Raw genomic sequence first — 288358 nt, forward strand, 5'->3', positions numbered from 1 at the left:
ACTTTAATTGTTTAGTTTTTATACAAAAACATTTTAATTGTGTTTTTTATCACATTCATTTTACATATATTCACATTTTACCAAATTTTCGAAATTTTATTTTAAATAGTATTCACTATATTCTTAAACACAATTTATTTTTCTTTGATGACTCGTTCTACCTTCAAACAACTGGCACAGCCATTGGGACCAGGTTCGCCCCCAGCTATGCAAACATATATATGCGGGATTGGGAATCCAACCACATATGGAGTGGGCATGGCTGGGCAGCGAACCTGGTCCTATAGAATTTTTTTATTGACAATATAATAATGATTTGGTGGGGTCCACGAGAGGAATTATTATATTTTTTAGATTATATTCATCAAAATGATTATGGTTTGAAGTTTACATACGAGATAGATGTCACTACCATACATTTTCTGGACATATGTTTTTTTTTGTTGAAAACAGCATTATTCAATCAAAATGTTATTAAAAAAAACTGAAGGGAACAGCTACATACACAGGAAAAGTTGCCATCAGGATAAATGGTTGGAAACCATTCCAAAAAGTCAATTAATACTGGTTAGGAGAAATTGTAAAAGCTAAACATTTAAAAAACAAATTCCTAACAAAGAAATATGAACCAACCTTGTTAGATAAGGAAATTAGAGAAATAGAAAAAAAGAATAGGAGAGATCTGATGACATCTAAACCTAAAAAAAACTCCCCAAAATTACCATCAATATTCTTTCTTTTTTTTTTTTTTATAAATTTTTATTTGATTTTAGACAAAAAATAAGTTACACATATTTCATACAAGAATACAAAAGCGACAATAAATACCAAACATTCAATCTCTACACTTACTTCTACCATACATCATTCTTAGGACATACAGAGTGGGTTTAGGATACAGCATACGTAGGGTATATTATATATTTCTTACTCTATAAACTTTTCAGAAATCCGAAGTGAGTTAATGAAACTACTCTTAAATTTCTATGATTTGTAGACACTTTTTTCCCATCTCGTATTTTTGTACAATATCTTTCCTCCTATAAATACCTATCTCGTTCTTAATCTGAGACTTAAGCTGTGTCTCCCAATGTTTACAATCAATTACCTCAGAATTTTTCCATCTTCTCGCTATCAGCATCTTCACTGCCATGAAAGAATGCAGAGTCAAAAATTGTTGGTATAATGGTAAATCAGGCCAGTGAAGATGTAGAAGCATCGTAGCAGGAGATTGTTCTATCAGAATTTTGTCCCATTCATATAATCTTCTAAAAACCTTATCCCATAGTTTCTTAATTAATTTGCAGCTCCACCAGATATGGATAAAGCTTCCAGTTTCACTCCCACATCTCCAACAAATGTCAGACTCATTATGGTCAATTCTGTTTAATCTACTTGGCACTAGATACCAGCGATAGCATATTTTATAGTGTGTCTCAAACAATATTGTATTATGGATATTTATTTTTAGCTTTAACATCATATTACCCCATATCTTGAGATCTATTTTTAAATTACATTCCTTTTCCCATCTTTTTATTTGCTTAGACATTATATCTTTTGGAGTTGATCTTATCAAAGCTTAACAATTAGCCATATTTTTCCTGGGACTTTCGCTTCCAAAATTTGCTTTATAAGACCACTAATAGTTGTGTTACCCTTGGCAAGAGATTTCCGTACAAAAGACTTTATTCTTAAATACCGATAGGCCTCTACTTGAGAAAGGTCAAATTCTTTTGACAAAGTTAAGAAATCTTTCATTTTGTCCCTTATTATTATATCATCCAGGATTTGAATATTCCGATCTTTCCAAGAATCTATTTTTAAGTCAGGCATTAGGGCTTCCAGTAATTCTATCTCCATAAAGCCAAACATATTTCCCAAAATGTTTAGTTTTTTCCTTAACTTGAACCAATTATTAGATAAATGTTTTAGTATTGTATTTTTAACTTCCTTTCCAATATTCTTGGGTTGCCAAAGATATTTAAGTAGTTCCTTCCTTTTTAATAATTGGGTCTCAAGTCCAAACCAGCCAGTTTTTTCAGAATCTTTTTTGCCCAATAACTGGGTATGATATATAATAGTGGCTTCATAATTACTTATAATATTTGGGAAGTTAACCCCTCCTTGCCCTATAGTGTTCGTTAATTGGTCTAAGCTAATCCGAGGCTTTTTCCCCTTCCAAATAAAATTCTTAACTAGCCTTTGTATTATCTCTAGCCATGGTACCGGAACTTCCAACGGGACCATTCTAAAAAAGTAGGTCCATCTTGGAACTATATACGCATTTATTATGTTTATCCTTCCCATCCAACTAAAAAACAAATGATTCCATTTTTTAACGATATCCCAGTGGATTTCAATAGCCTAGTAAAATTAATCTCTACCATTTTTTCTATATTATCCGATATTAATACTCCCAAATATCCAAAGCTACCATTAGCATCCATAAAACCACAATGCCTTATAACTTCATCCTTCCACTCTTTTTTACAATTTTTAAACATCACTATAGTTTTTTTCTATGTTTATCTTATAATTTGAAATATTACTGTAGATTTCTATTTCCTTCATTAGGTTTTTAACTGATTTAATTGGATCTGTGAGAGTTAAGATAGTGTCATCAGCATACATGCTAATTTTTAAATCTCTTTCAGGGGTTGGTACCCCCTTGATATCAGGGTTTTCTCTAATTCTAATTGCAAGAACCTCCATGGATAGGATATATAATATTGGTGACAACGGGCACCCTTGACGGGTGCCATTTTTTAATGGAAATCAATCTTAGCATAAATCTATTCCTACCACTCTCGCCATCGGGTTTTGATAAATAGACCCTATTGCTGTCAACATCCAGCCATTTATGCCCATTGCCTTCAGAACCCCCAACATAAATCCCCACCCGACCCTGTCAAAGGCCTTTTCTGCATCCAATGACAGGGTCAGGAGGGGAATCCGAGTTCTTTCACCCCAATCTAGAATATTAATCAATCTTCTTATATTAGTATTCGCTTGTCTAGTGGGGACGAACCCTATCTGATCTCTATCTACCAAATCCATAACTATTCTTTTTAGCCTGTCTGCCAGTATCGATGAAAATTATTTGGAGTCCACATTAATAAGTGAAATTGGACGGTAATTCTTTAGTTCTTGAGGATCCTTATCTTTTTTATGTATTGGGATTATATTTGCATATAATAATTCTTTAGGGCCTATACCTTCAATTGTCTTTCATTACACAATACAACACACAACATTGGAAAATAAAAAAGATTCTCAATAAACATTGGAATATGTTATGCAAAGATCCTATATTAGGTAAAGTGTTACCTAAAAAACACCAATTATTTTTAGGAGAACAAAAAATCTGAAAAATATACTATGCATTAAAAATTCCACGTAAAGGTATAACATCTATTATTAATGGTTTTAATCCTTGAAATTCTTGTAAAGCGTGCAAAAATAAAAAATACACACAAAAGAGAGAATTTATGAGTTTTACTACAAAATAAAGATTTAAGATAAAGTCTAATATAAACTGCAATACTAAAAATGTAGTTTACATGTTGCAATGCCCATGTGTGAAACAATATGTGGGAAGAACTTGTAGAAAACTTAAAGAAAGAATATTGGAACATCAAAACAACATTAGAAAAAACTCAACTAAACATATAGTACCTTTACATTGCAATACCTGTAACAAATTTAGTTGACAGAGTTTTTTCTTCATGGGCATTGAGCATGTAGACCCTTATTGGAGAGGAGGGGATTTGACCAAAAACCTCTCACAAAGAGAAACTTTTGGATAAATAAATTAAAAACACTTTAACCCTTTGGTTTAAACTTAGATATTGATTTGTGGAGTTTCTTTGAAGACTGATTCTTGTTTTGTGAATGTTTCTTGTGTAAATGTTGCATTTTTTTCTTCATTTCCAAATTAATAGGTATATCTGAATTATAAATAAATTAGTTACCATAATCCAAAACAGATTGAAAAATGGTTTCTAATGAGTTGGATTATTATTTATTTAATTATTTTTATTTTATTTTTTATTTTTATTTTCGCTTTTTGTTTTTATTCTTATTTTCATTTTCATTTATTTGTTTCATTTTTATTTCTCATTTATGTTTTTAGTTATAGTTTAAAAATCCGTTCTCATCTTTAAAAATAAAAAATAAATTTGTATTTTATAGAACACCAAAGTGTAAAAAGAGAAAAAAAGAAGTAAAGAGATAGAAGAAAAAGTGCAGCATAAAATGTGTTTCACACTCTTTTCACCTAGTCACCAATGTACTTCAAAGAGAATGATGTTAGACATCTCATTTTTTTATGTATATATATATATATTTTTTATATTTTAAATTATGGATTGTATAAATTGTGGTTTATGAAATTTGAACATGCAAACCAATATATATATTCATTGTGTAAACATTTTTTTTTCATTTTATTAACGTATTTTGTATTATATATTTTTTATATATATTTTTCATAAATATTATATACATTTTATATATAATTTAATATTTTTTATATATATATATATATTTTTTTTTTATTATTTTTTACATTTTTCATAATTCATTCATTTCATTTTTCTCTTTTTTACCTCTAATAGAGCGAAAAACAGGTTGTCAATGGATATATTTTTGCATCCATATATTATATTATTATCTTTATTGATATAAGTATATCTATGTTGTGCCATCCAGAGTTTTTTTTAATTGTTTTCCTCCCCTGTCCATTTATCCACCTATATATACATTCACGGCATTTTCGGAGCAATTGAAACTTTATAAAAACGGACGATCACCATCCACTTCCGGGTTCCTGGAACGCAAGATGAAATGCATGCGGCGTACGTAATGACGACACCTCGTTCAAACAGGAAGAAAGCAGGAAGTGCCGCCCAAGCATAAATGGAGCACCGGCCGGGAATCATTCAATGATGAACTTTAGGGGGGATATAAAAGAACTGTGGGAGGGAAAGGTTTTTTACATTGTACTAGAATCTTTGCTGCAACTGGTTCACCAAGTCCCTGAGGAAGTACAATTTCAGGATGAGACGCGTAGGACGCCTAGTGGTGACAAACAAATTGTTTTATACTTATATGTAAGTCATTAAATTAATTTTTTACTATACTCTGGAAGTGCACTAAATTTTTTTCTGTATATTTTTTTCTTGAGTTACATATTCCAACCTACTGATGGGAGTGTGAAGATGAGAAAATACAGTGGATATTGGAGGAGAGATTTTACTTAAGGCTGTTTTACATCTGGGAATTTGTGAGTGGCCAATTGTAACCAACATATTGTCACTGACTCTCACACAGTTAAACGCTATGTTAGTTTATTTATTCTGTATTTAGCAGATTATCCCCTATTCTATTTGTATACGTTTTGTTGAAGACAGGAGGAAGTCTTTGGGGACCTATTTGGATACTTCACCTGACACAGGGAAGTTCCGGTCTGCTTTAAATTATACACTTTTTCACTGGGGTTGTATTTTGTTTTGTTTTTTTGCTATTCTACACCTCCCAGGATCAGCTCTGTGTAGGATCTCATCTCTCATCACATTATCACATTCAAAATGCCATCAATAAAATAACATACGCCTGCCTTTACCATACCCCACCACCACCATGGGACACTCAATCCAAAATATTGACATCAGCAAACCACTCACCCACACAATGCCATACATGCTGTCTGCCATCTGCCATCTGCCCAGTACAGTGAAAATCGTGATTCATCCGTGTAGAGAATACCTCTCCAAAGTGCCAGACACCATAGAATATGAGCATTTGCCCACTCAAAAAGGTTATGACGACGGACTGCAGTCAGGTCGAGACCCTGATGAGGATGACAAGCATGGAGATGAGCTTCCCTGAGATGGTTTCTGACAGTTTGTGCAGAAATTCTTTGGTTATGGAAACAGATTGTTGCAGCCGCTGTCTCAGACGATCTGGCTGGGTGGCTGGTCTCAGACGATCTTGGAGGTGAAGATACTGGATGAAACGGGATCCATGTCCAAGCTCGCCAAGCTGACCCATATGCCCGTCTAGTGCTGGGAGCCCATGCCTCCACCAGCAGGCGTCTAGTAGTGTCCGAAACTCCCTGGACCTCCCAGGGTCCCCTGAAATCCACCACACCAGGAGTGGGAGGGAACCCTCCACTATTTCTTTGCATACCTTAAGGCTTTCCATAATCTTGCTATTACCCTCTGGGACGTCAGGAGGATATGGAAGGTCAATATCTGTATCTCCTTGGGTGTGTTTGTTGGCATGTGGAGCAGGAGGCAGGTTAGTGGTGTGAAGGGGAGTCTTGTGTGTGTGGTTTCTTGTATCAGGTGGTGGATAGCCTTCCAGAAGTGTAACGGACCATTTTGCTCACCAGAGGTTAAAAACCGTTTAGGCGTTATTCCCCTTTCCAGATGCACAGGCAGCAACTGTAAGCACCAATCTCCCAAACTGCAAACTCTACGAATCCTGGAAACAGCCGAACAGGAAAACCATACGAAAGGGTTACTCTCCTGGCAGTCAGCATACAATCCAATTCCCCCAATAACAAGACGACACTTTGGTTTGAGGGTTAAGCAGAATCTGACTGTACTGGCACATACAGCCTATTTTATTCCCAATCCACAAACATAGTACAGCCCACAGGGTTTTACAGAACAACCAATCAATCCGTACAATACACTCCCACACAAAATCATCCCCTCTGCCTGTGATATGATTACTGAACACAATGGGTAATCTCATTATCACAGGCAGAGGAATACAGTTTATTAAAACATATCACAGGGACCCCAAAACATGCAATAACCCCATATAAAGTATATCCTCAGAACCGGGGGATATGGGTGAACCACACATCCAAAATTCACCCAGATCTCTTCAGTAGTTTGGAAGATACAGTTTAATGCATATTCCGCAGAACATATGCAGATTATATAAAAAATAATTACTGGATAATGTGTCCCCTGTTGTATAGTTTAAAACTACTGCACGATGTCTTTGTGCACCAAATACCGTCAAGATGGCACAGTGTAGAAAAGTCACAACAGTGTCTTTGAGTTAAAATGGCCACCATCCATTGTTCTCACCATGTGCTTCTGATACATGAAATGGTGGCCACCCAGTAACTCCACAGTATGTCCCCAAATGGTTCTTAAAGGGCCAGTAGCAGTATAATACAATCCAACATGCCCAAATCAGTTATTTCAAGGGCCAAACCTCCCAGGGACTATAATCACAGGGCAATAGGCTGGCAAGCAGTCCTCTCCAGGCACAAGTGGCGGGGCTGGTTCTGCCACAAGAAGCTACTGATGAGTTCACAATGCCACCATATGTGGAGTACCATTCCCTCCCCCGTCCCGCACCTCCAGCAAACTGGGGACGAGTTTGGGTATATTTTATGAATGCATGTGAGCACCTACCACCTATATAATGTGTTTCTATGTTGCTCTAATAATGTTTCTGATTTAATCAGTCGCCTATAATATTTTCCCATTGGTCTTGGTGTATAGGACACTTTAGGTCTTGGACCGATTGCTTAGCTGGTTTAGAATCTGCAAAATTCATTGCGGGCTGGAGAAGCTAGTAGCACCAGGAGAGCGGCCTACATGTTGGCATCATTGAGCCCGTAATAGTAATCTGCTCCCAGCTTGTCATGTCTAGGGTGTTTTCGTCCAGGGGGGGAGGTCCAGTTGGTGTGTTTATACATGAAGGAGCGCAGTTGTATGTGGGAGAACTGCGAGGCCGTCAGTATGTGATATTCCTCTTGCAATGCCTAAAAGGTTTTTAGTTTGTTTTGTGTAAGCATTTTGTGCAGATGGCTTGGCATTGAAAATTGGTATTCATGACTTGTCATTGAAAGTTGGTATGCAGTATATGATAGTGTTAAGAGGGGTGGCCGGGGGGGGGGGGGGGTAGGGCTTTCTAGATTGTGTCTGATTTTATCCCAGATTCACACTGCTATTTTGATTTGTTCCGGCATCAGCGGGACAAATGGCCGAAATCGTTTAGGGAGCCACATAATGGTGGGTCGAAGGGCTTCATGGACTGTCGTTCATGCAAAACCCATTGTGGTAGGGCAGCTCTAAGAAAGTGGGGCAGGGCTGATGCCAATACAGCTCCCTGATAGTATGCTTTAATATCCGGGAGGATGAGACCCCCGTGTCTCGCCGGTGCTTGTAGCAGTGTCCCCGGCACCCGAGTTTTGCACCCCCTCCTCCCCCACACACAAACTTAGTTATATCTTTTTGTGCTGTTTGGAGATAGGACCTGAGATAGTACCTGAGTCGATAGGGTTCGGAGCAAGTATTGGAGACTAGGTATTTTAGACATTTTGATGGTTGCTACTCTCTCTGTCCAGGTCAGAAACAGGGCACCCCATGTGCCGGGAAGCTTTCTGTTGTTTTTTTTTGTGAAGGTCAGGCCTAGATATTTTATTATGTCTGTTCTCCACTCAAAGGGGTTTTCCTTCTTGAGAGCGGATATTGTTTGTGTGGTGAGCCACATTCACAACGCTTGTGTCTTGCCCGTATTAAGGGAGTAGTAAGACATTTTCCCGTATTTCTTGATTAGGTCTAGTATGTGTGGTAGTGAGTCTTCTGGTTGGGTGATATATAAGAGGATGTCATCCACGAATGCGGTTATTTTAATTTCCCGGCCATGTAGATCAATTCCATGGATACCTGCGTGGTTCCGAATCTGCTTTAGAAGTGGCTCTAGGGCTAGTACGTATAAGAGTGGCGATAAGGGGCACCCTTGTCGCGTACCATTTGTTAGTGTAAATGGGTCTGAAAGAAAACCAGCATGCAACACCTGTGTTGTGGGGCTTGAGTACAATGCAAAGGTTTGTTTTAGAAACACGGTGGGAAATCCGTATTGTATGAGCGTTTGTTCGAGGAATGCCCAACCCAGGCGGTCGAACACCTTTTCGGAGTCTAAGGCTAATAATAGCCCGCCCCCGGCCAGACCCCCTCAGTTTCTCCAGCACCAAGGATAGTTTCCTGGTGTTGTCCCGGCCCTGTCTTCCCTTGATAAAGCTGGTTTTGTCATCCCCTGTTATGGTTGGGAGAATGGGTGCATGCCTGTTAGCTGGAATTTTAGCATATATTTTTGCATCAGTATCAAGGAGGGATATAGGTTGGAAGTTTTTACAATTATCGGTAGGTTTGTCAGGTTTTGGTAGCGTTACAATTGTGGCCATTAACATTTTGGGGGGGGGAGGGATCCTACCTCCGACGCCTTTAGCAGGTGGGGGGCTAGGATGTCTGCAAACTTTTTATAGTATGCGTTAGAGAATCTGTCTGCACCTGAAGATTTACCTGGGGGCAGACTCCGAATTATCTCCTTAGTCTCTTGCAATGTGATCAGTTTAAGCAGGGTGTTCATGGAGTCCTGTCCTAGTTTTGGAAGATTTATGTAGTTTAGGTATCTGCAAATGGAGTGTATCTTAGGGACTGCAGCCCCTTCGCTTGAATTCAGATTATAGAGTTGCTTGTAAAACTGGGCGAACTCCTAAACGATGCTCACTGGGTTCATGAGTTTTTCATCCTTATTACTCATCAGGTAGGAGATTCTATTTGCTGCGTGTTTTGTTCTAAGTCTGTTAGCAAGATATTTGGATGCTTTCCCACTGTTGTGGTATGTGGTCACTCGTAATCTGTATAGTAAGTATTTGGTTTTCTGTGCGTTAAGTGTGTTGAGGTCTTGGTATAAGTCTCTCAGTTTGGTAGCTAAGGCTGTCATGGGTGACTTTTTGTTTTGGGCTGTGACTACCGCTATCTGTTTGTGGCATTCTAGTAGGCTGGTTTGGTGGCATTGTTTTATGAACACTGATTGCCTGATAAATTTTTCTCTCATCACCGCCTTGTGGGCGACCACACTGTGAAGTCCGAAACTTCCGCAGAGATGTTTTGGAAAATACTCCTGGAGGTCTAAGCTCATTTGATCTACAAATGGTTGGTCTTGGAGGAATGACTAGATCAATCTCCAGGTGCCTTTACATTTGAGCTTAAATGTGTCACTTAAGTCAATGGACAGACCACGTGATCTCTCCAATTTTACAGTCAAACAATTGTGGCAGGGTTGTGTTGTCTATATAGAACGTGTCTATGCAAGTGTAGGTGTTGTGAGCCCTGGAGTAGAGGGAGTAGTCTCGGTCTGTGGGATGTAGTATGTGGTTAATTGATTTACATAGGGCTTGGGCACCTTTCTTCCTCGTTCCCTTTAGAGAGTCTGTGGTGTCAAGAGAAGCAGATTGGATGAAGTTAAAGTCCCCTCCCAGGATGAGTCCCCCCTGTTTGTATTTGTCTAATTTGTCCAAGAGGAATTTGAGGAAAGTAGCTTGGTTATCATTTGGGAAGTATGCTGCCCATAGGGTGAATTGTATGTTGTTGAAAAGTCCTACAATAATAATGTATCTTCCCTTAGGGTCAATGAGGCTCCTTTGTAAGGTGAAGGCAACATCTTTATGAACAAGGATGGAAACCCCTTTCGTCTTAGCTTCGGACAGAGTATGTTTAGTGAATAAGGATGGTTCTCTGGTGTTTCTAAAATGTGTTTCCTAGATGTATGCTATGGCTACTGAGTTTTTCTTGAGGTCTTGTAATAGCAACCTACGTGTCTTAGGGGAATTAGGCCTCTTGACATTATATGACATAATTCTCATTATAGCGTGGTGACAGTATTGAGCACTGGTTTTGGTGAGCCTTAGTATATATCTCTTGACTCTTTCTCTTGTTTATCTCCCTGTTTAGTTTCTAGTTTCTGTGTTTTTATGTGATTTTTTTGCCTTAGTAGAGAGTGGTAAGGGGGAAAGGCTAAACCACGGCATCTACGCCTATCGTGGTAGCCGCGGGGGGAGTAGGGGGAAGGTAAAAGGGAATTCGGTCCCAAATGGCTCATCCAGGTTGATCCCTGCTGTGTCAACGGATGGTCTCGGACAGCCGAGGGGGGTCATAACCATCAGGTACTCCGTTATAGAGGTTATCCCACTGTCGAGTACACACAGGACCACGTTGGGCTTTTACATTTTAATCCGCTACGAGAAGCGGCAGAACCTTAGGGGCTGGCGGTCCTTGTCTTGTGTGGAAACCTGGGGTATAACTCTGGTCCTGGACCATCGACTTCCCACCACATGGTGATTGGGCAGAGTCTCGCTTGGTGTCATGTGGGGTTGGTGGGAGAGGGAATCAGGGACCCCGTTAAACTCGTCTATGTGCACATTGTATAAGCATTTAAAGGTAAATCAACAATATAATAGGAAAAACATTAACTATATGTTAGCTTGGTATTTCGCCTTACATATACCGCTACTTCATGCACAGTGTGCCCCTTCAGCGGGATAACTAGTCCTGAGCCAGACAGGGATCTTTGCTGGACTTGTGTTCGGTGTTTTAGTTAGCGGAATGCCCCAGTTCTTAAGCTGATGCAGGCCTTGTGTCAAGGCCATGATAGAGTGGAGAGAGTCCTGGTGATACACCAACAGCTTTGCCGGATATCCCCATCTGTGGTTTAGTCCCTGTGTGCGTAGCGCTGTTGTAACTGGCATCAAGGATTTGCGAGATTGCAGGGTCTCTGCTGATAGGTCTGAAAAGATCTAGACGGTGTGATATTTCTCAGGCATCTCCCTGTTTCTGTTTGCTCGAACTATCCATTCTTTAGTGTGGAAGAAATATATTCTCGCTATGACATCGGTAGGCTCTGTCTAACAGCAGTTGGTTCGGATGAAGTTCGGGAGTTAACTGTTGAAACATATCTTGTAGGTAGTTGTCCAGTTCAGCATTAGTAACTGCTTCAGGTATGTGACTAAACCGGAGATTGTTCCTCCTGGACCTGTCTTCCAGATCTGCTAAATTAATCTTTTGTGCTGTTATAACCTCATCTAATTCTTGTAGCTTGTCAGCCATGCTGCTGTGGGCTGTGGAGAAGTCATCCATTTTGGAATCTAGGCGTGCAGTGCGGCTCCCGATGTCTTGGATGTCCTTCATGAGCTCTGCTGTCAAGGTTAGTATTTGTGATTTGAAGCTCCTGTGGACTGTGTCCGAGATTTCCGCCATCATGATCCTCATGGTCCCCACTGTTAGAAGCTGGTCATTAGCAGCAAGCCCATGGGAGGCTGGGGGTGAGCCCTCCTGCAAGCGTGGCATGCCGCCATGTTGATCAAGGTCTTCCCGCGGTTTTGGCGCCAGTGCCTTAGTAAGGAAAAAGGACGCTTTGTCCGCCTTAGCTCTTCTGGTCTTCTGTCTCTGCGACATGCCCACTGTCATGCCAGGTGTGTTGCGTTATAGTTTTTTCGGTAGTCAATTTATTTAGTGCTCCGTGAGGCTCGAGCGACGGGAGCTACTCCGACATGCGACCATGCAGCTCGAGCACCAAGTCATGCCCCCATATCGTAATTATTTTAAAGTCCCCTGTCTGATAGATTGATTTTGTTCACAGTCACATACCCAAAATAGGCCTATTATTGTCCATACAACTTAACTAATGACTACTCAATCCAACTGAAGTGATAATTTTCCCCTTCTATTGCAAGGATGGCCAAAGAGTAGATCACCATCTGTCTTTGCCCATCCTTGCAGGGTTGTATTTAGCACCGAGCAGTGTTTATGTGTTTTAATGCAAGCATATTTTTCTACTGAGTATGTGAATGTGAATGTCAGAGCATGTGTGTAGTGTTTGAAAGCTGTGGTTTACTTGTGTAGTGTTTGTGTTTAAATGTAAGGGTGTGTCTATATGCTGTGTTGAGTGTTGACATTTGAGGGTTAATTTGTGTGTAGTGTTGGCAGTTGAATGCTGAGATGTATGCACATATACACAGCCACACACATACTGATACACATGCACAAAAAACTGACTCACATCCAGCTACAGACACACATGAAGAAACACAGATACAAACATTGACACACATACAGATGCAAGCACTGACACATATACACAGGTACAGACATGCAGATACACAGACACACAAAAACAAACACAGACAAATGGGTGCACACACTGAGACAAATCCAGATACACACTGACATACATACAGATAAACAAACACACAGACACATACAGACACACACGCAGATACACATACATGCAGATACACAGAATGACACTCATACAGGTACAAACACGGACACACATACAGATGCCCAGACACACAGAAGCACATACTGACAAACATGCAGATTTAAAGACACACATTAACACAAATACATATACACAGATATACAGAATGACACACAGATCCACAGGATGACACTCATACAGATACAAACACTGACACACATACAGGTACACAGAAACATACAGATACACAGACACATGGGTGCACACACTGACACAAATCCAGACATACAGATACACATATTCACAAATGCAGATATATAGACACACCAACACACATACAGATAAACGAACAAACAAACACACATACTGACACACATGCACATACACAGGCACTCAATAACACACAGACAGATACACACACAATAAGACACATGCAGATACACAGGCACACATATACACAGAATGACACTCATATGGATACAAACACAGACACATAGAGATGCACAGATACACATGGGGCTATACGGACACACAAGCAGATATACTGACAACATTGACAAACATACATATACACAGACATACAGAATGACACTGATACACAGAATGACACTCATACAGATACAAACACTGACACATATACAGGTACACAGAAACATACAGATACACAAGGGAACACCCTGACATACATGCAGATACAGTGATAAACAAACAGATACACTGACAAATAGATACACATACAGACACACAAATACACATACAGATACACAGACACACACACATATGCAGATACACATACCCATGCAGACCCACAGACAGATTCACAGACACACAGATACAAATACAGACACACATACAGGTACACATACACACATACAGACACAAAGATACACATACACACACACAGATAGCACTAGGTATTTTATTTCTCCCAATAGTTAACAAACAAAAGCATAAAACAAACAACAACTGTATGTTGGTAAACTAGTCTCACACTAAGATGATTGGCAAAGTGCCTACTAATCTCCTATCTTCCAATCAAAGTTGTTTCAAGTGCCCATGACAGTAGCTAATTAGGTACAGCAGTAAGCTAAACCTAGTCTCACACACAAATCATTGGCAAATGTTTCTCCCACTATCACAGTATCATTATTGATCTGCCTCCCTCAGTAGCTTAAGTCATAGTGTCTAGAAGAATCCTGCTAAAAAGTGTGTATTGCTTGTCGTTTTATTACTCACTATTGGTCAAATATTAAATAATTTGAAAAGCTTATCTAAAAATATTAAATCGAGGCCATGGCCTTCAGGTTCTTTAGTAGTATAGATATAATATTGGTAACTTTCATTCAGGTTTCCTCAAAATAAATATGACATTCAAGCAGTGAACAAGAATTTGTGATGACAAAGAATGTGGAAACATATTTAAATTCTTTGTATAAATGATCTGCTTTAAGTAGTACTGACTGTTAAAAGACGTCAAGACTAATAAATTAGAGAGATTCTTGGCAAACTTTTCATTCAGAAATAGCTCAATCCTCTATAAGCCTCGTTGTGTTAATGTTTCCTCTTCACAGGCTTGATAGCTAATGGCTTGAAACAGAAAATTACTGATTGTTAAACAAAAGAGCACCTTAAATTATTGCTGGAATCTTAGAGTGTGATCACAATTCAGGGAATTTCCAAACAGTTTTGTGCGGGGCATACATTGATTGCAAATTTAGAAAATGTGTTAACATTTTCATTTCCTATTACTCATCAAAATAATTGTATATGGAAAGATATGTAAGACACATTTTACATACCATCACAAGGCTGTTCATTCTACTGGATGTCTATGGATACATTCTCATTGCTGTCTGCTTTATTATTTTGCAGCTTACTTCTGTTATGTAATTATTACCTTTTATATGCACTGCTCTAGACATGTGCATTCAGTTTCATCGAAATGTAATTCGGCCAAATTTGGGGCAATCAGCAAGTAGTCTGTAATCTGTAACTCCAAATCACTATATTTATTTATAAAATATTTTACCAGGAAAGATACATCGAGATTTCTCTCCTTTTCAAGTATGTCCTGGGTATATATATAAAACCAGAGTGGATGGTTATATATATATATAGAGTGGATGGATTATTGGGAGGGGCTGGGGATGACCCAGCGGTCATGGTCCATGTTGGTACCAATGACAAAGTAAGAGGAAGATGGAAGGTCCTAAAGAATGATTTCAGGGAATTAGGTAGCAAACTTAAGAAAAGGACCTCCAAGGTGGTATTCTCTGAGATATTACCTGTGCCACGCGCTACAGTGGAAAGGCAGCGGGAGATTAGAGAGGTTAATGCGTGGCTGAAGTCTTGGTGCAGGAAGGAGGGTTTTGGGTTTTTAGAGCACTGGGCCGACTTTGCGATTGGGTACAACCTTTATAGTAGTGATGGATTGCACCTAAACGGGAGAGGGTCTGCAGTGCTGGGGGATAGGATGGCTAGAAGGTTGGATGAGATTTTAAACTAGTAGTAGGGGGGGAGGTTCATAGCAATTTACAAAATGGAGATAGGACAGAAAGGAAATGGGCTTTAGCACAGTACAAGGAGGGTGGAGACGGGGGGAGGGGCAAGCTCAGAACAGAGAAGCTATGTAATGTTGATAATTCACAAAATATACAAGTGATGCATGATATTAAATGTATGCTTACTAATGCAAGGAGCCTAAATAACAAAATTGGGGAACTAGAGGCATTAGCATACACTAAACAATATGATATAATAGGCATAACTGAAACATGGTGGGATGAGACACATGACTGGGCAGTTAACTTAAATGGGTACATGTTATTTAGGAAGGATAGGCAAAACAAGAAGGGTGGTGGGGTATGTTTGTATGTCAACCATGATTTAAAGCCTAATCTTAAGCAAATGGAATGCGATGAGGAAAATGTGGAGGCTTTATGGGTAAATATCTGCTTGGGGGAAAATAAGGGAAACCAACTATTGGTTAACATTAGGTGGTTTATAACAATAAGGGAAACCAACTATTGTTATAAACCACCTAATGTTAATATTGACGAGGAACAACAGCTGTTTGAGCAAATTGAGAAAGCTGCAAATCTGGGTAACACTTTAATTATTGGAGATTTTAATTACCCGGACATAAATTGGGACAGAGGGACTAGTAGCTCAGCAAAGGGAATTAGGTTTTTAAACTTGTTAAATGACACCTTCATGTCACAACTAGTACAAGCACCAACTAGAATGGACGCTTGTCTGGACCTGGTTTTAACAAACAACATTGATCTTTTGACCAACATTCAAGTAGGTGAGCACTTGGGAAATAGTGATCACAATATAGTGTCCTTTGAAATAAACTCAAAAAAACAAAAGCACATGGGGTATACTAAAACATATAATTTTAAAAAGGCCAATTTCAATAAGTTAAGGGAAGCTTTACACTATATTGACTGGCATAAACTCTTTAGTGAAAAGAACACTGAGGATAAATGGATCATCTTCCAACAAATATTAGAAAGGTACATTTCTCAGTATGTACCATTGGGAAATAAATATAAAAGAAACAAATTAAAACCAATGTGGCTTACTAGAAAAGTAAAACAAGAGATTAAAAATAAGAAAAGGGCATTTAAAGCATTTAAATCGGACAAATCAGATGCATCTTATAAAAGATATAAGGAAGCAAATAATGCGTGCAAAAAGGCAATTAGACTTGCTAAACTTCAAAATGAAAAAATGATAGCTAAAGAGAGCAAAACCAACCCTAAAGCATTTTTTAAGTACATAAATTCTAAAAAAACCCAAAATGAAAGTGTAGCTACACTAAAAACTGAAACGGGGGGTGTTAGTCAATGAAGACCAGGAAAAGGCAGGAATTTTAAATAACTATTTCTCCTCTGTATATATTAAGGAAGAACCCATGGCAATAGATGTGCAAATGATTGCTACTAAAAACTTGCAGAATAATTGTAATTGGTTAACTCAAGACAAGGTGCTGCAGCAACTAAAGAAAGTTAATATAAACAAAGCTCCAGGGCCTGACAGTATCCATCCACGTGTACTTAAGGAACTAAGTGTAGAAATAAGTTAACCTCTGTTTTTAATCTTTCAAGATTCTTTTCTTTCAGGAAGTGTTCCGGAGGATTGGAGGAAGGCAGATGTTGTTCCTATATTCAAAAAGGGTTCAAAATCCTTGCCTGGAAATTATAGACCTGTGAGCTTAACTTCTGTGGCTGGTAAAATATTTGAAAGGTTATTAAGGGATTATATTCAAGAATTCCTTGAGAAGAACATGGTTATCAGCAAAAATCAGCACGGTTTTATGAAGCACAGGTCGTGTCAAACTAACTTGATTGCATTCTACGAAGAAGTAAGTAGAAGTATAGATCAGGGTGTTGCAGTGGATGTGATCTATTTGGACTTTGCCAAGGCATTTGATACAGTTCCACACAGAAGATTAGTGTTCAAACTCAAGGAAATCGGTCTAGATGAAAATGCTTGTTCTTGGGTAGAATATTGGCTTAAAAACAGAGTACAAAGAGTTGTCGTTAATGGTAAATTTTCAAGCTGGACAGAGGTGGCAAGTGGTGTCCCTCAGGGGTCTGTTCTGGGACCCCTTCTATTTAACATGTTTATAAATGATCTTGAAGACAGCATGAAATCATGTTTCAGTGTTTGCAGATGACACAAAACTTTGTAAAATAATACAATGTGAGCAAGATATTACTTTGCTGCAGAGGGATTTAGATAGACTGGAGGACTGGGCACTCAAATGGCAGATGAAATTTAATGTTGAAAAATGCAAAGTTATGCACTTCGGCGTAAAGAACACACAAGCAACGTATACCCTTAATGGAAGCGAATTAGGGATAATAACACACGAAAAGGACTTGGGAATTGTTATAGACAACAAACTATGCAACAATGTGCAATGTCAATCAGCAGTGGCCAAGGCCAGTAGGGTATTGTCATGCATGAAAAAGGGCATTCATTCTCGGGACGAGAATATCATTTTGCCTCTTTATAAATCACTGGTAAGACCACACATTGAATATGCTGTGCAATTTTGGGCACCTGTTCTAAAGAAGGATATTATGGCACTAGAAAAAGTGCAGAGGCGGGCTACAAAATTAATAAAAGGAATGGAACATATCAGCTATGAAGAAAGATTAACAAATTTAAACCTATTTAGTTTAGAAAAACGTCGCCTGAGAGGGGATATGATAACATTATACAAATATATTCGAGGCCAATACAAACCATTGTGTGGAAATCTATTCACAAACCGGACTTTACATAGGACACGAGGTCATGCGTTTAGACTAGAAGAAAGAAGATTTCGTCTAAGGCAAAGGAAAGGTTTTTTTACTGTAAGAACAATCAGGATGTGGAATTCTCTGCCTGAAGAAGTGGTTTTATCAGAGTCCATACAGATGTTCAAACAGCTACTAGATGCATACTTGCAAAAACAGAATATTCAAGGATATAATCTTTCAATGTAGGGTAATAACTGCTTGATCCAAGGATAAATCTGACTGCCATTCTGGTGTCAAGAAGGAATTTTTTTCCTAGCTTGTTGCAAAATTGGAAGTGCTTCAAACTGGGTTTTTTTTTTTTATGCCTTCTTTTGGATCAACAGAAAAAACATATGTGAGGAAGGCTGAACTTGATGGACGCAAGTCTCTTTTCAGCTATGTAACTATGTAACTATGTAACTATGTAACCAAATCACGGAACAAATAAAACAAACAATGAACAAACTATAACTGTGATTTGTTTGAGCTTGCTTATATGTGCTGTCCATTGGCTACAGGGCTTCCTGTGGACTGGGAAAGTATTCTCCAGCAGTCAAGGAGGCAGTTTGTACACCAAGAGAGAGCTCAGTCACAACTTATTTTCTCTGCACAGGATGACGTGAGAGCAGGCAATGACAGAAGAGGACAGCCAGGATCATCCAGCACCTGCCCCCTCCCTCGTCAAAGGGACAGCTCTGGGCCACAGCGACAATTTAATTTTTATTTAGTCTGTTGCTAAACTGTAAATATACTAAATAACAGTAATGCAAAGAGGGCCCTGGACTTTGATAGGCACAACTCCAGGGACCGGTCACCATAGTGGATGTTATGACCCTGATATTTCTGCAACTGCTCCCCAATCTCTTTGCCTACCATGCTACTGAGCACTGTGAGACAGTGAGGCAGTGATAGAGACACACACTGGGGATATGAAACTCTGGGATCGAGATGTGTGTCTCCATCATTATGCTGATTCTGCTCCTGGTTGACTCATAGACGTGCCTCAGAGACCGGGAGTGGGCAGGGAGAGCAGGGTACATAGGGAAAAAATATCTGTGGCTATAGGGCCCCACATTTGGGGGCAGCTTTCCTGTGTGCTTCAGTTCCACTACTTGTGATTTTGCAATACAATTTGTGACAGTTTACTGCACAAGTAATTGCTGCTCAAAGTGTAGCAGGTCACCAAGCAGCAACAAAGTTGTCAACATAAATATCTATTTTAGTTTAACCCCTTAAGGACCGGACAGTTTTATCCATGTTGTACGTTGGATGGACTAGAACTGTTTTAACACTTTTGTGGTGTTTGGCTGTAATTTTCCTCTCATTTAAGTTCCCACACAAATTAAATATTGGTTTTTTTTAGAACAAGAAGTGCTTTCTTTACATACCATTATTTGTATCATGTCATATAATTTAATTTAAAAAAAATGCAATGTGTTAAAAATGCAAAAAGCAATTATGTTCTTTATTTGATCTGACTAAGATCCTTTTTATTGGACTTTTTTAACGATATTTTGATTTTTTTTTACTTATTTTATGTGTTGTGATTTTTATTTATTTTATGTTGTGATTTTCACTGCTCATTATATTCTGTTATAGAAATTGGTGCAGCCCTTACCTCTATTGTTCTTACTATCTTAGGTCCCTCAAATTGAAATCAATAAAATTACTTAATTATGTAAAAATATTACATAAATATGCATGTAGAATGTTTATGTATATATTAATATAAAAATACACTTAGTATGACATTATTTATATAAAATATATAGACATATATATATATATATATATATATATATATATATATATACACACACATATCTAATTATATTTTTATTTATTAACACTTTTTTTATTCTACACATGCAGGGAGACTGCCTGTCAGTCCAGGCAGTCCCGGTGCAGACAGATACGTGGGTCCTAATTCGCAGAGAGTGGACTGCCTGGGCTGTCAGGCAGTTTTCCCAAACCGAGGGAACAACGGCAATCGGGTAAGTAAACATTACCTTTATGACTGTTCAGGACAATCATCAGTCCTCAAGGATATTTTTACGATGACGGTCCTGAACCGTCAGCTGTCGTGAAGGGGTTAATATAGTTGTGTTAGCTTATACACTACATATGTATACCCCTACAGTGAGGGGAAAAAAGCATTTCATCCCTTGCTAATTTTTAACATTTAACTACTGACAAAGAAATGATCAGTGTTGCCACAATCTCCATCGTGACATGTTGAAGGCCAGGTGTGGTTATCTTCCTGGTGGCTTTGGGTGGGAGATTTGAACTCTGGACTCTTGCTGCTTTGGTCCTGCTCTCTTTCTTCTGAGCCACCCATCTATTCATATTTTTGCCTAATGTCCATCCTTGCCTTGTCTCCAGCACTGGGGGCTGAATTTTACCCATGGCTGCAAATGTCTATCTAGCACACCTGAAGCAGATCATTATTAGCTGGATATATGCGCACTGCCTTGCCCTGGGAACTTCATCAGTTCATTGACTCTGGTTCTGCCTTTGGTTACTGATATTATGTATCTTGATCCAGTATTCTTTCAGACTAATTCCAGCTTCAGGCCTTGCCCTGGGAACCTCGTCAGTTCATTGACTCTGGTTCTGTTGTTTGGTTACTGATATTATGAATCTTGATCCAGTATTCTTTCAGACTAATTCCAGCTTCAGGCCTTGCCCTGGGAACTTCGTCAGTTCATTGACTCTGGTTCTGCTGTTTGGTTACTGATATTATGTATCTTGATCCAGTATTCTTTCAGACTAATTCTGGTCGGCTTTCCACAACTACTCTTCTGGTAATCCTTGCCTGTACTGTGACTTGGAGCACTATTCCTGCACAGCCCCCGTGCACAGACTCACAGCCCAGGTGGCTTCTTCCCTGGTCACCTTGGTGTGTGATTATTTGCAAGGGGGAGCATATAACTCTGCACGTCAGACTCCACACCAGGTAAGATCCTGACATGTATATAATGTCAATGGTATTTTAACAGTGAGAGACAAAATAACAAAAAAATAAAAATAATCTGCTTCTTCTTGAGCCACACCTTTGTTGTCTTGGCTGTGTGTTTTTGGCTATTGTCATGCTGGAATACCCATCCACGACCCATTTTCGATGCCCTGCCTGAGAGAAGGAGGTTCTCACCCGTCCCGTCCATAGTCCCTTTGATGTGGTGCAGTTGTCCTGTCCCCTTAGCAGAAAAACACCCCCCAAAGCATAATGTTTCCACCTATATATTTGAAGGTGGGGATGGTGTTCCTGGGGTCATAGGCAGGATTCCTCCTCCTCTAAATATGGCGAGTTGAGTTGATGCAAAAGTGCTCGACACGTGCTACAGACAGGCCTGTACATGTGCTTTCTTGAGTAGGGGGACCTTGCAGGCGCTGAAGGATTTCAGTCACTTACAGCATAGTGTTTTATCCATTGTGTTCTTGAGATCATTAACAAGATCCTCCCATGTAGTTCTGGGCGGATTCTTCACCTCAAGATCATTGAAACTCTACGAGGTGAGATCTTGCATGGAGCACCAGACCGAGGGAGACTGACAGTTATTTTGTGTTTCTTCCATTTGCGAATGATCACACCAACTGTTGTCACCTTCTCACCAAGCTGCTTGGCGATGGTCTTGTAGCCCATTCAAGCCTTGTGTAGGCCTACAATCTTGTCCCTGACATCCTTGGACAGTTGTTTGGTCTTGGCCATGGTCAAGCCAAGACTTTCCATTGGGCATACTGAGAAAATGCCCGGTGGGCTGCGATGGCCATGCTTTTAATATTACATTCTGCCTGGCTGAGTCTTGAAATGTGGCTACATCTGTTACCTCTACAGGCACAGTTAGTATATAGCAAAAAATATATAGTATATATATATAAAGTGGATAGCGCACTGAAAACCCAAGAAAATATATCAGGGTATTTTACACAATGGAAAATATACAATACATGTACCCATAAAGCAGATCTTTGTCTTGATGTCTCTGAAAAGAGTAAAGCTTACATAGGGCAATATTGTACTGATAGGTATCCAGGTATCATATGTATATGTTTAAATGGTAGAAAATCCTACTCACATTTAAATGAGCCTGTATTCAAACTGGCTCAGGTATATAGGCATGAGTAGGATATACAGGTCAAATCCTTCAGTGGGTATGTTCCTCCCCAATATGATAGAATATGGGAAATCAGAGAACAATTGTGAGGAAAAAAGTATTCAACATTTATTATAAACTGAATAATAAAATCTTACATTGAAGAAGTATAGGTTCAACACAGTTAGTATATACTGACAGGACAGTGTTTTATTTTCCAAACTCAAGGATGATCTCATGCACCAGACTGAATGTGTGGGGTAACTTTGTTTTTAAAGTTCAACTGGTAAGTGGATCTTCAATTACTGGTACCCCTATGAAATTATATGATACAATTATCTCTGATTTTTTTACATTTTTAGAACACCAAGTTGGCTAGGAACAGGAAATTTATTTTTCCTGAAGAAAGTCCCTGCGAAGACTGAAACATCAAATTTTATTTGCATAAATAAAGATCAGATTTTTTTAAACGACCAAGAGTGCAGCATCTCCATTTACCATTTTATCTATCGGAGCCTTGGCTTTGGCACCTGGCCATAGAGGGGATTTTCAGCTTGTGTACACACACTACTACAGTAGTGAGAGCACTGTTAAAGTGAAATTTCTGTGGGAAAAGCAAGTCTTATGGCTTGACTGGTGAGTGTATTTGTGTTTAGCAGTGTATTAACTATCCACTTATTTACAGTGGAAGGGGGTTTCATCCACACTTTTCCCCCCACCACAACTCTGTTGGTATGTACTTTACAAGTAATGCCAAGCCTCCATTGCAAGTCAGTTACCAACCTCATGCTGATGCATTAACAACGAAACAGCTGTCCATGAGTAGTTCACATGCTTTGTTCCTCTTCCTGAGTTGTGTTTCAAAGCTGTTGTATACAGCAGACAGATACTCCAAGGAAGTCATGTATAAAGTGGAATTATGAGGCACCTGACGTTTAACGTCAGACCTGACGATGCCGTGGGTGGAGCGATCACGTGACAACGCATGCTGGTCATGCCTCGCGGTGAATGCAGGCGCGGATGGACTGAGGGAGGGGAGAGAGAAAGGAGAGCGAGACAGGAGACAGGTATACGTGTCGCGGTACAAGCCAGGACAACAGCCGGATTTTCGGAGAGGTGGCTTCCTATGGCAAGACAGCCTTAGGGCAAAAACTAAACTGGTCCGAAGGCAAGAGAGAGAGGAGCCAGTACACGCAAACACGGAACATGAAGTGTATGGAGAAAGTATATGCGTACTCTAGATCAGGCATGCTAAAGTCTGAGAGCAGAGTGGTAGGAGTAGCAAAGGAGCTGCAATACTTGAAGTAAAACTTCTGGAACACTTTGGACACGCAAGTATCAAAAAATGGAGAACCAGCCGTAATTATATTCATACTAAAAGGATACCATTAAGTGGATTATCCACTGCTGCAAGATTTAATATTTAAAGTGACAATAATTACTGCAAGCAACAACTATTTTTGGGATGTGATACTTTAAAAGAAAGGGAACTATGTACAGTCAACTCCATAATTTCAATGGAGAATTGGCCAAAGTGATAAACAGATTTACTGTTCACGGTTCTTGAAGAAAAAATGGAGCATATCATATTACAACAGGAAAAAATCTTGACCTTTGAGAGAAAAATGGAAATGACATGGATGACATGCCAAGAGACATTATTGTGCACTTGTAGTTATCCAAACTCAAGATGGAGATCAATGAAGCCATGAGATCAAAATCCAGTTAAGATTCCAAGTTTGAAGAGATGTAAATATTTAATGATTTGTCCATAGCAACAATAAATGCATGAAGAGCTTATGCAGAGCACACTTCAACTTTAAGAAATAATAATGTCAAATATTCCTTGACATTTCCAGTGGGTCTTAGAGTAATCTATAAAGACAAGGCAGAGACATTTAAAGCTCCAAAGAAGTTGGAACAATGGCTTACAGCAAATGAAATACGCTAAGAGAAGGAGAGAGGAAAGGAAAAATAAGAGAAAAGAGAAAATGCCTTAACGGTTCCAGTTTTTTTATACTGCTTCCCCAAACCGTGTTCTTGATTCCATATTATATATAAAAATGTTTTTTTGAAAAGGAATAGAAGAGAAATGAGGGGGGCAAGGGAACATGGAAATAAATAAGTTAGATCTTCAGCTATTGCTTATACAAATACAGTTTATCTATAATTAATATTTCAATTTTTCAACATAATTCTAATAGTATCATATCGATATTTAATTGTACGAAACACACAGAGGATCCATCTTAAGTACCAGAATTACTCTACTAAGGAGGTTACAATGCTTACAGGAATTTAGAATTTAGATACACAGATATTGCCCTAAATTTGGAATTTAGTTATACAATACACAGAAGATTTAAGCACTATAGTTACTTTATGACGGAGCTTAAAGATTTGCATTTAATGTTAAAAAGCAAAAGAGAGAGAAGAAAGGGAAAGAAAGAGGAAAAAATGTAAAGCACTTTTTGAGTTCACTTCTAAGAAGGGTAAGGGGGTCTGTTGAGCGTCTTTGTATATATAGGAAATTGTAGGTAATAAAGTCATCTTTATAATGGAGGTTAAAGATATACACTTAAGGTTATTTCATATAACCCCTTCCCAACTGCGGACGTATCAGGTACGTCTGGCAGAAAACAGTCCATAATGACCTTGGACGTACCTGGTACGTCTGCACCTATTTTGAGCTCTGGAAGCTCTGATAGTATAGCAGTGATGTTCTGCATGTGATGAGTGCCTTGAGGGGTCCTGGCACTCCGTGCATATAAAATAATATATATAAAAAAATAAATCTAAAATAAATAAAATGATCAATATTAACTCCCCCCCCTTTTTTTCTAAAGGCAGTGAATCATGGGGCTTCTGGAGGCGTCCCTAGCATGCCGCATCATAAGGGGCAGGCTGGGGTCATCCAATCACAGCTTGCCCCATTAGCAATTTCATCCCAAGTGTGTTCCCCATTTCTCTGATTAGTGTGGATCTGCCTCCCTCTCTTCACTTGTGTTTTAGTGAGAGAGGGAGAGAGATCTGTGGTTTAGCTAGAGATTTAGGTATTTATAGTTAGGGATTTGTAAAATCTTGAGACCCAAAGGCTCTTTTCAGAGCCATTAACCCCTGTCTTGCCAGTGATCACTATAATCACTGGCTCTTGCACAGCAGCACTTTTCTGCTGTTTGTGCCTTTTTTTTTTAGGGGTTAATTTTTTTGTGATCTTTTTTGAGACCCAGAAGCTCATTTCAGAACGATTAACCACTGTCCTGCCAGTGATCACTATACAGATCACAGGCTCTTGCACAGCATCACTTATTTTGCTGTCTGTTCATTTTTTCAGGAGTTATTTTTTTTTTTTTGTGACAGGTCACTAAGTAAAGTAATTGTGATCATGGCACATGGGTCACGGAAGCCAACCCACGCTGAGCAGTCATATGCCATTCTTGCGCTAGAGTCTGACGCGTCTATGTCAGACTCTGACCCTGCCAGGTGCTCAGATACATCATCACTAGATACAGTGTCTACTGCTAGTGATGTATCTGGTGATGTTGTATCTGTGCCTGCTAGTCCCCCTGCCAGAAGGAGACATGCTGCTCCAGCTGGCAGAACTGCTGAGAAGTGGGTAGTGCCTCATCGCCAGAGGCCAGACATCCCATCCTTTACTGCAAATCCTGGCATTAATTTGGATGTCACAGGATTTAGCCCTCAGCAGTTTATGGAGGTGTTTCTGGGCAATGATGTATTGGGGAACATTGTTGCCCAAACTAATTTATATGCCCATCAATTCCGAGCTACAAATCCGGACTCTTTTTTGGCAAAGCAGCAATGGGCCGCCATCGATGTGCCATAATTTAAAAGATTCTGGGCATTGACTATGCTGATGGGCATCATAAAGAAGCCCTCCATCCGCTCCTACTGGAGCAGTAGCCCCATCTGCTCTACCCCCATTTACTCCCAATGTATGTCGAGGAAGAGGTATGAAATTATTCTGCATTTCATGCACTTCAGTGACAACAGCCTGTGTCCCCCTAGGGAGCATCCCCAGTTTGACAGGCTGTATAAAATCCGCCCCCTGATTACCCACTTTGCTGCCAGGTTTGCAGAGGCTTATAAACCTGGAAGGAATATATGCGTGGATGAATCCCTGATGAAGTATAAGGGAAGGCTGGGATTCAAGCAGTATGTTCCTTCCAAGCGCTCTAGGTATGGTGTAAAGATGTATAAGCTCTGTGATAGCGAGACTGGGTATACTCAGGCCTTCCGGGTGTACGAGGGAAAGGATAGCCACCTTGACCCTCCAGGTTGCCCAGAACATATGGGAACCAGTGGCAAGATTGCCTGGGACCTGATATTCCCCCTGATGAACAAAGGGTACCACTTGTATACTGACAATTTTTATACAAGTGTCCCTTTGTTCAAGCTACTGTACTGTTTTGATACAGTAGCTTGCGGCACAATTAAAAAGAACAGCACAGGTTTTCCAGGACAACTTGCACGCACCCGGCTACAGAGGGGGGAGACCTCAGCTCTGCGCCAAGAGGAGCTGTTGGCAGTTAAGTACAGAGACAAGAAGGATGTGTACCTTCTTACCACCATCCACACTGAGGGGACTGTGGAGGTCCCTGTACGTGGCAGAGCTGAGAGAACGAGGAAGCCAGTGTGCATCAAGGCCTATAACCGTCATATGGGTGGGGTTGATCTGGCAGATCAGCTGCTGCAGCCCTACCTAGTTATACAAAAGCCAAGGGCCTGGTACAAAAAGGTTGCAATCTACCTAATGCAGATTGCAACCCACAACGATTTCTTGTTGTTCAAAAAAGCAAACCCCGGGACGCAACTGAGATTTTTACAGTTTCAGCTCCAGATCATTTCGGGGATTTTGTACCGTGATGCACCTGCTCCCCGGGCGGTGATGGGAGAGAGCAGAGTTGGGGCTACACATTTCATTTTTAAAATTCCCCCTACTGCGGCAAAGCAGAATCCCCAAAAAAGATGCAGGGTCTGTTCTAAGAGGGGGCAGAGAAAAGACAGTGTATATTACTGTCCTGATTGCCCTGGGCAGCCTGGACTCTGCATTGGAGACTGTTTCAAACGATACCACACGCTGGCCCATTTTTTTTTTTTTTTTTTTTTTGTAATTCTTTATTTTTGATGTGCTTTTGAAAGAATACAGGTATGCTCACAATGTCACAACAACAATAGTAAGCCTTCAGTGTGAAACACGATAACAAGCATTGGTATGACATTTGCAGAAACAGCACATTTTTCTTTTTGAGAGTGTAGAACACGCTTGGTTTAAACTATGTAGTCATATCTAAGATGGTATACATCAACATTATTGTCTAGCAGAACATAGAAGAACATAGCAGGACATTCGATTTAAACTTACAACAATTACTGTTAGGAATGCACATATGAGGTATGGGAGTATACTAAATGGTAAGCTTGGGTGGCATGGCATGCTAGGTATGCTAAGATTAGTGTCGCCAAGGCTGACAGCGTAAGGCGCTAGGTTGTGCCTGCTGTGCTAGCCGATTAACGCTGAGATGTTATACAATGTTATGTTGTCTCTGTGCAGGTCTAAGTTGCAGTGTCAAGTAAGTAGCTATTTACAATATGTAATGGTGGGTGCTGCATATTGGTGAGTTTAGCTGAGTGCACAGATGGTCGTTACCAAAACATGAAAGATGCCCATCGGTATGCTGGGGTGCCCGCTCTAACAAAAACAAATTAATGTGTCAGGTGAGAGACTTGCGTTGCCCTATCTAGTAAATGCAGATCTAAATAATAACAAAACATAGCATCATATAGAACTGTGGTGATACCCGATAATAACAGTGCAAGCAAATTGGACTGGCTCCAAATTAACTGGGGACGGCTATGCTTATGCGTGGCTGTTAGTCCTGGGTGAGATGAGGCACCGTTACCTTGCTTGGGACAGCTTGGCACTGTTCGCCAGTGTCTCAGCTCGGTACAGCCTGAAAGTCTCTGTGAGTCCCTGGTAGCATAGGTCAGCCGATGCCCTGTCTGGGCGTTATCGTTGCGTGTCTGGGGTGGCTGTCCGATATGGCCTCGTGGGTCTTGGGTGCCTCTGGGTGTATCTGGCGGTGTTCTTGTGGCCCTGCTGGGCGCCGGATATTCTCGCCTGCTTTTGGTGTCTGTTTACCGCTGGGTATTATGGGCTGTGAGTTTCGGCCCTGTAGTCTCCATAGTGGGCCCAAGTTTAATCCACCAGAGGAGCGTCTGAATCTGTTGTCTGTCATTTGTGCCCTTCTGCCCCGACGCTGTACTGGAGCTGGTGCTCTTGTGCCACGAGCCAGGTTTCCGTGGTGGTCCTGGGTCTTCCCTGTCGGGATAATGCGGTGGGTATGGTTCATCGTTTTTGGCTGGTTACCTCTAGTCCCATTCCGCCGGTGTGGTTGGCACCTGTGGGGTATTGTCCCTATTGCTCCCAGCACGAGAGGGCCCCCATCTAAGGGATTTGTCGCTTGGTGCCCCATGGCGCACCGCGGAGGTTTCCCAAGCCTCCCCACACCACGTGCTGTGCGTTTCGTAGGTTCCGAATTGTTTGAACCTGCTGACTGTATGTGTGCCTGTAGCTTGGCCCAGAAACAATCAAAGATTACGCTTATTGAGTCTCTTGCCTGTGCGCCGTTGCCTAGTCCGGCGGGCTGTTGCTTCTCTCTCATGCTGGTTGTGCTTGTGTCCGCCATCTTGGGCGCCCCAGCTCCCATCTTGCTTGGAGGAGTTGGAGGCACACTCATTTGGTGCAGAGTGTGGGGCACCCCGCCCGGCGGGGACCGGGATCTCCCCCACCGGTCCATGGGGGGGGGGGAGGCTAGAATATTCGTTTGTGGCTGTATGCCTTTGGCGGGAAAGCGGCCGTCCTTCCTCGCCACCTCTCGAGTCAGGCCTCATGCTGCCGTTGCGGTGCTCGAGCAGCCCGGGCGTCGGGTGTGGTGTCGCTGTGCTCCGGCAGGCCTCCTCTGCATCGTGGGCACCATGGTAGGAGGATATGAGCCCTGTAACTCGGAAAGTAGGCATTTTCAGCGCCCGTGTGGCAGGAGCTCCTGCAACACACGTCTTGCACGGTCGCTGGTCAGGCTCCGCCCCCTTAATTTATTTTTTAACATTTGCCTTTCAGTTTTTTTTTTTTTGGTGTCTTTTTTTTTGGGGGGGGGGTTGTTACATTTACCCCATACATGGGGGGCATGGGTGTCCTTAGGAGGCCTCGCAGAAAACAACCTGGGGTGTTTTCTTGCAATAACCAACAACGGGCTCTCCTAAATCACAGTCAAAAAGCGGTGTGCGTGTGTAAAATTGAGGATTGAACAGTTACCTCCACACACGTTCTTCAACTTTTTTTATCTTTTGTCTGGCTAAAAAAAAGTTGCATCAAAGCACTCCACATACATGCAATACCTCGGGGTGTCTACGTTTCAAGTATGTACCCTTTTGTGGCGATATATAAAACTGGGGTATGTGATAAGCCCCAAGCTAAAGATAGGCCTATCAGAAGACATACTCTCAATTTCAACTCAAATGGCAAGTCATACAATTGTAACCGTACCTTCCCAAAATCCTGGCAGACCTATGCATGGGGGGCATGGGTGTCCTTAGGAGGCCTCGCAGAAAACAACCCGGGGTGTTTTCTTGCAATAACCAACAACGGGCTCTCCTAAATCACAGTCAAAAAGCGGTGTGCATGTGTAAAATTGAGGATTGAACAGTTACCTCCACACACGTTCTTCAACTACTGTGGGGTGTAAACTTTTCAAATATATGCACGCTCATGGCAAGAAAATACATTGGGATATCTGATAAGGCCCTCAAAAGCAAGATAGGCAAACAAGATATGTGTCACGATTCGGGGAACCCAACACGCTAACACACACACAGACACACACACAGAAAGTGTGCAGTACCGGACCTTAGAGTGGCCGGGCTAAGCACACACAGAATAGTCAGGAGATAAGCCGAGTAAGGGGAACCAGAAAACAGAATAACGATAAACAAGCCGAGGTCAAAGGGTAGGAGAAAGTCACAAAGTCAGTATAACAAGCCAGAGAGTACGTAACCAGAAAGCACACGTTCAGTATCAATACATAAAGCAAAGACCACAACAGGGCACTGAGAGGCAGGAAAGGTAAGTATAAATATCCTAGCCTTAATTCTGATTGGATAACTTCCAATCAGAATTAACAAACACACGTGGGGGGTATCTATACCCCCCACTGTGATTTTTGTACTGTCGCTTTCATGCCGGGTCACGTGAGTGACCCCGGCGTATTGATATGCTTGCCGGCGTATTGATATGCTTGCCCGTGGAGCGCTGACATAACCCCCCCTCGAGGACCGCCCGGAGGGCGGGAAGCCGAAGGCTTCAAAGGAAACCACGCATGAAAGGAGCGGATCAAAGAGGGCGCGTCCAAGTCAGAGACAGAAACCCACGATCGCTCCTCCGGACCGTAACCCTTCCAATCAACCAGATACTGCAACCAACCTCGAGAGAAACGAGAATCAAGGAGAGCAGCCACCTCATAAACGTCACTAGAGACCGCGCGGAGGGCATCGGAACGCCTGAGAGACCCAGAGAACCGATTACATAGCAAGGGCTTCAAAAGGGAGGTGTGAAAGGTGTTAGGTATGCGCATGGAAGGGGGCAAGGCCAGGGAGTAGGATACAGGATTCACCCTACGCAACACCTTATAGGGACCAAGAAACTTGGGCGCGAACTTCATCGAGGGAACCCTAAGGCGGAGATTCCTGGAGGACAACCAAACCCTATCACCCGGAGCATAAGAAGGAGCTGCACACCTACGACGATCAGCAAACCTCTTTTGAGTAGCAGCAGCACGACAAAGAGCAGCATGGACCTGATCCCACATCTTCCGTAAGGAGGCGAGGTGCTCGTCCAAAGCGGGCATTCCCTTGTCGGAGAACACACCGGGAAGGACAGCAGGTTGGAACCCATAAGCCACCATAAAAGGACTTACGCCAGTAGAAGAATGAGACACAGTGTTCCTGGCAAACTCAGCCCAGGGAAGGAGACGGGACCAGTTGTCCTGGTGTGCATTCGTGAAACAGCGTAGATACAACTCCACAGACTGATTTGCTCGTTCGGCAGCTCCATTAGATTGCGGATGATAGGAGGAAGTAAACGATAAGGAGACCCCCATCTCAGCACAAAAGCCTCTCCAAAACCGAGAGACAAACTGAGGGCCCCTGTCAGATACGATATCTTGTGGTATACCATGCAAGCGGAACACTTCTTTGGCAAACACCTGAGCCAACTGAACCGCAGAAGGTAGCTTCTTAAGCGGAATGAAGTGCGCCATTTTGGAGAACAGTCAAAATTACTGTCTGCCCATCAGATGAAGGAAGATCCACAATAAAGTCCATGGATAAGTGTGTCCACGGCTTCTTGGGTACAGATAGGGGCATAAGGAGTCCCAGGGGTTTAACATTAGGGGACTTACACTGTGTACAGACACGGCAAGCCTGCACATAATCTACCACGTCTTTTTTGAGTGAGGGCCACCAAAACTGTTAGAAAAGACCCTTGTAAGTCTTGGTAACCCCTGGATGACCAGCCGTTTTGGCGGTGTGAAATAAAGTTAACAACTTCTTTCTGTCTTTTACTTTCACGTACAGCTTATCAATAGGAGTCTCAGAGGGTGCTTGGGATTGGTATGACTTGATACCATCAAGAAAAAGAGACAAGATAACCAAACGGGTAGTAGCTATTATATTAGTTGTGGATACAATTGTCTCAGGAGTGGAAGTAACAGAATCTACAGGTTCGTACTGGCGGGAGATAGCATCAGCCTTGACATTTCGATAACCAGGCCTGTATGTGATTATGTACTGAAAATGTGAGAGAAATAAAGACCATCTAGCCTGACGGGAGGATAACCTCTTAGCATCTGCGATATAGGATAGATTTTTATGATCGGTTATAACCAGAATCTTGTGTCTAGCTCCTTCTAACAAGTACCTCCATTCCTTAAACGCCATCACTATAGCCAATAATTCCCTGTTCCCGACGTCGTAATTCTTTTCAGACTCTGACAAGCGTTTAGAAAAGTAACCACAGGGAAGGAGGGGTTCGTCATATGATTGTCTTTGTGACAACACTGCTCCTATACCTGATTCAGAGGCGTCTACTTCCAGTACAAAGGGAAGGGAAGGATCAGGATGGTGTAACACAGGGGCAGTGGCAAATGCCTTTTTTAGAGTTTTGAAGGCCACAATAGCATTAGGATTCCAAACCCTGGGGTGTAAACCCTTTTTTGTCAGTTTAGTGATAGGGGAAATAATGGATGAGAAGTTTTTAACAAACTTTCTATAATAATTGGCAAACCCTATAAATCGCTGTATTGCCTTAAGACCTTGGGGAAGGGGCCAGGACAATATGGCTTCCAATTTAGAAGGATCCATGCTGAATCCTTGTTCAGAAATAACATAACCCAGGAATTGTACAGAAGTTTGGTCGAATAAGCATTTTTTCTAATTTACAATAAAGACCGTTCTGCAACAACCTCTTAAGCACCATCCTAACATGAGTATGATGTGTCTTCAAATCTGGAGAATATACAAGTATGTCATCAAGGTAGACTACAGCACAGACATGCAGTAGATCTCTAAGGACATCGTTTATGAGATCCTGAAATATGGCAGGAGCATTACACAATCCAAAAGGCATGACCAGATACTCGTAATGCCCACTACGCGTATTGAACACCGTTTTCCATTCATCGTTCTCCTTAATACGAACAAGGTTATAAGCCCCCCTGAGGTCTAGTTTGGTAAAATATCTAGAACCTTTGACACGATCAAACAATTCGGTAATGAGGGGGATCGGATAGGCATTTTTAATCGTTATATTGTTTAGGGCTCTGTAGTCTATACACGGTCTCAAATCGCCCTCCTTTTTTGCCACAAAAAAGAAACCAGCCCCGGCAGGAGAGGAGGACCTTCTAATAAAACCTTTACTTAAGGCCTCCCGTATGTACTCCTCCATGACCTGGTTTTCTTTCTCAGAAAGAGGGTAGACCTTACCCCTAGGAGGCATAGTACCCGGTATTAGGTTTATGGCACAGTCATACTCACGGTGTGGGGGTAGCTTATCTGCCTCCCTTTTTTCGAAAACCAAAGCAAGGTCTGCATACACAGAAGGGACAAAAACAGAAAGCGGTTTAGCCGTGGGCACGTTAAGTAAACAAACGGGACGTACTTGGGCCATACAGTCTCGTTGACAAGATTCCCCCCAGGAGAGTATGTCTAAACAACCCCAATCAAGTACTGGGTTGTGTTTCACTAACCAGGGAAAACCCAGAACAATGGAATCAGTAGGGGAGTCAATTATTTGGAAGGTTAACCTTTCCTTGTGTAAAGCACCCACAGACATCTCTATATCTTGGGTTTCATGGGTCACCAGAGGTCTCTCAAGTGGTCTACCATCTATGGCCTCAACGGCCAAGGGTGTGGCCTTTTGGATCAAAGTCAAGGCTGCGGTTCTGGCAAAGGTCTCATCCATAAGGTTGTCAGCCGCACCTGAATCGATCAAGGCTTTAGTTGTTATGGTGGTTTTATTGACCAAAAGAGAGACCGTAATAAATGGTCTGGAGACGGACACATGAGGGGACAAAGTCATAACACCCGAGGCCGAAACCCTCTCTAGGCCTTAGGTGCTGGAGTTTCCCTGTAATTTAGGGCATGTATTACAGTGGCGCCCCCACTTTCCACAATAAAGGCATAACCCCTCCCTTCTACGATACGTTCTTTCAGCCTCAGTTAACCCCGTAGCACCCAATCGCATGGGTTCGGGGGATGGTTGCCTAGGAGCGGGTAACGCTAGTAATGCCGTACTGGGTAGAGCAGGTAACACCCGTGTATCCAGCCGTCTTTGACTACGTCTCTCTCTAATGCGGTTATCAATAAGGATTACATAGTCTATAATATCATCTAGAAGGACAGGCAGTTCCACTGGATCTCATCCAGTATGTAAGCGGCCAAACCCTCCTGAAAGGCTGTTACGAGGGCGTCGTTATTCCAAACCACTTCAGCTGCTAGAGTGCGGAATTCGATAGTATAATCCGCTACAGATCTGTTACCCTGTCGAACCCTAAGCAGAGCTTTGCCAGCAGAGGCAACCCTACCGGGTTGATCAAACGTGCGTTTGAATGCTGACAAAAAATCTGCAAAGGACATAGGAGACATATTTTCCCACATGGGGTTTGCCCATGCTAAAGCTCTCCCAGACAGGTGGTTTATCAAAAAGGCAATTTTGGATCTGTCGGTGGGATAGGAACGTGGATTCATCACCAAATGGATGTCAATTTGATTGAGGAAACCACGACACAATGCTGGGTCACCACTATAGCGCTGTGGCGGTGTCATATGGACTACATGAGCAGGAACGGGTACTGGAGTGGCAATGGGTTCGGGCACAGCAGCAACCGCCTCCTGGACGGCAGGCTGCAGGTGTGCAGTACGAGCCAGTATGGTCTGCAAAGCCTGAGCAAACTGATCCATACGGTGGTCCAAGCCATCCATTCTAGCTTCCTGGTTAACTAGGAGCTGTGGTATGTCAGCAGGTTCCATTATGGCCCTGTTGTAATGTCACGATTCGGGGAACCCAACACGCTAACACACACACACAGACACACACACAGACACACACACAGAAAGTGTGCAGTACCGGACCTTAGAGTGGCCGGGCTAAGCACATACAGAATAGTCAGGAGATAAGCCGAGTAAGGGGAACCAGAAAACAGAATAACGATAAACAAGCCGAGGTCAAAGGGTAGGAGAAAGTCACAAAGTCAGTATAACAAGCCAGAGAGTACGTAACCAGAAAGCACACGTTCAGTATCAATACATAAAGCAAAGACCACAACAGGGCACTGAGAGGCAGGAAAGGTAAGTATAAATATCCTAGCCTTAATTCTGATTGGATAACTTCCAATCAGAATTAACAAACACACGTGGGGGGTATCTATACCCCCCATTGTGATTTTTGTACTGTCGCTTTAACGCCGGGTCACGTGAGTGACCCCGGCGTATTGATATGCTTGCCGGCTCCCAGCGTGCAGCGTTAGACATGCTGCCGCTGGGGGAAGGAGGAGGAGAGGACGTGAGCGGCGTGTCAAGAGGAGAGGACGTCGCTCGCCGAACGGTAAGAGGAGGGGGGACCGCGGGCAGCGACGGACCGAGGGTGAGTGCTGCGAGCGGATTGCAGCCTCCCCTCATAGCTGCCCGCGTAGCCCTGACAATATGTAAAATTTGAAAAACGCATATCAGACATTTTGCTTTGCACCCCCCCCCGTGAACCCGACAAACGTATGCATGAGTGTTATCGCTGTACTCGGGAGATGATGCCAAGTACATATTGGGGTATCCTTTGGCAGTAACACCTAACAGGAGCTTAGAATCTATGCACAAAGTAGAATGTGTGAGTGAAAAATAACACCACAAAAACGTTTGACAGAGACTGGTGGTAGAATTAGTGCATGTAAAGTGTTGAAATGCCACCATGTGAAATGCCCTAGGGTGTGTACTTTTCAAAAACATACAGTTTGACGGAGGTGAATTACATTGGCCTGCTTCAGACATGTTCCAACTGGGACATGGGTGCATGATGGCCAGCTGTGTTTTTTTTTGTTTGTTTGTTTTTTTATCATATTTTACTTTTTTTTATTCTAGTAAATTATATGATATGATGAAAATAATGGTATCTTTAGAATGAACATTTAATAGCGAGAAAAATGGTATATAATATGTATGGGTACAGTAAATGTGTAAGAGGCAAATTACATCTAAACACAACCACTGCAGAAATGTAAAAAGAGCCCTGGTCCTTAACGGTAATAAAATTGAAAAATGGCCTGGTCACTAAGGGGTTACAGAGCAAAAATGTAGAGCACCTATTAAGGGAGTCTTGTTCTCAAGACTTGAAATGCGGTCTGTTGTGCACTTTATGTATCTTGCACTTAAGTGTACATATTAATGTAATGATGTGTTTTTAGATTTTAGTTATTGCTTATATAAATTAAGCTTATCTACAAATAACAGTATTAGAGTTACTTTCTAAGGAGTTTAAGGGATATGGTGTGCACATGGATTTAGATCACTTAAGTATATTGATATAACCTAAAATTTTTAATCTAATATTTGATTGTTATCCAATTGTATTAAGCATACAAAAGATGTAAGCACTAAAGTTAATCTATAATGGAGGTTAAAGATAAGTACTGAAGGTTATTTGAATCTAACGCTCAAAACATTTGCAGAGTACTCATCAAGTGAGTTCACCTTTTTGTGGTTTGATGTGGGCCTTTGTATATAGGGCATTAAGGTATATAGTATAGAAGATTTAGGTAATGAAATTGCTTTAAATGGAGGTTAAAGATATGCACTTAAAGTTATTCTTATCTAGAGCGCAAAATCAAGGGAGTTTATTATTAAGGTTTGGAAGGTGGTTTGTTATACACCTCTATGTATTTCACATCTAAGGGTATTTACTAATCTCATTGGAATTTTTTTTTCTTTCTCTCCCCATTTGCGCCTTGCAATCTAATAGCTGTTGCGGTTATATTTAGGTGTACATCTGTTAGATGGATACATGATGATGCATCTCCTACGGTGGATTCTCCCAGTTTGGGTTTAGGGGTTGGGGATTATCCATGTTTTATTTGTGCGTGCTCGTTGTAGATTGTCAATTGTTTAATGTTATGGCCTGTATTGAGGGATGGTCCTCGGGGGGGGGAGTTTCTGGAGACTAAGTAGAACAGTCTCTGTAACACTATGATAAAATTTGCTACTCTTAATGTCAGGGGACTAAATTCTCCACAAAAGAGACTTATTGGTGCTCATGTGATAAACAATGGCTTAAATCTAAAGATGTTCCTCAAGCTTTTGTTTCCTCTATGTCTAACAACAAAAAGAGGAGTTGCTACTCTTATATCAGCTAAGATAGCTTTCAAATGAATTCACCAAGAGGTGGACAAAGAAGACAGGTATCATATACTTATTTGTGAAATCAATAATCATATTTACACCATTATCAATATCTATGCTCCTAACAATTCTCTTAATAGGTTTATTAGAAAGATATTTGCTAAGGTAGAAAGAATCAGACAAGGGAGGATTGTCTCTTTAGGGGACTTAAACTGTATTTTAGATCTGACACTGGACTGGTATAGTCTAAAAGGCACAGGAAATGAAAATTACACTAGGGACTCATCCAGGATCTTTAGTGACATTCTGAGGAGGAGCGGAATGTACGATCTAGGGAGGATATGGCACCCTCAAGAAAGGGATTACACCTGCTTCTCCTGCGTACATCAAGTTTATTCACGATAAGAACATTTTATAGCTGAAGCAGATACAACGAAAAGAATAAAAAAAATCTTTATTATCAATATTCCATGGTCAGATTAAAATGCGCTTATAATGCTAGTTAAAGGGAATTTCACTAAAGACAGATCAAATTGGCGCTTAAATGAACGTCTCCTACACAATATGCCAAACTTAAGTCAGATTAAAGAAGCTACTGACCTTTTTTTTTTTAATGATGTGGTGTGCTTAGAAATGTACAGTAAAAGGATATTTAATTAAATTAAGTCATCAGCAAAAAAAATCTACGAACCTAGCTGAACTTTACATAGAGTTAGATTGAATAGAGAAAATTAATAAGGCAGATCCATCAATGCAAATATCCAATGAACTCAAGATTGTTAAAGATATGTTGATTAAAATTAATGATATGTTGATTCAAAATGCTAACCTTTCTCTAGAGAATTAAAATGGACATGGTAATATAAAGGAAATAAGGCAGATAAATTAATTAGCAGTAGATTAAAGAATGAAAAAGCTAAGAAAGTAATCTCTAAAATCACTCAAGGAAACAAAACCATATTCGTCCAAATGAAAATAGGTCAGGCATTTCAGGAATTTTATTCTAGTCTATATAACCTATCAGAGTGGGACCACCCTGTAGATCTGTCAAAATTTTCTATCAAATATAAGGTTCCTAAGGTCTCTGAAGACCAATTAAATCAGCTGAATAAACCAATCTCTCTGATCAAGGTTAGTACCACTACTAAAAAACTCAAAGTCTATAAATCTCTGGGTCCGGATGGCTTCAGTAACGGTTTCTATAGTTTAATGAATGAAAATATAGCAGTAGTTGTTTTTGATATGTTTAATTACATTATGTCAACAGTTAATAGTCCATACGAAATGCTAAAAGCTCACATAGCACCTATTCCTAAGTAAAATAAGAATCCGGAGCAAGTGGCAAACTATAGGCCCATTTCATCATTGAATACAGATATTAAACTATATTCAGCAATAATTGCAACAAAATTAAGTAATATTATTCTCACAATTATACACAGGGATCAAACTGGATTCGTGTCATGTAGGTCTCCAATGTATAATATCAGGACGTTAGTGAAAATTGTTGACTTGGCCTATAAAAAGAGTTTGCCCCTCCTGGCCCTGTCGTTAGATGCCGAGAAGGCATTCGACAGGGTCAGATGGGATTTCCTAGATAAAGCTTTAGAAGTAGAGATGTCCCGAATAGTTCGCCGGAAGCTGCATTCTTTTTTTTTTATTATTCTTTTTTTTTTTAAGTGCAGTGAACATACACGTAGTGACAATGACATATGGTGCAATGCAAAACGTTGGAATACAGACTTAGAGTTATGAAACAAAATGTCAAGAGGAACTGCACATTTTTAAAATATAAAACAATCATGCTAGGTAAACTTGTCTTGATATAAGTAAAAAGCATGGCATAGGTAAATCGTCAGACATGTTGAGAGTGTTTGTAAGTTTGAATACACATGCTTGAACTGAAGATGGGTAAGGGGATTAACACCACCAGTTATAGATCAACATGTGTGAATCAGAATATCAAAACTAGAAATAAGTAGACTAAATAACCTCTTAGTGAGTGCTGTTAAATGCTAGACAACTGACTACACCTCATAACAAGGGCATTTTAGATTCTCAGCAGCAGAGATGTTTTAGCCAATTCCTCTGACATGCTTCAGAGAGTGGTCGTCTCTACTCGCATCCATGTGCCGCTTAGTAGTGCTTCCACCGCCTGCCGGGTACACCAGAGGATCGCTCAGACCACGAGGCTCAGTAGGTCAGCGCATCAGCACCCTTGCTCCGCAAGCCCAGTCCACTGTGGAAGAAGAGGCCTGGTCGCCCCCCAGCCCTCCAGCTTCAGTATAAATAATCTATGAGGTTCTGCGATCGGTCCTGTTGGCGTGCCATCCCCCCTGGCTCTCTGTTCCAAAGGAGAGCACAATGCTGGGGCACCTCTGGAGATCTCTTCCATCCTAGGTGAGGTGAGTAGCAAAGCCCTCTGCCGTGATTCAATCTGATTCCAGAAGGCTGCACAGAGAGCACCAAAGGCTGCATGGAACTTAGCTTCCCAGTGTGGGCTTGATTGCTCTGTCGGAGTGGCGGCCATCTTAGCTGTGACACGATGGCTCGTTTTGTCAGGGTGAGTAGTGGCCATTTAGCCTTGTGGGTTAATTTAGCCTTTCCCTGGTGGGGACCGGGATAACCCCCACCGGTCCAGAGGGGGGGAAACGGGGCTGTAGATATGAGGTGCAGACACGATGAGAGCTCCAGGCCGGGAGAACGGCCGCTTCTCCCTGCCACAAAACCCCCAGAGCAGATAGGCCGCAGGACAGTGCGTAGTCATAGGCTGCTACAAACTTGATCAGGTAAGCTCCCTGGTGTTCAGGAACAGGTAAATGTTCAGTGAGCAACCTCCAAAGGTATTATTCCCTCTGTGGGTCTCACTTTGCAGGCTGTATGCAAGGAGCTCACTTCATGCACGTCCGTCCGCCATGCTGGCCAGGCCCCGTCCCCTCCGGAAGCTGCATTCTTAGTGAGAGGAGGGACAGTATAGCTGCTACTAATTTAATAGGGAAATCGATAGCTAGACTAGTGTATTCAGTGTCCACTACAGTCCTGAAGGACTCATCTGATCTCTGCTGTAAGGACAGCACCCCAAAAAGCCCTTTTTAGGGCTAGAACATCAGTCTGCCTTTTTTTTTTCTGTGTAATCTAATTGCAGTTGCCTGCCTGCCAGCGTGTGTGTCAGGCTCACAGCGTATACTGTGCCCACTTGCCCAGTGCCACCACTCATATCTGGTGTCACAATAGCTTGCATTTAAAAAAAACAAAAAACTTTTTTGACTGTAATATAATAGCAGTCAGTTTCCTTCACATGTGTGCATTTCAGGGCCTGCCAGGGCACAGTGTCACACCAGTGCAACTCATATCTGGTGTAACAGTAGTGTACATAAAAAAAAAACTAGAAATTTGACTGTGAAATAATAGCAGTCAGTTTCCTTCACACGTGTGCGTTTCAGGGCCTGCCAGGGCACAGTGTCACACCAGTGCAACTCATATCTGGTGTAACAGTAGTGTACATTTAAAAAAAAAAATACAATTTTGACTGTAATAGATTGAATAGCAGTTAGTTGTCTGCAAGCGTGTGTGTCAGGCCTACAGCGTCTACTCTGCCAACTTCTGCCAGTGCACAGTGCCACTCATATCTGTTGTCACAGTAGCTTGCACGCATAGTACCACTAATCGAAAAAAAAATGACAGGCAGAGGCAGGCCACCCCGCAGGGGCCGTCGTGGTCATGGTGCTGTGATTCCCTTTGGCCCTAGAATAATGCCCAGTGTTCAGAGGCCTAGTACCCTGAACTCGAAAAGTTCTGAGGACATAGTTGACTGGCTAACACAGGACACCCAATCTTCTACAGCTTCTGTTTGGAACCTTGACGCACCATCCTCCTCCAGCCTAGCTTCGGGCACCTCTCAAGTTACCACTCACCCACCTGCCGCCACCACCAACACTAGCACCACAGCCGCTTTACTTGATCTGTCAGAGGAGTTATTTACACATCAGTTGGAAGAAATGAGTGATGCACAACCATTATTGCCAGAGGATGTAGATAACAGGGATATGTCTCAGTCAGGCAGCATTACACACATGGACGAACGGTGTGATGATGATGATGTTGTACCCGCTGTTGCTTCCTTTGCTGAGTTGTCAGATACAAGTGAAGCAGTTGATGATGACGATGCGTCCGTGGATGTCACGTGGGTGCCAGCTAGAAGAGAAGAAGAACAGGGGGAAAGTTCCGATGGGGAGACAGAGAGGAGGAGGAGACGAGCTGGAAGCAGGGGGAGGTCGTCGCAAGGAGCTAGTGGCACAGTCAGACAGCATGCATCGGCACCCGGGGTCAGCCAGACAGCACACCAATCAACGCATGCTGTTGCCACCACCAGAATGCCATCATTGCAGAGCTCAGCAGTGTGGCATTTTTTTTGTGTGTCTGCCTCTGACAACAGCGATGCCATTTGCAACCTGTGCCAAAAGAAACTGAGTCGTGGGAAGTCCAACACCCACCTAGGTACAACTGCTTTGCGAAGGCACATGATCGCACATCACAAACACCTATGGGATCAACACATGAGTACAAGCAGCACACAACCTCAAAGCCGCCATCCTCCTCCTGGTCCAGCATCTTCAGCCACGTCAACCACTGCTGTCCTCCTTGCCCCCTCTCAACCATCCGCCACTCCGTCTCTCGCCTTGAGCAGTTCCTGCTCATCTGCCCACAGTCAGGTGTCTGTCAAGGACATGTTTGAGCATAAGAAGCCAAAGTCACAAAGTCACCCCCTTGCACTGGCATCTGACAGCTGGCTTGTCTGAACTCTTAGCCCGCCAGCTTTTACCATACAAGCTGGTTGAGTCTGAGGCGTTCAAAACATTTGTAGCTATTGGGACACCGCAGTGGAAGGTACCTGGCTGAAATTTCTTTGCACAAAAGGCAATCCCCAACCTGTACTCGATTGTGCAAAAGGAAGTAATGGCATGTCTGGCACACAGTGTTGGGGCAAGGGTCCATCTGACTACTGATACCTGGTCTGCAAAGCCTTCAATGACATCAGTGAGGACAAGGAATGGGACATGGCTAGCTTGGTATCCAACCTTGTGCAAATGGGGAGTTTGTGGTTGTGCAAATGGACTGTTTGCAGTTGTTTGCGGTGCGTTAAACAGGGAGTTTGTTCTGTCACTGTGAAGCGGGCATAACCCTTACACTACCTGATCAATACAACATCATACCTGATGTTTTAAAACATGTTATTCCAAACAATTTAGGAATGTTAGGTAATTTATGCCTTTTATGGATTAAAACCAGACTCTGCATCAACTATGTAATTTTGCATGGGAGTTTTGTCATGGATCCCCCTCCGGCATGCCACAGTCCAGGTGTTAGTCCCCTTGAAACAACTTTTCCATCACTATTGTGGCCAGAAAGAATCCCTGTGGGTTTTAAAATTTGCCTGCCTATTGAAGTCTATGGCGGTTCGCCCGGTTCGCCCGGTTCGCCCGTTCGCAAACATTTGCGGAAATTTGCATTCGCCGTTCGCGAACGGAAAATTTTATGTTCGCGACATCTCTATTTAGAAGCTTTTGGTATACATGGCGATATTAGAGAATCCATAATGGCCTTATATACTTCTACCACAGCCAACGTGGTTGAGGGCGGGTTTTCCTCTGAATGGTTCCAACAAAAAAATGGGACCAGACAGGGATGCCCGCTCACTCCACTTTAGTATCTAATTGCCATAGAACCCCTAGCTGTAGCAATAAGAGCCAATGATAAAATCAAAGGGTTACAAGTTATATATGATAACTATGTATGCAGATGACGTTGTACTTACACTCAGTGACCCGATGAACTCTATGAGAAAATTGATACCTTTGATGGAGGAATTCTCTATACTTTCTGGATATAAACTAAATTTTGATAAATCATTTGCAGTGCCATTTAATTGGCCTCAGGATGTTGTTGAGGGTTTGACGCAGGTTTTTGGCTGGTGTGTTAGGGTGTCATTCAGCTGTCTTGGGGTGGTAATCGCCGGTGACCCCTTCAAAATAATGCAACTCAACTTCTTACCATTGCTAAAATAAACTTGTAGGAAAATTAAGGAATGGAGGAGGGTTGAGATTTCATGGTGGGTGAGAATAACGTTCTCCCTAAGTGGATTTATCTGTTTGTATGATACCTATGGCCTGCCCAGACAACTGGATGACTCTTGCACAGTCCCTAATCAATAAATGTATATGGGCGGGGAAACACCCACGAATTAAAGCAAACCGTTTAGCATTAAAAGTCAAATTAGGAGGTTTAGGGGTACCTCTCTTACAAGAGTACCAAAAAGCCTGCAATTTAGCACATGCTTTTATCACCCGAAGAGAAAATGCTAAAGAACAAACGTGGTACAAAATTGAACAGTCCCTGATCCAGATAGAGCAGCACAATTTGGATCTGAGTGCCTCTTTCTGGCAAATAAAGACCAAACAGAGAAATCCTGTGTGAAGAGAGCAATCTCGCCACATTGCATTGGAGAAGCCTGGTTGCTCGCCTGCTGCCTTTGGACTATGGACCGGCAGTTAAACGGTTAATTTTACTGTGCAGAAAGGTTTATTCATGCCTTTCTGCACAGCCGTTCGGTAGATTCTGTCTACCGCATGAACCGCCTTCTCTTAGCCTCCCCAGAGCCGTGGGGAGCCGGCAGGCGCTGTTAATTGGCCACCCAGAAGCTAGCGTGTGCCTTCAATCTACCTCCCTGAAGCTGCGGTTAACCGTGGCTTAACGAGCGTGTGCAGTCAATTGACCACCCAGTAGCTGCGGTTAACCGCAGCTTAATTGACTGTTACTGGGTGGCCGCGATTACACTTAGCATCCGCTAGGTGGCGGTGTTATGGAGCTCCCCGGACGGCCAGCGGTGCTCAGCCCGAAATCAGTGCACTAAAAGCGGACACTTTTACGAGCAGGCTGAGCCTCCAGCCCCCTGTTTACTATTCGTGCGATTTAGCCGAACACCAGTTAATTTGGTAGTTTGTATATGTGAATGTGTTAACCCAGATAGCTATGCCATGGAGCCAATTCATGTAATTAAAGACTCCATGGCTCCATGGCAACTGAACTGTGTGAATAGGATCTGAGCGCTATTCAGTAGTTGTGTGCGCTTAGATCCCAGCTATCTGGGATATGTGACATGTCTGTGTTTTATGTATAAAATGTAATATATGTTTTAATGTATTTTACTGTATTTGGGTCCCCACGTGTATAATGGAGTTTGCCACTGTCCTGGGAGATAATTGAATTACTTCTCAATTATCTCCGGGATAGAGGGAGGGAAATTAGGATGCATTGTGGGGATGTTGTACTTCTGTGTGTCTGAAATGTGATACATGTCTGTCTGTGTTACAGTCTTCCATCTGGTCCCCTAGGGGAGTGTCCACCAGGTGGGAGACCTGCATAAATACTGGGCGGGTAGCCCTGAATAAACAGACCACTGCTTGACCCTCAACACGGAGCTTTGTCTCGTTCTTGGGGGGATTCACTGTATGCTGTTAGAGACTGATTGCCAGGAGTGTAAGCTGAGTGTCTGCTTTTCCTGTTCGTCTGCTAGCAGCTATTCGTGAGGTTCCAGTTCGGGAGTTGGAGTGCTATTTTGTATCCAGTTTGGGAGTTTAATGTTCTGCAGTAGCTGTGCCTGTATATCTGGAAGGGGAAGATCTTCTAAACGGCGTTTAAACCCCTTTATGCCTGGGGGTGCCGCTACATCCTTCTCAAGGGAGATTTGGAAGTATGATCTTAGACAATATAATGAAGTATTGGGAGAAATGTAAAAAAAATCTACTAATTCAAAATAAAGTAATTACTTCTCTGCCTTTATCCCATTTATCCTATAATATAGAAGATTTAAGCTTACAGAATTGTATTAAACATGGTATCTGGAGAATAAGTGATTTGATGGATGACAAAAAGTTGAAGGACTTTAATTTGCTGTGTGTTGAATATAGGTTAGACAACAAAGACATTTTTAAGTATCTTAGAATATAAGGCTTTTTGAGTAAGTACTTAGTAGTCAGAAAATAAAATAAAATAACTCTGTTGGATGGGCTATTGGGAAAAGCTACCCCAACGGGGATAGTTGCTGGCTGTCTGGAAAAAAAAAGGATCCAGATAAACCTATTGAGCCCATACTTAAGAAGTGGGATACAGTTTTAACTAATCAAATTAGTTGTGAGGAATGGAGACACTCTTGGAGTGTGGTATATAAAAACGTTCATTGTCTCAATCTAAGCATCCACGGTAAAACGTTTCAATATGGTCCTGCCCTAATTTCATTACAGTTAAATATTAAGCATATTTTTGGAAATTATACTGCTTTAGTTACTCATATACTATTAGCTGCAAAAATCATGATGGCCCCATGGACATTCCTTATAGCAAGACCACTAGATAAACTAACAAGCAAAGAACAGAAATTGTTTAATAAAATAAACCTGGCCGCCAGAAGAGCCATGGCAAAGACATGGTTACACATAAACTTACCACACATAGATAAGGTCATAGACAACATCAAGGACGCTCACCTCATGGACAAACTTACTGCACAACTCAGAGACACTTATCAGTTATTCCTCAAAATTTGGGAACCGTGGGAAGAATACATCGACCGCTGAAAGACACGAACCACTAAGACTGGAAGACTGGACAACCATGGATCGAATAATGAGATGACCCCTGCCCCCTTTCCCCCGGGAACCCTCCTCCCCCCCTTACAATATCTCCCCCAAACCACCTCACCACCCCCCCTTCTCCCGCTTCTGTTCATCTTCCACCCTTTCTCGATTTCCTTCCTTTAAAAAAAAAAGAAAAACTCATGCTTAACCCCTTAAGGACCGGCCTGTTTTTGCGATGTTTGTACGTTAAGGACCAGAGCAGTTTTAACACTTTTGTGGTGTTTGTGTTTAGCTGTAATTTTCCGCTCTCTCATTTACGGTTCCCATACAAGTTACAGATTGTTTTTTTCAAGACAAGAAGGGCTTTCTTTACATACCATTATTTGTATTATGTCATATATTGTATTTAAAAAAAATAATAAAATATACTTGAAAAATATTTTACTTATCTACAAAAGATAATCAAAAAAAACGCTAAATAGATTAAAAATTGTGTCCCGAGTTTAAAAACACCCAGTGTTTACATGCTTTATTGCTTTTTTTTGCAAGTTATAGGCCTATAAATACAAGTAGGAAATTGCTGTTTCAATATATATATATATTTTAAATGTATCAATAGTGACATTGTAACACCGTTATCTGTCATAAATCCCCGAAACACACCTAAAATGTACATAATTTTTTTAAAGTAGACAACCCAGGGTATTCAACATTGGGTATGTCCAGTTTTTTTTAGTAGCCACCTAGTCACAAACACTGGCCAAAGTTAGCATTTATATTTGTTTGTGTGTTAAAAATGCAAAAACCGCTAACTTTGGCCGGTGTTTGTGACTAAGTGGCTACTAAAAAAGGCTGAACATACCCCATCTGCAATACCTTGGGTTGTCTTCTTTTGCAAATGGTATGCCATCATGGGGCTAATTCTCATTCCTTGGCTACCATACGCTCTCAAAGGCAACCTAACCAATCCGACAAATTTCAATAAAAAAAAAAGTAAAATCAAGCCTTATATTTGACCCTGTAACTTTCACAAACACTATAAAACCTCTACATGTGGGGTACTGTTATACTCAGGAGACTTCGCTGAACACAAATATTAGTGTATCAGAACAGTTAAATGTATCACAGCAATAATATCCTCAGTGAAAGTGCTGTTTGTGTGTGAAAAATGCAAAAAAAAACTTCACTTTCACTGACAATATCATCGCTGTGATATGTTTTACTGTTTTTAAACACTAATATTTGTGTTCAGCGAAGTCTCCCGAGTAAAACAGTACCCCCATGTACAGGTTTTAGGGTGTCATAGAAAGTTACAGGGTTAAACACAGTGCTAGCAAATTAAATTATCTGGACTTTCGGCCTGGGTTGGCAGGCAGGTCCCTCAAATTGCAATCATTAAAATGACTTAATTAGGTAAAAATATTACATAAATACGCACGTAGAATTTTAATATATATATACATATTTATATATTTGACGTCTACGTGTATATTTATGAAATTATTTATGTAATTATGTATATGGACATATGTATATTTTGTATTATTTTTATTCATTTATTTATACATATATATATATATATATATATATCATTACATTCTAAGTGTATTTTGATATAAATATATATATATATCAATATAAAAATACTGTTAGAATAAAATTGCATATATATATATATATATATATATAATTTTTTTTAATTATTAAAAATTATTTTTATTTTTTGTTTTTTATTTTTATTAACATATTATTTGTATTTTATAATAATATATATATATACCATATATATAGTAATTATATATATTGTATATATTTGTGTGTAATTTAAATATAAATATACGTATATATAAATATAAAAATACACTTAGTATGACATTATATATATGATACATATACATATATTATATATAGATATAATACATGTATATATATATATATATATCATATATATATATATACATATTATTATTTTTTTACACTGATTGCTTTATTTTTGTAACTTTATTTTTTTATTTTCCACTTGCAGGGAGACTGCCTATCAGCACAGACAGTCCCCCTGCAGGCAGACACATGGACACCTATTGCGGTCATATGATCGAGTGATCACATGGCCGCAGGGTCCTGATCTGCCGAGGGGAGACTGCCCGGGTAGACAGGCAGTCCCCCGGGGGACCGACGGCCATCAGGTAAGTAGCCCCAGACCGTTTTTCCAAACGCACGTTTTAACGCTGACGGTCCTGAACCGTCAGCGGTCCTGAAGGGATTAAACTCCAAAAGTATCTAAAGATGAGACACAAGCACAGAGAGGCGATTGTCAGATAGAGAACATTTTGACGCAGCTTCAATTGATGCAAAGAGGGGTAGTTATGTGATAGAAATGATGTAATTAACCTGTACATATAGAGAAGAACTTGTACTGTAAACAGTAATCTTTGGTATTGCATGATATATTCCTAGCAAATACCCCTGTATGATCAAACAGGAATGCACAAATGTATAAACAAATGTCTCTATATGTTGCATTCATTTCTGTACAATAACCATGCATGATTCGATAAATAAAGAATAAAAAATAAAAAAATCATGATGGCTAGATATTGGAAATCAGACATCACTCAAATATGGGTAATAGCTTACATTTCAATTGAGAATGGAAAGAGGTATAATAAAAGTCTAATATCAATTTTTCGTTTCATCATTACTACTTTTTTCTACTTTTTTCTACTTTCTAGATTTTTTCTATTTTTTCATTTTTTCATTTTATCTCTCTTTTTTATTATTTTTTATTCATCATTTTCATCATCTTTTTCTTATCATTTTTTCTCAGTGTTTTTTCCATTTTTTTGGATCATTACCTATTGTACATTGATGTGTATATACTATGAACTTTATTACAGACGAGGGAGGGTCCTGTGTGTGTATATATATGTAAATAGTTTGAAATGAGTGTCACTATGAGGATATACTATTACCTTTATGAATTTATTTAAAACTTACACAATAAATATTTTGAATTAAAAGCGTGATTAGCAATAAGCTTTATTGCCCAAATATCTTTTTGAGTGCGGTATTCATATTTGTTTATAATTAACCTGTACATATAGAGAAGAACTTGTACTGTAAACAGTAATCTTTGGTATTGCATGATATATTCCTAGCAAATACCCCTGTATGATCAAACAGGAATGCACAAATGTATAAACAAATGTCTCTATATGTTGCATTCATTTCTGTACAATAACCATGCATGATTCGATAAATAAAGAATAAAAAATAAAAAAATCATGATGGCTAGATATTGGAAATCAGACATCACTCAAATATGGGTAATAGCTTACATTTCAATTGAGAATGGAAAGAGGTATAATAAAAGTCTCATGTGATGTGCTGTCCCCATGGTTAAGCCAAACAGAAAACTTGTAATAGTTTTTTTTTTGGACTCTGTATAATCTCCAGAACTCCACCTTTGATGTCTATCTCAACTATATAAGAAAAAATTCAGGAAAATTATTTTGGCCATTTTGTTTGGCTTTGTCTTGTCTGGGTAAGTCTTCCCTTGCAGTAGTGAGAGTACTCTTAAAGTGAGATTTCTGTGGGAAAAGCAAGACTTATGGCTTGACTGTAGTGATGTACCGAACTGTTCGCTGGCCAATAGTTCCCAGCAAACATAGCGTGTTCGCCATGGCGGGCGAACACATGCGCGGTTCGATCCGCCCCCTATTCGTCATCATTGAGTAAACTTTGACCCTGTGCCTCACGGTCAGCAGACACATTCCAGCAAATTAGCAGCAGATCCTCCATTCCAGACCCTCCCACCTCCTGTACAGCATCCATTTTAGATTCATTCTGAAGCAGCATTCTTAGATAGAGGAGGGAAAGTGTATCTGCTGCTCATTTGATAGGGAAATTGATAGCTAGGCTAGGGTATTCAGTGTCCACTACAGTCCTGAAGGACTCATCTGATCTCTGCTGTAAGGACAGCACCCCAAAAAGCCCTTTTTAGGGCTAGAACATCAGTCTGCTTTTCTTTTTCTGTGTAATGTAATTGCAGTTTCCTGCCTGCCAGCTTCTGTGTCAGGCTCACAGTGCATACTGTGCCCACTTGCCCAGTGCCACCACTCATATCTGGTGTCACAATAGCTTAAGCTTGCATTTAAACACAAACATTTTTTTTCACTGTAATAGATTGGATAGCAGTTAGTTGTCTGCAAGCGTCTGGGTGTCAGGCCTTCAGCATGTACTCTGCCAACCTCTGCAAGTGCACTTTGCCACTCATATCTGGTGTCACAATAGCGTGCCTTTAAAAAGAAAAAAAGTTTTTCACTGTAAGTTAATAGCAGTTAGTTGTCTGCAAGCGACTGGGTGTCAGGCCTTCAGTGTGTACTCTGCCAACTACTGCCAGTGTACTTTGCCACTCATATCTGGTGTCACAATAGCGTGCCTTTAAAAAGAAAAAAGTTTTTCACTGTAAGCTAATAGCAGTCAGTGTCCTTAAAGCGGGTGTCAGGCCTTCAGCGTGTGCTCTGCCAACCTCTGCAAGTGCACTTTGCCACTCATATCTGGTGTCACTATAGCGTGCCTTTAAAAAGAAAAAAAAATTCACTGTAAGCTAATAGCAGTCAGTGTCCTTAAAGCGGGTGTCAGGCCTTCAGCATGTACTCTGCCAACCTCTGCAAGTGCACTTTGCCACTCATATCTGGTGTCTCTATAGCGTGCCTTTAAAAAGAAAAAAGTTTTTCACTGTAAGCTAATAGCAGTCAGTGTCCTTAAAGCGGGTGTCAGGCCTTCAGCGTGTACTCTGCCAACCTCTGCAAGTGCACTTTGCCACTCATATCTGGTGTCTCTATAGCGTGCCTTTAAAAAGAAAGAAAATTTCACTGTAAGCTAATAGCAGTCAGTGTCCTTAAAGCGGGTGTCAGGCCTTCAGCGTGTACTCTGCCAACCTCTGCCACTGCACAGTGCCACTCATATCTGGTCGCACAGTAGCTTGCATGCATAGTACTTATCCAAAAAAAAATGACGGGCCGAGGCAGGCCACCCCGCAGGGGCCATCGTGGTCGTGGTGCTGGGATTCCCTTTTGCCCTAGAATAATGCCCAGTTTTCAGAGGCAACCAACTTGAAAAGTTCTGAGGACATAGTTGACTGGCTAACACAGGACACCCAATCTTCTACAGCTTCCGCTCGGAACCTTGACGCACCATTCTCCTCCAGCTTAGCTTCGGGCACCTCTCAAGATACCACTCACCCGCCTGCCACCACCACCAACACTAGCACCACAGCCGCTTCACTTGGTATATCAGAGGACTGATTTACACATCCATTTGAAGAAATGAGTGATGCGCAACCATTATTGCCAGAGGATGTAGATAACAGGGATATATCTCAGGCAGGCAGCATTACACACATGGACGTACGGTGTGATGATGATGTTGTACCCGCTGCTGCTTCCTTTGCTGAGTTGTCAGATACAAGTGAAGCAGTTGATGATGACGATGCGTCCATGGATGTCACGTGGGTGCCCACTCGGCAAGAAGAAGAACAGGGCGAAAGTTCAGATGGGGAGACAGAAAGGAGGAGGAGGAGATGAGTTGGAAGCAGGGGGAGGTCGTCGCAAGGAGCTAGTGGCACAGTCAGACAGCATGCATCGGCACCCGGGGTCAGCCCGACAGCACGCCAATCAACGCATGCTGTGTCCACCACCAGAATGCCGTCATTGCAGAGCTCAGCAGTGTGGCATTTTTTTTGTGTGTCTGCCTCTGACAACAGCGATGCCATTTGCAACCTGTGCCAAAAGAAACTGAGTTGTGGGAAGTCCAACACCCACCTAGGTACAACTGCTTTGCGTAGGCACATGATCGCACATCACAAACGCCTATGGGATCAACACATGAGTACAAGCAGCACACAAACTCAAAGCCGCCATCCTCCTCCTGGTCCAGCATCTTCAGCCACGTCAACCACTGCTGTCCTCCTTGCTCCCTCTCAACCATCTGCCACTCCGTCTCTCGCCTTGAGCAGTTCCCGCTCATCTGCCCACAGTCAGGTGTCTGTCAAGGACATGTTTGAGCATAAGAAGCCAATGTCAGAAAGTCACCCCCTTGCCCAGCGTCTGACAGCTGGCTTGTCTGAACTATTAGCCCGCCAGCTTTTACCATAAAAGCTGGTGGAGTCTGAGGCGTTCAAAAAATTTGTAGCTATTGGGACACCACAGTGGAAGGTACCCGGACGAAATTTCTTTGCACAAAAGGCAATCCCAAACCTGTACTCGATTGTGCAAAAGGAAGTAATGGCATGTCTGGCACACAGTGTTGGGTCCATCTGACCACTGATACCTGGTCTGTAAAGCATGGTCAGGGCAAGTATATCACCTACACTGCGCATTGGGTAAACCTGCTGACAGCTACCAAGCATGGAATGCGTGGCTCTGCAGAGGAGTTGGTGACACCGCCACGACTTGCAGGCAGGCCTGCTGCCACCTCCTCTACTTCTCCTACTCCATCCTCTTCCATAACCTCCTCGGCTGAGTCCTCTTCTGCTGCTGCGTCTTGCTCCACATCAACGGCACTCCCCCAGCTCCCCTGGTACTATTCCACATCCCGGATACGGCAGTGTCACGCCGTCTTGGGTTTGACTTGCTTCAAAGCAGAGAGTCACACCGGACAAGCACTCCTGTCCACCCTGAACGCACAGGTGGAAAAGTGGCTGACTCTGCAGCAACTGGATATCGGCAAAGTGGTTTGTGACAACGGAAAAAAATTTGTTGGCGGCATTGAAGTTGGGCAAGTTGACACATGTGCCGAGCATGGCACATGTGTGTAATCTGATCGTACAACGCTTTGTGCATAAGTACACAGGCTTACAGGATGTCCTGAAGCAGGCCAGGAAGGTGTGTGGCCATTTCAGGCATTCCTACACGGCCATGGCACACTTTGCAGATATCCAACAGCGAAACAACATGCCAGTGAGGTGCTTGATTTGCGACAGCCCGACACGTTGGAATTCAACACTCCTAATGTTCGACCGCCTACTCCAAAAAGAAAAAGCTGTTAATGAATATTTGTATGACCGGGGTGCTAGGACAGCCTCTGGGGAGCTGGGAATTTTTTTGCCACGTTACTGGACGCTCATGCGCAATGCGTCCTTTTGAGGAGGTGACAAACCTAGTCAGTCGAACCGAAGGCACCATCAGCGACATCATACCATTTGTTTTCTTCCTGGAGCATGCCCTGCGAAGAGTGCTTGATCAGGCCGTAGATCAGCGTGAAGAGGAAGAGGAAGAGTTGTGGTCACCATCACCACCAGAAACAGCCTTATCAGCATCGCTTGCTGGACCTGCGGCAACGCTGGAAGAGGATTGTGAGGAAGAGGAGTCAGAGGAGGAATGTGGCTTTGAGGAGGAAGACCAACCACAACAGGCATCCCAGGGTGCTCGTTGTCACCTATCTGGTACCCATGGTGTTGTACATGGCTGGGGGAAGAACATACCTTCAATGACATCAGTGAGGAGGAGGAACGGGAAATGAGTAGCTCGGCATCCAACCTTGTGCAAATGGGGTCTTTCATGCCGTCCTGCCTGTTGAGGGACCCTCGTATAAAAAGGCTGAAGGAGAACGACCTGTACTGGGTGTCCACGCTACTAGACCCCCGGTATAAGCAGAAAGTGGCGGAAATGTTACCAAATTACAACAAGTCGGAAAGGATGCAGCATTTGCAAAATAAAATAAAAGGATGCTTTACACAGCGTATAAGGGTGATGTCACAGCACAACAGGAATCTAACAGGGGGAGAGGTGGAAGTCATCCTCCTCCTCCCACGACCACGCCAGCAATGACAGGACGCTTTAAAGACGTGTTTTTGATGGAGGACATGCAGACCTTTTTAAGTCCTACGCATCGCCACAGCCCTTCGGGATCCACCCTCAGAGAACGACTCGACCGACAGGTAGCAGACTACCTCGCCTTAACTGCAGATATCGACACTCGGAGGAGTGATGAACCCCTTGACTACTGGGTGTGCAGGCTTGACCTGTGGCCTGAGCTATCCCAATTTGCGATAGAACTTCTGGCCTGCCCCGCTTCAATTGTCCTGTCAGAAAGGACCTTCAGTGCAGCAGGAGGTATTGTCACTGAGAAGTGAAGTCGCCTAGGTCAAAAAAGTCTAGATTACCTCACCTTTATTAAGATGAATGATGGATGGATCCCGAAGGGACTGACAGTGGGCGATACATTCGATTAAAAAAGACCTGATGAGATGAGCTGCCTTGGGCTAAAAATGGTCCACACGCTGCTGTATTTTAGCTCTGAATGCCGGTTGACTTGCGTGACTTATCCGCCACCAACTTTGGTTCAAGCCGCCATGTTTTAGGGCACTTTCTGCCTGTGAAACAAACATCAATTTTTCTGGCCGCTGCTACAGCAGCGGCTGCAACAATACCAAATTTTTCAGGCATGTGTACATGCCTAATTTTTCGAGCTCTGGTGCTGCACTGTGGCTCCAAAAACCAAACAAAAAAAAAGGCACATAACAGGGATTAAACTGGTAGGAATAGTACTACTTACACACCACTCCTATCTGGTGGCACATTAGATTGCCCGCGCAGTGCCCCAAATTTGAAGTAGGAGGACCGACCAAGCATCTTTTTCCATCTTGTTCCTAAAATCGATGCCATATACACGTCCCCTGATAGGGCGCCAGCTCGTTATTCTCTTGGGCGCCAGCTCGTTATTCTCTTTTTCACTTCACTAGGGACACTTTACTGCACTATGGGCACTTAGACCCACTCTTTGTCTTGCACACTGTTATTCCTAGCCAGCATCTGTGATGGGAAATCAGGCAGTCATCTAAACGTTTAGATTGAGCTTTAGCTTAGAAAACCCTTGAAGGTGTTTAAGGAGATTAGGGCTAGTTTAGAGGGTGGCTGTGTGTCTGTGATACATTTAACTTTATATAACCTTATTGACACTTTATCACTCCGGTCTCCATACTCTCTGCCTATACCCATCTATTTAGATGGAATTTCCTTGCCCCTGCCAATATTATATAAAAGGTAATAGTATTACCATTATTACACAATTAGGTCTCTGAGGACAGGTGTCAATCCATATCTGCCAAGTGACCCTATGTAGGGGGAACAGTCCCTATTCTGCTATGTGTCAGTGTGTATCAGGGATCCTTAGGATAGGTGTCAATCCATACCTGCCAAGTGACCCTATTTAGGGTGAACAGTCCCTATTCTGCTCTGTGTCAGTGTGTATCAGGGATCCTTAGGAAAGATGCCAATCCATACCTGCCAAGTGACCCTATGTAGGGGGAACAGTCCCTATTCTGCTCTCTGTCAGTGTGTATCAGGGGCTCTGAGGACAGGTGTCAATCCATATCTGCCAAGTGACCCTATGTAGGGGTAACAGTCTCTATTCTGCTCTGTGTCAGTGTGTATCATGATCTCTGAGGACAGGTGTCAATCCATATCTGCCAAGTGACCCTATGTAGGGGGAACAGTCTCTATTCTGCTCTGTGTCAGTGTGTATCATGGTCTCTGAGGACAGGTGTCAATCCATATCTGCCAAGTGACCCTATGTAGGGGGAACAGTCTCTATTCTGCTCTGTGTCAGTGTGTATCATGGTCTCTGAGGACAGGTGTCAATCCATATCTGCCAAGTGACACTATGTAGGGGGAACAGTCCCTATTCTGCTCTGTGTCAGTGTGTATCAGGGATCCTTAGGATTGGTGTCAATCCATACCTGCCAAGTGACCCTATGTAGGGTGAACAGTCCCTATTCTGCTCTTTGTCAGTGTGTATCAGGGGCTCTGAGGACAGGTGTCAATCCATATATGCCAAGTGACCCTATGTAGGGGGAACAGTCTCTATTCTGTTCTGTGTCAGTGTGTATCATGATCTCTGAAGACAGGTGTCAATCCATATTTGCCAAGTGACCCTATGTAGGGGGAACAGTCTCCCCCTTCAGCATGCCACAGTCCAGGTGTTAGTCCCCTTGAAACAACTTTTCCATCACTTTTGTGGCCAGAAAGAGTCCCTGTGTGTTTTAAAATTCGCCTGCCCATTGAAGTCAATGGCGGTTCGCGACATCACTACTTGACTAGTGTGTGTATTTGTGTTTATCAAAGGTAACATAGGTCCAGCAAACCAATCTGATTGCAATATATGAAAACTGAAATTGGGAAGCTCTCTATTTGACTCTGTTACTTTTCAAAACACAATAGAAACCTGTATATGAAGGGCATCATTGTACATATGGGACTTCATAGCATACAAACGTGTGTTTTAAAGCAGTAAAAGCGAACAGTATTATGGCATTCACAGATAAAATGCCTGCGGAACTTGGGAAATAACAGCATCTCTTCATTTCACAAACTTTTTAAGATAATTTTCATAGGCAATTGTGTTCCATATATAAAAGTTTGATGTAAAATGAAATCCTGAACTTACTGATTATAATAAGCGTGGGTGCACTTAATATGAAAGTGGTAAATAATGGTTAAACAAACATGTAGCTCAAATTCTAGGATTTTTTTTGGTCAAAACTTGTACAATTGCCTCTGTCCTTAAAATAACACTATAGTGTCAGGAACACAAACATATATTCCTGACACTTTCCTTGTAAAATAACTGTGAAGAAATCCCTCTTTTATGTTCAATATTTCTTCCCTGTTCATTCGGTAGATGTAATTACCGAACAAAGACCACCCCCCTGGCTCGTTAGTCTGTCAGTGTGTATCAGGGATCCTTCGGATAGGTGTCAATCCATATCTGCCAAGTGACCCTATGTAGGGGGATATGGATTTACACCTGTCCTCAGAGCCCCTGATACACACTGACACAATTGTACCCTCTACCTGTGCGGCCGGCCATCTTTTTTATGCGAACAAAGGCAGCGGGACTTGGTCGTTGAGTGTCTGGAACTAAAATCGGACACTCGACTTCCCGAACACAGTTCTCAACAAACGAACGCTGGATCGCTAGAAGAACGAACGCTGGAGCTAGAAGAGTGCTGTTCGGTACTTTTGTTCATTCGAATGAGGGGAACAAGCGCTGCTAAGAGCCAGGGGAAACCATTAGTGGGATTATTCGTTTTTTGCTACTTAACAAACTACCCAAACTCATGGAACTATTTTGGGCAGCCACCTCGCGGTTAGCCGGTCACAAAAGACTTCCATAGTTTTGGAGAATCCCTGAACCGATCTGGGTGAAATTTGAATATGTTGGTCACCCAGATCGGGGCTATCAGGGGACATATTGTTTGTGGGGATACCATATGCCTAAAGGGGTATTGTGAATATTGGGGAAAACAGTCATTTTTCTACCTGGAGATAATCAAGTTATTACTTTATCAGACTTGATTATCTCCAGGACTAGGGGAGGGAATTGTATGTTTGTGCTGGGAGTGTTTTACGTTTTTCCTGTAAATGATTGGTTGTACTTTGTCCCTCCCTGTGGGATGTCCCCTTGCATGGGGACTTGCAAAAAAGCCAGTGTGTGATCATTAAAAGCCAGTTATGTTGCACCCTTCTTCTAGACTTCAGCTGATGTTTGGGGATTCGTATGCTTTATTAAGGGAATCATCGTGTAAAGCTATTGTATTCGTATGGATTTTGTTTATTTCATCTACCGAACGGAGAGCTATAATTACTGATGCTCTGGCGGTTTGGGAGGAAACTACCGAATGAGGATTGGATATCATAGGTTTCCTTACAATAACTATTTAAGTCCCTAGACACTATACTGCACTGACCCAGGAAGCACCTCAAGTGATCGTCTGAGATATTGCCTGAAAAGGAAGTGTTTAGATTAAAAAACATGCAGGGACTTGATGTAGACACAAGAACAAATGCATTAAGCTGTAGTTGTTCTGGTGACTATAGTGTCCCTTTAAGAGGTTAATGCAAGCTTAAAAAAATGTAAACAAAACATGTTTTAGAAAAGAAAAAAAAAAGGTTGTGGTTGTTTACTTATTCTCTATATTTAAAAAAAGACTGTAATTTTTCTTAATTTTAAATTTTATTTTATCTATTTTATATTCCCCTAGGTATCCTCCTGTCTCTCTCCACCTTAACATCTATTTCATGCTAATTTCAATATTGTTTTCCTGTCAGATTTAAAATTAAAATATATTTTATAGGCTTGATCCAAGCTTTTTTTTTTTTATTCACACCACTTTGCAATTTGTAAGACAAGAAAACTATATTTTGAAACATATAATGGTAAATGGAAGGGGGTGTGGCCGACCGAGAACCGAGATGGCCGCATAGAACCGGCGATCTTTCTACACGAGGCACTAAATTAAAGTACACTAGACATTCCCGATGGGATATGCCAAGCAAGCGGTTGCCCAGGACCCCCAAAACAATACAGCAGACGCCAGACCCCAGAGACGGACAAATACTGCAGATGAAATTATTTTTATGAGAGCAACTGCAAGCCTCACAGAAGACTAAGATGTTGGCAACCCACAAAGCAGACCTGGAGGAAGATTCCCTATCAATGCACTCAGGAGACTCCCGTGAGCAAGATATGTCACAGAACATATACCACCTCCTGAGAAAGCTGCACACAAAGTCAGACATGTTTTCCGAGGAATAAAGACCGCACTGCACAGGGACCACCACCAGAAACGATGTGGATAATGTTGCAGCACGTGTCACTAACCTAGAAGACGAGACAGACATCACCTTGTGTGAAGTGATACAGCTGTGACAGCAAGTACTCCAGCAAGAAGAACAGATTACCCATCTGCAAAGATATATGGACGATATTGAAAACAAGGGCCTGCCAACACAACAGTGGTTTTTGACCGGGCACACCGAGCACTGCAACCTAAATCAGCAACCTCTAAATCAGCAGCCTCTAAATCCCCCAGGCAGAAAATATGCAGGCTACACTACTTTGCCTTTAACTCTTACAAAAAGTTCAGACTCCATCCTCTACAAGAACCAGACCATCACAATCTACCAGGATTTGGCCTGGTCTACCTTACAAGCCTGCAGAATGCTGAGACCCCCTCACTGAAGCTTTATCAGCTAAGGGCATGAGATATTGCTGGGGGATCCCACTGAGCCTGATGGTCCACCCACAATAACATCACCCAAAGACATTCCGGAAATAACTAAGCATCTGGGCCTTCTGCTGCCCCCGATACCATCTTGGCACAGAAATATACAGTAGCCATCACAGCCATCAAAGCAAAGAATATTGTCCCCTGCAAGTGCAAACCAGGATGAAACATGTTTTTTAAATATTATAGCACTCATGTTTTATAAGCTACACAAATTGTAATTGTTTCTGTGCTATACTTGTGGGGAGATTGATGGAGTGGGGAGGGAGGGGCCTTAGCCTTCCCTTTGGTCTGCAGGGCTTCCTGAACTGGGGGGGGGGGTGCTTCAGTTCATGGGGACTAGGAATGGGGATGTCCCTGTTGTTGCGCTGCCCCTTATCCTCTATTTGTTACCACACTGGGTGATGCAGTAAATGCACAGGATTATACTAATGATAGCCTTGTGCTGCAGGTATGTAAGAAATGCTCCGAGCTAGTGGTAATCTTCATGACCTAGTCTAACTAACCCTGAACAGTTCTACTTACTGTTACTGCATAACCATTGCATTATCACAACGCACATCACTAACTTTCACAGATGCAACCCAATGTTCTAAATTCACCCTGACCCCTTGGGCCACAGTTTATCCCCTTGATCCCTACACTCAGGCTATATGACTTGCTAAAAACAAATACATCTCAATACCGATGACTCTCATTATAATAGTGTAAATAAATGCTAAAGGTTTAAATGTTCCTGACAAGAGAACACGTGCACTGTGGGAATTTTATGTGGCCAATGCATCTGTGGTTCTCATACAGGAAACCCATTTCAAGGGCTCCAGGGCTCCTGTGGTCAAAGATCATACATTCCCAATTGATTACCGTGATCCCAAGTCCAGGGTCACTGTGATCCGCTTTTCTAACACACTATCCCTTCAGCTGTTTGCTCACATGACTGATGCCAATGGATAGTTTTTGTTTGTGGATGGTCTTATTGCAGGCCAACCGTATCTCCCTAATTTCAAACAATATGCATCCCTGACAAAAATCTTTCCAAACTAACAGATTTTACGCTAGAGCCTTTAATATTACGCTGGATCAAAGGATGGACAATACCACAGGGGACATTCAATCAGATTCCAGACACAGATGTAATTGGAGAGCACTGCTTCACACTCACCAGCTTACAGACCATTGGAGGATTCAACACCCGAGCTTTAAAGATTACACATTTTATTCTCATGTCAGACTATCAAACTCCAGAATCAATCTCCTTCTCCTCTTCCATAGACATCTCCACCTAATTAAAGACTCCTCAATAGAGCCTATAACCTGGTCTGATTATTCTATGATCTCTCTCACCACCTCGCCCAACTCCCCCCCCCCCCCCCCCCCCCAACCATTTAATCGATTCTGGAAGATGAATTAATCCATCTTGACATCTACTGACCTTTGCTCTAAAATCCAAAATACTATCACTATAAATACTATCTATATTTATTTTGATGACCATGACACACCTGATGTTTTCCCCATGACTCTGTGGAATGCACACAAATGCATGGTGTGGGGTGACTTCATTAAACTCAGTTGATGGATTAAAAAACGAAAGGAAGCAGAAAAGCATACCCTACTTACAAAATTACTGTCACATCATGACATGTTCTGCGGAGATGTCTAGCTTTGCCTTCTGGTATCCAGTACTCTTTTTACAATTCTTGTTTAGTTTTTTGGGGGTTTTTCGTTTTCTATCCTATGTCTGGTTTTCTTTATGCTGGGTTTTTCTGGGTTCATTCCTGTAATCTGTCCCTGGAATTCCCAGTGTCCAGGTTTCCTTTAAATGTTTGTTTTGTTGCCACACCTGCTTGTTTTCCATTTTCCTTTTGTTTCAGTCTGGACCTGCAGCAGTGTTTCAAGTATTTGCCCTTTCTTGCAGGTAAGTGCTATTGTGGTTTAGTATGGTTCCTTTAGTGAACATTAGGCAGAGTAGGACCTGCCAGATATGGGGTACATTGGTGTTGTTGGCAGGCTTATGCAATGTATGATCATATAATGTGACTAAATCCCCATGATTTTCATATATAGTGCTTAGTTATTTCTCCTCTTGTTTTGCCTATTATATCTTGTCCTATTTTATTTTGTAATTCCAGTCCATGTACAGTCCTGTCCTGTCCTTGTTTAGTCAATGTTCCCTTATGTATTCTGTACATGTTCTGGGTTTAGCTTCCTATCCTTCTCTGGTTCTGGGTTCTACTAGTTCTGTCTTGTTTTCTTGTTTGTTGCCTGTTCTAGTCTTGCCTTGTTTATGTACTGGATACATGCTTGCTGCAGAGGCTCCCTATTCAGCTCCTGGGAGGTCTGCTTACTTCCTAGCTTAAAGTTCCTAGAATCCACAGTAGCTGTATCAGGGACCTGGTATGTGGCTGCACAAACGCTGGTGCTCAACACCATGGGACGTGTGGTTACCCTGCTCCAGGCCCTGATAATCCACTTCCACGCTGGAGACTCCCAACTTCTCAGTAGGCACTCAGGGGTCCCGGTTTCTGTACCGCCACCCGTGACAATTACAATTTTTAGAACAACTCATTCACTTTTTACGCTCCATACCTGAGCAGAACCACAATCCTAGACACCTCACTGACTTTGAGTGGTTATGTACCTCACCAGTCCATCACTAAACACTGTCCATCACTTACGCTTGCTGGCATTGTGGTTCAGATAAGGGTACAATCACACATAAATGGTGTTACTGCCCTCCCAATCAAAAAAAAATTGGAATGAGCTAACCCCTATCATTAGACAAGATAGTGACTGTGCAATCTCAGTCACGCCATCAGAAATTCTTCTGCTACGCACTGAAATACCTAGAGCCACTATCAAAAATTCCTGCCTCTACTTGTTATTATTAGCAGCCAAATCTCTAATCTCACTTTATTGGCTGTCCCCACGGGTACCTACAATAACAGAATGGAGAAAGAACAAAGTGGATGAAATTATAAAGTTCTAGGTACTAACTGCTTTCTCCATGAAAACCAACACCAAATTTGCTGCCAGATGGCTTTCTTCGTCCACATACACCTCCAAGAGTAGTAATGCACCTCAGGCGATAGCCTCGGGAATATCACCTTGACTGGCACAGATGACCCATGCCTCAGCTCCATGAGTGCTTACCACTCTAGGTAATCAGTCACATTCTTGAATGACACTGCTTACTTTACACCTTCTGAGTCTACCTACAGCATACATGCTGTACTTATAATTCATTGTTTACTGTTATCTCTAATTGTTTTACAAGATACATGTCACTGTGTAATGTTAATCCCATTGTGAACAATTACAAATGTTACATCTTGACAGAATATTTTGTATGTCCAAAATGCACAATAAAACATTTTTTTTTTTTTTTAAATATAGGTGAATGGAGGTTATCACTCAGGGAAGTGATCCATATAAAAGGCACATATTGATGCCATTCACAACACATACACAAATGCAAAAGACAAGTTGCCAATAGCAAACAAAATGCAAGTGCGCTGTTGAGACTGAAAAGACATACAATCCACTAATTGATGGATTATGGGTAAATGTGATGACAAATGGTGAGGAGCTAAACTCACATCCTTACTTTGTAAAATAATTGCCAAAAATCAAAATCCTCATTATAACCAAGAATAAAAATAAAAAAAAAGAAAAGAAAGGGAAGAAAAAAGCACTGGGGTGTTTTCGAGGAACAAAACGCATTTTTTTTTATTTTTATGAATGATATAATAAAGGTAACAGAGACACTTTAATAGATAGGTATCGGTGCAGTGTGGAAAACAAAATTCTCCTTTATTATGTATTGGTGCAGTGTGGGAATCAAAATGCTCCCTTATTTAGCCTCTATTTTAGCTCTCTGCCAATCATTGTTATGACGTCCATCATTTGCACCTGGAAGTAAACATAGAGAAAGCATACAGAGAAAATGATTAATTAAACTGTTTCCATTTCTTCTGCTTATTTGCAATGTTTGCTCTAGCTGTGTGTCCACATAAACAGGATTGTGATTATTTTTTTTATTTTTATTTTTTTGCTAAATCTTTCAAATTAATTGGAGAGAATTAATAGCTCTACTTTAAATAACTACATTAAGATCAAATTAATAATCTAATAAATCAGGTTGGCTAAATATATTCTTTTATTAAAAATACAATATTCTAAGACAAAATAAATGAAATAACCATAAACTGTAAAGTTAATTACACTTGGAAGAGGAAGGGTGAAAGTATCAAATGACTTAATTTTCTTCAATACATGAGATTTAAACATAAAACAAAACAATTATTGCAAGTGCAATACTCAACCTTCTATATGTAATATGTTGGAATTGAGAAAAGAACAAGATTATGTGCACTGTATCTAGTAAAACAAATTATACATTTATTCTAAAGAACATGGTTTTTCAATTTCCTCTTTTTTAAATAATAATTATGATGCAATGTTCTCAAAACAACAACAAGACTGGAATTATCATATTTACATGCACATAGATAATGATTTAAATAATATGTGGTCAGTAGACTTGTACAAGTCCAAAAATGAAATTTAGTCTGGGACCTCTGATAGTCTTTTATGTGGTGTTAAGGAGTGAGCCAAAAAAGTGGGAGAAAAAATACTAGTTTCTTAGCATGCTTCAGTGCAAACCATGGCTACAATATTTCCTAGCCTAATAACTATTATGTATATATTTGGATTGTCAGCGTTTCATAACTATTGAAAAAAACACGAAAGATTACAACTGATTATTAAAGCGGAACAGTTATGCCAAACTTACCTTTCTCCTATTGTTTCCTGTTTTTTTTTTCCTCTCTCAGAATCTATTCTTCTTTTCTTCCTGTCTGATCTAGTTTTCTCTAAAACATAAAATAAAGTTGGGACTACTTTGTCTTATGTATTTTTCCTACACTTGACCTTCTTAAGTCAGCTCCATTTCCTGTGGCCAAAGTAATGTTCCCACAATACTTGCATGGCTCAATGTTCTTGCGATGCCTCCTTTTACTATTCCAGAAAGTCCTGTCCTATAGACTAGACAAGGCACACATTAAAATAATTAACGTAGGGGTTGGTTGGGGAGGGAGCCGGTAGTCTCCCCCCTGAGCCATGTAGGGGGGAGACACTATGTCCCTCCATTTAATTATTTTAATAGATGCCCAACCATGGGGGCATGCAGGATTGGATTCGGGGGGGGGGGTCTTTTTTTTTTTACAACACTATTTAGTACACATGCCCCTAATCACATCATAGGGATCAATGACAAGGCTACCGCCCACTTAAAGTTGATGAAAGTGGCACTGGCAGTAGCTAGACAAGAGGAACTTTTTTATTATTATTTTATTGAACAATTATGCCAAAAAATATTTTCTGTCTGCAAGCGGTTAAGAGTCGTATCACTCTGAATCAGTGAACCAAACTTTGTGTAAGTGGCACTTGCAGGGACTAAACACAGCAGTATCCTAACCATCAATCTCACATGAAGATCAATTAAACTATTATTAAAAAGGCTATATCTATATCCAACTCAAAGTCGTTGTAAGTAGCATTATGACTCTGGCAGTGGCTTAGCATAGCAGTAACCTTGCCACTAGTCTCACACTAGGATTAATTAAAAAATAAAAAGGCTATATCTATCTACAACTCAAAGTCGGTTTAGGTAGCATCATGATTCTGGCAATGGCTTGGCACAGCAGTAGCCTTGCCTCTAGTGTTACACTAGAATCAATAACCAATAAAACAGGCTATATCTATCTCCAACTCAAAGTTGGTGTAAATAGCACTGGCATTGGCAAAGCATTTTAATAGCCTAATCTCTAGTTTCACATTAATGATCCAGGTCATATCTTCCACTCAAAGCTGGTGTATGTAGCACTGGTAGAAGCTAGAGAGTCATAAGCTTAACGTTTAATCTTTTTTTTTTTCTTACTCTTGAATGAACAGGAGATACAGTCCAAATCATAAGTCAGACCTTTTGTCAATCATGCCAAACAAAGCTGCAAAATTACCCCTACTCCCCCCCCCCCCCCCCCCCAAATAAATAAATAAATATATATATATATATTCAGAGTTCCATCCTGGCTCCAAATATAGCAGAAAGGATAGAAAACAAAATTATATATATATATATATATATATATATAATTTTGTTTTCTATCCTTTCTGCTATATTTGGAGCCAGGATGGAACTCTGAATGCTGAAGCAACTGAACATGCTCGTCCATCATGCTATTCATTTGCTCAGTTATACATCCACATGGCACTTGGCAAAATACAGAATTCAGCCAATCCACCGATCAGCTTCAATTTGGCTGAATTGTAATTCGGATTAAACTAAATCCTGAAGTCTAGTGGGCAGACCAAGAGTAGATGAAGAAAATCAAAGGCTGGTGAGAAAGCTCAGTGGGCTAATGCATCATCAGTAGATCCCCAGGATGTACTTGAAAGCTAATCTGAATGTACCTTTCCTTGTTAAATACTTTGCTATTATTATGAAATGAGTAAGAATTTAGTAAGGTTAAATTAGCACAAATTGCTATTGACAAATTCTGATCATGGACATCCTAAAAAGTGCAAGTAGAAAACCGACATTGGCACGATTATTTCTCTCCATTGTCAAATATTTCCTACTTCTCAAAATCCCTCCAGTTTACTCACTTTCTTAAACAATCACACAATATGAAAAATAAAGTGTTTAAAATATGATACAGGTCAATCCATAGTTTGTTTGATAATTAAAACAGTTGAGATGTAAGGGTGTCAATTTGGAACAAATGAGCTAACTTCCAGATCACATGAGTTTGTATTTTATTTTATATTGGCACTTCTTATGTATTTCCAGTTCATAAGGCTTTTCACTATTGCTCCAGTCATTATATACCACTTCCATGATACAAAGCTATAAGTTAGGTTTTACATACATATATGCCTGCCCCCCTTCACCTTTTACCATGATCTCCACAGCAGGTATACAGTCCTTTACATTTACATTATATCAGTCATTCTCGATTTTATACAAACACTTGCATTTTCATACAAATTGGATTGTACACAATGTATTCTTTTTTCATTTCATGTGTAAGCAGTTGCCTCCCAAAAAGCATGTTTTACATAACCAGCTTAAAAGACAGTTGCATGAATACTACAATTGTTTTTGCTCAAGCACAATATATATTATTGTAAACCAATTACAAAAGCAAAAGCTTACATAACATACATTTTGAATTGTAAGGTATTAATGAATGTGTCTTTTGTGACACTATGAAGAATTAGAACCTATTGCCATTGCAGTTAAGTAATGGAAAGACAGTTAAGTAAGATGAATGGGACTGCTCATACACTATAATGCCTAGCTTTTAAATGGACATGGCACTGACTACATGCTTTATGGGGCACCACAGGCATTAGAGCCATAATCCCGTTTCTCTAACTGTGAATCTCTGAGAGTCATGCAGAGTGATAACTGCTGGTTTCTCTGCAACAAGAGACAGTCGTACAGTGCTAGACAGTCATATCCCCGCACCTGCTGCCAGACTGTTACGCTGAGAAATGGGGAGAAGCAGGAAGAGAAGATATGTTACTCGATGCAAAGGTCCACTGAAGTTAAATAACAGGAACAGCATGAATTCCCTCTCCTCTCTCTCCTTCTCTCTCTCTCTCTCTCTCTCTCTCTCTCTCTCTCTCTCTCTCTCTCTCTCTCTCTCTCTCTCTCTCTCCCCTCTCCCTCTTTCTCTCTCAGCAGACATATTTTGAATGCATTGGTTATAATACATTTATGTGTGTGTGTGTGTGTGTGTGTGTGTTTTTATAGGGATATGTGTTAGTCACTCGATATAGCCACATTCTGTAACAATGTACTCTGGTGTTTAATCAATTATAGCAAATTCTAGAGAGCTGAAAAAGATGGAGACATTTTTAATTTATTTTTCAATTTGACAAAATGAAGCACATAATGACCATTTAGCAAACTGTCTTAATGCACTATTTCTTAATGCACTAAATCTTTAGAAATCAACATAATGCACTGTTTAGTGAATAATCCCTTTTCGTGTTGTTATGCAGACATAATACACTTTTTAGTGACTAAATCATTTTCATGTTGCCTGAATGCACTGTTTAGGGGATAAACTCTTATGAAGCCATACAGCCATAATGTACTGGTCAGTGTATAAGCCTTGTTATGTCTCTATGCAGACATGGGCACTGTTTAGTAGATCACCCCCCAGGAAGGCAGAGAAGAAGTTGGAATAACAGTGAAAGCGAGGGAAGAGGAAAAGTACTAAATATTGTATCTAAACAGTTCCTCCACTGACTTACTAATTGTCATGGGGAGAGGGTGAGTAAATAAGAGAAGACACTGATTGGCTGATTGGGAGGAGTCACAGAAATTGCTGAGGACCCAGGCATTCATCTTTTGACAGCATGCAGTTTTCTATAGATAGAACACCGGTGTATCAACGGAGGAAATACATTCTTTTGACTTTACCTGTAATATCCAGGCATTTCACCAAAACGTATTTATTTAATTTTGGGGTAAAAGTGTTTATACATATATACATCCACATTAACCATGCATGCAGAATATTACACGTGAATTGGTGACATGCAGATATTCTTTTTAATAATTGCAACTCATATAAGAGCTGCACATCCTGCTCAGAAGTTTATTTTTACCATGCCATTAGGATACACATGAAGGCAGCTGTATGGGAAAGAGAGTGTGACTTAGCATTCTCTCTGTTGCAGTTGATGCACAGTGCATTCTCTCAGTGAACAGAAGGGATACATTGTTAGACCTGCAGAGGTTCAGTTTCAATACTCTTCAAAAAGCATATGACGGATCCCGGAGTCTAAATAGCTAACATCGTGAGCTCAGTTACCATGGGTATGAACAGCTATGTGAATGACTGCACCTCCTATCAATCTCTGCAGATGGGCTCTGTACTCTGAGTCAACATGTTCTCCAGATCAGACTATGCCATTTCACTTACCATAAAATGCTAAAACAGTAAGTACTCTGGCAACCTGGATTTTCAAGCCAATATTGGGATCTATACATTCTTATTTTTCTTAATTTTCTTGTTCACCATTTGAATTGTCTACTAGGAAATCATTTGTACTTCATGAATTGTACCAGAATAAGGAAGCATCGACTGGTCGAACCAGACAGGATCAGCTAGTATGCCAGGAACAAAACTTGATGACCTACTTTACAGGAATTTGTCTGTGCAAGAAGTAAATGTGACCCAGGACCCTCTTCTTAATCCTTCTGATTATGATGATGAGTTCCTCCGCTACCTCTGGAGGGAATATTTACATCCCAAGGAATATGAATGGGTTCTTATTGCAGGATATATCACAGTCTTTATTATAGCTCTTATTGGGAACATTCTTGGTAAGTAATACATTATAGTATCTGTGTGAAAAATGTATTAGCTGTGTCCTTAAACAATATCTCACTTCGTAATATAGGTTGGCAACACATCATTAATTAAAGTGTTATCTGACTTTGTCCCATATGTTCTGCAAATATTTTTTTTTAACAAGTAAAATAGCCATGAGTTGATATTCCTGGTCTGATTCCGGTATTTTAATCGTATTGAAGGCATGAGGGCTGATCTATGGATCAATACAATTGTTTCTGCATTTTTATGAATGAAGTCTTAACATGTTGCTCTTTAGTTTTTCCATGAAGGTTACTGCTATTTTACAATTGCATTGAACCCACTGAAGCCTCTTAGAGACACTGCAGCATAAAATGAGTGTTTTGCAGGAGGGCGCTGTCCACGCTTTATTGGTGCTGAAATGGCATACATGTGCTCTAAAATTGAATATTGGAGCACTGTTGTGTTACCTACTCTCTATACGGTTCTGAAGAAGTTATCATAAACCAGTAGCATTTAATTTATGATGATCCAAACCTGTAAATGTTTGAACTTATTTGTATTAGATGAAAAATGCTTCTTCTTTAATATTATTACTAGAATAAATTGGTGATTATTGCAGCACCTGATAGATGTGTATTCCTTGAATGTGACCTACAAGATATTCTAAAACAGGGGTCCTCAAACTCTGGCCCCCCAGATGTTGCTGAACTACAATTCCTATGATTCTTTGAATTACATAGATAGCCAGAGAATCATGGGAGTTATAGTTCAGCAACATCTGGGGGGACGGAGTTTGAGGACCCATGCTCTAAATAGTATTTATTTGAATGACTTCTTTTCTGCAGCTCATAATTTTTGATGTGGCAAGACAGCTATATAATATAGCATTTTTGTGTACACTGTTTAACCCCTTAAGGACCAAACTTCTGGAAAAAAAGGGAATCATGACATGTCACACATGTCATGTGTCCTTAAGGGGTTAAAACAAGGAAAATGGGTTTCACACTAAAGAAAAATAGGGTTTGCACTTTCAATAATAAACATCCTTCAGTTCTGTATTAGCGGAACTTTGAATTTATGGTATAAATATAACTTTTACAATGGGTTATTTGATTTATGAAATAAAACAATAGCATATTGTCTTGCAGTCACACAGAGCAAAATGCAAGTTGACAAACCAAGCATGTATTTAAACATTTTTATTGATTGATACATCAGAATGCATTGGTTGTATGTGTAGTAATGTAATTTGTCTATAACAGGACATTCAAAGTTAATTGTATTTAAATTATGCAAACTGAATGCAAATTAGCTTTTAAAGAAAAATTGAGATGTGCTTATTTTCCCCATTTCTAAGTGACCACAAGTTCAGTTTATCCCATACTTCCTTTTACAGCGTGTGTGTTTGATCCTGATAATACGTTTCCCAGATGTAAACAAAAAAAACAATATATGTTAAGGTTAAGCAAGCGGATTTTTCCTCCCCCTCTTCCACAACAAATTTAAATGGATTTTAAATGGATTTGCACTGCTTTGCTTTCAGGCATAGTAATAGGCACTTGCTCCAAACAGTGTAAAGCACACTACACTTGCTTGTCTGGGAAATGATGTGACATTCAGCAGATAATGTACATCAGGTATAAATGTTCTAGATGAAAGCATATATTTATTTTTATTTATAATAAATATTTATTGCTATTGGCTTTCAAACATTTCACAAACACAATTTACAAACCAAGGTACGTGAAAGAAAAAATGGTTTATTCATTAAAACTTAAAATTGAATACATTGAAATTTGAATAGCAATATTTAGGCATTTGGAAAAATTAAACTCATCTGTATGTAAAGTTTTGAAACTATAGTATACATTTTATAAACTACAGTTGCTCAATCCAATGTACTTATTCTATGGCACTGGGTTATTTAAAAAAAAAAAAAAAACTCAGGTTTGATGTCTTGCACTGTATTACTGTTTAGCATTTTACTGTTTAACATTTTTTAGAACATTTTTAGAAATCTATTCTGAAAGTCTGTAACTAAAAAAATATAGATAGATGATAGATAGGAAGATAGACATATTATATATATATATATATATATATATATATATATATATATATATATATATAGAGAGAGAGAGAGAGAGAGAGAGAGAGAGAGAGAGAGAGAATATATTAAATGGTACCAATTTTTCTACTTTTTGGGGTTTTCTTTTTCTGTTTATCCTTTTTCTCCAGATAATGTCTCCTTCTTGTTCTATATTGACTCTTGTTAACTATGAACTATTTTGGAGCTAGCACGTGATCACTACCAAGCGTCAATTATCAGAAAACTCCTAGCATATCCATTGTACGGTTGGTGCTTTACTTCAGTAACAATAGCTACAATAAGTAGCATTACAACAGCTTTTACACTTTGTTACAAAATACAGCACAATGTATTGACTCAATGCAACCAATGGTAGGCAGTCCTTTTGTTATTTTGTTAGTTCTGAGATTTTGTTGCACTGAAGTGGTTAATAAATTGATATTGAGATAGTTTAAGAAAAGCAAAATGTAAACGGCAAGTGGGAGCATAATTTATTTATCTGGTATATGAGCTCTATTTTCTAGTGTCATGCAAATTAAGCACATACTTTGCCTTCATGGATGTATCCTTATTCAGTTTTTGAAGGTAGTATTTGTGTTTTTATTTTATGTACTTGTGCAGAAAAATGTTTCTAAAATACCAAAGTCTAGAGGGTTATTGAGCAGATTAACCCATCTTCCATTTTTTATAGCATAGGGCCATCTAGTGTCTCTATGATGTAGCACTGTTGTGGGGATTTTGTTTTGTTTATGAAGAAAACTCTACTTCATATAGCCATAGATTTTTTTTTTAGCTGTGTTATCCATATCCCTACATATAAAACTAAACAAACAAAATAATTAATAAACTTGCCAGAAGAAAATATGTTTTTAATAATATATATTTTAAAACATCATCAGTTCAATTCTGGATTTAACATTCTGACAAATCAGCACTCATGCAGTTATTGGCAAAATGAACACTAAAATATCTGAAAATCTTTCCATTTAAATCTCGTCACAGCTTAGTTATTTTAGCCTCAGTTTTGGGTAATTCTATAATATCCAGAGTATAATGAATAACCTGTTTGGAATTATTTATAGCCAAACCCATTAAATCCTTAAAAGAAGGGAGTGGGGATTATATTCCAACGGTGATGAACGTGAAGGTGTGAATGTTCACATATATACATCATATAACATTACATAAAGTACCAATTTAGTTAACTAAATCATAAGTAATTAAAATATATAATTTATATTTTTATTGTTTTGTATTGTTGTTCTATTTCTATCTTAATAGCACTCTTTATCAAACATGCATTTCAGAAGAAAAAGTGGGCAAACTGTAAATGGCAAGGAGAGGCAAAAATGACAGAAGTTCACAGATATATAAATGTTGGTGGATATTATGCCATTATATTCCATGAATGATAGCCACCACTAAGCTACCCACAGGAATTCTCTTCTTCTTGTGACACCTACACCTATAGTATTGACCACATTTGCCACAGTTTTCCATGCTTATCTTCTATCCTCTGTGGCCTTCTAAACGGAAAACCATAGAACATCTGCATTGACCAGAATACTAGGAATCATAAGAAGGTTCTCCATATGAGCCTCTTATATTCTTTATGGTCGCATGGTCATTTAACACACTGCCTGAATTTTGTGGGAGTGTCTCATTATGCCTACTACTCCTTCCCATTTACATGTCGCTGTGTGTTTCTATCCCCAAAAGGTCACCTCCCTGCTTCAAGTGTCCCTGTATTTTCTGCCCTCTTTAGTCTTAGTTTACCCAGGAAATCCAGCAAAGCGTGGCTGTGATGCAAGCTAATCCTTGTATGTTTATTTATTTGTAAATGTTATTTTAAGCAGCCTTTAAAGATTTTGTGTGTGTGCACTGTTCAGTTTCTGTGCTTTCATACGTGTTAGCAGCAAGACCCATATTAAGAAATGTTTGTTATAGATAAAAGCCCAAATCCCTTTTTAGTCATCCATATACTGTCAATCACTATATATATGCATTGTGTATATGCAAACAATTTGTGTAAATGTTAAATTTGACTATATAGATGTGTGTGGGTTGTATGTTCACTGGTCATGCAGTGGAAGAGAACCTTGTTATGGTTCACAGTATTCTGGTCAATGTGCATGTGCTACTTTTCTCAGATAAGATGGACACAGATAGAAGGAGATAAGCATGGATTGCTGTGGTATAATAATGTAAACTAAATCAATAACTCATCCCTCTCACTCTAATATGCTTTTCCCCTGTGCTCTAATTCTCACTGGTTTCTCTGTCTTCTTCCCATAGCAATAGCAAAAAAAGAAAAAAAAACATATTTGGAGCAGGCTCACCTGTCTTAAATTGAAGTAAACTTTATTGTAACATACAATTATTTAGTACTTCAGGTTAAGATAATTAAACCTCCTCCGCATTTGTTTCCACTAGCTCTGTGCTCTAGCGCTATGAACCGGAACCCAGAAACTTCCATTAGCTCTCCTCGGAGAGTGTCACCTGATCCTCCTCAGCTAGTGAGATAAGTCCTGCACACTGAGCTTAGATAGATTGCTTCCTGCTGTCTGATAGTTGTAGTCGAGTTAGGGAGTGGTGCCTATTGAACCTCAAGTCAAACTATTCTAAAATCGTTTGGCTTTTTACTTTGGGAGGGCACCAGGGCACTCCTGACACCATAACTACTAGAGTGCGCTGTAGTGATTTTGATGCTTAGAGAGTTCTTTTAAGTTTATATATAGTATTTTGGTACTAAACTTGCAATAGTAAGCATTTATGATTGATTGCAGGTTTGATTTTTATTGGTGTTTTTTGTAGTTTTAGATTTTTAGCCTTATAGCAATATCAATACAATTTTAAAAATGTTAGATTCTAGTGTTGATCAAGTGACATTAGTACCTACTATTAATGTTTAAGTAATATGAATTCTGGATATCAGCACATTTATATCCAATAGCATAGAGCCTGAGAAAACAACATCATGTTTATTTGAAAGTTGTTAGAGCCCTGTATAATATTGATGATTATTGAAGATATACTTATTGTGTATAGGAATTTTGCACACACTTACATTCTATTAGAATTTTATGGATGCAATTTTCCCAAAATGCCAGCAGGTTGCTTGCAAATATCTTATTAAGCTATATTTTTGTCACACAGAGAATGTTATTTGGGTTTCTACACATATACTTATAACTACAAGAAAGTTATACCTTAGAAGCTTTAAAATTATTTATCACATGATTCATTTGCATTATGAACTAATAAACAAGTAAATGTAAACCTAATTGTACTTTTAGATTTCCATTAACTTTAATCTATATATTATTATGTTATTATTTACATAGCGCCAACAAATTCTGCAGCGCTTTACAGTCGGTGGACGAACAAACATGTAATTGTAACCAGACAAGTTGGACACACAGGAACAGAGGGGTTGAGGGTCCTGCTCAATGAGCTTACATGCTAGAGGGAGTGGGGTAAAATGACACAAAAGGTAAGGATAGTATTAGGCTAATTACAGTTGCAAGAGAGGAATCAGTCGGAGCTATTAACAGTTTAATTGATACGATTTTATGAAGAAGTGGGGTTTTAATGATTTTTTGAAGGAATGGAGACTGGGTGAGCACCTAACGGAGGAGGGAAGTGAGTTCCACAGGAACAGTGCAGTCCTTGAAGGCGAGCATCAGAGGTTGGAGTATGTCTATCCCCTTGTATGGACATTCCTTCTCTTTTGGGATAAAGCCTCACCAATCTACTTAAAGGGAGTGGGATCCCTCCAAATCTTCCCACAGGCATCTAGATTGAGCCATATTTATCTGGCTCTCTCCTTGTGAGTATTTAATCACGAAACCTGCACTTCATTACTCATGTACTGTATGATTTTGCACTAGGTGCTTGCATATCATTTTGTTTTTACAGCTATCTCCTTTGTTGCCATTACTTTACATCTCCAGACAGGAAGATAAGCCTTACCGCCACATTCATTATGGACTGTAATGGTGCAAGTTGGGAGCACGTAAGACCACTGAGAAGCATATTACAGTAATCAAGGCGAGAAAAGACAGTGGAATGGACCAGCACCTTAGTTGTATCTTGCGTTAAGTAGGGTTGGATGCGTGCAATGTTTTTGAGATGGAAGCGGCAGGATTTGGTAATAGACAGAACATGAGGCATGAAGGAGAGTTATTTGGTAATTAAGAGGCTATTTGCCTTTTTGTTTTGTTGTTTTAGGATAATGATGGCACTAATTTGGAACTTGGACACTCCGTTATAATTAATATTATATCACAGCAGACTGAGCTCCTTTTCATTTGTATTTTTGTTTAATATTATGTAGAACTCCTTAATGGGATCAATTAAACAGCAGTTTATGTAACATAAAAAAGACCCATGACCAATACTAACAAGTATTTTGGTGGTGTTCCATCTGGTGATCTACATAAACCCTTTTAACCAAGAGTGACCTGAAAAATCCTCCTTGCACTCCCTCACCAACAGTGTTTATATGCTGTAGCAGCATTTATATGCTGAAATGTCCTCTTTTCCCTCAATTTTCTGTGCTGTCAGGTGTGGTAATTTTCCCATCATTACATGCTCTCCTAGTTCAAGCATCTTCCTCCTGTCAAATATATAGTGCCAGACATTGCCAGGTCTATTTGCACTTTTATTTTCCAACTCTGTTGTACAAATAATTGTTTAATGTAAGCCTGTGATATGCTTTTAAGTTTTTGTAGTACATTTTAATATATTAAAATCCTGTTTTTCCCTAGCTTGTACCCTCTCAAGTCTTATGTTTAGACCTATATTTCAGCATGTTTCTAAAATGTAAAAAAAAAGTACAGTTCTCTAGTATGCCATGACACTGTACCTTAACGTATGTTTACAATATGCTTGTCAATGTTGTTGTGCCATAGCAAGCCTGTATGTTACTCTACGCACTATGAAAAAAAATAATAATAAAAAAATACTGGCTATTTTGAGAATCTGTATATTATAGACTGATTTCTCAATGTAAGTTTTTTGTTTCATTGTTCTTAACATTTAATTTTAAATAGAAACCATCTATACAATGCAGTTATGTTTCTAAGGTTACATTTCAATGAAACCTCTGCTTTCCTCTATGTATTATAATTATTATTGAAGCAAGTTGCTTAAGCCAAGAAACACTTTAATTCTATTCATTTTAAATGCTCGGGGCCTTTCCTCAAGCTTTGGGAACCAGCTTCAGACTACATTCAAAACTGTAACAGCCATATGCAAATTCTAAGGAAATTAAACTGCGCACAGGAATCTTTAGATATGAAAAATGTCCTTTGTATATTCAAATCAAAGTACAACTTAGTGTCCTGCATTTCAGAATTTAGTAAAAAAAAAAATAATAATTCTCAGAACATTTAATGAATATAAAATGTGTATTCTCTCATATAGTAAAACGAGTAGCAAATTCTGTAGACATGACAAAAAAATAAAAAGTACAAAGCTAACTTGTTAGAACTGTTGTTGAAAAGCTTAATATGACATTGCCAAGTTTTAGATATTTACTAAAGGACTACTCCAAGCACCATAACCACCACAGCACACTAAAATTAGAAAGATTTTGTCATTATCTACATACTTATGAACCTAACTAAAACCCCGGCATAAAATCTTATAATTAAATTTTGTAATTTCTTTACTAAATTTCAAGGAATTGTTATCTAATTTCTGTGCCGTTTTTCAATGTAAAACAATACAGTTTAATTGATACGGTTTCCTAAAAAAGTAAGGTTTCAAATATTTTTTGAAGAAGTGGAGATTGGGTGAAAGTTTAACAGAGAGGGCAAGGGGATTCCATAGGAATGGTGCAGCCCTATGCGACAATCAGAGGTAGGAGTATGAACAGAGCTAAGACGTAGGTCTCCGGCATAGCATAGGGGCCTAGATGGGACTTATTTGTATATTAGTGAGGATAAGTAGGTGGGAGCAGCATTGTATAGAGATTTGTAAGCAAATATCAGGATCTTAAATTAAGTCCTATATCTTACGGGAAGCCAATGTAGGGACTGAGGGGTGGCGTGGGAGGTGCAGCGGACAGAAAGATGAGCCTCACTGCCGCATTAAATATAGAATGTAACGAGGCAAGTTGGGAACAAGTAAGACCACTGAGAAGTGGATTACAGTAGTCAAGGCGAGAGAGGACAATGGCATGGACAAGCACATTTGCTGTATCGGGCATTAAACAGGGTCGAACGTGCACAATGTCTTTTGAGATGAAAGCGGCAGAATTTGGCAATTGATTAGATATGAGGGGTGAAGGAGAGGTCAGAGTCAAAGAGAACACCTAGGCAGCGAGGTAGAGCAAATGGTAGCACCATTAAAAGGGACTCTCCAGTGCCAGGAAAACAATCCATTTTCCTGGGACTGCAGGTCCCCTCTCCCTCCCACCACCCATTCCCCGGTAGCTGAAGGGGTGAAAACCCCTTCAGGTCACTTACCTGAGACCCCACCGATGTCCCTCGGCAGTGGTTTCGGGTCACTGCCGCTCCTCCCAGTGATTACATAGGGCGGTGGGTGAGACTGATCCCGTCTGCTGGCTGAGGAATCCTAATGCACATGCGCGGCAATGCCACGCACGCGCATTAGAGCTCTCCATAGGAAAGCATTGAAAATGCTTTGCAATGCTTTCCTTTTCTAGTAGACAGCCACTAGAGGTGGAGTTAACCCTGCAAGGTAAGTATTGCAGTTTATAAAAAAACTGCAATAATTACACTTGCAGGGTTAATGGTAGTGGGAGTTGGCACCGAGACCACTCCAATAGGCAGAAGTGGTCTGGGTGCCTGGAGAGTCCCTTCAACTTGGAGGGAAACAGACAAGGGAGTAGCAATACTTGAGGGAAGGAAGACCAGAAGTTATTTTTTGGACAGGATCAGTTTAAGGAAATGAGCAGCCATCCAGTTGGAAATAGCAGAGAGGCAGTCAGAGACATGAGTCAAGAGGGGTGGTAAGAAATCAGGGGAGGGCAGATACATTTGCATGTCATCCGCATAGAAATTATACTGGACAAACCAAGTTGGAAATAGCATGAATAGATTAATCTTTATTGTGGAAAACACCTCAAATTCACACAGTTGTGGTGTCTTTCCACATTAAAGATTCCTTTATGGGCATGTTGTGTTGCACATCTTATTTCTTGTTTACTGACTATTAGGACATTTTGCAGGGTCTCTTGTTTGGATATCAATTAAGTGCACTGTTTGCTTGTGGGGCTTGTTTGTTTTCTGAGTAATATAAGGCAGGCATTCTTTTGACCTAAGAACAGGTGCAGATGCAAGCCAAAGAAGTCTCTGCTCTGAAATTTCACTGAATATATTCGTGCAACTCTTTCTGTACAAATGCATCTTCCAGAAAAAAATAAATATCAAAAGAGGTTTAAGAACTCCCCCTGTAGATAGGGTGATTACCTATATTGCATACAAATTCAGCAATGATTTGGTCTTTAAAACACAATGAAAGTGTGAGATCCGTTTAAAAAAAAGTATTTCTTTGAAAAAGTCAATTCTTCTCCGTTTTGTTACCATTCAGTTGATGAATGTTGGTTGGTGAATACAGTAAACCTTAGAATGTTTTTATCAGCTATGTGCTAGAAAACAGAGCAAAATAAAAGTAGCCAAATCAGACATTTCCACATGTCTTTTGCATGGATTTTGTTCATAGCTGAAATGTAGGACACAGAACAGTTTCATCAATATGGATGTTAGTGTGAGCACCAAGCTCATCATTAATATTTCCCATGATGTGAGTGCTAGTGTCTGCATCCAGTGGTACTTTGCTTTTTTTTTTTTTTTTTTTTCGCTACTGATAAAGGTTCAGGACATTTAGTGTCTGAACCTAAATGTCAAACATGAGTAACAAGTATTCTACTTTTCTGTAACAATAAAAATTTGAGACATGGTTGAATGGTGATTGGTGAATGGTATTAGATAGAAGAAATTTGTATAATAGCAATAAAATGAGAATTTCTCAGTATTAAAATAAAAAAAACAAATTCAAGACAAAGGTGTTTGTATAATAGAAATGGCTGGAAAGTTACACACACAGAATGAGAAATTCCACCAACTTCAGGTTAGCCAAATTAGATCAAAATGTATTTAATAGTCCAGCTTTTTAAACATTTAATATTGTTTGATTAAACCATGTTCAATGATGTAACTAAACAAACAGTTTTCTGCCACATGCCCATATACAAAAAATAAAGAGCATACAGGTGGTTAATATAAGTTTATTTTGTGCTTAGTTGATTGACAATTTAGATATCTATCAATATGTCATATATCAATGTGTTTTTGTGTATATGACCAATTAGTGTGTGACTTTCCAGTTTTTATTTTTTCTAAACATAGTCTTCCATAATCTTAAATAGACAGGGAGAAGGATATATATGTATACCGGAGTCTGTATATGTTATACTGTTTTGTTTATTCTTATTTCTTCTACATCTTGACTGGAAAAAAATGTATAAATGTATGACATTTAATACAAATGTAACAACCATAATATTATATTTATAAAAAGAGTGGTGTTTTCTCTATAATTTGATCTAATTTAAAACACAAGTTTCTGCTCCCAAAAGCTGCTAACCACATTCAAGATAAATATTGATTTAAGTTCAATTACTTAAAACTGGAATTCTGTGAAAATCTTTAAAAGAAATATAATTGTACTAATATAACTATAAAATGAAGGCATTGTGTTAACAATTTAGAATCAATTCCATGAATCACATTTTAATATTCCATGCTGGTAATCATACCTGGAATAAACATTAGATAAACCAGAATTGGAACTCATTGGAGAAAGCACAAACCATAGAACTCTCACTAGGAAATTAGATGCAACAATTTCCTAATTATAGCATTTAGCCTACCATGTAAGCACGCCTATCCATCTACAATAACACCTTAAGGACGGAGGCAATTTTACAAGTTCTAATCAAAACAAAATCTGGAATTTTTTTATATAAGTCTGTTCAACCAGTAACAATACTTATTTTACATCATATTTTTCAGGAGAAGCAGTTCTTTAATTTCACATCAAATACTCATAAGTGAAACATAGTTTAATATGAATAAACTCTAAAAGAATTTTAAATATTAAGAAATGTTGTAATTTTTCAAGTTCTGCATGATAATTTACCGGTAATGTCAGAATGCTGTTATGCAATTAAATAAACATATTTGTGTTCATCGATGTCTCACGAGTACAGCAGTTCCCCCATGTTTAGGTTTTATGGGGTTTTGGAAAGTTACAGGGTTAAATATACGGCTTTCCCCATTTACAGGTTTTACACAATTTGCCAGATTGGTTTGCTGGGCCTATGTTGACTTTGAGACCAGGAATTAAATTTACCCCAATCATGGCATACCATTTGAAAAAGTAGACAACACATGGTATTCAAAATAGGATATGTCCACTCTAGTTTAGTAGCCACTTAGAAACAAACGCTTGCAAAAGTTAGCATTCATTTTTGTTTTTTGTATTTTTCACAAATAAACTGCCCTTTCACAGATGATATCAGCAGCATTATATGTTATATACATTATATATATATATTTAATTACACTAAAACACTCATATTTGTGTTCAGTAATGTCTCATGAGTACAAAAGTACCCCTCATGCCCAGGTTTCATGTTGTTTTGGAAAGTTACAGGATCAAATATAAGACTTGTCCATTGTCACGTATTTATCCGCTTATAAAAATGTGGTTAATGGCATTTACTGTCCACACAGGAAAAGTTGTGCCGAGCAGCAAATGGGAACCTGGTTATTGCCTTTGGGGTCAAAGGCCAGTTACAGCCTATCAGATCTAGAGGAGGGGTATTTAGGCCCAGTTCTCATCCCGCTTGGTGCCCTGTCGTGGTTTCCCTTTGTGGTTGTCCGAGAGCGCGTTATTTATTCTGGTAATTCTGGTTATTTGGCTTTGGCATTGTTTTTGACTTCCCTGTTTTCTGGCATCCCTGACTCCTGGCTTTTCCTTATCGTTGTGTTAAAGACCTTCCGGGTTGAAACGTTGATCGCCTTATACAACACAAATGTTCTTTGAAAATCCTCTCTTCATTTATTCATTAATGCTCTCTTCATTTATATTTCTACATTCTTATGCTCTGCAGCACCGAGGTCCATTGAATTGAAACTACCAAAGGTAGAGTGCCAGATCTCCTTGTGTGTATATATATATACACATATATATATATATATATATATATATATATATATATATATATATATATATATACATACATATACATATACATATACATATAGAGATTGAGATACATATATGTATTTATAACGTCAATCTAAATGTATTTTGAATTTTATATATATATATATTTTAATATCAAAATACAGTTAGAAGAAATTTAAACCAGTATATATTTTTTTAAATGTATTTATTGAATACTTTTATTATATATATATATATAAATTATAATTTATCAGATATATGATCCAAGTACTTTTATTTACTTTATTAAACTTTTTATTAACTTTTTATAACTTTCTAAACTTTTTTGCAGGCATTAGGGGGACTACATGATAGCTCAGACAGTCCCCCTGCAGGCACTGCATAAGCTGGCTATTCCGGCCATGTGATCGCAAGAACCAAGAGATCATATGGCCCGGGAGGGTTGGATTGGGCAAAGGGGACTGCCTGAGCTCCCAGGCAGACCTCAGGATGGCTACTGCTACGGGGACCTGGTGAGTACAAAGGACAGTGGGGACCTTCTATGCCGCCCTCTGGCATTTGGAGCCACCACAAAAAGGACAGCATAGAATGCCTGCAGTCTTTAAGGGGTTAAAAAATATTAGAATTACATGTATTCATGCATAGCATAGTTACATTATAATAGAAGCTGAAAAAAGACGTTTGTTCATCAAGTTCAACCCTCCACACATCTGTTTCTGATGTTGGTAATAAAGAAATATCTAGTAAAATGAAGACCTATGCCAATAGATAGACACACTAACGTCAGACAGTCATTAGTGGCTCCACTCCACACCAGTCTTGTTTTTAGAAGACACGACTAGACACAAAGGATAAGTACAAAGCCAGGTATATTGCACTATAGAAGCACTTGTTGAGCTCTCATGATTAGCTAAAGATTTTGGAGCTAAAATGTTGTATTGTTCAATATATCTCCCTATGAATCTATCTATATGTACCAATTAAACAAAAAAGTCTTGGCACTCTCCTTGCTAGCATTTAAGTAAAAACATGCACCAGTGCAATCCCGCATTAAAAGTTAAATATATCAGATGAAAGGGAGCATATGCTATGGTAGATCGACATTTCGACCCCTTATGGTCTTTTTGAAGATCAGAATAAGGAAGGTTAAGGAAAGAAATCCACATCTTTTCAATCCTTTACTTTGCCTCTTCAAGTAAAAATGATTGACCATTGGTAATTTGCATATTCCCGCTAATGAACAGGTTAACAGACAGCTGTTTGTTCTGCCCCTATACCTAGTTGTGTAATGTTATCATATCCCCTCAAATGTACTTGATTTTCTAAACTATATCACCAGTAAGTATCCCTGGTCAAGACACCTAACGATATATATCTGCCCACCTCAAATCCTCACAGTTTGCAAGCAAGTTTGAGTAGGGGCTTCTATATCTCTAAACATCCTGTTATATACATGTTGGCATATTAAGAATGCCAGTGATAACAATGGAAACAAATGTTGTGTTGCCTTATATCTCTTTGAGGTTTAATTTTGTATTGTGTGGCATTATTGTACTAAAGTGAGAACTGTCAATAATGTAAAGAGAATTCTAAGTGAAATTTAATGTTAAGGCAACATTTGCTGAAATGGAAGATTATCACTTCAGTGAGTAACCCTGAAAAAGTTTAAATACTGTTTTTATTTTAAGATTTGTATTAATGTTTTATTTAGTCCAGAGCATTGTATGACATAGGGGATTGAAAGACTGGGTATTTATAGACATTTACCTTTTTTATCCAGTTGTAACTTTTTTTAAATTTAGTAATATGTGATATATAGCGTGAATATAATTCTTTGATAAAAGAGATTGTTATTTTAAGATACATAAAACACATTAAAAATATAATGCAATATATGTTTATTGTACTTTTTTCATTGTCTGATAACAAGTTGCAATCTTTATTATTATTATAAACCATAAAAGATATTTGAAAAGAAAAAAAAAATGATTTATTTTGAAATCATGTATATTGATTTTTTTTTTTTTTGAGAAATTTTCACTTTTTAATGTGTCTGAGCAGCCATATTGAGTCGGAATCTACTGTCATCTGACCTACTGCTGTTTAACTTCCTGCTGCAGGTTTACACAGGGCATATGAAGCAATTGTAGTAGGCCATTTCGGTTGAGCAGCAGTTGTTCAGGAAACAATAAAATGTTACCCTACTTAACCACATATAAAAATAAGAATATTGACCCCGTGGCTCTCGCGAGACTTACACTGGGAGCTGACAGAGGTGCTGACCGGACTGACGCGGAGGAGGAGGGAGCTGACAGGAGCGGTAAGTAAGAGCTCTCTGCCAGCCCCCCTCCTACACAGCCCCATTGTCTGTATTATGGCAATGTAAATTGCCATAATACAGACATTGACTCGAGTATAAGCCAAGTTGGGGTTTTTCAGCACAAAAAATGTGCTGAAAAACTCGACTTATACTCGAGTATATACGGTATATAAAATAATCATAAATGCACATATCTTTTCTGTCTAGATAAACTAGTAAATGCACACTCTTTATTGGTGTTTTTATTCTTAAAAATACAATTATCCTGTCTATGAACAATAAACATGTTCACAATAGCTTGAAGGGTGATTGATTTAAAACAATATATTATTTTTTGTGACATTGAAATGCTTGACATTCTGTTATAATTACTTAGTTTCAACAGACATTTGTACTGTAATAATTTGACACAACTTATGTTGTTTTCAGTAATAGATTCTGATTTTTTTACATTAAACAGATCAAATACTGTTAATTATTGTATGCAAATGATAAAACAAAGTAATTTTTCTTATAAAGTTTCATGAAATGTACATACACTTATCAGCTACAACATTAAAACCACTTATAGGTAAAGTGAATAACAATGATAATAGTGTTACAGTGACACATGGCAAGAGGTGGGATATATTAGGAAGCAAGCGAACAGTCAGTTCTTGAATTTCATGTGTTGGAATCAGAAAAATGGGCAAGTAAAACGATCTGAGTGACTTTTCAAGGGCCAAATAGTGATGACTAGATGACTGGGTCAGATCATCTCCAAAATGGCAAATCTTGTGTTCCCAGTATGAAGTGGTTTGTACCTACCAAACGTGGTGCAAGGAAGTATAACCAGTGAACCAACATCAGGGTGCACAAGGCTCATTAATGCACATGGAGAGTGAAGGCTGGCCCGTCTGATCTGATCCCACAAAAGAGCTACTATAGCTCAAACTGATGAAGAACTGAATGCTTGCCATGATAGAAAGGGGTAAGAACATACAGTGCTTTGCACTTTGTAGCCACAGGCAGGTCACAGTTCCCATGATCACCCCTTTTCACCACCAAAAATGCCTTCAATGAGGGTGTGAGCATCAGAACTGTACTATTGACCAATGAAAGAATGTAGCCTGGTCTGTTGAATCATGTTTTCTTTTAGATCATTTGGATTGCTGGATACATGTGCATCATTTACCTGGGGAAAAGATGGCATCAACATGCACTATGGGCAGTGTTATGCTCTGGGAAATGTTCTTGGGTCCTGGTATTCATGTGGATGCAGACCATGTACACACCTTCATGACAATGGACTCTTTCAGCATGATAATGCACCCTGCCACATTGCAACAATTGTTCAGGAATGGTTCAAGGAGCATGACAAAGAGTTCAAGGTGTTGCTTTGGCCTCCAAATTGTGCTGGAAAAACAAATCAGATGGAGGCCCCACCTCACAACTTGAAGGACGTAAACGATCTGCTGCTAATGTCTTGTTGCCTGATACCACAGGACACATTCAGAGATCTTATGGAGTCCATGCCTTGGCACATCAGAGCCATTTTGGCAGCACAAGGGGGACCAACACGATATTAGCCAGGTGGTTTTAATGTTGTGGGTCATCAGTGTACCAGAAATACTTACTTTACTGATAAATATCTTATCTAATTTGTATACTTATTTATAGGAATCTCATAACAATGTGTGGAGGGATGATGTGCTTAAAACAAAATCATGGCTAATAGTATATGTTAAAAAAAAAGTTTTCTGGGAAGCACACACTGAATATTCTCATGAAAATTCACTAAACTCATAAGAAACCCTTACCAAGTGGGGCTATACTATTCTCCTGTTTATGGGGCAATTCAGAATGCAAAATCCAGACATTGTTCAACATATTTAACAATGTCCAAATGATACTGAATATAGTCCAGATTTCAGCTGGATCCAGTGCTGAATGACAGCTGAAATCCAAAAAAAGGCTCCAAACAAGCCTGAATTTGCAACAGATTTCAGCCAGACTCAAATTTAGACCTAAATTCTTAAAATCTAGGCCCTGGTGCTTAAAATCAGGGCATAGACTTTAAACATGTTAACTATTTCCCCACTGCATCCTGCATGTAAATAGTTAAAAATCCTCATAGGTAGAGAGAGGTCGTATAACGGCTGGTCAGTGCAGCCAAACTGAATGGACAGTTTCATCACCTTCAGGCACCATAAAAACTTAATCTAAATGAAAAAAATCAATGACAGCCCCGTGAGGGTTCTGTGCAGAATGAGGTTTCATGGTGACTAAGCCTGTATAAAAGTTCTCCCTTGCTTTAAAATCTCATGAGAGTGCTTTGATTTGTTGTCTCTAGAATGTCCTAGATATATGTTGGGGGTTAACTTTTTTTCCTCTAGCAGATACTAGAAATTTGGGCACATCCGTGCATTCCACCTTTAGATACGGATGTCCGGATGGCAATCTTTTACTGAATCAGTACGCATGTCAGTTCAAGACGACCACAATTTAATTTGAGACAGCTTAACATATTTATGGACAGAAGTTACAGCAAAAAGTAACGTAACAAGATTACATCAGCTAAAGGCGATATTGCTTATTCAGCAACCAACAACATGTATTTCTGGTAGTGAACATGTATTTCTGGTAAAGGTTGGCAACACGTTCAGTTTTAAGCTGACATTTAACTATTGCAATTTCATGAATAATCTGCCCATTTACAGTAGTCACGTATTTCATTAACTCTTTCAGTTCAGTTCTTTTATTCTGTAAGAATGACTCATTATGGATTTTATTTGGGAAAGGGTTAGGTAATGGATGGATAATAGTTGTAATTGATAAGGCCAATAAAATAGGGGTTGTTTCCACCAATATACAGTATTTCACAAAAGTGAGTACACCCCTCACATTTTTTAAAATATTTTATTATATCTTTTCATGTGACAACACTCAAGAAATGACACTCTGCTATAATGTAAAGTAGTAACTGTACAACCTATATGACAGTGTAAATTTGCTGCCCCCTCAAAATAACTCAACACACAGTCATTAATGTCTAAACAGTTGGCAACAAAAGTGAGTACACCCCTAAGTGGAAATGTCCAAATTGGGCAAAAGTGTCAATATTTTGTGTGGCCACCATTATTTTCCAGCACTGACTTAACCCTCATGGAGTTCACCAAGCTTCACAGGTTGCCACTGGAGTCCTCTTCCACTCCTCCATAACGACATCATGGAGCTGGTGGATGTTAGAGACCTTGCGCTCCCCCATGTTCTGTTTGAGAATGCCCCACAGATGCTCAATAGTGTTTAGGTCTGGAGACATGCTTGGCCAGTCCATCACCTTTACCTTCAGCTTCTTTAGCAAGGCAGTGGTCCTCTTGGAGGTGTGTTTGGGGTCGTTGGAATACTGCCTTGTGGCTTAGTCTCTGTATGTCCCAGTACATGTTGGAATTCATGGTTGCCTCAATGAACTGTAGCTCCCCAGTGCCAGCAGCACTCGTGCAGGCCCAGACCATGACACTCCCACCACCATGCTTTACAGTAAGCAAGACACACTTGTCTTTTGTACTCCTCACCTGGTTGCCGCCACATGCGTTTGACATCTTCTAAACCAAATACGTTTATATTGGTCTCATCTGGACTACAGCACATGGTTCCAGTAATCCATGTCCTTAGTCTGCTTGTCTTCAGCAAACTGTTTGCGGGCTTTTTTGTGCATCATCTTTAGAAGAGGCTTCCTTCTGGGACGACAGCCATACAGACCAATCTGATGCAGTGTGCAGCATAACGTCTGAGCACTGATAGGCGGACCCACCACCCCTTCAACCTCTGCAGCAATGCTGGCAGCACTCATATGTATATTTCCCAAAGACAACCTCTGGATGTGACGCTGAGCACATGCACTCAACTTATAATAAAATATTTACAAAAATGTGAGATGTTTACTCACTTTTGTGAGATACTGTAGGTGCCTTCTGTGGCTCCTTCTTATTAGTTTAGCTCATAATTAACCATAGAACATAGTTCAACTTCAAATAATGAGCCTTATCGAAACACATTGGTTTGCCCCATGCCCCTGGGAAAACACTCAGGGAATTAAAAACCCAATCATTGATTACTTGTGTGGGAAACCTCCAGAGGGCTATGGTTTTCCCATGCAGGCCACTCTTCCATGCAATTAAGGTGAACATGGGACATCCGGGATACAAGCAGGGGTACCATAATTAATAACAGATTGGTAGGGCTGAGACTGTAGTGGTGGTTGCATATCAACATATATGAAATGATGGGTACTCTTTGGGGTAAGGGTCTGCTTACAAAGAGATGACATTACCATTCGAAGACATGACAGAAATCCATATTCGTACTAATCTAACACAATACTATTTTATTATTGTTAAAAGGTTGGGATAGTAGGATTATATTACAGACCAATATATTTAATATCAGCACTAAAGGTGTGCTTTAGAATAAAGGTCCTATCTTATCTACTGTTTTTAATTACCCCTATGATGCGATTATAGGGGTTATGCACAAACATTGGCCCATTTTGAAAAATGACCAATGGTTGAAATTCAGTATTTCTAATCTTCCAAGGGTCACTTTTAGAAGTAACAAAAACATAAAAAACATCCTGAATCCCTTTCAATATACGTCTTCAGTGGTTCAAAATCAGATTCAAAATCCGTGTGTAGGTAATTTTAGATGTGGAGGGGAACGTTGTCACACAAAGAATCAATTGTAATTTCTCATTTTTAGTTTATTTACTCTCCTGTACCTGTGGTCTCCACTATGTGGGACAAACCACAATATCCCTGAAGAACAGATTCAGGGAAAACCGGCTGGCCATTTTACATGAAGATCAAAGATCCCCACTGGCATGACACTTTCAGTTAGCTCATGAGAGTGATCCATCTCACTTATCAGTAATGGGGATAGAACTCGTGTTTAACTTGACTGATTTAGCCAAGAGAAAAAGGGTTCTTAATGCAGCTGAAACAAAATAGATATTTCAATTAAACACTCTCAAGCCTTATGATTTAAAAGAAGAGTTAGGTCAGGATTTTTAATCTGGAGTATAGCCCCTCTTTGTCACCATACCCCCATTATCTGCCCCTTTTCAGTTGAGGACTTTTACCAGGGAGGGGGTTAATAATAATGACTAAGGTGCCTGATAGGGAGACATAAGGTTTTTGAGTGTTCCACTTTTAGTACATATATTTACATGACTGTTTCTAATGTAGACTAATACTCTTACCTTTTGTTACATTTTTTTTGTAGTTTATGTTTTTTTAAGCTTTTGTGTTTATGTTTTAGTATGTATGGGAATAATTATAATTTTGATATACTATTTTAGTAATGTCATCATGTGTTGTTAGATATACATTCCAGTTCTGGTTATATACCCCCTCTTAGAGGGTATATAAATTGTGTCTAACAGACTTATGATCTCAGTCTTGATAAAGTCTCTGATAGAGATGAAACGTGTAGACGTTTTGGTCCTGATTTTTAGTTGCTTCAGATTATTGACACTTCTTCATTAAGGCAGCTGCTGCCTTTTTTTAAGTTACCAGACGCGGCTCACCACGTGATTCCAGCTCTGTGTGCTCTGCATCCTGCACCTGTGCGATGCGCTCTCATCCCATATGACCGTCTACTGTAGCAGTGTTGCTCAAGTCTCCGTGCCTCCTTGAGATTAGAGGTAAAGGTTTAGCTTGCTGGCAACTTTACCATCTGGAATCTTTCCACACCACTTTGTTACAGGCGACAGCATTCTTTTGGATGGTCCCCCCATGGATAAGTACCTATGTTCTTTTTTGCTCTCTTTTTTATACTTTTGTTTATGTTGTGTTGTTTTCGTGGTTGGTTCTGTATATCACACTGTTTTTTAAGATTTTGCACACACTGTATCCTTTTCACTATTTAGTGGATATTGTCCTTTTTGGTGCCAAGGATACTGCTATCAGTAATTTGTTTCTTATTAACTTGTGCTTTTAATTTGATACAGTTACTCTTCGTTGCTATTTTGAGTGTTCTCTGTATTTACACAGTATTATATTACCTTTTAGAGTTGGTCTTTTCTGCTTGTGCTTTTTATTATAGTAAATTTTTTTGGCAATTTTTATCCTTGTTTTTTATTATTTATATCTGGAGCGCTCACACTGTTCTTTATTTACACATTTCTATACTTAGTCTCTCTTCATTGTGTGTAGCAGACAATATTTATGTTAGGAGTTTTTATTATTGTGTATGTGACCTACTATTTTCTAGTCTTTTCTAAGTCATGGGTATACACTGAGGGGAAAACATTATTTGACCCCCTGTTGATTTTAAATGTTGCCCACTGACAAAATGATCAGTCTATTATTTTAATGAAATGTGTATTCTAACAGTGAGAGACAGAATAACCGAAAAACATGTCAAAAACGTTATGAATTGATTTGCATGTTACATAGTTACATAGCTAAAAAGAGACACGTTCAGCCTTCCTCACATTTGTTTTTTTCTGTTGATCCAAAAGAAGGCAAAAAAAAAAAAACCCAGTGTGAAACACATTTTTGATATGTTCTGTTCCTTTTATTAATTTTGTAGCCCGCCTCTGCACTTTTTCTAGTGCCATAATATCCTTCTTTAGAACAGGTGCCCAAAATGGCACAGCATATTCAATATGTGGTCTTACCAGTGATTTATGAGGAGGCAAAATGATATTCTCGTCCCAAGAATGAATGCCCTTTTTCATGCATGACAATACCTTACTGGCCTTGGCCACTGCTGATTGACTTTGCACATTGTTACATAGTTTGTTGTCTATAACAATTCCCAAGTCCTATTCGTGTGTTGTTATCCCTAATTCGCTTCCATTAAGGGTATACGGTGCTTGTGTATTCTTTACGCCGAAGTGCATAACTTTGCATTTTTCAATATTAAATTTCATCTGCCATTTGAGTGCCCAGTCCCCTAGTCTATCTAAATCCCACTGCAGCAAAGTAATATCTTGCTCACATTGTATTATTTTACAGAGTGTTGTGTTATCTGCAAACAGTGAAACATGACTTTCAATGCTGTCTTCAAGATCATTTATAAACATGTTAAATAGGTGTCCCAGAACAGACCCCTGAGGGACACCACTTGCCACCTCTGCCCAGCTTGAAAATTTACCATTAATGACAACTCTTTGTACTCTGTTTTTAAGCCAATGTTCTACCCAAGAACAAGCATTTTCATCTAGACCGATTTCCTTGAGTTTGAACACTAATCTATTGTGTGGAACTGTATCAAATGCCTTGGCAAAATCCAAATAAATCACGTCCACTGCAACACCCTGATCTATACTTCTACTTACTTCTTCGTAGAACGCAATCAATTTAGTTTGACATGACCTGTGCTTCATAAAACCGTGCTGATTTTTGCTGATAACCATGTTCTTCTAAAGGAATTCTTGAATATTATCCCTTAATAACGTTTCAAATATTTTCCCAGCCACAGAAGTTAAGCTCACAGGTCTATAGTTTTCAGGCAAGGATTTTGAACCCTTTTTGAATATAGGAACCACATCTGCCTTCCTCCAATCCTCCGGAACACTTCCTGAAAGAAGTAAATGAGTGAAATAAGTATTTGACCCTTTCGACTTAGTACTTGGTGGCAAAACCCTTGTTGGCAATCACAGTGGTCAGACGTTTCTTGTAGTTGGCCACCAGGTTTGGTCCCACTCCTCTTTGCAGATCCTCTCCAAGTCATTAAGGTTTTCGAGGCTGATGTTTGGCAACTCGAACCTACACAAATTTTCAATGGGACTAAGGTCTGGAGACTTGTCTAGGCCACTCCAGGATCTTAATGTGCTTCTTTCTTCTTGAGACATTCCTTTGTTGCCTTGGCTGTGTGTTTTGAGTTATTGTCATGCTGGAATACCCATTCACGACCCATTTCCAATGCCCTGGCTGAGGGAAGGAGGTTATCACCCATTTAAAAAAAAAAAGAGAGAATTGGAGGATGCAAAAACAAACCGTATGGAAAAAGTGGAATACTCAAAAGATAAATTTACAATTGAACATTAAAACATCACTTTTAATAAATCATAAATTAAAATGTCCAAAACTAATGGACTGGTATACATAACGTAAACTAACAATAATTAATACAATCGCTCATTAGACAGAACTATATTGGAATAGTGGTTTAAGGCTAAAATAGCACAGTTATCAAGGTTAATATGGTATGTTTCACTAATGATCCCTAATGGCTCATAAGATCAGGGACGAAATGTCAAGATAATTTGTCTCAACAGACAATATTATGAGTAGACGGTACTAACCTCTACTAAACTTTTGCCCAATTAACACTAGCAAAAAGGTAGTAAAGTGTTCATAGATATAGATACAAAAAGATTGTTTGCCTACTAGCTACAATATATAATATTGCTACAGTTTCACAGTTGTAATAAATAACATTATTGTAATGTCTATAGCCATGGTGTAGTTATATCAGCTGCGGTATGCAGTAATGGTACATATGTTGGCAATTACATATGTACTCTCTAATACTGTGGTAACTAAGATGAATACAGCTTCTCAGTAATGGTTAAATATGCGCTTATTACTATAGAACCACAGGCACACCGGGTGGTGCCGATCAAAACATAAATAATAACAAAATAGAATATTGTGGAGAGATCCTAGTTTAAAGGATAACAATGTAAGGGATAGTAGGGCTGTTTGAGTCTTCCCCTATTGTGTCTTGGAGGGCATCTTCACGGTGTAGTGTTTTACCAATTGTTTTCTTGGTGACTATGGTCCCAGCTGCCTTGAGATCATTAACAAGATCCTCCAGTGTAATTTTGGGCTGATTCCTCACCATTCTCATGATCATTGAGATCTTGCAGGGAGACTGACAGTTATCTTGTGTTTCTTCCATTTGCGAATAATCGCACCAACTGTTGTCACCTTATCATCAAGCTGCTTGGCGATGGTCTTGTAACCCATTCCATGCCAATTCCAGCCCATACTAGCCTTGTCCCTGACAATCTTGTCCCTAACATCCTTGGACAGTTCTTTGATACAGTGGCGTACACACGACCAACGGGGCCCTGGTGCGAAAATTGATTTGTGCCCCCCCCACCGCGCTTACTTTGCATGGGCCGGGGCTGCAACACATGGCAGCGGGCTCCTGGTCGCAGGGGTTGCAGGGCTGTGATCCCTGTGACCGCGGTATGTACGCCAGTGCATGCAGATATACATACATTTAAAGGACCACTATAGATACCCAGATCACTTCAGCTCAATGAAGTGGTCTGGGTGCCAGGTCCCTCTAGTTTTAACACTGCAGCTAAATACATAGTAGTTTCAGAGAAGGCGAGAGGCGGATCGGGGCGGAGGTAAGTGCTGAAGGGGTTTTAAACACACACACACACTCTCACGAACAGACGCATACACACTAGCTAACAGACACACACATTTACTGACAGACACACACTCAGTGACAGACATACATACACGCTCACTGACAAACATACACTCACTAAGACACCTAACAGACTCACTAACAGACACACACAAAGTAACACACTCAGTAACAGACACACAAACTCACTAACACACACACTGACACTCACTAACAGACACACACTCAATAACAGACACACACAACTAACACACAGTAACACACACACAAAAACTAACACACTGACTGACACTCACTAGCAGACACAGTAACACACACACTGACACAAAAACTAACACTAACACACACACACACACACTCTAACACTAACACATATACACACATGTTTTTTTTAGAAATGTAATCCCCCAGCCTCCCTACCTTTGGGAGTGCTGAGTGGATTCCCTGTGGTCCAGTGGGTCTGCCCAGCAGCTGGTCCTGCGGGCCCGCGAGGGAGCACTCTTCCCTGAGCGCTCTCTGCCCAGCTCTCTCGCGCGCCACTTACTGATGCCGGAGCCGGAATATGACGTCATCAGTAAGCGGCACGTGAGGGAGCTACGCAGAGAGCGCTCAGGGGAGAGTGCTCCCTCGCACGCCCGCCAGCCCACTTGCCGGGTGACACCAGGGCCAGCTTTGGGGGGCCCTGAGGTGGCCAGCTTCTGGGCCCCCCAGGAGAAGAGGCTGGCCACACTGGCATACATACCTGGTCACAGCTGCGTGGTATGTACGCCAGTGAGCTGAGATTAAGAGCACTCCCTTTAAGAAAGTGCTCCTAATCTCAGCTTGTTACCTGTATAAAAGACACCTGGGAGCCATAAATCTTGCTGATTTATAGGTGATCAAATACTTATTTCACTCATTGACATGCATCAATTTATAACTTTTTTGTCATGCATTTTTCTGGATTAAATACACCTACCATTAAAATTATAGATTGATAATTTCTTTGTCCGTGGGCAAACGTTTATAATCAGCCCATTATTATTATGTTCTGTTACTGCCTGTTACAGTCTGAGGGAATTCAGTAGAGTGGATCTGGGGGCTAGGGAGAGGTGCTGGGGGCTGTACAGAGGTGCTGGGGGATGATGGGGGCTGTGGAGAGGTGATGGGACCTGCATTGAGGCTGCTGGGGCCTGGAGGGAGCACTGACAGTCTCCCTTCCAAATTCCCAGCAGCTTCCCCGGCACACACACAGCACCCTTTATACACTGCATCCCTCACACGCACACACTGCATCCCTCACACACACACTGCACCCTTCATGCACTGCACCCCTAACACACACACACACATAGTGCACCCCTCACACACACTGCACCCCTCACACACAGCACCCCTACACACATTGCACCCCTACACACATTGCACCCCTACACAGTGGTGTATCCTGGTTTTGTGCTGCCCTAGGCAGTTTGCCTTGCGGCTAAAACGCCCCTGCCCATACACACAAACACACAGACTCCACCTCTCACACACAGCATCCCTACACACACACACACAGCACCCCTACACACAAACACATACACTGCAGTCTGTGTGTATTCAGTAGTCTGGGTGTATTCAGCAGTCTGTATATATTGTGCAGTCTCTGTGTGTGTGTATAAAGCAGCCTGTGTGCATTCAGCAGTCTCTCTGTGTGTTTAGCAGTGTGTGTGTGTATTCAGCAGTCTGTGTGTGTGTGTGTTCGGCAGTCTGTGTGTGTGCATTCAGCAGTCTCTGTATGTGTTAAGCAGTGTGGGTGTATTCAGCATTCTGTATGTATTCAGCAGTCTGTGTGCATGTGTGTATTCAGCAACCCGTGTGCATTCGGCAGTTTGTGCAATTATTTAACATTATGTGTGTATTCGGCAGTCTGTGTGTGTGTGTATTCAGCAGTCTCTGCGTGTGTTTTTTTGTGTGTGAATTCAGTGTACTGTGTGTAAATACTCAGCAGTCGGTCTGTGTGTATGCAGCAGTCTGTTTGTGTGTACTCAGCAGTCTCTGTGTATATTTAGCAGTATGTGTGCTTGTTGTGTGTGTATTCAGTGTACTGTGTGTGTATTCAGCAGTCTGTCATTGTGTGTACTAAGTAGTCTGTGGCGGAACCCACCTCGCCACTGGACGTTGGAGGGGCCTGGCTGCCTGCCTCTTACCCGCTGACTATGGCCCCTGGAAAACTGGTACATTTAAAGATTTATATTTGGGCTTGTTATACTGTATATTGCTGCTACTGGCCCTTTTAACAGCATCTATGGACACATTGGGACTTTTGGGACTACTGTCCCTTTAAGACTGTGAAGCATATTCGAGTGTACTGCCTGTAATATTATATATGTATTTATAGATGTGTTAAGTTTATCCTGGGTGATTTGTATGCAGCATTCACTGATTGTTCGGTAGAATCACTCCATTCAGTATATTGAGTGAAACTACCGAACAACCAGACCACCCAGGAATGAGTGTGCCTCCAATTACCGTTTGCAACAATGTTGCAAACAGGTAATTGGCAATCAGTGCAGTGTGGTCTGTGTCCTCTGGGTGGCCGCCATTCGGGAGCCGAACACGTGGCGGCGGCCATCTTAAACTACCGAACAGCGGTGTTTTGCCGTCGAGTGTCTGGAACTAAAATCGGACACTTGACTAGGCAAACACCGCTGAGACCTCCAGACTTCCAGGATTTCGTATAGAAACTACCGAATGGCCCGCCGTTCGGTAGAAAGAACCCCTCAAACAAGGGAATTCATTCAAACCCTCTCCAGGCTCTATAACACAGGCAATTCACCTGTTTTCATTCCCTTGTTTGTGACCGACCGCAGGGCCAAAATGCATGGAACTGTTTTCGGATACTTTACCCATGCGGTCGGTCAAAACTTTGCCTGCTCATAACTCCCGAACCCCTGGTCCGATCTGGGTGATTTTTGAGTATGTTGCTCACCCAGATCAGGGCTACCTGTTTTAGGGGTGTATCATATGTATTTGGGGTACATCCAGGAATTGGGGAAAAATGTGTACTATATAATTGGATTAAGTGTTAATCTAAGGGGAGGAAAGGTGTGGGAGGTACATCCATGTGATTGGTCAATTTCATCCTCCCCCTGGGAGTGTCCTGTATGTACCTGTTTGTGAATAAAAGCCGGGCTGGATGAGCCAGTCCAGAGTTCCTGTTTTACCCTCAAAGTGATGTGTCGTCTCATTATTGGGGGAAGGATTTATTGTATGCTGTTCCAGTTGACTGCTAGGAGTACAAGCCTATTCGTATGGTTCCTATTCAATGGTCTACAGCATTCATACGCTTGGGAGAATTTAAAGGTTTCTCGGATTCGGTGATTATGGTGTCTGCCAGAGTGCTTGGAGTCCTCAGGAAGCACTAGGAGCATCCATTGACGGAGGTACCCAGTCGGGGTGCCAGGCGATCCGTTACATAGTCTGTGAGTGTGTATTCAGCAGCCCCTCTGTGTATTCAGCAGTCGCTCTGTGTGTATTTAGCAGTCTGTTTGTGTGCATTCAGTGTACTGTGTGTATGTACTCAGCAGTCTGTATGTGTGTACTCAGCAGTTTGTCTGTGTGTACTCAGCAGTTTGTCTGTGTGTACTCAGCAGTCTGTCTGTGTGTACACAGCAGTATGTGTGTGTGTGTGTGTACTCAGCAGTTTGTCTGTGTGTACTCAGCAGTTTGTCTGTGTGTACTCAGCAGTTTGTCTGTGTGTACTCAGCAGTCTGTCTGTGTGTACACAGCAGTATGTGTGTGTGTGTGTGTACTGAGCAGTCTGTGTGTGTATTCAGCAGTCGCTCTGTGTGTATTTAGCAGTCTGTTTGTGTGCATTCAGTGTACTGTGTGTATGTACTCAGCAGTCTGTATGTGTGTACTCAGCAGTTTGTCTGTGTGTACTCAGCAGTCTGTCTGTGTGTACACAGCAGTATGTGTGTGTGTGTGTGTACTGAGCAGTCTGTGTGTGTATTCAGCAGTTGGTGTATGCGTGTACTTAGCAGTCGGTGTGTGCATGTATTCAGCAGTCTGTAACTGTATTCAGCAGTCTGTGTGTATGTTTTGTATATATGCATTGCATTTGTTGGAGGTGCCAATAAATATAAGCTTAATTTGTATCGATAATTTAAATGTTTATTCCTGTGAGTTGTTGTGTAGGAAGGGCCCCAGTGTACTGCTTTGCCCGCGGGCCCATAATGCTGTTGAGATGGCACTGCTTGTGTGTGTGTGTGAGTGAGTGAGTTTGTTTGCAGTGAGCTTGCGTGTGTCAGTAAGCTTGTCTGTGGTAGGCATGTGTGTGTCAGTAAGCTTGTATTTAGTGGGCTTGTGTGTGTCAGTGAGCTTCTATTTAATCAGATTGTGTGTGTCAGTGAGCTTGTCTGTGGTAAGCTTGCATGTGTTACTGAGCTTATCTGTAGTGAGTTTGTCTGTAGTAAGCTTGTGTGTGAGTTAGAGTTGTGTCTGTCAGTAAGCCTATTTGTGTGTATCAGCAAGTTTGTGTTTTGTGAACTTGCCTGTCTTTGAGCCTGTGTATCAGTGAGCTTGTATGCTTACTGTATACTTGTATATTGTATCAGTAAAGAGAGAATTGCATGGAATTGTGATGGGAATTTCAAACTTTAGGCCGAAATAGTGCAGCTGAATGAGAGAATTTTTCCAACTAGGCTACTTTGGCCTTAAGTTTAAAATTACCATCTCAATTCCCTGCAAGTCTCTCTTTATTGAGTAGACCCTGTAATCTGCACTATGATAATTAGGTGGAGATTAATTATGTGGGTTGGACATAGTGGGTGGAGCTTTGCAGCAGTGAATGTGTTACATTTTCAAGGTAGTAGTTGATAGCTGTGCTGCAAAGTGTCCATGGAATTTTTTTTTAAATGTTGGCAACTATGCCGGGTTTGGGCGGGTGACGGTTCTGATTTTTTTTTTTTTTTTATTATTGCTTGGTAAATATTGCAGCATGTGGCCGATTGATGCAGATTCAGTCCGCATCTTGATCAAAGTCTCTTAATTATAACATTGATATTTAAAATCATTTGAATGGTTTTATGCAATAAAGAACAGGAATATTTTTCTTACCAAGACCTGAGAGTGCTGTTTTCTTTACTTAATATTTATATTATAAATATATTTTGGAGTACAATGAAGCCCTTTTGTGTCACATATAGACACTTCTTACTAAAACTTAGAATGAACGTACAATAACTACAAACAGGCCAGTTGTTTAGGGGGTTACCACTCTCTGCCTGTTCTCTGTGTATGCTGAAGCCATGACAGAAAGGTCAGTGAGATGTCAAATCTTAGTACAACTATACATTCTCTTTGGAGAGTACACAGATGCATGCACAAGGTCAGATCAATGCATTTAGTCTGAAATGTGCTCATTTTCAGAAATCCCAGTTGTCTTGTTAAATGCATTGATCTGGCCTTGTGAAAAATGCAAATTTGTATATTCTGCTGTGGGGATTTAAAGTGGTACTAAGATTAGCATCTCATAAACCTCTGTGGCTTGTATAAAGTCATATTATATTAAATTAGGGTCATTGCTATTATAGACTCCTATAAACAACCCTAATGGAAAACATTGCCCGACAAACTAATTCTGGATTTGACTATATCCATTTACAGTTAATTTGTAGATATAGTTAATTTCTAGACTGACATTGATATTTTCTTGGAATCAACCCTATGACACAACATATTCTGTTAGCTCGTATACAACATATTATATTAGTTTTCTATTTGTTTTGTATTTAACACATACAGGGAAGTGATTTTTATGTCATGGCTTATATTGATTTCTTGTTCCAACATTTTCAAACATAACATTAGATTATAAAAAAAAATATAACACCATTTATCACTGTCAGCAAAGCATACAAGGATGCCAAGATTATGAAAAGACAATAACATTAAACAATTACTTGACAGCCTCCTACAATTCCACAAGGAAGATGTAATTTTTCAGCAATATGCGCAAATGTTGGAAAGATGGCTTGCATGCATATAAAATATCACCTAGTTAGGATCTGTTATATTTCAGTAATGAAAGGAGTGGTTTACCAGATAGAACTCTAGTAGAGTAACATATTGTGTATTCTAGGGAAGCTGTTTTGTTAAGTGGAAGTAAAGTGCTGGATACTTACTCTTAATAGGCTCATAAACATGTAAATTGGACCAGTAAGAGAGTATTTTTTCAGTATGTTTTTGCACTTTGTTTTGTTTTCTTATAATTCTGTTTGTAATAAATAATGCTTGCTGATGCACTTGCATTGCTAAATATAGTTTTTGCTTCCCAAGCCTCAATAAGCAAACCAGTAACCAACCTCATGCTGATGATTTGCAAGAACAATGAAACAGCTGTCCATAAGTGGTTCACTAGCTTTGCATCTTTTCCTAAATTGTATTTCAACGATGTTGTATACAGCAAATACAGACTCAAAGGATCCATGTTTAAAATGAAATAAGGAAAAAATGTGATTCTTTGTTAAACTAATTTGCATATGCCCACCCAGAATCCATTGTCCTATGTACTTACGCGGTCACTGGCAATCACGGTATGGGGACTCACCTATGAGCACAGGGAGTCCCCCTTCATCTGTTTCGGCCCCACTGGGCCATGTGATCGAGAGGTCCTTGCGAGGACCTCATGATCACATAGACGGCAAAGCCAGCAGGGGGATTGCCTGGAATGACAGGTACTCCCCCTGCTGCCTGTACAATGTAAAAAAAAAATGTTAAACAAGTTTAAAATTACATTATATATACTTTATTATATATATGATCTAAGTATATATATATATATATATATATATATATATATATATATATATATATATATATATATAAATATATATACACACACATATACATACACATAAATACACATATAAGTGTATATATATATATATATATATATATATATATATATATATATATATATATATATATATATATATATATATATATATATATATATATATATATATATGTGTGTGTGTGTTTGTGTGTGTGTGTAATTTATACACATAGTAGTTTTGAAAAGCACTCCAAGGACTTCATATAAGGTGAAAATAAACTTAGCTTTATTCTGCAACAACCAAAGGTGATCGACGTTTCAGTCCTACAACAGGACTTTCATCAGGATAACAGTGCATTCAAAATGTGACAATTTATATAACAAACATAATAATTCAAGTACATTGGTTACAGCTGAGTCTTACCTGAGTTTGTGTGTGCACCAGTGTTCTGCCCGCCGAAAAAACGCGGGCAAAAACCAAATTCTACATATTGTATTCAGCAGCTGTTGCTGCTGTGAACCTCTGCGTGCTGGAGATTGTCATGGCAACCGGCCGAGACACTAGGAGGCGTGGTTACATTTGTTACTATGATCGCAAGTGCGATCAGTATTCCGTAAGGAAGCTCAGTAAAGAAGAACACTTAACACAGGGGTTCAGTATGATCGGGCATCCAAATTTATACAAATGAACACAGATAAGGAGGGAGAGCAAGGTATTAGCTAGCTAAGGTATACATATGTTATACCGGGGGGCAACTTAAAGGAATACTCAGGGACAAAAAGTAAATAATAAATAAATGAATATACTGATAAATATCCAAATTAAAAATACATGCTCTGGTGGCTCTCAGCGCAATATGCCCATACACTCTGGTATCCTCTACAGCAAATAGTGGTTAAATGGCTGTTACTGGGTATAGCTAACTGCATAACCAACCTAGTAGCTCTGGAGTAAATTAGGGTGCTAAAGTCACGCGGCCGGAATACTGATCGCACTTGTTATATAAATTGTCACATTTTGAATGCACTGTTATCCTGATGAAAGTCCTGTTGTAGGACTGAAACGTCGATCACCTTTGGTTGTTGCAGAATAAAGCTGTGTTTATTTTCACCTTATATGAAGTCCTTGGAGTGCTTTTCAAAACTACTATGTGTATTATTGATGCCGACAAGCACCGGGCTATATAATTTTGACTATACTGGAGTGCAAGCTTTTGGACATATATATATATATATATATATATATATATATATATATATATCTCTATCTAAGTATATACGTATATTTCACTATATATATATATATATATATATATATATATATAGTGAAATATACGTATATACTTAGATAGAGATATATATATGAGTATATATGTGTATATATATATATATATATATATACACACACACACACACACACACACATATGTATATATTGTTGCAGGATTGCCAGGCTCTTCACAATAAACTTCAAATGCAACAGTCAGGATAAAATAGTACTGCAGTTTGTCACTTTCCACAATTTATACAAGGTTGTGCTTTCCCACAAAAATAAAACAAAAACAAAATAAATCCTACTCCAACTTGGAGACTTACTAAACAACAGTACTACTAACTATTCAACTGGCCAGCTAATCTGGTTCCCAGTTTTAAACAAAATTAAATACAGCACTTTAAACAGGTTTCACACAGTACCTTTTTCTCAGAGTCTCAGGCTTAACTGCCTCCTCTCTCCCAGCTGTTAGATTCCCCCATGTTTTCAGAGGCTAACCTTTTAAAACCCTAGTGCTGGTTAATTACATTAACCTGGTTGATAACATTCAAGGGGTGACTCCCACCATTTAACCCCATCATGCTGGGAATAGAGAGCGCTCCAATCTATTACTAACATAAAAAGCCTCTCTGACCCTGCCACAATATATGTATATATATATATATATATATATATATATATATATATAATTCTACTTCTATATTTATGTAATAATTTTACTTAATTAGGTCATTTTATCAATTACAATTTGCGAGACCTGCCTGACAGGCCGAAAGTCCAGGGAATTTAATTTGCTAGCACTATATTTAACCCTGTAACTTTCCAAGACACCATAAAACCTGTACATGGGGGGGGGGCGAACTTAGCGTGTTCGCGTTCGCCGCCGCGGGCGAACACATGGGCGGTTTGATCCGCCCCCTATTCGTCATCATTGGGCAAACTTTGACCCTGTGCCTCTCGGTCAGCAGACACATTCCAGCCAATCAGCAGCACTCCCTCCCTTCCACACCCTCCAACCTCCCTCCCAGCATCCATTTTCGATTCATTCTGAAGCTGCATGCTTAGTGAGAGGAGGGAAAGTTTAGCTGCTGCTGATTAGATAGGGAAATTGATAGCTAGGCTAGGGTATTCAGTGTCCACTACAATCCTGAAGGACTCATCTGATCTCTGCTGTAAGGACAGCACCCCAAAAAGCCCTTTTTAGGGCTAGAACATCAGGCTGCTTTTTTTTTTTTTTTTCCTGTGTAATGTAATTGCAGGTGCCTGCCTGCCAGCTTCTGTGTGAGGTTCACATTGGATACTGTGCCTACTTGCCCAGTGCCACCACTCATATCTGTTTTAACAATTGGTTAAGCTTTAGATTTAAAAGAAATAATTTGTTTTCACTGTAATAGAAGAGCAGTTGCCTGCCTGCCAGCTTCTGTGTCAGGTTGGATGCCTTGCCCATTTGCACAGTCAGTGCCACCACTCATATCTGTTTTAACAATAGCTTAAGCTTTAGAGTTTTGCCATGGATCCCCCTCCGGCATGCCACAGTCCAGGTGTTAGTCCCCTTGAAACAACTTTTCCATCACTTTTGTGGCCAGAAAGAGTCCCTGTTGGTTTTAAAATTCGCCTGCCCATTGAAGTCAATGGCGGTTCGCGCGGTTCGCGAAAATTTCGGGTTCGCGACAACACTACTCCTGAGTATAACAGTACCTGTCATGTACAGGTTTTACGGTGTTTCCAAAAGTTACAGAGTCAAATATGAGGCTTGCGTTTCAGTTTTCTCACATTGAAATTTGCGAGAATGATTACGTTGCCTTTGAGACCGTATGGTAGCCCAGGATTGAAAATTACCCCATGATGGCATCCATTTGCAATAGTAGACAACCCAAGGTATTGCAAATGGGGTATGTCCAGTCTTTTCTAGTAGCCACTTAGTCACAAACACTGGCCAAAATTGGCGTTCAAATTAGTTTTTTGCATTTTTCACACACAAACAAATATTAACATTTACTTTGGCCAGTGTTTGTCACATAGTGGCTACTAAAAAAGACTAGACATACTCCATTTGCAATACCTTGGGTTGTCTACTTTTGCAAATGGTATGCAATCATGGAGGAAATTCTCATTCCTGGGCTACTATATCGTCTCAAAGGCAACGTAACTGATCTCGCAAATTTCAATGTGAAAAAAATGAAAAATGTAACATGCTATATTTGACCCTGTAACTTCCCAAAACACCAGAAAACCTGTACATAGGTGGTACTGTTTTCCACGTGAGACATCGCTGAATACAAATATGTTTATTTTATTGCAGTAAAAGCAAGCAGTAATATGACATTCACAGTTAAAATGTCACTTGGAACTAAAATAATTTTATTAAAAAATAATAAATTCTTCAACGATACAATCACAGGACTTAGCCGCGTTGCATCCCGAGGCAGAACACTAGACTCACCATAAAGAGACTCTCCTGTCCAAACACAACTCACGCTACATTCGGCGTGGTTCCAGCGCATCAAACGGCCACAGCAGGAACTATAACGAACTAACAGCGTATGTATCCAAGTTCGCCCAAAACCCTCTTTTTTTTTCATTTTTTACCCTTTTCAAATTTTCCCTTTTTTTTCTCCCCACAAGAGCTACTAACATGTATTATTAATATGCCTATAATAACTCCACTTAAATTGCTAACGCATGCCAGCAAAGTGTTTATTTTAATTCCATGTGATATCAATATGTTTAATTTAACCCCACGAGAGTTGCTTACACATTTTACCCCACTAGAGTGGCCAACAAGTGCTATCAGGGTATCTGCCTTAACTCCACAAAAGACATAAAGGTGTTCCACCACTGTAGATACATAAACTCCATAAGTGTTCCTAACAGGCCCTATCAACGTGTATATCTTAATCCCACATGAGTCGCTAACCACGGCGCTTCTTTTAGTCTAAACCCACAGGAGCATCCAGCACGCTTCAACCCCACAGGAGCCACTAGCATAACACACCATGCTGCTCGTTCTACACCCACTTACGTGGCTGACAAGCTTAGCCAACTCATTAATCCCGAGCCCTCAGGAGCTGTCAGTGCGCTAAACCACAGTGTACATGAGTTCACTAGACCTCGCCAAACCCAGCTAAAAATCTTAAGCCCCTACGAGTGGTTAGCGTGCTGCTCCATATTATAAACCGTATGCCCATTTGAGCGACTAGCATGTTATACCATTGTCATCAGCGTGAACCCATACGGGCCGCTAGAACGCCACACCATAATGTACATTTTAAGTCCACAAGAGTGGCTAGCGTGAGACAGAGACTAGAGAGTTATTTATACACTCTTCTTCCGTCTTACACCTATACCTGAACCGCTAGGATGCCTATCCATGAATGACTTATGTATCTTGTACATCAATGTTCTGTTTAACCCTTATCCTTCTGCATCCTCCACAACAAAAATAAAGAATTAAAATAAAAAAAAATCCAAAAAGACAATACTTTGATAATTGAAAACTTTAACAAGTCTCCCTCCCAAGAGTACGCCAACCAGTTATATATATATATATATATATATATATATATTTATATATATATATATATATATATATATATATATATATATATATATATATATATATACAAAATGTTCAGAGTCTGGCACTCTACCTTTAAGTAGATCCAAAGGGGAAAAAAAGCCTCGGTGCTGCAAAGCGTAAATATATATCCAGGAAAAGAGTAGAGCACTCCAGAGGACTTGTTTAAAGAAGTTTATTCCGTGAAAAAATCGATGTTTCGACCCTCAGGTCTTTATCAAGATACTAAACAAAGTATAACCGTGACCTTATATACCCTAACAAATTAAAGAGTAATCACTTACCCTGAAAAAGCTGTGCGCCCCAAAGCCATGTGTGCTCGCTGGAATGTGATTGCAGAAACCGCCGTGGCGATCCCGTCGGTGTGTGATGACGTCACCAATAGTGCGACAGGACAAAAACCGTGATCATGCGTCTAGGTAACCAAGGGAACCAAGTGTGGGCAGATTTACGTGATGTGTGTGAAGTTACGAACATTATAAGAATTAAAGAGATATGGGAATAGAATAAATTTGATGGTGAAACCGAGTACTGAAATGGACATGTATTGTATGCATAAAATAGTGATCCTGCAGTTAATAGACCCAGTGCAGAACAGCATAATATGTATGTATAGTACACATGGAATAAGTAATATAGAGGATACTGGCCACAAAGGGCAAGTGCAAGAAGGTGAAAGCTGGGTATGCTAAAGTGTATGTAAGAATTGGGAAAGGGACAAAAGGAGAGCAGAGTGTAAAGTGAGTGAGTGTGTATAAAGAATGTGATAAAACAAAACAAAACATGAACTGACAATTATATCCATAAACGAACCTGTGGAGAGTGGTCCTAAAGTGCTATGTGCATATATGGAAGTGTGTCAAAGCACTAATAAAGAAGTGTAGTGGCATACAGAAAGTCATACAGCTGATGGTTACGAGATTGGGGCCATCTGCTGAGTGTATAATAAGGATAATAGTGGTGGAGAAGATAGAAAGAAAATAGAACCCGGACAGCGACCATTAAATTAATTTCGGCAATGCCTAAGTATATACAGATAGATATATGCAAATGTACAAAACAGGGTCCAAAAGTACATCGGTAGCGTATACCAACGCCCAACATGATAACAGTCATCATGGTGCAGAGGTTAGGCAGATGAATGAACAGATGGACCAAAAAGGGTCAAAAGCCCTAATAAAGATGAAAACATATGGTAATACCCAAATAAAAATAAGTATACATAATAAAAAAAGTAATAATAAAAATAAAAATAGTAAACATGAAAATAAATAAAAAATAAAAAATAAAAAATAAAATAAAAAAATAAAATAAAAAATACAAAATAAAAAATACAAAAAATAGCAAAAAAAAAATAATAATAATAATAAATAAAAATTAAAATAAAAACACATATAAAAATACTACAGGCAGCCATAATAGATGATTCTAAGTAAAGATAGACATGATAATTCACGAGTTTTTTTTAAAAAAATATTCAAAAACTGTTCAAAAAAGAATCAGCGAGTATCCAAAAAGGCGTGAAGGGAGACGTATTCGTTAAGGCCCCTCGGATGTAAGGTATCCAGTGTCTTAGTCCAGTAAGCCTGCCGTTGGAGCAGGATCCTAGACCGATCACCCCCCTAGACAGAGGGGGGATGTGATCAATGGCTATAAATTTGAGCGTGGGTAAACGGTGGTTCATCTCCAAGAAGTGCTTGGCCACCGGTTTGTCTGTCTTGCTGTCCCTAAATGCAGTCATAATTCCTGAACGGTGGCCCCGCATTCTGTCTCTTAGTGTGAGATCAGTTTTTCCCACGTAGTATAGTCCACAAGGGCAGGATATTAGATAGACTACGTGGGTGGTGAGACAGGTGATATGATGTTTGATGGGATATCGCTTTCCTGAGTGTGGATGAGCAAACGAGGAGCCTGTGAGCATATGGCCACAAGTGACGCAATTGGTGCATTTAAAGCAACCTGTTTTGCTGTGAGTTTTTTGTGTCCCATATTGATCAGGGCAATCGTTGTGGACCAAAATGTCCCTAAGGTTCCGATTCCATTTAAAGGCAATACGGGGGGATGTACGAAAGCAGAATGTAGTGTAGGGTCGGAGGATAATATGTCCCATCTCCTGCGGATAGCCTTGGCAATTTGGTCACTAGCCGTGTGATATAACAGAGGTAGTGTGACAATCCTAGGTTTGTTAGACAGCATCATAGGCTGTGTGCTCGGCTTGTCGTGAATCTCCCAAGCTCTATCCAGTGAGCGTTTCAATATTGGATATGAATATCCTCTTTTCAAAAACGCCTGTTGCATCGAAGAGATCTGTGTCCTAGTGTTGTCCAAGTCTGAATTGTTCCTCAGGACTCTGAGGAACTGTGAGGTCGGGAGTGATCTCTTGAGTGCCCTGGGATGGAAGCTTGTTGCATGCAGGACCGTGTTGCGGTCCGAGCTTTTTTTGAATAAAGTATATCCAATAGACTGGTGGGAGCGGAAGATTTCTACATCCAAAAATTGTATCCTCTCAATGTCGCAGCAATGGCTAAAACGTACCGGGGAATTGATTTAGCTCTTGGATCATGTTCTCAAAAGACAAGGGGGGACCTGCCCACAGCATGAGGATATCGTCCACATATCGAAGATATAGAATGAGGTTGGACTGGTATCTTGATAGAATATGCTTCTGTTCATATGAATACATGTAGCTGTTAGCGTAGTTAGGGGCTATAGCTGATCCCATCGCCGTTCCCGTTTGTTGAACATAAAAAGATTTCTCAAAACGAAAATAATTATTGCTCGAAGTAAAGTCAAGGCATTCAAGGAGAAACTCGATAGGAGGTCCCGTATATATATAACTGGTTGGCGTACTCTTGGGATCCATAGACACCTAATAATTTTGATGGCACAATGCATTGATCAATATTGCATTTCTAATAGACCTTTATGACTGTCTATGGTTCACGTAGCATGGCTTAAATATACTAGGACAGTCATACATGTACATGTCTTGCACGCTGTGAAGTATATATATGTATGTTCCTTCTGATATATTAGAGTGCAGACTGGATGAGAAAGTCAAAGCATGATATTATTAAAAAAATTTGCAGTAGAAAAAGTAATACTTTTTTTTTCTCCCATTTTTTTTTATATTTTATTCATATTAATTATGTTTCATACCTAAATATTTGATGTTAAATGAAAGTCCTGTTTCCTCTGAATAAAATTATATATAATACATGTGAGTGTACATAATATGAAAGAGGCGAATTATGCCTGAACAGACATATAACGCAAATTGAAGTTTTTGTTTACGATTTGTTTTGATCACAACGTGTACATTTGGCTCAGTCCTTAAGGGGTTAACATTGTATTAACTATTTACAGACTTCAGGTGGAAGGGGTTTTTAATCACAATTCTTTAACCACTATAACCTTTTTTAGTTTTTACATCCCAAGCACCACCAAGCCTCAATAAGCAAACCAGTAATGAACCTCATGCTGATGATTTGCATTAACAATGAAACAGCTGTCCATGAGTGGTTCACTGGCTTTGCATCTTTTCCTAAGTTGTGTTTCAAAGCTGTTGTACACAGCAAAAAACAGACTCAGAGGAATCCATGTTTAAAATGGAATGAGGCAAAAATGTGATTCTTTGTTAAACTAATTTGCATATGACCACCCAGAATCCTTTGCGTTAGTAACATCACTGTAGATTTGTGATTTCGGTGGGGAAAGCAAGTTGTATGGCTTGACTGGTATGCAGATTTTTGTTTAACATTGTATTAACTATATATACACCATATATACACCAGTCAAGCCATATGACTTGCCTTTCCCGCAGATATTAAGGAAAATTGTTTTATACTTACCGTCATTTTCTTTTCCTGATCATTATTCATGGCAACATTTACTCATGGGTTAGCTCCTCCCATCACAGCAGAAAAGGATAGGAAATAGAACTCTGAACCTGGTATAAATAGATACTCCCCCTTCCTATCAGGCAGTCTTTGTAACTAGCTTCACAACTCTTATAATATATAGGTGGGAACGTAAATGCTGCCATGAATAATGATCAGGAAAAGAAAATTGTAGATTATACTAGCTTTAGTGTAACTATAATCTTAATTTTATTAATGACAGGAGGTGAATATTTGCTTAAATCTCTCTTTACTAGAACTCCACAGCAGCACATTAACATAGAGATAAAAACACCAGAGACAAAAAAAATCATGAATCTATAAAAGGCTTCTCCCAACTAACTATTTCCTCTTTCACACTGCGACAAATAAAGTACATGAACAATACACCACAAATACAATAACAGGAGAAACAAACATAACATAACGATGAATGCCATGCGAACTTGAAACCATGGAACCAGTGGGTGAAGCCCTGACCTTTATCCTGTAGAGTAGTCGGATCTAAGAACTGTAGCCAAACCATTAAACTGAAACAAGAGAAACAGAGTCGAAAACACTGATTAGCGAATGAAATGTACTGAGAAAACATGAATCCCCATCGTAAATACTGACAGTATAATATCCTAGAAAGTGAAAAAACCTGAATCTTCATCATAAAATACTGACGGTACCATATCCCAGATAAACCCCAAGTCCCCCAGATAACCAACCTAGCCCAGGAGACCAGGTGAATAATCAACAAGTCAGTCAAACCAACAAACAACAAGGGGAGAAAATATTTGCCTCCTGTCATTAATACAATTAAGATTATAGTTACACTAAAGCTAGTATAATCTACAATTTTATAGCATGACAGGAGGCTTCATATTTGCTGTTTTAACGCTCGGACAGCAAAGACCAAAGAAACACAATCCGCCGTACCAACCTAAACTCTGCGAAGATAGCTCCTCGTAACCGTCAGGAAAGCGTACAATGTCTTGGAGAAAAACGCCCGCCATGTCGCACTGAAGTGAACCGAAAAAACCTATACGCCCTGCCAATACCCACCACAACCAAGCGGTACATGAAGGGCGAGAAAAAGGGAAGAACCATTTAAACAAACGGTGACGTCGAACACCGCCTAAAGGTGGGAGCACTACCAAAGTAATAATCTGACCCTCGGGTCCGACTAAGGCTGATGGACAACTAAGGTCCGAACCACCGAACCCATCTGAAAGAAAAAACAAGGTTTAATAACTGAAATAAATCCAGAATCAGTGAATGGACAAAAATAGACAGAAACCACCATAGGAGCATGACAAAAATGTGTGTACCCCCTGGGGAGATGAATACCCATCCTCAGGAACCGTAACGGGAATTCTAAGCAGAGCGAGGCCCACTGACAACAGTCGTACGCGCTACCTAATCTACTTTATATGGCAGTCCCCGGTAATAAAGTGACCAAACAATACCCAAACCCTGTAAAAGCGGTAGCAAAATAAGGAGATCCGTACCAGACCCAACTACGTCAGGGTCGCCATGCAGACCAAAGTCTCACAATCCCCGAGATCAAATGAGCAAGGGTCCAGGGAATCCAGGAACTGCAGACCGAGGCACCTGTAGAAAGGTCCTGAGACCAAACAAACGGAGGAGACTCGTCCGCCTCTCCGTGTCGAACACTCCTTGAGGGAAGTGTCCATCGCTGAGCAAACGGGTCCTCCTCCGTGGACTAAAGTCTTGACGCCGGGTCCTCCCAGAGAAAACTATTCCATACATAGGAGAAACTCGGGCAGTGGAGAGCGTAGGAGGCACCCCCTTGCGTCCAATCCGTCCTCCAGGACTCCATTCCTTGAGATGTAGAGGAGGTCGATATTTCCCTGGTTGAAAAAAACGAAATCCAGGGACTCTAACCAGGGAAAACGCAGGGAGCGTCTGACCTTTCGGTCTGGGAGGTACCTAGCAGGGGTTCCGGCAAGCCCGTCCAGGTAGACCGTACAGCAAGATGTCCTATATCGATGAAGAGTCACGTCCGGGTCCCAATGCGTGGAAAACAAGAAAGATCTCTTCAGATAGTTCTGGTATTCCTGAATGTCCTCAATTCCTCCCAACCTGCCAACCAGGTTGCATTGTCACACAAATGACTGATGCACAAGATACCTATCTCACCAGGGAGAAAATAGAGGCCACCTTACCAGAACTGGGCTCCGCGGTCCGTAGAAGTTTCTTGAGGGCCGCGTCTAATTCAAAGTAACTAATGAATATACGTTCAATCGTAGACTCGTGCCGGGACTCCGAGGGGCTCAGATCCCTTTATCCCAAGCACCTCCAGCGGTCCAAATTGCGTTTAGGATAGGGTCGTTTGCCACCCCAGACTCGGGGCCCCGTCTGGGATGTCATCCGAAAGTGGAGGCAAGTGTGAAAATTCCAGGTCAAGGGTCCAATCCCCTATAAAAGGTACGGGTTGGAGCTGAGATAAGCCTCCGTCAAGTATTTCCATGTAAAATAGGACACCGCTTATACTTCCTCGTATGTTCTGCTAGCACAACTCACTCGTGTAGCGGAGAACAATCGGCTTGCCAGTGCGGACTTCATAGTATAGGCACTGCAGTGGGCCGCTCTCAGGTTCTCCTGAATACTAGACAGGTGCTTTACCAGCAAAACCGCAGTGCCCCATCGGGGTCTAAGTCTGGGTTTGCGGCTACTTTGTTCGGGAGTCCGGCTGGGAATACCGCTCGAATTATCCTGCGGGCTTCTCAAGCCAGCGGTCTACGGGCCCATAAACGCACCGATGGTGCTAGGTGATCGGGCAGAGACCATTCTAAAGAAACCAGGTGAGCAATGGATCGAGGGTTGAACAGGGGCTCGTTTAAGGCGATCCACGAGACGACCTCTTCTTCCAAGGATGTCGGGGCCCCTGTAGTGGACTTTGTTCTACATCTCATGGTGCCACTAGGGGCTGTTCTCATAATCCACATCCCCATCGTCCTCTCCCTCCGAGGGGAACCGGTCTGCCCGCCATTCAGCTAGGGCGGCCATGGTGGGGGGTTACGGGGGACCTTCACCCCTGCGCCACATAGGCAGTGTCGTCTAGCCATCAAGGTTGATCATATCAGGGCTAGACACTTCTCCGGAGTCTAATCTTTCCGGGCGTCTGGTTCCGGGCCTTCACCCTACCCGTAGCGCTTATGCGCCCTTGCCTGCTCTCCACTCAGAGAGTCTGGCTCCTCCAAGTTGTCTGCCTTTTTAAGAAGGCGGTCAATGCCACGTCCGGTGGTCATAGCCTCCCCCGCGCCATATAGGCAGGGCCATCTGGCCGATTGCAGAGGGGTTAGCCGCTCCTCAGAGTCTTATCTTTCCGGGAGCCTGGTTCAGGGCATTCACCCTTCCAGTAGCACTCATGCGCACTTGCCTGCTCTCCTCAAGGAGAGTCTGACTCATTCAAGTCGCCTACCGTTTTAAAGCTGGGCCCTCTAATGTTACGCTCCTGATAAGCTTAAGGAAGGACCCTGGCTGAAGCCTAATTCCACGGAGGCGGTCACTGCCATAGTAGTCATTGTCTGCGCTGTTAACCCGCATAAGGGTTCTCCTGTGCAGCGGCAAAGCGACCTCAAGGAGTATAGAGGACAAGAGTCACCGGCAGGGAGATAGGGGCAGCACCCCATATAGTGACCGAGGCAAGTTGGGCAGCGCATGCAATGCACAAGCGTGAGTATGTGGCAGTAGGCTTGGCATGCAGACATTCTGGCACAGACAGCACAGGCCAGATCAATGGGGCACAGACAAAGCAGGCCAATCAATGGGGCACAGACAAAGCAGGCCAATCAGTAAGGCACGGACAAAGCCGGCCAAGTCCTGGGGCACAGACAAGTCAGGACCTTCAGAGATGTACAGGTGAGGAACTGCGCATTCCATTCTTCCGATAAAATGTACCTTTCGCTAAGATGTATTAACATATTTCTGTGTAACTGTAATTAACACTCTTCTGTGTAACTGTACGTAACCTTCTTCCGTGTAACTGTACATAACACTCTTCTGTGTAACAGTACATAACATTCTTCTATGTAACTACATTGTATATTACTGTGTAACTGTACATAGCCTTCTTCTGTGTAACTGTACATAACATTCTTCTATGTAACTGTACATAGCATTCTTCTATGTAAAAAAAAAAAAAAAATGAATAGGAAGGTTCCACTTGTGAGGATGGGTACAGAAAATTGGAACCACTACACTGGTGGAACAGCACCTTAGTGGACACTCCAGGGGTGTCCTGGGGCTTGACCCCTAGTAATAAGGATAGAAAAAGATACTCAAAAAGCTGGAGTAATCCAGACTGGTTGAGTATAGTACTGGAAAAAATAATGAATGAATGAGTAGATATAAAATTAACCATACAAAATGGATACTGAGTAATCTGAATTAGGTAAAATATATTAACTAAACCTAGTGTAATCCAGCCTTAATGGCTCACCTCCAGATGGATCCAGTGATACCTTGGTACCTATTCGCTCCAGAAAACCCCACTGGGTACTGACTTTATTAGGCAATTAGGTACGGTCAAGTCCAGTGGTTTAGAGCGTATAGAATAGGTGTCTGTGAGGCGGCTGACCTAGGTATCTGGAATAGGTCACTGAAAAAGTCTGGGTAAAAGTTAGTGCCGAATGGTTACTGATTAACTCCACTATACACCACACCTATGGTAGTATGGTTGTAAGTGACTGGTTAGATCAGAAGCCTGTATCGGCGTCAGGGGTGGCATGCAGCTTCACCACTGTAGATTAACCATTAGCATCTAGGTACACATATAACACTAGAAATAACTGCTAAGTCCCTTAGTTACAGGGACTTAGCAGTTATTTCTAGTGTTATATGTGTACCTAGATGCTAATGGTTAATCTACAGTGGTGAAGCTGCATGCCACCCCTGACGCCGATACAGGCTTCTGATCTAACCAGTCACTTACAGCCATACTACCATAGGTGTGGTGTATAGTGGAGTTAATCAGTAACCATTCGGCACTAACTTTTACCCAGACTTTTTCAGTGACCTATTCCAGATACCTAGGTCAGCCGCCTGACAGACACCTATTCTATACGCTCTAAACCACTGGACTTGACCGTACCTAATTGCCTAATAAAGTCAGTACCCAGTGGGGTTTTCTGGAGCGAATAGGTACCAAGGTATCACTGGATCCATCTGGAGGTGAGCCATTAAGGCTGGATTACACTAGGTTTAGTTAATATCTTTTAACGAATTCAGATTACTCAGTATCCATTTTGTATGGTTAATTTTATATCTACCCATTCATTCATTATTTTTTCCAGTACTATACTCAACCAGTCTGGATTACTCCAGCTTTTTGAGTATCTTTTTCTTCTATGTAACTGCACATAGCATTCTTCTATGTAACTGCACATAGCATTCTTCTATGTAACTGTACATAGCATTCTTCTGTGTAACTGTACATAGCATTCTTCTGTGTAACTGTACATAGCCTTCTACTGTGTTACTGTAGATAACGCACTTCAGTTAAATAGTGCCTGACACTCCGTAAATAGTGAACTTGCATATTGAGTACACCTGTAGTCAGGGAACTCACCAACTGAGTTACCTCACAAGAGGTGCTCCATTGGTCAATATGATAAAACAGAGCGCTGCAAGCAATCATCTGAACAAACAAAAAAAGGGGGGGGGATGAGTATAAGTGGTAACACTGCCAGTTGTGCCTGTAACCCTTGAGGGGTTGTGCACAGCTCTATATAGCATGCTGTGATCTATATCATCCACTATAGTCCCCAGCAGTCTAACCTGCCAGCCACATGGGGCACAAAGCCAGGACAGCCTGAGGGTGCAATGTGCCCAAGTCATAGCTGAGTCCCAGTCAAAGCTACAGCACATGTGCCTGCCATCGACAGAACTAATGCGGTAAGTCTGGTAACTGGCCGGCCCCGCCCCCACCCGACCACGCGGTCGCGGGGAAGTAGATGCTCGGGGCCGCCGCAAAGCATGGGAAGGTAACCCCCCCACCCCCCCTCACGCCGTGGGAGAAATTATACCGTGAGCGGAAGCGTGGGTGGGGTGGGGTGTGGAAGCAGAGGATCTCGCTCGGCGAATGGAGCCGACAGGCGGGATCCAACACGTGGGACCGCCAGAGTCTTACTCCGGAGTCCCGGCAGTCGGCAACGGAAAGCAGTCGGAAGACCGCTTTCCGGCGGCCGCAAAACAGACGAAAAGTGAAGGGGGCAAAGCCACCCGGAAAAGGTAGAGGGAGGGAGGGAAAAAAGGAAAAAAAAAACAAACCCAAGAAAAAAACGATCCCCAGACAGGGGGGCCCAAAACAGGAAAATGCAGAAAAGTCATAAGAGAAAATACATCCCTACAGCAAAAAAGCAGGGACAGAAAAATACAATCTAAATAAATAAATCATAATGGCAGTAGGAAGGTAAACACATTCTAAACAAATAAATCCCTGCAGCCATAAGAAGGTAGATGCAGAAAAACAGAGTAAATAAATCAATCAATCAAGCAATCACAACAGCACTAAGCAGGTAGGTGAAGAAAATACAGTATAGCTAAATCAATAAATCCCTACAGCACTAAGAAGGTAGATGCAGAAAATACAGTATAGCTAAATAAATCAATCCCTACAGCACTCAGAAGGTAGATGCAGAAAATACAGTATAGCTAAATAAATAAATCCCTACAGCACTAATCAGGTAGGTGTAGAAAATACAGTATAGCTAAATAAATCAATTCCTACAGCACTAAGCAGGTAGGTGTAGAAAATACAGTATAGCTAAATAAAGAAATCCCTACAGCACTAAGTAGGTAAATGCAAAAATACCCTCTAAACAAATAAATCAATACAGTAATAAACATATAAATACAGTAAAATATCCACAACCACCCATATAAACAGGAGGCAGTGGTACTCTGACCTGTACTGTCTGCGGAGCAGCAAAGAAAGAGGAAATAGTTAGTTGGGAGAAGCCTTTTATAGATTCATGATTGTTTTGTCTCTGGTGTTTTTATCTCTATGTTAATGTGCTGCTGTGGAGTTCTAGTAAAGAGAGACTTAAGCAAATATGAAGCCTCCTGTCATGCTATAAAATTACGGTAAGAAGGAAAAAATGTCCTTATTCTTGATCAATCATGGCAGCATTTAGTTATAGGGAATACCAAAGCAGTATATATAGAGGGAGGGACAGAGTTCAAAAACAGCTAATAGCTATAAAAAACATTATTGAGCTGTTTAAACCTTAGAAGAATTTTAAAAAGACAAACAAGTAATCAATAGGATATTGACATAAAATTTGTACAGACAAGTTAATTTACCCTAGAGGCTGCTAGGTCAGCAACCCGCTGGCATTCAAATGTCTGAAATATCATTGACAGCCGCTAAAGGCTCTTCCGCGCTTCTCACTGTGATTTTCACAGTGAGAAGATGCCAGCGTCCATAGGAAATCATTGAGAATGCTTTCCTATGGACTGGCTGACTGCGCGCGTGAGGAGGAGGAGAGTTCCCCGCCCAGCGCTGGAGAAAGAGGTAAATTTAACCCCTTCTACCTCCTAGAGCCAGGCGTGATGGGAAAACGAGTATGTTTTCCTGGCACTATAGTGGTCCTTTAAGGCCATGACAGCCAAACCTAGAGAAGGAACAAGGCTAGACAAACTCTCATAAGAAATAAGGAACCCATCTTGTTGCGGATAAAAAACCTCCATGAAACCCAGACACGGTCTAGAAATTATAGATCTCTTATGTCAACAATAGAAGATAATGTTCTTACCGGATATATATATATATATTTAAAACCAAATGGATGGCATCATCAAATCAGAACCTTGACAAGGCATAACTTCCAGAAATCATACTGGAACAAGCAGATCCTTTTGGATGAGAACAGTCACACCATGATATTAAGCAGTGGGATAATTACACTGAGAATCATACTACTTTCTGGATGTATTTATTAAAGACAATTCACACTGCTTCATCTTGCCTAGTGAACTACTTACCTGTAGATACAGGAAACAAATCAATATCTGCCTGTCAGAAAGAGGGAGAGCCTAGTAGAGAAATAAGAGAGTCTGTTATTAAAACACTGCAACAATGACTAAATATTGCATCAGACTCACAACCATACCTCACACTGTGGATGAATTGATACAGTAATGATCAGTTACAGGAGAGGTAGAAACCAATAACACAAAAAGATATTACTAGGCATAGGCAAGAAGAATCATATACAGATTAGTTGAGAAAAAAAAATATTGGTATGAACCGTAGAATTTGTTGCAACTACTAAATTATAAGTAGGCAATGTAGGCCAACCACGTCAGTGCCTACATTCAAAGATATACATATTATAAATAGTACAGATTATGCCAAACAGTAGAATCAAATGATTAGAGACTGTTGTGCAACATAAGTAGGAGATATGTAATATGCAGGATACTGATGAGAAGGTGGTAACCAGAGGCACATAATACATTGTGGCAAAAGACACATAATAAGCAGGATAGTAGAAGATATTCAGTTATCCTTATGAGAACAAACAACCACATACTTACTCTGACCTTATCTTCAGATCAGGGGCGTATTAGCCGCGAGGCTAACAAGGCATTTGCCCTGGGCATTTGGGGGCGGCATTTTTTGCCGCCCCCTGGAAAATGCCGCCCCCAAATGCCCAGGGCAAATGCCTTGTTAGCCTCGCGGCTAACACACATACTGGTCAGGCGGGCGGTTGGCGAGGGAGCACTTCCTCTGAGCTGTCTGCTCAGCTCCCTCGCGCACCGCAGAGTGAGGCTGGGAGCCGAAATAGGACGTCATATTCCGGCTCCCAGACTCACTCTGCGGCGCGCGAGGGAGCTGAGCAGACAGCTCAGGGGGAGCTCTCTCGCCAGCCGCCCGCCAGCAATCAGCCCAGCAGCCAGTGCCGCCCGCCCAGCAGCCACTGGACCACCAGGGAGAAAGAGACCCCCCCAGCATTCCCAAAGGTAAGGAGGCTGGGGGGAGGTTAAATTTTAAAAAAAAATGTGTTAGTGTGTGTGTGTGTGTGTGTGTGTCTGACTGTCTGTGTGTGCCTCTGACTGTGTGTGTGTTTGCCTGTTAGTGTGAGTGTGTGTGTCTGTTAGTGACTGTGTGTGTGTCTCTGACTGTGTGAGTGTGTGTGTCTGTTAGTGAGTGTGTGTGTGTCTGACTGCGTGTGTCTCTGACTGTGTGTGTGTGTCTGCTAGTGAGTGAGTGTGTCTGTTAGTGAGTGTGTGTGTCTGCTAGTGAGTGAGTGTGTCTGTTAGTGTGTGTGTCTGTTAGTGTGTGTGTGTCTGTTAGTGTGTGTCCGTTTGTGTCTCTGACTGTGTGTGTGTGTCTGCTAGTGAGTGAGTGTGTCTGTTAGTGAGTGTGTGTGTCTGCTAGTGAGTGAGTGTGTCTGTTAGTGTGTGTGTGTTTGCCTGTTAGTGTGAGTGTGTGTGTCTGTACCGGTCAGGCGGGCAGCTGGCGAGGGAGCACTTCCTCTGAGCTGTCTGCTCAGCTCCCTCGCGTGCCGCAGAGTGAGGCTGGGAGCCGGAATATGACATCATATTCCGGCTCCCAACCTCACTCTGCGGCGCGCGAGGGAGCTGAGCAGACAGCTCAGAGGGAGTGTGTGTGTCTGCTAGTGAGTGAGTGTGTCTGTTAGTGTGTGTGTCTGTTAGTGTGTGTGTGTCTGTTAGTGTGTGTCCGTGTGTGTCTCTGACTGTGTGTGTGTTTGCCTGTTAGTGTGAGTGTGTGTGTCTGTTAGTGACTGTGTGTGTGTCTCTGACTGTGTGAGTGTGTGTGTTTGTTAGTGAGTGTGTGTGTGTGTGTGTGTCTGACTGCGTGTGTCTCTGACTGTGTGTGTGTCTGTTAGTGAGTGTGTGTGTGTGTGTCTGCTAGTGAGTGATTGTGTGTGTCTGCTAGTGAGTGAGTGTGTCTGTTAGTGTGTGTGTCTGTTAGTGTGTGTGTGTCTGTTAGTGTGTGTCCGTGTGTGTCTCTGACTGTGTGTGTGTTTGCCTGTTAGTGTGAGTGTGTGTGTCTGTTAGTGAGTGTGTGTGTCTGCTAGTGAGTGTGTGTGTCTGCTAGTGAGTGAGTGTGTCTGTTAGTGTGTGTTTGTCTGTGTGTGTGTGTTTGCCTGTTAGTGTGAGTGTGTGTGTCTGTTAGTGAGTGTGTGTTTTTATTAGCTAGTGTATACATATCTGTCAGTGAATGTGTGTGTGTGTATTTAGAAGGCGGGGCGGGGGGAAGGGTTGGGTGAGGGGGGGGGGGCGCCTGGGTTTTGTCTTACCTAGGGCAGCACAAAACCAGGATACACCACTGCTTCAGATAGTGAAGAAGTACTTATGGCAGAGCCTATGGTGATAATAAGCAGTTGGTTTTATCTGCAAGATATCAACACCAATCCAAGCATATAATCCACAAGTATTAAATCAATGCAATGTTAGGAGTGACCATCACTTACACAGATCTAAGAACAGAGACCATGTAAAACATATCAGTCAAATGTTTGTCATCAACAAGCTGCAATATTAGATTATGTAGGATGACTTACCCTGCTTACCCTGAAACACCTGTGGGAGAAGAAATCTAATGCAAAGCCAAAGGCAGTATGTTTCTCTTATCTACTTCATTTAAAAAAACTGAAATAGAAAATCCACAGTATGTAATAGTTACTTATGCAGTACAACAGTGCATTTGTTTTTGCTAGAATGGGCTGTATTACATTTCAGCGTAAAACACAGACCTTATATCAGTTGCATATATTAAATATACTAAGGCTGTGTATAAATTGTGGTTATATAATAATACCAACCTGCATACAGAATATAGGAATCACATACATTGTGAGAGTTTCTAACAGCACCTTATGCCCAGATATATTAGTCACATATACTGAGTCTGTTCAAACAGTAATCACACATAGCCTACCTCTGCTATATACTGTGACACTATGCCTGCACACCTATAAAGATTATATGAGTGAGATAAATTGAGGCTGTGTTTTCACAGAACTTCATGCACAGATTATGCCACTTACATATACTGAGGTTGTGAGTAACCGCAACCCACACACAGAACTTGTATTAGATTGGATTCATTATATAATTCACATATATTGTGTTTCCACTAATACATCAAGCATATAGTGAACAGATGCACTGAAGCAATGTCCCCACACCAACTTACATATAGAGCATGTAGACGACATATACTGAGACTGTGTTTTCACAGCAACTCATAGATAGAGCATATAGAGAACACACACTGAGACTGAGTGTTCAGACCAACTCATACATAGACAATATAGTAGATACATATAGTTTGGCTGTGTCCTCACAGTAACTCATACATAGAGTATATAGTGGATACATATACTGAGGCTGTGTCCTCACAGTAACTCATACATAGAGTATATAGTGGATACATATACTGAGGCTGTGTCCTCACAGTAACTCATACATAGAGCATATAGTGGATACATATACTGAGGCTGTGTCCTCATAGTAACTCAAACATTGAGGATATAGTAGATACATAAACAATAAGGAAGGGAGACAGGAGAAGTGACAGGATAAATGATAAAATGTCCTGCAGAGTGGTAGTTGCCTCGTTATAGAGGGGTGACCTTAGGATAGGTTGGGCTCGGGGAGATCACAAAAGAGGAAAGATAACGGAAAATTTCTCTTATAAAAAGCACCTACTATATGCAGGGAGGCAAGGCAGGGAAACTCCTGTCACAGTCGTTGCAAAAAGAACGACAATCTAACTTTATCTCCGAAATTAGAGCTGAAACAGGCAAGGTAACCTGCCACATGCCCGACATAATGAGAGCATTTCATAAGTTTTACACCAATTTATACAACTTGAAATCAGCAAAACCATCGCCCCAGGATATAATAGATTTCCTAGCGCCCAGAATCAAGCGCACCCTCCCTCCCAATGACATGGCATTCCTTGACGAACCCATCACAGTCGAATAATTCCTCCAAGTAATCAAGACCATCCCAATAGGCAAAAGCCCGATCCCAGACGGTTATACAGGGAAATACTACAAACTAATGGCACACACTCTAGCACAACCCTTTATCAACGCATTCAATGCTCAAAATCTCTCAGTTTGTATTCCCCGTTCAGCTTTAGAAGCCACCATTACCCTAATACCAAAGCCGGGAAAAGATTTGACCGCCTGCGGAAGCTACAGGTCCATTGATAAATACTGACATGAAAATCCTTACTAAAATCATGGCCACCAGACTGAAACCCTTGCTCCCAGGTCTCATTCACCAAGACCAGGCTGGCTTTGTCCCGTATCGGGAAGACAAAAAATAACACCACAAACATCATTAATCTTATCCACTGGGCGCAAATGCACAAAATCGACAGTGCCCTGCTGGCCATCGATGCTGAAAAAGCCTTTGACAGGGTCAGTTGGGCACTGTTGAAACACACGATCCAGCAACTGGGCTTTGGCCCTCGCTGGCAGGAATGGTTGAACGCTATATACTCGCGGCCGACAGCTAGATTGAGAATCAATGGCCAACTGTCACAACCGGTGGCCATCACAAATGGAACGAGACAAGGTGGCCCACTTTCCCCTCTCCTTTTCATACTGGTACTAGAACCGTTCCTACAAGGGATCAGGGACAATACACACATACGAGGCATCCGCATAGACATGCAAGAATATAAGGTCACAGCCTTCGCAGATGACCTCTTATTCACTATAGCAAACCCGTCGGTAACAATATCCCACATAATAACTGAAATGGAAAACTATGGTAGACTCTCTAACTTCCAAGCGAACCTTACCAAATGTGAACTGTTACCAATACACACGACAAACAAACTTAATACATTACTACGAACTAAATATATGCTTACATGGGCCCCCAGATCCATCAAATACTTGGGGGTTCACATTCCAAACAAATTGGAATGCACCTATAAATTGAACTTACTCCCACTGATAGAAACCATCCTCAAGTGCCTACTGTCGTGGCATAGACCGTGCTTTGGGTGGCTCAGCAGAACTAATATAATAAAAATGAATATCCTCCCACGCGTACTCTATCTTCTCCAAACGTTTCCCATTGCCATCCCACGCACTTTCTTTCTCAAAATCAGATCCATCTTCACTAAATTCATATGGGCACACACACCCTCCAGGCTAGCTTACAACACACTGACCAGAAGTAAAGAATAAGGAGGGGTAAACCTCCCAGACATCGAGCAATATCACCAAGTGACTCACTTACAACGGATTTATGAATGGACTAAGCCCACACAATATCTGCCATGGGTACACATTGAGAACGCAACATCCAAGCTCACCATACGAACCATCTGTTGGTCGCAAAACACTCACCCAAGACTTCAAACAAAGCTCTCCAAGAAGCATCCAACCATAGACCCAACCCTGAGAGTCTGGCACAAACTCAGACAAGTCTTGGGCATCTCACCGCACCCATCTCCACTGTACCCGATCACACATAACCCCTTCTTCCAACAAGGTGACTCAGGACAATCATTTCACCTCTATCATAAAGGCTCCACACTGCAATTACGAGATGTAACACATGAAGGTAGAATTAAATCCCTATCACAAATCTTACCGTCCTCAGTCCATACGGTATTACAACAACTGCACCACCACCAACTGACGAACTTTGTTAAAACTCATAACCTACTACCCAAAGGAGACAGACCCCTGACTAAATTCGAGCAACTATGCTCTTCACACTTGATCACTAAAAAAGTACTCTCCACTATGTATACTCTGATCACGGACTTGCACACACGTAGTCTCCCAAGTTACACGACTAAATGGACAGAAGAACTCAGACTCGATCTATCGTTTCAACAATGGCAAACCATTCTAAAAAAGGTTCACACCTCATCTACCTCACTCACAATTCAAGAAGGTAACTTTAAAAGAGTCACCAGATGGCACCTCACGCCTGCGAAAATACACTTGATACACACAGATCAATGCTGGAGGTGCGGTCAAACGGAAGCACACCACGCCCATATCTGGTGGCAATGTCCACAAATCACTAAATACTGGAACAGAATCCACACACTTATTCAAAACATTCTCCAGACCACATTTTCTTTAACTCCAGATCATTACCTATTCCTCCTAACTCCTCAAGGCCTCTCGAAAACTAACGCGTCTCTTTTCACTCACTTGGCCACAGCTGCCTCTCAGTTAATACCTAAAAGTTGGAAACAACCCGAACCACCATCAATCAGAGAGTGGATCCAGAGGGTAGAAGACATGAGACTAATGGAAGTTATATCACAAGCCAAGTTAGAGAACCATTTGAAACATGCCAGGGTTTGGGACCTTTGGAATACATTCACTATAAACAAAGCACTCCCCTTAGCGGGGACCAACTCACACCGAAGAGGAGGGGGGGAGGGATGGGAGACGAGATGGGAGAACAGGAGGGGGGGGGTCAAGTTAGTCTGAAAACTTCACTTTTAATGTAAATAGTTAAAAAGAGGGTATACAAACACATTTTAGTTCAAATAACTGTTGTAAGAAATCCTCAAGTGATACAGTTACACTGCCTGTTAACAGAGTGAAATGCCACTGTGGGAACAACAGCTACAAATTAGTAGTGTCAATAATGTATCGATATACCAGAATCCAGGCTCAAGGAAAAATAGCCAAGTCCCAGTGAGCTGCAGTGAAGCTGTTAACAAAGCTGATAACAATGTTTACCGAAACTGCAGTGTCTGGACTCCAAAACAAGCTTGAGAGTGCCAGTATACTGCAGAAAAGATCATCTTAGAAATAATGACAGGGTCCTGTGTTAAAGACAGTGCGAAATAGCATCTAGAGGTATGTGCTGGCGGGAGAATCGGCAGTATGGTAACTAGGAGGTGCAAACTGCAAAACGTTGACTGGTAGATTCTGCAGGAACTGGCTTAATAACCAACAAGCTATGGGTAGAGAGGGGTTAACTGCAAAAACACTGGAAATCCTAGTGTTATGGTATGTGCAGGCGGGAGTATCTGCAGTATAATAACTAGGAAGTGCAGACTGCAAAGATGTTGGCTGGTATATTCTGCAGTAAAACTACAAAAACACTGGAAATCCTAGTGTTATGGTATGTGCAGGCGGGAGTACCTGCAGTATAGTAACTTGGAGGTACAAACTGCAAGATGTTGCCTGGTAGATTCTGCAGGAACTGGCTTAATAACCCACAAGCTATGGGTAGAGAGGGGTTAACTACCAAAACAATGGAAATCCTAGTGTTATGGTATGTGCAGGCGGGAGTATCTGCAGTATAGTAACTAGGAGGTGCATACTGCAAAGATATTGCCTGGTATATTCTGCAGTAACTGGCTAAATAACCAAAAGCTATGGGTAGAGAGGGGTTTAACTACAAAAACACTAGAAATCCTCCTATGCTTGAGATCCCTAAGTACTAGTGCCTTCGAGGGCACCTCCTTAGCCAAAAGCCTACAATCTCCTATGGAAATACAAATAGAAAATTTCCCACCAATACTGCTACAATGAAAGAAGTGTGCTGGAAATGCCTAGACTTCAAGTGCTGCTGGGTAACGGCCGAGCCGATGCCGATAGAAATCTCTAATTGGTATGGTAAGTAAAGAGGTCGTCACTCTTAGTGCAGTGACAGGTCACTCTTAGTAAAGTGACTGGTGGATAGCGCCAGTGATGTTTCCCCTGACGCACGTTTCACCTCACAGGTTCATCAGAGGGGATACATATACTGAGGCGGTGTCCTTATAGTAACCCATACATAGAGCATATAGTGGATACATATACTGAGGCTGTGTCCTCATAGAAACTCATACTTACAGCATATAGTTGATACTTATACTGAGGCTGTGTCCTCATAGAAACTCATACATAGAGCATATACTGGACACATACAGATGCTGTACCACAAACCAGATCATGTACAGATACTGAGGCCCAGTGGTCTACTATGCAGTATATTCCTCCACTGTCTGCAAAAGCCTGCTTATTTGTGATAATGCACAGATAACAGCAATCAATGCCACATGACTTGATAGAAACAAATGTGTGTGTGGACTTAGAGTTAGGTTTTTAAAACCTGTCATTTGCATGTGCGTACTTTAATCAGTCACCCAGGAAAGTTTTCTCTTACCTTGGATATTTCTCTGTCTTCAGGACTGTGGAATTCCAGCAGACTTTATACAACCAGGATGTCCATTATCAGCACTCTTTTGCACAATGCCTCCTTGCATTATCAGCACTCTTTTGCACAATGCATCCTTTCATGTATAAACTTACCTAAATGCTCACCACACAAACCTCCTAAATATGATCTAGTTGTTAGAAGGAGGCCTAATGTAAGCAGCTGGGAGGGACTGAAAGACCAGAGACCTAGGTGCCTATACTAGTTTTAATCTAAATTGCTAATACACTTACCTGAACAGCTGCAGGCCTGTGTTTCAGCGGCAAAATGGGGATTTGAACAACTGACAGCTTAAACTATTTAAACTATAGGCTTCTATCTGTACCCCAAATGCGGTTCGTCATCACCAGTGGCAGATGGTGTATACCAAACCTAAGGCAAGGTGGAATACATAGAAGAGGCATACCCATGTAGTCACCTTCTGGAAGTGCTGTTTACTGGGTCTTCAGGGATAAAGGCTTAGACTTGGCTGGGCCTAATGTATGCAGTGGACCGCTGTCATCACTTCAGAGAGAGAGAGATAGGTCAGACCCCTTGTTGCTTAAGGATGTTCCCAGGCTGGCAAGTCTTACAGATATGCTGTTGCTGGTTCTTCAGGGATAGGAGGCTGAACCCTGGCATGCAGTGGACCATTTTCATCCCCTGAGGGAGAAGTTGGGTCCAACCCCCGGTCACTAAAGGAGGTACCCAGGCTAGCCACTTTTACAATAGAGTGTTGCTGGGTCTTCAGGGCTTAGAGGCTGAACCCTGGCAGGACTACAAAAATATTGCCTGGTGAGCATAAAAGAAAAATCTAGGCCTGCATAAGCAGACTCCTTCCAAACTGCTGTGAAGGACAGAAATAAAGACTGCCTGATGGGAAGGTGGAGGATCTATTTGTACCAGTTTCATAGTTCTATTTCCTGTTATTTCTGCTGTGAGGGGAGGAGCTAACCCATGAGCAAATGCTGCCATGATTGATCAGGAAATATTTACACTGTTCAAAAAAATAAAGGGAACACAAAAATAACACATCCTAGATCTGAATGAATTAAATATTCTTCTGAAATACTTTGTTCTTTACATAGTTGAATGTGCTGACAACAAAATCACACAAAAATGAAAAAAATGGAAATCAAATTTTTCAACCAGTGGAGGTCTGGATTTGGAGTCACACTCAAAATTAAAGTGGAAAAACACACTACAGGCTGATCCAATTTTGATGTAATGCCCTTTAAACAAGTCAAAATGAGGCTCAGTAGTGTGTGTGACCTCCACGTGCCTTTATGACCTCCCTACAACACCTGCGCATGCTCCTGATGAGGTGGCGGATGGTCTCCTGAGGGATCTTCTCCCAGACCTGGACTAAGGCATCTGCCAACTCCTTGACAGTCTGGTGCAGCGTGACATTGGTGGATGGAGCGAGACATGATGTCCCAGATGTGCTCAATTGGATTCAGGTCTGGGGAATGGGCGGGCCAGTCCATAGCATCAATGCCTTCGTCTTGCATGAACTGCTGACACACTCCAGCCACATGAGATCTAACATTGTTTTGCTTTAGGAGGAACCCAGGGCCAACCGCACCAGCATATGCTCTCACAAGGGGTCTGAGGATCTCATCTCGGTACCTAATGGCAGTCAGGCTACCTCAAGCGAGCACATGGAGGGCTGTGCCCCCCAAAGAAATGCCACCCCACACCATTACTGACCCACTGCCAAACCGGTCATGCTGGAGGATGTTGCAGGCAGCAGAACGTTCTCCACGGCATCTTCAGACTCTGTCACGTCCGTCACATGTGCTCAGTGTGAACCTGCTTTCATCTGTGAAGAGCACAGGGCGCCAGTGGCGAATTTGCCAATCTTGGTGTTCTCTGGCAAATGCCAAACGTCAAAATGCCAAAAAATATACATTTGAAGTTTTGTATGATCAGATGTTTTTGGAGGTGGAAGAAGGCCAACTTCCCACAAGCCTTTAATATGTATTTTTAAACATTCTTTATTTTGGTACATATAGTGATGCTGTGCTTCAAAGGAGGAGTTCTGGTCTAGTAAATCATGAACCTACAAGGCCTGTATGCATATGTAGTAGAAGTGGATCTAAAATGTATTTTTATCCTTCAGTTAAAGAGTTACTCCAACGACCATGGCCATGTCATTGGTTTGAAATGGTCATGGTGCCTAGAATTTGTATGTTCATCTTTTCTATATGAAATGCTCCACATTAAGTGTTACCCCCTTTACTGCCAGAAGTGCAACTGCACCTTGCTAGTGTCACTCAGATGTCATTAGCTAGCCAGGAACTCTTGGAATATGATTGATTGATTGCTTCTGTGGACAGGTGTCTTTTATACAGGTAACGAGCTGAGATTAGGAGCACTCCCTTTAACCCTTTAAGTCCGGAGGACGTACTATTACGCCACGCAGAAACCAGCTCTAAACGCCGGCGGGCGTAATAGTACGTCCTCGCTTTTATTGCCGCCCACGTGGCCGGCGGTATTCTCCCGCTGCAGATCGCGGTCGGGGGGGATGCCTGGCCCCCCGGGCAACCCCCCCTGTGGCCGGTGACCGCGATCTGCAGTCTCTGATCGCAGTGACAGGCTGTCACTGCTATCAGTATTCAGCGTGTGTCAGCCGATTTCAAATCGGCTGACACACGTGGCGGCAGCTCTCCCCTTGTGCAGATCGCGGTCGGGGGACTTACCTGGCCCCCCAGGCAGTCCCCCTGGGGTCAGTGACCGCGATCTGCTAAGTCTGATCGCAGTGACAGGCTGTCACTGCGATCTCAAAGCACTCTGATCGCAGTGACAGCCTGTCACTGCGATCAGTGTTACATGTGTCAGCCTATTGGCTGACACATGTAACTGGCACAATGATCCCCCTGCAGATTGGAAGGGGGGAGTGCTTGTACCACCCAGGCACTCCCCCCTGTGGTCAATTACCCAATCTGCAGGAGGTGATCACAGTGACAGGCAGTCACTGTGATCACTGATCCTGTGTGTCAGCCAGTGATGTGAAATCACTGGCTGACACTGTTCTGCCCCCTGTCCTGTAAAAAAAATAAAATATTAGTTAAAAAAAGAAATTAAAAAAATTACAGTTACAAATAAAATATACTTAGATCATATATATTATATATATATATGATCTAAGTATATATATATATATACACATACACACACACATTTACACATACACGACGTGTATTTAAATATTAATAAATATATATATATATATATATATTAATATCAAATTACACGTAGACTGATACTGATTAAATATATATATATAATTATTGTTATATATATATATTTATATATAATATAAAAAAAATATATATGTAATTACGTAAAAAAATAAAATTAAAAAAATATTTAAAAATAAATAATAAAAACATATATAGATGTGTGTTATTTCGTTCTAACTGTATTGTGATAATAATATATATATATTTATATCAAAATACACGTAGAACAAAATAATATATATATCATAATATATATATCTATATACATAAATATATACGTATATATCACTATATATACCTATATATAAATAAAAATATTTTAAAAAAATTATATATATATATACGTATATATACACATATGTATATATATACATATATTAATTCTACACATATATTTATGTAATAATTTTACATAATTAGGTATCCTAATTAATTACAATTAGCGGGACCTGCCTGACAACCCATGCCGAAAGTATAGGGAATTTAATTTGCTAGCACTATATTTAACCCTGTAACTTTCCAAGACACCATAAAACCTGTACATGGGGGGTACTGTTTTACTCGGGAGACTTTGCTGAACACAGATATTAGTGTTTCAAAACAGTAAAATGTATTACAACGATGATATCGCCAGTAAAAGTGACGTTTTCTGCATTTTTCACGCACAAACAGCACTTACACGGACGATATTATTGCTGCAATACTTTTTACTGTTTTGAAATACAAATATTTGTGTTGAGCGAAGTCTCCCGAGTACAGTACAGTACAGTACCCCACATGTACAGGTTTTATGGTGTTTTCAAAAGTTACAGCGTCAAATATAAGGCTTGTGTTTCATTTTTTTCACATTAAAATTCGCCAGATTGCTTACGTTGCCTTTGTGACCCTATGGTAGCCCAAGAATGAAAATTACCCCTATGATGGCATACCATTTGCAATAGTAGACAACCCAAGGTATTGCAAATGGGGTTTGTCCAGACTTTTTTAGTAGCCACTTAGTCACAAACACTGGCCAAAATTGGCGTTTTTTGCATTTTTCACACACAAACAAATACTAACGCTAAGTTTGGCCAGTGTTTGTGACCAAATGGCTACTAAAAAAGACTGGACATACCCCATTTGCAATACCTTGGGTTGTCTACTATTGCAAATGGTATGCCATTATGGGTGTAAATTTAATTCCTGGGCTACTATACAGTCTCAAAGGCAACGTAACCAATCTGGCGAATTTCAATTTCAAATGTAACACGCTATATTTGACCCTGTAACTTCCCAAAACACCATAAAACCTGTACATAGGGGGTACTGTTTTACACGTGAGACATCGCTGAATACAAATATGTGTATTGTATTGCAGTAAAAGCAAACAGTATTTTGACATCCACAGTTAAAATGTCACATAGAACTAAAAAAAATTAAAAAAAATCTTTTTTTCTCCCATTTTTTTATATATTTTTTATATTAAATTATGTTCAATACCTAAATATTTGATGTTAAATGAAAGCCCTGTTTCCCCTGAATAAAATGATATATAACAAGGGGGGATGCATTTAATATGAAAGAGGTGAATTACGGTTGGACAGACATATAGCGCAAATGCCAGGTTTTGTTTACGTTTTGTTCTGTTCACAACTTGTACATTTGGCTGCGGTGTTAACCCCTTCAGGACGGAGTCAATAGTGCACGTTCTGATCAAAACAAAACGTAAACAAAAACTGGAATTTGCGCTATGTGTCTGTTCACCCGTAGTTCCCCTCTTTCATATTATATGCACCCACACTTATTATATATCATTTTGTTCAGGAGAAACAGGGCTTTAATTTACCATTAACTATTCATATATGGAATATAATTTATTATGAATAAAATAAAAAAAACTGTGAGAAATTTATTTATTTTTTAAAAATGTGTGGTTCCGCCTCACATTTTAGCTGTAAATGTCATAATACTGTTAGGTTTTACTGCAACAAAATGCACATATTTGTAATCAGCGATGTCTCACGAGTACAACAGTACCCCCCATTAACAGGTTGTATGTTGTTTTGGAAAGTTACAGGGTCAAATATAGAACGTTCCATTTTCAAATTGAAATTTGCCAGATTAGTAATGTTACCTTTGAGACGGTGTGGTAGCCCAGGAATGAGAATTACCCCCATAATGGCATACCATTTGAAAAAGTAGACAAGCCAAGGTATTGAAAGTGGGGTATGTTTAGTCTTTGTTAGTAGCCACTTAGTCACAAACACTGGCCAAAGTTAGCGTTCATATTTTTTTTTGTGTGAAAAAAGCAAAAAACGAATATTTGGCCAGTGTTTGTGACTAAGTGGCTACTAAGAAAGACTGGACATACCCCACTTGCAATACCTCGGGTTGTCTACTTTTGCAAATGGTATGCCATCATGGGGGTAATTCTCATTCCTGGGCTACCATACGCTCTCAAAGGCAACATAACCAATCTAGCAAATTTCAATGTGAAAAAAATGAAACGCAAGCCTTATATGTGACTCTCTAACTTTCCAAAACACCATAAAACCTGTACATGGGGGGTACTGTTATTCTCGGGAGACTTCACTAAACACAAATATTAGTGTTTTAAAACAGTAAAACATATTACAACAATAATATAGTCCATAAAAGTGCCGTTTGTTTGTAAAAAATGCAAAAAACGTCACTTTTACTTAAAATATCATCGTTGTAATACAATTTACCAGTTTGAAACACTAATATTTGAGTTCAGCGAAGTCTCCCGAGTAAAACAGTACCCCCTATGTACAGGTTTTATGGTGTCGTGGAGTATTACAGGGTCAAATATAGTGCTTGCAAATTAAATTCTCTGCACTTTCTTCCTGTGTTGTCAGGCATGTCAATCAAATTTTAATTAATCAAATCACATAATTATGTTAAAAGATTATTTAAATATACATGTAGAATTTTAATATATATGCATTTATAGGTATTTAAATTCTACGTGTATACTAATGTAATCTTTTATGTAATTATATGTATTTATCTATATATATATATTTGCGGTTATTTGTATTTTATATATAGATAGATATATATAGAATGTCATTCTAAGTGTATTTTGTTACCAATATATATATATTAATAACAAAATACAGTTAGAATGAAATTACATATGAATATATAATTTATATTAAATTTTGTTTCAATATTTTATTTATTTATTTTATTATTTTATTTATTTATTATTTTAATTATACGTATATATATATAATATATATGTACATCTATTATATATATAATATATATACATATTATATATATGTAACATCATTCTAAGTGTATTTTAATGCTAATATATATACTTATATTAGTATTAAAATACACTTTGTATGACGTTACATATATATAATATGTATATATATTATATATATAATATATATACATATTATATATATATAAAAATATTTTCAATTTATTTTTTAACATGTTTAATTTCTTTTTTTATACTTTCTTACCAGCAGGGGGACTGTCTGATATTTTAGACAGTCCCCCTGCAGGCAGATCCATAGCCAGCTATAGGGGGCCATGTGATCGCTCTTTGAGAGCGATCACATGGCCCCCGGGGGCCTCATTTGCCGTGGGAGGGCTGCCTGGGCTGTCAGGCAGCCCCCCAGAAGCGGATCGCGGCGGAGGTAAGTATAACTTACCTCCTGGGGCTCAAAGCCGTTACGGCGTTCCATGCCGCCGCAACGGCTTTAAAGCCCATTATAATGGGGACGGCATGGAACGCCGTAACGGCGTTAACGGGTTAAGGGGTTAAGAGAGTGCTCCTAATCTCAGCTCGTTATCTGTATAAAAGACACCTGGGAGACAGAAATCTTGCTGATTGATTAAATACTTATTTCACTCATTGACATGCAAATAAATGTATAACTTTTTTGACATGCATTTTTCTGGATTTTCTTTTTGTTATTCTGTCTCTCACAGTTAAAATAGACCTACCATTCAAATTATAGACTGATAATTTATTTTCCAGTGGGCAAACGTTCAAAATCAGCAGGGAATCAATAACTTTTTTCCCTCACTGTATTTATAGAAATAGGAAAACAGGGCCATCTTTAATATTATTATTATTATTTATTTAGCGCCAACAAATTTGACAGCGTTTTACAATGGGTGGACTAACAAACATGTATTTGTAATCAGAGAAGTTGTACTCACAGGAACAGAGGGGATTAAGGCCCTGCTCAATGAGTTTACATGCAAGAGGGAATGGGGTAAAGTCACACAAAAGGTAAGGATAGTATTAGAGAAGTATACTGGTAGAATATTCTTCACTAAAGACTTTTTTAATGATTGTTGCAGGAGAAGAATCAATTAGGAGCTATTAACAGTTTAATTGATATGCTTTTGTGAAGAATTGAGTTTGTAATGATTTGTTAAAAGAATGGAGACTGGGTGAGCATCTAACAGAAAAGGTAAGGGAGTTCCACAGTAACAATTCTGCCCTAGAGAATTCTTGAAGGTGAGCATTAGAGGTGGGAGTACAGGCAGAGGATAGACATAGGTCTTTGGCATAGCGTAATGCCAAGATGGGATATACTTGTGTATTAGGGAGGATAGATCGGAGCACCATTCATTATAGACTCATTCATTATAGACTGTAACAGGAAAGTTGGGAGCACATAATACAACTGAGAAGAGAATTGCATTAGTCAAGGCGAGAGACAGTGGCATGGACCAGCGTCTGGCACCAGGGGCAGATGCAAGCAATGTTTTTGAGATGGAAGCGGCAGTATTTGGCAATCGACTGGACATGAGGGGTGAAGGAGAGGTCAAAGTCAAAGATAATATTAATTGGACCCTGTCCAAGTATTTGCTTGGGCATCCTGGATCCTGGCCCCTCCCCACTTCCATGCAATCATGCCCACTACCCCCCATTTCGCAAGGGTAGCCAAAAGGTAGATCCTTATCAGTCATGCATTCAAAAAATGCTTGTAGGGTTGTATGTAGCACTGAGCAGTGTTTGTGTGTTTGAATGTAAGTATGTATTTGTTTGGAGCATGTTTGTGTGAATGTAGAGGTATGTTTGTATGTGGTGTTGGCATTTGAATTCAAGCATGCATGTATGTGTTGTTTTTTGAATGCATGTGTGTGTTTATATATTATTTTGGTGTTTAACACATAGGTGTGTTTATATGTAATGATGACATTTGAATGCAGGGGTATGTTTTGTATGCAGTATTGTATTTTGAAAGCAGGGGTGTATTTGTGTGTAGTGTTGGCATTTGAATGCTGGGATGTATGCACATATACACATACACTGCCACACACACACAGACTATGATACGCACACACAAAATACACACACACACACACACACACACACACACACACACACACACAGAAATACATACAGATACACAGATATACCCACAGACACACATGCAGATATACAGACATATATACACACACTGAAACACATGTAGATAGAGAAACACAGATACACATACAGACATATACACAACCTGACACACAAGTAGGTAGCAGACACACAGATACACAAACTGACACACATGCATTTTCACAGATACACAGACTAAATACATATGCACAGACAACCAGGGCCGGCCTTAGGGGTGTGCGAGCTGTGCGGCCGCACAGGGCGCCGTGGAGCAGGGGGCGCCCTGTGGCCGACACAGCTCACACATTGCCGGCTACCCGGTGGAGGATTTCATTATTCTCCACCCAGGAGTAGAAAAAAACCTCTCAGCATTGCGGCGGGGGCGGGGCTTACCTTGCGGCAGGGGCGGAGCTAATTGACGGCGCGGCGGAGCTTAAATGACGGTGGGGTGGAGCTAAAATGACGGCTGCATGGGAAGCAGGAAGGAGTACCTGCTTCACCAACAACCAGACCCCAGGAGCTGCCTGGACTGCACTGCCTTCACTCCTCCCAGACCATAAAGGTGAAATTTATTCCTTTTATATTTAGTCTCTCAAGCACTTTATATTTAATTTCCTCTTGTCTAATAATATATGCATTCCCTTCCGTTTTAGAGGTGTCCTTTTAACAAAATGTATCTATATATATGTTTTAATACTGCTGTTTATAATAAACTGGCAAATTACACATTGAAAGGACATTGAAAGATGGCGCCCGTAATACTTCCGGTTTACGGCGCCGGAATGACGTCATGACGTGTGGGACACGTCGGACGACTGCAAGTGATGAAAGCGGAAGTAAAAAGACCCGAACACCGCGAAAAAGGGCGCCAAAATTGAGATATAAGCAGAAACAATGGAGATGAACACAACACCACTTGAAAAAGGCTATTTCGCCGAAACGCGTAGTGGTATACTGTATGGACAATTTCTACTTTATATTTGAGTTCAACAATTTTTGTTTTTTATATTTAATAAACAAGTTTTATTTTAATCCTGTATCCTGGAATAATTGTACAATCTACATCCAGAGGGAACTCATTTTAAAGACATCCAGCTTAAAAGATCTTCATCTCCATTACAAGCTTTTAGTCTGAGTCAGCTTCTTAAAGTGACTCAGAAACATGTGAGTTTTACCAGTATTTTATGAAAATATTTATATTTTATCAATATTACCCTATGTTTCTTTTTATGTCTTGTTGTCTTTTAGAATTATACTCAAGACAGTACTAGTAATAAGTTTAACTGCATGTTTTAGAGTGCTCTCACCATTTTATATTCTTTGTACACTTTAATTTTGTGTGGTTGAGTGACTCACACTAGGTGATAGTAGCAGCAAACTGTACTTTTTCTCCCACATTTCTATTTTGTTATTAGACTGACAGACATGCTGACAGACATGCTGACATACACACATACACACACACACACACACACATAAACTTGACAGACATACTGGCACACACACATACAGACATACTAACACACACTGACAGACATACTGACAAGCACAGACACAAATACTGACACACACAGACATACTGAGACACACATATAGACACATACACTGACATACATATTGACAGACACACACACACACACACAAACATACTGACACAAATACAAAATTTACATTTGTAAGCCAACCCTCCAGTTTCCTCCAGTGTAATGCCTGAGGCTGTTGTGAATTATGGTCTGGCTCTCTAGCTCGCTCCTCACTGCCTCCTCCCCCCCCCCCCCCCTCATGGCTCTGAGTTATTTCTAGGATGAAGTGACTTATGGATATCACTTCCTCCCATGCTCCCGAAAAGCTAGGGGGCCCGGTAAGGCCCCTGCTGGCACATGCCCACCGGGTGACCCTAAGTATATGAGCTACTCTATGTGCCTCCTTAGTGTGCGAGCACCTGGTTGCACAGGCGGGCCCATGAGGGATAAAAAGGGCAGTGGGGAAATGGGGCAGCTGTTTTGGGCCCCCCAGGAGTAACTGGGCCCAGGGCAGCTGCCCTTTTGGCACTGCATTCAACATGGCCCTGTTGGAGAGTGATTGGACTATGTTGCAACTTAATGTGTACCAGTGGTGCGATGAGCCATAATTATTGTGCTTAGAACACATCAATTTATAAGTATGTGGACTGTTAAATAGAATAAAAATCATTGTCCTTGGGAGTGTATAGCATTCCAACAATATAAAAGCCACATTTGCAAGAGGGCGCTATGATTTTGTCATTATGAAAACTAAAGGAAAGTACTACTGTCTTTGAAAGTATCTAATCATGAGTCAAACGCCAACTTAAGATCACCTCAACAGTCAACTTATTTTTGCTGAACTCAGCTAAGGCTCCCAATATTTTATGGCTCTGTTACGTTGAGGCATGAACTCCACAAGACCTTTTGAATGTGTCCTGTGGTCTCTGACACCAAGACATTAGCAGCAGATCCTTTAACTCCTGCAAGCTGCGATGTGGGGCATCCATGGATTGGATTTGTTGTTCCAGCACATTCTACAGATGCTTAATCTGATTGAGATCTGAGGAATTTACAGTCCTTGAACTGTTTAACATTGTCATATTTTCAAACCATTTCTGAACAATTGTTTTAATGTGACAAGGTGCATTATTCTGCTGAAAGAGGGCACTACCATCATGGAACTTCATTGCCATTAAGGGGTGTATGTGGTCTGCAACAATCTCTAGGTATTTGGTACATTTCAAAGTAAAATCCACATGAATGCCAGTTCCCAAAGTTTCCCAGCAGTACATAATCCAGTGCATAACACTTGAAAAATAGAAGATAAAGTCACTGTAGATGAAAATCCTTGACTGCTCATTGGTTAAAAATTCACTCTTTATACATTAAAAATAGAAAAGTTCAAAAATTCAAAATTTTCACATATCGTAATGATACCGGAGAAACTGACGGAAGCCAAGCACAGAGAGATGGACACAGGTTTCTTCAGGAAGGAAGAGATTCTTTATTCGGTTCACCGATCGGGACTCAGAGGGACTAATGTCACCAAAATACAGCAAGTTCTGAGCCCCGGACAATAGTGCAGGCTCCTTATATAGGCACATAACTCCTCCCATATTAAGCTCCACCCGCACATTCTCTTGACCAATCAATACAAATAAGAATTAACTTCCTGCTTGACCGCATGGCTTGTCCAGCACAATGGAGGAGGGGAATACTACATCCTGTATTCTTGCACATGCTCCGTACACTACTGATCGTATCTTGCCTCGTGCAACCAACTGATCGATACGTCAGCATATGCACGTACACATGCCACGTGGTAATCTCGGCCTACTAAATTTATTTTTACCGAGATTCCACCACATTCCCCCCTTTGATGCCTCTTGATATTTCACAATTACTTGAGGCATCACTTAACCTTGGTTTTCATACACTGCAAGTTACCATGAACCAGACCAGACTTGTCTATGATGTGAATCTTTCAACACTCATCTTCCTGCATTGGTTCTCCCTGATCTAGAGCCTTATATTTATAAATTGCCATTATCTGTGCTGCAGCCTTCCTTTCTGCTATATTTTCTATCAGGCTTTGCAGAGACCTAACTACTAAGGGGATAAGACATGGCAGGAGTAGACACAACATTAAAATCAGTAGGACTCCACCTACCAATGCCTTAAGCCCTCCAAACTGCTCATACCAGCTACCAAACCAACTACTTGGATTGTACCCTTTCCATACCTGAGTAGGCACATGTGCCAGTTTAACCATATGGCTAGTAAGCTCAGCTATTGCTTGCCCTTCGTCATCTATTTGAAGACAGCAATTGCTCAGGTTAAACTTCCCACATACACCTCCCTCTACTGCCAATAGGAAATCCAAGGCTAATCTATTTTGGTACACTGCTGTCCTCATCCTGGTATTATGCTGCGCTAGAAGATTGAGCGCTTGTGAGGTCTCGTTAGTAATAATCTCAACCACCGCCTGTAATCTTATAATACGGTTGAACATATAAATTGGGGTTCTATATCCAAAGGTACCATCCTCTGCCCACGTGGCTGGCCCATAATACTCTATAATACGCTGGGGAGGCCATTCATCATCTTCCCAGGCGCCTATCTCTATGGGTCCCCTTTTCTTCCTATTATTCACATCATACACTTTAACACCTAAAGTCTCACCTGTTTCAATAGGTAACAAGAAGAAGGATGGCTTGAGCATACCCAACACACATGCCCCTTCCCAGTCCTGTGGCAACTCCGAATAGGCTTTCTTACCACAGATCCAGTACAAATTTGCTGGGGCTCTCCAACTAGATGTGATGGATAAATCAAACCATACGTCCCTTAAATTGGCATATCTTGCAAACGGGTTAGATGGTTCTGAGACATTTGAAGCCGACCACCAAGTTGTATTCTTTGTATCATCATCATAAGCTTTTTGCCCTAGACAAGTTAATTCTCCTACAGAAGTATTATACATCATTCCTTTCCTGGTAAAAACGCATACTTGGAGTCCGTGTAGATGTTCACTCTTAAACCTTCAGCCAATTGTAACGCTCGTGTCAGTGCTATCAATTCTGCCTTTTGTGCTGATGTTCCTTTTGCCAGTGGCCGAGCTTCTATCACCTTGTCTATTGTTGTTACTGCATATCCTGCATAGCGGATCCCTTCTTTCACATAACTACTGCCGTCGGTGTAATATTGAACATCGGGGTTCTGAATGGGAAAATCACGAAGATCTGGTCTACTTGAAAATACTTCATCCATCACTTCCAAACAATCATGTTGACTTTCAGTAGGTTGTGGCAAAAGGGTAGCTGGATTTAAGGTATTAACAGTCTCTAAATGCACTCTTGGGTTTTCACACAACATTGCTTGATACTTGGTCATACGGCTGTTACTAAACCAATGATTTCCTTTGTAATCCAACAACGTCTGTACCACATGTGGGACTCGTACATAAAGTTCTTGACCCAGAGTGAGTTTATGGGCTTCAGCTACCAGCAGGGCGGCTGCAGCTACGGCTCTTAGGTGGAAGTCCACTGGCCACTGCATCCAATTGCTTAGACATATAGGCAACAGGTCTTTGCCATGATCCCAAGTACTGTGTCAATACTCCCACAGCCATTCTTCTTTGCTCGTGTACATACAGGTAGAATGGTCGTGTGTGATCAGGCAGACCTAATGCTTGGGCACTCATCAAAGCCTTCTTCACATCTTCAAATGCAGTTTGCTGTTCTTGAGTCCATAGGAAGGGGTCGTGCTCTGTACCTTTGATAGCTGCATACAGAGGTTTTGCCAGTATCGCGTAACTGGGAATCCATATCCTACAGAAGCCTGCTGCCCCCAAGAATTCTCGCACTTGTCTTCTATTCTTGGGTATCGGTATTTGGCACACAGCTTCTTTTCTCTCTGGCCCCATAATTCTTTGACCTTCAGAGATATGGAATCCCAGATATTTGACAGTTGGCAAACACAACTGAGCCTTCTTTCTAGACACCTTGTATCCTGCCTTCCAGAGAATGTGGAGTAGATCGTGTGTTGCTTGCTGACATATTTCCTTTGTAACTGCTGCTATCAACAAGTCGTCTACATATTGTAACAATACACACTCTCCTGGGGTGGACTCGAAATCCAGTAGATCTTGACTTAGGGCTGAACCGAACAGGGTAGGTGAATTTTTAAACCCTTGAGGCAGTCTTGTCCATGTCATTTGGCGTTTCGAGCCCGTTACAGCATTTTCCCATTGGAAAGCAAAGATACATTGGCTTTCTGCGGCAATTCGGAGGCAAAAGAAGGCATCTTTGAGGTCTAAAACTGTAAAATAGGTTGCCCCGCCCGGAATTAAAGCAAGCAGGTTATACGGATTGGGTACAACTGGATGTATACTAACAACCGCATCATTGACTGCTCTCAAGTCCTGCACAGGTCGATACTCATCTGTACCGGGCTTTTGAACAGGCAGCAATGGGGTGTTCCAGGGGTAAGTACAGAATTTTAGGATACCATACCGTATGAACTTATCCAGATAAGATTGAATGTTCTTCTTAGCCTTCTGCGGGATGTGATATTGTCGTAGGCTTACTGGATAAACCCCAAGTTTTAGTTCGATCTTAATAGGTGGAATATTGCGGGCCAGTCCTGGTGGGTTGTTCTCTGCCCAAACTCCTGGTATGTTGAATAAGAATTCATCACTCCTAGGGTTTTGGCTAGTCAACGCTGTATAAAGTCGCCACTCTTCTTCCTTTGGTACGGATAATGTCATAATACCTGAAGGTCCATTAAACTTTAAGGATGTTGTTCCGTTTGGTAGGAACGTAATCTGCGCTTGTAATTTGGAAAGCAAATCACGTCCCAACAATTGGACTGGACATTCAGGCATGTAAAGGAATTGATGTTTTACTACGTGGCCTCCCAATGTACAGAGCCGGCTTTTAAGAACCGGTTTTGCAGCACTTCTTCCAGTTGCTCCTATTACGGTAATAGTTCTTCCAGATGGAGGAGCAACTAGGTTAGTCACCACCGAATGTTCAGCACCAGTGTCGATCATGAATGCACTCCTTTTTCCCCCTATTGATACATCGACCATAGGCTCCGCTCGACCAAGGGGGATGGAGCCCGGTCGGTATCAATAGTCCTCCATGACCGTGTCAGCCAATCCTACGAAGTCCCTACCTTCTCTATCGCGGGACCTTTGCGCTGCTGGATAGTACCTATCTTCTCTTACACTTCCTCTGTTTCCATTACTTCCTCTATTACCATTGCTCCCTCCGGGGCCTCCTCTACCTCTCGCTCTGCCTCTAAAGTTTCCATAACCTGCCCTGGGTGGGTCTCTCTCGTACTGCTCTCTTTGCGGACACTCGCATCTCCAATGCCCTTCTTCCCTGCAATACGCGCACTGATTCCTACTCAGGGGCTCCCTATTCCACCTACTATCGCCTCTATCTGGGCCCCGTCTATCTACGCCTGCGATCGCTACCGCTAGCATATCAGCCTTTTTACGCATCTTGCGCTCTTCCTCTTTCTTACTTTCTGACTCCCTATTCATGTACACCTTATTTGCTACCTCCATTAGTTGGGTGATGGACATTCCTGCAAACCTTTCTAACTTCTGTAGCTTGCGCTTAATATCTCCGTAAGCTTGGCTGACAAAGGCAGAGTTTACCATTTGGGAATTATCAGCGTCTTCCGGATTAAAGGGGGTATACAAGCGGTATGCCTCCAATAATCGGTCATAAAAGACACTGGGCGCTTCATCACTTTTCTGAATCACCTCAACTGTCTTCGACATATTAATGGCTTTCTTCCCTCCGGCTTTCATGCCAGCAATTATAGCATCTCTATAGGCTTTTAGTTGAACCATATCTGCGCCATTAACATTCCAGTCGGGATTGGTATTAGGATAATGCGTTGCGGCCCATGCTGCTGGATTGGCTTGATTTAAAGTACGGGCTTCATCCTCTAGCGCTTTAATGGCCGCTTGGTTAATCCTAGTCCTTTCCTCATTATTGAACAATGTCATTAATAACTGCTGGCAATCAGCCCATGTCGGATTATGTGTCTGAACTATCGAGGTGAACAGATCAGTCATAGCTTGTGGTTTCTCAGTGTACGAGGAATTGTGGGTCTTCCAATTCAAGAGATCGGTAGTCGTGAACGGGACATATACGAAGACTGGGTCAGCATATACCATTTGACCTGCGGCATCGAGATAGGCTGACCCAGGATTCAAACGAAGAGGCATCTGATAATGTTTGGGTTGTTGGGTACCGGTCAGTTGTCGGGTTAGTATAGGGCTACGTGGAGGGGCGTCGGTTATGGGTTCCGGTCGGGGGGTAGTAAGACATGAGGATGTAGAAGCTTGATTTTGGGGAAGGTCGGTGAATAGAATATTCCGGGCCGGGCTAGAAGAAGCCTGACCGGAAACTTGAAGTGGCGCCAAATCAGGATAATGGGATCTAATGGGGGTTGGTTCCGGAAGGGGAGGTTTAGTATGGCGGGGGGTGGATTCTGAACTGGAGGAGGAAGCGGAAGCGGATGGGGACAATGGGCGAGTGGGGGTGGAACTTCCTGTACTTGTATCACTTCCTTCTACAGGGCAGTAAGGGGGCGGCATAGGGTTCTCGGACTCAGGGGGCGTGTCCAAAATGTGCCTAACCGTAGTCCTAGTGGACAAACAAGTTCTGGCCACCATGAGGCGACATTGCTCCTCGTGGCATATCCGAATCCATCTTGGCGAGTCGTTTACGGCCTGTCTCCAACAATCAATATATGGAAACTGTCCGTAAAGTTCAGGCCTACCTGATACAACCACGTGTACACGCTGTACCAGAGTTGGATCCAAACTGCCACGTGGCGGCCATGCCGCAACCAAAGTAGGCCACTCCCTAGTGCACAAAGTGACCAAACGTACAGGAGACATTTTAACCCCAAAATCACATGTTGTAAATCCCTTTTTAAAATTCTTTACCATACAACCTAAGGGATCCAAAATCGTCGACTCCGACGCGCCCATACTTATCAATGGAGCGTCGTTGACAACGAATACTATGCACACGTTCTATTCAACAGTCACACCCGTTTCTTCCGGCAACAGCACCACGTGGTACAGTTACCAAGTGAAACGTACACAATAACACAATAAACACTCAGGGAATTCCCGTACATGCACAGCAGTTACACCAGTCACTAAGTAATCGATATTATGCCCTTTGGCGAAACTATACAGTCACCCACGCTATAATTCTCTATATATGAATTACCCGTCTATAACACACCCCAGTAACATCGTCTTTTACAAATAGTAGTTACAGTATGGTTAGCATAGGTCAAAGCACAATTTAAGGTCACAATACAATTATTAGTGGTTATGGTGTTAAACATGCAATAGACGACAATGATTAGTACTTATATACAATATCAGTAAATATACAGGGTTATGGTACCGTGCACTATAATACAGCAACACACTATTAACACTCTCGCTAGACGGCTGAGCTCGCGCTATCTAACAAGATATACACTTTACTAACAATCTTTAACACATATACAATCCCAACTAAACTATTGGCCAGTACCTTGATGGACTACCTAAAACTATCTACATCCGTTTTGGTTAGCCACACTGCCCAAGCACCACATATAGCAAACTAGAGGGCGGAATTTACAACAGAACCCTTTTAGTCTTTCTACTCTATCAATAGTCTAGTGGGTTCCAAATTTACACGCCTTCCCACTTAGCCAAGATAGGTTGAGATCTAGCAAACGATAATGTACATCAGAGTCTGCTTAGTCTCCCGGTACCTCCGACCTAGCGAACGAATTGTACACCCTAGAACGCTAGTCTAGACAAGACACCGGTGTCCGTCTAGGGCTATTTACACAGAACCCCGCCTGACTCCAAACCAAATCAAACGGTCTTACTAAAGAGCGTTCGATTGAGCGGTGCGCCTTCGCTCCTTCCCTCCGATAGAGGGGGCAGATTCCATACACAGATTTAAACCCCTTATGGGCCTACCGCACAATCGGTATACCCCTAGTGGGTCCGCCGTCTAAAACAGCGGTCGTCTTACCTCCTCGTTCCTGAACCTGAGTTCACACTCATCGACGGGGACACCCCAGCACTTCTTACGTAGAGGCCGATGATCTCCTGGACAACAGACCAGTGGCGCCGAGACGAAGGGAGGTCCACGCAGAAGTTCAGGGGTGCAGCCGTAGAGAACGTGGGCAAAGATAGACCGTCTCACGCCTCTGCCTCTCAGATACCGTTGAACGATGAGCTTCCCGGCCAATGCACCAAATGATACCGGAGAAACTGATGGAAGCCAAGCACAGAGAGATGGACACAGGTTTCTTCAGGAAGGAAGAGATTCTTTATTCGGTTCACCGATCGGGACTCAGAGGGACTAATGTCACCAAAATACAGCAAGTTCTGAGCCCCGGACAATAGTGCAGGCTCCTTATATAGGCACATAACTCCTCCCATATTAAGCTCCACCCGCACATTCTCTTGACCAATCAATACAAATAAGAATTAACTTCCTGCTTGACCGCATGGCTTGTCCAGCACAATGGAGGAGGGGAATACTACATCCTGTATTCTTGCACATGCTCCGTACACTACTGATCGTATCTTGCCTCGTGCAACCAACTGATCGATACGTCAGCATATGCACGTACACATGCCACGTGGTAATCTCGGCCTACTAAATTTATTTTTACCGAGATTCCACCACAGTAATGTAACCAACTTTCCCACTGTGGCTTTCAATTAATCCATAAGTCTATGAGTTTCATGTAAGCATCATTACCTCTGTAGGCCTGCCTTCTTCCCATTGTCCCTTGCACAACTTTTGTTATGTATTATCGACTGCATACTGGCAACCAGTGGCATACTAAGGAAGGGGTTGGGTGGGGGGCTGTCCACCTCAGATACCTCCTGCTGGTTCACACATGATATCCTCTCCTTTGTAGCTCCGGCACTCAGTCAGTGAGTCAGAGCACAGGGAGGGGATTCCCAGCCTGTATTCTTACTCACACTGAGCACCACAGAGGCTATTTTGGAGTGTACCAGCAGGGGGTGCAGAGCCAGGTCACTCCCCCGCGGCCACTCTGAACATGCAGGGATCAGAGTCAGCCTCTCTAGATCCCCTGCCCCTTGGATCCAGAGTTCTAATCTGTTGCAATGCCTGACCTTAGAATGGAGCTGATTGGTGGCTGAAAGAGCAGCCACCACATGATGAGAGACAGCCCCAGCTGCTCCTGCACCTTCCTAAATGGTATGTTAATGCTATTATACAGTATTTGTACACTCACCCTGTGACAGCCCCCTCCCACCCTCCCTCCCATATACCCCCTCACTCTCCCCCCCATTATCCCCCCACCCTCCCTGCCATATATCCCCCCACCGTCCCTGCCAGTATACCCCCACCCTCCCTGCCATGTATCCCCACCCTCCTCTGCCATATATCCCCCCACCCTCTCTGTCATTATACCCCACCTTCCCTGCCATTATACCCCCACCTTCCCTGCCATATATCCCCCACCCTCCCTGCCATTATATCCCAATCTTCACCTTGTCATAATACCCTCCCTGCCATATATCCCCAATCCCCATTTAATCATAATACACGCTATATATCCCTAATCTCCACCTTGTCATAATACCATCTCTGCCATATACAACCCCAACTTGTCATAATACCCTCCCTGCCATATACACCCCAATCTTGTCATAATGCCCTCCCTGTCTTTTAGCTCTGCCATTTTTCTTGCTTCATACACATTGAATTCAAGAACTCACCTATTACTTGCTGCCTAATATATCCCACCCCTTGGCAGGTTCTATTGTAACAATATAATCAGTTATTTACTTCACCTGCCAGCTGTTTTAATGTTGTGACTGATCAGTGTATATGCTGCTATTTTTTTACCTTTGAGATAAACTAGCTTATCTATTAGGGTGAATGGAAATGTACTGGCAAATAAAATAGACACACTGATATTAATAAAGAGGTTACACGTTTTAAAACAGTCGTTTCTGTGGTACGCTTTGTTCACACATCTTGCATGTGCAGTTGCCAGGCCACCCTCACATCCTGCTCCTTCAATTGTGAAATGAGTAGTTTTCAATTACTCTTTCCTGACCTATTTTCTACCACATTGTTTGTATTAGTTCTGATCATTGTTTTTTATCTAAATTGTACTGCAACTAGGCGACCTAACTTCCTGGTCCTTGATGTCAAATCCATTTGTCCAAGAGTCCCTGCATCACTCTAAAGCAGGGGTTCCCAATTTGTTTTCCCCATGGAACCCTTTGACAGTGTATTTTCATCATGGAACCCCTCTCCCTCTTTCCAGGAAAAAAAAATGTGCCATTTTTTGCATGTGTCGGTGTGTGTCTGTGTGCCAAGGTGTGTGTATCTGTGATTGTATGTGCCAGTGTGTGTATCTGTGGGTGCAAGTGTGTGTATGTGTCACTGTGTGCATATGTGTGTCAATGTGTCTAGGTGTGTGTGTGTGTATATATATCTGACACACACACACACACACACTGGCACATAGAGGCACACAGATACACAGTGTGTGTGTGTGTGTGTTTGTATGTATCTATCTGTGTGTCAAGGTGTGTGTATCTGTGTCTCATAGTGTGTGTGTGTTTGCATGTGCCAGTCTGTAAGAATCTGTCAGATACACACACACACACACACTGGCACATAGTAGCACACACCTTGACACACAGATAGATACACACAAACAGTGTGTATCTGTGTGTGTGTGTGTGTGTGTATATCTATGTGTCAAAGTGTATGTATCTGTGTTTGTATGTGCCAGTGTGTGTATCTCTGTGTCAGTGTATATGTACACACATAGTGGCACACAGATACACACTGACACACAGACACACACAGATACACACACACACGCTCAGATGCACACAGTGACACAAAAACACATATTGACTCACAAATACATACACTGGCACATGCACACACTGAGATACACACATTGACATATACACACAGTGTCATATACACACACTGACACATTCAGGTACACACATACACATAGGCACATGAAAACGCACTGATATACACTGGCACACTCAGATACACACAGTGACACATACATAAACCTTGACACACATATACACACACTGACACACTTAGACACACATACTCTTTGACAGACACATATACACTCTCACTGACAAACACACATACTCTTTTACAGATACACATACAAACACATATACACTCTCACTGACAAGCACACATACATTCTCACTAACAAACACATACACACTCACACAATCACTGACAAGCAGATATACACTCTCACTGACAAACACACATATACACTGTGACAGAAACACAAACCATACAAACTTCCTAACAGACACACATACAATTTTTTTTATTTTTTGTTATTTTACTCCACCCAGCCTCCCTACCTGTGGGGCTGCTGGGCTGAGCGTGCGGTACCTTGGGTCCAGTGGGGATGCTGAGTGGCTGGCGTGCGAGTGGCAAGGGAGCAGTGATCTCCCTGCTCAGCTCCCTTGCATGCCTCTTAGTGATGCCGGATTAACGTCATGCTCCAGCATCACTGCTGTGCATGCGATGGAGCTGAGCAGGGGGATCACTGCCCAATGTTCCTCGCTGCCCGCGGCCATTTTGTTTTTAGAAATTTTGGCGGAACCCCATTTGTGTTCTCACGGAACCCTAGGGTTCCCCGGAACACCAATTGGGAAACGTTGCTCTAAAGCAAACCTTTGCAGGTCAGATGTTATAGTGACCTCCTACAGTTAAACGCAGCAAGCGCCCCTAACTACAACCCTGGCACACCAAGCTGACCCGTTACCTCCAAAAATGTTCCAGAACTGCTGAACGCTGCTGGAGAAAGTCTCACTTTGCATCTGACTTTGTCCACTATAAATTTATGCTGCGCTCCTACAGCATGGCTCTTTCCTCTGCAAAAGTAAACTACTTCAACACCCTCATAAGCACACTGTCCCATCAACCCAAACACCTGTTTCACACTTTTGATGCTCTTCTTCGCCCTGTGACTCCCCTCCTTCCACCACCTTGTCCACCACAAACTTTGCATCTCATTTCACTGAGAATATCTCTACAATCAGGAAAGAGATCTCTAATCTCTCTCCTACCCCTATCAATACATCACCCAACCCCACTCCCCCTGCCATGCTATGCTCATTTTCACCTGCTACAGCACAAGAGGTTTCTGCTCTACTCCTGTCCTCCCGCCCCACCACCTGCTCCCTCGATCTTATTCCCTTGCGTCTCATCCGCACTTTGTCTCCCTCTCTTGCTCTTCCTCTCGCTAATATTTTCAATCTCTCCCTTTCCTCTGGCCCATTTCCCTCACCCTTCAAACATGCAACCGTATCCCCGATTCTGAAAAAGCCCAACCTTGATCCCAACTCCCCATCCAACTACTGCTCCATCTCGCTACTGCCGTTTGCCTCTAAGATCCGAGAGAGAGTTGTGTACACCAGATTGACAGACTTTCTCGAATCCAACTTTCTGCTTGACCCCCTTCAGTCTGGATTCCGCGCTGGTCACTCTGTCGAAACTGCTGTGACCTAAGTATCCAATGATTTAATTGCTGCTAAATCTCACGGCCAATACTCTATCCTTATCCTCCTTGATCTTTCTGCCGCCTTTGACACTGTTGATCATCTAAAGCTTCTTCACATTCTTCGTAACTTTGGTCTACGGGATACTGCTCTCTCCTGGTGCTCCTCCTACCTCTCCCAGCGCTCTTTCAGTGTTTCTTTCTCTGGTTCTGCCTCTTCTCCCCAATCCCTCTCTGTCAGCGTCCCCCAAGGTTCTGTCCTCGGCCCTCTACTGTTCTCTATCTATACTGCCTCCCTTGGTAAACTCATCAGCTCCTTTGGCTTCCAATGTCATTTATATGCAGATGACACGCAAATCTACCTGTCCTCCCCTGATCTCTCTCCGCCCACCTTGACTCGTGTTTCTGACTGCCTCTCTGCTGTTTCCAACTGGATGGCTGCTCACTTCCTTAAATTCAACTTGTCCAAAACAGAACTTCTAGTTTTTCCTCCCTCAAGTGCTGCTACTCCTGTGTCTGTCTCCATCCAAGTTACTATCACCTCTACCTCGCAGGCTCGCTGCCTAGGGGTTCTTTTTGATTCTGACCTCTCTTTTACTCCCCATGTCCAATTGGTAGTCAAATCCTGTCGCTTCCAACTCAAGAACATAGCGCGCATCCGCCCATATCTAACGCCGGACGCGGCTAAGATACTGATTCATGCTGTTGTTCTCTCTCGCCTCGACTACTGCAATCCCCTTCTCACCGGTCTTACATGTTCCCAGCTTGCACTGCTGCAATCTATAATGATTGCAGCTGCAAGGCTTATTTTCCTGTCTGGTCGCACCTCCCAGGCCTCCACGCTCTGTCAGTCCCTGCATTGGCTTCCAGTTAGATATAGGGCCCAATTCAAAATTCTGGCACTTGCTTACAAATCCCTACATAATGCTGCTCCAACATACCTATCCTCCCTCATACAGAAATATGTCCCGTCGAGACCCCTGCGCTCAGCCCAAGACCTACGCCTATCCTCTGCCCGGATCCCCACCTCTGATGCTCGCCTTCAAGACTTCTCCAGGGCTGCACCTATTCTGTGGAACTCCCTTCCCTCCTTAAACAGACTTTCACCCAGCCTCCACTCCTTCAAAAAATCTTTGAAAACTCACTTCTTCATTAAAGCAAATTAATTAAACTGTTCAGCAGGTTTCTAATCCACCACCCCATGACTCCTTTCCTGCAACTGTCAAAAATGACCTACCAAGCACTCAATAAACCCTTCTCTAACAAACTATTTGATTCCCCTACTTTAACCCTTTGTGTCACTATACCCCACTTCCTCTAGCATGTAAGCTCATCGAGCAGGGCCCTCAACCCCCAACGTCCAGTGGTCTGATCTCAATTAAGTGTCTATTAGTCCACCCATTGTACAGCACTACGGAATTTGTTGGCGCTATATAAATAATAAAATAATAATAATAATAGTGACATCCTAGTCATGAGGTCTTTGAGTGCACTGACTATATTGCAGGTTTTCTTTGCATGTTGTAAAATTAGCTTGTTATGTTCTACACATGACCATGTAACATTGCAGCCATTTAATATGTATCTGCTATCTATGTTGAGTTAACTAGTATGTTGTTGTAAGATACTTACTTCGTTCTTTAAGCTGAGATGCATTCAGAGTGACTTTGTGGATTGTTCATTTAAGAAATTTCCCTTGACATAGCCAGCCAGGTCAGCTTACATTACAAGTACAGTGGTACTAAAACCACCAGATGATCCTACAATTTGAATGTTTTTATAATGGTGCTATGTTATTTTAAATGCACATTGTAATTTTGGATATAGCACAGCTAACGTTATGTCTCTTGTTTAACCCCTTAAGGACGGAGGACGGTTCAGGACCGTCATCGGCATTTTTGCGTTGCCGACCGTTGACGGTCCTGAACCGTCCTAACCGTCCAATGTACTTACCCGATCGCCGTCGTTCCCCCGGCGGCGATCGGCGGTGCTCCCGGTGTGGGGAGACTGCCTGAAGCCCAGACAGTCTCCCCATGGCGGTTTAGGACCCCTGTGACCATGTGATCGCCCAACAGGGTGACCACATGGTCACAATAGGTGTCCTAGTCTCTGCCTGCAGGGGGACTGTCTGTGCTGACAGGCAGTCTCCCTGCAACTGTAAAATCAGTGTAAAATAAAAAAAAAATGTAAAGTTATAGTTAATAAAAAAAAAATATTATTATATATGTGTATATATATATGATATATAGACATATATTATACCTATATAATATATGTCTATATATCATATATATAATGTCATGCTAAGTGTATTTTTATATTAATATGTACATATATTAATATAAAAATACACTTATAATTAATTTACACACGTATATATATATATAATATATATAATAACTATATATATTTTATATATATATATTATTATAAAATACGAATAATAAATAATTTAAATTAAATGTAAAAAATTTAAAATAATAATAAAAATTAAAAAAAAATATATATCTATACGAAATTTTATTCTAACTGTATTTTGATATTAATATATATATATTTATATCAAAATACACTTAGAATGAAATTGTATATATATCTATGTATATATAAATAAATAAAAAGAATGCGAACTATTCATATGTCCATATGCAAAATTACATAAATAATTATATAAATATACACGTAGACTTCAAATATATAAATATGCATATATATTTAAATTCTACGTGCGTATTTATGTAATATTTTACATAATTAAGTTATTTTATTGATTGCAATTTAAGGGACCTACCTGCCAACCCAGGCCGAAAGTACAGAGAATTTAATTTGCTATCACTGTATTTTACCCTGTAACGTTCTACGACACCCTAAAACCTGTACATGGGGGGTACTGTTTTACTCGGGAGACTTCGCTGAACACAAATATTAGTGTTTCAAAACAGTAAAACATATCACAGCGATGATATTGTCAGTGAAAGTGACTTTTTTTTGCATTTTTCACACACAAACAGCACTTTTACTGATGATATAATTGTTGTGATACATTTTCCAGTTTTTAAACACTAATATTTGTGTTCAGCAAAGTCTCCTGAGTAGAAAAGGACCCCCCATGTACAGGTTTTATAGCGTTTTTGAAAGTTACAGGGTCAAATATATGGGTCAAATATTTTTACATTGAAAATGGCCAGGTTGGTTACGTTGCCTTTGAGAGCGTATGGTAGCCCAGGAATGAGAATTACCCCCATGATGGCATACCATTTGCAAAAGAAGACAACCCAAGGTATTGCAAATGGGGTATGTCCAGTCTTTTTTAGTAACCACTTAGTCACAAACACTGGCCAAAATTAGCGTTCAATTTAGTTTTTTACTTTTTTCACACACAAACAAATATGAACGCTAACTTTGGCCAGTGTTTGCGACTAAGTGGCTACTAAAAAAGTCTGGACATACCCCATATTGAATACCCTGTGTTGTCTACTTTTAAAAAAATATGTACATGTGGGGTGTTATTTAGCAATTTATGACAGATAATAGTGTTACAATGTCACTATTGATACATTTTAAAAATGTATGTTTTGAAACCGCAATATCCTACTTGTACTTATAGCCCTATAACATGCAAAAAAATAGCAAAAAGCATGTAAACACTGGGTATTTTTGAACTCAGGACAACATTTTGAATCTATTTAGCAGTTTTTTTCTTTCGCTTTTGTAGATGAGTAAAAGATTTTTCACATAAAATTCAAAAAACGTGTATTTTTTTCAATTTTTCATCAGATTTTTTCATTTTTTTTTAAATTAAATTACATGAGATTATATAAATAATGGTATGTAAAGAAAGCCCCTTTTGTCCTGAAAAAAACAATATATAATTTGTATGGGAACAATAAATGAGAGAGCAGAGAATTACAGCTAAACACAAACACCACAAAAGTGTCAAAAAGAGGCCTGGTCGCAAATGTACAACATCGCAAAAAAAGTCCGGTCCTTAAGGGGTTAAACATAGAAGCTGAATACTTTTAAAATGATGGAAACTATTTTTATTACAGGGGTTTAGGGATAATTACCTTTCTATATTTTCTGAATTTTGAAATATTAATGCAATGACAGTAATCTGTAACTGACAGATTCTTACTGATGAAGGAAAATGGCACAATATAAAATAATTGTTTTAGGCAAACGTGTGAAACATAAATGTAGCTGTTTCATAATTTTTTTTAATTAAATCAATATATAGATAATAATATACAAATACATATTTTCAGATAATTAAGTATGCCTTTAATATCACATTGTGAATATTTTTTTTGTGTGTGACTGAATCTAAGATTCTGCATTTGTCAGCATATAGGGCAAATATGTATCCTATATGCATCTAAGTGTCAATCAGCTCTATGTCTGGAGGGACAGTGGTACAAATTACAGATGACTAGATGACTGGCATAAGAAGGGGGCATAGTGCACTTTTTCCACCAGTCACTCCATGCAGATTTGCATTGCTAATCGGGTAAGCAGATTCCTGTCAGACTGCGTAGATCCTCCACTACAGACATCCATGCCATGCTACAAGATTAGGTCAGTGACGTAAGTGAGGGATGGGAAGGAAACATGGAGGAGGAAAGAGACACTTACATATTTTTTTCCTTTTAAATTTCTATTTAAAATATATAGGTGTTTATTATATATTACAAATTATATTTTGAGATATTGTTTTAATAAAATACAACACTGGAGGTATGACTATATTATGTATGTTATTATTAAATCTTGTAATATAACTTTTTATTTTTCTTGTCTTAATTTGTATAATATTAACAATATCACGTAAATGTCAGTTTGTATTGCAGTTTGGAAAAACCATCACATGAGAACAGTCACCAACTATTTTATAGTCAATCTCTCCCTTGCTGACGTCCTTGTAACAATTACATGTCTTCCTGCAACACTGGTAGTGGATATAACAGAGACATGGTTCTTTGGAAAAACACTGTGTAAAATTATTCCTTACTTACAGGTATGGTTATTTCTTGTGTCTATGCTTCAGAGGTTTTACCTTAAAACATGTTATGGACACCATCTATTAATGTTTGAAATATATTTATTTATAGTGCATTTAATGATCTCTATTTATAATTTAAATAATTCATGTTGTGGAAACCAAAAATCCCAATTCGAGCATGCAGAAGCTTTGTTAATTCCTTAAAGGAGCTAATGTAACAATAAGGGGGGGACCTAAGGTCCTCCCCCATGGCCCCCACCCCTGAGCGGTGGGTGGGGGCCATAAATAAAAATCCCCCCCACTCCCAGGTGACTAGGGGTCCCCAAACCCCTAGTCACCCCCCTCCCCCCAAAATAATTACCCCTACCTACCCCCCTCATCCTAAAAATAATGAGGGGGGGGGGGGCCTTGTCTAAATACCTGGAAAAAAATAGACTTACCATTTGGTGTCTTCTTCTAAAATCTTATTTTTTCAGCCCCAAAAAGGCCAAATAAAAATCCAGAATAACAGACGCACTATACATTTAAAAAAAAAAAAACGAGTGGAAAAAAATAATAATCCTTCTTCACCCATGGAGGGCTCTGCGCAGACTGAGCTCTGCAGGGTAGGGGAAGGCTTATAAAGCCTTGCCCCGCCCTGCAATTAGGCTCAGAGCACTCTGATTGGTGGGTTTAAGCCATCCAATCAGAGTGCTCTGACAGGTAAATGAAGAGACTGACAGGTAAGTCTCTACATTTACTTGTCACAGAACTCTGATTGGTTGGCTTGAAATCCACCAATCAGAGTGCTCTGTGTCACTTTACACATCGTGGGAAAGTTCTTTGGAATTTTCCCCCGCTGTGTGAAATGACACAGAGCACTCTGATTGGTGGATTGAGTAACAAAAGTACAAAAGAGTACAGAATTCCCAACTTGTTGAAATCGGAGTGTGTCCACAGAACTCAATAGGGGATAACCCTTGTATGTATACAGAGACACTTAAAGAAAAGGTGATCCTAAACCGAATAGGCTTTAGTAGCACCAGAAAGGAGTTCTGTGGATGTTGTACTGTATATAGCAGAACCATTTTATTAAGGGCATCAAAATGATCCCAGAGAAAAGAAAGGAAACTTAAAACACCATCACAACTATGAACACACAGGGGAGACTTGAATATATATCACTAGATCGGCAGATAGAAATAGGTGTTAATAGGGTATAGACTTGTATGCTTGATGTCTCTACCCTAAATATTAAACACCATAGAACTGAGCCTAGAGAGAAAAATGAACTCAAGGCTTGAGTGTAAAGAAAAAAGTCCTCACAGTTAATAGTTACAGTCACTGGATGTTAATCTGTGAGATAGGTGCAGAGAGCCCCAGGAAACATTCAGTGAGATGTATCCTTTGCTAGGATCTGGTAACTGTTTCAAAAGAAAGGGCTTCTCTTATACACAAAGTATCCACGTGGCTGAACATAGTGAAGAGCTAAAAATAGAAGTAAACCACTCAGACAAATCTGCTCTAATGAACCCTAGAGAGCAACGAGTAAACAGTGTCCTTCACCAGAATATCACAGTAATAGGACAACTTGGAAGGAATGCAACTATTGTGAATAAAGTATCCACATGGCTAGCATAGCTAAAGCTATCTAGAGATACTACAATAGAGATCCTATACTCAATCTAGTCTACTAGGATAACCTATTGATTAATCTAACATAGGCTAGAATCCGTGAATAAACCATCTCCCCCACCCTGTGATAACATCAAATTGTGCTGTGGTAAAAAGCAAAGTAAAGCATAGGACCTAACGCTCGTTTCGGCGCTGCTAAAGCGCCTTTGTCAAAGGTAACTGTGGTACTGCCCCAAACCGTAATTTATACTCAGCAGGTATACGTATAGTAGCCAATCAGTGCGCCAGAACGTATATCCTGTTCGCGCCAACATTTCCAGCAAGGTGTATGTCCGTCAATCTTCTTGCGGTCTGCCCCCAGACGTCATTGGGGGCGTGTCTTGCTCGTTGAGAAAACCGGAGGATGCACTACATCCCACAGTGAGTCCGTGCCCCGCCTTTACGGGGAGTTTCTTTCAACGGACTCACTGTGAATCAATGCAACTGTCAATTTACCATATACAGTGTAGTGGATCGTGGTATCAATACGACTGGTATACAGACATTCACCATATGTCGGTTACCTCTATTGTATAATAAATAATAGTGTCATTATGACTCTTATGTTCATTTAATGGGAGAACCGATATGTAAGATGAATAACAAATGATAAAGAATAAAACATCAGAGTATCATGTCTGCAAATAGCTGTAAGTATACTGGCATTTAGTGTTAGCCATAGGTGGCATCACTCTAACTCAGCAGATAGAACATGGTAACTTTCAGCAGGCTTTCCACAAAAGGACGTAAAATCTTGTCCACATATATGCTACCCTTGCACGTAAAATTATTAGAGCCTGATCCTATTGGTCTTGCGGTAACATTGTCCTAATGAATAGGCAACATTATGTACAGACAGCCGGATCCATTCTTCATGACAAAAAGACTTACAGAATACTGACTTCAGACCCTTCACTTAAATACCAAATGGAGTACAAGACTCTCTTGGACCAATCCTTCGATCATGGTTTATTAACGAAAGAAGAGTATGGTAGTATCTATATAAAAAATCCAACAATCTCCACTTTCTATTGCCTCCCTAAAATCCATAAGCAACAGGAGACACTGACAGCAAGACCAATAGTATCAGGCTCTAATAATTTTACGAGCAAGGGTAGCATATATGTGGACAAGATTTTACGTCCTTTTGTGGAAAGCCTGCCGTCTTATCTCAAAGACACAAAGGACACTTTGAAATGCCTGACATCATTAAAAGTACCAAAGGGAGCAGTACTCTGTAGTCTGGATGTGGAGGCCTTATACTCCTCCATACCACATTCAAGTGGTTTGGACCACACGGAATACTACTTGAAGAAAAGAGGTGTGGAACACAATACTCATACAAAGTTTGTGTTGAACTTGCTGAAATTTATTCTAACGCACAATTTCTTTCTTTTCCAAAATAAATACTATCACCAGGTGCAGGGGAATGCGATGGGGACATCTTGCGCTCCAGCATACGCTAACCTGCACCTGGGATGGTGGGAAAAAGAAATTGTGTTTTCTGAGCCAAATAATACATTCACTGACTATGTTTTCCTATGGAAGAGATACATAGATGACGTCCTCGTTATTTGGACAGGGACTAAAGACTACTTTGAAAACTTTGTAAGAGTACTTAACGTGAACAATCACAATCTTAGATTTACAATAGAATTTGGTGGCCAAGTACTCAACTTCTTGGACTGTACACTCATGATTACTGAGAACCTTGAGGTTGAGACTACTCTATACCGTAAACCCACATCTACAAATAATATGCTCCGGTGGGAGAGTCATCACACTACCCCCCTAAAAAGGGGTATTCCAGTAGGTCAATATCTGAGACTGAGAAGAAATTGTTCATCGATTGATGACTTTAAATGTAAAGCTATGGATCTAAGGCAAAGATTCAAACAAAGAGGCTATCCCAACAGATGCCTAAAACAAGCTTACCAGAGAGCATTGAGCTGTAATCGTGAGGATCTGTTACATGAAAAATCTAAATCAGACCCTAAGAAACAAATAAGATGCATAGCAAGCTACGATGCAGGCTGGGAAGAGGCAAAAAGAGTGCTAGGCCGTTTTTGGCCATTACTAACACAGGACCCACACCTAAAAGACACCATTTCAACCAAGGTGTCAATCACAGCTAGAAGAGGCAGGAATATTAAGGAAATACTTGTACCCAGCTAACTTTCTGCATCAAAAAAGATTAAAGAAAGTTGGATCACAGTGCATGGCACATATCAATGTGGGAGATGTGTGGTAGGTGCCTTTATTGCCAAAGGATCAAAAGTCCTTACAAATTCCACAGACACCATTGAAATCCCCTTAAAACAGTTCTTTAACTGTAGTACCTCTGGAGTAGTCTACCTACTGACATGCAAATGCGGCATCAAATATGTGGCAAGACCATGCGCCCCTTTAAGAGACGCATAATGGAACATATTCATTCGGTGACCTCAAATAGAGATACACCAGTCGCGAGACATGTCAGGTCCCAACATATGGACACCCAGGTGTATTAAATTTGCGGGAATTGAAAGAATTCAAATGGGTAAAAGAGGGGGAGACTTAGATCAGACCCTCAAAAGAAGGGAATGTTATTGGATCTATAAACTCGATACCCTGGCACCTAAGGGCCTGAACGAGGGCTTCACCTTCACCCCATTTATTAATTCAGAATACGTATATAACAAATGCTTTGCCCCTGTAAATATGTATATATATATATGTTCTTTGTTGTACCTGTTTGTGACTATTAATATAGTTTATTGACAACTCCATATAGAGACATTAAGCATAATCGTACATACCTACAAACCCTATGTAATTATAATACCCTCTAAGTATAGTCACCAAGGATCAACTTTTTTGATTCTGTTGATATCTTGATCTCTCTTTTCAGCACTCATCCTATATATGTCCAACCATATCCAAGTGTGCGGTAATCATATTATGACAAATGGTCACTGGGCAAGACACGAATAGTATACAAAGTCCCTCTTTCCCTTTAAGGACAATATTAATAATCCTCATTATAAAATACACATTTTGTGTATGTTAAATGAAAGTTACCATGTTCTATCTGCTGAGTTAGAGTGATGCCACCTATGGCTAACACTAAATGCCAGTATACTTACAGCTATTTGCAGACATGATACTCTGATGTTTTATTCTTTATCATTTGTTATTCATCTTACATATTGGTTCTCCCATTAAATGAACATAAGAGTCATAATGACACTATTATTTATTATACAATAGAGGTAACCAACATATGGTGAATGTCTGTATACCAGTCGTATTGATACCGCGATCCACTACACTGTATATGGGAAATTGACGGTTGCATTGATTCACAGTGAGTCAGTTGAAAGAAACTCCCCGTAAAGGCGGGGCACGGACTCATTGTGGGAGGTAGTGCATCCTCTGGTTTTCTCAACGAGCAAGACACGCCCCCAATGACGTCTGAGGGCAGACTGCAAGAAGATTGACGGACATACACCTTGCTGGAAATTTTGGCGCGAACAGGATATACGTTCTGGCGCACTGATTGGCTACTATACGTATACCTGCTGAGTATAAATTACGGTTTGGGGCAGTACACCAGTTACCTTTGACAAAGGCGCTTCAGCAGCACCGAAACGAGCGTTAGGTCCTATGCTTTACTTTGCTTTTAACCGCAGCACGATTTGATGTTATCACAGGGTGGGGGAGATGGTTTATTCACGGATTCTAGCCTATGTTAGATTAATCAATAGGTTAATCTAGTAGACTAGATTGAGTATAGGATCTCTATTGTAGTATCTCTAGATAGCTTTAGCTATGCTAGCCATGTGGATACTTTATTCACAATAGTTGCATTCCTTCCAAGTTGTCCTATTACTGTGATATTCTGGTGAAGGACACCGTTTACTCATTGCTCTCTAGGGTTTATTAGAGCAGATTTGTCTGAGTGGTTTACTTCTATTTTTAGCTCTTCACTACGTTCAGCCACGTGGATACTTTGTGTATAAGAGAAGCCCTTTCTTTTGAAACAGTTACCAGATCCTAGCAAAGGATACATCTCACTGAATGTTTCCTGGGGCTCTCTGCACCTATCTCACAGATTAACATCCAGTGACTGTAACTATTAACTGTGAGGACTTTTTTTTTCACTCAAGCCTTGAGTTCATTTTTCTCTCTAGGCTCAGTTCTATGGTGTTTAATATTTAGGGTAGAGACATCAAGCATACAAGTCTATACCTTATTAACACCTATTTCTATCTGCCGATCTAGTGATATATATTCCAGTCTCCCCTGTGTGTTCATAGTTGTGATGGTGTTTTAAGTTTCCTTTCTTTTCTCTGGGATCATTTTGATGCCCTGAAAAAATTGGTTCTTTTAACTTATATACAGTACAACATCCACAGAACTCCTTTCTGGTGCTACTAAAGCCTATTCGGTTTAGGATCACCTTTTCTTTAAGTGGATTAAGTAACCAATCAGAGTGCTCTGTGTCATTTTACACAGCGTGGGAAAATTCCAAAAAACTTTACCACGCTGTGTAAAATGACACAGCGAACTCTGATTGGCTGGATTTCAAGCTAACCAATCAGAGTGCTCTGTGTCATTTTACCCAGCGTGGGAAAGTTCTTTGGAATTTTCCCACACTGTGTAAAATGACACAGAGGGACCCCTCCCGCCGTGCAGGGGTGGGGGCTGGGGGGAGGACATTAGGTCCCCCTCAATTTTTATTTATGGCACCCACCCACCGCTCAGGGGTGGGGACCGGGGGAGGACATTAGGTCCCCCCCATTTTTTATTTATAGCCCCCACCCACTGCTCAATGGTGGGGGCCAGGGGGAGGACAGTAGGTCCTTCCCCTTATTGTTATTTAGGGCCCCCACGCACCGCTATGGGGTGGGGGGTGGGGGGAGGACATTAGGTCCCCCCTTATTGTTATTTAGGGCCCCCATCCGCCGCGCAGGGGTGGAGGCCGGGGTGGAGGACATTAGGTCCCCCACCCAATTTTTATTTATGGCCCCCACCCACCGCTATGGGGTGGGGGCAGGGGAGGAGGACAATAGGACCTCCCCTTATTGTTATTTAGGGCCCCCACCCGCCGCACAGGGGTGGGGGCTGGGGGGTAGGACAGTAGGTCCCCCTCCTTATTGTTATTTAGGGCCCCCACCCACTGCTCAGGGGTGGGGGCTGGGGGAGCAATAGGCCCCCCTTTAGTTTAAAAGCCTCCACTCACGCGTCGTGGGTGGGGACTCAGGAGGGGGGAAGTTTTTGTTTTTTTTCGGTATAGCGAGTAGGGGTATAATTTACTAATACTAAGTGACCAGCTTCTATAGAGGCTGGGTCACTTACTGCACTGGCCAATCACAGCCATGCCATTAGTAGGCATGGCTGTGATGGCTTCTAAGGGCACACGAGTCAAACGCTTGTTGATTGTCTGCCCTGCAGCCTTTCAAAACACGTCATTAAATCGTCGAACTCCGAACTCCAACCCGAACATACAGTGATATGTCCGTGTTCGGGGTCCAAAAAACGTAATGTTCGGTACGAACCCGAACTTTTCAGTCAGGGTTCGCTCAACTCTATTTAGAAGTAAATTTCAAACTTAAGGACAAAATGCAAGTCCAAGTCCATTATGCTTCCAGTTTAGTTTGTTTTATAATTTGAAATTCACTTTCTATTCCTGACAATTCTAACTGTATTAAATAGACCTGATATTGTTACTTCATAAGCAGAGTAATTACATTTTAAATTTGACATTCTCATTTAACCAGACCTCGAAAATATGTGGCGTGATAATGTCAATCATAACACAGTTGCTAAAATGTTTCACCTGTCCAATCAGGCTTCCTCAGAGCATATGCCGTCATGATTTAGCTTTCAGTTGTTTATACCAAGTCCACTTAATCACCAACTAAGTCCTCTTAAAGCATATTGTGAGTCCTAAATGGTTACAATGCAAGTCCAAATAGTTACAATTGCAAAAAACTCCTACCCAGATAGTTAAAAATAAACAGTTGGAGGTGTGAGGGCTACTCATGTGACCTAATTAAAAAGTAAAAAAATAAAGAGTAAAAAAGCCTATTGGGTAAGTAATATATCTTCCTCATATAAGTATAAAAGGTTGATGAGGACTTTAAGCTCTTTTGAGCAGGGTCCTCATCACTCTACTGTTCCTGTAACATTTTGTAATTGTCTCATTTGATGTTACATTTCCCTCCTCTTGTAATATGGTTAAGCGCTATGGAATATGTTGGCGCTATATTAATATCAATAATAATAATAAAATACAGCTGCACACTGTAACTAAAAACCATCGACAACCCAGTCTCCAGAAAGGCCCCAACTCATGTGGATTCAGGCTGTAAAATATCCCTTGTCCTCACCTGTGCCCTGACCCATGATCAAAATTTCAGGCCCAACATGTACACAAATCCTAGAGGTAAATAATTGAGGTAAATATTTGAAAAGTGATTATAAAAAATGTCTAACATTTTTCCAAAAGAGCTCAAATTTAATGGCACAGTTAGTGTAAGTGTTGACAATATCCAATAAACCACACAGTTTTTCTAGTATAAAACATAGTACGTAGGCTTTGATTTTAACTGGCATTTAAAACAATAGTGCCATATCATTTTATTTTTTTTATTTTTTTATTTTATTTTGTTGCCAGAAAATGTAATTGTGAAGATTAAACAGAGTGGGCAAGCTGTTTTTTGAACTGAACTTGATAAATTAATTTGGCTGCGTTGCACCAGGCATATAAAAAGGGTAATATTGCGGCCATCTGTTTGTGATTATCACATACTGCTATTGCTTTCACTAATCAAATTGCTGTTGCATATATTCTTATAGCAAATCCAGTGATTTCAGTATTAAGTATTATTTAAAATGTGTTTATCTTACTTCTATTTGCAATCTGTTTTATAATTTTAGCTTATTGGAGTGTTGTTTTTCCAAATGTAATTAAAGCAAAATAGCTAGTGTCAACACAAAAACTCATGTGTAACATATACATATTTTTTGTAATTCTGGGGGGAAAAAATCTGTGAGCTAGAGTAAAAATGATAAAAAGTTGTTATAGTAAAGGTTTGCATTTGAAATTAAGAATTCATTGGTTGTGGAGTACAACATAATTGGTTGGTTGTTTTTATACAATTTGTTTATTTCTCTTATATATTTTCTCAGACTGTATCCGTTTCTGTTTCTGTGCTAACGCTCAGTTGCATCGCCTTGGATAGATGGTATGCAATTTGCCATCCATTGATGTTCAAAAGTACCGCCAAAAGAGCAAGAAACAGCATTGTAGTTATTTGGATTGTATCCTGTGTTATAATGATTCCGCAGGCGTTTGTTATGGAGTGCAGTAGCGTGTTTCCTGAATTAGCAAACAAAACTATCTTATTCACTGTCTGTGATGAGCACTGGGAAGGTAAGTGAATGTTTACTTTTTGTTTTAAACATTCAGTGAAGTTAAATTGCAAACTGTTATTTGCATAAAAGTTTGAATATCATTTTAAAAGCTTTACATCTAGAACTGAGTAAGAATGGAACATATGGTCTAACCTTTCATGTAAATGTTGTTGAACACAATAGAACAAAATGCCAAAGGCAATACAAAATAACAGGTTGTCACTAGTGTTAGCTTTTTACAAGTCCAAAAGCATTATTCTGTATAATTCTGCCTCATAATGTCAATGCCAGCTCCAAAGATAAACTTAAAGTGTATTTCCATTTTTTTTGCATTTTTTAAGCAAAATAACCATGTATAAACATTCTTCAACAAAGCATATTTCTTTGAAATACCATATACTTATAGTATATACTGTAATTGTATAGTTCTCTAGACAATAAGATAGATATATCAGATAGACAGACAGACAGACAGACAGACAGACAGATAGATAGACAAATAAGAAGTTATAAAAATGACATGGATGCCTTAAAATGAAAGATAAGTTCCTAAATACATATGATTAGATATAATAAATATTGAGCTATTTTTCAACCAGGGCATAAAGCAATACCAATTTAATTCCACAGCATATCTGTACAACTCACATTGTATATTGTGTAACTCAAGAACCCCTAGAGTATCCTGCTGTTACACTTAAGATCATGTGCTTCAGTTAATATATATTGTTTTGGTAATGTGATTGCAAATGTACCAGAGCCCAAAGACTGTGTAAGGTAATATTTTAATAAAACACAAGAAAAATAAATTCTCAGTAGTACCAAACATATTCAACAAATTACAAGAAAGGCTACAAAAGTAGAGATACTTACAAAACATTGGCTTGTTAGAGCAGGGATCTAATCGTTGCCTTGAACTTTAAAAAACCAAGTTGCCTGTTAATCTTGAAAGACGGCATGCAACCTCATTAGCTTTTTGAATGTTGGGATAAATTACGCACTGTGGAACAGTTGGTTTCTTCCTTTTTTATGTAGAAGCCTTTGCAGTTTGAACGTTTAGACTTAATTTTAACAGTTGGGGAGGGAGTAAAAAGCAGGTGGGCTCTCTGCACATTGATAACATTACAGCTATGCTTTGCAAGCTGCAATGCCCATCACAATGTATATGCTTTACGTAACAGTGTAAGAGTGCAAAAATACCCAACATCCCACTTGAAGCCATGCAGCTGTTAAAAAAATGCTTCTTGATTGATGATTTCTCAAATAAAAAAGTATTTCAGATTTGTAGAGACACAAGGTGTTTTCAGTCTGCTTATCTGGGATGTTTATTGTTCCTCTGTTCCTAGAGAGTTCACACGCAACACTGATTAGGTTTGTAAGAGGCCAAAACAATGGTTTGGGTTTGTTGTATCACTTTTTGGATCTGGATTACCCCTAGAGAGGATTAAATGTTACCTCTGTAATGGTGTGACACTATTTTATTTTTTCCAATGTAATAAGAGTTTGCAAGTCATAAGCTAAATACACTGCTCAAAAAAATAAAGGGAACACTTAAACAACACAATGTAACTCCAAGTCAATCACACTTCTGTGAAATCAAACTGTCCACTTAGGAAGCAACACTGAGTGACAATCAATTTCACATGCTGTTGTGCAAATGGGATAGACAACAGGTGGAAATTATAGGCAATTAGCAAGACACCCCCAATAAAGGAGTGGTTCTGCAGGTGGTGACCACAGACCACTTCTCAGTTCCTATGCTTCCTGGCTGATGTTTCGGTCACTTTTGAATGCTGGCGGTGCTATCACTCTAGTGGTAGCATGAGAAGGAGTCTACAACCCACACAAGTGGCTCAGGCAGTGCTGTGTCTGTCAGCGTAGTGTCCAGAGCATGCAGGCGCTACAACGAGACAGGCCAGTACATCAGGAGATGTGGAGGAGGCTGTAGGAGGGCAACAACCCAGCAGCAGGACCGCTACCTCCGCCTTTGTGCAAGGAGGAACAGGAGGAGCACTGCTGGAGCCCTGCAAAATGACCTCCAGCCGGCCACAAATGCGCTTGTGTCTGCTCAAACGGTCAGAAACAGATTCCATGAGGGTGGTATGAAGGCCAGACATTCATAGGTGGGGATTGTGCTTACAGCCCAACACCGTGCAGGACGTTTGGCATTTGCCAGAAAACACCAAGATTAGCAAATTCACCACTGGAGCCCTGTGCTCTTCACAGATGAAAGCAGGTTCACACTGAGCATATGTGACAGAGAACATTCTGCTGCCTGTAACATCCTCCAGCATGACCGGTTTGCCCATGGGTCAGTAATGGTGTGGGGTGGCATTTGTTTGGGGGGCTGCACAGCCCTCCATGTGCTCGCCAGAGGTAGCCTGACTGCCATTAGGTACCGAGATGAGATCCTCAGACCCCTTGTGAGACCATATGCTGGTGCGGTTGGCCCTGGGTTCCTCCTAATGCAAGACAATGCTAGACCTCATGTGGCTGGAGTGTGTCAGCAGTTCCTGCAAGACAAAGGCATTGATGCTATGGACTGACCAGCCCATTCCCCAGACCTGAATCCAATTGAGCACATCTGGGACATCATGTCTCGCTCCATCCACCAATGTCACGTTGCATCACAGACTGTACAGGAGTTGGCAGATGCTTTAGTCCAGGTCTGGGAGGAGATCCCTCAGGAGACCATCCACCACCTCATCAGAAGCATGCACAGGCGTTGTAGGGAGGTCATACAGGCACATGGAGGCCACACACACTGCTGAGCCTCATTTTGACTTGTTTTAAGGACATTACATCAAAGTTGGATCATCCTGTAGTGTGTTTTTCCACTTTAATTTGATTTCCATTTTTTTATTTTTGGGTGATTTTGTTGTCGGCACATTCAACTACGTAAAGAACAAAGTATTTCAGAAGAATTTTTAATTCATTCAGATCTAGGATGTGTTATTTTTGTGTTCCCTTTATTTTTTGAGCAGTGTATATTCTAGACAAATAGAAACTTAAAATATATAATTATAATAAAGTGCTGCAAAGCACGCAAAATTGATTACACATTTAACTCCACGATATTGGAGGGCATCCAAAGCATAAGTCAAAGCATTTACATTAACTTAAAATATACGTTGCTATTCTTCCGTGAAGTATCCTCAGGAAGAAACAATTACTTTTTATGTCTTGAACAGACCCATGCTGCCAAGTAGATGCGATAATAAACCATCTCAATAGTTCATGAAACTCATAAATCTGGGATTTGGATAAAACTATCTAATTATTGGCTTTATCTAAGAACATGCCTTTGTTGCACAAGTGCTTTTGTATAATGCATTGTAATTATTGCTACAAGTACCATCTGTTTTCTGATATTAATCAATTCAATGTGTCTGTAGGGAACCTGTCACACACTGTGAAATATTAATGTGTTAAAATATAGATGCAGGAATGTTTGTTATGGGAGACTTTATTTAGCCTTTCATTTGTTAAACGCTGATTTGCTGAAATTGCATTGACTGCCAAAACTTTATTGTTGGAGTTTTGTTTCTACAGCCACCCATGCTCTAACTTAAATTTAAATAAAGTTTTTTTTTTCTTTTTTTTTTAAATCATCATGTTTTAATGCATTATGAAAGTTATAGATTAAAAATATGGAGGAACAAAATGAATAAAAATAATCAGCTTCCACAATTCTTTAAAAGTGCAAAGTTGTTAGGATGCTGAACCAAAAGTGCCACTCTAATATCCAGGGTTATTCACTAAAATAAATTTTAAGGTAAGAATAGCTGAATTATAAACATTACCTAAGTACCTAAGTACATTACCTAAGATGTGCTTCTAATTTGGCTATTTTTACTTCAGTAAAAAACCCTGGAGGTCTTCAATGAATGCTAATGTGTTCATGTGCATTCATCTTCTTTCTGAAGACACACTGAAGCTGGGGAATGATAGGGATATTGAAGATTAGTCAATGTTAGAATGCTACCAGATAGATTCTTGGCATTACTAACTATACAATAAACTAAATTAAATCGGATCTGTATATTCAGTACAGGTTCAACGGAGCAGCAGCCAAAAGAAAGAAAAACAGCAGGAAAAATACATCTTTATCTTCCATTACTGCATAGGTTACTGCCTAGCAGCAGTGAAATTAGAAACAGATTGAGTACAGCTCACTCTGGTATACTGAAGGAGAAGGGGGGTAACCCCCTAGTGGAATCAAGGAGGGAAGTTAGAGGGTAGTATACTAGTATAGGGGTACTAGAAGCACATGAGAAGTGCTATAAATAATAATACCAATGGGAGGCTAAAGATATATAAAACAAAAACAAAAAATAATTTATTGAAAAAAATATATTAAAAATTGCCAGAAACTTGGCAATCACCCAAAGTGTAACACACAAATTAAATAAAGTGGAAAAACCTGAAGTAAATAATTAAATGAAAAACATAGTTTGATAACCGAAGATTAAAAATCCTGAAGTTGCACTCTACTTATTCTCTGTTAGAGCACACGTCTGTGCTATGTCTGCACTCTACTCCTTCTATATATTGTACTAGGGGGGTTGGACTTAGGTGCCCTTGAAGGCACGGGGAGGCTATACACAGATAGTTTATTTAGAGATATCGCTCTCTTTATGGATTACTATCAATATCTTCTTTTTTCTCCCCTTTGTACCCTGTGAGCATAGCATAATACTGCGTTCTCATAACTTAGAGTTCTGCCAGCATCAATCTAAGCTCACACCTACCACCTTGGTTATTCATTTGAACCTTTATTCATTTCAACAAGATAATATAACATTAAGGTTTACAATTGAACTAAATTCACTTATATCTAACCTTATAGGTTAATGTGACAGATTAAAACAGCTCTGTATTCACACAGAGGTTCACTGCCAGCCTAATATACAGCTAATTTAAAGTGCAACTATATTAGCAAAAATTATCGATGGATTGTTACTTTTTACCACCTATGTTTATTTACTGAGCCTGTTGTTGTTACACTCTGTATCAAGGCTCTTTCTACTTAGGCAGCTATTTTGCTATATATATACTTACACAGGATTCATATCATCTACACCCCAGGGTACCTTATCCTTCCCCCCTTTTATACTTCATGTTTATCATTATTTATGTGAAGCACAGACGTGTGCTCTAACAGAGAATAAATAGAGTGCAACTTCAGGATTTTTAATCTTCGGTTATCAAACTATGTTTTTCATTTAATTATTTACTTCAGGTTTTTCCACTTTATTTAATTTGTGTGTTACACTTTGGGTGATTGCCAAGTTTCTGGTAATTTTTAATATATCTTTTTCAATAAATTATTTTTTGTTTTTGTTTTATATATCTTTAGCCTCCCATTGGTATTCTTATTTATAGCACTTCTCATGTGCTTCTAGTACCCCTATACTGGTATACTACCCTCTAACTTCCCGCAGTGAAATTAGATGTTTGCCACTAGACACCAGAAGGGATGTGGTATATACATAAAATGTACCAATGAGTTAACAAATATAGGCCTTGATGTAATATTTATGGATAAGCTTTCAAAATGATTTAATATTTTTGGAAAAAGTTTAAATATGATTTTTTCAACATATTAAAATCTATTACAAATATAGCATGTATAAAAAAATATATCACAACACTTTTCAGAATATTAAGTTGTTTTTAAACTTAATCCAAAAATATGAAATCATTTAAAATTCTTATTCAAAAGTATTAAATGAAGGTCATAATCAGGAGATGCCACAAGTCCAGAAAATATATAAATTTCATGATTAGTTGCTGGAATGGTCAAATTAATGGTAATCCCCTAAGTATAAATATAATAATGCCCAGTCTTAACTGCCATTGGGTCACAGTGATCATGTGCGGTGTTCCAGCTCATTATAAATTCCTTCTGTCTCTGGTGAAGATGATCGAATGGCTAGACACAGTTGTGTTGCAAAGTCAGGCAACATTGTTGTTGCCATTGTTGCATGGTCAGGTGGTATCCCTTCTATTACAAGAGTTCTGAGTGGTTGGGACATGACATACTCTTATATATCTTCTTCAGACAAACCTCACCTAAAGAGATAGGAATAAAGAAAGAAGCACTATCTTCTAAATCACAGAGTTCCTAGCCATGTTAGGTCAGGATATGGATATAGGACTGAGCAGGATAAAAATTCTTCTTAACCTAAACCTCCTAATATCATGTTCCAAAGATAACCCCAATGCTAAAATCCTAATGCTTGGATGTAAGATGTTTTTCTCTGAGTTCATGACCAAATCAATCTTTACTTGATATATAATATTCTTTTTTTTAGGAGAGATTTACTCCAAAGTGTACCACATTTGCTTCTTCTTTATAACGTACATGGTTCCACTGTGCCTGATGATACTAGCATACCTACAAATTTTTCGTAAACTGTGGTGTCGTCAGGTGAGATTCTTTGATCAGTTTACATTATTTAGTACATTAGCCTTAATATTAAACCAACAATATATATATAATATATAATGAAGATAACATTCTATAGGTATGTCAGAAGTATTAACCAGATTTTTTTTTTCTTTTCATTTTTTGGAACAGGTAGCAATCTTTGCAGTATAATGAGATTCTCAACCTAACAAGTTAAAATTCTGATCACTGCCAAAATTCTTGATTGGTATAACTTTGGAGTCACAATTATCTGTGCTAACAATATGAGATACCAAAAGTTCAAAATATGTGGCAATTCATGACAATAGGTATTCTTATGAGGAGAATAAAATAAACATGCATGTACATCCTGGGCCGGTGCAAAGAATTTTGGGTAGATAGGTGAAGATGCATTTTTCCGCCCCCCCAAAAAAAATCTTCACCTGTGTGCCTCTTAACCTCCCTTTTGTGTTTCTTATCCCGTCTTTTAAATATCTGACTCCCTTTAGTGTATGTTATCTCCTATTTTTGCCTTTGTGTGTCTCCTATCTCTCCTCTTTGTATGACTCTTACATCCTCCCACATTTTGTGTGTCTTACTCCTCCCAGCCCCTTTGTGCGACTTCTTTTCTCCCAGCCCCTTTGTCTTTTACTCTTCCCAGCTCCTTTGCATGTGTCTCTTTCCTTCTCAAGCCCCGCTGTGTGTTTCTTTCACATTCAGCCCCTCTCCCCATCCCTTAATGGTCCCCTCCCTTCTCTGACCCTTACTGTTCCTCTCCCCTCTCTCCTCCTTTCCCTGTCCCTCAGTGTTCCTTTCCCTCCCCCCTCCTTTCCCTGTCCCTTAGTGTTCCTCTCCCCCCTCTGTTCCCTGTCGCTTAGTGTTCCTTCCCCCCCCGCCCTCCTTTTCCTGTACCTTAGGGTATCTCTCCCCTCCTCTCCCTGTCCCTTGGTGTGCCACCCACCCCCATAGTGGTCCCCTCCCTTTCTTGGTGTGCCTCCTACCTTTCTTGTAGCGTGGCTGAGCAGAGCGAAACACGGTACAGTGAGCTTTTCCTGTCAGTCCTGCCAGGTACAGGAAACAGAAGTTCCTGTACCACGGTACACTCCGCTTGGCCACGCTCCAGTCAGGGGTGTATAAACACTGACAGTCACACACACTCAATGACAAACACACAGACGTCTCTGACAGCCAGACTCACTTCATTGACAAACACACACTGACAGACACACACACTCACATGCCCACACATACATACACACACACATACACACACTGACAGACACACTCACACACACATACTCACATGCACACACACACACTGACAGACACACACTGGCAGACACACTCACACACACACACACACACACACACTGACACACACACAAACTCACAGACACACATACTGACACACACACACACTGACAGACACACATACTTACATGCACACGCACACACTGACAGACACACTCACTCACACACACACACATACCCACATACACACACACACACTGACAGACACACACACAGAAACACAAACTCACAGACACACATACTCACGCACACACACACACACACACACTGACAGATACACTCATATGTACACACACACACACAGTAATTAATAATCTAAATAGAATTTAAATTTCCCACCCAGCCTCCCTACCTGGAGAGCTGGTGTGGGTCTCTCATTGGAGGTCGAGTGGGGCTGCTGGGAGGCATGCGGCTGAATTGGATTCCGAGGTGGCGAGGGAGCTCTGATCTCTCTGATCTGCTCCCTCGCAGGCTGTTTTCTGATGCCGCAGGAGCCGTAATATGACGTCATATTCCGGCTCCCGCGGCATCAGAAAACAGCCTTTGAGGGAGCAGATCAGAGAGATCAGAGCTCCCTCGCCACCTCGGAATCCAATTCAGCTGCACGCCGCGCCAGGGACCCAGAAGGTGACCTGGCAGGAGGGAGCTGGTCACTGAAATTTTGCACCCCCAGAGCCGCTGCGCGCTAAGGCGGACGTCTGTGCCGCCTTATGGACGCGCCGGCCCTGTGTACACCATAATCATATTCTTGCAATTGGGTTAACAAATAAATTCCCAGGCCTAATGTTATTAGCCACAATTTAGCCATTTTTTTTACTTATTATTTCACAAAATTTCTCAACAACCAAATGTTTAGGTTTCCAAGTACTCTATTATACATCAATCAGATTTATTTACAATTAGTAACTAAAGTAAATAAATTTGGAGAAATCATTATAAGATTAACCTTATTTTGGCTCAACCTGTTCCAAAAAATTAAGATTATAAATATATGTGCATACGATTTTTTATGCTGCTTGTATATCCCAAATGGGATAAGGTTAAATAATTTGTTTTCTATGATCAACTTTGTTTAACTATACAGATAATGAAAGCATGCATTACTCATTAAATTTGGAAATTGGATCTTATCACAGTTTGTTGCAGGATATATTGATCTCTCTTCCTGCATGCACGCCAAACAATCATGCCTATTTTTTATTCTCAGGATCTTATAGAATATATGTATACCCTGTTTCCACCCCTCGGGTGTTCTTTCTGTTTGAATCAGCCACCCATTTTATACTTTTACAAACATTGTTAAGAAAGAGATCTTGTTTTTCATTTTCAAGGCATATATTAGACAAGGAGTAATAATTTCTTCTTATTAGAACTACCTCTTCAGCTTATTAAACAATGGAGGCATAGAGGCTTGTTATTAGTTATCCCCCTTAAATACCACTTGGGTTGAGAGAATATTTTCTCTAAGTATTATTGCAGTCAACGCACTTAAACCAATCATGCCTCGACATATGTACTCTGACATACAGATGCTATTAGTGAATACTAGGTTAGAAGTAGAATAAAGCACAAATGTAAAATAAGGATAATATGCAGCTAGTTATATATGCTATAATCTTCCAAACTTAACAAATATTGAGTGATCATAAAAATGATATCATGTCAGTGTTTCTCATACCGAATAATACAGTCAGGTCCATAAATATTGGTACATTGACACAATTCTAATCTTTTTGGCTCTTTACACCAACACAATGGGTTTGAAATGGAACAAACAAGATGTGCTTTAACTGCAGACTTTCAGCTTTAATTTGAGGGTATTTACATCCAAATCATGTGATCGGTGTAGGAATCACAACAGTTTGTATATGTGCCTCCCACTTTTTAAGGGACCAAAAGTAATGGGACAGATTAACAGTCATAAATCAAACTTTCACTTTTTAATACTTGGTTGCAAATCCTTTGCAGTCAATTACAGCCTGAAGTCTGGACGCATAGACATCACCAGACGCTAGGTTTCATCCCTGGTGATGCTCTGCCAGGCCTCTACTGCAACTGTCTTCAGTTCCTGCTTGTTCTTGGGGCATTTTCCCTTCGGTTTTGTCTTCATCAAGTGAAATGCATGCTCAATCGGATTCAGGTCAGGTGATTGACTTGGCCATTGCATAACATTCCACTTCTTTCCCTTAAAAATCTCTTTGGTTGCTTTTGCAGTATGCTTTGTGTCATTGTCCATCTGCACTGTGAAGCGCTGTCCAATGAGTTCTGAAGCATTTGGCTGAATATGAGCAGATAATATTGCCCGAAACACTTCAGAATTCATCCTGCTGCTTTTGTCAGCAGTCACATCATCAATAAATACAAGAGAACCAGTTCCATTGACAGCCATACATGCCCACGCCATGACAATACCACCACCGTGCTTCACTGATGAGGTGGTATGCTTTGGATCATGAGCAGTTCCTTTCCTTCTCCATACTCTACTCTTCACATCACTCTGGTACAAGTTGATCTTGGTCTCATCTGTCCATAGGATGTTGTTCCAGAACTGTGAAGGCTTTTTTAGATGTTGTTTGGCAAACTCTAATCTGGCCTTCCAGTCTTTGAGGCTCACCAATGGTTAACATCTTGTGGTGAACCCTCTGTATTCACTCTGGTGAAGTTTTCTCTTGATTGTTGACCTACCTCCTGGAGAGTGTTCTTGATCTGGCCAATTGTTGTGAAGGGTGTTTTCTTCACCAGGGAAGGAATTCTTTGGTCATCCACCACAGTTGTTTTCCGTGGTCTTCCGGGTCTTTTGGTGTTGCTGAGCTCACTGGTGCGTTCTTTCTTTTTAAGGATGTTCCAAACAGTTGATTTGGCCACACCTAATGTTTTTGCTATCTCTCTGATGGGTTTGTTTTGTTTTTTCAGCCTAATGATGGCTTGCTTCACTGATAGTGACAGCTCTTTGGATCTCATATTGAGAGTTGACAGCAACAGATTCCAAATGCAAATAGCACACTTGAAATGAACTCTGGACCTTTTATCTGCTCCTTGTAAATGGGATAATGAGGGAATAACACACACCTGGACATGGAACAGCTGAGTAGCCAACTGTCCCATTACTTTTGGTCCCTTGAAAAGTGGGAGGCACATATACAAACTGTTGTAATTCCTACACCGTTCACCTGATTTGAATGTAAATACCCTCAAATTAAAGCTGAAAGTCTGCTGTTAAAGCACACCTTGTTCATTTCTTTTAAAATCCACTGTGGTGGTGTATAGAGCCAAAAAGATTAGAATTGTGTTGATGTCCCAATATTTATGGACCTGACTGTATATATGCATATCATGCCAGGTACGTGTATGATATTCAGATGGAACTCTTCTGTAAAATGTCAACAATTCTCTGTTTGTGGAGACATAGAAGAAGCAGCAATCTCCAAATCCCAAATTCAGATATGTTAATATGTCCAACAGGTATAATAATGAGAAGATTTATAGATAGTCTGATGTTATTTATTTAGCAACTCATGCCATATAGTTTCATAAGTAGATCAATGTTTGGTCCTGAAATAAACTCTTATCAAGACATTTTGAGAAAGTGAAAACAAATCATATAAATCAAATGTTTGATCAGAATGAGGGTGCATGAGGGCTTTAGTGAGGAAACAAAAAAGTTTAATTCCCTTGCTACGACCCACATGCACCCTTAAGCTGGCAGCCAGATAGTGGGACTGTGGGAGATGTCAAGTGCAAGGGATTGGCTATATATATATATATATATATATATATATATATATATATATATAGAGAGAGAGAGAGAGAGAGAGAGAGAGAGAGAGAGAGAGAGAGAGAGAGAGAGTAGAGTGTTAACCGATTGAAAATACAGTTTTAAATCAATAAATGTATTCTAAATTAACTGAATTTCAATGTGTTCTAAAAAATATGGCTTAAATGCTTAAATTATAGATTCCAGGCACATCATCTGTAGTTCAAAGAAAATGGAAGCCTTTGCAATGTCCAATCCAACCCAGAGGTCAAGCACAACAAGCAACTAAACCAAGGATCAATGCTGTAGCAGCTGAAATTAAACAGATCCGTACAAGAAGAAAAACAGCTCGCATGCTTATGGTTGTTCTGTTGGTTTTCGCAATATGCTACCTACCAATTAGCATCCTTAATATTCTTAAGAGGTAATGTTATGTTTAAATAACAAGTAGAATTGTAGCTATAAAAACATACATTTTCTTCTGATAGTGTGTACACTGATGCAATGATGATGTGAATTTTTTTTTAATTTTGTTTTATACATGTGCAGTTTAAAATAAGACATATATACATAAATACATGAGAAAATCAAAGTAACATTAGTACATAAAGATACAGAAAAATTACCCACAGAATTAACTTCTATACATAATTAGTGAAGAAAAGGATAGAATGATAAGTAGGAAAATACATTTTTTTGATATCTTTGAAAGGCAAAACTAGAAATGTTTGATCTTACACTAGATACATGACTGAAGTTTTATCTTATCCTAGATACTGCAACCCTAGCATCCTCCCATATAAAATGTACGTATTAGTCAATATTAATAAAGCTTGAACAATTATAGTTGTTAATTCAACAGAGATCAAAACATAGATTTTTCAGTCATGTTTTTAATTTATTCTTTTTTTATTGTATTTTTTTTTACTAAACAGAAACTATTACTAATTATGCACTTTTTCCTTCCTTTGTAGAGTTTTTGGGATGTTTTCCCAGACAAATGACAGGGAAACAGTGTATGCCTGGTTTACATTTTCTCACTGGTTAGTTTATGCAAACAGTGCAGCTAATCCCATAATTTACAACTTTCTTAGTGGTAAGTTTTAATTTGTATTATTTGTGTTATTTGTTATTATTTTATGTTAAATATGCAGTTATTTATCATCTAATACCTTTTCAGCAAGATGAGTTTTAAAATTGGTCCCGGTATTGGGTCCATGACACGAGAACCCCATTCCTGGCCCTATTGTTGGACGCATAGAAAGCCTTCGACAGTTTCAGGTGTCCTTAAAAGCCTTCGGATTTGAGGGCTGGATAATGGACGCTATGATGGCTTTGTACACTCGACCAATGGCTAGAACTATAGGAAGGGGCATAACATCAGATTGTTTTAATATACAGAATGGAACGAGACAAGGGTGTCCTCTCTCTCCTTTGCTATATTTGTTATATATTGAACCCTTGGCAGGGGAAATCAGACAAAACATGAAGATTAGAGGTATTTTAATAGGTCAGGAAGAATATAAATTATCCTTATATGCGGATAAATTATCCTTATATGTCCTAATCCCTATTCTAGACCCTGTCAAATCTTTAGAAGAACTGATAAAGATATTGAACAAATTTGGAGAATACTCTAACTTCAAGTTAAATGTAGATTAAAGTGATATTTTGGCTAAAAATCTGAGTAAAGAGATAAAAACGAAGATTAAAGAAAAGTACAGCTTTATATGGGTCAACTAATAGATGCAATACCTAGGCATAAAAATCTCAAAACACCCAAATGGGATAATGTTAAGTAATACCCTTCCCTTGATGAAACAAATAAACAAACAACTTAAAGATTTAAGAAATTCAGAAATAGCAAAGCTAGGTAGAATAAATGTAGTAAAATTATATTTAATACCTAAATGGAACTACATTTTTCACATGTTACCTCTAAAAATGCCAAAACTATGTCTTAATATGATTCAAACCATGATGGAAAAATTCATACGGTTGAACAAAAAAATATTACATTTGAAATATAAAAAGGGAGGGGTGGGTATGCCTGATATAACAGAGATACAAGAAACATGTTTATTAGCACACTTACTTTTAACTCTGAAAGAGAGTTCCAAGGAGGAAAGCTAGGCAAAAATTGAAGCCTCAATATCAGGAGTCCCATACCTACTAGTTTTATTTTGGAGAATACAAGAGAGCACTGTAAACAAGGGGATAGTGTTAAATAATCTTCTCCCAGTTTGGATAAAATTGATAAATAAATTTAAAATCTCTGCCAAAATTATTGTTCACCTCCCATTAAATGTTTTATCAGCAAATATAGAAGACCTAAACATAAAAAAATTGGACAGATAATGGTATCCAAAGAATTAATCAGTTAATGCATCAGAGCCAGATCATATCATTTGAAAATCCTAGAAACTCACTTGCTCTACCACACAGAGAAAACTTTTCATTCCTAAGGATAAAGCACTTTATAGATAAACATAGAATTAAAGAGCTATCAGAATGATGACAATTTTTCATAAAAATATTAAATAACAAAAGTAATAAAAACTTAGTATCAACATGTGTAAAATGTAAAACTATATGATATATATAAGATATCTCCTGAAATTCCTGCTCTTGAAGCATGAAAGAAAGGTTTAGAGATTAATATCACAAGAGAGAAATGGGTTAACGCAAACAACGCTGTAGCCAAGGCAATACATTGCCTTAACTTAATAGAAAGTCACTATAAAATTATTAATAAATGGCACTACGTTCCAACTAAGTTGGAAATAATGTATCCTTCAACACAACACACATACTGGAGATGTGGGTCGATCAGGGCTGACTTTGTCCATGTCTGGTGATCTTGCCCGAAAATCAACCAAAATTCTGCAAAGACCATCTAGAAGTAAACTTATCTTTTTCATGTAAATCAATGGTTTGCACATAGGTTGGCCTGTGATAGCTACAGATAAAAATGTCTAGTGGTACAGACCTTGGTAGAAACCAAAGCTAGACATTGGACACTCCAAGATGCTCTCCCTTGGGACATAATAAAACATCAAATATTTAATCATTGCAAAATGGAGATGGGTATTTTTTTTTTTTTTTTCAAATTCTTTATTTTTGAAGTGACATTGGTATTTCTGCGTATAACACATCATCAGTTACAATACAAGTTCCTTTGTTGACAATGGTATTGGTACAGTTAACACTGGAACATGCCGCATCCGCGGTTTAGGTATATTTTCCTGAGTTGTTAGTGTTAGCCAATTGGTGTCACAATTATACATTATATACATTGTACATAGAAATCGTACAATGAGAAACGATAATAAACATAAAGGGATAACAACAAAAAGAAGGAAAGAACATATTAGAGGTGCACGCTATATAGGTATCTAAGTATACTCGGCTACACCATATATTATCCAGCCCGGAGGTACGAGCCATGTAGCCCAGACCTGAGTTCTGAGCGTGGGGTATACACCTCTGGAACATCAAACACTGCTCGTTGGCCGGATGCTCAATGAGTAAGTCCTCTCGCTTCTGCTGATGAGTGGACTTAGTCTGTTGTCCCTCATCATCTCAGGTATGAAGTAACCGAGGGGGGGGGGGGGTGGGTAGTCTGGGGGAGGGGGAGGGGGAGGGGAGGGGATCCCCATGGTGAGCGTCGGAGCGCCGTACAGGAGGAGATCCACTTATTACCAGTCAAGTGTGGTAGCGGTGTAAGGCAGTGTATCAGTGGAGTGGTCTTAGTGTGGTCTGCTCATGAACCCCAGTCACCCGCCATCCACATCTCCCAGGTTTTTTCGTATGTTTTTATGTTACCCCTCACTCGTGCTGTGAGGTCGTCCATGACCCGTATGTCCTTTATTTTAGGAATTACTGCAGTCACCTGGGGGATTTCTGGTTTAAGCCATGCCTGTGCCATGGTAAGTCTGGCCGCTAAAGTGATTTTATGAAGCAGTTTTTGGTGCTTCCTAGGCCAATCGTCTAGAGTTCTCGAAAGTAAAAATACCCATGGATCTATAGTTATGTGCCTGTGGAATACTTGTTGTAGTAGGGTCCCTACATCTCGCCAGAAGGCCTGTGCTTTAGGGCATTCCCACCACATATGGATGTAGGTCCCCTTATGGCCGCACCCTCTCCAGCACAGGTCGTCTGGGGTTTTCCCCATGCGATACAGTTTAGTTGGGGTTGTATACCATCTCAGCATGGTCTTGTAGGCCTGCTCTTGTTGGGTGACGCATATCGAGATAGATTTGTTCACTTCCCAGATCTCCCTCCAATCTGTACCCTCTAGAGTCTCATTTAGGTCCGTTTCCCACTGTGTGGTGTAGGGGAGGCTACCCCAATCTGAGCTGTTTGTGCATAAGTGCGCGTATAGGTTGGATATCAACCCCTTTGGGGGGTTTTCTTTGAGGCACATTCGCTCGAAGCCTGTGAGTGCGGTAGTTGCTGCCGTTTTTGCTAATTTATGTTGTGCGAAATCTCTTATTTGCAAGTATCTGAAGAAGTCTGGGGGGCCCAGCCTGGTCCTTTCTGTCAACCTGTCGAACGTCACTAATTGGTTCCCTTCATATAAATGTAGCGCCCTCTGTATCCCTGCCTCCTCTATGTTTTTAAAATCTTGGGCCCTCATACCCGGTAAGAACGCTCTATTTCGTAGCAGGGGCATCATTGGGGAAGGGGCCGAGGTTAGTTTGAATTTTATGGCCGTGGAGTCCCATACCCGTAGGGAGTTTAGTATGGCTGGGCAGCCTGTGCGTAGAATCGCCCTGTGTTCTCTGGGTACCCATATGTAGAATTGGGGCAAGTCGGCTCCTGTGAAGCCAGCTTCAAGGTCAGTCCATCTGCGGGTTCCCGGCGTTGAATGCCACAAGGCCACTTGTGTCAATTGTGCCGCTAGGTAATAGTTGTACAGATGGGGTAACCCTAACCCCCCTCCATCTTTGGGTCTGTATAGGACGTTGCGGGCTACTCTGTGTCGTTTGCGCTGCCATATAAAGTCTCCGATAGCTCTCTGTAAGGGGGCCAGGTCTTTTTTGGTGATGGGGATGGGGAGGGCTTGGAAGAGGAAGAGGAGCCTGGGGAGTATATTCATTTTGATTGTGTGCACTCTCCCTATCCAGGATATGGGCTTATCTGTCCATTTGTCAAGGTCCGCGTCCAAAGTCTTGATAAGGGGGGTGTAGTTAGCTCCGTACAGTTTTCGGGGATCAGCCGTCAAATGTATCCCTAAATATTTAATCGCGGTGTGTGTTATGGGTATGTGGTGGTGATTCCTAATGTGCATCGTGTCGTTTGCCGTCATGGCTATTGGGAGGGCAGTGGATTTCGACAAGTTGACTTTATATCCCGAGAGGGCTCCGTATTCTGCTAGGTCCCTGTCTAGAGCCGTCATCGAGGATTTTGGGTTCGTAAGGGTGAGGAGGACGTCGTCCGCATATCCCGAAACTTTATACGTTTGGTCGCCCACAGTTATTCCCTCTATGGCCTTGTTCGTTCTGATTGCTTGTAGCAAGGGTTCTAACGTGAGTACGAATAGGAGGGGGGATAATGGGCAGCCTTGGCGTGTGCCGTTATGCAGGGTGATAGGGGATGTCTTGGCGCCAGGGATCCTTATGAGTGCCTTGACGTCGGTGTACATGGCTTGGATCGTTTGTATATATGTATCTGGGAATTGGAGATGTCGTAGAAGTTCAAACAGATATACCCAGTTAACTCTATCGAACGCCTTTTCGGCGTCGAGAGAGAGAACGAGCGTAGGAGTTTGTGCAGTCGTCTGTGTCCATATAAGGTTGATGTTGCGTCTGGTATTTTCGAACAGTTGGCGGTCGGGGATGAATCCTACTTGGTCGGGATGTACTAATCTATGTATGTGTGGGGCCAGTCTGTCTGCCAGTATCTTAGCTAATAGTTTTACGTCGTGGTTGATCAATGATATGGGTCTGTAATGTTCCGGGTATGACGTGTCCTTTCCCGGTTTAGGAATTAATACTATGTGGGCTGTTGACATATCTGGGTCGGGACGTCCGCCCCGCATCAGGTGATTAAACCATTCTAGCAGGTGGGGTATTAGTTCCTCCCTATACGTCTTGTAATAGCTGCCCTCATAGCCGTCTGGGCCCGGGGCTTTATGTCCTTTAAGTCTCGTGATGGCTCTGTCAATTTCGTCTGCTGTAAATTCGTCCCCTAGGGTTTCCGTGAGTGCAGGGGTCAGTTTCGGAAGGTTGAGTTTATGTAGAAATTGCCTAATCTCGTCTTGCATATGCGGGGTCTTGTCTGCGTCTGTGGGTGTGTGGTTGTATAAAGTTTTATAGAATTCTGTGAATATTTGAGCTATGTCTGTGGGTGCCGTCTTTGTCTGACCTTTGCGGTCTCTAATTGCCGTGATATGATTTTGTTTTGGCCTCGGGCGGAGAGTGCGCGCTAAGAGCGTGTGCATCTTGTTGGCTTGTTCATAGAAATTTCTCTTGGACCAGGTCATTGCTTTAGCTACGTCATCTAGTAGGGTTTCCCTGATGTGGCGCCTTGTAATTTGTAGGGCAGTGAGTCCTTCGGGGGAGGGATTGGTTTTGTGTCTCTGTTCTTGGGTGTGGAGGTCGTGTAATAAGGATTTTAAGCGCGTCGTTTTTCTTAACTTTTTTCTGGTCGCCTCTCTAATTATGACACCTCTGATGACCGATTTATGAGCGGCCCATATGGTTGCCGGGGTCAGGTCATGAGTGGTGTTTAACTGGAAATATTCTACTATTTCTTTGCGAACCGTCTCTTTGATATCTGGGTCCTGTAGAAGGGAGGTGTTTAGTTTCCAGTTCCATTGGGTTCCCGCGCACAGACTGCCCAGTTCTATGGAAATGTCTGCATGGTCAGACCAGGTTATAGATCCTATTGATGTCTTGGTGGTTCTTTGGATGGTTTGGCCATTAACTAGAAAAAAGTCTATTCGGGAGTAAGAGTCGTGGGGCGTTGAGTAGAAAGTATAGTCAACCTCCCCTGGGTGTTGGGCTCTCCACGCGTCTATCAGACCTGATGAGTTTATGAAGTCGTGTACCAGTCTATCTTGTCTCCCTCTACCGTGTGAGCGTGGTAGGCCCCTTATGGTCCCCCTATCTGTAGCTGGGCACGGAGCAGCATTAAAGTCTCCTCCCATGATAATCATGCCGTGCTGTAGGGCTCGTAGCTTGTCAGACATTTGGTCCCAGAATTCTTTGGTTGGTTCGTTAGGTGCGTATATATTTATCAGGTGTATGGTGTGTGCATACAATGTCCCGGATAGTATTATGTATCTCCCGTCTGAATCTAGATTGACTCCCGTGACCCGTAGTGGGCAGCGTTTGTGTATCAGTATCTGTAGCGGATTGGTACCGGGCTGTCCCACGACATGTATGAGAATAAGTGTATTTGGTCATATGGCTGGTTTAATGTGTATGTACATGTATAGAAAGCATGGTATCCGGGTATAATGACAGTTAAATGTATGTAAAGAATTGTATTCCTCTAGTTGTTCGGTAGAATCATTCAAATAAAACAAGGGAATGAAACTACCGAACAACCAGACCACCCAGGAATGAGTGGGCCTCCAATTACCGTTTGCAACAATGTTGCAAACAGGTAATTGGCAATCAGTGCAGTGTGGTCTTTGTCCTCTGGGTGGCCGCCATTCGGGAAACAAACACGTGGCGGCGGCCATCTTAAACTACCGAACAGCGGTGTTTTGCCGTCGAGTGTCTGGAACTAAAATCGGACACTTGACTAGGCAAACACCGCTGAGACCTCCATACTTCCAGAAATTCGTATGGAAACTACCGAATGACCCGCCGTTCGGTAGAAAGAGCCCCATAAACAAGGGAATTCATTCAAACCCTCTCCAGGCTCTATAACACAGGCAATTCGCCTGTTTTCATTCCCTTGTTTGTGACCGACCGCAGGGCCAAAATGCATGGAACTGTTTTCGGATACTTTACCCATGCGGTCGGTCAAATCTTTGGAACCCCATATCTCACGAACCATTCATCCGAATGGGCTAATTTTTAAGTATGTTGGTCCCCCAGAATAGAGCTATCTGGGGATGTTGGATTTGTGGATGTACCCCAAGTATTTAGGGTACATCCAAAACTCGGGGAAAACTGTGTACACAATAAGGGGATTATGATGCTAGAGGAGGGGAGGAGATCTGTGGGAGGTTACTGCTTAGAGATTGGATAATGTCTTAAGTGTTAGAACCTCCTCCCTTGCATGGGAGAGGGCTTTATAAGGAACTGTGGAATAAAGCTTGTCAGACTACTCCTGAAACTGTGTGTCGTCCAGTTATTGGGATTGCGATGGGGATACTGCTGTATTACTTTACCTGCTGGAAACCTTGCCTGTGGACTTAACATCACCTTGTTCCTGAGCCTCACTGGAATCTCTAGTGGAGAATAGCTGTGCAAGATCGGCTCTCCGCTACATTGGTTGGCAGCGCTGGGATCCAAACTCACAGAGGAACAAGCGTAAATGGAGTACGGATGGAGATTGATTTTTCTGCGCTAAAACGCTCCACGCTAAAGGACCTCCTAGAGGCAAGGGGTATACAAGCCAGCAATAAGAAGAAAGCAGTACTTGTTACAGAACTCATGGCAGAGTACAGAATGGAGGGCGATTCAGTTCCGGCACAGAGGGAGCCGGGAGGAACACCACAAGGATCGGAATTCCAGAGGCAGGTTCAGTTCAGGCTATCCTTTTATGGGGAAAACCCCCCAACAGAAATTGTTACCAGGACAATGGCCGAGGTACAAGAATTCATCCTAAGGACACAGGCACCAGAACAAAGCTCTGCAATTAATGTGCCACAGGAAGGTAAGCCTAAAATACCATACCAGGCTTTTAAAACATATGTGGAGGCAGAGGAAGATATAGACGCTTTCCTGCAAGACTTTGAAAGACTGTGTGCACTGCATAAAATTAACGCAGAGGACTGGGTACCTATTTTGGCCGGAAGGTTAACCGGGAGGGCAGCAGAGGCATATCGGACTGTACCTAATGACGAAATAAGGAATTACAGTAAAGTGAAAGAAATTATACTCGCCAGGTATGCTATAACACCCGAGGCATACCGGCGGAGGTTCCGGGATCTAAAGAAAACAGAGAAGGACTCGCACGCAGAGTGGGCATGCCGATTACAGGGGGCAGCGCTCGGGTGGGTGCAAGCTAGCAAGGCACGTTCTATGGAGGATGTAATACAAATGTTGCTGATGGAGCAGTTCTATGAGGGAGTAACCAATGAGGTCCAGGAATGGGTAAGGGACAGAAACCCTACTTCCCTTACCGAGGCGGCTAGGAAAGCGGATGACTACCTGGATGCACGCAGGTCACAAAAACCTGCAGCTCCAAAAGCAACCTTTAAAACATTCGGGGGAAACAACTACACCCCAGCTCCACCGAGACCGCTACCACCACCTCCACCACCCGCTGCACAGCCCCGGTTCCGACAACCCACCGCTGGCCCCTGTCATCACTGCCAGAAGTGGGGACATTATAAAAGGGAATGCCCACAGCTACGGGACCGTTCCACCTGGATTCGTCCAGGCCCACCTCCACCCAGGGCGGCCGCAGCCCACCACTACCAGGACCTAGTCACCACCCCATATGGTTCCGCAGTCCCCATTACTACTGTGGAACAATGGGAGGTACTGCACGAGGCAGATCCGGTCCAGGCCAATGTGGATAATCTACGGCACCATCGACAGACGGTATATCTGAATGGTACAGCAGTCCGGGGATTACGAGATTCGGGAGCCACCATCACTTTGGTACAGAGCCACCTGATTTCAGATCAGGCAAAACTGAACAAAACTGTTGCCGTCCGGGTAGCTGGGGGAGCAGTGTACCGGCTACCTACAGCAAGGGTACATTTACATTGGGGAGCGGGGGCAGGGGAAGTGGAGGTGGGGTTGATGCCACATTTACCGGCGGAGGTTTTATTGGGGAACGATCTGGGGAGGCTCACTTCTGCTTTTGAGCCCCAGTCACCCACCACAGGAGAGGTCAACCCTGTAGTCACCCGACAACAGGCCCGCACCCAGGACCACAACACACTGCCGGAGGTCCAGGTAAGCAACCCTACCCCCCCTCTAGAATGTGTCCCCTGGGCTCCACCTAATGAATTTGTAGCTGAAGTCGCAACAGACCCCACGCTTCAGGTGTATAGGGACAAGGTTGGCACGGGTTCCCCCGGGGCGGAGGGAGAGAAGTTTATCTGGGATAAACAACTTTTATACAGGGAAACAACCAAACAGATTACGGGGTTAGACCCGATAGCGAGGAGACAATTAGTGGTACCACAGCGGTACCGGGCTGAATTACTCCGGATAGCGCATGATATTCCGCTATCCGGACATCTAGGGGTTAGTCGCACCAGGTACAGACTAACCCAGAGTTTCTTCTGGCCAGGGATTAGCCAGGAAGTACGCAGATATTGCACGACTTGCGATACCTGCCAGAGAGTGGGAAAAAGGGGGGATCGCAGGAAGGCTAAACTTCACCCCTTACCCATAATAGAGGAACCTTTTAGCCGAATAGCGGTGGATCTGATAGGCCCCCTCAATAAAGTTAGCCCGTCAGGAAAACGGTATATTTTAACGGTCGTAGATTATGCCACCAGGTATCCAGAGGCAGTGGCTCTGACCAACATCCACGCTGAGACGGTCGCGGATGCCCTCATGCGGATATTCTCCCGGATGGGATTACCCAGGGAGATTATCTCGGATCAGGGTACCCAGTTTACCGCAGAATTCACCCAACACCTCTGGAGGATCTGTGGCATTAAGCCTATTATCAGCGCCCCTTACCACCCCCAGACGAACGGGCTCTGCGAACGATTCAATGGTACCTTGAAGCAGATGCTCCGAACCTTCGCAGAGACCCACAAGGACTGGGAACGATTCCTGCCGCACCTCCTATTTGCATACCGGGAGGTGCCGCAGGAATCCACAGGGTTCTCCCCGTTTGAATTATTGTTTGGAAGGAGGGTCCGAGGCCCATTGGATCTTATTAGAGAGCATTGGGAGGGAGACCGGAGCACAGATGGCACTCCCATCCTACCATATGTGTTGGCCTTTCGGGACCGCCTAGAAGCGTTGACCAAGACGGTACGGGAAAACCTTCAGGAGGCCCAGACCCGCCAGCGTACATGGTATGATCGGGGAGCCAGGGACCGTAGCTTTCAGGTCGGGCAGAAGGTACTAATTTTAAAACCTGTCCGACATGATAAGTTACAGGCCGCCTGGCAGGGCCCATATAAGGTGGTGGAGCAAAGATGCGATACCACCTATATTATCGGCCCCTGCACAGGGACTGGGGGGCGACGCATGCTCCATGTGAACATGCTGAAGCCCTACCACGAGCGTACTGAGGAGGTAACCGCCATCTGTGCCCCTAACACGGAAGAGTTTGACAGCTTACCCCTCCCCGATTTGCTGGGGGATGGGCAGCTGTCCGGAGATTTAGGGGAGGTTACGCTGGGAGATCGGCTGAGCCCACAGGAGCGGATCGAGGTACAGCAACTATTGGAAGAGAAACGCGACACGTTCTCTAATGTACCTGGATACACGCCTCTGGCAACTCACCGGGTCGAGACCCCAGGGCAACTACCCATGCGCCAGACGCCATACCGCATTCCAGAAGCGGTACGGGCAAACATGCGTAAGGAGATCGACGAAATGCTCCAACTGGGGGTGATTGAACCCTCAGACAGTCCTTGGGCATCTCCTGTAGTCCTCGTACCAAAGCGAGACGGTACGACCCGCTTCTGCGTGGACTATAGGAGATTGAACGAGAAGACTGTATCTGACGCCTATCCGATGCCCCGGATAGACGAGTTACTGGACAGAATGGCCAGGGGCCAATACCTCACCACTATTGACTTGTGTAAAGGGTATTGGCAAATCCCCCTGGCCCCAGACGCCATCCCGAAGTCGGCCTTTGTCACCCCATTTGGCTTGTACCAGTTTAAGGTCATGCCATTTGGGATGAAAAACGCCCCAGCCACCTTCCAAAGGATGGTGGATCGACTCCTAGATGGATTCCAGGACTATACATGTGCCTACCTGGACGATATTGCTATTTTTAGCAATACGTGGCAGGAACACTTAGCTCACATCGGAGCTGTACTAGATAGGATAAGGGAAGCAGGTCTGACCTTGAAGCCGGCCAAGTGTAGTATCGGCATGGCTGAGGTACAATACCTGGGACATAGAGTAGGGTGCGGTAAACAAAAACCCGAACCCGCCAAAGTAGAGGCTGTAGCCCAGTGGCCCACCCCTAGGACTAAGACCCAGGTTTTAGCGTTTCTAGGGACATCAGGGTATTACCGGAAGTTTGTTCCCAATTATAGCGCCCTGGCCAAACCCCTCACTGACCTGACCCGTAAGAACCTTCCCCGCCAAGTAAACTGGACCCCGGAGTGTGAGCAGGCATTCCAACAATTGAAAAATGCACTGATAAATGCCCCTGTCTTGGCAGCTCCCAATCCAACTAAACGTTTTCTTGTTCACACAGACGCTTCTATGTTTGGATTGGGGGCAGTACTGAGTCAAGTCGGGGCCGATGGCGGGGAACATCCAGTGGCTTACATCAGTCGCAAACTGTTACCTCGAGAAGTAAGCTACGCCGCCATCGAAAAGGAATGCCTGGCTGTGGTGTGGGCCCTAAAGAAGCTACAACCCTATTTATATGGACAGCCCTTTTCCTTGCTCACGGATCACAACCCGTTAGTCTGGCTGAACCGGGTGGCTGGAGACAACGCCAGGCTGCTGCGCTGGAGTTTGGCGCTACAGCCTTTTGACTTTAATATCCAGTACCGGCCGGGTAAGCAGAATGGAAATGCTGACGGGTTGTCAAGACAAACTGACTTAGAGAAATGATCCGTGAGCCCCCGGACATCCCCAAGCCGATCCGTGTTGGATCAGACTGTGTATGCCGGCTTGTGGGCAAGGGGGAGCAGTGTAGCGGATTGGTACCGGGCTGTCCCACGACATGTATGAGAATAAGTGTATTTGGTCATATGGCTGGTTTAATGTGTATGTACATGTATAGAAAGCATGGTATCCGGGTATAATGACAGTTAAATGTATGTAAAGAATTGTATTCCTCTAGTTGTTCGGTAGAATCATTCAAATAAAACAAGGGAATGAAACTACCGAACAACCAGACCACCCAGGAATGAGTGGGCCTCCAATTACCGTTTGCAACAATGTTGCAAACAGGTAATTGGCAATCAGTGCAGTGTGGTCTTTGTCCTCTGGGTGGCCGCCATTCGGGAAACAAACACGTGGCGGCGGCCATCTTAAACTACCGAACAGCGGTGTTTTGCCGTCGAGTGTCTGGAACTAAAATCGGACACTTGACTAGGCAAACACCGCTGAGACCTCCATACTTCCAGAAATTCGTATGGAAACTACCGAATGACCCGCCGTTCGGTAGAAAGAGCCCCATAAACAAGGGAATTCATTCAAACCCTCTCCAGGCTCTATAACACAGGCAATTCGCCTGTTTTCATTCCCTTGTTTGTGACCGACCGCAGGGCCAAAATGCATGGAACTGTTTTCGGATACTTTACCCATGCGGTCGGTCAAATCTTTGGAACCCCATATCTCACGAACCATTCATCCGAATGGGCTAATTTTTAAGTATGTTGGTCCCCCAGAATAGAGCTATCTGGGGATGTTGGATTTGTGGATGTACCCCAAGTATTTAGGGTACATCCAAAACTCGGGGAAAACTGTGTACACAATAAGGGGATTATGATGCTAGAGGAGGGGAGGAGATCTGTGGGAGGTTACTGCTTAGAGATTGGATAATGTCTTAAGTGTTAGAACCTCCTCCCTTGCATGGGAGAGGGCTTTATAAGGAACTGTGGAATAAAGCTTGTCAGACTACTCCTGAAACTGTGTGTCGTCCAGTTATTGGGATTGCGATGGGGATACTGCTGTATTACTTTACCTGCTGGAAACCTTGCCTGTGGACTTAACATCACCTTGTTCCTGAGCCTCACTGGAATCTCTAGTGGAGAATAGCTGTGCAAGATCGGCTCTCCGCTACAGTATCGCAACACCGTTGCGTTTGGAGTGTGCTCTAGCCTCATAACCCGTGTTGTAAATGTGATCTTTGAGTGAAAACCCTAGAGATTTTGGGAGGTGAGTTTCTTGTAAGAAGGCTATATCTGGGCCTAGTCGTTTAAGTTCCCTGTAAAGGAGTCTGCATTTTTTAGGGGCGTTCAACCCTTTAACGTTTAGGGAGTTAATTCGTGTAGTCATGTTGGTGGGTGGGTTGCGTGTATGCGAGCTGACTTACGGGTGTTGCCTTCCAGCCGTGTCTTTGGGGTGTCCCCGCTTCTAGTTGCCTTGACCTCTTAGCCTGAGACGCTCCGGTCACCATGAGGGGGGAGAGGGGGGGGAGGGAGAGAGAGAGGTTATTTAAATTGCTGCGCACATATTTACAAAAGCAAATACAAATACAAATACAAGTAACGTAAAATAAACAAAGTAGAGAGATAAACCGTCTGGTCTTATCCTTTGCCAGACTCGTGTGGGGCGTCTGCATCGGTGCTGCTGGCCCATAAAAGGAAAATGGGTCCATAGCACCGAAGCAAGGTCCTGAACTGGTACCAATTTGGCCTATAGGCCCTGTAATGCATGCATGAGCGTGGCTGCTGGGCTGTCTCGTCACCCTGGCAGACTTGCCCGCTGGTCCGTGAGTTGCTCTTGTGGACTTTCCGCTTTCCGCCTCTGATATGTCTGGGCAATGTTCTTTCGGGGCATCTCAAACACTCTAGAGACTCCTTGTGTCTGGAAGAGGGGCAGTGAGCCTCTCAGCTCACAAGTGTATGCAAGCCCTGTCTTCGATCACAATTCCCCTTGTCCCCCCCCCACCCCCCACTCCCCACCCCAACTCGGCTGGGATCAAGTGTCTGGTAGGTCTGCTGTCTTTAACAATAAAGCTGTGGCTCGCCTCTGCCATTTGTCTGGGTATTCTATCTCAGTTCGGTAGTTTTGTTGCAGAAAGTGAGTTCGTGGATGTGGGCAGGATCTTGAATGGTTCCATCTTTCTCCATGACCAACTTTCAATATATTTTCGCTTGTTCCCTAGAGTATTTTTGTTATTTTTGTTTGTTTTTGTTATTTTTTCATTTTTTTTTTTTTTTTTTTTTTTTTTTAAATTTTTAAGGTTGTTAATTAATGAGGAGGCTATCATTTGGCATCCGTTGAAGACTTATTGCCTGTTTAAGTACATTCTTGAGAGAGTAATGTCCCATTTTTTTTTTTAAACGGTGTGTTTCATATAATACTAGCAATTTCGGGGTGCGTTAGGGGGGAGAGAAGGGGGTGATCCAGGGGGGGGAGGGAGGGGGGCATGATCGTCCATTGAGTCTCTGTGTACCTCACCCTTCCAAGGATGCGCGTCCATGCGGGGTAATTCTCCATGGCAGGGAGCAAGATTAAGAGCGGTCAGAGCCGAGGGCCGCCTTCCTCATTCTCCGGCTGTATACCACTCCCTGGGTAACTGCTGTAAGTCCGTCGGGATTGCGGTCTGCCATTGTAGATTTTGCGGGGCCTGTATATCTAGTGCGTGGAGGAAGGCTGTTGCGTCCCCATCAGGCGCCAACGTCTTCGGCCTTCCATTTTTGAAGGCCATGAGCTTAAACGGGTGTCCCCATGCATATTTTATGTTGTGGTTTCTGAGCAAGTCCGTGATCGGTCGCCATTCCTTGCGTCTCTGGAGGGTCTCTGGGGCCAGGTCCTGGAATAAGAGAATTTTAGTCCCCTTATAAGAGACTGGGCCTTCCCTGCTGCACTTCATTACGGCTTCTTTTGTTTGAAAGTTTTGGAAGCGCATTATGACATCTCTCGGCTGTCTAGTGTCAATTTTCCTGGCGCCTAGAGCTCTATGTACCCGGTCTAGATGCCATAGTTGGTCGGGGATGTTAGGTGCAAGGGGTTTTAAGATTGCGAGCACTATGTCCTGTAGGCTCCCCTCCCCCTCACCTTCAGGTAGGCCTCTCAGCCTAATGTTATTTCGGCGTGAGCGGTTTGCTAGGTCCTCCAGCGCGGCTTCAGCAGCCCTCAGCCTCGTGGTGAGGGAGTTTACCTGGCAGGTAACCTCGTTATGTGCTCTGACGGTGGTCTCCTGCCTCTGCTCCAGGATGGCCGTGCGGTGCCCCAGTGCCGCGATCTCGGCTTTTACTTCTGCCGTGGTCCTATTGATCTCGCCCGCCAGGAAAGATTTTACCTCTAGCAGTTGAGCGATGATCTGGGAGGTGTCCCCTTTCGGTGAGCTGGGACTCCGCGGGGACTCCGGTCGTACCGGTGCCGACGGGGTCTTAGGGCTGTGTCGGCCGCCATCTTGCTGCTCCGGCTGTGCCGCACGGGAGGCCGCGAACATGTCTGCCACAGACGTACCCGTTTCTGTCAGCTTCTTGTTTATTTTCCGCTGGACCCTTCTATCCATGCCGGTGCCCAGGGTGAGTTTTGCGGTGATTTTTGCTCGTTTGTTAGCTTTTGTGTGCTTTGGGGCCTAACGTCGGCGGGAGCTTAGCTTACATGCGACCGCTCGGCTTCGTGGTCAGGCCACGCCCCCGGAGATGGGTATTTTAAGGCAGGAAAATTACCTTAATCCCAGAATAGAATTATGGAGAACGTGGCTAACTAATTTAGAGTCCACATGAGGAAGGAAATTTTTTCCCCCTTTTCTCCTTTTCCTGATTCTTTTTTTTCTTTCCTTTTTCATTTTTGGGCTTTTAACTCGGCACAATGTGTGAATGTAAGTCCAGTTTGTTAATCAAATTTTATGAAAGTATTAAAAGGTATATAAATGTACAAAATTATTTTTAGATAAGAATGGATTAGCATCTGATGAATTACTAAGATAACCCAATACATGGTTTAACAGCCATTTCATGGCACTTCCAAAAGTAAATGCATTTACCTGGATTACGGTATATGTATGTATTTGGTACTTATTTTTATACCTATTTATGTAGGTTCTGTTGTTGTTGTCTTATGTCAATACCTGTATGTGATGATTAGTACTTTTAAAAAAATAATAATTGGTCCCTGTACAGTAAGCAAGAATGCACATCCTCCCAACTAATCTGTGGCCTTGATTTAATATTTTTTTGATAAAATGAACATAGAATTTCATATTTTTGGATCACATTTTTCAATTATATCTTTCAATGTATTAAAATATCAGAACATATATCACAAAATACATCAATATATCAAAAAATATCAAAATATAAAAAATGTAATTCCTTTTCATAATATTAAATAATTATTAAAGTTTATTTAAAAATATTAAATTATTTGGAAAGCTTATGCAACAATATTAAATTGAGCCAAAGCTGGAAGCAAATTGGTGAGAGGGAAATTTTCTTGCATTTTTTGGGGAGCTGCCCAAAATTTAAGTCATTCTGACTTCGAATTACTTCTTTGCTTTTACATATTTTGGAGTAAGTAACCATATTCACTAAATCCTTGGGCTCTTTTGTTGTCAAAACCACATGACTCTTTCACAAGAGCAGATAATAAATTAGCTGAAAACATGGCCCTTTCTCAATGTACAACAATTGGATAATGGTTGGCGAATAATTGCATTCCCATCATTGATACTGCTATTTGTAAAACTAAGGTGCCCTAGGCATAGATCAACTGACTGCTCAATGACATGGTACACCCAAATCTTTCCATAAAGTTTGGTAACCTTCCTTGGCTTAGTGGAAGCATATTCTTCCCTTGAACTATTTATAGGAAATCTCCAAATATGCCCTTTGCCTTGCTTCTCACTTTTAAATGCATAGATGTTCCTTCCTGCACTCTTTCTTTTTTACCCCTTTTATCCATTCCCCTCCTCTTGGATGCAGCATGCCGACAACTCCTTTTTCTCCCTGCTTTATTTTTGTCTCCCATCTTTTCTATCACTAATTATGTAAGCAGTTACTATCCCCATTTCCTCTTCATTTCTACCCTTCTTTTTATATGTATTACCTTTGCTGCAATTACAATGAAATCGACATCACCCAAGGTTAGCACTATTCCTCTATGCAACATTTTACCTAAAATTCTTACTACTTCTCTTACTTGATCCCACTAAGGTTGCAGGGTCCTTCACCCACTTTCCCATTCCTCCTCTACTCCTGTCCATGGTCCCTGATGTACCCCTCCAACCGTTCCTCTAGTTACCTATTTTATGCATTGTTTATAGTCTGCTGCATTCCTATGGAAGGTAATGTAAGTGGATCCTGCATGATCCTTGTTTTGGCACTAATACTTTGTCAGTATTTCTGACTGCATTGTTTTTCTACCAGACATGTCTTTGCTCCCTATTTCCTCCCATTATTGCCTATGTTTACCGTTCAAGTTAAGCTTACTTTTTGCTGTTCTATGTATTGACAAATCGCTAAATAAAGAATGGAACAAAAAAAGTGGTCCCAATAACTGGAAAATTAGATATTTTTTAGTAAAATACACTCAATAAAGCATAGGTGGATCAGCAGCATTAAACATGACATGTAACGTAAAAAGTGAGCTCCAGTGATTATGGTGCTTGGAATGTTCCTTTAATTATGAGTCCACTAATGGCAAAAATAGACATTTTGAGAGCCCAAGTTCTGGACTGTAAATAATGCTTTAGAAAATTGTTATAATTAATACTAAACCAACCTGTTTGCAAAAATAACAGAAACTGAATTGCAGAGCAATTTAATATATTAGTCACAAGTAATTATCTTGCTGGCTGCATTTGCTTGACTGTTATTTACAAAATAGGTCTTGCGTTATGTAATAATAACTTGTTAATTGGATTTATATGCAGTTGAAAAGTTAGGAGATTGCTATGGCTATGTTTGTCAGCTGATGTTAATCATCAAAATAAAATGTGAATAATATGTGAGCAGGAGTATATGGATTAACAAAATCTAGAATGATAGTGCATATACCCACAACTTGCAATATTAGTTTGGCAATAAATTTCCAAAATTGTGATTACCAAGAGGAAATCGGGGATGGTAATAAGACAATCAGAGTTTGGAAGTAGAATAAGTCTTTCTATATTTAAGTACTTTAGAACTTCATTGCCAGAGAGAATGATAGCTATGCCAAACTTATCATATAAATTAAATGTGGTCATGTAGTATAAAATGTTATCACATATACAAAAATTATTGAGAAAAATCTTCATTTAATTGTGTTTTTATATTTTCGTTGCTTATATTTTTTTTACCTTTCAGGTAAATTTAGAGAAGAATTTAAAGCTGCATTTTCATGTTGTTGCCTTGGTGTTCACAAAAATCAAGAAGATCATCTGATACGAGGTAGAGCCAACACTGACAGCAGAAAATCATTAACTACACAGATCAGCAACTTTGATAATATTTCAAGACTTTCAGAACATGTTGTCCTTACAAATATTACAACTTTGAATGCAAATGGCAGTGGACCTATTCACAACTGGTAACATTTTTTATAGAAGACATCTATCAGAAATACAAATTGTGGACTGACAAAAATGGACATCTTAAACTGGTATATTTATTTTTAAATTAAAACTCACATGTCATGCAGGGGTGCAAAAATGTCAAAATGTAAGCATATTTATATTAAATACAGGGTAAAATTATGAAATAACCCATATGCCCTGTAATGTCTAGTGTTTTTTATTGGTATTTTTTAGTTGTATATCATCTAAAATCCAAGCATACTCATTAATGTCACTATTAGATTTAATGCATGCATATTGCATTTACTAAATTATTTTGACTTATTGTATAGTAGATCAGTCTACCACAGGACTGGCCTTTATGATACTTTGTCATGAGGGCAGCCATGAGGGAATGCTGGTAATTTCATTTGAATGTGACCTGTACATGTAAAAGCCCAAGGAAAAAAGAAGCAAAAAAAAAAAAAAAACACCAAAAAGCTAACAAAAAAACCCTGTAAACTATGTGTTATGGTGTGCCTGCAACCAATTTTTTAACTTTTAGACTGAAAAAATCTGGATAATCATATTGTATAAAGTATTATTGGAGAGCTTTTATAAAGGTGCTCGGTTTGCATCAATGGTTCTTAACACAGTATTCAAAGCAGACAAATGGCTCACATTTTGTTAAAATCCCTACTTGTCAGATGCCTAAATACTGGAATGTTAGTGTTCCTTTAAGTCTGGGCTGGGAACCATTGGTCTAATTGTTTAGTGGACAGAACTTGTGGCCATAGATCAGTAACTCACTGTAAATTTTATTGTACCTATTGCTTTTAACTCACAGACTAACACAATTGTATTGGTGCTCTTGTAACTATGTAAACAGTTGAAATACACTCAAGAAAAATAATTGTGTGTCACTTTAATAGTGGCATGCTGGGTGATGAGATGGTACAGTAACTATACAGAATTACACTTGCTTCTTGTAATATATGCTGATGTTCTCCAGCTCATTTGCACTATAACTTTCACTATCCTAAACACAAAGTTTTATTTTTTTAAGACATTGTAAACTTTAAAACTGTATTTATTTATTTTTTGTGTGTTTGTGCTGTTCCTTAGTCTGTATTTTGTATATAGTTTGGGCTTTACGGCAGCACCACTACTTAGAAATGCATGTTCTGAGTGTGCCCCCAGTTCCCCTACCTTTTTTTAAGACATAGCATCTTCTATTTAATGTTTAACTGTTACCGTTCTGAATTTTCCCAGACTCCTAATACATTTTAATATTCGTGAATACATGACAAAAGGGCTGTAAACATAAAACTATTTAAATATTTTAAATGGAATAAAGCAATGGAATCCCAATCTATAAATAATGCATATATCCTCTATAAATCTCCTAATTTCGCCTTCGTTGACAAAACAGTATCAGGCGGTGTCCTTATGAAAAAGTTATTTTGTAAGATACTATGCTTTCAGATATACAGTGTTATGTTCTTCTGTGTGGTAAATACAATGTAAAAATAATTTTATTAAAATCAGCTAAAAATATAAAATATATGTTAAAATGTAACACTATGAAAATTACATGGGCAGCATGTAATAATTTTGGGTGGGTTTAAATGCAAATCGTCACAAAATAAGTAAAACATTATATGAGCCATAATATTTGTTTCATGACTTGCTTACAGGCTCCTAAAATTATGTCAACTCGCGGTAGGCTTTTAATGAGTACATAAAGCTTATGAACTGCAAAATAATATAATTATTTTTTAATTTGATTTTTTATAAAAAAAATTATCGATAATTTTTTTTTTTAGCTTGAGGTGATGCCACAATACATCAAAATTGTTACAATTACAAATGGTAAATCAAAAATATATTCTATTATCTTAAGACTATAAAACACAAAACATTTATTGTAAGATGACATTTATTTTACTTTTCACATTGAGGTATATGTGCAATTTGGATATGTATTGAAACCCTCTGCTGTAGAAGTTTACGTTGAAGAGAAGAAAATAATGTCCCAAAGATGATACAGCTATGTCATCATTAGTCTTTACCTAGAATCAAGAATGTGTCAGCAATCCATTGACCACAGTTGGATCTTTAATCAGAAAGTAGATGCTACAAAAAAACCAATCAAACAGTGACAAGAAAAGGATGCCTAGATATATAAACCAGGAGAATCGTAGGAAATACAGTACAATAGATTTTGAAAGTGATAATCCCCAACCTGAAGTCCCTCTTAACCTTAAACCTCCCTGTTGTTAGTTTCCCCTAACCTTAGAGGGAAACTGTCACATCGCACGAAATGTAAACATTGAAATGCTTCTATAATGTTCTAACCTTTTTTTCATGTGATGCTCTGTTTTTGTTCAAATTTTTATTTAGAATATGACATTGCATTCCAGTTAAAGGCACACCTTGGACCCCTAAAGCACTTCAGATTGCTTGAGTTATTTATATGTGAAGAATGTGTCCTTCATTTATGCATTTTACAAAACGTGCAGATTTCAATAGAATTTGGCACTGTTATAAATCAAGCTGGTTACAGCTCATTGCTATCAATTAGATAATCTTTTTGGTTTGTTTAGCTCAGTGGAATTAAACCCAAGATACAGTCAATTGCCCAGAGCACCTGTCTTGCAAAGACATTTCTAAACTGTATTGGGAAGTCACTGATTGGACAGTCAAAGAAAGTCTGGGCTGGGAAGAACGGGGAGGGCTTGCAAGGGCTTCAGCCAAGAGGTCTTCAGCTTTGGCACATTGTTTTTAGAAATACACCCAATGAAAAAATGCATAATTAAATGCATTCCTTTTTTTCATTGAGGGTATATCTACTAAACAGTATATATTTATTTAATTATTACTTTTCTTATATTTGGGCAGCAGGGTATCTCTTCAAATCCAAGAAAATTAAAAGCAAGCATTGCAAATGAAGAGGAGATATAGAGACATTGTTTCATTTCTCCTCTACTCTGTAGGCTGCAAAGGACAAATTTTTTACCAATGATTGATGAGGAACTAAGATGTAAGCATTTAAAGGCAAGATACAGAGGTGTGAATTTCTACTTGTAATTTTAATTTTCACATCACACAAATATGTGTTTGTTAAATAAAAGGACACATAAACTTAGTATTAAATATCCTGAGAGTGACAGTTCCCTTTTAAACGCAATCTGACTACCCCTATTGGTAAAAATCTTTTAATCCTAACCTTACCCTAACTTAACCTTCTTCTAACCTTACCTTTATTTAAACTGCCTCTTAATCCTAACCATATCCTAATTCCCAGCTAAAGTGTCTGCCAACTGGAACACAATTACTCCTAAAAGGTAAAATTTATATTGTAGTTTAAGGAACTTTAAATCGAATATTGTAGTTAAGAGAACAATAAGCAAATACAAACTTATAACCTTAAAGTTTGTGTGTTTATATCTCTATTTTAAAACAGGTCCCTTTTTTGCCATATGAAATAATAAAATAAATGATTTTACATTGCTGAAAATCCCTCAGAACTGCTTGCATCTCTGCCACCATCGACACCATGGAAGAGGCAACTAGAGCACTCGGGACTTGATGTGCACAAGTCATCCAAGCTTCCCCATAGAATAACAATGGATCAATGCTTTACTGTAGGGGCATCCTAGGTCACTGCCATGAAGGTGCCTCTAGTGGCTGTCAATATGACGGTCTCTAGAGGAGGATTTAACCCTGCAATTTAAACATTGCAGTTATCTAGAACCTGTTATGTTTTACATTGCAGGGTTACTTGTACAGGACCAATGCATCCAGACCATTTAATTGCAATGAAGTGACCTGGGGGACTAGCGGCCCTTTCTACCAAACACAAATGTAAATTTGTGCGTTGCTGGCAGGTGAATACAAATGCAAGCAACATATTTTAATATGTCATCTTAAAATAATAGTTTTAATATATTTAATAGTGTAAGGCATGGTGTAGGGAATATTTTTCTTTGTTGGTTGATGCGTTCTCACATTTAGATCATCACAAAATACAGTAATAACTTTTTTATTGGAATAATTATATTTTTATAAATGCAAGAATTCTTTTTTCTTTTTCAATACATAAGCAATACTGACAAACTGAATGAAAATAATGGTTTAAACATAAATGATATAGCATACAATAAATATATACAATGTATAAATACCACAGACAATTAATTTAAAAAAAACATGGATGCAAAGTCATATAATATGAGAGAAGTAAGCCATAAATCTCAACTCTATATGCTTACTCTAGGTGTGATGTTGTCTGATTTTCCTACAATAGTTTTTTTTCTGTTATGTTTTTATACAATGTTTGATGGGATTTTAGTGTGGGTTCAATTTTTTTTAGTGTAGGTTTTAGATGATTTAGATTTTTTTGAGTATGTGAATTTTTATCATATTAAGTGCATTGTATGCACCAGTGTGTATACACTAGTATATGCTGAACGGACATATGCATGATTGTAATTGCAATTCCTAGGGGCCTAAATAAAAATATAGCTTTCATAACTTTACAAGTGACTTTTGCAATGCTGCTTGAAATAAAAGTGAGACCAGGAAATGTGGGTTGGCAGTTGAAGAAAAGGGAGAGAATGGAAAGCACAGGTTTACACGCCATTTATCCTAAAAGGATCCAAAGGGCAGTTAAAAGTCTGCTTATAGACTTAAAGGACCTTCACTGTTTTATTAGGATACTAAAATAAAAACACCTTTGTAATATCAGTGAAAAACTCCAAAATACAGTATTTCACATATTTCGAAATAAATATAGAAGTACTAGTGCAAAAAGAAAAGAAAATAATCCAATAAATGAAGTTGGAAAAACCACTGACCAAAATTACTATACATCAAAAGTGAAAAACAAGTATCTCTTTACCAAAAACACCACAAATATAGTTAAAATTCATCTGAACTTCATGGAACGTGACTTTGCATGTATATATGCAGCAAAAAACACAAACATGAAAAATACGGTATAGCACTCACAAGAATGGACTCAGGATTAGACTCGCAATTAAAATGCCTGTGGGTTGTATCAGCTACTTATTAGCCACTTATGCATCTTCTTTATTCAATATCTTCCACTCATATAGTAATCATCATTTACATATAAAAAAATGGGAGTAGGAGATAGTGCCGATACTATGTACTATAGGGATATGTATATAAAAGATATCACACTCGCATGCTCCTCAGCCAGTTGTTTAAATATAGAAAATAATCCAGGCACTCCAACGAATTCCAAAGCAAAGGCAATAAAATTGCCTTTGCTTTGGAATTCGTTGGAGTGCCTGGATTATTTTCATGTTTGACAAAGGCCCTAAGGGGTCTAAACGTCGCCTTTTGGTTCCTGGTTCCAATAAAATTGCCTTTGCTCTGGAATTCGTTGGAGTGTTTGGATTATTTTCTATATTCAAAATTCCATGTTTGGTCCTTTCTGGTACTGGGACTTATCTATTGGAGCACCCTGAATTCCATAACGAAGGATTGAGTGCACTTCCACTATCTACATATGGCTAGTTGTTTAAATATAGGCACAACCTTATAAAGCCAATTGGAGACAAATGTAACTGGATAGGATGATGTTCCAGGCATAGAAAATAACAACATTTTAATGTTAAAACAACATATAAAAGATACCAACTTAAAGTTGGTCAGGACAATACAACAATTCTAAACAAATATAGAAGTACTAGCACAAAAAGAGATAAAAAAAAATGGGGCATCATTTGGTTTTGTGAGATTCACATCAAATATAGAAACTATTGCCTGTGTGTGAGATTAATAATGCACATATAGTTGGCATGATACTAGGCATATTTTAGTCTGTCATGGAATAGAACCTTTTGTAGTAAACCACCATGTTGTGTAGCTAATCAAATAAGGACAGCTTAATGGCAATATAGACAAAATGACATCACAATCCCTTACAAAGCCAATATGCATTCATTAGGGAAATCTTACATGCATTTACAATATATGTAGTTGACAGTGAAGACAGTTACTTGAATGCATGTTTGCATTTGAGTGTGTGCAAATTCAAGTGATAGCATGTGTATATCACCAGTGTAAATGTTTATGTCTATGTGTTTATGTACATCCAAGCGTGTTTCATAGACAGGGCCGGCGCTACCATAAGGCGGCACAAGCGGCCGCCTTAGGGCGCACGGACCCGAGGGGCGCAAAAATGTCCAAGTGACCGGCGGGAGCACGGAGAACTCCGCTCCCGCCGGTCAATTACTGCAGCAATCTGCTCAGCTGGCTGGGAAAAGTGCAGCCACTGAGGGAGGGGGGCGGAGCACCGAGGAGCGACCGCGGCGAATCTCGTCCTGAGCTACAGGCTGCTGGAATATGTGACATCATATCCCGGCGGCCAACTGCTGTGGAGAGAGGAGGAAAGCTTCAACAGTGCAGCGGGACCTCTGTTTGGCAACTATAAGAAACAGTAAGCCAGTGTGTGTGTGTAAGAGTTAGTGTGTATGTGTGTAAGAGTTAGTGTGTATGTGTGTGTAAGAGTTAGTGTGTATATGTGTGTAAGAGTTAGTGTGTATGTGTGTGTAAGAGTTAGTGTGTGTGTATGTGTAAGAGTTAGTGTGTGTATGTGTAAGAGTTAGTGTGTGTGTATGTGTAAGAGTTAGTGTGTGTGTGTGTGTTAGAGCCAGTGTGTGTGTGTGTGTGTGTTAGAGCCAGTGTGTGTGTCTAAGAGTTAGTGTGTGTGTGTTAGAGCCAGTGTGTGTGTGTTAGAGCCAGTGTGTGTGTGTTAGAGCCAGTGTGTGTATGTAAGAGTGTTAGAGCCAGTGTGTGTGTGTGTAAGGGTTAGTGTGTGTGTTAGAGCCAGGGGGTGTATGTAAGAGTTAGTGTGTGTGTGTGTGTGTGCTAGAGCCAGTGTGTGTGTGTTAGAGCCAGTGTGTGTGTGTTAGAACCAGTGTGTGTGTGTGTTAGAGCCAGTGTGTATGTAAGAGTTAGTGTGTGTGTGTGTGTGTTAGAGCCAGTGTGTGCCTGTGTGTGTGTAAGAGTTAGTGTGTGTGTAAGAGACTGTGCGTGTGAGAGAGACTGTGTGTGTGTTACAGCCAGTGAGTGTGTATTAGCAGTGTGTGTAAGAGACTGTTTGTTTGTGTGTGTCTGTTAGAGCCAGTGAGTGTGTATTAGCAGTGCAAGTGTGTAAGAGGCTGTGTGTGTGTATAAGCAGTGTGTGTGTGTGAGCAGTATGTGTGTAATGGTCAGTGTGTGTGTGTGTGTGTGTATGAGCAAGTGAGTGTGTGACGCAAGGGGGTAAAGAAAAGTGGGATGAAGACACAAAACACATAAAAAAGAATGCCAAACAGGGGATACAATATACAAAAAGGGAAAACAAGAGAAAAGGGTGGTAAGATGCACAAAAGGGGCAAAAGAATGGGTAAGAGGGGCAAAAGTGGGAATATTAGACAGACCGGTGAAGATAAATTTTGGGGGCAGCAAAATTTGTCTTCGCCTGTGTAGACAGAAGTCCTTGCACCGGCCCTGTTCATAGATAATGCACTGGTATGCCTATGTGTTTAGTAAACCAATGTAGATTCATGTGTGTTGTATAGATAATGCACTGTCAATGTGTGTTTTTATGTGTGTTTGTTTCTGTGTCAGTAAATGTAATTTCAAGGGGTGGAGCCTGTCTGTGAAACTGATCAGATGCGCAAAGCTTGAGCTCCTGCTTTAATCAACATAATTGCCTTTTTAAGCCAAATTGGGGGGGCTTATTTGCTCCCACTTGGACATATCCACAAGAAGGGAAGCCCGGGCAAGCGGAATCATACCTTTCTTGACCATCCCCATTGACGAGTGCCCGAGGCTCCTGTTGCGTCCTGCTGGGGCCTTGACGGAGGAGAGACGGTTGATCTCCTCGCGACCTGGCACTACAGGTGGACCTGGTTTGCAATTGCTTACCACAGCAAGCGAGCAAAGGGACATCATGAGCAAAGCCACAACATGGCCTCTCACAGATCCACGTGGCATGAGTCCCCGTTCCTCCGGCCACCCTAAAAAGGGGTTAGCCTCGGACTGTCATGGAAACTAAGCCTGTGGAACACAGATGACGGTCCTCACCATGACCTGGGGCTGGAGAGGCACCTGACCCTGGCACCAAATTTCCCAGATACACCACCATCCTGCTACCTGCTGGAATCGGCTGAGCCTAGCGGACTATTAATGGACACCTCACCCCGTTCAGCAACACCTTACCTTACACAGCATCTCTTTACACCTAAATCTGCTGATTCCTCCTGTTGCATCTCTGCATAAGAACACATAGGTGTAGTATTAAAGTGGTATACCGTCAGCATGATGTTTCCCCTCTTGAAATCAGTTTGTTACGTATCACATGTTCCATAAAGTGATTGATATTGCAATCTGTACCGTATGCCCTACCTATACTGTCCTGGCAATCCACCTACCAGTGATAAACTCTAGCAGGGCAGTAACTATACTCTCTGTTCATCAATGGTTAAAACTATACTCAATCCAACTGTTAAGGTGATCCTTTTAAGCTATCCCTATATCTAGTTATAACACAAGTTTGGAAAGCATTATTATTATTGCTTTGTTTACTATCTTCTTTTTCTTATTATGTTCTTTTTGTAGCATGAGGTCTACTCTCTCTCATAAGTCAAGCCCCAAAAGCACAAAAGTCCTGATTTCACTAAGTCAGCATGATACTAATTTTACTTACCTTAGTCTAGACAGTTTACCCTTGTGTAAGAATCAACCTAGACACATACCTATAGCCTGATACCAAGCCTGAGATATACACTAAAACAAAAAAAGAGATGTCTTTCTTGTTTGGAGTAATACATGTCTAACCCTGTATGTTGACCATGATGCCAAGCTGAATTGCTCTGAATTACTATTTTTCTCTTCTGTATAATACTATCATCTCAATAAAAAGAAAGATTGACAAAAAATAAATAAAATAAGTACATGTAATTTCAAGGCTACATGTAAGTACAAGACTGTGTGTGAGTGTAATGATATATTTTTGAGTGGTTCAGATATGTGAAAGCAGGATATCTTTGTGTTTTGGAATTATTGTTAATATAGAGTTGTATTGTGTAGAATGCAAGTGTATATGAATGCAGAGGTGTATGTATGTGCTGATTGTGTTTGTAATGCTAAATGCCTGTTTTTGTTTTGGACTTCCTGATCTCCTCTATTTTGTGTTACTCCCCAAATGCCAACCATCCATGTCTCCTCATCCTCTACCACACCTGTATATTACCTTATTCATCCACTTGTATCTCTTTTCATCTCCCCCACACTTTTTATCAACTCATTATCTACACCCTTTTGTCTCTGACCTATTTCCTCTCACTTGATTAATGTATCCCATTCCCCCCACTCATATGCCTGATCATTTCCATCCACACATAGCTTTTTTTTTTTTTTTTTTTAATATTTACTTTTTATTGAAGGTTTTCAGGGTTATAAATCCAGTACATAGTTGTTTCACAGGATAAACATATATGAATATAAAAAAGACAATGGATTTGAGTTATTACAATAGTACAATAAAGTATCGCAGTGTTTACATCTGTTTTAATGCACACTTTAACATTTCACTATTGTTTTCACCATGGTAGTCTATTATTTCCTTCAGTGAGGTCTGTGGTACCATTCAATTGAACTCAACAAATGTATTTACACAAACAAACTTTCAGATAACCACGGAGTTTCACATTTAACGGTTTCTATGTGTTTTTTCCATAGTAGTTTACAAAAGTCCCTATCTTGCCCTCATGCTTTTGTCACCCCTGCACCCCTTCTCCCTCTTAGTTCTCCTCATTTTTCCTGATATCCCCCTCCCCTATACCACCTATCCCAAACTTCCCAGACATCTCTAAACTGTTCTGTGGCTTTAGCAGTTTCAGTAGACATTTTCTCATATATATAGAATTGTTGGACTTTGTCTATTAATTGTTGTTTATTCGGGCAGCTGTGTGTTTTCCAATTTGAGGCAATTAGGTGTCTGGCAGCCATGAAGATCCTACTAGTTGTATGTGGTTCTGTTGTGTTTTTTCAGGGAATTGTAACAGCAAGCAGGACGTAATGTCCATTGGGAAGTTCTTAATTGCGAGTTCGGTTAATAGGGTCTGAACATCCCCCCAAAGCGGTTGTATCCACCCACACTTCCACCACAGGTGTGGCAGAGTCCCCTCTTCTACATCGCATCTCCAACATTTGGGTGAGATATCTGGGTAGATTTTGCGTAGTCTATCGGGGGTCATATACCACCTATAAAGTAATTTGCGGTGTGCTTCAATATGTGAGTAGCACTTGGTCCATTTTTTGATCCCATTAAGGGCCAGAAGCCACCCCTCCTTCGTTAATGCGTTTCCCCCCTCTGTTTCCCAGTGTTGTTTACATATCCGTGGTTTCTGAGGGGCTAATTCTAGTAGTGCTTTATAGCAAAGTGAGAGGGCTTTGGGTTTCATCGGGGCTGTCCAACATCTGTGTGGTATAAGTCTGGCCGCAACCGTAGTGGCAGAAATGGTGGGTGGTATAGTCTGACCGTGTGCGGTAATAGTGTGTTTTAATTGTAAGTATGGGAAGATATCCCTTGCTGGGACCCCCCATTGGGCTCGTATATCCGGAAAGTCCATGATTTGTTGACCTTTACATATTTTTTGAATTTGGGAGATGCCCAGGCGCGCCCATCTCGTTTGAAGTGCGGTTAGGGGAGCTTCTGGGTGGAAGTGTTTCTTCCAACCTAGGGAGGACATGTAGGTATCCCATACCCTGATCGATGCGCTCGTGGTAGGGTATAGATCTACTTTAGGGCCCCTTAGCAAACGCGGTGTCCACATGAAATTAAGTAGGGATGTGTGATGGAGTTGGTCTTGTTCCATATCTACCCACTGTGCTGCTCCACGTTGGGCGTGTAGGTGGATGCTCGTTGCGAGCATAGAGGCTTTGTAATAAAGTCCAATATTAGGTAGTCCTATTACCCCCATCTTTGTTGTCTGTTGTAGAAGGCCCAGGGGTAGCCTGGGTCTTTTACCCCCCCAGATGAAGGAACTGCATATGGCCTGCAGTGCTTTAAAAATTGCGGTTTGGACACCTATTGTGAGCATGCGGAATATATACAGTAACCTCGGTAGGAGCATCATCTTATAAGCATTTACTCGGCCTAGCCATGACATTTTTGTGTTCTTCCATTTATGTAGTTCTGTAGTACACATATGTATGAGGGGTTTGTAATTGAGTTTTACCATGTTGCTAATAGGAGTGGCGATCTTAACTCCTAAGTACGTTATGGATGTCGTTCTCCAGTCTAGGTCAAAGGAGTTTTTAAGGGCAGTTACGTTCGGACCTGGTAAGTTGATCGGTAAGGCTTGTGTTTTTTCTTTGTTTAGGCAGTAGTACGAGACTATACCATAGTCGGTCAGTAATGTTAACAGCTGGGGTAGTGATTGTTCAGGTTGTGAGAGTGTCACAAAGATGTCGTCCGCGAACATCGCCAGACAATAATCCTTGTCTCTCAGTTTGATGCCGGATATGGCTTGGTGTTGTCTTATCTTCCAAGCTAAGGGTTCTAGGGAAAGGATGTAAAGCAGGGGGGACAATGGGCATCCCTGACGTGTCCCATTTGTAATGTGAAAAGTTTGCGATAGGAAGCCTCCATGGGAGACCCTAGCGCTAGGTTTCACATATAGTGGCATTATCCCCCGGATAGCCCCCTTGGGGAACTGATACTTGCGCAGTACCTGTGTCATGTACTGCCAGTTTAGCCTATCGAAGGCCTTTTCGGCGTCAAGCGCCAGGAAAAGACCTCCGAGGCGCCCCTTCTCCATCCCCGCTATGATATTTAGTACTTTCCTCGAGTTGTCTGAGCCCTGCCGACCCCTCACAAATCCTGACTGGTCACTGTGAACTAATTTTTGTAGGAGCGGCGCCAGCCGTTCGCTGAACAATTTTGCATAGATTTTGGCATCACTGTTAAGCAGTGAAATGGGCCTGAAGTTTTTACATTGGTCCTTGCTTTTGCCCGGCTTAGGAAGTGTGGATACATGTGCCATTGTAACTTCTTCTGGCAATGCTCCATCTTTCCTGCAGTGATTGAAAATTGCATTGAGAGGCTGTGCTAGCGTGGAGAGGAAGGTGCGATAGTATATATTAGATAGGCCATCAGGTCCCGGTGATTTGTGTGGTGGAAGTGTGGAGACCACTGAAGTGATCTCTTCTAGTGTGAAAGGTTTATCAAGCTGTTCTGCTTCTGTGGGAGATAACGTTGGGAGATCTATTCCCAATAGGAAGGCATCAATGTCTGCTTTGGAGGGGCAAATGGTCTGTTGGTCATCTTTCAGATTGTAAAGTTTTTCATAATAGTGTGCGAATTCGTCCACTATCCCTTGTGGGTCCAAAATTGTGGCACCCTTGGGATTTTTGATGGAGGCGATCTTGGAGCTAGCAGCTCTCTGTTTTAATTGGGCGGCCAGCCTTGCTCCGGCTTTATTGCCTGCAGCAAAAAAGCCGTGCTTATACCTGTGCGTGAGAAAAGTCGTTTTGGCCAGTTCTAGATCTCGCAGTTGCGATTGTAATGATAATAATTTAGTGTGTTTGGCTGCTGTGGGGGAGTGTTTGTTAGCGTGGGTTAGGGAGGTTAATTCGGAAAGTATGGCTGTGTATGTTTCAAGCCTCTTTTTTTTTGCGAAGCTGGCATGTTTTATGAAGCAGCCTCTTATGAAGGCTTTGTGTGCTAACCAAATTTGGGGGAGAGGAGAGTCCGGAGTCTTGTTCTCCTTAAAGTAAAACTGCAGATCCTGTTCTATTTGTCTAACTGTGTCAGGGTCTGTTAACAGTCGTTCATTGAGTCTCCAGCTGTTCCTTCCTGTGTTTGGGAATTGTTCCCTGAAACGTAATAGGGGCATGGTCCGACCAAGTGATTAATCCTATATCAGTGCGTTCAACTTTCATAAGGGAAGAAGAGTGTATTAGGAATCTATCTATTCTCGAATAACTGTTATGAGCTGCAGTGTGACAGGTATAGTCCCTCTCCGTGGGATGGGTGATTCGCCACGGGTCAACGAGATTGTGTGCTGTTAGTTTGTTGCGTATTATAGTGGTCAGTTTGGACCTGTTCTTTAGTGTTCATGCGGTCAAGTTCGGGCCTCCCGAGGAGTCCAAGTCGCTATCTTACAAGAAGTTTGTGTCACCTCCAATTATCACTTCCCCTAGTGAGTAAGCAGACATCAATCCCATCAGAGCATCAACAAAATCACCTTGGTTAACATTAGGACCATAAACATTAATTAAGGTGTATACATTATTATTCAGAGAGGATTGTAATATAAGGTAACGACCCTGTTTATCCCCAATTTTGCGTATTAAGGAGAAGGCTACATCTCTGCTAATGAGGATAGATACTCCTCTTTTTTTTGCGGAGTAGCAGGAGTGGAAATCTATTGGATACTGCGGGGAGTTAAATTTCGGTCTTTTACTCCATTGGAAATGTGTTTCTTGATAAAGCATTACGTGGGCACCCAGTGTTTTGGCTTCGCGTAAGGCTAAGCGGCGTTTATGAGGGGAGTTTAACCCCTTGGCATTTAGGGAGCATATTTTGAGTGCCATCTTGGTAGTGGGTTTGGTTGTGGCCTCTCACTGGTGGGTGGGGTGTCCTTTTTACAGCCATATCCCTGTCTATGAGTAATTGCATGACCATTAAGGCAGTGCCAGCTGGTGGTAATGGTATGGGACTTGCTATCCGTGGGTCTGTTTTTTAAAGAAATTAGAAAGAAAAAGAAAAATAAATCAATAGGACAATTGGACCAGCTATATGGACCAGCTATAAGTCAACTATATACAATATTCCGTTCACTGCGCCTTGGTAGTGCAGTGTCAAGTATAACGGATTCTTTTGTGGCTCTGAGTTTGCAGCCACTTTGGGGGTGGGTAAAGAATTCTGTATAACGGTTTTAACAGCAACAATTGTTAAACAGTTCCTAAATGTCTTAGGATAGCCCTCGACAGGTGCGAGTAAGCTATGAGCCCGGCATAGTAAACTAAAGAAGGGGCTTGTATGAGTGCAGTTTGTGCATACGACCTGTCCTTTATAAGTGCAGTGCAGTCCACGGGCGATTATGTGTTCTGTTTTTTCTTGTTGTAACCGTGTGTGCTCGTGGTACGCGGCCTTTTCTGCCACTCGTTGTGGAGTTTGATTGCAGATCCGCTTTCTGTGGTTTGGAGGTGGACATCAGGTAGAGGTATGTTCCATTCCATCAGCTGTTTCTTGCCTGATTCTGGATCAAGGATCGGGTTTTCTACGCCATTACGTTTGACTAGTAGCTTAGTCGGGAAGCCCCACTTATATTGCTCCTCCGCTGTTCTCAAAGCCGCTGTAATGTGCGCAAAGGAGCGCCTTTTAATCATGGTCGCGGAGGATAGGTCAATGAACAGCTTAACTTGGGAGAATTGTCCTGGAAGCTGGCCCTGGCGTCTGGATGCTTGCATGATGCGCTCTTTCGTGGTAAAATAGTGTATGCGCGTAATAACGTCCCTCGGTATTGTTGTTGGTAGGTGCTTAGGTTTTGGGAGACGGTGTGTTCTATCTAAAAGCAATTCACTGTCCGTCAGAGTAGGGACATACGCCTTAAAGAGGTCTTGCACATATTGGGTCAGCTCCTGGGGGCTGATTGACTCCGGTATTCCCCGGATCCGAATGTTATTACGGCGGTCCCTATCCTCGTGGTCTGCAATTTTAGCTTCTAGGCGTTGTACTTTATCACATAGTGCTGTGTGTGCCTCTGAGAGGCCATCATGTGCATCTATTATTTCCTCTGCCTGTTCCTCCAGGCGTGCTGTTCTTTCACCCAGCACTTGGATGTCTGCCCTGATTTCTACAGCAACCTGCTTTAAATCCGTTTTAAAAGTGCTTTGAAAGTCTGAAAGCATGTTATGCAGGGAGGCATTAGTGACCGGTGTTTGCGTGTTTTCTATGGTGTGAGTAGACTCACCCATTGTTGTACACGAGGCTGGGGATTGAGGTCGGCCGGCACCATTTTGTTCCTCTGCTCCACTCTTCAGCGACGCTGCCACATGTAGTTGGAGCGTTTTCTGTTTACATTTTTTGGCGATTTTTGTGGACATGACGGTAGGAAGGTGTGCCCTCGTTTTGGGCTCGGTTGCCGGTATTTAGTCGCTGTGTTTCCTCGCTGTTTGCACCCGCCGGCGGGAAAGCTCCGTGCTCAGGCGACTGCTCTCATGCGCCGCTAAGCCACGCACCCCCACACATAGCTTTTATCAGATCAGTGGTTAATGCTTTGGACATCTGTGGTACCTTGCATTGAGAGTTAGAAGAAAGGAAAAATCTGGTATGGGATACTAAAATGTCCTATATTTACTATTGCAAGAATTATTTTTATTAAAGGGACACTATAGTCACCTGAACAACTTTAGCTTAATGAAGCAGTTTTGGTGTATAGAACATGCCTCTGCAGCCTCGCTGCTCAATCTTCTGCCATTTAGGAGTTAAATCCCTTTGTTTATGAACCCTAGTCACACCTCCCTGCATGTGACTTGCACAGCCTTCCATAAACACTTCCTGTAAAGAGAGCCCTATTTAGGCTTTCTTTATTGCAAGTTCTGTTTAATTAAGATTTTCTTATCCCCTGCTATGTTAATAGCTTGCTAGCCCCTGCAAGAGCCTCCTGTATGTGATTAAAGTTCAATTTAGAGATTGAGATACAATTATTTAAGGTAAATTACATCTGTTTGAAAGTGAAACCAGTTTTTTTTTTTGTTTCATGCAGGCTCTGTCAATCACAGCCAGGGGAGGTGTGGCTGGGGCTGCATAAACAGAAACAAAGTGATTTAACTCCTAAATGGCAGTGAATTGAGCAGTGAAAATGCAGGGGAATGATCTATACACTAAAACTGCTTTATTTAGCTAAAGTAATTTAAGTGACTATAGTGTTCCTTTAAATTATTATTTTATAAAAATTTAGCATGTTTCATATTTTAGTATTGCCTATTATTTATTTGGATAGATTAGATAGATATATGAGGTAGATGAGATAGATACTATAGATAAGATAGATAAGATAGATGATACAGAGATAATTCTATAACAAAAGGTATAACTTTTTTTATTGGAATAGTTAAACAGAGAGACAAAAAGACAGGCAAGCAAGCAAATAAAAAAAATGCAAACAGAGAGACACACAATTTTTATTACATGACAGGAGGCTTTGTATTTTGCATATCTCTCTTTACTAAACTCCATAGCAGTAAAGAAAGTGATAGTAAGAACCAATCAAAAAACAGTAGGAGGTATAGTATTCCCAGTGAACAGGTTCCTCCTCCTCTTTCTTTACTGCTCCATCAGCAGACAGGTCAGAATATTGAGCTCCTTATATTTATTCATTATTTGGATATTTATTATAACCTATATTCCTTGTTATTTAATGTATAGCACTGCTTAAACCTTATTGTCTAACTGTTTCTGTCTCAGTACCTGATTCTTTTAACTACAATGGTGGCTGGACAGCATGCAGGCCTGGAACGGCTGAGCTATCTTCGGCGAAACCCCAGATTTTGTGCTGGAATCGGACGCCAGCCTTAGGGGTTGGGGCGCCACGAGCAAGGGAGTATCGACAGGGGGAACCTGGACTCCACAGGAACTCAACCTACATATCAACTGTCTCGAACTACTGGCAGCCTGGAAAAGGACAAATCAGATTGTTGCCATACGCAGCCTGGAAAAGGACAAATCAGATTGTTGCATTCTCCTCAGGATGGACAACATCTCGGCCGTCCGCAATATCAACCGCCTAGGCGGAGCTCGCTCACGACTCCTATCCGAACTCACGAAAGAGGTGTTCGACTTCTGTCTCCCACGCAACATTTCCCTCAAGGCGGAATACCTCCCAGGAGAGACGAATTTCACAGCTGACTGGTTCTCTCGCCATTGGAGAGACGGCAGCGATTGGATGCTGGATCCAGAGATATTCAATGCCCTCTCGCGAAGGAGAGGACCCTTCCATCTAGACCTCTTTGCATCTCACAACAACAGACAAACACCAGACTTCTTCAGCTGGCTCCCAGATCCAGTGGACGCTTTCCTACAGGTCTGGCCGCCCTTCGGCGCCTACGCATTTCCCCCATTCGCTATGATAGCAAGGACTCTCCACTATTTAAAGGTACACCAGATCTCCCTACTCCTGATTACCCCCCTATGGCAGAGTCAACCGTGGTTCCTGGACCTTCTGGCACTATCTTACGCAGACCCGCTCTTACTGCCGTCCCATCCGACTCTCCTCACGGATCCGAAGGGGAACCCTCACCCGCTAATAATGGAAGAGAGACTCTCCCTGGTAGCTTGGACTCTTTCCAGGGCACCTGGCGGGTCAGAGAACTATCACAGACTGCTAGGGACCTCTTATGGGATTCATGGGCCCCATATGCTACCTCTCTGCTTGGACCTCCTGGTCCTCTTGGTGCTTGGAACGGGACCTCGATCCACTTACGGCACCTATTCCCACCATCCTGAACTTCCTGTCGTCGCTTTTTGCAACAAGGAAATCTTATAGAACTATTAACGTAGTTCGATCAGCGATCTCAGCGGCCCATATCCCTATCCAAGGGATTCCAGTGGGAAAGGATCCTATGGTATGTCGACTACTGAGGGCCATGCGACTCAAACGTCCTCCGGCCCCCAAATACACTCACCTATAGGATGTGGACCTCGCCCTCAACTTCTTAAGAGGATGGCCGCCTAACGACAGACTCTAGCTCCACCAACTTCAGCCAAAATGACGATGTTACTTTGCCTCGTTTCCTTTCGTCGGGTATCTGACGTTAGAGCCTTCGAAGTCAATGCCTTTTCGATAGATCCTGACGGGGTAACCTTCCATGTCTCCCGACGCACCAAATCTAACTCTAACACTATTTTTTACCCCTTTTTCGTCGCGGAGCCTCAATTATGCGTGGTCGCAGCCCTACGCAGCTACATGACGGCTACCGCCTCTCTCCGCCCGACTCCCTCCGTCAACTTCTGATTTCCTATGTCAAACTTCACAATCCAGTTTCCTTTACCACTCTCGCTAGATGCGTACGCTGGATCTTGTCACTGGCAGGCGTGGACGCCACTTTCGGGGCTCATTCGGTGAGAGGCATGGCTGCTTCTTCGGCCTTCGCAGCCGGAGCATCACTATCAGATGTCCTACGCACGGCTGACTGGTCCCACGAATCCACTTTTCGGACCTTCTACTTTAGACCAAACTCCTGCGCGGCATTTTCCTTGTTACATCAGCGTTAAAAATGCAATATACGAAGCCTCCTGTCATGTAATAAAATTGAAGATTATGCTAGCTTTAGTGTACTAACATTCTTAATTTTAATAAAGACAGGAGGCAAGTATTTTCCCGCCCATACCCACCCTTTCGGTCTTCAAGTATTCCTATGCTGTTCCTTCTTCAAATTCCTCTATCCTTTTATAGGGAACTAAGTCTCTACTCTCCCTTCATCATCCCGACTGTTCAACGTATTCTGTGTATATCTTATGTCATGACTATTATACCCTGTTGTATTTTAGGGAGAAGAGTATGTATTACCAGTATATTGCTGTTATAATACTATAGTCTTACATAAATATGCTGTACAAATGACTCCCATGTTTTTCAAAGTCTTTCGACTAGTACCTAACCTATTCCACATTCTCGTTTCAGCGTAAATCAACGTGGACCTACAGTTATCTCTATGTGGATTATCCCAAGTTTATCTTAATTGGTTTGGATTGATTCTCCCAAGTTTTCTCCTACACTCCACATGAATTGTCCTAATTCACTTGGATTGATTCTCCTGTTACAGACCCAAGACTGGTTTCGACTCCGCATTGTTTGAACTTTGCCCGTCAGCGATGTCGCTAGTTGAAAGAGGAGGAGGAGCCTGTTCACTGGGAATACTATACCTCCTACTGTTTTTTGATTGGTTCTTACTATCACTTTCTTTACTGCTATGGAGTTTAGTAAAGAGAGATATGCAAAATACGAAGCCTCCTGTCATGTAATAAAATTTGTGTGTCTCTCTGTTTGCATTATTTTTTTTTTTTATTTGCTGGCTTGCCTGTCTTTTTGTCTCTCTGGCCCCATCCGAAGGTGCGCTCAACTCTCCCCCCCCCCATGCTTTTGGGCGAAGCTCCGAGATAGGAGACCTATCTTAACTTCATGTGGCCAAGCCGCGGCCCCCCAGGGCTATTCAATGATCCGTCGCAGCCTGCCTCAATGCTTTCGACATCCCCCCAGAGGGACACAGCAGAAGAGACGGCGCAAACATCCAACACAGCAGTCAGGACTACCGACCCAGACAGCAGAGACACAAGCTTCTACATCCCCTGCATGTCCAGCCTTCCCAAGTCACCTCTGACTTCAATCATGGGGGGCGCAAGATTGAGAAACTGTGGAGGAGTGTTCCGGACCTGATCACCCTTACAGGGAAGACTGAGCTGCACTGTCTCTGGACTTGGGCTCATTGGGGGGGCCTTACCAGGCTGGCTGACAGCGAAGACAGTCCTCCATCCATAGGCATTGGCTAGGTGCCTCATGACTATTAGTAACAGCTAGAATGTTTTCTTGAAGCTCTTTCTGTGCACAATGACAATTGATGCTAAAGGGGGCAATACACAGTATTAAGAACTAAGAGTATGCCGACTTTTGAACAGGGGCCATTTAATGTTTTTCTTTGTTGCCATGTTTTGTTTAGAACTGCAGATAGTTGCATGAGACAGTAGCCACTGTGTGTTCAGGTAGTCGTGTTACAGGTAAGCAGCTGGAGCATTATGATAGAGGGGCGCAGCTTAGCAGGACCTGGGAACCTTGAGTCGACTATAAACTCCTCTGTATACAAAAGTATTCTAGAGTCAAACGTAAGGCCATCTGTCTGACAGCTAAAGCTTGGCTGGAATTGGGCCATGCAACAGCACAATGATCCCAAGTACACCAACAAATCTACAATAGAATGGCTGAAAAAATTTAGAAAATCAAGGTGTGTGGCAACGGTCCAGTGAAAGTCCAGACCTTAACCCGATTAAAATGCTGTGGTGGGGCCTTAAGAGAGCCGTGCATTAACAAATGCCAGCAAATCTCAATTAACTGAAGCAACATTGTGAAGAAGGAACAGTTGATTGTTATTATGTCCTGATATGTAAAACCATAGACTATAAAGAGGGTGCACTTTCTTTACTTTTTCTCATGGCAGTATACCACATAGTTTGGTTATGCCAGTTGTATAATATAGTTGAAACAAATAACAATATGTTATTATTACTGGAACATGATGCATTGCAATATATAAAAATACAAGTTGTGTAATACAGGAAATATTTCAATAATCAGCATTTCTGTCTCTCACTTAGGTGAACTAGCATTTAATCAATAAACGTATAGATAGCATTACCACTATTTTGTGCATGCAATTTAGTTGCATAAGACAACTATTAGAGTATATGGGTAGTGGTTAAAGGGACAATCCACTTCCCAAACACAAAATAAATAAAAATAACTGTTTAGTAGAATACCTTGAATCTAAACTTGCATGCATTTAATTAGGCATTTTTTTTATGTGGTGGTATCTCAAAAACAGCTTGACAAATCTGTATTTCTCTTGTCTCCTGCCTTTGAAAGCCCTTACATTCTTCCCTACCCAGGATTTTCTATGGCTGTCCAATAACAGACTTTAAAAAGCAACTCAGTGAGAAGTTTTTGCCAAGTAGATGTTCTTGGCAATTGCTGCCTCTTGAGTTTACCTCCACTGAGCTAACCAAACCAGGAAGTAATACGACCCGTTGGCTGACTGACAGCCATGCAGTGTAACCAGATTATTTTATAAAAGTGTAAATTTCTATTGAAATCTGCACTTTTTGTATTACTGAAAAAAGAGGACGCAATCTTCACACATAAAGCTTTTCAGCAGGCTAAAATGCTTTAGGGATCAGGAGTGTCCCTTTAAGAGCCACTTGTTGTCTTCTTTTTAAGCTATAGCTAACTTGTACTTTTTTTTTTTATATTACTTTGTTTTATTTTTGTACCATTGTATACCATTGTAAGAAAAAGTAAACTCTTGTGTGGGATGCCTCATTAAATAGCTTTGAGGTAACATTTTGTAATTGTCTCTCATCGTTAAATGACACCCTTAATAATATTGTAAAATGCTGCTGAATAAGTTATTGCTATATAAATGCAAATAATATATAATAATAATAATAATAATAGTAATAATAATAAATAACAACAAGCCTAACACAAATTAATACATACTGTGTAGACTTAATAAAACTCCTAATGTTATTCAAAGATAAATACACTATTCATTGTATTTCAGTGGCTATTGATCTTATTTTTTTTACCATTGTTTGAAGAAAAAATAAAGTAATGTGTAGAATGCCAAAGTTAATAGCTTCTAAGTAGCAAGACTACCACAAACATAATTTATATAATGCAGGGAATTGATTAAAATTATAGACAAACAAAAAAGTCTATTCATTAGATTGTAGTGGCTATTTAATATTTAAAAAGTATATATTTTTTAAATAAATATATTAAGTAGGAATAAATATATAAGTAGAAATCTTGTTGAATGTAATTTACACAGAATAATGTGATTTCACTCATTTCATGTGACTCCTATTACTGTCATGGAAATTAGGCCACTTCTTAGGCCAGCTTTGGTTAATGATTAAAATTCTCACAAGTCAATATATTTTTTTTTTTGTATGAATGGAAGTGAATTGTGTGTGAATTATAATGTTGGAATGAAAGTTACTAAAGTCACTGAACACTCAAAGATCAGAGGATTTTGACAGAAAAATATGCAATGCACCTTCATAAATAGTCTGTTGTACTTGTTAAACAAACATCCATTTATTTGCAACATTTACATAGCTATTAACTACAGTTGGAATTAAAGGTGAATTTAACTGGGATTTAAAATGTAAGGCCAAAGTAACGAAACTGGAAGATGAGCTTACTTAAAGAAAAAAATTAGTTTGTCTATTTTGGCCTTCAATTTGAAATCAATTTTTAATTCTCGCTGTAGAAAATAACCTTGTATGTCTATGAAATACATAACTGGAGCAGATTAATAACGTCAAACATGAAAACAAATAAAACATGTATATTCAATAACCTAATACACTGTGCTCTTAAATAAATGTCCCATAACAACTTTGCTGCAATTTTTTTTTTTTTGTGGGGGGTTTCCCCCAGCCCCCCAATTTTTTTTTATTTTTTTTTTGTTATTACTTTGACACGTATAATTCATTTTAAACATTTCTTTGTATCACAAAATAAAATGAGCCATAGTCTATTGTAGTATTTGTTATTTAGCATTTTTTATTTGAATTGGAATTATCTGCATGTACTTCCAAGTACTGGTTGTTTCCTTTATTAGTCATTAATGTTTCTTCTGTTATCATTACTATAGAGTTTTAGAATTTACTTATTTTGTAGATTTTCATAATTTCACAATTTAGTACAATTGTTGTTTTATATGTTTTGTAAGCAGGACAAAACAAATGTATACAGTACATCTTGAAAGCTAAATTATTATTTAGTCGAATTATTATTTATTATTATTTAGTCGAGCAAGCTAGCCTACACCCAATAATAAAAAATAAAAAAGTCTATTCTATAAAACACAAATGTAACAAAGTAATTTATGTGATCATAAAAAATGAAATGTTAGCGTGAATCGGTATTTGCAGGGCTTGATTGTTATGCTGTAATTTAATCCAAAATGCAAAAAATGTATTATATGCATATTGATGTACAGAGATGTTTTGTTGACATATTGTAAAAAGTACTGAATATTTTTCAAATATGACTAAAATGTATATGAATTTGTATATATTCGTTTTTTCAGTATCTGTTGCAGTGCACTGATTCTGTTTAAACAATCTATTTGCGTTGCATATTATATATATATAATATGAATCCTATACAGAGGCACAGTGTGAAAAACTGCCACTAGATAATTTAATATGATAAGTGGCATAATCTAGTTAAATTTTAACAGTATGAAATATTTTTTCTCTCTTCATTGAAGCTTCACTTCCTGAAGATAAACTTGTTAAGATCACCAAAAAACAAAAACAAAAACGTTTAACCCCTTAAGGACACATGACATGTGTGACATGTCATGATTCCCTTTTATTCCAGAAGTTTGGTCCTTAAGGGGTTAAACAGCATTGACAATTAAAAATCAACAGTGCTTTAATTTACTAATATAAGACAGATTGTATGTTTTAAGGTATTCTATTATCATATTTTTTTGTGAAATATCACTTTTGAACATTTCATAAATATATTGGTTCACCTTGTAAGATATGAATTTTTTCATGCATGTAAATTCTATTTATTTATTGCAACATTTCAACATGTGCTTAAATATAGAGTACACTTTTAAAATGAATTTTGTTTGAATAAACATTCACAAACTTGTCAGTTTCCTGGCATTGTATTTCAACATTTTAATGTCAAAATGTGTAATATGTTTAAAGTGAAATATCTGCATAAAATGTTAAAACGCTTTCTTTGCCAAGAATTTACTCACACAAAGACATGATGATGATTATGCATATTAAAAATTGCTCTTGTGGGGTTTTGGTACAACTGGAAGCTAACGAAATGTAACCTGTGGACTTCACTGTGGCTTACTAAATTATCATATCAAGGGCATTGCACATATTAATGAAATTGTAAATGTATGCAGACATATGTCTTCTAAAGGCGTGGCCAACATGGATGGTCTGACATTTTAATAGGGTTAAAACAATTTGGATATTGGTGCATATAGAAAAAATATTTTTTAATTTTCATAAAAACAACACTAATGTTATAATGAATAAAATATTGAAGATAGTTTGTAATGTTATCTCAGCAAGCGTTACAAAACAATGTGATTCCCCTTATTGAGTAAAATGCTCATTTTAGACTAGCATTTCTAAATATATTACGTGCCAATCAATTGCTTCAGTCGAAAATTCATCTCAAATGACTTTAATTACATTAAAAGATACATGGCATCTCTAGTATATGAGAGCATCCATACTACGCACCATGCCACGTTGGCAAAAAAATGCATTTTAGATATGTTATGAAACTCACTACAATAGAATCCTTAACCCCTTAGTGACCAGGCCATTTTTCAATTGTATTACCGTTAAGGACCAGGGCTCTTTTTACATTTCTGCAGTGGTTGTGTTTAGATGTAATTTGCCTCTTACACATTTACTGTACCCATACATATTATATACCATTTTTCTCGCTATTAAATGTTCATTCTAAAGATACCATTATTTTCATCATATCATATAATTTACTAGAATAAAAAAAAGTTAAATATGATAAAAAACAAACAAAAAAAAAACACAGCTGGCCATCATGCACCCATGTCCCAGTTGGAACATGTCTGAAGCCGGCCAATGTAATTCACCTCCGTCAAACTGTATGTTTTTGAAAAGTACACACCCTAGGGCATTTCACATGGTGGCATTTCAACACTTTACATACACTAATTCTACCACCAGTCTCTGTCAAACGTTTTTGTGGTGTTATTTTTCACTCACACATTCTACTTTGTGCATAGATTCTAAGCTCCTGTTAGGTGTTACTGCCAAAGGACACCCCGATATGTACTTGGCATCATCTCCCGAGTACAGCGATAACACTCATGCATACGTTTGTCGGGTTCACTGGGGGGGGTGCAAAGCAAAATGTCTGATATGCGTTTTTCAAATTTTATATATCTTGTTTGTCTATCTTGCTTTTGAGGGCCTTATCAGATATCCCAATGTATTTTCTTGCCATGAGCGTGCATATATTTGAAAAGTTTACACCCCACATGCACACCGCTTTTTGACTGTGATTTAGGAGAGCCCGTTGTTGGTTATTGTGAGAAAACACTCCGGGTTGTTTTCTGCGAGGCCTCCTAAGGACACCCATGCCCCCCATGCATAGGTCTGCCAGGATTTTGGGAAGGTAGGGTTATAATTGTATGACTTGCCATTTGAGTTGAAATTGAGAGTATGTCTTCTGATAGGCCTATCTTTAGCTTGGGGCTTATCACATACCCCAGTTTTATATATCGCCACAAAAGGGTACATACTTGAAACGTAGACACCGCGAGGTATTGCAGGTATGTGGAGTGCTTTGATGCAACTTTTTTTTAGCCAGACAAAAGATAAAAAAACGTGAAGAACGTGTGTGGAGGTAACTGTTCAATCCTCAATTTTACACACGCACACCGCTTTTTGACTGTGATTTAGGAGAGCCCGTTGTTGGTTATTGCAAGAAAACACCCCGGGTTGTTTTCTGCGAGGCCTCCTAAGGACACCCGTGCCCCCCATGCACGGGGTAAATGTAACAACCCCCCCACTTCCCTCCCCAAAAAACACCAAAAAAAAAAACTGAACGGCAAATGTTAAAAAATAAATTAAAAATGGGCCAGCGTGTGGTATCGTTTGAAACAGTCGCCAATGCAGAGTCCAGGCTGCCCAGGGCAATCAGGACAGTAATATATACTTTTCTCTGCCCCCTCTTAGAACAGAACCTGCATCTTTTTTGGGGATTCTGCTTTGCCGTAGTAGGGGGAATTTTAAAAATAAAATGTGTAGCCCCAACTCTGCTCTCTCCCATCACCGCCCGGGGAGCAGGTGCATCACGGTACAAAATCCCCGAAATGATCTGGAGCTGAAACTGTAAAAATCTCAGTTGCGTCCCGGGGTTTGCTTTTTTGAACAACAAGAAAGCGTTGTGGGTTGCAATCTGCATTAGGTAGATTGCAACCTTTTTGTACCAGGCCCTTGTCTTTCGTATAACTAGGTAGGGCTGCAGCAGCTGATCTGCCAGATCAACCCCACCCATATGACGGTTATAGGCCTTGATGCACACTGGCTTCCTCGTTCTCTCAGCTCTGCCACGTACAGGGACCTCCACAGTCCCCTCAGTGTGGATGGTGGTAAGAAGGTACACATCCTTCTTGTCTCTGTACTTAACTGCCAACAGCTCCTCTTGGCGCAGAGCTGAGGTCTCCCCCCTCCGTAGCCGGGTGCGTGCAAGTTGTCCTGGGAAACCTGTGCTGTTCTTTTTAATTGTGCCGCAAGCTACTGTATCAAAACAGTACAGTAGCTTGAACAAAGGGACACTTGTATAAAAATTGTCAGTATACAAGTGGTACCCTTTGTTCATCAGGGGGAATATCAGGTCCCAGACAATCTTGCCACTGGTTCCCATATGTTCTGGGCAACCTGGAGGGTCAAGGTGGCTATCCTTTCCCTCGTACACCCGGAAGGCCTGAGTATACCCAGTCTCGCTATCACATAGCTTATACATCTTTACACCATACCTAGAGCGCTTGGAAGGAACATACTGCTTGAATCTCAGCCTTCCCTTATACTTCATCAGGGATTCATCCACGCATATATTCCTTCCAGGTGTATAAGCCTCTGCAAACCTGACAGCAAAGTGGGTAATCAGGGGGCGGATTTTATACAGCCTGTCAAACTGGGGATGCTCCCTAGAGGGACACAGGCTGTTGTCGCTGAAGTGCATGAAATGCAGAATCATTTCATACCTCTTCCTCGACATACATTGGGAGTAAATGGGGGTAGAGCAGATGGGGCTATTGCTCCAGTAGGAGCAGATGGAGGGCTTCTTTATGATGCCCATCAGCATAGTCAATGCCCAGAATCTTTTACATTCTGGCACATCGATGGGGGCCCATTGCTGCTTTGCCAAAAAAGAGTCCGGATTTGTAGCTCGGCATTGATGGGCATATAAATTAGTTTGGGCGACAATGTTCCCCAATACATCATCGCCCAGAAACACCTCCATAAACTGCTGAGGGCTAAATCCTGTGACATCCAAATTAATGCCAGGATTTGCAGTAAAGGATGAGATGTCTGGCCTCTGGCGATGAGGCACTACCCACTCCTCAGCAGTTCTGCCAGCTGGAGCAGCACGTCTCCTTCTGGCAGGGGGACTAGCAGGCACAGATACAACATCACCAGATACATCACTAGCAGTAGACACTGTATCGAGTGATGATGTATCTGAGCACCTGGCAGGGTCAAAATCAGGGTCAGAGTCTGACATAGACTCGTCAGACTCTAGCGCAAGGGTGGCATATGACTGCTCAGCGCGGGTTGTCTTCCGTGACCCATGTGCCATGATCACAATTACTTTACTTAGTGACCTGTCACAAAAAAAAAATAACCCCTGAAAAAATGAACAGACAGCAAAATAAGTGATGCTGTGCAAGAGCCTGTGATCTGTATAGTGATCACTGGCAAGACAGGGGTTAATCATTCTGAAAAGAGCTTTTGGGTCTCAAAAAAGATAACAAAAAAATGAACCCCTAAAAAAAAAAAAGGCACAAACAGCAGAAAAGATCTGCTGTGCAAGAGCCAGTGATTATAGTGATCACTGGCAAGACAGGGGTTAATGGCTCTGAAAAGAGCCTTTGGGTCTCAAGATTTTACAAATCCCTACCTATAAATACCTAAATTTCTCTAGCTAAACCACAGATCTCTCTCCCTCTCTCACTAAAACACAAGTGAAGAGAGGGAGGCAGATCCACACTAATCAGAGAAATGGGGAACACACTTGGGATGAAATTGCTAATGGGGCAAGCTGTGATTGGATGACCCCAGCCTGCCCCTTATGATGCGGCATGCTAGGGACGCCCCCAGAAGCCCCATGATTCACTGCCTTTAGAAAAAAAAAAAGGGGGGGGAGTTAATATTGATCATTTTATTTATTTTATATTTATTTTTTTATATATATTATTTTATATGCACGGAGTGCCAGGACCCCTCAAGGCACTCATCACATGCAGTACATCACTGCTATACTATCATAGCTTCCAGAGCTCAAAATAGGTGCAGACATATCCAAGGTCATTATGACTGTTTTCCGCCAGACGTACCTGATACGTCCGCAGTCGGGAAGGGGTTAAAGCGGCTGTGTCACCAAAAATTTACTTAAAGGGACACTCCAGTGCCAGGAAAACAATCCTTTCTTCCTGGCACTGGAGCTCCCCTCTCCATCCGACCCCCCATTTCCGGTTGCTGAAGGGGTGAAAATCCCTTCAGTCACTTACCTGAGACCCCCGCCGATGTCCTTCGGCAGTGGTTTCGGGTCGTCGCTGCTCCTCCCCTTCCCTATTTCAGCCGGTGGGTGAGACTGATCCCGCCCGCCGGCTGAGGAGACATAACGCGCATACGGGGCAATGCTGTGCACGTGCATTAGAGCTCTCCATAGGAAAGCATTGAAAATGCTTTTCAATGCATTCCTATGGGGAATTGAGCGACGCTGGAGGTCCTCACAAAAACCTGTGCTATAGACACGGAAGTGTCCTCTAGTGGCTGTCTAGTAGACAGCCACTAGAGGAGGAGTTAACCCTGCAAGGTAATTATTGCAGTTTATAAAAAACTGCAATAATTACACTTGCAGGATTAAGGGTAGTAGGAGTTGGCACCTAGACCACTCCAATGGGCAGAAGTGGTCTGGGTGCCTGGAGTGTCCCTTTAATCTAATCTGTTTTTATTTAGCATCCTGTGTCCGAACCTATTTTTATTTATTTCCTGGGCACTCCAGTTTTCATTAAATACATGAATAAATGTAGTGACTACTTTTCCTCATGTATAGCAGTCAGGCTGACATAACTAACTTGACAATAGGTGAGCTTAAAGCAAGATTTTAGTTGCCAATCAAATTTACGCACATTATATCAGTAAAAGCAATCCCACAGAAGGAAAACTGCCGACAACATGGCAGAGGAAAACAAAATGGTTGCTCCCAGATACTGAGATCCGACATAAGGAAATTAAGATAATAACAATAAAAAAGGCAAGTGGCAAGGGTATAAATTTATTAAGATACAGGGGCGTAAGAAAAGAAAAGGACAGATCTGCTTTAATGAAAAAAAAATATATATATATAAATAAATATGAATTATCTTTCCCTGTACAGTTATTTTACATAACTTTTCCACTTGAACTGTTGACCATTCATTTTTTACTATGTGAAGTATTTTCTGAGTTAATTATTCTTTTAGAAATGTAATACATTAAAGCATACTATTCTTAGGTTTTTGTTACAAGCAGCTGCTAGTTCCTGTATTTTTTATTTCAGTTCATTATAGCTGCAAGTATCTGAAATTTCACCTCACCATTGACCTCACTTGTACATACTTTTTAATTGCAGCATCTATTAGGATGATAAATAATTTTAACCCCTTAAGGGCTGAGCCAATTGTACACGTTGTGATCAAAACAAAGCGTAAACAAAACCTGGAATTTGCACTATATGTGGTTCAACCATAATTAACCTCTTTCATATTAAGTGCACCCACACTTATTATATATCATTTTGTTCAGGAGGAACAGGACTTTCATTTCATACCAAATATTTATATATAAAACATAATTTAATATGAATAAAATCTAAAAACATATGAGAAATTAAGAAATATTTTTTATTTGCAAGTTCTGCATGACATTTTAACTGTGAATGCCGTAATATTGTTGGATTTTACTGAAATAAAATACACATATTTGTATTCAGAAATGTCTCACGAGTACAACTGTACTATCTATGTACAGGTTTTAGGGGTTTTTGGAAACTTACAGGGGTCAAATGTAGGGCTTTCTCCTTTTCCATGTTTGCACATTGAAATTTGCCAGATTGGCTTGAGACCGTATGGCAGCCCAGGAATGATAATTAACCCAATCATGGCATATAATTTGTAAAAGTAGACAACCCACAGTATTCAAAATGGGGTAAGTCCAGTTTTGTTAGTAGCCACTTAATCAGAAATCCTGGCCAAAATTAGGGTTTATTTGAGTTTTTTGACATTTTCACAAATATACTGGCATTTTACAGATACTATTTTCAGTATAATACATTTTACTGCTCTAAAACACTCATATTTGTTTAGAGTAATTTCCCACGAGTACAACAGTACCCCTCAAGTACAGGTTTTATGGTGATTTGGAAGGTTACAGGGTCAAACATAAGATTTGCCAATTTCTGTTTTTGCTAATTGCTCTTTGGCAGATTGGCTATGTTGCCTATAAGACTGTATTGCAGCCCAGAAATGAAGATTAACCCTACCATGACATAACATTTGAAAAAGTAGACAACCCGTGGTATTTAAAATGGGGTATGTCCAGTCTTTTGTAGTAGCCACCTAGTTACAAACGCTTGCCAAAGTTAGCATTCATATTTGTTTTTTGCATTTCTTTACACAATAACTGCTTTTTTACTGGTGATATCATTCTCACAATAAGTTTTACTGTTTTTAAACACTTGTATTTGTGTTCAGCAAAGTCTTCTGAGTATAACAATTCCCCGAAATACAGGTTTCGTGGTGTTTTGGAAAGTTACAGGGTCAATATAGGGCTTGGCTATTTCAGTTTGCCAGATTGGTTTGTTAGGTCTATGTTGCCATTTGAGACCATATGGTAGCCCAGGAATGTGAATTAACTCCATCATGGCATACCATTTGAAAATGTAGACAACCCAGGGTATTCAAAATATGGTGTGACCAGTCTTTTGTAGTAGCCACCTAGTCACAAATGCTTGCCAAAGTTAGTGTTCATATTAGTTTTCTGCATTGTTTTACACAAAACTGCACTTTTACTGGTGATACCTTCGTTGTGATAGGGTTTACTCTTTTGAAACACTCATATTTGTGTTCAGCGAAGTCCCCCGAGTATAACAATATTCCCCATGTAAAGGTTTTTATGGTGTTTTGGAAAGTTACATGGTTAAATATAAGGCTTGCCCAATTACATTCTCTGAACTGTCTGCCTGGGTTGTCAGGCAGGTCCCGCAAATTATAATTAATAAAATCAAAACGTTGGGCCACTTGTTTCTGCCAGCGGTGTGCTGTACTTGATAGCTTCTTTCTCCACCGAAGTTGTGCTACCTCTAGGGACTCCTGCCAGAGCTCTTGCATTATATTCTCTATAGCCCTCCCAGGCATGGAGTTGTAGGTACTTGTTGGGCAGAGGCCAACTACTCTCTGCCCTGATGAGTCTGAGACCGAGGTACTTAAACAATAACTCCCTCTTCTTGAAGGGATGAAATAAAAAAAAATTGGGGCGTTTCTTTTTTGTCTGTCTCTTGGAGAATTCGATTTCTGACAGGAGTGAAGTGGAGGTGCTCTGGAGAACTCTATAAGATAATCTCTTTGTTTTATGTCCAGCACCCATTTTTCTTTAGTTGATTGCTCCGATATCTTTCAGAATAGTTGTAGACGAGCACCTACTCCTCCAGATTGGAGTCATAAAGATTTTGGGTTCTTGTGAAATTAACCTTTAGACCTTCCACCTTTGATGGATGACTGTCCTCCTCCCCATGGTTGTGATCTCCCATATTCCCTTTCTGGTCTATATGATCTGGTGTCCCAAAAGGAAGTATACTCTGCATATCTTTTAGACCGAAAGGATCCTCTGGGTTTGTGATTTTGTGAAAGAAAAGCTCTTTTCCCTTCAGCAGCTCTTTTTATGCAATCGTCCAGATTCTTTCCAAACAACATATTTCCATGGAAAGGGAGAGTGCATAGACTCGATTTTGATGAAGCGTCTGCAGACCAAGATCTCAACCATAATTCTCTTCTAGTCTATACAGAAAGAGCCATGTTTCTTGCTAGTGCTGTCACCATGTCTACTGAGGATGCCGATAAAATTTTGTCTGTATTAGACCATTCGTCCATAATCAATTCTTTAATAGTATCATGTACAGGAAAAGTTGCTATTTTTCTCCTCAATTCTGAGAAGTAACGGTTGGAAGTTGACGGTTCTTCTCTAGAATTTTCTTTTAAACTCAATGACTTGCAGACTCTGGATATAAGGTGATCTACTTGAGCTGGTTTCAGAAAATCTGGGGTAGCTTGAGGTTCTTCCTCTTAACAAGAGAGCCCTTCTCGGTATGACTCTATATCATCATGTCTGAAGAATCATCCTGTGAATAATCCAGAGGATCGGGATGCCTGGGTCTTTTGCGTGGAGGGCCGGCCTTAGGCAATTAGGCACCCTGTGCGAAAAGTCTTCACGGTGCCCCCACCACCAAGTTGCCTGTATTCAGTCACATGCACAGGCAAACAGTCACACAAACAGTCACAAGCAGACAGTCAGACATGCTTAGTTACAGGCAGACAGTCATACACACAGTTACAGGCAGACAGTCACAGAGCCAAACACACAGTTAAAGGTACACAATCATGAACAGTTACAGGCACACAGTCACACAGTCACACACGCAGTCACAAGCAGACAGTCACACATACTCCATTACAAGCAGAGTCATACACACTCGGTTACAGGAATGCAGACACTCACGCACGCTGATTGGCACATACACACACTCAGTTAAAGGCAGATAGTCACACATACAGGCACAGGCACACACACACAGTCAGACAGTCACACACACACAGGCAGGCAGTCACACACAGGGAGGCAGTTACACAGACAGTCACACACACAGGCAGGCAGATAGTCACACACACAGACAGTCACACACACACATGCAGGCAGTCAGTCACACACACACACACACACAGGCAGGCAGTCAGACAGACAGTCACACACACAGGTAAGCAGACAGTCACACACACACACACACACAGGCAGGCAGTCACACACACACAGGCAGGCAGGAAAACAGTCACACACACACACACACACAGGCAATCAGACAGACAGACATTCACACACACATACATGCAGGCAGACAGTTACACACACACAGGCAGGCAGTCAGACAGACAGTCACACACACAGGCAAGCAGTCACACAGACAGACAGTGTCACACACATACACACAGGCAGGCAGACAGTCACACACACACACACACAGAGGCAGGCAGTCACACAGACAGACAGTCACACACACACACAGGCAGGCAGGAAGACAGTCACACACACACACACACACACAGACAGTCTCACACAGGCAGTCACACAGACAGACAGTCACACACATACAGGCAGGCAGGCAGACAGTCACACACACAGACAGGCAGTCAGACACACACACTAACATCTTTCCAGTGGATGCAGTTGGCTGTTGGGGAAGCAGGGACTCCTTTCTGCTTCCCTCTTCCTGTGCAGCTTTGGGTAGGCATTAGCCCTGCCTCCGTCTTGCGGTTAGCCCCGCCCTGATGCTCATTAAGCCCCACCCCCGCCTCCTCGATTTTTCTTTTAATAGACCCGGGTGGAGAATAATTAAATCCTCTACCTGGGTACCTGTTTTAGCTCCCCTGACACCAGCTCGATGTGTGGACCACATGGCGCTCCCTGGTCCATGGCACAGCTCGCACACCCCTTAGGCCGGCCCTCTTTGTGTGCTTTATAAACTGTATAATATCAGGTGTTGGTGTAGGATTAGGGGTTCTGGCTGCTTCCAATAAGCATTCTGCACAGACGTTTGACGTTTGCCTTCCAGCTGTCTTTTGTTTGCATCGATTCTTTTTAGGCGATTTTCCTTTGGATGATCCTAATGCTTTTTTTTCCCTGTAGAACTATCTTGATAGGGAATATATATTAGCTCTCTTTTGTTTGTATTAATTCTAACATTTAGTACCATTTAAAGAGAAACAAAAATAAAATGATTAAATGGTTTACCTATAAGTGTGAAAAAAAATTTTCTCCATATTAGCAACTGAGAGTAGCTGTAGAATAGAAATTAATAGCTGTAGAATAGAAATTAAGCATTAAGCATAAAATTTAAATTTTGAAGAAAATTACAAATATACCCTTAATAAGACAGAAAACATACCTTATTGTAAAGGAAACATTTTTTAATGAGCAATACACATCAAAATTACTAAAGATGTAGAAGATCCTGGAACCTGAATAGGGAAACAGGTTATTTAAAACTGAGTTTTGGCACTTTAAATAGGCGTCTGACATCATAGGTGGCATCACCTCGTGGCACCATTCGAATACCTGTTCGCACATGCGCTAATAGCGTAATTCATGCAAACGGCTTTTCACGCATGTGCGAATTGCAGAATTCATGCAAACATCCATTCGCATTTGTGCAAATCGCGGCATCCATGTGAACATGCCGTTCGCGCATTCGCAAAATAGCGTGCGCTATTCACCCGCCCAGACGGCAACAAAAAATGGCGGCTTGAAGAAAACTTTAATAATGTGAAAAAAAAATACTATGAAAAATTCAGTGAGAATTAAAAAAAAGAATCCTTAGACCACTGATATAGATTAATTTAAGCAAACAAATATGTTTGAATGACTATCTTTTCCTGTCCAAATCTGAGATGATTAAATTGCATATACGCAGAAGTAAATTCACACTGACACATGCAGTTCAGGTTAAAATAACTTCAGAAAATTTAATGGCATCTGGTAAAAAACAGGCTTGCAAGCCCTTATAAGAGCAAAATTACATCATCATTGAATATCAAGATAACAGTAAATAAACATCATTAATTGGATTAAGTGTTAAGTGGTAAGTTAAATGCCCTCCCATCTGTATTAGTAATTGGCTTAGGGATTTGAGTGGCTAGTGGGGCATCCTCCCATCATGGAATGTCGTAATTTCTGACAAGGATTCAGTCGCCATTGCTCTTTAGCACGAGGCTCTCTCGATGGGAGAGGGAATCTGGCAGCTAGCCATTTTGAGTACTTGGCACCGTTTTGGGTAGTTAGTGATGTCAGACTCGTGATCAGGTTTAGGGTCCTTTTTTATGAAAGAACATTTCATTAGAGCAGCTTTCTCATGGCCTTGGCTATACTTTGTTACATGTTACGGGAACTCAATAAGTCCGGTGTTAGTCATGTCCTTCTAGAAAATACAGTCTCTATTCATTATACTAAATGCTGTTAGGAAATTCTGTCATGAAATGAAGTTAAAATGGAGTTAGTACAATAATTCAATACAGGTTTAATTAATTCAATACAGGTTTAATAAAGGTTTTTAATAATTCTACATCAGTCCCCCCCCTATGAAATGTTAGATTCTAAAAAAGATAAACTTTATTGGTTAGTTCCAGAAGACATGTTAGCCCAAAGGCACAAAACCCTATGAAGTAACGGTTCTTAAAGTCTTCTTAGTTCTTTAGAGGGACATCATAAAATAGACAAGCCTACATTACCATATGGACCTGTGTTATCTGGAGTATAGGCACAACAAGTCATGGTGACAGGTAAACGTTGTTGGTTGCAATAGATATAATAAATGCAAATCAAAATATTATTATTAGCAGTGACGGTTGGGAAAATGGACTCAAACTTTCCTTTAACTGCGAAATCATCTGGTACCCCCCCCTTGGCACACCTATGGCATCAATATATATATGTATATATGTGTCAAACTTCCCTTTAGAGGGGTGCTCCTCTTTGTGTGCTGAAGCATGAATGTGGTGTGTCAAGAGTACCTTGTCATGTATTATGTGTATGGACATAATAACCTTGGCTAGGGCACATTTGCTTATTCATCATAGTATTAAACCTGTCCCACGCTACATCAGTGTAGGTGGACTCGGATCATTTAGTCAATATTAATATCACCACAAACTCAGGATGGGGAGATAATCCTGAGGAAGCTTGGCGTTTGGATCTCTTTATCTTCACGAGGTCTCCTTTTGGGGTCCTCGGCTTTCCATCGATGGCAGGTGGTCAGGCATTATTATGGCCATCAACCACCTACTTGTTGATATCTTTTTGTTTTTCCTTTAGAGTCAAAGGTTTGTCAAAAACAACAAATGTTACTTCCCATGTTGCAGAGAGAGTCTTGAACCTGGAACAGTGAATCCACTGAGTGATCCCTGCAACTTTCACAATGCACTATTGGGTATATGGTCTTGGTTGTCACATTGATGACCGGCTAGGCTTCTGGCCATCCTGACAAAATGTCTATTATAACTAGTGCATATTTGACCCGGCAGCTCTTTGGCACCTGGATATAGTTACTTGGATTCTTGAAAAGGATAGTGAGAGTTAGCTAGGTGCTTAGGATTCTCCTCCTCTTCTGCCTGAGCTGTCCTTGGCACAAATGACACAGGATCGGCAGTAACTGATGATTAGAGGAGTAATTCTAGGTGCTTCAGAGTATTTAGAGATCAAAGAGTTCATGAGGGTCTTGGATAGGTAAAAAGTTCCATGGGCCCACTGCCCAGTACATGTTTTTGGGTAAACAGAACTTGAGAGTGTTGGAGTACAGCCTGTCTTCAAGGGTTGTCCCTTTCTGTTTTTCCAGTCTTGTATTTCTTCAGGGTCAGCAGCTGCTTGTCATTCTTTCAGAAGCTTGAGATCTGTGGATAGGATCTACATGGTGAGTATAGAAGTTTCTTCAGCGGACACCCTTCTGTCCACTTCCCTTGGTGCACTTGTGGCTTGGTTGGCAGCTTAGTCAGCTGAGTGGTGCTTCTTATCTTCCAGATTGATCCAAAATCATGTGCATGTCTTTCTTTAGGCATTTTGTATGCCACTGAGAAGGCTGTCAATTCAGCGTCTTGAGCAGATGTGGGTGAGGAAAGTGAAGATGCTTGACGTACCTGATCTTCTGTATCAACAGCAAATCCAGTATGGTACCTTTCCTCTTTATCCGCAAACAGAGTGGAGTCAGGATCTGGTAAAGCTACTGCATGCTCTGTTGAGAGGTGTCTTGTTTCTTCTTTCATCTGTTCAAAGCAACCATGAGGAGCAGTAGAAGAGGTTTCCTCACCTATTTCTGTGTGAGATTGGGGGTATTTGTCTTTCTATTTACAGTTCTCTTGCTGACCCCCCTCTGTAGAGAGTTGATATTGATTTTTTAGTGTTTCATGTTTTTGTTCTAATGAGTCAGGTTCCTTTCATGAGATTTCTGGGGACTTAGTGAAGAAAACATGAGGGACAGCCACCTCCCAGTGATGATACAGGCGTCTTACTTCCATGGGTATCTGGGTCAGGACCACACTATTTCCTCGAGAGTGTCCAAAACAGGTCTTTCATGATGAAGTGCACCTCCACCAGTCTGAATAATTTTTCGTTAGTGTGGTATTCCCCCCTGGGAAGTGGCGGAAGAGTGGCCAGAGCAACTTTTCTTCAAAATATAATGTTGTCAGGTAGAGGCAGAGTTGACTATGGGCGGAGGAAATTGGTAAGGAATAAGAAGGGAGGAAGCATATAAAGGATATAGATATGGTGGTGGGGAGATGGAGGAATGAGTAGTGGATGGAGCGAGAGGGGGAGAAGGTGGAGTAGGAAGGACAGGAGAAGTTGGAAGGGGAGAAGGTGGAGTAGGAGGAGGAGAAGGTGGAGTAGAGGGAGGAGGAGAAGGTGGAGTAGAGGGAGGAGTAGGAGGAGGAGGAAGGAGTAGAAGGAGGAGAAGAGGTCAAGATGGAGTAGAGAGAGGAAAAGGAGGAGGAGAAGGTGGAGTAGAGGGAGGAGTAGGAGGAGGAGGGAGGAGTAGAAGGAGGAGAAGGTGGAGTAGGAGGGAGGATTAGGAAGAGGAGGAAGGAGTAAGAGGAGGAGGGAGGAGTAGGAGGAGGAGAAGGTGGAGTAGGAGGAGGAGAAGGTGGAGTAGAGGGAGGAGTAGGAGGAGGAGGGAGGAGTAGAAGGAGGAGAAGGTGGAGTAGGAGGGAGGAGTAGGAGGTGAAAGTGGAGTAGAGGGAGGAGTAGAAAGAGGAGGGAGGAGTAAGAGCAGGAAGAAGGAGTAGGAGGAGGAGAAGGTGGAGTAGAGGGAGGAGGAGGAGGAGGAGGGAGGAGTAGAAAGAGGAGAAGGTGGAGTAGGAGGAGGAATAGGAGGAGTAGAGGGAGGAGTAGGAGGAGAAGGTGGAGTAGAGGGAGGAGTAGAAAGAGGAGGGAGGAGTAAGAGCAGGAGGAAGGAGTAGGAGGAGGAGAAGGTGGAGTAGAGGGAGGAGTAGGAGGAGGAGGGAGGAGTAGAAAGAGGAGAAGGTGGAGTAGGAGGAGGAGTAGGAGAAGTAGAGGGAGGAGTAGGAGGAGAAGGTGGAGTAGAGGGAGGAGTAGAAAGAGGAGGGAGGAGTAAGAGCAGGAGGAAGGAGTAGGAGGAGGAGAAGGTGGAGTAGAGGGAGGAGTAGTAGGAGGAGTAGAGGAGAAGTAGGAGGAGAGAGGAGAAGGTGGAGTAGGAGGTGAAAGTGGAGTAGAGGGAGGAGTAGAAAGAGGAGGGAGGAGTAAGAGCAGGAAGAAGGAGTAGGAGGAGGAGAAGGTGGAGTAGAGGGAGGAGTAGGAGGAGAAAGTGGAGTAGAGGGGACTGTAGATGAAGGGGAGGGATTGGTGGAAGGAGTAAGCGGGGGTGGGCAGGTAAGGGAGCAGACAGGTGATGTAGCAGTGGAGGATACATCAGAAATCAAGACTAGGTAGAAATTAGGAGGCAGGTAGGATTCTCTTCCACTATGGAGGCTGCAAATAGCCCATGTACAATAACTATTAACTGGCCCTATGCTTTCCCTAGAGAAAAATAATAAAAGGCTAACATGCTCATCTTGTCTGCACAGGCCTCGAACGCTTCACTCCATGGGTGCCCCGCAGTGGCTAACCCACTACTTCTCCCACACCAGACTTGTGCCCGTGGAGACAGACGCTATCCCTGACTCTCGTTCTTTATTTTATTTATTTATATCTAACATCTCAAAATATAATTCTTACTTATATCACAAATATACATTATCACAATTTTATGTCTCGCAAATGGGATAAAACTTATTCTACTCTTCACTGATAATGTATTTTTTTTAAGCATACAAACTAGACAAATAACATTGTCTTCTGTGAAATAAATGAAAAAAATAATGGAGATTTTGTTAAGCATTATAAACAGCTATACATTAATTCACCTTTCTTGTTTTCCAGTTTCTGGCTGTTAATGACAATGTACAATGTAATAGAGCAGCAGGAAATGCTAGCAGAATGCTTGGTTGCATAGAGAGAGGTATTAGCAGTAGGAAGAGGGAAATGCTCATGCCATTGTACAGAACACTGGTGAGACCTCACTTGGAGCACTGTATACAGTACTGGAGACCATATCCTCAGAAGGATATGGATACCTTAGAGAGAGTTCAAAGAAGGGCTACTAAACTGGTTCACAGATTGTAGGATAAAACTTACCAGGAAAGGTTAAAGGATCTTAACATGTATAGCTTGGTGGAAAGACGAGACAGGGGAAATATGATAAAGGCATTTAAATACATAAAAGGAAACAACACAGTAAAAGTGGAGACTATATTTAAAAGAAGGAAAACTACCACAACTAGGGGACTTAGTCTTAAATTAGAGGAACAAAGGTTTAAAAATAATATCAGGAAGTATTACTTTACTGAGAGGGTAGTGGATGCATGGAATAGCCTTCCAACTGGAGTGGTAGAGGTTAACACAGTAAAAGTGTTTAAGCATGCGTGGGATAGGCATAAGGCCAAGCACTTGCTGCTAGTAACAGATCTAGAATCAATACACTATAATGCCCAAAGTCTCAACTTCTATGCATATGCAATAATAAAATATCTGGGCTTACAACAAAAAAAAAATTATGTTAGTCAGTCTTTAATCTTGGAGGCAATCATTATCCAATAAAGACAGATTGGAGCACACTCCCCACTTATCCATTTGTTAATAGTTATGCTTATAATGTTTACTGGTTCTTTTTCAATTAGATCAAAACATTTTTAGACCAATCCTTACTTGTATCACCATTAAATTAAATTATTGAAACTCTCTAGCTTTTCCCTTTAATAATTATAACTTTCCTGTTCATAATATGTGGGTTTAAGGAAAACAGCATGTCTTAAGATAGGATGAGCATGATAGGAGTGGGTCTCATCAGCCATGGCCGGAAGTGACACGATATATGGGCGGATATGGACTGATGTCACTTAAGGACAACCTTCTTTTGTTCTAGGGGCTATTTTCTTTTAGGGCATTTCAGCTTTACACTAAATTATAGCCTAATAAAATAAATCAGAGAAGCAACATTCTGTTCGGCAAAATGAAATACTGAACTATGGACAGACTTGACGGATTAAATAAGACAAATTCCATTGCTAACACTGGAAAGACAAAAACTGAACCGCAAGAATGCCACCCCACCCCCCCCCCCACCCCTCCTCCGAACCCCCGCACGGAGACCAGAAGCAAGAGAGAGAGAGAGAGAGAGAGCAAGCATGCCCGCCCCCCCCCTCCCCCTCCGGCCAGAAGCCAGAGAGAGAGAGAGAAGGAGGAGGGAAAGGGGGAGAGTGAGACAGGCAAGAGAATTAACCATGTCACTGCTGGAAGGACAGTAACAAAACAGAAGGATAGATACATTACAATTATTGCAAAAGCAAAGAGACACAACAACACAACATTTAGTAATACTCTCAGTGAAACTGGGCTTTTACATCTAATGGCTAACACAAAATACAAAAACCCCACAGCATTTAAGATTGGATGGGGACGGTTACCGTGGTCAGCTACATTTTGGACATTACTTACGGGATGATGGGAGTGGTCACCTCCTGGACGCCATGACAGGGCTCTGGCTGGGAGAGCCTTCCAGTAACACAATTAATATGATATACATACATTCTTAACCCTTTGTGATCTAGTTCTTCCTCAACCCAACCTTCCTGCTGAATAGCTCTTGCTACTCTGTACCAGTAAAGCATTATCTGTAAGCTTGCTTTCTTCTCTGTCAGTAATCTACGCCAGCTCTCTGGCTGTAATCTACCACATGACGGTACAGCAATCCTACACACCTTAGCAATCTCTTCACCCTCTCTATCTTCAACTAGATCACACGCTAGCCAGCCCTTATTGGGCTTTTCTAATCCCTGTCCCATTCCCCCTATAAAAGGCGTCCCAGATATAGAGGAAAGAAGATTTTAAACAGAGTGTCTACAATGCTGGACTGCCACTTGAGAGGGTGGGTCCCCCCAAGTGCATCTTCCCAAAACGTAGACTAGTCACTAATTCCGTCTACCTGAGGTAGCCACGGATTGGAGCGAGGTGAGAAGTGTGTGACCAATCACTTCTCTCACAAGAGAAATAGGAGTGTAAAGTGTAAATAACACAGGAAGTAGAGTAAAAAGTAAAAGTAAAGTGAAAGAAGAGAGACACAGGAGTTTGAATGACTCCCAATTAAAACAACAATTCAATTGAAATACAGTGCATGCATCACAGTTCAAATAAATTCAACAGTAATCCCTTTCCTTTACTCATGTGGCCAAAACCACCTCCCTCAAACTCGTAGTGTCCCCGCTCGGAGAATGACTTCCTCAAGTCTCACTACCAGCGGCCAAGGATAACAGCTAACACCGGCCCGAAATCCATATGCCTCCTTTCGTTACAGCAGTCCACTAAGTGTGGCCACCACTATCCTCACCCTCGTGGACCCACCCCTATGGACCCACCCATAAGTCTCACTACCCCGTGGTGATGGAGACAGCAATGCCTGCCCGAATCCACGCACCACAAATAAAATTGGAATGCCACCAGCCTCAGCGCTCGAAGCTGGAGGGTACCACCTCTCTGCAAGCAGAGCTATGTGCACAATGAGGCTAGCTAGGCTATCAAAGTGACACCAGGGGGAATCCCCAGGAAACAATGAGTCTACACCCCTCCACAGATCCCCCCACCTCTTTTTCCTTACTGCTGCAGCTACCCAGCACCTAAAAGAGGCAAACAGGCAAATAAGACCCCCAGGAAAACTTCCACAGGTCCACCCCCCTTTTTCCCTACAGCCACAGCCACGTGGCTCCTAAAAGGAGTAAACAGGCAACAGAGGACCCCCAGGCAAACACCCACAGGTCCACCCCCCTTTATCCCAAAAGGGGTAAACAGACAAATAGAGGACCCCCATGCAAACTACCACAGGTCCACCCCCCCCCTTTATCCCAAAAGGGGTACACAGATAAACACTCTACCCGGGCACTTAAGCTAAAGACAGACCAATACAAACACACCCAGGCAACAGATAGTCAAAATGCAGGTAAAAAAAAAGTATTAACAAATAAGGTATAGGCTCTCTGGGCAAGATATTACCTGTCTTTGATGTCCTCTTGGCAGCAGTCACAGACACTTGAACAGATAAATCAAAGGGGAAAGAAACATACCGGGGCTGCTGCAGTCTTCCACCGTGTATTCAGAGGTGATCAATCTCCGTCCTTCCCCTAGGATTCACCTACCCAGGTCTTCTTGGACGGCTGCCAGATAGGTCATAACCCAAAGCCTCACGTTGGATGCGCCAAATTGATATAGATTAATTTAAGCAAACAAATATGTTTGAATGACTATCTTTTCCTGTCCAAATCTGAGATGATTAAATTGCGTATACGCAGAAGTAAATTCACACTGACACATGCAGTTCAGGTTAAAATAACTTCAGAAAATGTAATGGCATCTGGTAAAAAACAGGCTTGCAAGCCCTTATAAGAGCAAAATTACATCATCATTGAATATCAAGATAACAGTAAATAAACATCATTAATTGGATTAAGTGTTAAGTGGTAAGTTAAATGCTCTCCCATCTGTATTAGTAATTGGCTTAGGGATTTGAGTGGCTAGTGGGGCATCCTCCCATCATGGGATGTCGTAATTTCTGACAAGGATTCAGTCGCCATTGCTCTTTAGCACGAGGCTCTCTCGATGGGAGGGGGAATCTGGCAGCTAGCCATTTTGAGTACTTGGCACCGTTTTGGGTTGTTAGTGATGTCAGACTCGTGATCAGGTTTAGGGTCGTTTTTTATGAAAGAACATTTCATTAGAGCAGCTTTCTCATGGCCTTGGCTATACTTTGTTACATGTTACGGGAACTCAATAAGTCCGGTGTTAGTCATGTCCTTCTAGAAAATACAGTCTCTATTCATTATACTAAATGTTGTTAGGAAATTCTGTCATGAAATGAAGTTAAAATGGAGTTAGTACAATAATTCAATACAGGTTTAATTAATTCAATACAGGTTTAATAAAGGTTTTTAATAATTCTACATCACCACCATGGACGGGGATAAGCAAAGTAAGAGAAGGAAAACTTAATACAAGTAGAGGCAGGAGGGGTATCCACATGTATATACAAAAATACACTAATACAAGTATTTTCCCAAGTACATACATGTAAACTGCCAATATGGAGAAGAGACTACTCTTGTTCAGGATGAAATCTTCTTGCCACTTCCTGTTCCTCTTGGTCACTGTAGGGAATAAGTTTATTGGCATATTTTTTTTCTTGCTACCCTTAGGGTCACAGCAAGTAAACCCCCGGTCGCTAAGGGGGTACGTTCAGGGGGACACCTTTGCACAGGGCCGTGTACTGAATCTTCCCAAGGAAGTGAGACTGAACTCCATTGGGGACAGAAGGTAAAGACCCACACGTAAGCAAAAAAGAAAATTCCTTTAGTCCTGAAGTGTAACATATTCATTCTCACCTTGCGGTATCTACAGTAATTGCCTCCCTGACAATAACAGAAGTGGCCATACGTCAGTATATCATGTTGGAGGACACAGGATGCTGCAGGATCCACGCCATTTTATAGCCCCACGTCCGCCCATGGTAGTGACGATGTTGGCTTGTGTGTGACATCACATGGGAGACGTGCACGCACGTTCTGGGGTCAAAGGCCAATTTTGGCCAATCAGATCTGTAAGATGCTTATTTAAATGCATTTTTACTTCTCCTCATCGCCCTGTCGTAATTACCCTCAATAGGTTATCCAAGAGAGTGTTCCTGAGAGTAAATTTCCGTTTTTTTACTTTGGTTATGTTTTGACTTCAGCCCAGGCCCAGGCCCATTGATTTAAAAAATATATATATATATTTTTTTTTATTCACTACTCTTAGGGTTGCCAGGTATTTCTCATGTATTTCTTATGGTTGCCAGGTATTTCTCAGAAGTAATTCTCAGGTATTTAAGGCTGCCTAGCTGGTGCCGGTACTGCAGTAATAAACAGAGTATAAACGGAGATTATTCTGCAATACCAGCGCGGTTTGTGTGGAGAGAGGCAGGGATAAGAAGTTACAGCATCTCCCCCCCCCCCCCGCCTCTCTCTACTCACTGATCCACGGGGAGCAGCTCTGCACAGATAGGCCAGACAGCAGCTCCAAGCTTGCGAGACACGGGGACGGTGAGAGACTTGGGGACGCTGAGACATTGGGACACTGGGGAACATGGGACCCTGAGACACTAGGGACACAGTGGCCCCATGTCTCCCAGCCAGTGCCCCTAGTGTTTCAATGTCCCCATGTCTCCCAGTGTCCCTAGGGCCTGTGTCCCTTGTCACCCAGAGTCCCCTTAGTCTCCCCCAGTGTCTCAGTGTCCCCATGTCTCTAAGTGTCCTAGTGACATTGGGACACTGGGAGACATGGGGATACAGACTCTAAGGGAAACTGGGAGACATGGGGATACAAACACTAGGGGACACTGGGCAACATGGGGACACTGAGACACCATGTCTTCCAGCCAGTTTCCCTAGTATCTCAGTATCCCCATGTCTCCCAGTGTCCCTGGTGTCTCTCAATGTCCATAGTGTGCCAGTGTCCCTAGTGTCTCAGTGTTTACTAGTCTCCCAAAGTCCCCCAGTGTCCCAATATATCCCAGTGTCCCTATGTCTCCTAGTGTCTCCTAGTGTCTCAGTGTCCCCTAGTATAAAAGGAAAAATCTCAGGCACTCACTGTGATAGATTTAAGCAGGGTTATTGGACACTTCAGGTCTTTACCAAGTCTCCAGTCTCCCCTATGTATCACAGTGTCCCCTATGTATCACAGTGTATCAGTGCCCCATCTCTCCGAGTGTCCCTGGTGTCTCTGTGTCCGTAGTGTCTCAGTGTCCTTAGTGTCTCAGTGTCCCCTAGTCTCCCAGTGTCCCCATGTCTCACAGTGCCCACACGTGTCCCAGTGTCCCCTAGTATAAAAATAAATCTCAGGCACTCACTGTAATAGATTTAAGCAGGATTATTGGACACCACAACGTTTTGACCTTTACCCAGGTCTTTATCAAGTCTCCAGTGTCCCCTATATATCACAGTTTCCCCTATGTATCACATTGTCTTAGTGCCCCATGTCTCCCAGTGTCCCCTCGTGTCTCAAAGGTCACCCCGTGTCTCCCAGTGTCTCCAAGAGTCTGTGTCCCCAGGTCTCCCAGTGTTCCCTATTATCTCAGTGTCCTCAGGTCTCCCAGTGTCCCAATGTCTCTCAATGTCCCCTAGTGTCCTAGTGACATGGGGACACTGGGATACATGGGGACACAGACACTAAGGGACTGGGAGATATGGGGACACAGAAATGCCCCCTTTTTTGTTTATGTTCGTCCTAGTTCTGGTTATGTGATTTGTGTCAGTGGCCCACCCTTTTACCCCATCCATAGACTTCCTGATTTACTGGACACTGCTGTTAGGGAGTATGGGACCATGACACTCTCACCACCATACTTGACTGTAGGCAAGACACACTTGTCTTTGTACTCCTCACTTGGTTTCCGCCACACACGCTTGACACCATCTGAACCAAAAAAGGTTATATTGGTCTCACAGGACTACAGGACATGGTTCTAGTAATCCATGTCCTTAGTCTTGTTGTCTTCAGCAAACTGTTTGTGGGCTTTCTTGTGCATCATCTTTAGAAGAGGCTTCCTTCTGGGATGACAGCCATGCAGATCAATTTGATGCAGTATGCGACGTATGGTCTGAGCACTAACAGGCTGACCTCCAACCCCTTCAACCTCTGCAGAAATGCTGGCAGCATTCATACATCTATTTCCCAAAGACAACCTCTGGATATGACGCTGAGCACATGCACTCAACTTCTTTGGTCAACCATGGTGAGGCCTGTTCTGAGTGGATCCTGTCCTGTGCAACCACTGTATGGTCTTGCCCACCAAGCGGCAGCTCAGTTTCAGGGTCTTGGCAATCTTCTTATAGCTTAGGCCATCTTTAATTCAATTTATTTTTATTAAAGATTCAAAGTCACAATATTAGATAGTCAAGTCGGTACATATCGAAAGGTACAAAAAAGTACAAAGTAGTCCAAAATAGTACAAACTAGCACATATCAAAAGGTACAAATGAGTGCAAAGTAGTACATAATAGTACATAAAACAAACATCTACAACAGTGTGACCACTTATATTATTCATATATAGAGCAGCAGCTCCCCGGGGCACTAAGGTTGAAACAGGGACAGTATCTATAACTCTCTATACTGGTGAGTTCCCCTCCTCCAGAATCCTAAATGCCTTGGATACTTTACAACTGAGTGGTGTGAGGTGTGGCTGCCCTAGAAGAGGCATATAGAAACATAGAATGTGATGGCAGATAAGAACCATTCGGCCCATCTAGTCTGCCCAATTTTCTAAATACTTTCATTAGTCCCTGGCCTTATCTTATAGCTAGGATAGCCTTATGCATATCCCATGCATGCTTAAACTCCTTTACTGTGTTAACCTCTACCACTTCAGCTGGAAGGCTATTACATGCATCCACTACACTCTCAGTAAAGTAATACTTCCTGATATTATTTTTAAACCTTTGTCCCTCTAATTTAAGACTATGTCCTCTTGTTGTGGTAGTTTTTCTTCTTTTAAATTTAGTCTCCTACTTTACTGTGTTGATTCCCTTTATGTATTTAAATGTTTCTATCATATCCCCCCGTCTCATCTTTCCTCCAAGCTATACATGTTAAGATCCTTTAACCTTTCCTGGTAAGTTTTATCCTGCAATCCGTTAACCAGTTTAGTAGCCCTTCTCTGAACTCTCTCTAAGGTATCAATATCCTTCTGAAGATATGGTCTCCAGTACTGCGTACAATACTCCAAGTGAGGTCTCACCAGTGTTCTGTACAATGGCATGAGCACTTCCCTCATTCTACTGCTAATATCTCTCCCTACACAACCAAGCATTCTGCTAGCATTTCCTGCTGCTCTATTACATTGTCTGCCTACCTTTAAGTCATCAGAAATAATCACCCCTAAATCCCTTTCCTCAGATGTTGAGGTTAGGAGTCTATCAAATATTCTGTACTCTGCCCTTGGGTTTTTACATCCAAGATGCATTATCTTGCACTTATCCACATTAAATGTCAGTTGCCACAACTCTGACCATTTTTCTAGTTTACCTAAATCATTAGCCATTTGGCTTATCCCTCCTGGAACATCAACCCTGTTACATATCTTAGTATCATCAGCAAAAACACATACCTTACCATCAAGACCTTCTGCAATATCACTAATAAAAATATTAAAGAGAATGGGTCCAAGTACAGATCCCTGAGGTACCCCACTGGTGACAAGCCCAAGCTTCGAATATACTCCATTGACTACAACCCTCTGTTGCCTGTCACTTAGCCACTGCCTTACCCATTCAACAATATTGGAAACTTTAAAGATTGCAGTTTATTGATAAGCCTTCTATGTGCGACAGTGTCAAAAGCCTTAATGAAATCTAGGTAAACAATGTCTACTGCACCACCCTGATCTATAATTTCAGTTACCCAATGTGTCTTTAGCTCCTTTAGATCACAGTGCTGTGGAGTACAATATCTATAGAGAACCGGGGGTGAAAGTTAAGAGTCTTGGGCTCACATTCCCCTGTCCCCAACCCGCATACCACCTGCCCTTCTGGCCATGAATGAGGTCCAGGATTGCCATAACTTAGCGTAAGTATGAAGTCTCCCGTGTGAAGACCATCTGAGCTCCTCTAGGGTGCCAAAGTGCTCAAGCTTAGCTATCCAATCTCTCAGACCGGGTTTACGAGTCAACTTCCACATGCTCGTGATGACTAACTCGCAGCCCTGAGCATAAAGAAGATCAGGGAGTGCTTGAATTTTGCCATGGGTATATCTATGTTAAGGAGTAGTAGAGTGTCCATCTCTAGGGGGAGGACCACTCCAGTAATCTCCTCTATATTGGTTACCACCTGTTTCCAAAAAGGCATGATTCCCTTGCATCTCCACTAAATATGACCCAAATCACCCCTCTCCTGTCCACACCTCCAGCAAAGGGGTGTGTGTTTGGGTGGAGATGATGTATATTAAGCTGGGTGAGGTACCAGTCCAATATCAGTTTGTAGTTAATTTCATGTAGTGAAACACTAGAATGGGCATAGAAGGCTCTACGAAATATTGCATCCCATTCTCTTCCCCGCAAGTGGGAACATCACCCCAGGTGATGGGGGTGATGTTTGCACTTGTGGGTACAATAGGGGAGTGCCTTATGTAGGTGTGGTTGGATCAGTTTGAGGCACTTGAAAGTCGATCTGGATATCACTGATGTGCCCAAGCACATTTGCTCCGGAATGTGGAGAGTTTTGATGAAATGTGACAATTGGAAAAATTGAAAGGCTTGTGCCAGGGGGATCGACGTCTTCTGTGTTATCTCTGATAAAGGTATCTGCCCACTTGATCCCCAGATGCTGTCCAAAGGAACATAAGGGGAGTTTTCTAACTGAACCTGTATTGGTAGGTTGAGGCCTCTTTCCCCTGCATAGAACACAGTGTTATTGGATATAGGATACCTCTGTGATATTGCTGGGAAAATGTTTGGGAGATGGACTTTTTTCTTCCATATTGAGATTGTGGCTGAAACCGTCGGGTGTTGGGGGTTTGGATAGTCCCTGGATCCAGTAAAGGGAGTGCTTGCAGCTGTGTTGTTGTCATGAATCCATAATTTAGTGGATGGTTGTATTGACCAATACAAAATTCAGTCCATATGTACGGCATAGTAATAGTGTAGCACATTAAGGAGCCCTATCGTTTCACTGTGTTTGGGGCGTGTAACAATGTGGTATGCAAGACAGGGTCTTTTCCCAGTCCAAATGAATGTAGTAAACACAGATTGAATTGTTCTAAAGAATTTCGTGGGGAGATTTATAGGTATGGTATTTAACAAGTACTGTATCCGAGGGAGTATATTCATGGAAATTACATTAACTCTACCCAGCCATCTAAAGTGAGGTTTGTCCTATTTTGTTAAGTCGTTCTGTATGGCAGTAAATAATTGGGGGAAGATCGCCTCATATAAAGCAGTAGGGGTTGCGAGTATGTTAACACCTAAATATATTATCAATTTCTGTGTCCATATGAATTGGAAGTCCCTTTGTAGCCTTTTTTTTTCCTCCCTTCCTACGTTGAGATTGAGAATATCACACTTTTCAGTATGGATTTTAAATCTAGCATTTTAGCTGTATTTAGACAACATCTTTATAGCGTATGGGTCGGATCAGTTAGTGTAAAAAGTAAATAATCCTCAAATGAGGATACTTTGAATTTGTGTGAGCCCACCACTATGCCCTTAATATTGTGGTCCTTGCAAACCGCTTGGAGTAATGGTTTCAGCACTAAGATAAATAGGGGTGACAGAAGGCATCCCTGTCAGGTGCCGTTCATGATAGGCTGTGGGTTTCAAAGAAATGGTGGTAATCCAGTTAAGCCAGTTGGGTCCAAAGCCCAGAGATCCAATGTGAGAATGAATAAGGGCCAGTCCACCCTGTTGAATGCTTTTTCAGCATCTATAGCCAACAGGATAGCTGGTACTCTCCTCGCCCCTCCCCCCTGTGCCCATTGTATCACGTCTATAACCTTTGTGGTGTTGTCCTTCGCTTCTCTACCTGGGACAAACCCCTCCTGGTCAAATCCCTGTAGGATCGGTCTCAGCCACAGAGCCAGCATTTTAGTGAACAGCTTGACATTGACATTGATTAACGATATAAGGGGGAAACTCCCACAGGCCTCTGGATCTTTTCCTGGTTTGGGAATTAAAGTGATTGTGGCCTCCAGACTGGAAGGGGGGAGAGATACATCTGGTGACAGGGAGTTCAGGGATTCAAGAGATGTGGTGCTAATTTGTTAAGGTAAGTTTTGTAACTAGTTCCTCTAGTGTAAATGAGGCATCTAGTGCTTGGCAGTCTGTTTGCGATATCTTACTCTCTAAATGTTGGTCCAGAAAAGCCCTCATTGTTGAGCTGCCTGGGGGGACAAGATTTAAGTTATAAAGAGAGTGATAGAACTTGCGGAACGCCTCGGCAAAATCTTCCGCGCTGGGGGCCATAGTACCATCCATCTTTTTGAGTCTAGGGATGTATGTGTGCTGTTGTGTTTTAAGTGTTGTGTTTTAAGGGTTTCTGAAACTCTCTTAATGCCATGTGTCTGTTCTCATGGGAGTTAAGACCTTTAACATTGTACGATAACACTTTCAAAGTTTCTCCATATTTTACCCGTACGAGTGCCCTCCAATATTTGGAGCTCAGTACAATAGTAATACAGAAGGACGCACTCAGCGTTGATCCTGAACGTCATCCAGCTGGGAAGCCGGGTGCGGGTTAGATAAAAGAAATGAAATCAGTAAGGACTGTTATTAATATTAAATATTCTTGTAGAGAATGGTGCACGGGAACACACAGTAGTGTGCAACTTTAAGTTCAACCGGTCTTAGGGAGAGGGGGAGTGGAGGAAGTAGCAGACTCTGTAGACCGTGGGCGATAACACCCCTTCCATGGGAAAAGTGCATTCTAAGTGAGCCAAGAGTTTTAGGGCTCCCACTGGAGTCTAGAGGACTCGATGGGTGAGGGGGTATGGAAAATGTATGACAGACAAACTTATATACAATACCACAAAACATATGGTGCTTAGGTGGCATCTGGAGGGAGCCTCTGAGTATTCCACCAATTGCTCCATTAACCCTTAGGCTTCAGTCCATCCAACAAATGGATCAGATTAGCAGCGTGTCCAACATCACCCGCTTAGGTGTTTCATGACGGTGTGGAATAAAGGCTAGCCCTAGTGCTGGGTAGTTGGGATAGTTGTCTGGGAGTGTGCCTCTTCTTCCACAAGGAGGATTTCCACCTATGTCTTTGTGGTAGGCCAGTGCCACGGGCTGCGTGGATTCCATGTACCAGTCCTGAATATCCACTTGAGGTGAGTCAAGGTTTTGAAGAAACTCCTGGGCATCCACCGCCGATCTGAGTGTTTATGTTATGCCATTACGGAGGACCGATAGAGCAAACGGTACCCCAATCGATATTTAATTTTCCTTTCCTGGAACATTGTGGTAATTGGGTGTAGGGCCCTACGGCCTTGCAGTGTCAACTGTCAGGGTACCTGTGGTCTCTACCTCCAAAAGAGGTAGAGACTTAGCTGTTCCACCATCCAGACGGTCTGATGACTCCCTTCCCCGCGGTCTATCCGGTCATGCAAGGCCGGCCGCGAGGGAGTGACTGCCTTTTACACCATCTAGGCAGGAAGTCATCATCAGGACACTCCCCCGGATCGACCTGTCAGTCAATTGCTGCAGGACCAATCAGGACGTCTCGGAGGTGTGGTTACTGCTCTGAACAGGGTATTTAACAGAGCTTCCTTCATTAGCTCATTGCCCTGTCGTGGTTCTAGCTTGTTCTAGTCACTCAGTGCTTGTGTATTCTATTATCCCTTTTGGTTTTGACCCGGCTTGTTTACCTTACTCTGCTTATCTCTGTTACCCTTGATTCGGCTTGTCTCTCGCTTACCTGTCTTCTGTTACCCTCGACCTCGGCTTGTCTTTGACCATTCTATACGGTACTACTTACGTTAGTCCGGCCATTCTAAGGTCCGGTATACGTATCTGGCTACTGTTTGTACTCTGCGTGTTGGATCCCTGTCCCGATCCTGACATTACGACAGGGCCAATGGATCCTGCAAGTACAAACAGTCAGCTGGCTTCTCCTGATCCTAGGTTTGAAGCCATGGATCACAGAATGGATCAGATGGCGCTTGCGCTACAGGCTCTATTATCTCATGCCAATAACCCACCAGAGGAGATACGTAATACCCCTGTTTCTCCTGTCAGTTTAGGTCTAGAGGTAGCCACAGTGGGTGCTTCTTCTCGCATTACCCCCCCAGTACGCTATGGTGGGGCTCCTGAGAAGTGTCGTGGTTTTTTAAACCAAATTAGTATCCACTTTGAATTGCAACCCCGCTCTTATCCTACAGATAGGGCAAAGGTAGGATTTATTATCACCCTACTTATTGAGAAAGCTCTGAGATGGGCCAACCCACTATGGGAGAACGATAACCCATTAGTGTATAACTATAACGCATTTGTAGCTGCTTTTAGAAGAACATTTGATCCTCCAGGTAGAAAGGTTAATGCAGCCAGATTACTGTTGCGCCTGAGACAGGAGAACCGAACACTGGTGGATTATGCACTAGAGTTCAGGTCTCTGGCGTCAGAAGTCAAGTGGAATGAGCAGGCGTATATGGATGTATTTTTGAATGGCCTATCTGAAGTAATCCTTGATGAGGTTGCTACCAGAGAACTCCCTGAGAATTTAGAAGATTTAATTTCGTTCATCTCTCGTATAGATGAACGTTTAAGAGAGAGACAGAACACTCGAGAGAGGAACCGGAGACCTTCTTTTAGGTTAGCCCCCGCTTTTCCAAGTCCTGACTCCACGGTATCTTTGCTTCCTGAACCTATGCAGATAGGTTATACCCGCCTCTCTGAGGAGGAAAGACAGTACAGGAGAAGAGAGGGTTTGTGTATGTATTGTGGAGCCAAGGGTCATTTACTCTCGAACTGTCCTAACCGTCCGGGAAACGCTCGCACCTAAGTCTCTCTAGAGGACAAGCCTTGGGTGTTTCTATTTTGTCCTCTACTCCTAATTATAAAGATCACAGGCTTCTGCTACCAGTTTCCTTAACTTGGGAGAAGGAAGTAGTAAGGGCTATGGCATTGATAGATTCCGGTGCTGCTGAGAATTTTATCGACCAAGCTTTTGCTATTAAGAACAATTTCCCATCCCAGCTAAGGGAGACACCCTTGGCCGTTGAGGCCATAGATGGTAGACCACTACTAGACCCTGTTATCTTTCGTGAAACCATACCCATTAGTTTAAATGTTGGTATCCTACACGTGGAGAATTTATCTCTTTTGCTCATTTCATCCCCTTCCGTTCCCATAGTTCTGGGGTACCCATGGTTGAAGAAACATAACCCTATTATCGATTGGGAGTTAGGGGAGATACTCTCGTGGGGCCAGGGTTTCCAGGATATGTGTTTATGCAAGGTTTCTCCATTAGCTAATGTTAACATACCTGAGACTCCTATTCAGTCCACAGAAAGACAGATACCAGACCTTTACCTAGACTTAAAGGCAGTATTTGACAAGAAGAATGCCGATTCTTTGCCGCCACACAGGCCATTTGATTGTAAAATTAAGCTTCTACCTGGGACTATGCCTCCGAGGGGCCATGTATATCCTTTGTCTGTTCAGGAAAACTTGGTTCTAGAGGAGTATATTCGGGAGAATTTAGAAAAGGGATTCATTAGGAGGTCTTCTTCCCCGGCCGGGGCTGGGTTTTTTTTCGTTAAGAAAAAGGATGGCACGCTGAGACCTTGTATCGATTACCGAGGCTTGAATAAAATAACTGTCAGAAATGCCTATCCTATTCCACTTATTACCGAGTTATTTGATCGTCTTAAGGGCTCCAAAATCTTCACCAAGTTAGATCTCAGAGGGGCATATAATTTGGTGAGAGTCCAGCAGGGACACGAGTGGATGACGGTGTTCAATACTCGGTACGGTCACTATGAATACACAGTTATGCCGTTTGGACTTTGCAATGCTCCTGCAGTATTTCAGGATCTGATTAATGAGGTACTTAGGGAGTTTCAACATGATTGTGTCATTGTCTACCTAGACGACATACTGATACACTCTAGGGAGATTGAAACTCACCATAGACAGGTCAGAGCGGTATTACAGAAACTTCTGCAACATGGTCTATACTGTAAATTGGAAAAATGCAGCTTTGATCAGTCTCAGATAGATTTTCTTGGTTACGTGATTTCTGGGGAAGGTTTTAAGATGGACCCTGACAAACTCCAGTCTATTTTAGATTGGCCATTACCTAAGGGACTCAAGGCTATTCAGAGGTTTATTGGTTTCTCCAATTATTATAGGCGCTTCATTAAGGGTTACTCGTCTATTATTGCGCCCATTACCAATATGACCAAACAGGGGGCAGAAACTAAGACGTGGTCTCCTGAAGCTCTCGCTGCTTTAAAGAGGCTCAAAGAACTTTTTGCTTCTGCTCCAATATTAGTCCATCCTGATACGACTTTGCCGTTTCTACTCGAGGTCGATGCCTCTGAGACAGGAGTAGGGGCGGTTCTGTCACAAAGATTAGCGGTAGATAAACCATTACACCCGTGTGGGTTTTTTTCCAGGAAACTTTCTGGGGCTGAGAGCAGATATGACATCGGAGACAGGGAACTGTTAGCAGTCATTAAAGCCTTAAAGGAGTGGAGACATTTGTTGGAGGGGACCCTACACCCTATTACGGTTTTGACAGACCACAAAAACTTGTCATATATTGGGGAGGCTAAGCGCTTATCCTCTAGACAAGCTCGTTGGTCCTTATTCCTGACTCACTTTAATTATGTACTGACTTACAGACCTGGTTCTAAAAACTCTAAAGCCGATGCATTATCTCGCCAATATGAACCTTCTACTGTACCTGACCCAGTTCTTTCTTCTATAGTTCCGAAGTGCAATATCATTGCTAATACGAATCTCAGGATTAATTCTCCATTACTGGCCGAGATCATTAAGTTGCAACATCTCGCACCTAAACAGACCCCTACGGGTCGTCATTTCGTTCCTCCTGCTTTTCAACTGGAACTTTTACAGTGTTTACATAATAGCAAGATGGCGGGACATCCTGGTATTCGCAAAACTTACGCCTTGATCTCTAAGGACTTCTGGTGGTCTACTTTACGGAGGGATGTTGAGGAGTTCATCGCTGCATGTGAAGTTTGTACTAAAACCAAACAACCCCATACGCTTCCTTGTGGACTCCTGCAACCCTTGGAGGTTCCAGAGAAACCATGGTCCTGTTTGGCCATGGACTTTATTGTCGATCTACCTATCTCTAAAAGACAGACTGTTATCCTCACCGTGGTTGACAGGTTTACTAGGATGGCACACTTCATTCCCCTGCCTAAACTTCCGTCTTCTCCCGAATTGGCAGAGATATTCGCCAAGGAGATTTTTCGCCTACATGGGATACCCTCTCAAATTGTATCGGACAGAGGCTCCCAATTTGTTTCCCGCTTTTGGAGGTCCTTCTGCTCTCAACTTGGTATTAAATTAAACTTTTCTTCTGCCTATCATCCTCAGTCTAACGGAGCTGCTGAACGTACCAACCAGAAAATTGAACAATATTTACGATGCTTTGTTTCTGAACACCAGGATGATTGGGTCGGTTTGATTCCTTGGGCGGAGTTTGCACACAACAATCTCGTTTGCGATTCTACTCATTCAAGCCCCTTCTTCATGAATTATGGTTTTCATCCGTCTATTCTTCCTTCGGATTCTCCTTCCCAGGGGGTGCCGTCGGTTGATGTTCATGTTGCCAATTTGAGGAAGTTGTGGGATCAAACTCGACAAATCCTTGTGCACAACTCTATGTTGGTCAAGAAACACGCTGATAAATGTAGAAGGGCGGCTCCGGTCTTTGTTCCAGGTGATAGGGTATGGCTGAGCACGAGGAACATCCGTTTAAAAGTGCCCTCCATGAAGTTCGCTCCTCGTTACATTGGACCCTACAGGGTGCTGACCCGTATCAATCCGGTTGCGTATCGTTTAGCTCTTCCTAATACCTTACGCATTCCGAACTCGTTTCACGTTTCATTGCTGAAACCACTCATATGTAACAGATTTTCCTCCACAATAGCCCCTCCTCGCTCCGTTCAGGTGGAGGGTCAGGAGGAGTATGAGGTCAACTCTATTATTGATTCTCGAATCTCCCGGGGGAGAGTACAATATCTGGTTGATTGGAAGGGATATGGTCCTGAGGAGAGGAGTTGGGTACCTCAGGAGGATGTTCATGCTCCCCGTCTCCGCAGGGCGTATCACTCTCGCTTCCCATCTCGTCCCGGTTCATTCCGCCCGGTGGGCGTATCTGAGAGGGGGGGTACTGTCAGGGTACCTGTGGTCTCTACCTCCAAAAGAGGTAGAGACTTAGCTGTTCCACCATCCAGACGGTCTGATGACTCCCTTCCCCGCGGTCTATCCGGTCATGCAAGGCCGGCCGCGAGGGAGTGACTGCCTTTTACACCATCTAGGCAGGAAGTCATCATCAGGACACTCCCCCGGATCGACCTGTCAGTCAATTGCTGCAGGACCAATCAGGACGTCTCGGAGGTGTGGTTACTGCTCTGAACAGGGTATTTAACAGAGCTTCCTTCATTAGCTCATTGCCCTGTCGTGGTTCTAGCTTGTTCTAGTCACTCAGTGCTTGTGTATTCTATTATCCCTTTTGGTTTTGACCCGGCTTGTTTACCTTACTCTGCTTATCTCTGTTACCCTTGATTCGGCTTGTCTCTCGCTTACCTGTCTTCTGTTACCCTCGACCTCGGCTTGTCTTTGACCATTCTATACGGTACTACTTACGTTAGTCCGGCCATTCTAAGGTCCGGTATACGTATCTGGCTACTGTTTGTACTCTGCGTGTTGGATCCCTGTCCCGATCCTGACATCAACAAAGCCAGGTCTGGGAAAACTTGTATGTTTACATTGTTGTTCCGCAGAGCAGGAGAGTCCTTTAAATGGTGGAGAATATCCTCCATCAAATTGTAATAATGTATCCGGCATTTGACGTCTCTTCGTGCATTCAGCACCCTTTGAGCACTATCTAGGAGGATTGGAGTGTCCTTGAGCCTCGGCAAGATGTCATTGAAGAGGGTCTGCAGTGCAGGCGGGAGATCTACCAGGGCATCCAGGAGTTTAGGCAGGCCCCTAAGATGCAAATTGTTCTGCCAGCTCCTGTTTTTGAGATCCTCCATATTCATGGCCATGTTAATACATTTATTTACAATTGTATCTTGTCGGTTTTCAAGGGCTTTGATTGCTGCTTGTACCTGAAGGTTTCCCTCCTCAAGCTCTCCCACTCTATGTCCAACATGGTGGACATCCTTCATGAGGTTGGAGATTTGACCTTGCATGGATGCTTCCTGCCGTGCCAGCATGGAGGCTAGGTCTGTCTTGGAGGGGAGATATTGCAAGAGGCTACTCTAGAGGCTACTGATTGTTTGGAGAGCACAGAGCTTCGAGGTGAAAAGTCGGATGGGAGAGAGGCCGCCGCCATATTGCCGTCCGCATCCGCAGTGAGGGTCCTCACTATCTCTCAAAAGTAGCGGTCTACTTCACCATATTTTTTGCTGGAACCCGGTTCCATGTGGTCCTGAGGGGCCAAGGATTTATTTTTATTACCCCATAGGAGCGTTTTGTATGTTCAAGTCGGCTCTGTATTCTCAAGGCGTCGGGAGCACATGAGACCACTTACATGCCATGTCAGGACACGCCCCCCAGCCTAGGCCATCTTTATGTAGAGCAAAAATTATTTTATTCAGATTCTCAGAGAGTTCTTTGCCATGAGGTTCCATGCTGAACTTCCATGGCCAGTATGAGAGAGTGTAAGAGGTATAACACCAAATTGAACACACCTGCTCCCCTTTCCCACCTGAGACCTTGTAACACTAACTAATCACATGACACCAGGGAGGGAAAATAGCTAATTAGGCCCAATTTGGACATTTCCAGTTAGGGTTGTACTCACTATTGTTGCCAATGGTTTAGACATTAATGGCTGTGTGTTGAGTTATTTTGAAGGGACAGCAAATGTACACTGTTATACAGGCTGTACACTTACTATTTTACATTGTAGCAGAGTTCAATTTCTTCAGTGTCACATGAAAAGATATAAAATATTTACAAAAATGTGAGGGGTGTACTCATTTTTGTGAGATACCGTATACTTTAATATAAAATACTTTAGTTATTTTATAATTAAGTATACATATATAATAAATATAAATAAATATATAATATGTTTATTTGCATATTTGATTTAGTTTTTACTTTTTAGGTGCCAGGGGGACTGCCTGACAGCTCAGACAGTCCCACTGCAGGCATCTTAATAGACTCCTATTGCAGCCAAGTGATCATCGTGATCACATGGCCCTGGAGGGCTGGAAAGGCCGGAGCTGCTGCAGGGGGATTGCTGGACTCTCAGGCAGTCCCCCTCAACTGGGATCGCCATAGATCACTAGTCCAGGTGAGCACAGGGGGCCAGGATGGCAAGAGGATGGCTGGGTATACTATGCCACCCTCCAGCGTTTAGGTCCAACCTTTCAAGAACAGCATAGTATGCCCAACGTCCTTAAGGGGTTAAAGACAGAGGCAATTGTAAACATTCTGATCAAAACAAAATGTAAACACATCTTAGAATGTGATCTATATCTATATCTGTTTAACCATATTTTACCTCTCTCATATTAATTGTACCCACACTGTCATTTTGTTCAGGAGAAACATAGATATTATTTTGCATCAAGTATCTATAGATAAACATAATTTAGCATAAATAATAAAAGGTAAAGAAATCATTAAATGTTGTTATTTTCAAAGTTCTAATGGCATTATAACTGTAAATGTCATAATACAGTTAGCTTTTACTGCAATAAAACACTCATAGTTGTGTTCAGCATTGTCTCACAATTACAAAAGTTCCCCCCGTGTACAGGTTTTATGGAGTTTTGGAAAGTTACAGTGTCAAATATAGGACTGTCCCATTTTATTTTTTACACATTGAAATTGGGTGGATTGGTTATGTTGCCTTTGAGACCCTATGGCAGCCCAGGAATTAAAATGAACCCCATCATGGCATACGATTTGCACAGCAACACCGGGTATTCAAAATGGGGTATGTCCAGTCTTTTCGCCAGTCTGTGTACCCCCTTAGTGACTAGGGGATAGACCCAATCTCTACCTTAGGGGATGAAAGCGGTCCACTGCATACATGCCTGCATAGATACCATCTTATCCCTGAAGACCCAGCAACAGCACATCTCTATGAGTTGCCAGCCTGTGTCCCTCCTTTAGTGACCAGAGGTTTGACCCAACTATCTCCTTCAGGGAATGAAGGCGGTCAACTGCACACATGATGCCCAACTGGAGCCAAGCCTCTTTTCCCTGAAGACTCAGCAAAGAGCACTTCCATGAGGTGACTACCTGGGTATGCCTTTTCTATGTATTCCACTTTGTCTGGGGTTTGGTTTACATTTTTTATAGGGTTTTTGAAAGTTACAAGGTCAAAAGGGCTTGCGAAATTTAGTCTTCAAACCTGGAAATTTGACGAAGGGATTTTTTGGACCTTTGTCATCTTTGAGAAAGTATAGCAGCCTGGGTAATAACATTTCCACCATTTTTGCATACAATTTTTAAAAAGTAGGCAACCCAGAGTATTCCAAATGGCATATTTGGGGATGTTGGATCTAGCCACTTTAGCAGATCCCATATGGTGGTTATACTTTTTTTTACAGCTTTTTCACACAAAAACTCAATTTTCACAGGACATTAACTATTCCTTATATGAGTTAGTGCAATAAAACCTCATAATTTTGATTTAACATTGTCTCATGACAATAACAGTACCTCAACATACCAATTTTTCAGTTTTATGGGGAGGTAAGTCAGAGGGACAAGTACATTCATTCCCTTTTCAACTTGTAAAACTGGCAAGTGATTTTCTGGGCCTGTTGCCTTTGATACTGTACGGCATGATAATTTTAAATGTATGCTTACTAATGCAAGGAGCCTAAATAACAAAGTGGGGGAACTGGAGGCAATAGCATACACTATTCAATATGACATAATAGGCATAACAGAAACATGGTGGAATGAGGCACATGACTGGGCAGTTAACTTAAATGGGTACACATTATTTAGAAAGGATAGGAAAAACAAGAAGGGTGGTGAGGTATGCTTGTATGTCAACCATGAGTTAAAGTCAAATCTTAGACATGTGGAGTGTGACGAGGAAAATGTGGAAGCTTAATGGGTAGATATTTGTTTGGGGCAAATGAAGGGAAATCAAATATTGGTTGGGATATCTTATAAACCACCTAATGTAAATAATGAGGAAGAATAGCTGTTACAGCATATTAGGATAAATTGGGATAGAGGGACTAGTACTTCATCAAGGGGAATCAGGTTTTTGAATGTGTTAATTGACACCTTCATGTCACAACTGGTACAAACACCAACTAGAAAGGATGCTTGTCTGTCTCTGGTTATAACAAACAATGTTGATATTTTGACCAACATTCAAGTAGGGGAGCATTTGGGAAATAGTGATCACAATATGGTATAATAAAACAAATCATTTTAAAAAGAGCCAATTTCAAAAAGATTAGGGCAGCTCTACAACATATTGACTGGCATAAACATCTTAGTGGACAAAAAAAACCACTGAGGATAAATAGAATCTCTTGAAACAAATATTAGAAAGTTACATTTCTCAGTATGTACCAATGGGTAATAAATATAAACTAAATAAATTTAAAACAATGTAGCTTATAAGGGAATAAAAGCAAGAGATTAAATATAACAAAAGGGCATTTAAAGCATTTAAACTGGACAAAACAGAGACATCCGATATAAGATATAGGGAAGCCAATAATGCTTGCAAAAAGACAATTAAAGTGGCTAAGTAGACAACGAGAAATTGATAGCCTAAGAAAGCAAAAACAACCCCCAAAAATGTTCCAAGTACATAAATTCTAAAATAACAAAAAATGTAAGTGTAGGTACACTGGAAACAGAGATGGGTCTGTTAGTTAAGGAAGTCCAGGAAAAGGCAGACATTTTAAATAACTAGTTTCTTCAGTATATATTAATGAGGATCCTATGGCAAGAGATATGCAAATGATTGCTGTAAAAAAACTTGAAGATAACTTGTGATTGGATGACTCAGGACAAGGTGCTACAGCAGTTAAAGAAAATTAATGTAAATAAAGCTCCATTGCCTGACAGTATTCTCTCATGTCTACTTAAGGAAGTGATGGCTAACCTTGACTCCATAAAATGTTTCTGGACTACATTTCCCATGATTCTCAGCTAGCTTTTAGACTAAAACTCTGACCATTTTTCTAGTTTACCTTAATCATTTGCCATTTGGCTTATCTCTCCTGGAACATCAACCCTGTTACATATCTTAGTATCATAAACAAAAAGACATACATTACCATCAAGACCTTCTGCAATACCACTAATAAAAATATTTAAGAGAATGGGTCCAAGTACAGATCCCTGAGGTAGCCCACTGGTAACAAGATCATGCTTTGAATATACTCCATTGACTACAAACCTCTGTTGCCTGTTACTCAGCCACTGCCTTACCCATTCAACAATATTGGAATCTAAACTTAAAGATTGCAGTTTATTGATAAGGCATCTACGTGCAACAGTGTCAAAAGCCTTACTGAAATCTAGGTAAGCAATGTCTACTGCACCACCCTGATCTTTTATTTTAGTTACCCAATCAAAATAATCAATAAGATTAGTTTGGCATGATCTCCCTGAAGTAAACCCATGTTGTCTCTGATCTTGAAATTCATGTGATTTTAGATGTTCAACAATTCTATCATTTAACATGGTTTCCATGACTTTCCTCACTACTGAAGTAAGGCTTACTGGTCTATAGTTGCCTGACTCCTCCCAACTACCTTTCTAATGAATGGGCACAACATTTGTTTACTTCCAATCTTCTGGGACTACTCCTGATGACATTGATTAGTTAAATTAGTACATGAATGGTTTTGCTAGTACACCACAACGCTCTTTTAATAACTTAGGGTTTATTCCATCAGGCCCCATTGACTTGTCTTTACTTTTGACAGTTTAAATAGAAGCTCTGTAAATTCACATGTAATTCCTCTGTAAATTCACATGTAACAAATGACTCGTTTGTCCTTTTTCCTAACTGATGTCCCTTTCCCTCATTGTCATCTGTATATACTGAACAAAAATGTTTATTTAGGCAGTCAGCTAGGCATTTATCCTCTTCTACATACTTTCCTTCATTTGTTTTTAAACTTACTGTAATGGATCGCCTGGTACCCCGACTGGGTACCTCCGTTGAAGGATGCTCCTAGCATTTCCTGAGGACTCCAAGCACTGCAGCCGACACCATAACCACCGTAGACTCCTCCAGAGAGCAGACCAGGAACAAGCAGGACAAGAGCTTAGCAGTGATTTAGCAAGGGAATATGACAAGCATAGCAATCCCTTGTAGCAGATTCCCCCAATAAGAGACGGCACTCCAAATTGAGGGTAAAGTAGAACTCAGGTTTAATGACATACACTCTGCTTTTATGCAATTCTCCCCTGCAAGGGAGATGCCCACATACAATTATACATTATCCAATCACACAATGGTTACATCCCACAGATTCCCTCCCCTTAGCCTGAGAGGTAACCCAATTATCCGTACAATTTAAACATACTTTTTACCCAACTTTCATAACTCTAAAACCATGAATCCAATATTAATAACATTAACATATTGTTACATATTATTAATCAGCACATTCCAAATACAAACATACCCAAAAATCATTTGAATCCGTTCAGCCGCTCGGGAGATAGGTATAAGTCACTTTTGACCGACCGCATGCACATTTTCATGCCCAAAACAGTTCCATGGATTTGGGCTGTGCGGTCAGTCTATTTTACACCGTGAAAACGACTAAGTCCCATTCGAATGAGCGTTCAAATCTTCGAACGGGACTTAGTCTTCAGCCGCAGTGTCGAAGAAGGTACGGGTCAGCGGTGTTCGTGCATTTGGGTAGATGCAAACAGTTCCATAGATTCGGCTGCACACACCGCTGATCGCGTTCAAATAAGTTAAAATTGCTGCCACCACGTGTTTGTTTGTCGAATGGCGGCCACTTCGGCACTTCGACTGCATTCGAAGTGCCAGTTTAAAAGTTGTAACACTGCTCCCAAGTATTTAAAGGGCCAGGAACAGCATACAAAAATTGTGACCAAATACACTTCTGAAAGGGTTAATACACCCCCGGGCCATAGTCACAGGGCAGGAGGCTAGCAGGAGGCTTCTCCAGTTCACAGTGGCGAGGTTGGTTCCGCCACACTTACTAATCCTTGTTTTACTTCTCTTTTATCATTTTTGTATCTAAAAATGTTTGTAGCCTTCTTTTTACTGACTGTGCTATTTTCTCTTCTGTGTGCAGGGCTGGACTGGGGATACAAAGCAACCCTGGAAAAAAAATCTATGCCAGCCGCATAAGTCATTGTAGGATGCTATTTAGCCTTGACATGCAGAGAGTCCCAGGAGAAAGTAGCTCCCAAGTAAGTGGATTGATCTCCTAAGGGCTGGCATTGGGCTGCTAGAGTAGGACCTGCCAAGAATGGGTTACATTGGTGTTGTAAAAAGTAGGTATTAGATGCGAAGTAGGTATTAGAGGCCTCTGATGAAGTGAGAGTTGATTCACGAAACTCACAAAACGCGTAAGGACATTTTTCGGCATCTACCGCAAACTACCGAGTTAACTTACATCTACCGGGGGCGGGGCCGGGCCGGGCCGCCGGGCCGCCAGGCAGCCACGAGATTCAGCTCCAGACCCAAGCACATGAAAGTGGCCAAAAACGCGGGTACAGAGCTCCCCAACGCCGACACACCCACAACCATGGTGGAGAGCAAAGCCCCAGCTTTAGTGGGATGCCCGCGGACCACCAAAGGCAACCCGGGAAGGGGGATGCCGACAACCCCGGCCTACACGCGTCCGGGAGCCTGAATGCAAGCGACATGAGAGTGGGACCAATGAAGTGGGGGTACCCCATTGTGGAAGCCCACAACAAGAGACGGAAACTGCACGAACACTGCTTACCGGCGGTGCGGCCCCGCTCCCCCCCTTTTGGCCGGTGGGGGTTATCCCGGCCGCATTGCGACGGCCTTCCGGGCGACGGGAGCCCCGTCCTGGATCTAAACCGTTCGCCTACACTGGCACAGGCTGCCAGGAGAACAGCCCGCCAGAAGACCTGCGCAGATAGAGACAGAGTCAGAAGCGGAGGAGATTGCAATGGAGCAGGGGGACATCCACCGCTTACCTTACTGGCCCAGCATTCACCACGGGCCTACCTCCCCGCTGACGCGGACACCAGCAAGCATGATCAAGGAGGCAGCAGATTTCAGCAGAGGGGCCCTACCCTCACCTCTTCTTTCAGGACTGGCTACATTGCACCTTTGAACGTCCGGAGATGGAGTAAAAATGAGAAATACTCACCATGTGGAGCGGATCAGGATGGCTCATGCGGACTTTGGCAATGCTGAACACCGGATGATTACCCGCCCGCTGGAGAAGTGAGTGCCCCGGCTTCTGGGTCGGGGGTCCCCGGAAAACCTTGTCCCTGATGCTGAGAGCCCTGTGGGGCAGGTCTGCGCGGCCTTTCCGGCGGACCGGTGGCCGGGAGGGGTGTGCGCCGGTCCCAAGTATGCGGCCGGCACCAGGAGAGACATTGGGGCACGCATTTCACTGAGTCTTGGGTGGAGATGGGGAGGTGCAGGGAGTGGACAGCCCGCGGACTCAAGGTGTCGGGGTCAAGTGGACAGTTTCTGCTCCTGAGTGCCCACAGCTCCACGGGGGCTCGGACAGTGGGCGGGAGTCGGTCTGGGGAAGACAGCTGGAGGCTTGGCGACCTATGAGACGTACTGCAGCCGTGCCGGGAGAGGCCTTCATCAGACTTCTTCTAAGTCTAGCATTACTCCCTTACTGTCATTGTTTTTATATTTTATGTGCCCATCTTTATTGCATACATATTCTATAATATTCTTATCTCCCTTTATTATTTTAATTCAGGGTGTTCTGATATGCCCGGCTGCGCGTGCATGGCACAGGGCCCCTTGAGGCACAGGGTAAATATTCCACTGGCGCTTAACAGGGGACCTCACGTAGGCCCTTTTTCCTAACCCATGTTTCCGCTTCCTAGAAGACTGAAACAAAAAGGTGTTTTTTTGGGTTTTTTTTTTTCATATATACACATACATGTATGTAATCTGACGCAACTCACAATACGCCTAACCTAGCTCTATACACTTACTGTCGAGCCGAATAAGTTCCGCTATATATCACACCAGTGTGCAAGTAGTGTCATACCCAATGGTTCAACTACCACTGGCAACCTGTATACACTCCCAGGGACCGATCTCTGCTATGATTTCCATTTTACTTATCTTCTCATTTTTAGCAGGCACAGGATTTAAGTCAATACGCCTAAATATGAAGTTTTATCAATCTGTGCTACTATCCACCTTCCAACTTAACCTACCAAGGCTTTAACTCGTACCATTAAAGTGTGAAGGAATCCATAGCCACACTATCACTTTACTAGTTTGGGCACGCATGGCCAACATCGCTTACATACAGCCTCATTATCATCAGGGCATTTATATATAGTTAGGCTACAGCTCAGGAAGATTGCTTATACTACCCCCTTTTTTATTTTTTTTTATTTTTCAATATATGCAGAAACTAGACAGACACAGTGGCGCTTACTTACATCGCTTTCTCACCGTAATCACCACCTTAGACCCGCATTCATGCATCTCCTATGTGATTACCATGTAGACTTATCTATACCTTACATTTAACCAGTTTTGACATACCAACTGCAAGTAATTATTACTGTCCATTTCTTGTTGTCTATGCGTATATATTAATAATAGGATGTTAGGAACTATGATATTATAATTGAACATTTATTGTAAGCATAAATTTTGTTTTACTTTAGGCACCAACTTATGCCATGTTACACTTTATCTGCTACTCAGTTCTAGAAGCAGCATGTACTCTTCGAATATGTAAAAATTGTGCAGTAAGCTTTGACATGTATGGAGAACTGTTGACACTTTTTGATGCTATTCCTGATGTGCCTTCTCTTAACTGTTGTCCTTGCACTGCACAACAAAAATAAAGCCATGCATTCCATATGTTTATTGTTAAAAAAAAAACAAAAAAAACTTACATCTACCGGCCGGACTGTAGGACTGTGACTACCATCAAGCACCTCCAACCACAAGCTTTTCCATATTACACTCGATATAGATCTGCAAAATTAACGGGGAACACAAGTTGAAACTTAAGATCATCATATATGATCTTACAGTATATCATTTGTATGCAGTGTACATATCAGTGATATAACTCAAATTGGAGAAGACATCACTGTTAGTACTATATTCAATAGCCTGTGCAGTAGACTAGCCCCAGCTGGCTCAATAGCTGGAGCTATCTGACACAAACTAACATTGCTTATATTGTATCAACATTATACTGTGATACTTTGAAAGACTGTGAATTTGATCTTTGTATATTTGGGACTACCACACCACATGTTTTACTGATAACCTAAATTGAAGTCTATTTAAGATTTATTAAGTTTCATTAAGTTCTGTTAATTCATAAGGCACTGTTCCTAATTTTAAAGATATACAACACCTACCACAACTACTCCTGGATACTCAATAGATCGTATCTAATACCTACTTTTTATTCTGCATTTTTTTTTTTTTTAGTGGAAGCCCTTTCTTTCTAGTAGAGTAGTGCCTTTTACCAAATAATTTGCTATAATCTGAGAATTTTATTCTCAACCATATACATTGGCGTCGTGGCAGGCTTATGCATTTATATGATCATATAATTTAACTAAACCCGTAATATTTTTTGACTAGGTGAGGTGTTTTTAAATAAAACTATTACAATCCGTGAGATTTGAAATCATTGTTTAGTGAATAAGTGAGTGCGCTGTATTGGGTATTTTGTATGTGGTATATATTGGCCCCAGCAGCACCCTATAATGTATGCATGTTTAGGTGAGTGCAGCCCTCTTGGTTTAATTTATATATTTGGGAATCCAGGCCAACTCCTTGGTTTTGCACCCCTCCCTGTCACAGGTGCCTCATTCCAGGATCCTATTTAACCTTGACCTGCAGAGAGTCCCAGGAGGAAGTAGTTCCCAAGTACGTGGATTGATCTCATAAGTGCAGACTTTAGGTTGCTAAAGTAGGACCTGCCAAGAATGGGGTACATTGATGTTGTGTAGGCTTATGCTATATATGATCATATAATGTAACTAAACCCCCATTATTTTTTGCCTACTTGAGGTGTTTTTGAATAAAGCTATTACAATCTGTATGATTTGAAATCATTGTTTAGTGAATAAGCGAGTGAGCAGGATTGTGTATTTTATATGTTGTGTGTGTATGTATGTATATATATATATATATATTACACACACTCTGAAAGGACAAATATTTTGAATTAGAAAAATAAATATACCTATAATATGTAAGTCTATGTCTTGCCACCTCAGATGATTGAGTAATATATAAACACATTATATCTATTGTGCGTGCTTATATATTACTCAATAATCTGGGGTGGCAAGACATAGCCTTACATATTATTGATATATTTATTTTTCAAATTCAAAATATTGGTCCTTTCAGAGTAAAACATTTAATTATACAGTAAGCATATCCACATGCAGACACAGACAAACTCACTGACACAAGCTCATTGATGCATAGTCTCACAGATAGACAATCTCATTGATATACATATGCTCATTGACATAAAAACACAAGTTGATGCACACAAATAGGCTCACTGACAGACAATCTCAATGACACACACAGACAAGCTTATTGGTACACAAACAAATGTATTACAGAAAAACTCTGACACGCACAAGCTTACTACAGACAAGCCCACTGTCACACACACACCCATGATCACTTAAACCCACATACTCACTACAAACAAGCACGCTGATACACATGCTCACTACAGACAAGCTCACTGTCACACACATGCTCACCACAAACAAGCTCACCAACACACACATGCTTTTAACAGACAAGCCCACTGACACCTACACATTGTAACGGACCGTTTCACTTACAAGAGGATAAAACCCAGTTTAGGCGATATCCCCCTTTTCCATAGACCAGCAGCTACAGCAATCACCCATCTCCCGAACTGCAAACTGTACGAATTCTGGAAACTCCCGAACTGGAAACACATGACCCCTGGAATCAGCCGAACAGGAAAAGCATACAATCCGCTTACACTCCTGGCAGTCAGCATACAATCCAATTCCCCCAAAAACGAGACGACACATCGGTTTGAGGGTCAAGCAGAATCTCAGGTCTGGAACACCCAGCCTGCTTTTTATTACAGTTGTGCACATACAGGACACACCCAGGGGGAGGCATAAAACAACCAATCAAGTAACAGTACAACCCACACATCCCCTCCCCTTAGATAAGCAATTAACATAATTATTACAGACAGTAAAAATACAGTTTCCACACATACTCTGTAACTTTAAAACCATACATCACATTCACATAAAAATGCATATCCACAATCAATCCATTCAGGGGAACAACATATTCAAAAATGGCATGAATCAGACCAGGGGTTCAAAAGTTAGTAAAAGTATATTTTGTTCTCCCTGGCTGGCAGTATTTTAATCTGACTCAAACAGGAAAAGTAAAACATACCCACAATGCATCCTGGCTTCCTCCCTTCTGCCCTAGAGATAATTGGAGAAGTAATCCAATTATCTCCCAGGTCAAAGACAAAACTCCACTACACATGTGGGGACCTAAATACAGGATTATGTTTTAAAATATATAAAGTTACTTTTTATACATTAAACACAGACATGTAACATATCCCCAGATAACTCAGGTCTGCGTGCACATTATTAGGTGAATGGCACGCAGACCACACAAATACAGTTTAATTGCCATGGAGCCAAAGTCTTTCCCATAGTCTTTCATTATATGAATAGGCTCCATGGCATAGCTATCTGGGGGTATCACTGCTCACACAGGGCAAGTACCGAATGGCCCCGGCTGTGTTTAAAGGGCCAGAATGAGTGACATGCACTCTGTTAGGGCCGAATACGTTTTGTAAAAGGGCCCAATCTCCCAGGGCCATAGTCCAAAGGCAAGAGGCGGGCAAGCAGCCCCCTCCAAGGACACGTGGCGAGGTCGGTTTCGCCACACTTCTCCCCTTTACCCCCCAGACTAACAGGGTATCTGACCTCCTGCCGGTCAGTGCCCTGGTTAGTCCAGCAACCCACCCACGAAGCACAAACAGCAGTACCTCCCACCCACAATAAATGTTTACTCCACCTGGATAAAATAGCAGCTTGTCCAGGTTCAGGTTCCTCATCACGGCTGTGCGGGGAGCTGGTAGACTGCCTTGGTGGGTTGCTGAGTGGGCAGAGACCAGCGGTACTCTGCCCTGTTGCCAGCGCTACCACTGAAGTAGCCTGATTGGAGCCTGGTTGTGGGAGGGGGAGACCGACCATCTCCCCTCTGGGTACACAGCTCTGGGGCTGGGGGACAGGACCGACCGTCCCTACCCCTTGGGCTGTAGGTGCAGAGACTACGGTCCCATCTGCACAGTTGCGAGGCTCAACATCTCCCCTTGGTGGGTTAGGCTGCCGCTGGAGAGAGGGTGTAACAAGCTCCTCTCTCTGGACTGTCAACTGCTGCTGGGGAGAGGGGTTAACAGGCTCCTCTCCCTGACACTCTCTCTGCTGGTGGAGAGGGGGACCGGCTGTCTCCCCTTTCATTATTTTGTCCTGCTGCTGGGGTGTGAGACTGACGGTCTCTGCTCCCTGCAGGACACACTGCCACTGGGGAGGAAGGACGACACCTTCAGCTCCCTGGGGTACACACTGTCGCTGGGGAGGAAGGATTGCACCCTCAGCTCCCTGGGGTACATACTGCTGCCGGGGAGGAAGGATTGCACCCTCAGCTCCCTGGGGTACACACTGCCGCTGGGGAGGAAGGATGACACCTTTGGCTCCCTGGGTTACACACTGCCGCTGGGGAGGACGGACGACACCATCAGCTCCCTGGGGTACACACTGCCGCTGGGGAGGAAGGACGGCACCTTCAGCTCCCTGGGATACACACTGTCGCTGGGGAGGAAGGATTGCACCTTCAGCTCCCTGGGGTACACACTGCCGCTGGGTAGGAAGGACGACACCTTCAGCTCCCTGGGATACACACTGCCGCTGGGGAGGAAGGACGGCACCTTCAGCTCCCTGGGATACACACTGCCACTGGGGAGGAAGGATTGCACCTTCAGCTCCCTGGGGTACACACAGCCGCTGGGGAGGGAGAACGGCACCTTCTGCTCCCTGGGACACACACTGCCGCTGGGGAGGAAGGACGGCACCTTCAGCTCCCTGGGATACACACTGCCGCTGGGGAGGAAGGACAGCACCTTCTGCTCCCTGGAACACACACTGCCGCTGGGGAGGAAGGACGACACCTTCGGCTCCCTGGGGTACACACTGCCACTGGGAGGAAGGACTGCACCTTCAGCTCCCTGGGACTTACTCTGCCGCTGGGGAGGAAGGACGACACTTTCTGCTCCCTGGGACACACACTGCCGCTGGGGAGGACGGACGAAACCATCAGCTCCCTGGGACACACACTGCTGCTGGGGAGGACGGACGAAACCATCAGTTCCCTGGGTTACTCCTTTGAGTCCCCGAAACGCACTCGGCCACCGGATAGGGCGACCGATACCTTTGGCTGGATCTGCCATGAACCGCAGGCACTCGTCTACATGGGACCTTACCAACTGCATGAATTTCTCAGAGGGGACAAATGTAACGAGAGCCATCCACGAGGCATACTCTTTGTCAAACGCCTCCTGAGTGTAGCTGGGTGCCATACTTGCTCTGCTGAAGTTGGTTCCTTGTAGATAGGGGCGCTGTACGGGTACTGGCGTTGCCCTCACTTTGCAAATCCAGGGGATGGTGTTACCTGTAGCTGTCCTTCTGGTTGTAGGAACGATCCCACTGCTGCCACCAATTGTAACGGACGTTTCACTTACAAGAGGATAAAACCCAGTTTAGGCGATATCCCCCTTTTCCATAGACCAGCAGCTACAGCAATCACCCATCTCCCGAACTGCAAACTGTACGAATTCTGGAAACTCCCGAACTGGAAACACATGACCCCTGGAATCAGCCGAACAGGAAAAGCATACAATCCGCTTACACTCCTGGCAGTCAGCATACAATCCAATTCCCCCAAAAACGAGACGACACATCGGTTTGAGGGTCAAGCAGAATCTCAGGTCTGGAACACCCAGCCTGCTTTTTATTACAGTTGTGCACATACAGGACACACCCAGGGGGAGGCATAAAACAACCAATCAAGTAACAGTAGAACCCACACATCCCCTCCCCTTAGATAAGCAATTAACATAATTATTACATACAGTAAAAAATACAGTTTCCACACATACTCTGTAACTTTAAAACCATACATCACATTCACATAAAAATACACATCCACAATCAATCCATTCAGGGGAACAACATATTCAAAAATGGCATGAATCAGACCAGGGGTTCAAAAGTTAGTAAAAGTATATTTTGTTCTCCCTGGCTGGCAGTATTTTAATCTGGCTCAAACAGGAAAAGTAAAACATCCCCACAATGCATCCTGGCTTCCTCCCTTCTGCCCTAGAGATAATTGGAGAAGTAATCCAATTATCTCCCAGGTCAAAGACAAAACTCCACTACACATGTGGGGACCTAAATACAGGATTATGTTTTAAAATATATAAAGTTACTTTTTATACATTAAACACAGACATGTAACATATCCCCAGATAACTCAGGTCTGCGTGCACATTATTAGGTGAATGGCACGCAGACCACACAAATACAGTTTAATTGCCATGGAGCCAAAGTCTTTCCCATAGTCTTTCATTATATGAATAGGCTCCATGGCATAGCTATCTGCGGGTATCACTGCTCACACAGGGCAAGTACCGAATGGCCCCACTGTGTTTAAAGGGCCAGAATGAGTGACATGCACTCTGTTAGGGCCAAATACGTTTTGTAAAAGGGCCCAATCTCCCAGGGCCATAGTCCAAAGGCAAGAGGCGGGCAAGCAGCCCCCTCCAAGGACACATGGCGAGGTCGGTTTCGCCACACACATGCTCACTACAGATAGGCTCACTGACACACACATGCAAGCTCACTCACTAGCAGCCACACACACAAGCTCACTCTGGAGCAGACACACACACAAGCTCATTCAGGAGCAAACACACACACACACACGTACAAGCCCCATAACTTGCAGCCACACACACACACACACGCTCACTCAGAAGCAGGCACATACACACACATACAAGCTCACTCACTAGCAGCCACACACACTCACACAAGCTCACTCAATATCAGCCACACACACTCACTCACTAGCAGGCACACACACACATACAAGCTCACTCATTAGCAGCCACACACATACAAGCTGACTCAATAGCAGTGACACACACACACACACACGGGTTCCCCTTAACTGGCAGCAACACACACACACACACACACTCACAAGCTCACTCACTAGCAGCCACATACACACAAGCTCACTCACTAGCAGCCACACAAACACACAAGTTCACTCACTAGCAGCAACTCACACACAAGCTCACTTACAAGCAGACACACACACACACCTCACTCACTAGCAGCGCCACACACACAAAACTAACTCATTAGGAGCCACACACAAAAGTTTACTCACTTTCAGGCACACACACACACAAGCTCACTCACTAGCAGCCACAAACACACACGCACACACACAACTCACTGACTAGCAGCCACACACACACACACACACACACAACTCACTCACTCACTAGCAGCCACACACACACACAATCACAAACATATTGGTCCTTTAAGAGTAATATGCTTATATATTACTCAATCATCTGGGGTGGCAAGACATAGCCTTGCATATTATTGGTATATTTATTTTTCCGAATTCAAAATATTGGCCCTTTCAGAGTAAAACATTTAATTATACAGTAAGCATACCCACATGTAGACACTGACAAACTCACTGACACAAGCTCATTGATGCACAGACTCACAGACAGCCAATCTCATTGATATACATATGCTCATTGACACAAAAACACAAGCTCACTGATGTACACACATAGGCTCACTGACAGACAATCTTAGTGACACACACATACAAGCTTATTGGTACACAAACAAATTTAGTACAGAAAACTCTGACACGCACAAGCTTACTACTGACAAGCCCACTGTCACACACACACACTCACTATAAACAAGCACGCTGACACACACATGCACACTATAGACATGCTAACACACACATGCCCACCACAGACAAGCTCACTAACACACACACATGCTTCCAACAGACAAGCCCACTGAAACACACATGCTCACTACAGATAGGCTCACTGACACACACATGCAAGCTCACTCACTAGCAGGCACACACAGACCGACACAAGTTCACTCACTAGCAGGCAAACACACACACACACAAGCTCACTCACTAGCAGGCACACACACACACACACAAGCTCACTCACTAGCAGGCACACACACACACACACACACACAAAAGTTCACTCACTAGCAGGCAAACACACACACAAGCTCACTCACTAGTAGCAACACACACACAAGTTCACTCACTAGCAGGCACACACACACACACACACACACACACACACAACACAAGTTCACTCACTAGCAGGAACACACACACAATCACTGTCATGGCTGAAGCTTACCTGGCATTGGTAGGTGAAGTTGCCATTTTGTGACCACTTCCTCCCAGAGAGGTCAGCAATGTGCATGTGGGGGCGGAGCTTGTGTGCGAGAGGTGGAGCTTCTGTTCAGGAGGCAGGGCTTGGATGGAGCATGAAACTGAAATTGAGGTAAATTTTGGCAGCCAGCAGCCTAATTGCGGCCACACCAGATCCCAGCTCTTCCCTCTTTACTCCCCTCAGACTGAAACAGGCTGGCGCAGTCCGAGGAGATAATTTAAATGACATTTGCCTTTTGTTTTGGCCCCAAGTGCCGTGCCACACTGGGAATTTTCTTGATATCCCTGTGGGCCAGTCTGGCCGTGTCTGTGTGTGATTTGTAAGCTCTTATAATTTGCTTAACTTTTTTCTGCCTAATCTTATAGATCTTTTCTCCTTACTCTTTCCTGGGGGTAAAGCTTCATACGAGATGTGACGGCGACATTTAGCATGATGACGCATTTTGCCTGTAATCGGCTTCCTCAGATCGCACTCACCTTCAGCTGCTGCCATTCTTTTAAGTCTGCCCGGTGGGTGTGTTGGCTCCGGAGTCCATAAGATCATTGGCTATCGCCCAAAACCTTATGTAAAATAGTCTAATTGACTCCTAATTTCAATGATGGCACATCTAAACATTAAAATCAGATAAACCAATACAAATACTGTACACATTTCTAGATTAGATTGAAGTTTATAAAGGTACTAACAAACTATATTACCAACAGATACTTCCTAAAACACTTTACATGAAAAATCTAATATTCATAAAAAAATTAATTATGCTTAAAAGAGGGAACCTGCTATTCATGGAAAGAAAGGGGGAAACATTAGTATTTTGTTAAAAGCATATAAAAAATATAAAAAGGGAATTATCTATAAAAGTATATCTATAAAAGTATAGCATCTATACAAAATTACTTACTAAAAAGGATATTATAATTAACTATATGAAAAAACTATAAAAAGTTATATAAATCAAATTCTATATTAAGCCCCTCAGGTTCCAATGTCCCTAATCTGTGTACTTATCTCTTCTCCTCTTTACCAATCACAAACAGATGGTTGCCACTTCTTCAGGATTTTTTAACTAATTGGATCCCTATGAAAATTAAACCGTTAGGGTCCATTGTTATGGTACTTTTTAAAATGGGCCGAAACGCTATGCTGTTCAAAACCTCTTTTAATATATATATGCTCATACTTTTTTTATGAAGAGGATGTACAGTGGGCCATACATACTGTAGACCACAAGGAAAAATTAATAAATAAATACAAATTTTACTAGAAAGGAATTAAATCCTTGATATAAAAATCCTCTTCAGTATATTTTGTTTTAAATTATTTATTCCTTTCATAGTTTTATTTATATTGTATTTACAGCATGTGCATTTCCCACATGAATAAAAATGACTTTTATTATCTAAAAGCATTGTCTTTGTTTCGACTTTCACTATTTTACACGGATATTATATTGGCCAGTACAATTTGTATTGCACCTAAAATTTCACCTTATTGAAATGTTTCATTTATTGTCTTAAAGACACAGCACACCTTTTTTAGTTTTTGTTGAAACTTTGGACAAGATCAGGCAGAACCCCAACCATGATCTGCAGATTGGAATGGAATGACGGCAAGCGGGAGGGCTAAAAAAGCTGTGCGTTTAAGCATAGCATGCCCTAACAGCGTTAACAAATTAAAGGTTTACAAAATGTGCACAAAAAGTAAAACAATACAAAAAAAAAAAAAAAGTTGAAAATCAGGGGCTTTAACCCCTTAACGACGAGTGACGGATGAGGTCCGTCACTCAGGGAAAAGCGTTAATGACGAGTGTTGGACCTCATCTGTTACACGTTAAACTTAACCCCCGATCACCGCAGTACCGGCGATCACGGGGTTAACGCTGTTGCTGGGTGCCTCCGAGTCAGAGGCAGGCCAGCAGCAGCAAATCCTGATATCCCAGCCCAGGTGATCGCTGTGACAGCCAGTCACAGCGGTCACAATGCTGCTGGGATATCTGATCCGCCTCCCTCCACCTCGTGTGGGTTTGTGAAGTGGAGAGAGACGGATCGGTGCTACATTGTGTCCCAGAAGAATAGCGAAGTTAAAAAAAAAGTCCCTAATCCCTTTCCCCTTTATTCAAAAAAAAAATAACCCTTTCCCTGCTGCTTGATCACTGCTAGCAGTGATCAATATACAGGTCACAGTACTTTACTGTGATCTATTTTTTTTTTTTACCTTCAAGGGTTCATTTTTAGTTTTTTTTGTAACCCTAAGGGGTTACATTTTATTATTTGATTTTATTAATTTGTGATTTAGTTATTTTGGTGGGTGGAATTTTGTGGGAATTAGGGAATAAAAAAAAAATATATATATTTTTAGTTAGAGTTTTGTTAGCTGTGTTAGCTGTATTAACAATGTTTAGAAAGTATAGCACAGAGGAGGCTTATGCCCTGATAGCGGCCGACTCAGAGGCGACTGACACTGCCTCAGAGAGTGAAGCAGGGAGTGACGCAGGGGACAGGGACTATGTGCCAGATACTGCAGGACCATCAGGGGAAATCGACGATTCCCCTAATGCTGAACATGGCGCAGATGACTGGGTACCCCCTAATAATTTTTCCCCAGACGTCCCAGTGTTTACAGCCAATCCTGGCATACAGTCTGACCTGTGCCTATAGTGCGCTGGATGTTATGCAGCTGTTCTTGGGGGATGAGATTTTTGGGGAGATAGTCACCCAGACTAATCTCTATGCGGAGCAATATCTGGCACGCAATCCAGACTCTCTTATCTCCAGGAAAGAGAGATGGAACCCAACCAGTGTGCCAGAATTTAAACAATTCTGGGCACTGACCATGTTAATGGGGCTAATTAAAAAGCCCACAATTAGGATGTATTGGTCTAAACATCCTATTTGCAATACCCCCATTTTTGCCGAGACAATGACGAGGGAAAGATATGAAGACATACTAAGATTTATGCACTTTAGTGATAATAACAAGTGCCCCCCAAAAGGTGATCCGCAGTATGATCTTCTTTACAAAATACACCCTTTAATTGCCCACTTTAACAGTACATTTTCCACTATATATACCCCCAATAAAAACATTTCCATTGACGAGTCCCTAATGAAGTTTAAGGGAAGACTAGGGTTTAGACAATATATCCCATCCAAAAGATCCCGATATGGGATCAAATTTTATAAACTATGTGAAAGTGGCAGTGGCTACATATACACCTTCCGTGTATACGAAGGAAGGGATAGCCACCTTGATCCCCCAGGTTGCCCAGATATAGTAGGGACAAGTGGGAAAATTGTCTGGGACTTAATAGCCCGGCCTATGTATCGGCCATTGTTTTAAAAAATTTCACACCCAGGCCGAATAAGTAGACCAGTTTTGGGGGTGTGATTTTTTAGTCATCTGTCTGATTGGTTACTGAATTTTGGCTTTGTCTACCATTTATCCTGTCTTCTCTGATCCTTGACCTCGGCTTGTCCTATCGTTGTTCCGTTTCTCTTTACTCCTTTGACCTCGGCTTGTACCTTGACAATTCTCTGCTTGTATAGCCCGGCCATTCTAAGGACCGGTATTACAAGTTTCTCTCTCTTTGTGGTCTGTCTGTGTTTTGGTTTCGGAATCCATGACAGCTTTGCCCGGGACGCAGATGACTGGGTACCACCCCCGGATAAGTTTACCCCAACTATTCCCCCTTTTCACAGCAAATAGTATGCACTTGTTCATAATTTGAATTGATGAGCTGCTTATACTTAAAAATATATGTGGCCTTTGAGAGGTAATTTGCAGTCCTGAGCTGCTAAAATGAGACTTGGGCCCAGCATCCACTTTTGAAAAATATGGAAGTGGTGTGTCTCAATGTGCCTCTTCAACATCCACATAACCCTGAAAAAGGTACACATGGGGGTATCATTGCACTAAGATGACATAGCTGAGCAACATATTAAGTGTTATACTGCTGTAGCACACATAAGGATAGCAAAATATACAGTAACATCTCCAAGTGTGTGTCAAAAAGGCAGAACAAATGCTAATTGCAACTAGACTTGGTACAAACTAACAAAAAAATGATCCTACACTAAGGTTTAGAATATACCTTTTTGAAATACCCCGGGGTGTCTACTTTAATAAATGGTAGGCCTTTGTGGGGTAGTTTGAATTTAAAACCTGCTAAGATGCTTGGAAATTGCACATAGGCCCAGCGTCAAAATTCAAAGTTTGGTAAAAACTCATATGATTTGGTCTCCAATGTGCCCCTTCAACATCCACATAACCATGAAAAAGGTACACATGTGGGTATCGTTGCACTAAGATGACATAGCTGAGCAACATATTAGGTGTTATACTGCCATAGCACACATAAGGATAGCAAAATATACAGTAACATCTCCAAGTGTGTGAAAAAGGCAGACAAAAATGCTAATTGCAACGAGACTTTGTGGGGTAGTTTGAATTTAAAACCTGCTAAGATGCTTGGAAATTGCACAGAGGCCCAGCATCAAAATTCAAAGTTCGGTAAAAACTGATTTGGCTTGGTCTCCTATATGGCACTGTAGCTTCAGGAAATAGTGCCAAAGACATGTTATAATACCCCAAATGGAAGCATAGGCTCATTAAATCCGTCTCTCAAAATTCTACTGTGAGTACTGAAAAGGACAGGTCTCCTATATGGCACTGTAGGTTCATGAAATAGTGCCAAAGACATACAATGGGGGTGTCATTTTACTCAGAAGACTTATCTGGACATAATTTGGGGGGTTTGAACTTAGTGGCACATGTGAAATATGCAAAATTCCCAGCACAAATGCAATCCAAATGTAAAAAAACGCACAAAATTATTTTTTACCACATACTTTGGCATCTATTGGTGAAAAAATGGGGGCATGTTAAGGCACAATATGCACCTTATGAGATACCCTGGAGTATCTACTTTTACAAATGGTAGGCCTTTGTGGTTTTTTTTTTTGAACAGTCAAACTACTATAATACCCCAAATGGAAGCATAGGCTCATTAAATCCGTCTCTCAAAATTCTACTGTGAATACTGAAAAGGACAGGTCTCCTATATGGCACTGTAGCTTCACGAAATAGTGCCAAAGACATACAATGGGGGTGTCATTTTACTCAGCAGATGTAACTGAACACAAAATAAAACTTTGTACAGGAATAGCACACACAACTTTACAAAATACACATGAGAAGTTCTTTGTTATAAGTTTGCTTGCCAAAAACCCCAAAAAACACAATTTCACTCCAATATTTAGCAGAGGTTGGCGGTGAAATGGCTTCGTAGAAAGGGTCAAAACAACCTTAGGTAAATAGCCTGTGGTGTCTACTTTATATAAATATATACATTTGTGTGGCAATTTTGTTTTCTTTTATGGCTATTAAGCTTACAAGACAAACATACCAAATTCTAAAATTGTTCCACATTAAAAGTTCATTTTATTCCTTGTGCTTTGTGACCTGTAACTACCAAAAAAAACTTAAAATCCAGAAACATTATATATTCTGTAATTCAGAACAACTAAATTAATTTATTTTTAATTACTTTCCTTAACCTGCACTAATTATGTACACATTATTATTGCAAAAACTGTAAAAAAAACACACAAAAATTCATTTTTTTGCATATTTCTGTATTATTTGTATAATAAATAAGCAAATTAAAGCCCTTGCTGTCCTTTAAAAAACGGTATATAATATGTGTCGGTGCAATAAATTAGTAAAATGCAAATTGCAGTTGAACGCAAAAAATGCTGTTGTCATTAAGTGAAAGACAAGCTTCTGAAGCTCTGTCCTTAAGGGGTTAACATTTAGAAATGTTTACGTATTTTACAGCACCAGTCCCATATATAATTGTAGCATGACATGTCTCTTTAATGGGAAACTCCAGTGCCAGGAAAACAATCTGTTTTCCTGGCACTGGAGGTTCCTTCTCCCTCCCACCCACCAATCCCCAGTTACTGAAGGGGTTTTCACCCCTTCAGTCACTTACCTGAGGCAGCGATGATGTCCCTCGTTGCTGTCTCCTCCTCCCCGCAGCTCCTCCTTCTGATTCCGTCGGCCGGTGGGCGAGACTGATCCCGCCCACCGGCCGAGGAGACCTAATGCGCATGCGCATTAGCGCTCCCCATAGGAAAGCATTGAAAAAGATTTTCAATGCTTTCCTATGGGGAAATGGAGTCCTGTCTCGTTTTCCTTTTCATTAATGCATCTTCTCTGCAAGTCTATCTTCTGTACTGTAAACACAACAGAAGATAAAAAAGCAAAGAAATGTTGGCACAATTTTCAGAAAATGGCTGAAGAATTATCAAAGTGTTCTATTCTGGAGTATTGGAGCGGTACAACAATATAAAAGTGGAGTATTGATAATGAAATTACTAAAATTTGAAGTAAATTATTTCATATTTTGCTCTAGACATTCAAGTAGGATAATGCTGTCTAAAAAAAAAAAAAAAAGAATTAATTTTGTATTACTAAGTTTCCAACAACATTGACCTTCACAGACGTGATGTGCTTTTGTTTCTTTAAGAAAAATCTATTTATTAGGTAGTCTCATGTCTAAGTAATTTATCAGATTGTAAAATTGGACAGAATGTTGTATTCATTAAACAGGTAAATTAATTAAATGCAATACATCTGTTAAGAACAACACCAGTGCCTCAAGCATAAACTTTCTATTAACTGTTACAAACAATCTCATTAATCACAGAAAGTAATTCTTTTTGGTTTGTCTTTCAAATACCCTCAATTCCTAAAGAGAATACACTTAGGAGAAACACAATTCTGATAATTGAATACACTAACCCTTGTTCCAGAGAAGTAAATGATGCTAATGTTTGCTTCTCACCATCAGATTTGGCACTGGGTGAACTAATGACAAAACAATATTTAGAATATGAAATATCAGACGTATGTCTCAAGATATCATTACTTTATCATGGGTAGTCATTCAAAAAGCCAAAGTATGTACTTCTTCTGAACATTTATCGTTGGGCAGTCTTCTTTAGATTTGTTAACTCGTTTAGTGGGTTCAGCTGCTTTGAATTTTGTATGGCATGAAATTGAGCCAAAACTGAGTAACAGATTACACCAAATATAATCAGTAATTATTTACTGTTTTTGTTTTTTTCCAATAAAAATAAATTGAGCCCCTGGTTGGGATGTACCATAGAAGGCAGTAGTAGTGCTAAATGATTTGCCAAGAGTTTTAAGAAAATCGTTATGTCCACATTATCCAAGGAGATAAGTCTATAGCTTGCACACTGAATTGGGTCCATCCCCTTTCCAATCAAACAATCAAAAGGTGCTTAAAGTGTGACACATAGATACCTGAAAAGTACACCTTTGCATCAATACAATTAATCTTTTAACTTACATGGACCATGTATCTTTAAGATACAAACATATAGTGCATAACCGTATAATAGTGTATATATTGATCTTAAGACAATTGAACACTTACACTTTAATGAATTAAACACTTAGCTCTAGTGGGAACAGCTTAGTAGAGGCAACCCTTCACTTGGAATTTGATAGCTGGAGTTGCATTATGGGTATATGAGTGTCATTTTTGTCAAAATAATTTCATTGTTCGAATATATGGTGTGGCGAAAGTAACCTCGCCACTCGTACTTGGAGAGGCCTGCTTTCCAGCCTCTTGCCCCAGGATTATGGCCCTGCAAAAAGACATGTGACTTCCATGGAAAAAAACAAACCACTGAACTGATCTGGGTGATTTTTGAATAAGTTGGTCACCCAGATCAGGGCTATCCGAGGATGTGACTCTTGTGGGGATTCCATGGATCTTGGGGGTACTTTTGGGGTGTTTGTAAATTGTGTGTTTTTCTGTACCTGGAGATAATCAACTCTCAGATACAGAGGAGGAGTATGTTGAATGTATTGCTTATCTGTGCCTCTTCCCCTCCCCCGTTTTTTCCTGTCCTATTGTTTCCCCAGCAGGGAGTTGTCCCAGGGACACTGCCAGATCAGTTTAAACTAGATGCTCTGTCCCTCCTCAATCTCCCATCAGCCCTTGCTATTGTCTGACCCCACCCTTCCTTGTACTATAGTAATCTAAGTAACCTATTGTATGTACATGAGGCTGTTGGGGATTTAAATGTTTGTATAAATTGTAAGTGCTGGCTTGCATTAACCCTTTCTTGAAGCCTTGGCTCATGCATGGGGGATGGGATAACTACACTCTGGGGATTGCTATAATCACACTATACTCCCCAGGGGAAGCTCTTGTAAGAGCTGTTCTTGTTCCTGCTACGCTCTCTGGAGGAAGAGAGGTCTGCCCACTGGAAGCTGGATCCTGGTCTTGGGTCCAGGATGGGTGAAGGACGACGAGAACCCGGTTCAGCTGCATCGCTGGAAGTGGGGTCTGATGGTGTCAGTTGGAGTGCTTGGAGTCCTCGGCAAGCACTAGGAGCATCGATTGGCGGAGGTACTCGGTCGGAGTGCCTGCAGTCCGTCACATATGGGTAATTCAACACTTATATATATACACTTATCTATATTCCAATAGTGCAGCAGCTACAACACTGAATGCGTAATTCTCGCAAAACACACAACCACGTGAATAAAAAATAGAACAGTGGAGTGCTTATCTACTTTTGAAGTGCAACTTTATACATGAAAAACCTGTGAGCAGTATAATGGCACTTAACTTTAGTGTTCCATCTTGAACAATCACTTTCTTTACACCTTTACACTTTCCTTAACAAAGGATAAAATACATATGGTGTAAAACCATAAATAATCATGTGGCTATAATAGTGATATTGGAGCACTCACATATTCCAGAGCTATGGAAACCTAGCTCTGGTGTGAAAGGCCTGTGGGTCTGTTTAGGGCGACCCCTCCTCTCTTCAGTGGGGTAGACTTCAAATTTTCTGAGTTTTCTCAGGATAATAGACATAAGTAATATAGTGAAATTCTGCCAGGTACACAGAGTAAAGGTGCTAATGCTTGTATACTCACACGTGTAGAGCCTGTGACCTGGCTCAGTAAAAAGGATTGGTGTAGTTTGGGACTACACTCCCTTCTGTAGTAGTGTAGGAATCCAGATAGGTATTTAGAAATATTTACTTTATTGATAATTCTAGTAAAACAATACAAAGTAAAAATACAAAAAACAATATATATATATATAAATCAAGTCCTTTGTCTCAGTCTTGTTGACATATTTTTTTGTATTATCTCATACTGCACTTTGTTATGGCACTGACAGTGTTAATTCGGTCCCCATTGTTACTGTGGTAATTCATTGTTCCATGCACCTTTAGGTGATAATTGACATTTGTGGTAGTGTTACTAATGATACATCATTAAAAATAGTGACAAAGTTTAAAATGTGTTGACTATTTCTGGCCTCTAATGTTTACCTGTTATTACACATAGCCAACATATGGGTTTGAAATGAGTCCAATGTTTTTACTTAAAGAAATGTCTTCTTTTCTCAATAATCTAAACTGTATTCTAACATCATTTTATTTACTTGATTTTTATAACTGTTCGCTGTTTTCATTAGGATAAATGAGCAATTCATTGCAAATCGATGCATTGGTAACTCTATTTGGACTTCAAGAAGTTAAGATATCACCTAGGCTTTAGTTTACTGTACTAATATTTACAAATCTGTTTGCTATTAAGAATAATGGTTTCCTACTTGTCATTGCCTATTGTCAGAATGTGAATGCTATTTTTTAAGCTGCGAGAACGACTAATGACAGACAAGCAGTTAATGTCCTGTGGGCTGGGAGCTGTTCTGCTTCAAACAGTGCTGAAATGAAAGCTGATCTTCATTTGCTTGGAATCATTTGACACATGCTCTTCACTGGTAATATTCAATACACTTTGAAATGAAGTATCTCACCTGCACAGGTAACTAACTCATTCTATACTGCAAAAAGAAAAATAATAATCATAAATACAGCATAACATTTGCTTTAACGCAGAGGATATATATTGAATTGAATTAGTTTACTTAATTTTTAATTACACATTCATATATTTGTGTTAATATTTTGCTTGTTATATTTATTTCTTGGATATATGTCAGAGTTTTTTTTCATATTATCCATCCTAGTAGCCAAGTGTATACTTGTCAATGTTTAACATACAAATGTAAGATTAACCTTTTTACTAAACAATGAACTTGATGAGTTGACACCTTTAAAAATTTAATCTAGGGTCGAAAAAAATTCAGCTGATTTTAGGATTAATTTAAAAAAAATTATTTCAAGCTAAACTTTTTGAACTAGTGCTAAACCCATAACTTGCTCTTTAGTAAATAGGCATCCAAGTTTAGTGTGGGCATAAGAAGATAGATTGATTATAAATTAAAAATGAGCATTAATTACTGTACCTCAAATAAATGTCATTATTATCCATGAATGTATTTTTTTATGTAGAATTTTAAATTTGAAATCAGAACATGTTTTACACATTCAGGTTGCATTGATGATTCTGAGGAAATTCTGTTTAAATCATTTAATTTTGTTGAAATAGGTCTATGTAAAATCTGAACAGCTTTTTTGCACTATATGTTCAGTTTATGTCTTCCTTTTAACGTTCACGCATGGCTTAATCTCTATTTTGTGTTACCTTATGACAACAGTGAACTATCTGTAAACAGGTGCTCATTTAGCTCTAAAGTGCAGTACCTGGTATTGTTCTCAGCTAGATGAGCATTATTGAACAAGGTAATTTAAAACATCTCCCAGTGATACCTTGAGGATTGTAAATAAAGCACTGGAAAAGGTTGTTTTAGCATAATGCAAGCAGAGATAAAGACAGTAACTTGGCATTTAAAATGACAGTAAAATATATAAAAAGAAAAACCAATGGCAATTTTGTGAAATCATTTATCCATCTAGTTTTCTTGCATGTTTATCTTTTAACTATTTTATTTTACCTTCATCATTATCGTCATCTAACTAAATTATATATAGTGTGTTTACTAGGGAATACATGTCATTGAGGGATTATGGACTCATAATAAAACACAAGACTAAAGGTCTCCAGAACACCTGAGTATATGCTGGCTGAGGACTCAAATGTGGCTGCTGTACTTAACTCAGCCCTTCTCACTTTAGTAGTTTGCTGGTAGATGGGGAGATAAATACAATATGTTTCTATCTCCTAAACACCTTTCCAGGTATATCAACAATATGAGAAAGGCTAAAATAATGATGTAGCTGCAAATAGCTGCTGCGGTCAAGTAGTGTATCAGCTGCTACTTTTGGGCAAACTGTGATATGTATATCTTATGTAATGTATAAATTATCGACATAGCACTATTAACATTGTAATATTTTGGGATCTACAATTAGGTAGATAGATGGTCAGACAGACACATATACAGACAGACAATAAGACAGATAGACAAGCAGGCAGATGAAAGAAAACGAAATAAAAGAGAAAGACAGCAAAGCACATAATACTTTTAAAAGTATTAATATTTATATAACATTTATGAAACACAACCCAAAAAGGATAACCCTAAATTATAGAGAAGTTAAGTCATATTGTACTGTTTGCTATGGCAATAATCATTTGATATTGTACATTTTATGGATAGCCAGTAACCATGAGAATGCCCATTAATTATTTTATAGTGTGCATCATGTGAAACCTTATCTCTAATGATTAATATGTCTATATTTTAAATTTACATTTGTCCTTTTTTTTTTTTTTGCTTTCTTTGTTGTATGTTACAAACTAGTCATATTGTAATAACTAATGTAATCTTTTCAATGGAGGATCATTTTTGTACTGCGTATGTCAACTTTGATTATTATGTGATCATTGGGAAACACCTTTTCACCCATGCATTAGCTATATTTATTATCTCTCAGTTCAACATAACTTAAGCTCTAATTTCAGCCGTGTTCCTAATGAAGTAAGACTCAGTACATACTACAAAATATATTCTAGGTTTTTCTAAGTAACTGAAATGAAGAAACATCAAAATAATGTAGGTGCAGTGACTTAAAATGGATTTTGTTTTTGTTGTTTTGTTTTTTGTTTTGAGTGCACAATTTGTGCAACATTCTTTAGAAAATCTCTACCTGATTGACTGCTTACAGTAAGGGAAATTACTTTTTGCTTTGAACTCTTGATAAAAAAAAAAAAAGATACATGAGGCCAGGCTGTTTTTAGGTGTCGTGAGGTGCTGATTCTAATTGTTTTTTGTATTGTAACATTTGAACTCTAGATGTATGAAAAAAAGATACAAAGCAATTCAGCATTTTTCAACAGGAAAGTTGAAGATATATGCTAAGGTCTCATTTTGTAAGATCTGAAAATATGAGCATTTAAAAAACATATACACTCTGTTTTATGTATTGTGAGCAAAATACTAATAAAAATAAGGCAATAAAAGAATGCACACTTTTAAACAATACAGCATATACTTTTATCATTTTCTGTGCTTTTAAGCTCGTATTCAAGGAATGAGAGGTCATAGAGTTGGTATTAATTTAACTAATTCGTAGGGTAATAGCTGCTTGATCCAAGGAGACATCTGACTGCTATTTTGGGGTCAAGAATGATTTTTTTCCTAGTTTGTTGCAAAATTGGAAGGGCTTCAGACTAGGTTGTTTGCCTTCTTTTTAATCAACAGCAAAAGCATATGTGAGGAAGGCTGAACTTGATAGACACAAGTCTCTTTTCAGCTATGTAACTATGTAACTGTGGGTCTTAATCCCTTCTGGTACTGGGATTATTCAGATATCAATTAAGATATGCAAGTCCCCTGTATTAGCTCGGAATACATATAACCTTTCGAGGCAAAGCTCTAAGATGAAGGAAAAAGATGTATAGTGTCCATTTAACAAACAAACATCTCACAGACTGAATCAAAGCTGGTGTTAAGTAACAGTGGCTATTAGACTATTAAGAATTCTGACAGTTAAAATGACACTGAATTGGTTGAAATTCTGCCTAATATCAATTCTGACCAATCCAAAATTTAAAAAAGAGAACATAAATTATTTTTTCTTAGTATGTAGTGAAAGGGAAAGAAAATAATTAAAAACTTTTATTATTAATATTTTAAAAGTCTAGTAAGACCATCAATGTTAGACATAAAACTATATTTATGTGTAATCTTAATTACTGATGCAAATTCCCCATGGCTAAACGAGTAATTATCATTTGCCAGTAATAAATCTATTCCAAATATAGCTGGAAAGTAAGTATATGAATAATAGTCCAAGTATTATAAATTTGACATAAAGTAGCATTTTACTCTCTTAAGGGAACTAAGATGTTAAACTGGCAATGTTCACTCTGAGTTGTCCTAATGTGCCTTCAAAGGCACATATTTACTTAACCCCTTAACGACCGAGGACGGTTCAGGACCGTCATCGGCATTTTTGCGTTGCCGACCGATGACGGTCCTGAACTGTCCTAACGGTCATATGTACTTACCTGATCGCCGTCGTTCCCCCGGCGGCGATCGGCGGTGCTCCAGTTGTGGGGAGACTGCCTGCAGCCCAGACAGTCTCCCCATGGCGTATTAGGACCCCTGAGGCCATATGATCGCTCAACAGGGCGACCACATGGTCACAATAGGTGTCCATGTGTCTGCCTGCAGGGGGACTGTCTGTGCTGACAGGCAGTCTCCCTGCTAGTGTAAAATAAAAAAAAAATTAAAGTTAATAAAAAAATAATAATTATATATGTGTATATATATATGATATATACACATATATTATACCTATATAATATACGTCTATATATCATATATATATAATGTCATGCTAAATGTATTTTATATTAATATGTACATATATTAATATAAAAATACACTTATAATAAAATTACACACGTATATATATATAATATATATAATAACTATATATATTGTATATATATATTATTATAAAATACAAATAATAAGTAAATTAAATTAAATTAAAAAAAATAAAAATAATAATACAAATTTTAAAAAAATTACATATCTATATGCAATTTTATTCTAACTGTATTTTGATATTAAAATATATATATTTATATCAAAATACACTTAGAATGAAATTGTATATATATCTATGTATATATAAATAAATAAATATAATACGAAATATACATATGTCCATATACAAAATGACATAAATAATTATATAAATATACACGTAAACTTCAAATATATAAATATGCATATATATTTAAATTCTACGTGCATATTTATGTAATATTTTTACATAATTAAGTAATTTTATTAATTGCAATTTGAGGGACCTGCCTGCCAACCCAGGCCGAAATTCCAGAGAATTTAATTTGCTAGCACTGTATTTTACCCTGTAACTTTCTATGACACCCTAAAACCAGTACATGGGGGGTACCGTTTTACTCGGGAGACTTCACTGAACACAAATATTAGTGATTCAAAACAGAAAAACCTATCAGAGCGATGATATTGTCAGTGAAAGTGACTTTGTTTCGCATTTTTCACACACAAACAGCACTTTTACTGATGATATAATTGTTGTGATATGTTTTCCTGTTTTGAAACACTTATATTTGTGTTCAAGAAAGTCTCCCGAGTATAACAGTACCCCCCATGTACAGATTTTATAGCGTTTTTAAAAGTTACAGGGTCAAATATATGGGTCAAATATTTTTACATTGAAAATGGCCAGGTTGGTTATGTTGCCTTTGAGAGCGTATGGTAGCCCAGGAATGAGAATTACGCCCATGATGGCATACCATTTGCAAAAGAAGACAACAAAAGGTATTGCAAATGGGGTATGTCCAGTCTTTTTTAGTAGCCACTTAGTCACAAACACTGGCCAAAATTAGCGTTCAATTTAGTTTTTTTTTTTTTTCACACAGAAAACAAATATGAACGCTAACTTTGGCCAGTGTTTGCGACTAGGTGGCTACTAAAAAAGACTGGACATACCCTATATTGAATACCCTGGTTTGTCTACTTTAAAAAAAATATGTACATGTGGGGTGTTATTCAGAGACGTTTGGCAGATAATAGTGTTACAATGTCACTATTGATAAATTTGAAAGAATATATGTTTTGAAATCGCAATATCCTACTTGTACCTATAACCCTATAAACTCAGGACAATATTTTTAATATATTTAGCAGGTTTTTTTTATTCGCTTTTGTAGATGAGTAAAAGATTTTTCAAGTAAAAGTCAAAAAAACATGTATTTTTTAAATTTTTCATCATATTTGTTTTTTTAAAATTAAATTACATGAGATTATATAAATAATGGTATGTAAAGAAAGCCTTTTTTGTCCTGAAAAAAACAACATATAATTTGTATAGGAACAGTAAATGAGAGAGCGGAAAATTACAGCTAAACACAAACACCACAAAAGTGTAAAAAGAGGCCTGGTCGCAAATGTACAACATCGCAAAAACAGTCCAGTCCTTAAGGGGTTAACAACTGTAGAAACAAAACCTAAACCTAATTTTGGTCTCATTCTGGGAAGAAATGTCTAAACAATAGTGTGGGGAAAAACTGGGGAGTCTAGGGAGAAAAAAAAAATTATAAGTACATTCCCTACACTACATCAGCCACAGTAAAATGTAAATTAGGTAGAGTAGTGTCCATCAGCTTCATCTCATTCAAGGTGAGGGGATTCCATATGAGCCCCTGACATGCGCGTTTTGCCAGATTCGCCAGATGAGGCTCATCATTATTTTCACAACATGTCTGTGGTATAAACAAACACCTAATTAAACCTTCACATTAAAATCAATTATATAGAATGTCTGCAAAAATGTATCTTTTATAATAATACAGTTTTAAAATCAAGTAAAATTGCAGTGCTCCAGCTTAAGTGACCATGCAGTTATTTCAAAGAAATTACAAGGTTTTGCACTACCAAGTACCACATTATCCACACATTTGTGTTACACACAATATAACCACTTGTTTTAGTTGTTAAAATATGGGTGAATATGTTGTAACGCAAGATAAGATAAAAGAAAATACAATAGTGCAACCAGTACAGATTAAAAAAAGCAAGAGATATTATTTTAAAATGGTGGTATTTTCACATTTTCCAGAGCCTTAATATTTTGCTCTGGTTACCCATTCCCCTTCCTGATTTATATTGGTACATTCCTCTGTCAATCAGTCCCCTCCTTCCCCAAATAGGTGGCCACATTCCTCTTACTTCCCCTAAATATATCTTATCATTCTCCTTGATATTCACACATGGTGAAGGGGCCCTATCCTGGCTCGTAAAGCGCTGAGTTCTGTTGTTATAGTTCTTTTCAAATATTTTTTTATTGAAATTTTTTTTTAAGTATATAAAAAAAGCCTTCAATGAACAAAAATCATAATATATGACTGTGGCAGAACCAGCCATCTATTTGTATTCAAGACTGAATGGGTTTGAAAATTTGGGGTTCCGAACAGACTAAAGGCATATTTGTCGGTCAAACAAACTACCGAACAGTGAGCCCACCCAGGGGAATTGTGTGCCTCCAATTGATGGTTTTCACACTTAGAAATCACAAGGTTCTAAGTGGTCGGATGGGTGGGCGTGATTCGTATGACCGAACACGTAGCGGCGGCCATCTTTGTTCATGATCAGACAGCGGTGCTTGATCATTGAGTGCATGGAACTATAATCGGACACTCAACGGTGCGAACACTGCTGAACTACTATCCCTTCGTGTGTTTGTTTCCCTTCACCAAATATAGCGGCATTCGTATGAAAGAAACTACCGAACACAGGGCACACGACCCCCTGTTACACGAACAGTTCCCTTTGGTAATATAATGGTGAATACTCCCGAAAGCATAAAACCATCTGGAACTATTTTGGGGTTTCACCTCGTGGTTGACCGGTCTAAACTTCACTCGAATGGCGTTCCTATTCTACCAAACGGATCTGAGTGATATTTCGACAGAGTGGGCACTCAGATCCCTGCTATTCAGTGAAGTATATTTTGTGGAGTTCTGAATAATATTAATGCATGTTATGAGAGTTTGAAATATTGTATATTTTCTGTACTTAGGAGATAATGTAATTAACGAGTTGTCCTTACTCAATTATCTCCCAGGTACAGAGGAGGAGTCTGGGAAATGTTACTTTGTCCACTGTCCCCAACAAGGTCCACCAGTGGAAAACCCCTGGAATGTAAATAAAGAAACCCCTTGCATGGGGCATTGCATAAAATCCAGCTGTGGCTGAATAAAAATCAGTTGACTCCCATAACTGTGTATCGTCCGGTTATTGGGAAATTGGAATTGTGTTTCTGTACTGCGCTTCTCTTGGATGTTTTACAGTCTACCAGCTGGAATTGATTTTAATATTGCAACTCCGCTACAATGACGATGTAGACAAAAACACAAACCAAGCTAATATTGGTAACAAAACTGCAATCATAAGATTGTATAGATATTGGTCTATTGTATCTTCAAATTAAAAAAAAAATGTTTAATGATCAATGAAGCAATGATTAAATGTAGCAGAGTCTGACATTTTTTTTCTACCCTCACTGCCTTGCAGATCTTTCCTGCCCTTGACTGAACAGAACCAACCTTGCTTCCTCTCCTGTATTTGGTATCCAAAAACAAAAAAGAAAACACTAAGCCCTAGCAACCTACTTACTACCCTATCCATATACCTTTTGTGTCACTATACCCCACCCTTCTAGCAAGAAAGCTCATTTGAGCAGGGACCTGAACCCCCTCTGTTCCTGGGCGTCCAGCTCATCTGGTTGCAAATACTTAGACCACCCATTGTACAGTGCAGCAGAATTTGTTGTTGCTTTGCAAGTAATAATAATAATAATTAGAGATGTCAGCTGCAACTATCCAGAGCCCTTTAAGGCATTTGCTGTCCTTCTACTCTCTAATGCTCAGGTACATGCGTGCATCATCACATCGACATCACGCACACATGTTCCAACATCACATTGCATCTGTGGGGAAATCATAGTAATTTAGTTATTAAAACCAAGTATAGTGAGTTTTCATTGCCCTGTCATGGTTTGATTATTTGAGAGTGCCTTATTTCTGCTGATTCCTATGTATTTTGACCTTGGCTTGTTCTTAGACTATTCTGACTTCTGTATCCCATGACTTTTGGATCCCCTACTGTTTAAGTACTCTGTTTCCCTGACCTCAGCCTGTCCTGTACTATTCTATATGAGCATTAAATATGGCCATTCTTTGTTTATTTATATTTGCAACTTACGTTCTGTATGTTGGGTGTTTGACTATTCTGACACTACCTAACAAATAGAGTTATGGGCAAACAAAATTATGTTCCCCAGCACCACCTTCTGACAGTCACTTGGGGGATACAACCTCCCCCCCCCCCCCACTCCCCTTAGAAACCTTGCATAGCAATATTTTTTTATTTCAGGTGGATGATTTGAGAAGCAACTGCCTGATGTAAATTTATAATAAATGTAATTGTAAATGTAAATAAATAATAAAAAAAAACTAGTATCCTCCTTTGCTGTCCATTACTTGTAGAAAACCAGGGCTAAAGAGTCCCACATCTAGGGCTTCAGCATCTCACCTGCAATGCCTACACCCTTAACCTTTGTATCTGGTTTGTCTATACGTTGTATGCATTGTCATGCCTATAACGCCTCTTGTTTTTACTCCCTGTCTGGGGTATTCATGTTCTCCCTCCTTCTGCAAGATATCAGTTTGCCTCTGCTTTTTACTATTTATTGTATTTATATAAAAAAGTGTAGGGTGGGGAGGAGAATGCAGCTATATACATTGTAAATGGTATTCACGAGGCATGGGGATCCCTAGTGGCTTGGGGATCGCAGCCACCTATGTTCACCTTATTAATGGGTTAGTCATTTACAGAATTAACTGTACACTATCAAGAGACTGAGCATCTCCTGGCTCTTAATGGACCACCTATGTTATTTTATAAAGAGCCCAGAAGTCTGGTTGTCTGTTGAACTCATGAGGGGCATCTTCTATGTTCAATGGGTCATTATTATGCAGGGCATGGGAGACTTTGCCTCTCCTGAGCCTTATTTAAAGGGACACTGTAGTCACCAGAACAATTACAGCTTATTCTGGTGATTATACTGAGTCCCTGCAGGATTTTTGCTGTAAACACTGCCTTTATACTCAGACAGTCACTAGAGGTGCGTCCTGGGTCAGGGCTGCACCATGTGCAGCACTGATGTTCAGCGTTAGAGATGCTCAACTTTCCCCATAGAGATGCATTGAATTAATGCATCTCTATGAGGAGATGCTGATTGGTCAGCACTGTGTTTGGCTCTGCCCCCACCCTGCCTCCTTGGTTAAGATCATAAGAATTTACGATCTCAGCCAACCAATGGTTTGGTATAGTGACAAATGTGTCCCGCTTATTAGACAAACATATTTACTAAACTCCAAAACCCACATACAAGTATAACTTCTTAATAAGAGGCTGCATCCTAGGCGATGTTGCTTTATTAAAATTAGTCATAAAAATTAGTCATTAAAAACAAAAAATACAGAATCTGCACTCAAAAACATTGGATTGGCTCAGATCATAAATTCTTTGGATGTCAGCCAAGGAGGCAGATAAGGGGCAGGGCCAGCACCAGCGAGCCCGCGGGGTGCTGGGATAAAGATATGTTTTAACAATTTTTAAGTGGGGTATTTTTAAGTGGGGCATTTTAGGTTCAGGAATATATGTTATAGTGTTCTTTAATTTTAGTCCCCATCTCACAGCACATGGGGTAGAGAATAAGGAGTGAACAACACAATTTGTATTTATTTAGTTTCGTATTGGAGAGTGTGGATGGTCTCAGCGTAAGAAAGCTGGTCAGAGTTTGTTCTTTTGACATGTTAAAGTGTACTTTTGGGGGGGGGGGGTCACTGTTTATAGCAGCAAACAACTATTGTAGAAATAATTGATAGGTTCACACCTGTTATTTTCCAAGCATTGTTCATTATTAGCACTTACACTAGGAAAACAAATCCAATGGCTGACTTGAGTTACACTTGGAAGGCAGTATGTGAGTCAATACAGTAAATATCACAGATCTTTTAACTGGCTTCTGAGCATAACTGATTTCAACAGCGGCACAGCTATTAATGCCACTTAGTGAATCAATGTGATCATTTGTAATGCTTGGTATGATGTAAACAACCCAATTGAAGCACAGGGATACATTTTGTAAAGCTTTAACTAGCCTTTCTTAGAATTTAGTATCTGAATGAGAACAGTAGAGAATAGAATATGTCTTTCTCTTTAAATTATATTTAATATTTTATGTTTACAGCCCTTCTAGTATTCGTTGTGAACCTTCCTATATCGAAAGCTACAGAATGTTCTCATCTGAAAGAGATATGTAAGAATACAAAAACAGAATGTGGAAGAGTCTGGAACATAACAGAAAATGTCTGTGATCTATCTGGTAACTATTCAATGAACTACCCAATGTTTTGTTGAGTTAGTTGCTTTCTTTCAGAGTTTCAGTATTGGCATATGAAAGTCAAACACAATCATCATAGTAATAATAACACAGGTGAAAATGCAAATAAAGTAGGATACACATCAACCAAATATAATTATGCAAATCACAAAACAATATTTTTCATTCTCATTGATACTCTTTTCTGTGATATTTCTCAAGACATTTGTACTCCACATTAATTGTGTATATATGGGTGCGTAACAAGTGCACTTTATAACACATCAAATACAAGTATGTTTCCCAACTTGAATACAAGGATGTCATTTACACAAGTGTGACTCCCAACCAGGATAGAATCTGCAGATACAAAAGCAGAAATACAAAAGAAACTCTCATAGAGTAGTGTGTCATTCATAGGTTAGGGAGTTATCAAAGGGGGTCAGACAATACAATCAAATACAAATATTAATCTGCAGTAAAAGATCTGAGAATAGGCTTACAAGCAGCAAAAAGCCAAAAAGATAAAAAAGAAATGCCATTAAAAGGACACTATAGGCACCCAGACCACTTCTTCAGCCCATTAAAGTGATCTGGATGCATATTCCCGGGTCCCTTAACCCAGCAACGGTGATTATTACAGTTATTAATTAACTGCAATAATTACCTTTATGGGGTAACTCCACCTCTAGTGGCTACCAGACAGCCACTAGACAGACTTCTGGGTCGTTAGACGACTTTTGGTCGCGCTATGCATGAGGACATCCAGCATCACCCGATTCTCTAAAGGAAAGCATTTTAAAATGCTTTCCTATGGGAAAAATACAAATTTGTGCACGGCCATGGTTGTGCATGCACATAAGTTTCCCCTGCAGGCTGACGTTGGCGTGGGAGAGAGGAGGCAGACCGAAGCACAGTGGACATCGGCACTGGACTGAGTTAAGTGGCAGAAGGGGTTTGAACTCTTTCTGCAACACAGGAGGGCACTGTAGGGAGCTATAGTGCCAGGAAATCAACTTTCTTTTCCTGGCAGTATAGTTTCTCTTTAAACATGCTTTTCAGAGCGTGTGGATTCATTCCCTAACTTTGAAAATTACAGACTTGGTGACATCTTTCTAATTTTTGGCACAGACTCATGGGCATAGGAACCTTGAAATATCTGAGGGGAACAAGTAACAGTGTCTGATGTCCCCCTTTCGCAATCTTTAAATGCATATATCGAGCCACCTGGTTTTGTACAGGCAAAATTGCACACTACGTATACTCTGTATATATACACAACATACACTGTTACTATTGAGTACCGTATATACTCGAGTATAAGCCGAGTTTTTCGGCACATTTTTTGTGCTGAAAAACCCCCACTCGGCTTATACTCGAGTCAAGGTCTGTATTATGGCAATTTACATTGCCATAATATAAATTTACATTGCCATAATACAGACCAGGACCGCCGGGCTCATTACAAGCCCGGCGGTCCTGTTGGGGGCTGGCAGAGAGCTGTTACTTACCTTCACAGCAGCTCCTGCCAGCTCACTTCTCCTCCGTGCAGCTCCCCTGTAAGCTCCATTCTGCTCACAGTCTAAGTCTTGCGACACCCACGGCCGTCAGTGCGTTTCCAGGGGTTACCGTGGCAACGCTCCGCGCGGCACACAGACCGCGAGACTTAGGCTGTGAGCAGAACAGAGCTGACAGGGGAGCTGCTGTGAAGGTAAGTAACAGCTCTCTGCCAGCCCCCCCACTGAACTGCCAATGCCACTGGACCACCAGGGATTAACATAGCCCCCCTCCCTGGCCAGGCAACAAGCAGGCAGGGGGGACAAAAAACTGTTTAATAAAAAGTACAAATATTAAAATAATAATATTAAAATAAATATAATAATAATAAAATATAATAAAATAATAATATAAAAATAATATAAAAATAATATAATATTTAAATAATAATATAATAATAAAATAATAATAATATAAAAATAATATAATATTAAAATAATAATATAATATTAAAAAATAATATTAAAATAAAACATTTTAAATAAAAATTCCCTCCCCTCACCCAGTTTACACACACTACACACACACACTGCATTATATACACACACACACACAAACACACACATTCTGCATTCATTATATACACACACACTACACACAAACATTCTGCATTCATTATATACACACACACACACTCTGCATTCATTATATACACACACACACACACACACACGCACTCTGCATTCATTATATATACACACACAACACACAAACTGCATTCATTATATACACACACTGTAAATACATATTTAATTAATATAATTTTTTTAGGATCTAATTTTATTTAGAAATTTACCAGTAGCTGCTGCATTTCCCACCCTAGGCTTATACAGCGAGTCAATAAGTTTTCCCAGTTTTTTGGGGTAAAATTAGGGGCCTCGGCTTATACTCGAGTATATACGGTATATTCTCTAAACTTTGAATTATGGCTGGCAAACAATATGGAAATATA

The 288358-nt window shown here is 41.1% G+C and overlaps 1 protein-coding gene across 1 annotated transcript; it reads left to right on the plus strand.

Moving 5' to 3' along the window:
- The first annotated feature begins 68306 nt into the window (after nucleotides 1-68306).
- Nucleotides 68307-191991, plus strand: HCRTR2 (hypocretin receptor 2). The gene is made up of 7 exons (XM_063441125.1): nucleotides 68307-68531; nucleotides 151806-151984; nucleotides 160799-161042; nucleotides 167341-167456; nucleotides 172701-172924; nucleotides 173475-173596; nucleotides 191765-191991. Exons 1-7 carry the CDS (start codon nucleotides 68318-68320, stop codon nucleotides 191989-191991), a joined length of 1326 nt encoding a protein of 441 aa, XP_063297195.1. The 5' UTR covers nucleotides 68307-68317.
- The last annotated feature ends 96367 nt before the right edge of the window (nucleotides 191992-288358 follow it).

This window comes from Pelobates fuscus, chromosome 2 (assembly GCF_036172605.1).
Source record: "Pelobates fuscus isolate aPelFus1 chromosome 2, aPelFus1.pri, whole genome shotgun sequence".
In the NCBI taxonomy this organism is placed as follows: domain Eukaryota; kingdom Metazoa; phylum Chordata; class Amphibia; order Anura; family Pelobatidae; genus Pelobates; species Pelobates fuscus.

Bases quoted from the DNA above. Each gene is read 5' to 3' on its own strand.
- HCRTR2 (XM_063441125.1), top strand. From the start codon at position 68,318: ATGCCAGGAACAAAACTTGATGACCTACTTTACAGGAATTTGTCTGTG. The intron at 68,532-151,805 runs GTAAGTAATACA...CGTAAATGTCAG, and splicing joins TCTTATTGGGAACATTCTTG to TTTGTATTGCAGTTTGGAAA. The intron at 167,457-172,700 runs GTGAGATTCTTT...CTTAAATTATAG, and splicing joins GTAAACTGTGGTGTCGTCAG to ATTCCAGGCACATCATCTGT.